The sequence below is a fragment of the Macrotis lagotis genome, chromosome X (genome assembly GCF_037893015.1).
Source record: "Macrotis lagotis isolate mMagLag1 chromosome X, bilby.v1.9.chrom.fasta, whole genome shotgun sequence".
NCBI lineage: Eukaryota > Metazoa > Chordata > Mammalia > Peramelemorphia > Peramelidae > Macrotis > Macrotis lagotis.
Window position 1 is genome coordinate 239,756,350 of NC_133666.1, and position 221,647 is coordinate 239,977,996.

The 221,647-nt window shown below is 36.9% G+C and overlaps 3 protein-coding genes, 1 long non-coding RNA gene, 1 other non-coding gene and 1 pseudogene across 10 annotated transcripts; 3 read left to right on the top strand and 3 right to left on the bottom strand.

The window, feature by feature from the left end:
• Positions 1-48,896: 48,896 nt before the first annotated feature.
• Positions 48,897-121,069, top strand: OCLN (occludin). 4 transcript variants are annotated; one of them, XM_074207348.1, is made up of 9 exons: positions 48,897-48,990; positions 61,087-61,206; positions 63,349-64,036; positions 65,875-66,036; positions 94,086-94,231; positions 104,547-104,756; positions 110,445-110,616; positions 111,300-111,341; positions 113,792-121,069. In XM_074207348.1, exons 2-9 carry the CDS (start codon positions 61,157-61,159, stop codon positions 113,891-113,893), a joined length of 1,572 nt encoding a protein of 523 aa, XP_074063449.1. In that variant the 5' UTR covers positions 48,897-48,990; positions 61,087-61,156; the 3' UTR covers positions 113,894-121,069. The 4 variants fall into 4 exon arrangements, with proteins under 4 accessions (XP_074063449.1, XP_074063451.1, XP_074063450.1 ...); XM_074207350.1 differs by lacking the exon at positions 48,897-48,990 and adding an exon at positions 49,124-49,178; XM_074207349.1 differs by lacking the exon at positions 48,897-48,990 and adding an exon at positions 49,161-49,241.
• LOC141502561 (heat shock factor-binding protein 1 pseudogene) lies at positions 104,766-109,915 on the top strand (annotated as a pseudogene).
• Positions 121,070-125,773: 4,704 nt separating the features above from the next.
• GTF2H2 (general transcription factor IIH subunit 2) lies at positions 125,774-155,443 on the top strand. The gene is made up of 15 exons (XM_074205459.1): positions 125,774-125,857; positions 133,369-133,464; positions 133,541-133,618; positions 135,047-135,083; positions 135,278-135,364; positions 136,781-136,831; positions 137,251-137,305; positions 139,347-139,452; positions 144,056-144,146; positions 144,287-144,374; positions 144,846-144,953; positions 150,721-150,784; positions 151,586-151,689; positions 152,665-152,767; positions 155,402-155,443. The coding sequence occupies exons 2-14, from the start codon at positions 133,409-133,411 to the stop codon at positions 152,697-152,699; spliced, it is 960 nt and encodes a 319-aa protein (XP_074061560.1). The 5' UTR covers positions 125,774-125,857; positions 133,369-133,408; the 3' UTR covers positions 152,700-152,767; positions 155,402-155,443.
• Positions 151,702-193,743, bottom strand: LOC141501489 (survival motor neuron protein-like). 3 transcript variants are annotated; one of them, XM_074205460.1, is made up of 9 exons: positions 193,562-193,743; positions 179,790-179,861; positions 177,850-177,969; positions 177,334-177,531; positions 176,241-176,402; positions 173,729-173,800; positions 172,107-172,217; positions 169,747-169,797; positions 151,702-152,743 (listed from the first exon to the last, which is right to left on the bottom strand). In XM_074205460.1, the coding sequence occupies exons 1-8, from the start codon at positions 193,628-193,630 to the stop codon at positions 169,750-169,752; spliced, it is 852 nt and encodes a 283-aa protein (XP_074061561.1). In that variant the 5' UTR covers positions 193,631-193,743; the 3' UTR covers positions 151,702-152,743; positions 169,747-169,749. The 3 variants fall into 3 exon arrangements, with proteins under 3 accessions (XP_074061561.1, XP_074061563.1, XP_074061562.1); XM_074205462.1 differs by lacking the exon at positions 151,702-152,743 and adding an exon at positions 167,893-168,059; XM_074205461.1 differs by lacking the exon at positions 151,702-152,743 and having other exon boundaries at positions 168,858-169,797.
• LOC141503618 (U6 spliceosomal RNA) lies at positions 174,698-174,804 on the bottom strand. The gene has a single exon (XR_012472963.1). It is a non-coding gene; the product is annotated as a U6 spliceosomal RNA (small nuclear RNA).
• An 8,893-nt stretch (positions 193,744-202,636) lies between the features above and the next one.
• Positions 202,637-208,681, bottom strand: LOC141498087 (uncharacterized). The gene is made up of 3 exons (XR_012471551.1): positions 208,546-208,681; positions 206,625-206,733; positions 202,637-202,802 (listed from the first exon to the last, which is right to left on the bottom strand). It is a non-coding gene; the product is annotated as an uncharacterized LOC141498087 (long non-coding RNA).
• Positions 208,682-221,647: the final 12,966 nt, after the last annotated feature.

Here is a 221,647-nt window from a genome sequence, read left to right on the forward strand (position 1 = left end):
AACTCAGATCCTCCTGACTCCAGGACCTGTGCTCTATCCACTGCACCATCTAACTACCCCTCAATGTGTATCTTTTAAAAATTTAGAAAAATAAACAAACTTAAAATAAATCCAAAAGAGAAAATATTAAAAAATTGGAGGAGAAAAAGACACAACCCCGCCCCCCCCCAAAAAAACCCAGAGAAATGCTAAATAAACTAAAAACTGGTTCTTGGTAAAAATACCAGAGTGGTTTGCTATTTCCTTCTCCAGTTCATTTTACACATGAAGAAACTGAGACAACTAGGTGTAAGTGATTTGCCCAGGGTCACACAGCATGTAACTATTTGAAGTTTCATTTGAACTTGGGTCTTTGTAACTCTAAGTCTGGCACACTATCCTCCACACCCAACTGGTTGTTCCACATGCAACATATTATATATCTATATATGTATGTTTGTATATACACACAAACACATAAAACTAAAGACTATTCCCTAACAGATAAATGGTCAAAGGATCTGAACTAACAGTTTTCTTTTTTTGTTTGTTTTTGCAAGTCAATGGGGTTAAGTGACTTGCCCAAGGTCACACAGCTAGGTAATTATTACTGCCCCTGAACCAACAGTTCTCAAAAGAGTAGCTGCAAAGCATTCACAGCCACATAAAAAAAAAATGCTCCATGGGGAACTAGCTGGCACAGTGGATAGAGCACAAACCCTGAAGTCAGGAGTACCTGAGTTCAAATGTGGCCTCAGACACTTAATAATTACCTAGCTGTGTGGCCTTGGGCAAGTCACTTAGCCCCACCGACTTGCAAAAAAAATACTCCAAATCACTAATAATAAGAGAAATACAAGTCAAAACATCCCTACGGTTTCACTTTACACCCTGTAAGTTGGCAAAAATGATAAAAAAAAAAATGGCAACAATGTGTGGAAATAGAGGTATACTACTACATTGTTGGAGGTGTAAAATGGTATTACCATTTTAGAAAATAATTTGGAATTTTACAAACTGAGCATAACCATGCCTTTTATTTATTTGTTTGTTTGTTTATTCACAATTATATGTAGAGATAATTTTCAACATTCAACCACATCAACAAAGATAAAGGAACCTCAGGTGTCTCTAAGGTCTAGAACATCCAGAATTTAAAAAAAAAGATTCCTCCTTTTCACCATCCCTTCCCCCCCACCTTAGGATAGCAAATAATTCAAATATCCATGCCTTTTGAACTAGGACTCCATTGCTGGACTTATTCTTTAAAGAAATAATCATGAAAAGAGTTGCCATGTACTCCAAAATATTTATACTAGAACTTTTTTCAGAAAGTTAAGAATTGTAAACAAAATAGATTCATTGGGAAATGGTTAAACAAGTTATGGTACATGAATGTATTGGAATATTACTATGGTGTAAAAACTGATGCAGGTGATGAATACAGTGAAGCATGGAAGCAGAACCAAGAACATAATATACAAAATATCTAAAATACAAATGGAAAGGGCAATAATACCAGAAAATTAAAAGTAACAAAATTTTAAAACTTAAACAGAATGAGGAACTTCATTGGCAGATTCACAGATATTATATAGTGTATATGCTTTTGGACTTTTTCAATGTATAAGTCAATATTATTGATGCTTCACCTCTCCAAAAACTACTTTTGATTGTAAGGTATAATCTCTGGGAAAAGGAGGGTGAAGGATACATTGCATAATATGGTAATATAAGAAACAGAAAATAACATTAACAACTCATTTTTAAAAATATATACATTGAGTGTAGGAACATGAAATTTAAACAAATATCCAAAAGAGTTATAAAAAATCATATTTGCTACCTTGTTCAGTCAGAAAAAACCCCAAATGCCTGGCAGGGTGGCATTCAAATTCATGGCCATAATCAATTTAGCAACATTCCTTGAAAACCATATTATAGTCTAGAAGATTATTAGAAGAGATTATGTTTGACTGAGTTTACACTCCTAAAGTAACCTGTGCCTTGTTGGGATTCAGGTTTACCCCAGTTCTAGAATTAAATGATAAAAACTGAGCTGATAAGCATGAGATAATACAAGATAGTACTTAAGAAACATGATAGGCAGACAACAAAAAGATAAATGAATTTTCATTCATTTCATGGTAACAAAAATTAATACTTTTTAAAAATAAAAACATACACAGTAACATATTAACATATTACATGATAATCAACAGTGAATGACAGCTATTTTCAGCAATATAATTTTGCAAGACAATTCTATTTGTTCTTTAATTTTTTTAGTTTCATGTTTCATTAATTGATTTCCTCTTTCTCTAATTAATTCATGTAAGCATTTAAAGATATAATATATCCCCTAATAACTGCCTTGGCTGTATCCCATAAGTTTTGTATGTTGTCTCATTATATTCATTATCTAGGATGAAATTTAATTCTATCTAACATTTGGTGTTTGATCCACTCATTCTTTAAAATGAGATTATTTAGTTTCCTATTAGTTTTAAGTCTGTCTCTCCATGACCCATTATTGCATGTGATTTTTATTGCATGACGATCTGAGAAAGAAGTATTCATTATTTCTGCCTTTCTAAATTTATTATAAGATTTTTATACCCTAGTACATGGTCAATTTTTGTGAAAGTGCCTTGTACTGCAGAAAAAAAAAAATAAATATATATATATATATATATATATATGTATGTATATATATTCCTTTCTATTCCCATTCAATTTTCTCCAAAGGTCTATTATGTCTAGGTTTTCTTGTTAGGGACTGTTGTGTGTGGGAATACTATGACCCTTCATCACCTGGTGTTCTTGAGCACAAGAGCCTAATTTTACTACTTGCCATGGGAGTGAGAGTGGACCAGGGACTGGGAAGGATATTTAAGCACTTGTATTTTGGTAAATAATCAGAGAACTTTGTGTATAAAAGGAGAATTTGACTTGCTTGTCTCCTGCCACCTGGGGAAGGTTAAGGGAGTCCACAAAGGTACTCAACATTTTCTAACATTTTATTTAATTTTAACTTTAATTTAACTTTAATTAATTTCCTTCTTGTTTATTTTATGGTTAGTTTTATCTAAATCTGAGAGAGGGAGGTTGAGATCTCCCACCAGTAGAGTTTTTGCTGTCTATATCTTTCTGTAACTCATTCAGCTTCTTCTCTAAGAATGTGGATGCTATACCACTTGGTGCACACATAATTAGTATTGAAATTGCTTCATTGTCTATGGTACCTCTTCCTTATCTCTTTTAATGAGATCTATTTTAGCAGTTGCTTTGTCTGAGATAAGAATTTGCAAGACATTGGGCTGCTAATGTTTTTAGAATTTAATTAATTGGGGGTGGCTAGGTGGCTCAGTGGATAAAACACTGGCCCTGGTGACAGGAGTACCTGGGTTCAAATCTGGTCTCAGACACTTAATAATTATCTAGCTGTGTGGCCTTGGGCAAGCCACTTAACCCCATGTGCCTTGCCAAAAAAACCTAAAAAAAAAAAGAATTTTTGCAAGACAATTCTAAAGGACTCATTATGAAAAATGTTATACATATTTAGAGGAAGAAATGATGGAGTCTGAATGCAATCAAAACATACTATTTTTCATTTTCTGTGTTTTAATATTTTATTTATTTATTTATTTTAATTTATGAAATAAAAATAAAACTTTATAAAATTATTTTAAAATTATGAAAAATTAATCCTTAACAGAATAAAACAATAATAAAAAAATTACACATGAAACTGAAAATCTATAATATACAACTTGCTTTCCCTTTTAAATATATAATAAATTTATCACGTAAATTTCTATATTTTCCTTTTTTCCATCCCTCCCCACTTCCCTCTCCCAGAAATGGCTATAGAGATTACAAAAATATGTATGTGTGTGCATATATATATATATATATATATGCACACACACACATACACACACACACACACACACACACACACACACACACACACACACATATATATATATATATATATATATATATATATATATATATATATATACCATTCAAAACATACTTCATACTTCTATTTATCATTTCTTTCCCTGGGTGCATATAGAGTCCTTTTTCATATGTCTGTACTTAATTTAGGCATTTGTTATAGTCAAAATGACTTAATTGATCAAAGTTATTCTTCAAAAAATATTACTGTTGTATTCAGTTTTCTTGACTCTGCTCACTTCGTTATTCATTATTTCATGCAAATCTATCCGCATTTTTCTAAAATGGCCAAGCCCAGCATTTCTTCTAGCACAGGAGTATCCTATCATAATCATATACTTGTTCAACCACTGCTCAATTGATGAGCATCCTGTAATTTCTAATTCCTTGCCACCACAAAGAGAGACGCTACAAACATTTTAGAGCATATGGGTTTGTTTCCTTTGTTCCCTAATCATCTTTGGAAATAGATTAAGTCATGGTATTGGGTCAAAGGGTATAGGCAATTTGATAATTCCTTGGGCATAATTCCAGATTATTCTCCAAAATGGTTAGCTCAGTTCACAATTCCATGAACAGTGAATTAATTAACATCCCAGTTTTTCCACATCCCCTCCAATATTTGTCTATTTCCCCTTCAAACAATTTAGCCAAATTGATAGGTGCAAAATGGTATCTCAATATTACTTTTTTTTTTAGTTTTTTTTTGCAAGGCAATACTGTTAAGTGGCTTGCCCAAGGCCACACGGCTAGGTAATTATTAAGTGTCTGAGGCCAGATTTTAACTCAGGTACTCCTGACTCCAAGGCCAGTGCTCTATCCACTGCACCACCTAGTCACCCCTGATATTACATTTTTGTAATCAATACTGATTTAGAGCATTTTTATATGACTATAATTGTTGGGAGTTTTTTATCTGTTTTTTTTAACACACAATTAATGTGGAAATATGTTTTGCATGATTGCAAACCTATATCAAATTGCTTAGTGTTTCATGGAGTAGGGAGAGGAAGTAGGGAAGAAGAGAATTTGGAACTGAAAAATAAATTTAAAATTTAAAATAAATTTAAATTTTTTTCTTTGCATACAATTAGAGAAAAATATTATTTTAAAATTTTTAATGTTTTCATTATTTTAACAATATGGGTTGAGTTTTTCTTTTTGTATCCTTGCCACCTCTAAGTTCCATAGAAAATCTGGAAGGGACCTTCAACATAAAAGTAATGGCTTAATTGTTGGTCATGCTCTTCTAGTTGGATTTTCTTTTTTTTAGGGTTTTTTTTTTTGCAAGGCAAATGGGGTTAAGTGGCTTGCCCAAGACCACACAGCTAGGTAATTATTAAGTGTCTGAGACCGGATTTGAACCCAGGTATTCCTGACTCCAGGGCTGGTGCTTTATCCACTATGCCACCCAGCTATCTTTCTGACCAGTTCTTGATCTCAGCAAGTAGCAATCACAGTATAAGAAATAAGTATAGGGTCTGGCCTGAGGAAATCCAAGATCAAATCCTCCTTCTCATGCTTGTTTTAACCACTTCTGTGTATTTGGGCAAGTCACTTCTTCATAGGGGCTCAAGTTCCTTACTTGTAAAATGGATTGAACTCAACAATTCATTCTCTATATCTATCCTTATATGTCTATGTCTCTGAGATCCTTTGCAGTATTATAATTCAATTTTGGCTTGCTAACTGTGGGTTTGCCAAAGCTCTCTCATTGACCTTCTTCTCTTTCTGTGCCCTCTCCCAGGGCTCTTATCAGGTACCATGGGTTCAATGGTCAACCTTCTTTGGACAGTTGCCAGACCTATGTACCCAGCCTGTCCTCCTGAACTTCAATCCCACATAGCCAACTGCTTATTCAGTATCTCCCATTGATAGGCATCTCAAACTCCAAGTGTGCAAAACAAAACAGATTATCTTCTCTCAGAGAATCACATCTTTTTTCCTAACTTCCTTAGTTTTGTTAAAGGCACTATCACCATCTTTTCAGTGTCACAAGTTTACAATTTCAGAGTCATAATCTATTCTCTCTCCCTTATCCCCTATATACTTTTATGTAAATGAATCCTTTTCCTCTTTCTTTGATATATTTACAGTACAGTAGAAGCAACATCAAAGGTCAAAGAGTGTGAATAACTTAATGACTTTTTCAAAATATATATATATTTATTTAAGGCAATGGAGTTAAGTGACTTGCCCAAAACAGCTAGGCAATTATTAAGTGTCTGAGCCAGTGCCCTATCCACTGTGCCACCTAGCTTCCCCCCAGTTTAATGACTTTTTAAACATATTTCTTTTGGATACTTTTTTTATAAGCATCCATTTGAGAAAAGATTAGAATGTTGTTGTTCAGTTGTATCCGAACAACTTCATGATGAAATTTGGGGTTCTCTTAGCAAAGGTACTTGGTTTGCCATTTCCTTCTCCAAAGTGTGCCAATTTTACAGATAAGGAAATTGAGACAAATAGGATTGGGTGATTTGCCCAAGTCACAAAATTAAGATCTGCAGCCATATTTGAACTCAGGGAGAGTATTCCTGACTTTAGACCTAAAACTCTATCTAGTAGTTGAATCAGAATCTCAATGAATTGGTTACAAACATAAGACTGGACTGAATTCTGATCAGAATCACTGAGACCCACAGGACTCAAGTAAATCCCAACTATACATTTTCTGTGTGACCTGGGACAAGTCACTTAATTTCTGTTTGTCTTAATCCTCTAGAGAAGATGACCAACCATTCCAATATCTTTTCCAAGAAAATTCCATGCACAATATTGACATGGTATAGTTGATGGGGTCACAAAAGAAACAGAAACAACTAAATAAACTAGAGAACCTTAAGCTTGTAGGGTCTTTAAATCAAGATCACATGACTATTGCACACTGAAATAAATAAGAAGAATGTGTGTATGTTTGTGTGTGTGTTTGTGTGTGTGTGTGTGTTCATGAGATGGCTGGGGGGCTAAGTTCTAAATGAATACGTCCACACTTTCACATATCCTTTAACAATGAGTTGGCACGACTGGTACAAAAATCCAAACTGACAGTGAGGGATGCTTGAAAGTCTGCTATCTCAGAATCATAGAAAGCACTCAACATTTCAACTTAGTGGGACATTTACAAACCTTCCAGGACTCAGGACAAACCTAGGTCCTGAGGCTAATACCAGCACTCTAGTTGACTGATAGTCAAACCTACACCTTTATAAAGGGCTCCTCTGTGACATTCAAGCCTATATAAGAGATTAGCCTAACAATAAAGGAAAGAAAATTGCCTTTCTTTTTGTCTTGGAGATTCCCTAGGAAAGTCATTGAATTAGCACATCAATACAAATCTCCTCCTAGGAAGAACTTTCTAAGCTAGAGAAATAACTCAATAACTATCTCAAAAGCCAGAGAAGGAATGACTTGCCTGGAGACCAAAATCACTAATGGAACATTAAGATGTAAGAAGTCTAGGAAGGTTTCTGGGAATGAGGAATGGGTCTGGTGGTTATGTTATGTAAGACTTTGAAAGTTAAGCAAAGGATTTTGTATTTGATCCTGAAGGCCATGGAGAGCCACTGGAGTTTACTGAGTAGGGAGGAGAGACATAATCAGATCTGTGCTTTAGGAAAATCACACTGAATGAGAGACACATTTGTGTGTGTGTGAGGGACTTGAAACAGGCAAACCCATCTCACAGTTATTGAAATAGTGAGGTAATGAGGATCCACAATAGAATGGTGACAGCAAAGAAAGGGGAAAGATGTCTTCTATAGTAATATTTTCTCCCTCACTCTTAAATTTATACAAAAACAATCAAACCCTAATCTGTTTTTCTTATTGTTTAGTGGTGTCCTTTTCCTGACCTCATTTTGAGTTTTCTTGGCAAAGATACTGGTGTAGTTTGCCATTTCCCTCTCCAGCTCATATAACAGGAGGAATCTGAAGTAAGCAGGGTTAAATGACTTGCCCAGAGTCACATAGCAAGTTAAGTGTCTGAGGCAGGGTTTAAATGCAGGAAGATGAGTCTTCCTAATTTCAAGCCCAATTCCCAATTTAAATGTTCATATTGCATATTTAGCAATCACCTCTTATAAACTTCCAAAAGCTGGCCCTAGAACACCCTGCAAGTCCTATTCTCAGGGTAAATTAGCTGTTTTACAGGAAATTTTTTCAAGATACAATAGAATTTTTCCCAGTACTGGAGACCATGATAATACTTTTAATCTTCATTCCCTAAACTCAAAAGGCATGCTTTTATTTGTGGTGGGGGAAAAAACCCTGATCAATTATTAAACAGTTTGCTGGAAACTTCCCGATTATTCTTTAGATCCAGCTAAATTAAATGTCCATTGACTAGTCCCTTTCCACTTTTATACAGTACAGGTAAACATTTCTTCCCCCCTCTAATTTTTTTAAAATTTTCAATTTCAAATTCTCTCATCTCCTTTCTTACCCATGAAGAAAACAAGAAACACAAATATCCATTATACATATACTATCATGCCAAATACATTTCCACATTAGCCATAATGCAAAAAAATAAAAATAATGTGAAAAAAATGGTCTAATCTACACCCGGTTCTAGAATGAATAGAAGACTATCAGTTTTTTCAACTGATAAGAGGAATTGCTCACAGCACTTCAGACTGCCTAATCATGCTGAGAGGAATAAATATTTTTTTTCCAATTACATGTTATGAAAGTTTTTCAATATTCATCCACTAGCATATTTATAAGTTACATGTTTTTCTACTACTGTTCCCTCCCCTCAGCTGTGAACAGTCTGGTAAAAGTTGTACATATACATTTGCTTAACATGTTTACATATTAGTCATTTTGTGTATGAGGAATTAAGACTAAGGGGAAAAAAAGAAAACCTTGAGACAGGAAGGAAAAATATAAGAGAAAATTTTTTAAAATGAACATAATATCCATTCATATTGTGGGATTTTTCGTTTGCTTTTTGTTTTCCTCTGGTTGAAGATGGGGTTGTCCATAAAAGGTCTCTCAGGGTTGACCCAGATCTCTGAACTGCCAAAAGAATAAATATTTACAATATTCCTCCTTATTGTGTTTGGTGAAATGGTTTCCTGTTATTTTTCCTCCATTTTTGCAGAGAGGGAAGTTCTAAACCCATTTATTATCAAAAGCAACATGTTTAGAGATTGACCACAGAGTAATAGAGAAGAGGTTGTGTTGCAGAGGAATGTTCCTGGAGCAATTTAGAATAATTATTCTACTCTGAATGCTGAGGTAGCCTTCAGGAGTATGTAGAGGCTCAATATTAATGCCATGAGTAAATTTATATTGCTCTGCCTTTCTTGTTATGCTAACCAAGGATAAAAGTAAGGGATTATCTCAGGATAAAATCTATATCATGTACATTTGGAGCTCAGAAAGTAAATACTTCTCCTTACCATGTATGAAATTTCTGGAATGTAAATTTCTTTCCTTGGCACAGAATGTACCACTCTTAGAGTGGTTCCCATGGAGATTTGATGACTCAAAAGTGTTGGACAATGGGTGATCAAGCATCATTCACAGTTCAAGTTGTCATACCTTTGGACCTTAAAGAAACTTCTTTGGTGAAGTAATTTTCTGCATTCCAAATATGTTTTATATGGATTTCATCCTGAGATAGCCCCTAACTCATATCCTTAATCATTACAAAAACGGATGGAGCAATTTAATTAATCAAATTAAATTAAACCAAATTAATTGCTGTACAATTACAAATTCCTAAAGGTTAGCTTGACATTCAAAACAAATATTCCAAATCCCACCAGAAGCTGAGGTGGCAGCAAGTTGAAGTAGGAAAAGGAGGGCTTCTTGGAAAGTCCACATAGGTTGATGTCCATGAAGAAATGGACCTTCCCTGCTTTCCTATATATGCAATGGCAGAAGAATGGGAGAAAGGGAAGAGGTCAAGACTAGGTGAGAGGGGTGGCTAGGTGGTGCAGTGGATAGAGCACCAGCCCTGGAGTCAGGAGTACCTGAGTTCAAATCTGACCTCAGACACTTAATAATTACCTAGCTGTGTGGCCTTGGGCAAGCCACTTAACCCCATTTGCCTTGCAAAAACCTTAAAAAAAAAAGACTAGGTGAGAGCAAGACTAGATCAGTGCCAAGGCAATGGTCTGATGTGGGAGTGGATAAAAATAAATAGAACCAGCCAATCATGGAGTCAGTGAGGTGTCCAAATTGAGTCCATAGTACCTTTCTTCACTCTATCCTCAGAGAGGAATTTGCTTTGCATTTATGTGTTCATCATTTACCTGCTTTTTCCTTGCCAACTAATATGAAGTGGAAGAAGGGTTTGTGCTGGGTGAGAAAAGTCATACAGGATTGCTCCTAGTCCCTCTCCCCACTCAGCTTATAGTCAAAGTAGCACAGGGCAAGACAATTTATTTATCAACTATTTACTGAGTTTCAGGTACGAGCTAAGTATTAGCATAAAAAAACAGAAAGTTCCTTCATGGAAATTATATTCTGATATTAATTAGAATTAGTATATTAAAGGGAGCATGAGATATGGATGGAAAGAAAGAAGGCTCCCACTGGGAATATGAGGGTATAGTCGGGAGAGTTAAAAATATACTTGAGGACAGTGAAGTATGGCCAATGTGGTCTGTCCCCAAAATGGAAGCCCCGTGAAAAGAACTCACCAAGAGGAGAAGAAGGCTATTTTGTTGGAGTAATAATCTGGGTGGACAAGACCCAAGTGTTGAAGGAGTTCTAGCTAATATTTGGAAGTTTTGTTCATTTAATTTCTCATTCTTATCTCTCTGTGATTGAAGCTGTTATTTTTTTAAAGGTCCAGATGACTATCTAGCATAAATAAGAAAGTATGACTGTGAACATGAAGTGGGAGAGAGAGAGAGAGAGAGAGAGAGATGGAAACAAAACCCAATGAGGAGAGATTTTTCCCAGAGTGGGCTGCTGGGAGTGGAGGTGGTGGGAGGGGAAGGAAACAGGAAAGAGGAAAGGGTAGAAAAAATTTGTCATTTTTTCCCTTTTTTTAAAATTACCAAACAAATATGCATAATGACAAGCTAAAACAAATTTCCATATTAGCCATGTCTAAAAATCTATGTCCTGGGCAACTAGGTGGCACAGTGGATAAAGCACCAACCCTGGAGTCCAGGACTTGAGTTCAAATCCAGTCTCAGACACTTACTAACACTTACTAACTGTTCTAGCCTCAGACACTTAATAGCTATGTGATTCTGCAGGTCACTTAACCCCAACTGTCTCAACAATAACAAAAATTTGTGTCCCATTCTGTATCTTGAGTTTATCATCTCTCTGGCAAGAAGTAAAAGGGATGCTTCATCATGGTTGTCTAGAATTGTCGTTGGGGATTGTATTGATCAAAGTTCTTATTTGGGATTCTTAATTATATAAATCAGATCACACCACTGTTGTCATTATTTTTTTTTTCTTTTTGAACTTGGAGAGATAGAGAGACATAAAAAAAGTACTTTGTGGTGAGAAGGGTTGATGTGTTTTTTGATAGTATCTTAGCAATAAAGCATCTGAGGCTGCTACTAACCATGTTTAGTACTCAACATCACTGGCACAAAACCCCAAAGGATACTCCTGTTTCATGGGCTCCATCCCACTTGGGACATTTCCCATCACCATCACTTCTCAAGCACCAAGGAATGGTACTTTGATTTGTAGCTAGGGATATTTTCTACTAGAGTCTGAGACATAAACTTGGTTTCAATTAGAAGGTTGCAAGCTGAGACATTTGGTAAGAAAGACAGCCTGGATTTGTCTTTGAGAATTTAGCCACAGTCACCAGACTTAAGGAAAGGACACCCCCTGAGTTGACTTATTTCCTGCCTCCCAAAAGAGTTCTGATCCTACTTTTCTTCTTTAGAGTAAGGGGGTCACATTCCCTTTAGTTCTTGAGTTGGAGTATGAGGAGGGTATCTGTCCTGACTAATGACAGATCATCACCAAGATCTACTCCAACTCCTAAACAAAAAGGTGCTACACATTGTTACTCTCTGTTCTCTAAACTCACTATATGAGGTTCAGACCTGTTGTTTCTGCTCCTTTCCTTGAATTCCTGTACCCATCAAATTTGTTTCTATCCCATATTGCTCCCTTCCCCCCAAATTCCTTATTCCTACCTTCTACTATATCCCACTGAACCCATGTTTTGTATAAGTTCCCTTTTATTTTTTCTCTAAATCTCATCCCTGACAAAGGAGAAGAATAACACATTTACTGCCTCCCTTGTTTATCTTTTCTCCCTTTCCTTGAATTAGCAGACAAATTTCTTGTTTCCAGTGCAATTAAAGACCACTAACCTACTTATTCCAATAAAAGGATATAATATCCATTTCTACCCCAAAATCATATGTTTCCTATTGTAAACTACCACTCCCATAGTCTTCCATCTTCCTTAATGACTTCAGCAGTATGACCCACTTTTCTTTTCCTACCCATCTATCTCTACTTGGAGAATTCACTTACCTTGCAGACATGACCTTTGCCTTAGTAACACTATTAACATGGTTCTTATGCAGACCATGTATAGTATGGAAAAAAAGACTGGATTTGAAGTCAAGTGAACCCTAGGTCTGAATCCTGACTTTTCTTGTAACCTTGGAAAAGCAATTTCCCATCTTTGGGCTGTGATCTCACAGGGTTGTTGGAAGTATCAAATGAGATGACATGAAAAGAGCTTTGTAACCTTTGTTATGTCTGACAGTTGTTAAATTCCATGTGCCTGAATCCATATTGGATCCAATCCAAAAGACTGAACTGAAATATCAGGCTAAAGATAAAGGTTTGTGATGAACAGGCATAGAAATTTTCATTGAAGAAATGGGAAGAGAGGAGGATTAAAAATTTGGAAATAGGGGAAATTAAGAGGAAATAATTATGAATTTGCCTAGGAATTCATAGGTTTCATTCAGAGAATGAAGAGAAAGAAGAAAAATGAGCTGCAATGTCTTTGGAAATATGTTTGGGAGGGGGGAAAAAGGAGCAACTAAAGGTGACTGAGAAATAATAGTTAAATAGAAGTGAACATGAAAAACACAATGTCTATCTATGAAAGGTGACAGATAAATAACAAAATCAAATGCTATAGAGAAATGGAGAAAAGGCCAATAGGTTGGGTAAGTAGGTGAGCTGCTAATTAATTTATGGAATTAGGCTATAAATATTTTTGTACATATTGGTCCTTTTCATTTTTTTATGACCTCTTTGTGATACAGACCTAGCAGTAGTATTGCTAGAACAAAGGGTATGCATAGTTTTATAGACCTTTGGGCATAGTTCCAAATTGCTCTCCAGATCAGTTTACAGCTCCAAAGTTAATTTGTGGAATTATGAAATAAGGGCAAGCATAACTGGTTCTTTAGGTACATCCTGAAAGGGACAAGGATAGGAGCAGAAAGAGAGAGAGGCTACAATCACCATTAATTAAGACACAGAATACAGAGGCAAACAGCAAAGAAACTTGAGAAACAAGTGGCAAAAAAGTGTAAGGTACACTGACAGAAAACTTGGGGACATGGGAGGGCATGATGGAGGAAAGAAGGTAGTATGGGGGAAAGGATGGGAAAGGGAAAAAAATCACAAAAAAATCACTTATAAATCCATGGATTAGAGTTGGGAACACTCAGCAGCATGGACCTAATGAAAATGAAAGAGAGCTGGGGGCGGGGCAAGAGTTTGAGGTCTCATTTATAGGGTTTTGGTTGGGGTCAGACCAACTCTTATCTGTACCATTTTGGGATTAGTTAATTAACTTATTCAATTAATTTCAAAGTTGTCAGTAAGACTTTAAAGTTAATATATCTACATCATATTAAAATCATCAGAAACATTTGGTATTCTGCTGGTCTTATTATATGCAGTCTACAGAGCATACAACCAAAAGTTCAGACAGCATGACCTAGAGAGCTTCCCCAGATATAGCATATATTCTCAGGATGTGAATTTTGGTGAAAATATGATATAATTTGGGTCAATCTGTCTGTGAGTTCTAGTTTTCTTTTACTATTTTAATTCCTTCTATTGTTACTTTTTTTAAAAGATTTTTATTTATTTTGAGTTTTACAATTCTTCCCTTAATCTTATTTCCCTCCCCATCCCCCACAGAAGGCAATTTGCCAGTCTTTACATTGTTTCCATGATATATATTGAACCAAATTTAATGTGATGAGAGAGAAATCATATCCTTAAGGAAGAAACATAAAGTATAAGAGATAGCAAGATCAGACAATAAGATATCAGTTTTTTTTCTAAATTAAAGTTAATAGTCCTTGGTCTTTGTTCAAACTCCACGGTTCTTTCTCTGAATACAGATGAAATTCTTCATCACAGACAGCCCCAAATTGTCCCTGATTGTTTCACTGATGGAATGAGTAAGTCCATCAATGTTGATCATCACCCCCATGTTGCTGTTAGGGTGTACAGTGTTTTTCTGGCCATATTTGAATTCAGGTACTCCTGACTCCAGGGCCGATGCTCTATCCACTGAGCCACCTAGCCGTCCCTCTCCCCCAGTTTCTAAGAAGTTAAAAGTACTGTGACTTTTCATAGCTCTTGCTAAGACTACAAATTAACTATTATATTGGTGTGCTGTATTTTTTTTGTTATGGATGCAGCCCTCAAATACTTATTTTATTTTAATGTGGCCCTAAGATAAAGTTGAACAGCCTTGTTTTAAGGTATTGTTTTCATCAGTGTATGCGTGTGTGTGTGTGTGTGTGTGTCCTTTACCAAGCTGTTGACTTGTTTTTCATGTTTTCTTGCATCACTCTCATTTCTCTTTCCAATGTTTCCTCTACTTCTCTTTTCAGTTTTTATTATTCCTTTTTGAGCTCTTCCTTGGCCTGAGAACAAATCATATTTTTCTTAGAGCTTTTAGATGCAGGAGCTTTGACTCTGTTGCTTCCTCTGAATGTGCATTTTGATGTTCCTTATCATCATAGTAACTTCCTGTTGGCAGAATTTTTTCCTATTGTTCACTTATTTTCCCAGCCTATATTTTGACCTTAAACTCTTTGTTATAGTATGACTCTACTCCTAGGGTGGAGGGTGAGCTTTCTTTAAGTTTCAGGGGTTTTGTGTAGCTATTTTCAGAGCTAGTTTTTTTTGGGGGGGGGCCAAGGAGAGGTCCATAAGTTTTCAGTTCTTCCAAGGTGGTATAATCTAAAAAGAGGCATGTATACTATGCTTCTGGCCTTTTCTCTGGTCTGTGAGTGACCATAAGCACTCTTTTCTGCTGTGGAATCATGAAAAGCATCCCCACTCCACTGAGGATACAAGCTCTGATGTGCCAGTGTTCCAACTCATCCTGGGACTGTGACCCAGATCTGAATAAGGGCAAAGCACTGCTTCAACGCTAACTAACAAAGATATTCCTGTAACTTCCTTTCCACCAGTAGTTTGATCCCCTCTTACTGTCCTGGCACTGAAAACTCTTGAAGTAGCTTCTGCTACTGCTTCAGTGGCTCCTAAGGGTTGCTTCTGGTTTGCTGAGGCCCAGGCTATGCTAACATGGCCTGCACTGGACTGTGCTCCATTCTCTTTTATTCTCATTTGAACATACCTTTCCTGCTAATCTTCTAAGGTTTTGGCTAGAAAATTATTTCAATCCATCTTTTGTGGGTTCTGCTGCTCCAGACATTTTTTATGGCATTATTTAAAGGTGCTCACAGGAGCTTTGAGGAAAGGTTAGGCAAGTCCCTCCCTTTCCTCAATCATCTTGGCTCTACCCTAAGTTACTAATCAATAAACTCTTATAAATTAGTCAATTCTATTTTTTTTTTGGTTTTTCCAAAGCAATGGAGTTAAGTGACTTGCCCAAGGTCACACAATTAGGCAATCAATAAAAATCTGAGCTCAAATTTGAACTCAGGTCCTCCTGACTCCAGGGCTAGTACTCTATCCACTGCCCTGTCATCTAGCTGCCCCAATTAATTAAATTCTAAAAACACTTATTAATGATCTACTATTTGGCAAGCACTGTGCTAGGTACTAAGAATAAAAGGACAAAAACATAGTCTTTTCCCTTAAAGAGCTTTTAGACTACTGGAAAGATAAAACATTCCAACATTCAAGTAAATGCAGGATAATGTAAGTGTGAGAGAGTAATAATCAAAAGAGATTAGGGAAGGCTTGCCACAGGAGTCCAGTTTTGAAGAAAACTAAAGGATTTAAAGAGGTGTAGTAGCAAGTATCTCAGATGTATATCACAGTCTGTGCAAATTAAGAAGGAAATAAAATGCTGGGAGACAAAAGTCATCAGTATTCTATGGAGTTTAAAAAATATGACTATTTTTACATGTAGGGGAAGACTGGCCAAGAAAGATCCTTCAATTTAAATCCTTAAATGATTTGCTCTTCTTTTGTGCATAGAGTATGCACAACATTTCCTGTTTCTGTCCAACAGGAAGGCTTGGTGTGCCTTTTTCCAATCAAAAGTGATTTAAGGGGCAGCTAGGTGGTGTAGTGAATAAAGCACTGGCCTTGGAGTCAGGAGTACCTGGATTCAAATCCGACCTCAGACATTTAATAATTACCTAGCTGTGTGGCCTTGGGCAAGCCACTTAACCCCATTTGCCTTGCAAAATCCTAAAAAAAAAAATAAAAAGTGATTTAAGGGGCTAGTACTGTGGAGTGACATAAAATTTTCTCATTGGCTAAAGAGCCTGAAGAACTGACAAGGGATATCCACTTCTCCCACCCAGCCACAATATATCTTAGAAATTATGTTACCTATTTCTTTTGTACTTATTTTTTACTAATTAGCAATGAATGAGTATGGAGAATGGGGATTGGCTAGGTTATGAACTAATGAACTTGATAACGAACAAATGAAAGAGAAGTCAATATCAGGGATAGAGCCAAGATGGCAGCATGAGGTTAACATGCTCCAGGAGCTTTTCCCTACCAATGATAAATGAAGCCTCTATTCTGACATTCAAGCTACACATGCCACCAAGAAAAAGAGAAGATTCAAAACAGTTTTCAATGGTAGACATCATGGAAGATCTTCAGTGAAGGTCTGTCTCTTTGGAGGAAAAGGGGAGTAAAATTCAGGAGGCAGAAAGCAGGGAAAGCCAGCTGTAGGCTTTTACCATAGTGCAAACTAGGTCCCAACAGCATGACAACAGCAGAGGTCCTGGCAGCTAGATAGCAAGTCAGCAGGGAGAATCCCAACCCCAAACAAAGTCTGAACCCTGGGAACACTGGGACAAAAGACAGGACTGGGTTGGGAACAAACTACTGCTAAGTCAGAACCTAGACACAAAAGGAGGAAACAAACCTCTGCAAACGCAAAGCCTAGACTGCATAAAACTACATCTTAGCCAACAGCAAGCCAGGGATCAGAACCCCCAGTCCCAGAAAAAAAAAAAAAAGCTTGGGAGTGGAATTAAAACAATAAAGTGAGCAAAAAAGTTAAAACAGTGCTCACTATAGAAAACTATAGTCAAAGATAACAATTCCATGTCTGAAGAAGGAATCGGTGAAAAATTACTCACAGGGGAAGTCTCAAAACAGTCAACAAATTGGACTCAAATCCAAAAGCTCATCAAAGAGCTTAAAAAAGAATTTAAAAACCAAAGAAGAGAGGAAGAAGAAAAATGGAAAAAAGAAATGAGAGGCACATTCAACTTCAATCAATGTATACCATGAAAACAATGTAAAGACTAACAGACTGCCTTCTGTGGGTGGTGGTGGGAGGGAATCAAGATTAGGGAGGAAATTGTAAAATTCAAAATAAATAAATGAAAAAAAAAAGAAATGAGAGTCATGCAGGAAAATTATAAAAAGTTGACCAGATATTTCAATACTTTTTTTGATATTTTATATTTTATTTTATTTTTTATTCTCATTTTGTACAAATTTTTTTTATATTAATAAAATATTCTTGTTTAAGAGTAAACAAAATACCCCTCCCCCTCATAAATATAGACTTGCTTGAGCAATAAAGTAAAGGGGAGAGAAAAAAATTAAAATTAAAAAAAAAATAGTAATAATTGTAGGTATGGCCAGGTGGCACAATGGACGAAGCACCAGCCCTGGAACCACAAGCACCTGAGCTCACATCCAGCCCTGTAGACACAACAATCACCCAGCCGTGTGATATGCAAGCCACCCGCTCCCCACTGCCCTGCAAAAACCTAAAAGAATAAAAAAAAAAGACCCAAAATAAAATAAAATAATAATAATAGTAGGGGTGGCTGGAGTAAGAAGGAGAGAGGGGGACAGGGGGAAGAGGTGAGGATGTGAGTGATGGAGGAGAGGATGGACCATAGCGGGAGAGTGGTCAGATAGAATGCATCTTCTTTTTTACTTCTTGCAAGGGGCTGGGATTGGATGGCCTGTCCAGGAACATAGGGCCAGGTGGATTCTGGGCCTAAGGGGTGGTATGTGGGTTCGGGGCCTCTTGGCCCCAGGACCAGGGATCTGTCTTCTGTGCCACTCAGCTACCCTACAGCAGAGTCGGAGTGAAAGGAGAGAGAAAACATAGTACATGGTAGTGGAGAAATACGAAAGGAGGGACTTGCGATCAGCAATGGAAAGGTTGGAAAAATATGGAAGTAACTTTTGCGATGAACTTATCATAAATAATGTGATCCACCCATGACAAAGTTGTTGGTGTTGGAACAAAGACTGAAGCACATTTTTATTATTATTATTATTATTATTATTATTATTATTAGGGGGGGTGCAGGGCAAATGGGGCTGGGTGGCTTGCCTGGGGCCACATAGCAGGGTGATCTTTGGCTGTCTAAGGCTGGATTTGGACCCGGGTGCTCCTGGCTCAAGGGCCAATACTCTGTCTGCCACCCAGCCACCCCTACTATTATTACTATTTTATTTTATTTTGGGTCTTTTTTTTTCTTTATTTGGTTTTTTTGCAGGGCAGTGGGGTTGGGGTGGCTTGCATATCACATGGCTGGGTGATTGTTGGGTGTATGGGGCTGGATATAGGCTCGGGTACTCCTGGCTCCAGGGCTGGTGCTTCGTCCATTGCGCCACCTGGCCATACCTACAATTATTACTATTATTTTTTAATTTTAATTTTTTTCTCTCCCCTTTACTTTATCACTCAAGCAAGTTTATATTTTTTTGGGGGGAGGGGTATCTTGTTACTCTTAAACAAGAATATTTTATTAATGTATAAAAAAACCATTATTTGTACAAAATGCAAATAAATAAATATTAAATATAAAAAAAATTCTGCTGAAAAAGCTTAGCACTTTCTCTGATGAAGACCTCATAAACTAGGCACTTCTGCATCAGTGTCTCTGTAACTTGTAATGATTTCTAAAGTTCTCAAGTGAGACCTCCAGAGCCTCCCAGGACTTGGAGCCCTTTAAGGTTTATGTAGTTAATTACATCAGGGTTTGAGTTCATTCTTGTTTCACTTAACAAGGGGTTAAGTACCCTGGGTGGGGAGGGGGGGTAGGAGTAAATTATGAGAGAATGGGTCTGGGGGAAGAGCACAAAGAGTTCAAGAAATGATTTGACATTGGATGATACTTTGGCTCATGAGGAGGTCTGTGTTACCCAGGAGGGTTCTTGAACTGAGCATAAGGTAAAAAAATTATTATAATTTTAATTTGATATAATTTGAAACAATGCTGCTTATCAAGCAATCAAATAATCAAACTGTGATTGAGGATAACTGATTAATAGCAGACATAAATAACCCCAAGTGAAGAAGCACAAAGATTCATAATTTTAGAGACAAAGAAGGGAGAGCGTAAACACTGAGTAAATACTATTCAATAGATTTGGCCCAGAGAGGGAATAAGACATATTCCCACTTGGATTTAAAAATCTATCCTAATCTACAGGGAAGGGCATGGGGATGAGGAAAGGGAAAGGGAAGAGAAGAAGGGACTGATAAAAGGGAAGGTAAAGGTATAAGTGAAAATAAACTAAAAGTTAAATTTTAAAAGAAAAGTTAAAGGGAGGGGTGGCTAGGTAGTGCAATGTATAAGAGCACTGGCCCTGGAGTCAGGAGTACCTGAGTTCAAATCCAGACTCAGATACTTAATAATTACCTAGCTGTGTGGCCTTAGGCAAGCCACTTAACCCCCATTTCCTTGCAAAAACCTAAAAAAAAAGTTAAAGGGAAAAGGGAATAGAAATTTGGTGAGGAGGAATAAGAAGAAAAGAACAAGAAAAATATAAATGGAGAAAGATAGCATGGAGGGAAATACAGAATTAATAATCTTAACTGTAAATGGGAATGGGATAAACTTTCCCATAAAAAAGAAGTAGGTAGCAGAATGGATTAAAAACTAGAATCCTACAATATGTTGTTTACAAGAAATACATTTGAAGCAGAGAGATACAAACAGATAAAGGTAAAAGGATGGAGTAAAATATATTGTGCCACAGCTGAAGTAAAAAATGAGAGATACAGGTCCTGATCTCAGATAAATTAAAAGCAAAAACTAATTTCATTAAAAGGGATAAGGAAGAAAAATGCATCTTCTTAAAAGGCCCCATTGGTAAATTAAGCTATATAGTTACTAAACATGTATGCACCTAGAGGTATAGCATTCAAATTCCAAATACAAAGAGATATAGACAACAAAACTGTAATAATGGAGGACCTCAACCTCCCTCTCTCAGAACTAGATATATCTAACCAGGAAGTTAAGGAAGTTAAGAAGGTGAATGAAATCTTAGAAAACTTAGATATGATAAACCTCTGGAGAAAACTTAATGGGGATAGAAAAGAATATACTTTTTCTTCAGCAATACATAGCACCTAAACCAAAACTGACTATGTACTAGGGCACAAAAACCTTATAATCATATACAGAAAGGCAGAAATAGTAAATACACACTTCTCAGACCATGATGCAATAAAAATCACATGTAATAAAGGGTCAGGGAAACATAAAGCAAAAACTAACTGGAAACTAAGTAATCTTTTTTTTTTGGTCTTTTTTTTTAGGTTTTTGCAAGGCAAACAGGGTTAAGTGGCTTGCCCAAGGCCACACAGCTAGGTAATTATTAAGTGTCTGAGACCAGATTTGAACCCAGATACTCCTGACTCCAGAGCCGGTGCTTTATCCACTATGCCACCTAGCCACCCCAGTAATTTAATCTTAATTTAATCTTTAATCTTGAGTGAATCAAACAACAAATACTAGAAATAATAACTCTATCCAAGAAAATGATACTAATGAGACATCATAATAAAATTTATGGGAGGTTGCCAAGGCAGTTTTGAGGGGAAACTTTTATCTCTAAATGAGATATGAATTAAATCCAGAAAGAGGAAATCAATGAATTGGACATGCAACTAAAAAAAGTTAGAAAAAGAACAAAATTAAAGATTCCCCAATTAAATACCAAATTAGAAATTCTGAAAATTAAGGGAGTGATTACTAAAATTTAAAGCAAGAAAACCATTGATCTCATAAATAAAACTAAGAGTTGGTTTTATGAAAAGTTCAATAAAATAGATAAACCTTTGGTTAATCTGATTCTAAAAAAGAAAGAATATAACCAAATTACCAGTATCAAAAACAAAAAAAAGGTGAATTAACCCCCAATGAGGAGGAAAGAGATAATTCAGAGCTACTTTGCTGAACTGTATGCCAATAAATTTGATTACCTGAGTGAAACAGATGAATATTTACAAAAATGCAAACTGCCCAGATTAACAGAAGAGGAAATAAAATATTAAATGACCCCATTTCAGAAAAAAGAAATTGAAGAAACCATCAATAAATTCCCTAAGAAAAAGTCTCCATGTCCAGATAGATTTCCAAGTGAATTCTACCAAACATTTAAGGAACAATTAATTCCTATTCTACATAAAACTATTTTAAAAAGTAGGAGAACCAGAAAGAACAATGACCAATGCAGGAAAGGATGGGGGAAATTTGGGGCCCTAATGCTTTGTTGGTGGTTCTGTGAACTAATCCAACGTTTCTGGAGAGCAATTTGGAATTGTGCTCAGAGGGCATACCCTTTTATCCAGCAATACCACTACTGGGCCTATACCCTGAAGAGATCATGATAAAGGGTAAAAACATCACTTGTACAAAAATATTCATAGCCACTCTGTCTATGGTGGCAAAGAATTAGAAACTGAGGAAGATGTCCATCAATTGGGGAATGGATGGCTAAATTGTGGTATATGTATGTATGTGATAGAACACTATTGTTCTATTAGAAATCAGGAGGGATGGGATTTCAGAGAAGCCTGCAAAGACTTGCATGAACTACTATTGAGTGAGATGAGCAGAACCAGAACATTGTACAAACTAACAACATGAGGGTAATGATCAACCTTAATGGACTTGCTCATTCCATCAGTGGAATAATCAGGGACAGTTTTAGGATATCTGTGAAGGAGGATACCATCTGTATCCAGAAAAAGAACTGTGGAGTTTAAACAAAAACCAAAGATTATTACCTTCAATTAAAAAAAAGTTTTCTTTTGTACTACATAATTTTGCTATCTCTAATATTTTATTCTTCCCCAAGAATATTTTTTTTCTCTCAACACATTCAATATTGATCAATGCATAGCATGGAAATATTGTAAAGATTATCAGACTGCCTTCTGTGGGGGGAGGGGGGAGGGAAAAGAAGGTGGAGCAGTTAACTGTAAAATTCAAAACCTTATAAAATGATAGGTAGAAACTACTATTGTATATAATTGCAAAATAAATAAAACATTTATATATTCAAAAAAAGAAAAAACAGGAGTAGTTCTGCTAAATTCCTTTGATGACATCAACATTGTACTGATACCTAAACCAGGAAGGACCAAAACAAAGAAAATTGTAGACCAATCTCCTAAGTGCATATTGATGCAAAAAATCTTAAATAAAATTTTTTGCAATGAAACTACAGCAAGTTATTACTAGGAAAATACATAATCAGGTAGGATTTATACAAGATAGGCAAGGCTGGTTCAACATTAGGAAAACACTCAACATAATTAAACATATCAATAGCAAAACCCACAGAAATCATAGAATTATTTCAATAGATGCTGAAAAAGCCTTTGGTAAAATACAACATCCATTCCTGTTAAAAACCACCAGAAAGTTTAGGCACAAATGGAGTTTTCCTTAAAATAATAAATAGCATCTATCTAAAACCATCAACAAAAAAGTGATGGGGATAAACTTGGAGCATTTCCAATAAAATTATGGGTGAACAAGGATGCCCATTATCACCATTACTCTTTAACAGTAATAGAAATGCTAGTTGTAGCAATTAGAGAAAAAAAAGAAATCAAAGAAATCAGAATTGGCAATGAGGAAGCAAAGTTTTCACATTTTGCAGATGATATGATCATATACTTAGTGAACTGGAGACAATCATGTTAAAAAATTCCTTGAAACATGGGGCGGCTACGTGGCGCAGTGGATAAAGCACCAGCCCTAGAGTCAGGAGTACCTGGGTTCAAATCCGGTCTCAGACACTCAATAATTGCCTAGCTGTGTGGCCTTGGGCAAGCCACTTAACCTCATTGCCTTGCCAAAAATAAAAACAAACAAATCCTAAAACTCCTTGAAACAATCAACCAATCCGGCAATGTAACAGGATATAAAATAAACTCACATAAATCATTGACATTTCTATATATAAACAACAAAGCCCAAGAACATGAGAAAGAGAAATTCCATTTAAAGTAACTAAAAGGGCAGCTAGGTGGCTCAGTGGATAGAGCACCAGCCCTGGAGTCAGGAGTACCTGAGTTCAAATCCGACCTCAGACAGTTAATAGTTGCCTAGCTATGTGGCCTTGAGCTAGCCATTTAACCCCATTTGCCTTGCAAAATCCTAAAAAATAAAATAAAATAAAATAAAAGTAACTATAAACAACATGAGATTTATGGGAATCTACCTCCCAAGACAAACTGAGAAACTGTATGAACACAATTATAAAGCACTTCTCACTGAAATAAAGTCACATCTAAATAATTGGGAAAATGTCAATTGCTCAATGTTAGGTCACGCTAATACAATAAAAATGACAATTTTGCCCAAATTAAATTACATATTCAAATGCCATACCAATCATACTATCAAATAACTATTTTATTGAGCTACAAAAAAATTACAAAATTCATCTGGAGCAATAAAAGGTCAAGAATAGCAAAGGAACTAATGGGAAAAAAATGTAAAGGAAGGTGGTCTTGCTCTAACAGTTCTAAAACTATACTATAAAGCAGTAGTCATCAAAACTTCCTGGTACTGGTTAAGAAATAGAGTAATGGATCAGTGGATCAGGATAGGTTCAAAAGAAACTGCAATAAATGACTATAGCAATATACTGCTTGACAAATCCAAAGACAACAGCTTCTGTGCTAAGAACTCAGTATTTGACAAAAATTGTTGGGAAAACTGGAAAATGGTATGGCAAAAACTAGGCATAGACCCATATCTCATACCCTATACCAAAATAAGGTCAAAATGAGTACAGGATTTAGACATAAAGGGCAATACAACAGATAAATTAATAGACCAAGAAATACTCTATCAGAGCTATGGAAAGGGGAAAAATTTATTACCAAACAAGAATTAGATTATATTATAAACTGCAAAATGAATGATTTTGACTATATTAAATTAAAAAGGGTTTGCACTAATAAAATCAATGCTGCCAAAATTAGAAGGAAAGCAGAAAGCTGGGAAACAATCTTTACAACCAGGAGTTATGATAAAGGTCTCATTTCAAAAATATATAGAGAATTGCATCAAATTTATAAGGTTATAAGTCAATCGCAATTGATAAATGGTCAAAGGATGTGAACAGACAGTTTTCAAATGAAGAAATTAAAGCTGTATATAATCATATAAAAAATGCTCCCATTCATTACTGATTAGAGAATGCAAGTTAAAATAACCATGAGGCATCCCCTCACACCTATCATATTGGTCAAGATGAGAAAAAAAGGAAAATGATCAATGTTGGAGAGGTTGTGGGAGGATTAGGATTATGCAATATGGAACTATGCCCAATAGCAATAAAACTGTTCATATCCCTTAACCTAGCAATTCCAATTCTAGGCCTATATCCAGAAGAAGTCATAAAAAAATGGGAAAAGTCCCACATATTCCAAAATATTCACAGCAGTTTTTTGTAGTGGCAAAGAATTGGAAATTGAGGGAATGCCCATCAATTGGGGAATGATTAAACAAATTATGGTATATGGATACTATGGAATATTATTGTTCTATAAGAAATCATAAATGGCCAGACTCTAGAGAAGCATGGAATGTAACCGGAACCAAGAGAACAATGTACACATTAACAACACCATTGTGAGAGGATCAACCTTGATGGAAGCAGCTCCTCTCAGCAGTTCAGAGAAATAGGACAACTGTATTAGACTGGCTATGGGTAATGTTATCTCCATCCAGAGGAAGAAAGACAAAACAAAACAAAAAAACAAAAAGCTCTTCAGAATCTGATGACTATTTTATTAAAATTCTAATTCCTCATACTGAAAATGACTAATCTGTAAACATGTTTATCAAAAATATATATATGTACAATGATAACCTGATTGTTCATTGCTGAGGGGAGGGGGGGTGGGAAGGGTGGGTGGAAGGAAGTTTTGTAACTTAAAAATATGCATATGGATGAATATAAAAAAATAATAAAATAGATGAACTTTTGGGAAAAAAAAACAAAAGAAAAGTCAATAGCAGAGATCACCAAAGCTCACATAGCAGTGGAGGGGCCTGCCTGTTCACAGCCATCATAGCATTGAAGGGACCTACTTGATCATAGCACATCCTGGAAACAAAGGAGTCATTTATCTAATATACTGTCATTCCCCAAATTGAACTTGGTAGGGACCCTGTAGAACCCAGGACCAAGAGTTTTGGGGATTTTCGGTTTATTTGTTTTTTGAGGCAGTCAGTGTTAAATGATTTATGCTCAGAGTCATACAATGCATAAGTGTCTGAGGAGGGATTTAAACTCAGGTCTTTCTGACTCTGGGGTAGGTGTTTTATCCATTGAGCCAACTATCAGCTCCTTAGAGCCAAGAGTTTTAAACTACACTGGATTCCACTATTTTCTCTACATATGTACCTCTCCACGTGATTACCTATTTTAAGTTTGTACCCACTGTCCCCAAAGATTGTGTGTACACGGGGGAGAAGATGCCCTCAGGAAAACTTTTTGTAAGATCTGTCCTTGCCATCCCCCTCTCAGTAAATGTCCTTTGGTAAAAATTAATGTCAATTGTTGAATGATATTGGTGGAAATATACCAGAGAGGAAGCATGTGTGATAGTATTAGAAGACAACCCCCTCAGGTTTAGCCCTAGAATCCTGAGGAAATAGTGACCCTCTGGGGACGTAACTTGCCAATGTTAGTGGGGCTTAAGAAAGTGAGTTTAGGGAGACAGGGTACTACTTCTGGAACTTCTAATAGCAAAGCAGGAATTGGAATACCACCTTGCCTTTTTTTTCCCCCTATAACTCCCTCTCTCCCTCCCAGCAAATGGCTGTTTATAGTAAGGTAACTCTTTCTAATTAATATCCTATGTGGATAATGGGGGTAATTTACATTTCTCAGGCTCTTATCTGTCTGGTTTCAGGTGATTCCTGTTCTAGTTCTTTAGGTTATTTTTTTTTAACCTGAATCTTTTAAGACAAATGCTAGTTGTTGCAAAATACTCCAAAGGAGCAGAGAGGACCTTCACATGTAACAAAACCATAGAAATCTATAATCTTCAAAGACAAGATGCAGTATAAAATTATATAGAGGTTACTACTCTTTTTCATTACAAACCTTCTTCAGGTAGTTAGTCACAGTTTAATAACCCTGAACAAAACCTAAGACTTTCCAAATAGGTCACTTACTGAGTACATATATTAATAAATAAAACAACTAAGGAGATATATTTACCACATATATGGTAAATTCAAACAATCTGCAAATAATATATTTACAAGTTCAGTTTGTGTTTTGTAATATGAAGGAAATGTACCTCCTAAAAAACTGAAAATAGAGATACTTTTACAATATGTTTAAAGTGGATCAGTTTCAGCCAACCCAGCTCAAATGCAATGATGAGACAGGATTCTCAGTGATAAGGAATAAGAGACTTTAGTCCTTTTTCAGTGTGGGACTATGGGGTAAAGGACCATCAGAGTTAAAATTAGATCATACAATAAATGATGTTGAGATTTTGGTCAGCTTTACCTTTTCCATTGTCATCAAAATAATAGCTACCATTCATATATTACTTTAATGTTAGAAAAGCACTTTATCCAAGTTATCTCTCAATCAATCAATAAATATTTCCATGCTAAGCATATGGAGGAGAAAGAGGTCTGAAAAAAGATTCCTGGAGAAAGCATTACTTGAGCAATTCCTAAAAGAATCTATGGATTCTAAGAAGCAGAAATTAGGAGGAGAATTCCAAGCATGAGGGACAACCAGTGAAAAAGCACAGATGAGAGATGAAGCATCATGGGTAAAGAACAGCATACAGGTTAGAATGGCTGGATTGAAGAGTGTGTAGAACAAAATAATATGTCAAGAGATGAAAAATAAGAATGGGGGGGGCGGCTAGGTGGCGCAGTAGATAGAACACTGGACTTGGAGTCAGGAGTACTTGAGTTCAAATCCAGCCTCAGACACTTAATAATTACCTAACCATGTGGCCTTGGGCAAGCCACTTAACCCCATTGCCTTGCAAAAATACCCAAAAAACCTAAAAAAATAAGAAGAAGAATGGGTCAGGTTATGAAGAATTTTAAATGAAAGAGCTGTATTTACATTTGATCTTTGATTCTGCTTCTGATCTTTGAGTCTGCTCACTGGAGTTTGAGTGGCGGCAGAGTCAGGGGTGACACAGTTGTGTCTACATTTTTGCAAAATCATTTCAGTTAGCATGATGAGAAAGTCTTACCTTTCTCCATCTGAGGAGAATTCTAGAAGTTCCAGAGTTGTAGCTAGGAATTTTTACATGCAGGGAAAATACCATATGCTTTGTATGGGGCAAGTAACAGAAAATGTGACCTCAGTTGACATGTTATATCGAGAACCATCCCATTTGAACAGGCATACTGGTGCAAGGATGTTGCTGAGGAGGCTGTTGTATGTGGGCAGGGTCAGATGATTGTTCCCTATTAATTATTCTTGCTATTTAGATACTGTGTTTACATTTTCCTAAAGGTCTGCAAGTGCTTTCAACACATTTTAAATTCTAGCCCTCTAAATCACAGTTCTAGATGTCTTACACTAATTACTCTTCCTAGGTCATTTATTAAAGTAAAATGGATAATTGAGGCAACTAGTTGGATAATTTAAGTAGAAATTCTTTTAATGTAGCTTAACCAACTAAGTGAGAAAAATGTGGAGGTTTTCCTATTATAGATTTCCTATATTTCCTATATTTCCAAATAACTGCTTCTAATTCTTTTGTTTTGTTTTTTTTTGCTTTGTAAATGTGGATGTAGGGCATATAGGTAACTCAGTGGATAGAGCGCTGGGTCAGGAGTCAGGAAGACCTGAGTTCAAATTTGGCCTCAGACACTTAATAGCAATCTAATCCTGGGCAAGTCACTTATACCTGTTTGACTCAGTTTCATCTAGAAAATGAGCTGGAGAAGGAAATGGCAAAGCACTCCAGTATCATTGCCAAGAAAGCACCAACTGAAGTCATGAAGGGTCAGACACATTGAAATGAATTGCACATTAGTCATGTTGTGAAAGAAGTAGAAGAAAAGGGAATCACAAAAATAAGAATAAGAAAAAACAAACAAAATTTAAAAAGTGAAAATAGTATGCTTCAATATGTATTAGCCTCTGGAGTTCTTTCTCTGAATATGAATGACATTTTCCATCACAAGTCTTTTGGAATTGTCTTAGATCACTGTATTGCTGAGAAGAGCCAAGTCTATCATAGTTGATCATCACACAATGTTGTTATTACTGTGTACAATGTCCTCCTGGTGTATAAGTCTTTCCAGTTTTTTCTGAAATTTGTCTGCTCATTATTATTTAAAGAACAATAGTATTCCATTATATTTACATAAACAATTTGTTCGGTTATTCCCTAATTGATGGGCATCCATTCAATTTCCAATTCTTTGCCATCACAAATCTGCTATAAATACTTTTGCATGTGTAGGGTCCTTTTCCCTTTATGAATTTTTTCCTTTAAATTGTTTTTTTTGTTGTTATAAGGGAAGGCTCTTTCCCTCTCTATGGGAATCTACATATATATGTATATATAATATATATGAAAAAATCTGGGTAACCTAAAAGGAAAAGATAAAATTAAAGACCTAGTTTTAAAAATTTTTAAATCCCAAAGATTCCATTTCGTATTAAAATGTGTATCTGAAGCACTGAGTTATTGCATAGGATGACAGAGTGAAGGACTCAAAAAAGGAGGAAAAACTATGCATAGGATCTATATGAGGTTTCTTAACCTATGATGCCAAAATCCTGCCAAAATTCAAGAGTCTTGAGCATGTTCCTGAGAAAATAGGGATGAAGGAGAGTCAGCTATTGAGAGTAGAGTACTATGCAAAAGAAATATGATTCTGGCATGCTTCTATGCACTGTTCAGTTGTATGTCAAAGATTCTTGTACTGAAGATTTGTTCCCTCCCCCAACTCCCATTCTAAACCATTCCAAGAAGCATTTCATTTATGAAGCGCAGTTTATTTCATTACATATGTCTTCTTGGGCTGCACTACTTGTTTACTTTTCTTGTGTTTCTCTTGTCTGAAGTGTTTGCAAAGCAAATAATTTTTTGAGGTCTGATTTTTTGGGTAGCACGTCTTCAAATGCCTCTTTTTTTAATTGGTCATTAGTTTTTTTTATTGGGACTCAAGTTCACAAGATTATGTCTCTTAAGGTCCTTTGTAATACACTATTCCATTCTGTCTTTAGGCTTCTAGTGAGTACAGCACAGTCTTGTGCTATTTAAATGTCCTTTCCTTTATATTTCAATGTCTTTCTTCTAGTCACTTGAAGAATTTGTGAACAGAATTGTTAAATTTAACTATTATGTTTCTTTTTTTTTAAAGTTTTTGCAAGGCAAATGGAGTAAAGTGGCTTGCCCAAGGCCACACAGCTAGTTAATTATTAAATGTGTCTGAGACTGGATTTAAACCAAGGTCTTCCAGGGCCTTTATCCATTGCACCACCTAGCCGCCCCCAACTATTATGTTTCTTAAAGTTACTTTTCTCCTTTCATTTTTGTCCTTTAATTTCATTATTTTTCTTTTGTTTCTTTGATGAGGTTTGCTAATATGGATTCAATTTTTTTGTAATCTGCTGATTATTTCTCCTTGTGTAGTCATTAAATTCTGCTTTCACTATTCTTTTTTTTTCACAGATATCTGAATTCATTTAGATGGTCTGGAGGTCATATTCCCTTCTGTTACTAAAATCTTCTCTGTTTATCTTTTTGTGCTATAAATTTGTTGTTGTTGTTTTTAAGTATGTTTCAAGCTATTGTCAGATTCCATTAATTTTTTCTCCTGGGATAGATAGTATTTTTCAACATAAATACCTCAGAGTTGTCTTGGATCACTGAGAATATATGTTATTCCCAGTTGATCATCATGGAATATTGATATTATTGTGTACAATGTTCTCTTGGTTCTGCTCATTTAATTTTGCATTAGTTCATATAAGTCTTACCAGGTTTTTCTGAAAGCATCCTGCTCATCATTTTTAATAGGAAAATATTATTCCATAACTATCATATACCATACCATGTTCAGTCATTCCCCAATTAACAGGCATGCTCTCAATTTTCAATTCTTCGTCATAAGCAAAGAGCTACTATAATCATGTATAATTCTTTTGGTAGTATTGCTGAGTGAAAGGGTTTGTATATTTTATAAGTCTTTGGGCATAGTTCCAGAATGGTTGAGTGCATTAGTGTCTAATTTTCCCACATCCTCTGCACCAGTTGTCATTATCCTTTTTCAGAACTATTTGTGCTGTCTTTTTTGTTTGTTTGTTTTTTGCAAGGCAATGGGATTAAGTGACTTACCCAAGGTCACACAGCTAAATATTAAGTGTTTGAGGCCAAATTTGAACTCAGGTCCTCCTGACTTCTGGACCTGTACTATATCCACTTTGCCACCTAGCTGCCCTGTGATATGTCTTAAACTAAGCTTGCTTTCTTCTTAGATTTTTGATAACCTTGTCTTTCCCATTTATATACCCTTATAACTCAATTTCTGACTCTTTCTCCTTTGATGGTGGACCTTCAGAGACAAGACTTCAAAGTGGTCACAGTCTCTTTGTACAGTGGGTAATTCACTTTCCATTAGCCTCAGCTTCTTCACAAGTGATCTCTGGGAGAATAGAACCAGTCTCAACTGGATGCCAATCCCCTTTGGTTAGGTTGAAGGAGCCCCCATACATGCTAGTGCCCTTACACAATTTTCTGTTTCTCATTTCTTTGCCTCAGCCCTCTTGCAGCAAGTGTGTTGCTCTGTTGACATGGAAGGGAGATAAAGCATCTGACCTTTGACTTTCCATATTACAGGGAAGGATAGCAGAGTTGAGTTTTGTTGTTGGATGGTGATTTGGCTATAGCTCTGTGATCTGGTACCTGTTTCTGCTATAGTTCCTGCCTCCTCAGCAGTCACAGCTCCTAAAAACCTGGAAAAGATTATTTTCAAAACAAACGTCTTTCCACAGCCAAGGCTCATCATCAGAAATAGATGCAGCTTATCACTGAAAATAAAATTAAAGAAGATGCAGGACCATTTGTTTTGCTGCTTCCTATTAACATTTTATTTGTTTTCCAATTATATAGTAGTTTCTACCTATCATTTTTTTTGTAAGGTTTTGAATTTTACAATTTTTCCCCATCCTCCCTTCCCCCCCATAGAAGGCAGTCTGATAGTCTTTACATCATTTTCATGCTATACATTGATCAAAATTGAATGTGTTATAAGAGTAAACATGAACCCCCTCCCCCCACCCAAGAAGATGAGAAACTTCAAGAATAGTGAGAGGAAGAAAAAAATGTACTTCAGTCTGTGTTCAGATTCCAATGGCTCTGTCTCTGGGCTGAGTTGCCTTCTTTATCATAAGTCCACCAGAGAAGTTGCTTCAATATTTTTCTCACAGTTGCAATTACTAGCTGTACCTCCACTCTATTCCTCCCCACTCTCATTTATTCTATTCTCCTTTCAACCTGGCCCTATCCAAAAGTGTGTTGTATCTGAGTACCCTCTCCCTCAATCTTCCCTCTCTTCTATCACCTATTCTCCCCTTTCTCCCCCCATCCCCCTTTATCCCATCCCTTTCTTCTTATTTTTCTTTAGGGTAAGATAGATTTTCTCCCCTATTAAGTGTGTATGTTATTTAGTCTTTGAGCCATTTATGATGAGAATGAAGGCTCATTCATTCCCCCTTGCCTTCCCCCTTTCCTCTCCATTGAAAAAGCTTTTTCTTGACTCTTGTGTGAAACTTATTAGCTTCTTCATCTCCTTTCCCTAACTTTATCACCCATTGACTCCATCTTTTTACTATATTATATCATTATATTCTACTCCTTCCTATATCCTGTCTATATATATGCTCCTTCTAACAGCTCTTATAAATGAGATAGTTCATATGAGTTATCAATATCTTCTTCCCATGCAGGAGTACAAACAGTTCAATATCATTAAGTTCCTCATAGCCCTTCTCTTCCACCCTCTCTGTGGTTCAACAGAATCCTATACTTGAAGATCAAACTTTCTGTTCAGCTCTGGTGGTTTCAATAGGAAAGTCTGAAAGTGCCCTGTTTCACTGAAAGTTCATCTTTTCCCCTGAAAAAGGATGTTCAGTTTTGTTGGGTAGTTGATTCTCAGTTGTAAACCAAGATCTTTTCCCTTCTGGAATATCATATTCCATTCCCTACAAGCCCTTAATGTAAATGCTGCCAGATCCTGTGTGATCCTGACTATGGAGCCTCAGGAGTTGAACTGTTTGTTTCTGGCAACTTTTAGAATTTTCTCTTTGATTTGGGAGTTTTGGAATTTGGCTATAATATTCCTGGAAGTTTTTCTTTTGGAATCTCTTTCAGGAGGTAACTGGAGAATTCCCCCAAATTCTATTTTGCCCTCTGTTTCTAGGATCTCAGGATAATTTTGCTGTATTATTTCTTGAAAAATGAAGTTTATACAGATGAGGAGATCAAAGCAATCCATAGCCATATTAAAAATTGCTCTAAATCATTAATTATTAGAGAAATACAAATTAAAGCTTCTCTGAGGTACCACCTCACACTTCTGAGACTGGCCAATATGACCAGAAAGAATAATGATCATTGTTGGAAGGGTTGTGGGAAATCTGGGACACTATTACACTGTTGGTGGAGCTGTGAATCCATCCAAACTTTTTGGAGAGAAATTGGAACTATGCCCAAAGGGCAACAAAAATGAGCATAACCTTTGATCCAGCAATACCACTACTGGGTATATAACCTGAAGAGATGATGAAAAAGGGTAATAACATCACTTATACAAAAATATTCATAGCAGCCCTGTTTGTGGTGACAAAGAACTGGAAATCCAGTAAATGTCCTTCATTTAGGGAATGGCTTAGCAAATTGTGGTATATGTATGTCATGGAACACTATTTTTCTATTAGAAACCAGGAGGGATGGGAATTCAGAGAAGCCTGGAGGGATTTGCATGAACTGATGCTGAGTGAGATGAGTAGAACCAGAAAAACACTGTACACCCTAACAGTAACATGGGGGTGATATTCAGCCTTGATGGACTTGCTCGTTCCATCGGTGCAATGATCAGGGACAATTTTGGGCTGTCTGCAATGGAGAATACCATCTGTATCCAGATAAAGAACCATGGAGTTTGAACAAAGTTCAATGACTATTCCTTTTAATTTACAATAAAAAAACATATCTTATTGTCTGATCTTGTTATCTCGTATACTATTTGTTTCTTCCTTAAAGATATGATTTCTCTCTCATCACACTCATTTGGATCAATGTACAACATGGAAACAAAGTAAAGACTGATAGATTGTTTTCCATGGGGGAGTGGGGTGAGGAAAGCAAGTTTGGGGGAAAATTGTAAAACTCATAAAATCTTTAATAAAAAAATACAAAAAAGGAAAAAAGAAAAATGAAGTCTAGGCTCTTTTACTGATCATGGCTTTCAGATAGCACAATAATTTTTAAATTATTTCTTCTGGATCTGTTTTCAAAGTCAGTTGTTTTTCCATGAAATTATTCACATTTCCTTCTAATTTTGGGCTTTTTTGAAAGACTTTTATTTCTTACTGATTTCTTGCAAAGTCATCAGCTTCCTTTAGTTCCATTTTGCATTTAAAGGAGTTATTTTCTTCAGAGAGCTTTTTTATCTCCTTTTCTAGGTGGCCAGTTCTGCTTTTTAAGGGTTTCTTCTCCTCATTTGCCTTTTGTTTTGCTTTTTCCATTAGGCTTAAACTGGTTTTTAACATATTATTTTCTTCAGTATTTTTTTGTATTTCTTTCACCAAGCTGTTGATTTGGTTTGCATGATTTTTCTGCATCACTCTAATTTCTCCTCCCAAGTTTTCCTCCACCTCCCTTAATTGCTTTTCAAAGTCTTTTTTGAGCTCATCCATAGTCTGAGCTCATCTATTTCTCTTGGAGGTTTTGGATCCTGAAGCCTCAATTTTGTTATCATCTGAATATGTGTTTAGATCTTCCATGGGACTAAAGTAATTTTCTATGATCAGATTCTTCTTTTTCTGTTGTTTACTCATTTCCTCAGCCCCAGATTAATTTATAGTACTTCTGAGGCTTTGGGGGGTTTTTTGGAGGACACCCCACTGGGACCTTTATTTCTCCAAGATCTTATGCTCTCTTGCCTGTGCCCTGGAGCTGTAAGGAGGAGTCCTGCTTGGCTTTCTTTGTATGAAGTCCAAACTGAAACCTGAATTTGAGTGTAGGCAAACAGCGGAGTCCTACCCTAAGGGAGAGCAGAGAAATTTCTGCTGTCTTCCCTGGGCCCCTTACCCTCTGTGGGTTTGCTCTGGGGGTGCAGGCTGATTTCTCCAGATTTTCACTGCACCTGTGGCTGGTACTACCTCACTCCACACTCATTCTGGTGTAGTAGAATTCTCTCCCCACCCCTTCAAGCTGTTCCAAGGCTGTACTGTGACTTGGGCTTTTTTCAACTCCCATTCCTGGTGAAACACATCCTTTCCGTGGAACTTCTAAGTTATCTTGGACTGGGAAAATATATCACTCAGTCTTTCTATGGGTTCTGTCCCTCTAAATTTTGCCTAGAGTCATAATTTGTTGGCTTTTGTAGTTCTCTGGGGAAGGTGTTCCCAGGAAATGCTGCCATCTTGGTTCTGGCCCCCCTGCTGCTTCCTATTATAGACTTTGTTTCTTCTTTTTTTTAGGAACTATTATAGACTTTGAAACCCTTGGACTTGAACCTGAAAATCTATTTTGTGTGTTGCATCCTCCATTAGAATGTGAACTGCTTGAGAGTATTTTCTATTTGTATTGTCTCATTTTCTATTTGTATTCCTAGCACTTAGCATAGTGTTTTCCCCTAATAAATGCTTTTATCATTCAATCACTCACTCATGCATGATTTTGATTTGTTTAGTTTCATTTTCTTTTTATGATCTCTTTACATTATATTGTTGTAGTCACTGCATAATTTTCTTTTGATTCTGCTTATTTTAGTTTGCATCAGTTTAGATTCATTTTACTGTGTTTATGTAAATTCTTCATGTGGGTCATTTCTCATTATAATATTTTTCTGGATGATCTCATCTTCTCTGAAAAAATGTAAGAATATGAAAGGCTAGGAGACACTGGCCTTAGGTTGCCAATTGAAAGTACCAATTCTATAGCAACTTAGTAAAACCTTTGGGTAAGAATGTACCAAGAACAGGCAGGATCATTCACTCTCTGATCATAATTACTGAGATTTGGAGGTATGTCTAGGGCACATTAGTACTCCTGGAAATTTATGTAGAATTGTGAAACCATTGAAAATACTACTTGTGGGTATGTGGTTGAGAACCGAAAGCAGACAGGGGTAATCAGAACCGAATTCTTTAGTGCTGTTTTGGGATTGCTTGGCGCAAGAAATGAGAATAGACCTTCAAGGACTCCTACTAATGGATATTATGTGATAATTACTTTGTATAAATTGGAAAATTAGATGTTATATACATGTAATCTTTAGCTGATTTATCATAATTTGATTTGTGATACTATGTATAAAATATTTACACAACACTATATGCACATTAATAGGTGTTTTAAGATGTGGGCCTCAAGTTGTATAAGTATATCCTGTGTGATTTGCAGGGTCAGCAAATTTTCCTTTTATTTTTGGGGGGTTTTGTTCCTGTTTTTTTTTCAAAATTTTCTTTTAGAGGATGATATATACTAAGTTTGTCCAAGATGATAAATAGATTGAATTCTCAAGCTACTACATTTAATAGAGCTATTTGAGAAAAGTCCTAGGGCTTTGTTTTACATGAGTTGTATCTATGATGCCAGGTAACTGTGCCATGGGAAGAAATTGGAAGGCTTTGAGAAAAAGAAAAATCAGTGCTCAGGATCTGAAATGAGAGTTTCTAAGACTGAAATGGCAATGTCCAAGAACCTAGGAATCAGAACATATTCCCAGGGCCCTCATGACAGGAGATATGAGCCAGAAAAATATAATACTGGCAAATGCAGTTTTCAAACAGTAATATCAGACACCTATATTCAAGAGTACAACTTCCCTCATTCTAGTTCCAAAGAAGATAGTTGAGAGAAGAAATGGAAAAAGATATGGAAAGGGAGCAAGAGAAAGAGAAAAAACAGGATCAGAAGGATGAGAGGGAGAAAGGAAGAAGGAAAAAGAGGAGAAGAAATGAGGAGAAGCGAAGAAAGAAAGAGACAGAGGTACTTTTCCCTATTTCATTTTAGAGTTGTAAGAAAAATCCTTTTTGATATGAACAGTTTTCAAATAAAGAAATTAAAGCAATACATAATTATATAAAAAATGCTCCTAATTATTACTGTTTAGAGAAATGTAAATTTAAAGAACTATGAGGTTTTACCTCACAGTTGGCTAAGATGGGAAAAAAAGGAAAATGATCAATAATGGATAGGTTCTGGTAGGATTGGGACATTAATGTATCATAGGTGAATCCATCCAATCATCCTGGAGAGCAATATGGAGCTATGGAACAATAGAACAATAACTCTGATTATACCGTTTGACTCAGCAATACCAATTCTAGGACTATATCCAGAAAAAATCATAAAAAATGGGAAAAGTTCCACATGTTCCAAAATATTCATAGCAGCTCTTTTTGTAGTGTTGAAGAATTAAAAATTGAGGAGATGCCTATAAATTGGGGAATGGCTGAACAAGTTATGGTAAATAAATGTTATTAAATACTATTGTTCTATAAGAAACCATAAATGTTTGGACTCTAGAGAAGCATGGAATGAATTACGGGAACTGATGCTGAGCAAAGGGAGAGAAACAAGAGGATATTGTACACATTAACAACAACATTGTGAGTTAATCAAACTGATTGATACAGCTCTTCTCAGCAGTTCAGAGAACTAGGACAACCCCATTAGACTGGCTGTGGACAATGCTCTCCCCATCCAAAGGAAAAAAAACAAAACAAAACAAAGTAAAACACAAACCTACAAAATCTGAATGAACACTAGATTCACTTCTTAAAAAGTTTGTCTTATTATTTCTTTCCTATATCATGGTTTTGTTTTACCTTAATCCTAATTGCTCATACCAAAAATGACTAATCTGTAAACATGTTAAACACAAATGTCTAAGTACTATATTCATCAAACTGCCACTGAGGGGAGGTGGGATGGGAAGGGAAGGGAGGAAGGGAGGATGGAAGGAAATTTTTTAATTTAAAAATATACATACTCATGTGGATGAATGTTGAAAAACTTTTATAACATTTAATTGGAAACATAAAATAAACTATCAGTTGAAAAAAAAACCTAGGGGCGGCTAGGTGGCTCAGTGGATAAAGCACCAGCCCTGGAGTCAGGAGTACCTGGGTTCAAATCCGGTCTCAGACACTTAATAATTACCTAGCCCTGTGGCCTTGGGCATGTCACTTAATTCCATTGCTTTGCAAAAACAAATAATAATAATAAAAAAATAAAAAACCTTTTCCCAAGCTACTCTACCCAGATGAGAACTGGTGAAGAAATTACTCTCACAAGAAATGTGATTTTTTAAAATTGCTTTTATAAGTTGGTTCTAATAAAATTCTTTAAAAATTGCAATGTATACTTCCTTATTTTTTAATAAAAGGTAACCTGATTGTAAATGACCTCTAAAAGTTTTCAGGCAAAAATTTATAATTATCTAAAACCAAATGGTATAATTATCCAAAATACTGCCTTGAATTGAATCCTAATCTATGTGAATCCAGAGATGAAGGGAAAACAGGCTCCACCTGCATCCTAATCCTAATACTGCATGTCATGAAATTCTGGGATCTTATCTCCTAGGGATAAGAGTAACTCAGTTTACTCATCACATTTCATCACCTTTTCTTCAGAATTAATTCCTCCTGACTTCCCCATATATAGGTACACAAAAGTGACAGTTTCAGGAAAACTCCCTACTAATTATCATATGGGGGAAGAAATGAAAATTACATCAAGAGTGTTCTATAACTTCCCAAGTTATACATGAATTGAGATGCAATTACCAGTTACTGTATTCCCAAAAGGAACTGGATAGTGGGGAACTTGTTCTCCTCATTTTCCTAACTTTACACTATAACAATATGGAAGAACATACTACATATTAACACATTGCTATTTTTCCCTGAGACCCTTCTGCTTTCCACAAACCTTAAAATTTTTGAATTTATTTTTACTTATGTCTTTTGGTTTTTCTATTACTTACACATCCCTTGATCTTCTCTTGAAAGTCATTACATGAGATGGGGGGTGGGGGTGGAGCCAAGATGGCGACAAGAAGGGATCAAGTCTTAGGTGCTCTCTGATAAAACTTGAAACTACGGACTCTAACTAAACTTTCAAGAGACAGAACCCACAAAGGGACCCAGTGAGGCAGTTCTCCTACTCAAGGTAACCTGGAAAAGTGCAGAAAGGCTCTGCTTCTCAGAGTCAGAGGGGCAGCCCACCAGAGGGGCGGCCCACCAGAGCGAAAGAACTTCAGCCTCTTAGAGGCAGTGCCAGGGCTCTGGGAGCCACAGCTCACAGCAGCGGGGGAGTCTCCTGAGCTGCACCCTGGGGAGCACTGGGTACAAAGTGGGTGAACAGCAGGGGGACCTCTGCCAGAGAGAGCACATGGAGCCCAGCGCTCAGGGCACACAGCCAGCAGCTTGGTCTTTTAGCAGCCCAGTTCTGGAAACAGAAGCAAGCAGAGCCTGTAAGCAGGAGCCTCCAGGGCATGAGCCCATTGAGCTGAGGGAGGGGAGTGAAGAGAGACTGCAGAGTTCTGTCCTCTGCCCCTGGAACAGGACTCTGGGGTTCTGACCACATTCAGATCCTGATAGCAGTCTAGGCCCCCACATAGAAGAGCAGGGCCCCCCCCCACCTCAGCCCCGTGGCAGAGTGGGGCGCTTATGGTCATTCACAGACCAGGAGGAAGGACACAGCCTCACACACTGAGACCCTTGTGGGAGTGTCCCAAAAGCTCAGGAAGCACCCCATAACCAGCCCCAGGCTGGGAAAATGAGCAAGCAGAGAAAAAAGAGCAACACCATTGAGAAATATTTTGCATATGAGCCCAAGAAGAATCAAAATACTCAATCTGAAGATGAGGAAGCACAAGCTCCTGCATCTAAAGACTCCAAGAAAAAACAGAAATTGGGCTCAGGCTATGACAGAGCTCAAAAAAGACTTTGAAAATCAAATGAAGGAGTTGGAAGAAAAACCGGGAAAAGAAAGGAGAGAGATGCAGGAAAAAACATGAAAATGAAATCAGCAGCTTAGTCAAGGAAATCCAAAAAAATGCTGAAGAAAATAGCATGGTAAAAACCAGCTTAGGTTAAATGGATAAAACAGTTCAAAAAAGTTATTGAGGAGAAGAATGCCTTAAAAAGCAAAATTGGCCAGATGGAAAAAGAGAAAAGAAAACTCTCTGAGGAGAACAAATCCTTCAGACAAAGAATAGAATTCAGGGAGATTGATAAATTTGCCAGAAATCAGGAATCAATACTTCAAAACCAAAAAAATGAAAAATTAGAAGAAAATGTAAAATATCTTATTGAAAAAACAACTGATATGGAAAACAGACTTAGGAAAGATAATTTAAAAATGATTGGAATACCTGAAAGTCATAATCAGGAAAAGAGCCTTGACATCATTTTCAAAGAATTACTACAGGAAAATTGCCCTGATATTCTAGAAGCAGAGGGCTTCTTGGGAAAGAGATCCCAAATAACCAACCCCTAGGCATATTACAGCCAAGTTCCAGAACTCCCAAGTCAAAGAGAAAATATTACAAGCAGCCAGAAGGACACAGTTCAAATATCATGGAGCTGCAGTCAGGATCACACAGGACTTAGCAGCAGCTACATTGGAAGCTCACAGGGCTTGGAATATAATATACTGGAAGGCAAAAGAGCTTAGAATGCAGCCAAGAATGAACTACCTGGCAAGGCTGAATGTCCTCTTCCAGGGAAAAAGATGGACTTTCAATGAACCAGGGGAATTTCAGATGTTCCTTTTGGAATGGCCAGAGCTGAATAGAAGGTTTGATCTTCAGATACAGGACTCAGGTGAAGCATGGAGATTGGAGGAGAGGGGGGAAATATGAGGGACTTAATGAGGATGAACTGCATGTATTCCTGCATAGAAAAATGACACTGATAATACTCATATGAACCTCCTCAGTTAATAGAGCAGGTAGAGGGAGCTTTTATAGTTGAAGCACAGGAGAAAGCTGAAGTCGAAGATAAAATATGGTGTAAAAATGGAGTCAATAGAAAAAAAGGGAAATGTAATGGGAGAAAGAAAAAGGAGAGGGGGAATAGGACAAGATATTTCATATAATAAGATTTTTTTTTTATTACAATGAGCTATTGCAATGATATGGAAGGGGGGAGGCAAGGGGGAATGAGGGAACCTTTGCTCTCATCAGAGGTAGCTAGGAGAGGAAACAGCAAATATAATAAATGGGGTATAGACATCTGGAGTAAGAAGGAGGGGGGGAGCAGGGGGAAGGGGTGGGGATGTGAATAAAGGAGAGGATGAACCATGGGGGGAGAGTGGTCAGATATAACACATTTTTTTTTTTACTTCTTGCAAGGGGCTGGGATTGGAAGGCCTGTCCAGGACCAAAAGGCCAGGTGGATTCTGGGCCTAAGGGGTGTTATGGGGGCTCAGGGCTTCTTGGCCCCAGGACCAGGGATCTGTCTTCTGTGCCACTCAGCTACCCTACAGCAGAGTCGGAGTGAAAGGAGAGAGAAAACATAGTACATGGTAGTGGAGAAATACGAAAGGAGGGAGTTGTGATCAGCAATGGAAACGTTGGAAAAATATGGAAGTAACTTTTGCTATGGACTTAACATAAAGAATGCGATCCACCCATGACAGAGTTGTTGGTGTTGGAACAAAGACTGAAACACATTTATTATTATTATTATTATTATTATTATTATTATTATTATTATTATTATTATTATTAGGGAGAGGGTGCAGGGCAAATGGGGCTGGGTGGCCTGCCTGGGGCCACATAGCAGGATGATCTTTGGGTGTCTGAGGCCAGATTTGGACCCAGGTGCTCCTGGCTCAAGGGCCAATGCTCTGTCTGCTACCCAGCCACCCCTACTATTATTACTATTTTATTTTATTTTGGGTCTTTTTTTTTCTTCTTTTAGGTTTTTGCAGGGCAGTGGGGAGCGGGTGGCTTGCATGTCACAAGGCTGGCTGATTGTTGGGTCTATGGGGCTCGATGTGGGCTCAGTTGCTTGTGGCTCCAGGGCTGGTGCTTTGTCCATTGCGCCACCTGGCAATACCTACAATTATTATTATTATTTTTGTTTTGAATTTTAATTTTTTCTCTCCCCTTTAGTTTATAGCCCAAGCAAGTCTATATTCATGGGAGGAGGGGTATTTTGTTTACTCTTAAACAAGAATATTTTTATTAATGTAAAAAAAATTTGTACAAAATGAGAATTAAAAAATTAAATTAAATTAAAAAAGAAAAAAAAGAAAGTCATTACATGCATCAAAGAATTTTTAAAAAAAGAATAATTCAGCAAAACCAAAAAAATCAAACATCTAGCTGTATATACACATGAAGTGTCTCTTACCTATACAAAGAAGGGAAGAAAATATATTTTTTCAACTCTTCTCCAGGGCCAAACTTGATCATTATAGACAGTATTTAGTTAATATTTTCACTCTTTTAATTCACATTATTTTAGTAATTGTGTATAAGGCTTTCCTAGTTCTTCTAATTTTATTCAGATCATAAGGAACAGCCTGTACAATGTAAAGAAAGTTGGATTTGAAATCCAAGAACTTGGAGGTCAAAGCCTGGCTTGCTACACTGGAAAATTTCTTCATATCTCTGACTCAGTTTCCTTAACTGTAAAATGAGGTGACCAGAAACTTTGAAAGTCCCAGCTCTAAATCTATAATACTATATAAGTAATCATTAAATTTATCTTTGTTTTTCTAACAGTCCATGATAAATATTTCATCACATTATTGTAACAACTTTAGCCATTTCCAACTGATGAGTAGTTTCTTTTTTTTTTAGGCTTTATTTTATTTTTTTTTTGCAAGGCATTGGGTATAAGTGGCTTGCCCAAGACCACACAGCTAGGTAATTATTAAGTATCTGAGGCCAGATTTGAACTCTGGTACTCCTGACTCCACCTAGGAACACCTCAGATAACTGTGTTTTAATGTGGCCTAAATCTGATTAGTGTTTTTGTCTGCCTATCACAGAACTAATTCCTTTTAAGTTTCCAATCTGCCAATTTCCCCCACTCCTATTGTTTGTTGTTGTTGTTGTTGTTTTTGTTGTTTTTTGCAAGGCAATGGGGTTAAATGGCTTGCCCAAGGCCACACAGCTAGGTAATTATTAAGTGTCTGAGGTCGTATTTGAACTCAGGTCCTCCTGACTCCAGGGCCAATCTAGCCATCTCCTGGAACTGATCTTTCATAGATGGTCAACTCACAATGCTTTTGTTATTTGTGTACAATGTTCTCTCTCTTTTTTTAATTTAATATTTATTCTCATTTTGTACAATCAATATTTTTTTATACATTAATAAATTATTCTTGGTTAAGTGTAAACAATACCCCCTCCCCCCAAAAATAAACTCACTTGAGTGGTAAAGGGGAGAGAAAAAAATTAAAATTAAAATTAATATCAGGACAATTTTCCTGTAGCAATTCTATGAAAATGATGTCAAGGCTCTTTTCCTGATCATGACTTTCAGGTATTCCAATCATTTTTAAATTATCTTTCCTAAATCTGTTTTCCATATCAGTTGTTTTTTCAATGAGATGTTTCACATTTTCTTCTAATTTTTAATTTTTTTGGTTTTGAAGTATTGAGTCCTGATTTCTGATAAATTCATCAATCTTCCTGAGTTCTATTCTTTGTTTGAAGGATTTATTTTCCTCAGTTTTCTTATCTCTTTTCCCATCTGGCCAATTTTGCTTTTTAAAGCATTCTTCTCCTCAATAACTTTTTTAACTGTTTTATCCACTTGACCCAAGCTGGTTTTTTTCATGCTATTTTCTTCAGCATTTTTTTGGATTTCCTTGACTAAGCTTCTGACTTCATTTTCATGTTTTTCCTGCATCTCTCTCATTTCTTTTTGCAGTTTTTCTTCTAACTCCCTCATCTGATTTTCAAAGTCTTTTTTGAGCTCTGTCATAGCCTGAGCCCAATTTCTGTTTTTCTTTGTGCTTCCTTATCTTCAGACTGAGTGTTTTGATCCTTCTTGGGCTCACAGGCAAAATATTTCTCAATGGTGTTCCTCTTTTTTTCTCTGCTTGCTCATTTTCCCAGCCTAAGCCTGTTTTGGGGGGTACTTCCTGAGCTTTTGGGACACTCCCACAAGGGTCTCAGTGTGTGAGGCTCTGTCCTCCCTCCTGGTCTGTGAATGATCATATGCGCCCCCCACTGCCACAGGGCTGATGTGAGGGGGGGTCTGCTGTTCTATGGGGCAGCCTAGACTGCAATCAGGATCTGAATGTTGGCAGAACCCCAGAGTCCTGTTCCAGGGGCAGGGCTCTGCAGTCTCTCTTTACTCCCCTCTCTAGGTTCAATGGGCTCATGCCCTGGGGGCTCCTGCTTACCAGCTCTACCTGCTTCTGTTTCCTAGATCTGGACTTCCTTGGCCATGCTGTTTGCTGTGTGCCCTGAGGGCTGGGCTTCACCTGCTAGCTCTGGTAGAGGTTCCCCCCCCCCCCCCGCTGTTCCCCCAATTTTTGCTTGGTGCTCCCCAAGGCATAGGTCAAGAAACTCCCCCACTGCTGTGAGCCATGGCTCCCAGCGCCCTGCGACTGCCTCCAGGAGGCTGAAGTTCTTTCGCTCTGGTGGGCCACCCCTCCATCGGGCTACCCCTCTGACTCCGGGGAGCAGAGCCTTTCTGCTTTTTTCCAGGTTACCTTGAGTAGGAGAACTGCCTCCCTGGGTCTCTCTGTCGGTTCTGTCTCTCAAAAATTTAGTTAGAGTCCTTAGTTTAGAAGTTTTATGAGAGAGCACCGAAGACAAGATCCGCTCTTATCATCATCTTGGCTCAGCCCCTAGAGATTCTCTTCACAATATTCTCTTAATTCTGCTCCATTCTCTCAGCTTCAAGCCTAATATATTTTAGTATCCTAATCCTGTTTTCCAACATACTTGCCTAATTTGATAAGGACGACATCTAATTCCTTTACTTCAGAGTCACTTATTAAAAATTTTAAAACTGGAACAATAAGGGGGGGGCACCACTCCCCAGGGTGTTTCCTCAGATTCCTCCTCAAGTTGACATAATCGTATTCAGTCTTGGTGATTTAATAACTAGATTAATAGAACATCTTAGGGGAACAACTAAGTTAATTAACAAATTATTTTTTTCCCATTTCCTTTTTTCCTAAAAGGATACAAACAAATGCTGGTTTCTCTAGTTATTCTCTATGCAGCATGTGTATTTACAGCTTTAAAGTTTAAGATTTTAATGACAGGTGATAAATTTGGGACAATCACTTAATTATACAAACTGAGCCGAATGTTGAGAGATGATTAAAGTAATAGTAAGGCTAACATTTAAAGGATTAATTTGATAGTTCACAGCTTTAAAATAGCAATTAAACCTACATTATCCAGAAAAATACACACCTACATTAAAAAATATAATTGTAGTAATGACTTTAATGCCAAAGATTTCCAATGAGATTAATTACCCAGTAACTGTCATCATTTAAAGTACCTCACATAAATTTTATATAATGGGGTACTTCCTGAAAGATCTCTGAAATGTGGATACTCTTGGGTGTTATTACTTCATTATTAGCAATACAAACCTTATAGTTTGAAGCAGGAAGTCAAGCCCAATTTACGAAATTTAAGTTACACATTCAATGTAAGCAGGCAAAATGCCAAGAATTGTAATAAACCAAGTTGGTTGTCTTTTGGGGTTTGTTTTTTTCACAGAAAGGGCCACTGAACATGTAAGATCATATAGGATAAGAAATAGAACCTTGGACCTCTCAATTACATCAGTGAATAGTGGTAATGCAAACAAGAGGTATCAAATCTTTTTTGATGGGAAGTGGACTAGGAGTAATTCCTTTGCCTTTATTAAATTTAACAAGCATTTAATATGTGCCATTTTTCTTACATCTTTTCAGATCTATGAACTGGTGAGCCATGCATTATAAGAGGTCTGATACAAAGATTCAAAAAATAACCTAGGGGGCAGCTAGGTGGCACAGTGGATGGAGCACCGGCCTTGGAGTCAGGAGTACCTGAGTTCAAATCTGACCTCAGATACTTAATAATTACCTAGCTGTGTGGCCTTGGGCAAGCCACTTAACCCCATTGCCTTGCAAAAAAAATTAAATAAATAACCTTGTTCCTGTCATCTAGAGGTGTACAGCCTACTAGGGCTTATACAATATGTACAGGGAGAAGAATCAGGAGCAGATAGAGACAGAGATAAATCACTTTCATCTGGGGAGAGAATTCATCAAAGAAGATGGTACCTAAACTGAATCTAGAACAAAGTATGTAGTTCAACACCCTTATTTTTTATTATATAAATATTTTATTTGAGTTTCTAATTACAAACAATGGTATTTCCTATCAATTTTTTTTTGGCAAGGTTTTGAGTTTTGCAATTTTTCTCCCTCTCTCTCCTCCTTCAACAGAAGCCAATCTGATGTAGGTTTTTGCAACCATGATAATGTTTTGTCCTTCTTTCCCTAAAATCACTGACAGCAGGAAAGTGATGCCATGACAAGCACATGAATTAGATTTTAGTGAAGGGGTCTTGTGCTAAGTCACCAGTCTCACTTTCCCCTCTAGAGCCATCTGGATCCTGTGAGTAGATATGAATCAGGAGGACTGGAGATGGCCCAGGATGTGAGGCAATCAAGTGACTTGCCCAAGGTCTCACAGCTGTGAGGTTGGATTCGAACTCCCATCCTCCTGACTCCAAAGTCAAATCTCTATCTACTGTGCCATCTAAATTGAATGTGTTATGAGAGAAGAATCAGATCCAAAAGGAAGAAAGAAAACATTAGATAACAAAATTACATAATACATAGGACAATTTTAAAAATTGAAGATAAACTTTGGTCATTTAAACTACACAGTTCCTTCTCTGGAAATGGCATTCTCTATCACAAATCCCCTAAAATTGTACCTGTTATTTTACAGATGAGGACCCTGAGCTCCAGAAAAATTAAATGACTTCCAAGGTCCCATAGATAGTAAGTTGCAGAGGGAAGTTCTGTTACTTCAAGTTTCTCCACTCCATATTTTAACAAGCACAAGGCAGGACAGAGTTAATTGGGTTCAGGGTAGGGTAAGGAAAGGTTGAAAAAAAACATTTGAAAGACTGCAGGAAGGAATCATTAGACTGCAGAGTGTATGAATGGTGAATAAGTGAAATATTGTTGGAAGAGTAGGTTGGAGTCAGATTGTAAAGGGACTTCCAAGCCAGAATAAGGGATGAGTAATGGGAAGCCTTTGAAGAATTTTGAGCCAAGAAAATATCAAAAACAGACCTCCAATTATGAATATAAATTTGACCGGAGAGTGAAGGATTGAGTAGAAAGTTGAGGAACGAAATCAGTATCCTAAACTGGAAAGAAAACTATAGTGAAAAGATCTCCGGATTTAGGATCTAAAAGACCTGGTTATTAATTCTTGCTCCCTTTTTTTTAATTATAAAGTTTTTATTTATTTTGAATTTTACAATTTTTCCCCTAATCTTACTTCCCTCCCCCACCCCCCCCACAGAAGGCTGCCAGTCTTTATATTGTTTCCATGGTACACATTGATCCAAATTGAATGTGATGAGAGAGAAATTATATCCTTAAGGAAGAAACAAAGTGTAAGGGATAACAAGATCAGACAATAAGATATCAGGTTTTTTTTTTTTCTAAATTAAAGGTGATAGTTTGGTCTCTGTTGAAACTCCACAGTTCTTTCTCTGGATACAGATGGCATTCTCCATTGCAGACAGCCCCAAATTGTCCCTGATTGTTGCACTGATGGAATGAGCCAGTCCATCAAGGTTGATCATCACCCCCATGTTGCTGTTAGGGTGTACAGTGTTTTTCTGGTTCTGCTCATCTCACTCCGGGCTCCCTTTTTTAATACCTGTGTGGTACAGGACAAGTCACTCTAGGACTGTTTTTTTCACCTATAAAATGAGTTGATTGGTCACTAGATTGTTTTCAAGGTCCCTTCCGTTTCTAAATCCTATACTTTATTAGATCAGAAGGCTATCAGAATAATTTAGAAAAAAGCTATATAAAGAGAGCCCTGAACCGGAGTGCAAGTAAAGAGGGGACAGATGGAAAGGAGACTGTTGAAGTAGAAATCTACAATTCCTGGGCAAGTCATTGATGGGGAAGAAAATCAACCTAGGAAGAGATGTGGTGCCATCAACAAAAACTGAGGAGATGGAAGGAGGTCCTCCTGTAGTTCTTAGTTCCCGCTTGTATTAGCTATAGTCAACTACCGTACCTTTTATTTTCTGGATCCTATCATCTGAAGACAAATTTAACCGTTTTTATTTCCTAGTTTCCGAGTATTCATCACTCTTCACCTCCAACTCCATAGAAAGTAATATCAAACACTACAGAATTGCAGGCTTAGAAAAGAGAGCTTGAGAAACATGAGTTCAATGCCCTCGGTTTACAGATTATTAAATTGAGTCACAAATCAATGAAGTGACTTTCCTCAAACCGTACAGTAAGTGGAAGAAAAGCGGAACCTCACACCACGGCGTTCAAGTCCCTCTTTATGAAACTAATCATTTCCCTTCAAGGTTCTTCTACCGTAGGTGCGTCACCTTCACACAGTTAGTTGGCCCCAGGTTCAGCGGTTCTCTCTTGGCCAGTTCTTTGTCCACCTTTGGGGGGAAGCTCTGGGAGAGCAGCCCCATGGCTACCGAGGCGCACACCAAACATGACTGGGTGGAGTCGGGAGGCTCATTCTCTTCTAGGAAAACTAGCGCCCACACAGCCCCAGCCCCGAACCAGACCCCTACAAGATTTCGCCTAAGGTGCAGAGCTTGCAGTGCAGACCCAACCTCTTCAAAGCTCGCAAAACCTGGGGGTATTCGTTCCGGCCCGGGAACCCGAACTCTGTCTCTTTAAGCTCCGCACCGCTGATGTGCAGAGAGAGCTACCTGTTTGTCTCCGCCCGTCTCCGCCCGCCGCCTCCTCCTTCTCCTCCTGCCCCCCTCCCTCGAGTTTCAGGTGAATGGGTCACTGGAGGCGGCGGTGCCACACCTGCTCCTTCCCGCCCCCTCCCCTTCCCTTTTCCTTCCCTTCCTTCTTCCCCTTGCCATTAGCCGCGGAGGTCCCCGGGGCTTCGCGCGCGATTGGAGAAGATTGGGGCACAGGTGGGAATTGCGCCGTGGAGGGAAGGGGCTGGCTGGGTGACAGCCCAGGGGAACCCCAGTTTAGCCTCGGTGCTGCGCATGCCCGGGGGCTGGGTGTTGAGGAGGGGGGAGAAGGAGGTGGTGGCTGTTGCCTAGCCCATTCTCTTGCCGCCTGCTCGGAACCAAGATTTAAGGAGAGCCCGAGTCAGGTGCGCGGAGGGCCGGGGAGCTCGCTCTCCTGCTGCGCCCCTAGTGCGCCAGGCGCGGGGAGGGTGAGTAAGGGGTGAGGAGGGGTCTTCCGCGCGCCTCTCACTCTCGGAGGCTTGGGCGGCGGAAAGAAGGAGGGGGGTCTCGGTCCTGGACTAAGGACTCGGCGGAGGAGCCGGTCTTAAGTCGGTGCCTGGGGTGGGGGGGAATTGGAAAGGAGAGAGGCGGGGATGGCTGGAGAGTTGGGGGGCCTCCCCCTTGGAAGGTAGTTGTGTGTGTGTGTGTGTGTGTGTGTGTGTGTGTGTGTGTGTGTGTGTGTTCGTGTAGTGCTGTGTGTTTGTGTGTGTGTGTGTGCGTGCGTTCGTGTTCCCTCTCTTTAGCTGAAATATTTAAAGCCACTCCCAGTTTTTCAGCGAAAACTTCGCTTTTCTTGGGTTATTGTTGTGGTTTTCTTGCTACAAATAAGTCTTGTTTGGGAGACTTCCCAGGAAGAGGAAACCCGAGCTGTGCTCGCTCGGGGCCGCCGTGCCAAGGCTCTATATATGCTCCACGGGGAGCGGTGTAGAACTTAGGGGGACCAGGGCTGAGTTGGGGCGCGTCCCGATCGCTCTGTCCAGACTTATTGTTAGCACCAAACCTGTGGCTTTCCAGAAGCAGAAATGAGGTCCCGGACCGGTTTGGTGTGGTTTTTGTTTGGAGGGAGTGCAATGCCGGGGTTCTCAGCCGGAGTAGTGGAGGTGGTGGCGCGCCCGATATAGCTAGACCTGGAGAAGCTCGGCTCCCCAGGTCAGTCCCGCAGAAGCTTTGAATCAGAATATTGACTAGGAGGTCACGTTTGGGATCCTTGCAGTTCCTTGCTCTGAAGCCCATCGTGCTTACAGTTTAGTTTTAATTTGTGTGAAAGATTTAATTTGTGTTTATTTACAGTTATATAGTTAATTGATCACTTGCGTATAGATACAATGTCTTCCACGCCTGACTCGTAGTAAAAACCTAATAAATACCGGATTGCTTGGGGAGAGTAGAGGGAACATATGTGGTTGTGATCTGGGTATCTTTCCTCTGCCATTTTTTTACCAAGATGATTTTTAGATTAGACGCTCACGCTTTCTTTTATCTTATTTGTACAATTTCTCATTACCGAGATAGAACTTTTAAAAGAAATGGAAGAATTGTATTGGAAACGTCCATATTTTGATCATTAATCAGCTTTCACAGGGAGATTGGTTAAATTTACTGAGAAGAGCTTTTTATGTCATTCTAGGTCTGGGCCCTGAACCAACCATCAGACATATTGTCTGTTTCCGAGGAGGTTTAGAGAAATGGGTTGAGGGGTTACTCACTACTCAAAATGGCCTCTTCATTCATGTAGTAATCCTTCTATTCTCAACTAAATGGTCTAATTTATGTCCATACATAACTGATCCTTGAAGGCAGAAAAGAAATTTTCTTGTCTAATGTAGATTCACCCATTAAAGCATGATGATTGAAATTATGGGAAACATCAAGTACTTTTGATTTAAGGTGATGGGGGACCTCCAGTCTTCTAACATTGTGTTAACTGTGTTAGGCACTGTGCAAAATTCTAGGGAATCAAAGAAAAGCACTGAAAGAAATAAATGGGTATTATTATTATTATTATTATCTTAGGTAAGGCACTAGCTGTGGTAGAATCAGGAACTGTTGCCAAACAGTTTAGGGCTTCTAAATTTCTTAAGATTGGATAATAGTTTATCTCCACCAGAAATCTGTACCTCTGAGATACTCAAGTGTGATGCAGAGACGATTTTTCTAAACCAAAATCAAACTGACATAGAAATTCCAGTGTTGGTAGAAAGTTGGACCCCCTAATGTAGCTGTTTAAAGCTTGAATGTTAATAACGAGTTATAATCTGTGTTAATTTTTTCAGCAAATTCACATGTATTTTTCTTTTCTTTTTTTTTTTAATTTAGAGGCTAGGCCAATATTCAGTATTGGTATATATATATATATATATATATGAATACATAAGCCATAATGGTATATGGTGTTTTCACTATAATTTTCCACAGAAGATTTGAATCACCATGACTTTAGATCAACCAGAGCCCCATGCAAATGACCCTAATGGAGAAATTAAGGCTGATGACTTTTGCACAGTCCCTCCTCCCCCACTTAAATTTAATTCATTTGCATGTCATGGCTTCATCTCCCTGGTGTTTGGGGTCTCCAGAACAAAGGAAAAACAACAGTAAAAAGCACTAGACACAAAACCCCCCAAAACGTAAGTATTTAAAAGACTGTGGCCGTAGTTTGAGACAGAAGCAAGCAACCATTCACTGATCACTCTACAAGGGAGTTTAGGGATAGAAAGAAAGCCAAAAAGTCTTTGCTCTCTAGGAGCTCACTGTCCTTACTGGGAAGACAAATGCAAATGACTTTACTTAGAAGAGATAGCTCAATCAGTCCATAGGATATAAAAGATTACCTCTGTGGGTAAGGTTGCTTGAGGGCAACAGAAAAACCCTTCCACAAAAGAGGACAATTTTATTAAGAGGTGGATAACCTAGAGATCGAGGTGAATAGGGAGAGCATTCCAGGCGTGGAATGTATTGTGTGCAAAGGTAGAAATGGGAGCTAGGTGTGTCCTGCTCCAGGACTGCTAGGCAGCCATTGTGACTGAGATTGTAGAAAGTTAGAGAAGAGGCCAAGTATGAAGAGCTTTAAATGCCTGAGGACTTTGTGTTTGATTCTAGAAATAATGGGGAGCTACTGGAGTTTACTGGGTGTCAGAGACCTACACTTTAGGAAAGTCATTTTGGCAACTAAAAAAATGAATTGGATTGAGGAGAGAAGGAAATCAGGGATATAGCAATGGCAAGGCAATTACTCTAGTCTAGATAGGTGATGAGGGCCTGAAGTAGGAGGGTGGAAACTAAGGGTATGAAGACTGAAACAAAATTGGTCAGTCAATTGGATATGTGTGTGAGAAGCTGAGAATCATAAGGTTTTGAACTTAGAGGGCTAAAGGAAGGCCGAAGATCTGAAGTGATCCATAGGTTAAAGCAGTTGGAAAAAATACTCATTTCAGACAGGAATTATTTTCCTTAAGTGAACAAACAAACCAGATTAAATGAATGCTTATGTCAGCTTTTTGAATCTATATTAAATATATTAAATTCAGACAGTAAAGAAACAGTGTTAAGTGACTTGCTCAGGATCACACAGCTAGTAAGTGTCTGAACTTGGATTCTCCTGATTCCAGGCCAGTGTTCTACATCCCTTGAGTCACTTAGCTGCCTCAGGGCAGAGAATAGAGCATTAGCCCTGGAGTAAGGAGGATCTGAGTTCAAATTCAGCCCCAGATACTTGATACTTTCTGGCTGTGTGACTATGGGCAAGTCTCTTAACCCTGATTGCCTCAAAACCAAGGTCATCTCAGTTCTGATTCATATCTGGCTACTGGACCCAGATGACTTCGGAGGATAAGAGTAAAGCTGGTGACTTAGCACAGTATCCAGTCACTCAAATCCAATTCACTTGCTTGTCATGGCATCCCCTCCCTGATGTCATAGTCTCCTTGGAGAATAAAGGACAAACAATAACAAAATTCATCTCACTCTTTTACTCTGACTATTTAAAAATAATTTTTCCCAATTATCTGAAAAGATAGTTTTCTACATTCATCCTTTTGCAAACTTTTGAGTACCACATTTTTCTATCACCATCCCTTATCTCCCTCCTCACCATGATAGCTAACCAACTTATTTAGATTTTATATATACTATTGTGTTTAATATATCATTTTAGTCATGTAAAAGAGGAAATAGAACTAAGGGGAAAAAAATCATGAGAAAGAAAGAAAAAACAAAAATTAAAAGTGAACATGGTATACTTTGCTCTACATTCAGACTTTGGATATGGACAGTATTTTTCATAACAGCTCTCTCAGGATTGTCCCTATTCACTGATGAGAGGAGCTTCATCCATCATAGTTGATCATCTCACAGTGTTGTTCTTTTTTATTTTTTTATTTTTTAGGTTTTTGCAAGGCAATGGGGTTAAGTAGCTTGCCCAAGGCTATACAGGTAATTATTAAGTGTCTGAGATTGGATTTGAACCTAGGTACTCCTGACTCCAGGGCAGGTGCTTTATCCACTGTGCCACCTAGCTGCCCCCATCATAGTGTTGTTCTTAATGTATTTAATGTTATATGTTTTTCCAGGTTCTGCTTACTTCACTCAGCATCAGTTCTTGCAAATCTTTTCCAGGTTTTTCTAAAGTTGATTTTTCCAGGCTTTTTTCTAAAACTGTTCATAATTTCTTACAGAACATCTTTATCACATTATTTTTCATAACTTACTCAGCTATTCCCCAACTAATGTGCATCCCCTTAATTTCCAATTCTTTGCCACTATTAAAAGAACTATAAACATTTTTGTACACGTGGATCTTTCTCCCTTTTTTTTTTATTTTGTTTATCTCTTTGGGATATAGACCTTGTAGTGGTGTTGCTAGGTCAAAGGGTATGCACAGTTTTATTGCCCTTTGGGCATAGTTCCAAATTGCTCTTCAAGTTGAATCAGTTCACAACTCCAAGAATGCATTAGTCCTGACTTCTTTTTGAATCTTGACTCCATCATCTAAGGTTTTCCCTATCTCTTTTAACTTTTGTATCATCTATAAACTTGGTGTGTTTATTTATCAAATTGTATTCAAGTCTTTGATAAAAATATTAATATCACAGAGCCAAGTACTATTACTTGATAGTCCACTGAAGATGTAACATCAAATTCAATTACTACTCCTTGAATCTAGCTCTTCAGTCAGTTTCATCTAATTGTACTCCTGTTTAGTCTGTATCTCTTCATTTTCCCACAAGAATAGTGTGATGTAGTTTATCAAACACTTTGGTGAATTCTAGGTAAATTCTATCAGAAGTATTCCCAGATCTACCAGTTTAGCAACTGTCCAAAAATGTTGGTCTAGCATGACCCATTCTGAACAGAACAGCAAAGGCCATTAATGATCACTACTTTTTCTAGATGGTTTCTAGCCAATTTTTTAGTAATATGGTTCTACAGTTTTTCTAGGAATTAAAATCAAATTCATTAGGCTTGAGTTTTAAGATTCCATTCTGATTTTTTTTGTTAAACTAGGATAACATTTGTACCTCTCTGTAATGCTTCTTCTTTTCTCTCTCTCTCTCTTCTTTTTTTTTTTTTTTTTTTTTGGTTTTTGCAAGGCAAATGGAGTTAAGTGGCTTTCCCAAGGCCTCACAGCTAGGTAATTATTGTGTCTGAGTTCGGATTTGAACTCAGGTACTCCTGACTCCAGACCAGTGCTCTATCCACTGCTTCACCTAGCTGCCCCTCTTCTTTTCTCTTGAGTTTTCAAATATCACTGGTATGATTCAGCCATGACATAGACCAGTTGTTTCAGAACCAAGTTCATCTGGACCAGGTGACTTGAAATCATAAAGAGCAGTCAGATACTTTTTTCTACTCTTTTTCATCAGCTATCAAAGAGATCTTTCTAAAGTTCAGGTTTGACCAAATCAGTCCCCTTCCCAATTCAATAAACTCCTTTTACTCACTTTATTTCCAGGATCAACTCCCATCTTCCCCCTGTTCCCTCCCCCCCCCAAAAAAACTTTTAACACTCTTTTATCATCTAGACCCTTTTTACCTTTCCAGGCTTCTTCCTCCTTGTACTGTTTGATCACAGTAACACTAATCTCCTTTGCTATTCCTCAATTAAGACATAACAACTTTCAATTGATTCAGTTTTCTTTATTTTTTAAAAAAATTTTTACTGGGGGTGGGGGGAATTAAATAGAATAAAATACCCAAGAAAGATGACCATTTTAAATAGATTTTTTTTTTAATCCTTCAGGACAAAAATTGCATTTCCACCTATCATACTAATAAAGTGTAATATTGTTGACTTCTCTCCATCTGTACCCATTCAAGTATTTAGAATGCCCATGTTTACACAGTAGCTCAAATGTTAAACTGCCAGTGTACTAAGTCTTGTGTAAAGATTTGAGTTTTTTGGGGTTTTTTTTTAAAAGTGCTCTAGGGGCAGCTATAAAAAAAGTGCTCTAGGGGCGGCTAGGTGGTGCAGTGGATAGAGCACCGGCCCTGGAGTCAGTCAGGAGTACCTGGGTTCAAATCCAGTCTCAGACACTTAATAATTACCTAGCTGTGTGGCCTTGGTCAAGCCACTTAACCCCATTGCCTTGCAAAAAAACTAAAAAAAAAAACAAAAAAAAGTTCTCTCTCTTTTGGTGCATTTGGTCAACCTCGTTGTTGATCCAGGAGGTGGAGTAGCTCTCTGTACCCTGTTTCTCTACCTGACAGGCAACGAGGTGGTGCCATAATGTATAGAATGCCAGGCCTGGAGTCAGGAAGACCTGAGTTCAAATTTTGTCTTAGATACTAACTATATGATCCTGGGTAACTTGTGTAACCTTGTTTGCCTCAGTCTGGAGAATGAGACGTACAACAAAATGGCAAACCACTCCAGAATCTTTGCTAAGACCCAAATGGAATCACAGAGTCGGAGACAACTGAACAGCAACAATAGAACCACCTGAGTATTCACCATGCTTGCCTCTTCCTCCTGGCATGTTCTCTGAAGTCTGGTGCAACTTAGTTATGATAGGATCGCAGATGTTTTCTAATTCTATCTTTTTTTTTCCTTTTATAAACTTTTGTTTTCCAATTAGATGTAAGGATAATTTTCAACATATATCTTTTGATAAGAACTTTGAGTTCTGCATTTTTCTACCTCCTTTACACCCCTCCCCTTGACAGAGAGCAGTCTGATAGAGGTTATATATGTACAACTATGTTAAACATATTTCCATATTAGTCATGTTGTGAAAAAAAAGAAAAAAGAGGAAAAACTTTAAAACTAATTTTTTAAACTAATTTTTAAAAGTGAAAATAGTATGCTTTTGTCTTTATTCCAACACCATATTCTTTCTCCAAATGTGGTTTGTATTTTCCATTACAAGTCTTTTAGAATTGTCTTTGATCATTGTATTGTTGCGAAGACTAAGTCTATCACAGTTGATCATCACACAATATTGATATTCATATGTACAATGTTTTCTTGGTTCTGTTCACTTCACTCATCATCAGTTCAGGTAAATCTTTCCAGGTTTTTCTGAAATCCACCTGCTCATGATTTGGCAAGTTTCAAATTCTTCTCAGCAGTCAGATTCTTATTGAACCAGTTGATTATTTCATTACATTTGTCACTATTCTTCTGTTTATCTTCTTGATATCTTAGAATTTCTCATCTTCCACCGTATATTTTTAAATTAAAATTTTTATCTTTTCCAATTATATGCAAAAATAGTTTTCAGCATTCATCTTTTTGTAAACTTTGGAGTTCCATATTTTTCTACCATCCTTCCTTCCCTCACCCCCTCCTCATAACAGCAGGCAATCTAGTCTTCATATTGAAAGCATAAGCTTACCACCTTACTATTTAGAAAACTTGGTTGGCTTTCTATTATTTCCCAGATCAAAGAAAACAAAAATCCCTTATTTTCATTTTTTAAACCTCTTTCCCTTGTTTCTCTACTTCTCATCTTTACCTTTATATTGCTCAATTTTCTTGACCATATATGTTCAGTCTTATTTGCTCAGGTGACAATCTTTGTCACTGATGATAAATGCTTTCATCAATAACTGATGCATGGAGACTAACATTTGCATCACTGTCAAAGATTATTTAAATCTGATAAACACCCTTGGGGGCAGGGAAATTCCTATGATCTCAGACTCACCTAGTAGGTTGTATCCTTTGCCATTGTTCTTTCTGAGTAAGCACACAGGCTGGTGTAAAAGTCTGTTTAGGATTGGTGACAGGGATATACTGTAATTAGATTAAACTAGCTCTCATGCCAATTATTAAAGCAACAAGTGCTACAAATTAACTCATTGTTTTATTAATTGCTTGGACTTAAGAAAGTCATCAAGGAAATGTTACTATGCAGATCAAACTTAAAAAATATGTTGTGAGTATGTTCTTTTTCCCTCCTCCCCACAATGAGTTAGTTATTAATCATTTACCAGTATATCCCTGGGTGGTGGGATTCAGTTTCTGCCAGCAGTTTCAAAACCAAGAAGAGTGACATCCAACTACAAGCAGTCTTGGACTGCTGTCCTGTAAACAATAGTCTTATCAGAATGGACATTTGAGTTTAGCTCTTTGCCATTGAAAATGTTAAGTAGAAATTTCTGAATCCTGGGTATGTGAGAGGAACCACCCACTAAGGTGAAATCATGGCTCTATAACTTAATTTACCTTGGCATCCCCAGATCATTTTCCAGCCTACCAAGGAAAGTTTCAACTCCTGGAAATGGGTATAAGCAAAGAAGTTGATACCTTCATAGAGGGAGTCAGTTTCAATATTAGTCTTGTTAAGGGAAGAAAGGGTACATATAATTTTCAAGTTTTCATTATCCTCTTGCTCTCATTAATTTCCCTCTTAATACTGACTGGCATTTGAACTTATAAATAAAATGGTTGACCCTTTGGTCATCAAAAGTCTCAGTACCCAAATGGGTGTTCTCAACTGTGAACTTAACCTCAAAGATTTTATCTTCATTTGTAGTTACAGAGGCATTGAAAGTGTCATCTCACAAGTCAAAGATCATAATGTTCCTCTCAGTTCTAACCTTTTCGGTCATGACATTGCTTTAGCAGCACCAGTTAGCTCCTTGAAGAGTGATGTAGAAAACCTGAAGACTAGTAATTCAACCATCTTTGGTGTACAGACATTGGAATAAATGAAGAAGGTTGATATTGTGACCAATTTATTTATATTCATTCCCCATTCTCATAATTAAGTTTAAAAAATTTTTCTCTTTCAAGTTCTTCCTCCTAATACTGGCTCTTCTTTCCCCAGTTCCCCACCTTTGTTCTTTTTACACCTTTTCCATTAGAAGAGCTTCTTTATTTTCATGTCAAACTCTCTTCTCTTTTTTTTTTTTTGGCAAGGCAATGGGGTTAAGTGGCTTGCCCAAGGCCACACAGCTAGGTAATTATTAAGTGTCTGAGGCCAGATTTGAACTCAGGTACTCCTGACTCCAGGGCTGGTGCTCTATTCACTGTGCCACCTAGCCACCCCACTCTCTTCTCTTTTGCTACTCAAATCTTCCTACCTTAAGTCCATATATTTTCCTATCTTTTGAACATTTCCACTTACTGTCACTTAAACTGAATATCCAAAATTAAAATTCATTCCCTCCAACAAACTAATTTTTTTTTCTATTTACTTGGATTCTGTCATTGATACTACCGTTCTCCCAGTCACTTGTACTGAAAACCTCATTGTCATTTTTAATTTAAACTTTTAATTCTATGTACCTAGGTAGCTAGGTACCAAATCCTAGCAATTTTAGTTTGTTTTTTCCCAAAAAAGTTTTTGCAGCCACCCCTTTCCATTGCTAGTACTTTGTTCTCCGAACCTTGGACCTTGAGGCACTTCAGTTTGATTAATGCAAAAACCTCTTGACCTTGAATCTAGGCTCTTTTGATCCTCTTTTTTTAATCTTTTTTTTTCCAATTACATGTAAAGACAGTTTTCAACATTGATCCATTTCCATGTTTATTTGTTCCACATTTTTCTACCACCCTCCCTTCCCTTCTCCCTCTCCATGGAGGCAAACAATCTGGTAAAGGTTGTACATGTACAGTTGTGTTTAATGTATTTCCATATTGGTTCTGTTTTGAAAAGGAATTAGAACTAAAGGGAAATAAAACCATGAGTAAGAAAGAAAAAAACATAAAAGAAGTTTTGAAAAGTGAACATAAAATGCTACGTTCTATATTCAGATGCGGTAGTTTTTTCTCTTTTTAAAACAATGGGGTTAAGTGCCTTGCCCCAGGTCACACAGCTAGGAGTATCTGAGGTTGAATTTGAACTCAGGTCCTCCTGATTCCAGGGCCAGTGTTCTATCCACTGTGCCACTTAGCTGCCCCCCGCTGCCCCCCCCCCCCGTGACATTTTCTATAGCAGGTTCCTCTGGCTTAACCTTAAATCACTGAACTACTGAGAGAAAGCTTCATCCATCATGACTGATCATCTCCCAATGTTATTGTTAATGTGTACATGGTTCTTCTGATTTTGCTCCCTTCACTCAGCCTCAGTTCATGCAAGTCTTTCCAGGCTTTCCCTAAAGTCTGGCTGCTCATTATTTCTTTCAGGACAATAGTTCTCCATAACATTCATAAACTATAACTTGTTCAGATATTCCTCAGTTCATGAATATCTCCTCAACTTTCAATTTTTGCCTCTTCAAAAATAGCTCTTATGAATATTTTTGAACTTATGTTGATCCTCATTTCAATGCTTTTATCATACATGTGACACTAATCTTCCTTAATCACTACTTATGTTCTTTCCTTGCTCAAAAACCTTTCATGTTCTTTATTTCCTATTGCATCATATTTGATTTCCTTTAGATCTCTCCTCTCTGTCCAACCTTACTTCCTGTTATTCCCAATATGTACCCTTGCAATTATGCTTCTTGCTCCTGTTGCCTGAATGTTTTCTCTCTCTCTGTGGTTTCACTAAATCTTCTCCAAATTTTTAGATTGAGCCACTGTTCTATTTCCTTTATGAAGCCTTCCCTGTTGACCTTAAACTTCATTTACCTGGACTTGTGATCTCCCATAACCCTTAGAATCTTTATCACATCTTTTAAATTCTTAATTATTTACTGCTTTCTGGTTTTCCTAACAGTTCTTATTGAGTACTGAGTCATCCTCTGAGTGGTTTGGGTTAATTGACTGGACTGCAATTGTTTCTGGTTCTAGCTTACCCAGACTTAAAATTCTTCAAGAAGAGACCATTTTTTCTGGGATGTTGTAGAAAGGATTCACAAACTATATGTTCTTCGTGCCCCTTTTCCACTCTGACATTCTATACTCCTTGTATTACTTGATCCTCTTTCACATATGAGTTAGTTTTGTCTTTATAACTGGAAGTGCCTTGAGGGCTAGGACCCCAACAGACCCTATCACGTTGCTAAGGGCATAATCAGGTCATTCAATACATTAATGAAAATTTAAAATTCATTTTATTATGTTTGTGTGTGCTCCTCTACGTGTGTACTCTCTTCTCACATGTTCTCTCTTCACCTACTTCCCCATAAATGTTCCTTATGTATCTTTGTGGTATAAATCTGAGATTTATGGGGAAATATTGCATTGCTCTCTTTTTTTTAAGCAAACCCTTTCATTTTCTCAGAATAGCAATTTCTTTTATTGTGGATTATGTTATATAGAGCTTTAGGATTAAATTAAGCAACCATTAAAAGAGTATGAATTTTTGAAAACAGGATTTTGTAAAAAATACATCATAAAATTGTGTATTTCATCTATTGGGAAGTTTTAAAAGTTTTATTGAACTTTTTTTGCTTGTTTTTCTTCCATTTTCTTTCTTTAATAACAGAATACAAATAATAGATTTTCTGATACAAAATTAGGTTATTTGAGGGTGAGGAACATCTTTGTCTTCACAGTGCCTAACCTATAAGCACTTAGGCTTATTGATGAATTTAATGTCCCAACCTATGGCAAAATGAAGAATTATGATACTTTATTTATCCCTCCCTCCTGGGGTTGTTGTGGAAAAAGTTATTTAAAAATATGGTATAAATATATGCAGTTTTTATTATCATTATTAATGTGAAATTATGGTCAAGTAAAGAAGTAAACAGTTCACTTAGAATTTGCCATTTGAATCTTTAATAATAGTTGAGGAAAGGAAGTGATTAATTGCACAATTTCAAGATGGACATGTAGCTAAGCTTCCAGTATTACAATCAGGTAAGCCAGTGATATTAATCTAGTTTCTTAAAAATTGTTTATTACTTAATCACTTATTTGTTTCTTTTTCTTCTCAGGTTGTCTTATCTTGGAAGAAGTTAAGAGGAATTCTTCATCTTGAAATTCCCTATACCATTGATATCAACAATGTCATCCAGACCATTTGAAAGTCCTCCTCCATACAGACCAGATGAATTGTAAATATCCTTCTGATGTTTTTCCTTAATAACTTAGTTCTCCACAGGTAGTGAGGATATGTAGTTGTTTGTCAATGAAGTATGGTTCTTGCACTTAGAGTTTTGACTATTGTCACAATATAACACCTTTAATAAATTTTCTATTTAAAGATTAATATGAATTTCCTTAATTACATTATTTGTGAGTGTTTGTATCATTATACATAGAGTGGGATTGGATTACTATACAATTTTCTTAGTGAAAATTGGAACAGAACTGATGATGCCCTCATTTTTTTAGAGAGTATGTAGTAGATTTGTGGTGACCATTTAATATATATGGAATTTTAAAATATTTTCTTGTTTCTGAATGTTATGGAGAACTATTGTCCTGAAAGAAATCATGGGCAGCCAGACTTTAGGGAAGCCTGGAAAGACTAGCATCTTCTGCTAGTTTTCGTTTTTCCTTTGGGTTGCTGCATGAAAAGATCATAGCATCAGGGTGGCTAGGTAGATAGAGTACCAGCCCTGGAGTCAGGAGTACCTGAGTTCAAATCTGACCTCAGACACTTAATAATTACCTAGCTGTGTGGCCTTGGGCAAGTCACTTAACCCCATTTGCCTTGCAAAAACTAAAAACAATAAATAAATAAAAATAAAAGATCATAGCATCACAGATTTAGAATTGGAAAAACATCTCAGGTCATCTAGACTAACTCCCTCATTTTATAGAGGAAGAAATTGAGACCCAGGGATGTTAGATGATTTTTCCTATATTTTTCTTCAAATTCTTTTTATTTATTTATTTAACATAGGCACTCATTTGTGATAGGAATTGCTGTGGTATTAGAAGTTCAGACTTTGGCCAGGCTACTTAAACTCACTGATTTGAGCAAAAATTAAACTAGAGAGATGGTGGTATTGGATATTGGACTTATCTTAAAAGAAGTTCTAATCCTAGCTTTGCTACTTAATAGCTCTATAACTTTAGTAAATAAGCCTGTTTCCTCATTTTTTAAATGGGAATTTGTTTTGTTTTGTTTTTTTGGCAAGGCAATAGGGTTAAGTGACTTGCCCATAGTCACACAGCTAAGTAAGTATTAAGCGTCTGAGGCCATATTTGAATTCAGCCCTTCCTGACTTGAGGGCCAGTGCTCTATCCATTGTATCACCTAGCTGCCCCTAAAATGTAAATTTGAAAAAAAAATGTTAATTAATGAAAATTCATTTCCTCTCCACTTACCCTGTCATTGGAAAAGGGAAAGCAAGACCCTTGTAACAAATATGCACAGTCAAGCAAATCAGATCTCCTCATTAGCCATATCCAAAAATTTATTTGTATGTGCATATCTATCCATCTATACCCCAAATCTGTCACCTCTTTTTCAGGAGATTCATTGTATGTTTCCCTCATAGATCCTCTGAAATCATGGTTGATAATTACATTTATCAGTTCTTTCAAGGTTATTTGGCTTTACAATGGTTGTTGTTGTATAAATTGTTTTACTGGTTCTGTTCATCTCCTTCTGAATCACTTCCCAGGTTTCTCTTGAACCGTCCCTTAATCATTTCTACAGCACAGTAGTATTCCATTGCATTCATATACTATAATTTGTTTAGACATTCCTCAGTTGATTAAAACCTCTTTAGTTTTCAAAAGTTCTTTGCTATCACAGAAAGTGGCCAAAAAATATTTTTATTCATGTGAGTTTTTTTCTTCTTTCTTTAGAATAATCTTTTTTGGGGCAATATGGAACTTCTAATGCATGACCTACTTCACAAACAGGGTTTTTGGAAGGATCAGATAACATAATTAACTATACAGAATGATTTATAAAGACAAAATGCTATAAAAATTTGAGTTATCATAATAAATGCCCTCTATAGGACTGTGAGCTAATCAACTAGGATATTAGGTTTAAAGATCCTCATTTTTTTTTCTGAACATAAGACATTTTTTTTTTTGACATTTGCATACTGCAAGCTCTTTCTGGGCAGGTTTTATGTTCTTGAAGAACACAGTAAAAATCTACCTTTTATAGCTTTGGATCTGGGTTTTAGTGGGTATTCCTTCCATTCCCCTTTCATCCAATGTGATTCAACTGGGATCTTACCATAAATTTTCTTACTGAAAAAAAATATATATTTTTAAATTTATTGCAGCAAGCCATCTCATTATGCACCAAGCAATGACTTATACAATGGAGAGATGCATGTTCGACCAATGCTTTCTCAGCCAGCCTACTCTTACTATCCAGAAGATGAAATACTTCATTTCTACAAATGGACTTCCCCTCCAGGAGTGATTAGAATTTTGTCAGTGATTATTATTGTGATGTGCATTGCCATCTTTGCATGTGTGGCTTCCACACTTGCCTGGGACAATGGCTATGGAAACCCCTTTCTGGGAGGTGGTCTAGGTGGCTACCCTTATGGAGGAAGTAGTGGCTTTGGAAGCTTCGGTAGCAGCTATGGCTATGGTTATGGTTACAGTTATGGCTATGGAGGAACTTATACTGACCCAAGGGCTGCCAAAGGCTTCTTACTGGCCATGACAGCATTTTGTTTCATTGCTTCATTGGTGATATTTGTGACCAGTGTTATCAAATCAGGAATATCCAGATCAAGAATGTACTACTTAGTAGTAATCATTGTAAGTGCTATCCTAGGCATTATGGTCTTCATTGCTACCATTGTCTACATAATGGGAGTCAATCCTACAGCACAAGCTTCTGGATCAATGTACTCAGTTCAGATACATGCTCTCTGCAACCAGTTTTATGCACCTACAGCAACTGGACTTTATGTGGATCAATATCTTTATCACTTCTGTGTGGTGGATCCCCAAGAGGTAGGAGTATATGAATTTTTTTTCCTATATGAGTCATTAACTATTAGTTAACATAGTTAACTTGCATGTTTTGGGGTGATGTGTAGTGTTTCTTTTTAAATTAGAAATTTCCCACTTTTACTTTTACTCAATAATTTACTCTTATTTTGGGGGGCTTTGAGGAAGGCGAAAAGTGCAGGCGGGGAATATGGATTTGTAAAACTTTGTACAGCATCAACCTATTCTCAAAAAATAGAATGTCTGTTTAAATATGAGTTTTATTTCTGCTGCTCATAAGTCTGCTACAGCAAAGCAGATTTGGCTGATTGAATGTCTTTGAAGCATTTCCATTGCCCTTTCTTCTGCCTAGGGACTCTCATACCTGAGCCTCCCTACTTATGGTGACTGTAGCTTTTCTTTTTGACACATAGGTGGTAAAATGGAAAAGGTTAGGGTTTGGATTTTTGATTTCACTGATAAAGTGATTCTCAGGGAAGGAAAACCACCAATGCACATCGTCTTTGTAACTGGAGGTCTTAGAGAATAGTCTAGAGTGCTGACAGCATCATAGATGGGACTTGAACCTAAGTTTTCATGGCTTGGAGACCAGTTCTTTTTCCCCTAGGCAGTTAACTCTCTTTGAATCCTGGCTCTAATGCTTAATAATCTCTAATCTTGGGCAAATTATTCAGCTTCTCTAATCTTCAGTTTTCATAAAAAGAGGTGATTGAATTAGTCAGCCTCTGAGTTCCCTTCTAGCTCTAAATTTTTTACCTTATTACAAATCAGTTATCTATAGCTCATGACTATAGCCAACCATTTTTCAGTTGTGTCTGACTCATATCTTCCATGTCAGTCAAAAAATGAGAAGATTACAGTAGTAGGAATGTTCGTACAGGAAGATTATTCCACTTGGACATCCTCTTGTCATTAGTGGAAAACTGAAAAGTCCTACCATTAAGAAATGAGACAGATTTGTTCTTTTCACTTTGTAAATTTGAAACTTCATCTGCTTAATAAGACCAAAGGAGATTATTCTGTTGAATTTTTGTTCATTCTTGGATTGTCTGGTCTTTAAACAAAGGGGCAACCAGGTGATGCAGTGGAAAGAGCATCAGCCCTGCAGTCTGGAGGAACAGAGTTCAAAACTGGCCTCAGACACTTGGCATTTACTAGCAATATGACCTTGAGCAAGTCACAATCCTGATTGCCTCACATCCAGTCATCCTGATCCTTATCTGACCACTGTTTGCAGAGGAGAAGTTGAGGATGATTAATTATTTTTTTTTGTATTATCTGGTGGGGGGGTTTTTGAGATTTTTTTTATTAAAGATTTTATTTGAGTTTTACAATTTTTCCCCCAATCTTACTTACCTCCCCCCCACCCCCCCACAGAAAGCAATCTCAGTCTTTACTTTGTTTCCATGTTGTACATTGATCCAAACTGAGTGTGATGAGAGAGAAATCATGAGGATGGTTGATTTAGCACAGGACCCAGTCATTCAAACTCAATTTGTTTTCTTGTCATGGCATCATCACCCTCATATCATGGTCTTTTTCAAGAATGAAGGACAAACATTATCATCATCATAACAGGAAAATAAACTTTAGAAGTATATATACTATTAATAATTTACAAATGACTAAAGGACTACTTACATACAAAGTCTTATGTGTTTATTAAGGCAGGTCCTGTGAATTATAGGATATAGGTGAAATAAATAAAAAGCACTTACTAAGTATGAATTAGAGACTTTTATCATTGTTCTTATTAGCATATCAATAAAAATGGGAAAATAAATAACTTAATTTAAGTCTCCCAAACAGTTAATGTTTTACTTTGTTTTATCCCTTTTTAGGCCATTGCTATTGTGCTGGGGTTTCTGGTTATTGTAGCTTTTGCTTTAATGCTCTTCTTTGCTGTGAAAACCCGAAGTAAGATGAACAGATATGATAAATCAAACATTCTATGGGACAAAGAAAATGTCTATGAAGAGCAGCCTCCTAATGTAGAGGAATGGGTAAGTGTAAAAGAAAATTATCTTTTTTTTTACTCTTGTGTTGACACTGTTGACTTCAGTGTTTTATTTGACTTTTAGTTTGACTTGATTTTCCTTTTTTCTCAAAATTGAGAAGATTTTTAATCTTATAAACATATCATTTGAAAAGGAATTGATTCTGTGTGGCCTTGGGCAAGTCACTTAACCCCATTTGCCTTGCAAAAACCTAAAAAAAAAGGAATTGATTGATATTAGTGGCAATTGCCTCATTATGATATAAAATTCCAGGTTCTCATTTTCCTTTTATAAAGAAAGAGATGTACAAAGTGATTAGAAAAATGCTTCCAATTGAAATAGAAATACTTTAAATTTATTTGGACATTACAGAAAACTTCATTTTTCTTTCCCTTTTATTTGCAAAAATGTTTGCCAGTTTATAAAACAATTAATTTTGCATACTTAATTTCATTCAGAATCACAGCAGTGTAAAAAGTAGTGCTACTTATTTGGGAATTTTGGAGAGGTGCAGTTAGGGAGGATAAGTTTTGAGGGTAGAGCTTTTGTTATTTTTCTCTAGGTGCATGGAAGGATAGCAATGTTAGTCTTACCAATGGTATGTGTTTTGATAGTTGACAGTTCCTTTCCCTCCAACTCCTATCCTCTTTGAAGTTGAAATTTCACCATTAGACAATATTTCTTGGGACTTCAGCTTAGGTGAAATCAGCAAGGTAAAAATAGTTTTCATGGAATTACTGCATGGAAGTATTTTTCTCATAACTGGTTAAGAAACTAAGATCTTTAGACATTAAAACAAGTCCCTTTTGGTAGGGGTATGAAGAGAGAAGGAAAATTTGAAGTCCCAAGGTGAAACCTTATTAGAATGAGAAAACTGGGCATCTTGGGAAAGTGCTGATGAAAGGGAGAATAGTAGAGAACTATCAGAAACACAACGCAGAGGAATGTGGCAAGATGCATTAGAAAAAAACTGAAGTATGAAACTTAAGAGATTCAAGGTCTGCTACTCTTTCTGTGACCTTGAAGAAGTTACTTTACTACTCTGTGACTCCTTTCCTCCTTTATTTAATGAGAGAGTTGGACTTAATTAAACTTCTAGCTACAAAAAGTTTTAAATCTGTAGATTTTTTGTTTCCCTAAAGAGAGACTGAAACCTAAGTGCCAGTTAGTGATACAGCCTTTCCTCTATTCTCTCCCCAACTCTTTTCCCTTTTAGAAAAAAATTCTATATTAAATTTTAAAAAACAAAAGGAAGTTTTACACTAGAGAATAAATCAATTAGAAAGCAAAAAAATTCTGTATATTTTATATTACAGTTCAGTTTTTAAAGTACTCTAATTTCATTTCTCCCTTCAGCATTTGAAAATCTTGTTATTTTTTCTTCCTTTTAATTTCCATATCTGCTATAAAAAGTCATCATGTTTTATAGAGAAACTAATATAAAGCAACCAGGCAGAGTTTTCTTTTGACCTTTAACTCTAGGCAAGGCCACCTGGTAGAATAGGACCAGCTATTGTGAACTGCAGCTAATAAGTATGAAGTCAATGTTTCGGTGAGAGTTTCTGGGTGTGTCTTGCATTTGTTTACTGGTGGTTGGTTTCCTGAGGTGTGGGAGACCAGTGCCAATTGAGCAGCACAGAAGTCCCAGTGAACTTTGTACTGTCATCTGCTTTTGCTGTCATGAGGGGTAATCAATTTAAGTGCTTAAGATAATGTAATGAAAGGTGGTAGTTAGTTATAAAGTTATGTGTGATGATAGATTACTTTGAACAAATTTCTAGGCTACCTTATTTCCAGTGATGGTACAAAGAATGTCTTAAGGTCTGCTGCAGAGTTCCTAGCTACTAGAAAATAAATCGTTAAAACTTGTTTTTTTTAATTTTTTAAATTAATTTTTATTAAAAATATTATTTGAGTTTTACAGTTTTCACCCCCTATCTTGCTTCCCTACCCCTACTCCCCACCACAGAAAGTACTCTGTCAGTCTTTACTTTGTTTCCATGTTGTACCTTGATCCAAATTGGGTGTGATGAGAGAGAAATCATATCCTTAAAGAAGAGAAGTCTAAGAGGTGACAAGATCAGACAATAAGACATCTGTTTTTTTCTAAATTAAAGGGAATAGTCCTTGAATTTTGTTCAAACTCCACAGCTCCTTATCTGGATACAGCTGGCACTCTCCTTTACAGACAGCCCAAAATTGTTCCTGATTGTTGCACTGATGGAATGAGTGAGTCCTTCAAGGTTGAACATCACCCCCATGTTGCTGTTAGGGTGTACAGTGTTTTTCTGGTCCTGTTCATCTCACTCAGCATCAGTTCATGCAAATCCCTCCAGGCTTCCCTGAAATCCCATCCCTCCTGGTTTCTAATAGAACAATAATGTTCCATGACATACATATACCACAGTAAAACTTAGTTTTTGCAAAGCAGTGTCTTCACAATGACTTTGTGGCAAAGACACTGATGATTCCCAGTTTTAATACAAGAATTGAAGGTCAAGGACACTCATTTTAATCAGACTTACACACAAGAAGAGTCATTTCTATTCTATTTTCTCCAGTGGGATGTGACCATTAGACTCACTTTTTTGAAATAAACATTTTACTTTCTTTGCAACTTTTGTGTCAAGTATCTTGACTTGCTGGAGATACATTTACATTTTTAGAAGTTATTTTCCTCAAACTTAAAACTTTTCTTTTGTTGTATTATTTTGTCAATTTCAGACAAGTCACTGCTTTTCTTCCTTGGTTTTTGTTTATTTATTTTTCTTCTTCCTTGTTTATGTGGCCCAGTCTTTATTTGGGCAGCTAGGTGGATGAGGCCTGAGACTGAAGTTAGGAAGACCTGTTCAAATTCTACCTTAGAAGCTGACTGACTATATGACTGATTTTTGAGCAAGTTACTTAACCATGGTTGCCTCAGTTTTCTCATCTGTAAAATAAGCCAGAGAAGGAAATGGCAAACTACTCCAGTATTTTTGTCAAGGAAACCCCAAATGAGATTACAAAAGGTCAGACAAAACTGAAATAACTGAAGAGTGTTCATTTAGTCCCAGTACTGCAATTGATAAAGAGAAATTGTTAGTTTCTTAAGTGAAAATAATAATTCGTTCAACAAATATTTGCTCAGGGTATACTAAGCACTGGGAATATAAAAAATGAATGAGACAGCAAGATCTTGATAATTTCATTATTGGGAATATACTCTGAGAATATTGAAAAATTAGCTATTCAAAAATTTTTGTTGCAGCATTATTTGTAATAACAAGGCAACTGGAAGGATGGTTTAATTGTGATGTTTTGATGTAATAAAATACTAAAATGCAGTTTAGATTAACAAGTATAGGACCATTTAAAAAAGGAGGAAAGATTTATGGAAAGACATTCCTCACATAAGAGGAAAAAGTGAATGATAATGAAAGGACAAATCACATTGTTGGAAATTTAGAAAATTATTGAAAAGTTAGGAAAGTTTACATGTTTAAATATATTTATTTAAATGAAATCATTATAAAACTAGTTTAATTGGATGTATTGGTATGGAAAACAATTTGTAAGGGCAGCTAGGTGGTGCAGCGGATAGAGCACCAGCCCTGGAGTCAGAAGGACCTGAGTTTAAATCCAAGCTCAGACACTTAATATTGCCTTGCCATAAAAAAAGAAAAAAATGATTTGTAGTTACAAAAAAAAAGATAGGAATCCCCATATTCCCAACAGGACAGTGTACTGTTTAATGGATAATGTATTGTATTTGAAGTCTGGATAGCTTTGTTTTCATACCCATCTTGGATATTTACTGGCTATGGAATCCTGAGGAAGTCATTTAATCCTCTGAATCTGTTTTCTTGTCTGTAAAATGGGGATGATAATTGTACTTAGAAGGGCTGTTTGTGACTATTAAAGAATTTAAGTAAGGACTAGTAGAAGAGAGGAAAAATATGTATTGCATGTATATATAAACATATGTGCATATATACATATATGTAAAGAATTTTAATACCAGAGAATGATTTTGCAATTAAAAGTTTTAAAATATTTTGAGAGTCAAGGGGAATAGTAGTTAAGGAAAGCCTGAAAGAGAAGATATCATATGAAGTAGACATTGGTTTCAATACTCTGATTAGTAGTCAAGGAGGGGGAAATATTCTAGACAGAAGGAACACAATCAGCAAAAATATGGAAATGGAAAATTATAGTTAAGGGACATAGGGTAGTATGTTTTGTTTGGTCATATGTCATATGAAGGAGAGGTAAAGGTGAACAGGTAAATTAGAGTAAATCATAAAGGATTTTGAATTTAAATATCATAGTTTGGGCATGGGGAATCGACTTAAAATGGGTGCTTTTTTGGTGGGTGTGGTATGTCAGAGTGACCAATATGACTCAAGACTTATGCTTTAGTAAGTAATCTGTCAGTAGCATACTAATATTTTTCCTTCATTTTTGAGAAAGACCATGATATCAAGGAGGTGATGGACATGAATTGGATTTGGGGGGGGGGGGTTCTGGGCTAAGCCACCAGCCTCACTTTCTCTTCCAGAGCCCTCTGGGTCCAATGGCCAGATATGAATCAGGATGACTGGAGATGACTCTAGATGAGAGACAGTTAGTGCTAAGTGACTTGCCTAAGGTCACACTGCTAGTTAGAATCAAGAGTCTGAGGTCAGATCTTGTCCTTCTGATTCCAAGGCTGGTATTCTATCCATTGCACTACCTAGTATAGGTATATAGTATATAAAGTATATAGGTTATATTAAAAGGAAAAAAAAGTCTGGTGAAACCTATTGAAACAATAACTGATCTTTGAAGTGTTTTCAGATTTGTAAGATATTTTACATTGGATTCTCACAATTCTGAGGCTTAATTAATAATGATTTACCTATTTTGCATGTGAGGGTTCTGAGCCTCCAGAGAGGTGTGAGTTATTTAAGGTGACTATCAAGTGAGATGTGACCTTGGATTTTCCCCCCTGCTTCAAGTTTAGCACTCTCTTAAATAGTTCCTACAGGTAGCAATGATTGCCTTAGGGGAAGATCCGGAAGCCGAGAACTAACAACAGGTGGGAAGGATATTGCAGAGGCTGAGCTAATCCAAATTATGACTAATTGACTATGGAAATCAGGGTAAGAAGAGTCAAAGGTGACTCCAGGGTTCTGAGCATGGTTGATTAGATTGCATCAACATTAATAAAAATGCATTAAACTGAAGGAAGAATTGGATTTGAATAGAACCACTCAATCAGCAAATATTTATTAAGCACTTTTTGTATGCCAAGCTACTGTACTAAGTACTGGGGATACAAAGTTAAAACAGAAATAGCCCCTGCCCTCAAGGAGCTTACATTCTATCCTGAAAGATAACATGGGCATATATTGTATAATTCTAGGAATTATTATGAGGGGGAGCTGACTTGGTGCCCAGTGGATAGAGTACCAGCCCTGTAGTCAGTAGGACCTGAGTTATATTTCAGACTCAAACACTTGATACTTACTAGCAGTGTGACTGTGGGTAAGTCACTTAACTCAATTGCCTCTCCAGAAAAGAAAAGAAAAGTAATTGCTAAGATAAATATAAAGGAAATACAAAGTAACCTTAGAGGGAAGGGCATTAGGGCTAGGAGCACTCCTTGCAGAAAGTTGTGCTTTTGCTGAGTCTTGGATGCCAGGAATTCTCAGAAGGAGAGATAAAGGAGAAAGAACACTCTGACAATTAGGCCAGTAGGTATGAGAAAACTATAAAGACTGGAAAGGTTCAGATTGAGAATTGATTTAAATTTAGAAGTGATCCTAGAAGTAATAGGGAGTTACTGGAGTTTTTTGAAAGGAAGGATAACACATTAGAACCATTTGCCATCTATTTGGAGAATGGATTAGACTATAGAAATATAGAAAGATGATTAGGAAGTTATTGGGGTGTAGCTAAGTGAAACAGTCCTGGAGTTTAGGAGGATCTGAGTTCAAATTCAGCCTCAGGCATTTAATAGATGTATGACTCTGGACAAATCACTGAACCTGAATTACCTCCAAAAAAAAAGGCTATTGGCTCAGACAAGAACCACTTGTTGAGGATGTGATCCAGGATGATGGCTACATTAACAAAGAAATGAGAATGTACATAAGGGCTGTTGTGGAGAAAGGACAATATTGTATCCAAATGGATAGGTATAGTAAGTAAAAGTAAGGGTTTTTAAAAATTGTCTTTTATATTATGCTTTATTTTCTCTCTAATTTTTTCCCATTTTGATTTGATTCTTTTTACTACAATATGATTAATATGGATTTATGTTTAGTGTGATTATACATGTGAATCCTATATTAGATTGCTTTCTGTCAGGGGGAGGGAAGGGAAGGAGGGAGAAAAATATGAAATTCAAAACTTTGCCAAGTAAATGATTGTTGAAAACTACCATTGGATGTAGTTGGAAAAATGGATAAAGATATTTAAAAAAACTGAGAGGTTGAAAATGATATAGACTTTGGAAGGCTGGTTGTACCCTATTGCTTTTGTTTTATGCTGAGTTTCAGGTAATAGATATCCTGAGTTGTCAATCAAGTAGTAGAAATCAAATTGGAGTCAGAGAGAGATATGGAGAGTGGAAAAAGGGTAAGAGTGAAAAGGGAGTTGAAGGGGCTGAGCACTGAATATAATATAAATAGTCCCATACTCTTAAAAGAGGTTGGGGGAAAACTCATATATACAAAAATGATTATTGAAGTCATGGGAGAGCATCAATTTCAAAGGTGATAAGAGAGAAATTTTATGTGAAAAAAATATGAGAGAAGCTTAGTATTTTTACTAAAGGAGAAGCAAAATTATCTCTTAAAAATGAGCAGTGTTGGTAGTGAGGAGGTGGACTTGGGGCCTTGAGGAAATCTGGAGTTTTGAAACAAAGCATTGTGGAGAATACGGAGAATGCATTCATTAACTAGAGATGAGTGAAATGGTGCAAAGTGTCTAAATGTAAAGGAAAAAGGAGTATTAGTCATCTACATCTATATCTTCTAATCTAAGAGATTTATGGCTTGTATTATCTAAAACTGGAAGGGGCCTTGGTCGTCATCTTGGACTAGTTTCCTATTTTACCAAGGAGGAACCTAAGACCTAAAGACAATGACTCCCAACCTATGACTCCCTTGTATCTGTGACTTCCAAGTTGACATCTGCCTGGTGGATGGATCAAAGAAATTGGAGGCACCAAAGATAGGGAAATAATTATCTCTTTTCCTTATGAGGTTAACACAGAGTCACTGTATAGTAAAAATGGAAATCAGTAGAATACTTCAGAACAATCATCACCTTACCCCAAACATATCAGTTTGAAGATTTATTCTGAACCTTATTTTTAGGATCAGAAAACCACAAGAGCATCAGATGAGCTGACCTTCCCCAGCTCTGAGGGCTTCAAACATTTTTTGTATGATTTCTTTTATCAGAGAAATAATTTCCCTCACTTTGCTAATACTGGTTTACCTAGCCAGGAACCTATCTAGCACATCAAATTAACTGCTCAGTCTGGGGATTTCTGCCCTGGAGTGGTAGTGGGGGCTGGGGAGTGAGGGGGGGAGAGGTGCCAAGAAAGTGTTCTCTTTTTTTGACAGGGAAAACCTCTTAGAGATCCTGACTTTGAAGGAATCAACTGAGGGAGTTCTCCCAAATCCAGGATCTTTATAGGTGGTTAAAAATAACAGACTATCATTTATTTTGCCTAAAATATTTAATTTACATATCCCAGCTGGTTTCTGACTCAAATCTCCTATTAAATCCACTGTACTTCCTCTTCCAAGAAAAAAAAACCCTTCTTTTGAGCAACTGCATTTTTTTTGACTCTGAAACAAACCTCCCAGTAAATGCCAGATAAAACTCCTAACAAAATTATTGATTTATCAATGTTATTATTATGATTCATAGTGGGGGGGGGGGGCAGTAGGTTGTGTTCTTTAACTTTGACAATATGATGATACCATATTACCATTGTTTTTGGCCAGTTTTGTTGTTCTTCATTGTTGAATGTTTACGTTGTTGTTGTCATTGTCTGTATTGTATGACACACAATTTTTGTTATATTTTGCAGTAGTTTATTTAAAATTACCAAACCTAGTTTCTTTTTTCTACCACATATCTCACTTTCTTAACCACCACCTATTTCAGGTTTCTGGCCTTTATGATTTCAGAAAGCTCCTTATTGATTTCCCTGTCTCAAATGTCCATTCATATATTTATACTCCACAGTCAGTTAATAAGCAAGCATTTGTTAAGTGTATACTGTGCTAAAAAACCTGTAGATATAAAGAAGAAAAAATTAAAAACATAGTCCCTGTCCCCAAGGAATTTACAGTCTAATGGGAAAGACAACATACAGAAAATTATATACAAAGGAGATTATATAAACTGAAAATTAGAATTGATCTTAGTAGGAAAACAGGCTCTTGGCAGAAGGTGAGTTGGATCTGAAGTTTGAAAGAAACCAGGAGATAAAAGTGGGAAAGAACGTCCTCGGAACAGATGCCAGCCATTGAAAATGCATGAAGTTGGTTGATGAGTGGCCTTTGCAAGTAAAGCAAATAAAGCGTGTTGCTAGATTGTAGAGTGTAAGAGGTGTAATGTGATGTAAGAAGAGTAAGAAGACTGGGAAAGCAAGAAGGAACTCTCTTATAAGGAGCTTTAAAAGCCAAAGAGCTTTGTATATCTGATGGTGGAGTTAATAAAGAAATATTGAAATTTAATGAGTAGCTGATGACATGATCACATGATCACATTGTAAATGTTTTTCTATAGATGACTCCTTTTCCTTTTTTGTTAGATCACTGTAGGGTATAAGTCTACCAACAGTATTCCTGGATCAAATGAATATGCAATACTGGGGGTGTAGTTTAAATTACTTTCTAGAGTGACTGGACAAATTCAAAGTTCTATCAGCAGTGCTTCAAAGTGCCTATTTTTCTATGCATACTCTTTTAGCTAGCAATATCACTATTAGATCTGTATTCCAAAAGAGGTGGTAAACAAATAGGAAAAGACCTGTATATATAAAAAATATTTATAGTAGCTTTTTTCTGATGGTAGAAATTGAGGGGACACACATCAGTTGGGGAATGAGTAAACAAATTCTGGTTTGTTATTATGTTGGAACACTATTCTACTATAAGAAATAACAGCAGGAGACTCAGAAAAACCTGGAAAGCCTTGCATGAGATGATGAAAAAGAAAATGCACTGTGTATAAAGTGGCAGCAATATTGTAAGATGATTAGCTCTGAATGACTTAGATTTTCTTAGTAATTCAGTGATCCAAGACAACTCTGCAGGACTTCTGATGAAAAAATGCTATCCATCCCTTGAGAAAGAATAGATGGTATCTAAATGTAGATTAAAGCATTTTTTAAAAAAAATAGTGCCCTATTTTTTACAGCCTGTCCAACATTTGCCATTTTCCTTTCTTGTCATCTTTTACTATATAGAGTGAGATAGTCTGGCTTGTACTTTGCATTTCTCTTATTTGTGACTTGCAATTCATTAAATAACTTTTAAAAATTTACTTGTTGATAGCTTGGGCTTTTTTTCCTCTAAGAACTCCCTTTTTATTTTCTTTGACCACTTAACTATTGGGGGATGGCTTTCTGAATAGAGCTCCAGCCCTGAAGTCAGGACCTGAGTTCAAACATGACCTCAGATATTTGACACTTACTAACTGTGTGACCTTGGGTAAGTCACTTACCCCTGATTGTCTCACATCCAGGATTCATCCTGATTTATACCTGGTCACTGGTCCCAGCTGACTCTGGAGGAGAAAGTGAGGCTGGTGACTTAGCACAGTACTCTCCTCACTCAAATCCAATCACCTCCCTACTGTCAAGTCTTATTTGAGAAGGAACAACATATATCACTTATTTCTGTACATTCCCTGTATAGCTTGGATATCAGACTTTTATCAGAAGAATTTGTTGCTAAGATTTTTCTTCCTAGTTAACTGTTTTATCTTCTAACTTTTAAATGACTCTTGGTGGTTACAGTATCGTTATACTTTTCAAAGCACATTTCACTGACTTTTCCAAGTGGTGGCAGAGTCAAACTGATAATTAATATCCTGTTTTCTTTCAGAAACTGCTTGTCTATTATTTCTTCCTTAGAAGAGAAAGGGACAAGTAGCCAAAGCATTATATAAAATAGTTTTCTTCTGATGTTTAGTGACACTTGTGAAAGATTTGCTGACTTAATGAAAATTGAAATGAAATGAGTCATAGGCAATATGATAGATATGCACCAATTTGTGTGATATAGAAAATGCTTCTATCACAGAAGTTTGATTGGACATTCACTTTGGTACTTACAAGCTAACATCCATCAGAATAGAACTGATTTTTTTTCTTATTTTGTAGTTTCTAATTTCACACCTGAGAAACAAAAGTGAAAAGCTTAGAAAATACAAATTAAAACAGTTTTATGAAGAAAATTATGAAAGAATAGGTGTGAACAGCTAGATGGTGCAGTGGATAGAGCACTGGCCTTGGATTCAGGAGGACAGGAGTTCGAATCCAACCTCAGACACTTGCCACTTGCTAGGGCAAGTCACTTCCTTGGGCAAGTCACTTAACCTAATTGCCCCATATCCAGGGCCATCTCCAGTTGTCCTGATTCATATCTGGACACTGAACCCAGATGGCTCAGAAGGAGAAAGTAAGGCTAGTGACTTAGCCCAGCACCTCCCTCACTCAAATCCAATTCATGTGCTTGTCATGGCATCACCTCCCTGTTTTCATGGCCTTCAAAAATGAAGGACAAACATTATTATTAAGAAAGAATAAATTTTAAAATGATGAAATTGAAAACAAATTGAAATTACTTTGAGGAACTGGAAGATATCTGTTGAAGAAATGAAATTACCTAGCTAACACACTGCTGTTTTACCCAGTTTAGAAAATATTGGGATGCATAAAAATCAACTGAAGTATGATATCATGGAACTGGCTTCAGAATCAGAGGAGCTGAATTTGAATCTCACTCAACATCATCTTTTTTTTAGTCATATAACCTTGACCAAGTAACTTAAATTCACTTTTCTTTTTTGGTAAAGTGAAAGAATTGGATTAGATCTAAATCTGTGATCCTGTGATTGTCCTTGTCCAATTTAAAAAATAATTTTCAAAGGCTTGTGGAAATGCAAACTTTTCTCCATATGCAAACCCAACTGTGATAGAACCTTCTTGAAATTGTGTCAGATACACAAGAAGAAAAGGAGAGTTTCAGTTTAGATAATTCTTCTATTATAAAACCTTTGGGTTGTAGACTTTTTTAAGAAAGGCCATATGAGTAATGTCATGTTGGAATTGTGAACTGATCCAACCATTCTGGAAGACAATTTGGAACTCTGCCCAAAGGTCTATAAAACTGGATTTGACCCAGCAATACCACTACTAGGTCTGATTCTCAAAGAGATCAAAGAAAGGCAAAAAACTATTTACAGCAGCTCTTTTTATGGTGGAATAGAATCAGAAATGGAGGGGTTGCTTCTCAATTAGGGAATGACTGAACAAGTTGTGGTAAGTAATTGTTTTGCTTTAAGAAATGACATTCAGGAGGGTTTCAGAAAAAAATCTGAAAAGACTTAGATGAATTCATATAATGTGAAGTGAGCAGAACCATTTTCTCTCTAGTTAACTATTTACTTTCTTTTTTTTTATTGTTTTTTGAATTTTACAATTTCCCCCCAATCTCACTTCCCTCCCTCCACAGAAGGCAGTCTGATAGCCTTTACATTGTTTGCATGCTATATACACTGATCAAAAATGAATTTGTTGAGAAAGAAATCATATCCTTAAGGAAAAAATAAAATATAAGAAATAGCAAAACTACATAAGATATCTTTTATTTTTAAAAAATTAAAGGTAATAGTCTTTGGTCTTTATTTAAACTCCATGATTCTTTCTTTGGATACAAATTGTATTCTCCATTGCAGATGCCCTAAAATTGTCCCTGATCATTGCACTGATGGAATGAGCAAGTCCATTAAGGTTGATCATCACCCCCATGTTGCTGTTAGGGTGTACAATGTTCTTCTAGTTCTGCTCATCTCACTCAGCATCAGTTCATGCAAATCCTTCCAGGCTTCCCTGAATTCTCATCCCTCCTGGTTTCTAATAGAACAATAGTATTCCATGACATACATATACCACAATTTGTTCAGCCATTCCCCAATTGATGGACATTCACTCAATTTCCAATTCTTTACCACCACAAATAGGGCTGCTATGAATATTTTTGTATATGTGATATTCTTACCCTTTTTCATGATTTCTTCAGAGTATAGACTCAGTAGTAGTATTGCTGGATCAAAGGGTATGCGCGTTTTTATTGCCCTTTGGGCATCTAACTATTTATTTTCTAACTTTTAAATGGCTCTTAGTGGTATAGTATCTTTATACTTTTCAAAACACATTTCAGTGACTTTTCCAAGTGGTAGCAGAGTCAGGACTTTACCTTTAGATCTTTTAATTGATAATTAATATCTTATTTTCTTTCAGAAACTGCTAGTCTATTATTTCTTCCTTAGAAGAGAAAGGGATATGTAGCCAAAACTGTATACAAAACAGTTTTCTTCTGATTTTTAGTGTCTCTTATGAAAGATTTGCTGGGTAATAAAAATTGAAATGAATGAGTCATAGACAGTATGGTAGTATTTGCACTATTTTGTGTGATATAGAAAATGCTTCTATCACAGAATTGTACATAATATTATACACAATAACAGCAATATTGTGCAATGATCAGAAGTGAAAGACATAGATTTGCTAATCAGCATAATAATCCAAGACAATTCAAAATGACTCCTAGTAAAAATGTTATTCACCTCCAGAGAGAGCCCAAATAGAAAAGTACTCTTTTTTCATTTATTTCCTTTTTTCTAGTTTTTTTTCCAACATGGCTAATATGGAAATAGTTAATGCATAACTTCACATATATAATTGCTATCATATTGTCTGTCTTCTCAATAGGTAGGGGAGAGGCAGGAGGGAAAGAATTTGGAATTTAAAATTTTAGAAATGTGCACATATAATTTTTTTCTTTTTTCTTTCTTTTTTTTTAAAAGAAAGACAATATGGTGTTATAATGGAAAGAGCACTGGATTTTGGTGTTAGAAGACATAGATTCTAGTTCCCAATACATGCTAGCCACATAGCTAGCCATATGACTATCCATGACTAAGGCTTCCTTCAGCCTCAGTTTCTTGTTCTATAAAATGGGAATAATTAACTGTTTCTGCTCCACCTACTTCCTGGCTATGGTTGTAGAATTGACCAAATGAGATAATGAAATGCATGGAAAGTCTCCATTAAATTTTAATACACTAGGGGCAGCTAGGTGGTATACCTGAGTTCAAATTTGATCTCAGATACTTAATAATTGCCTTTGCTGTGTGACCTTGGGCAAGTCACTTAACCCCATTGCCTTGTAAAAAGTAACAAAAATAAAATTTAATACACTTTACATATCTTAGATATGCTCAACAATTCTATATACATCCTGTGTAAGTCTAAAAAATATATAAACTCCAATTGCAACAACTTTTGGGGTTTGTTAAGTCTCATGTTTTCCCTTTCTTCTCCCCTCTTTCTTGTTACTCTTCATAGTTTATTTTAAAAAAATAGCTAGAGAAATGAAATAAAGAATAACATTAGGAGAAAAGAGCAGTGGCCTGACATGGACATCCTTGGCCCAAGGATTGAAATCCACATGAACAAAAGTAGTGAAACGTGCCCCTCGGTTTTTTTGTGTGTGTTTAAGTAAATGGCCTGTGACCAACCTAATTGCTTCTCCAACCAAGTAAATTCACTCTAGAATGTTTAAAATCTTTTATTTTTGTTATGAAAAAAACAATTAGTTGCTGCCCCTGGGGCTTAAAGGCACAGGCCATGAAACTACCAGAACTTTGACCTTTCTCTACCAAACTTTGTAGATTCGTGGAAAGCAAAGCTATGTGCAGAGCCCTGGCTATGCTTGATGATATGAACACTAAATTCTTTAAGTTCTGATATTTCTGCAAGTAGTCATGCTCTGTTTTGCAACCATTTATATAATATTTTACATATATTAACTCATTGGAGATGTTTTATACCTTTGAAACCAGATGTTATTTCTATATTAGGGGGAAGAAAAAAATAAAGGCATTTTTAACAAGCTCTGTTCATCTTCCCCTCCCCAACTTTGTTAGATTAGTAGAAAGAATAGCAAAAATTGATGTCTGAGATTTCTCACCCCCCATATAATATCTTATCTTGAAATGTAACCAGGAACTTAGGTACAGAGGAATTCTTGTCTAAACTCCAAAGTGGGGGTGGGGTGGGTGGGCAGCCTCCCGGGGAGGGGTGGAGTAGGGTGTTGGGAGGAGTGGGGAATGAAAACTATCTGCAGGAGACATCAGCTGGAAATGGGACTGGCTTTTTGTTTTGTAACCAGCACAACCACTCCCCAGTGAGTGTTCTTCTTAAAAAGTCTCCTGAGGCTTGGGCTGCTGGGGATATTAGCATATCACTTCTTTTAAAGGAGAAAAAAAAGATAGCTGGCTTCTGAGTTTAGGTCACCCTTGGAAGAGAAACGAATTTGTTTATTTTATTCTGTTTGTTTTGTCAGATAGCCACAAGTATACAAGACCTTGTCAGTTCAAACAATTTGAGAAAAGAGAGAGAACATGCTGGAAGGAGTCATTGTGAAGCTTAAGAATTTTACATGAAAACAATCATATTTTGGGTGTCCACCACTCAAAATAGGAATCACCAAGTTTTTTAGAGAAGCAGCATGAAGAGTTGTTGTTTAGTCATTTCAGTTATTTCCTATTCTATGTGACCCCATTTAGAGTTTTCTTGGCAGATACCTGAGTGGTTTGCTATTTCCTTCTTCAGTTCATTTTACAAATGAGGAAAGTGAGGGAAGTAAGGTTACATGAGTGACTCAATGTCTTACAGCTAGTAAGGGTCTGAGGCCAGAATTGTAGTCTTCCTGACAAGGCCAGGTATGGTATCCCTCTGAACCACTTAGTTGCTAAGCATTAAGAGCCCTGGGTTCAAATCCTATCTTAGACTTTGCCAAGTAACTGAGTAAGTGGATTGATTTTCATGTTTACCTAGTTACTTAATCTCAGTTTACTTAGCTGTAAAATGATGATGATGGTACTTGCACAAAGTTGTTGAGGAAAGTGTGTCTACCAAACTGTTTTATTTTGTTTTCACTTAGTCATATAGCATATAAAACTGATATGAAGGATCTAATAGCATTACAATGATTGGCATTTTTTGCCTGGTACTATTTTTTTTCCAAGGCAATGGGTTAAGTGACTTGCCCAAGGTCACACAGCAAGGGAGTTATTAAGTGTCCGAGTGCAGATTTGAATTCAGGTCTTCCTGACTGTAGGGCAGGTGCTCTATCCATTGCATCACCTAGCTGCCCCATTGCCTGGTATTCTTGATAATTATCTCCTACTATACAATTATCTAGAATGATGATGAATCTCGAAGAGAAAGGTAATACATAAGGACCAAAATGACATCAACTGTGTTAAGAGTCTTGCAGTATGTTTTCACCTGTGACTGATCAAAGCAATACCAGCTGGACCAAAGGAATATCAGCTCTATCACAGGTTAGGCACAAATAAATCCATGAGAACACCTGGAGTGGGTTCTCTAAACTCACACATCTCATGTTTCTTATGAACTACTTCAATTCTGCCTTGCTCATGAAGCAAGCACCCTCTCTGATGAGTCCATGCCATGCTGGGCAGTCTTGTGCCAGTGTCTCCCATATCAGATAGTCACTTCCACAGTTCTAGAGAGAGACCATCAGCATCTGTGCATCACTTTTTCTGACCATTGGAGTACTTGTCCTGTGTGAGTTCTTCCATAAAATATATAAATAAATGGTTGTTGAATAAATGGACAGAATTCCATAATTTCTTATATTAAATCTGTGGTATCACTAAAACAGATCATACCTCTATACCTTCCCATACTATATGATTCTTGCTTCTGTCTGTCTGTCATTCCCCAAATATACATCTTTGTATTCATTCTGATCTACTTAATCAAATGCATGCCAGACTCCCTGTTTATTACAATCTGGACAATGTATGTTTTTACCTTGACTGAATATAAGTTTCTTTGAGAAAGCCTTTGAAGAGCATTCAGACACTTTGTCACAGGAAAGCCTTGGAAAGCTAGATTTTGTTCTATTGAGCCAAATGCTTTTTAAAAAATTGATGAAATTCACAAATTCTTATATTCATCACCCTTCTCAGTCAGTTATGTGTCAGTAGTGATGTGGTCTCCAATTTAAAGTAACTTCTTCAGTTTTGAACATTGTTCCCTGAGATTTTTAATGAACTTCTGTTAGAAAATGCAGTGGTCACAAAACCTAATTAAAAACAGGTCATATAAGACTATCTCATTTCATTGTTGACAGATTTACTAGTCTAACAAACTAGGGGAGTACTCTAGATGGTGGTTCCTTGTCTAAAATTCGGTCTCCACATTTGGGAATCATCATCATTATTATTTGCTGTGTATCCATGGACAATTCACTTAACCTTTTTAAAGTTCAGCTTTCTAATCTCCCATATTGGAATAATGATACCCAAAAAGTTGTATAAGGATCAAATAAACTAATAGTATGTGAATAATATATGAAAGAAAAAAAAAGATCAAAATACAGAAAAAAAATTGATCCCTAATGCCCTTAAAATTGTTCTAGGGTGGATTTCTTCTGTATATATATTTAGTCAGATTCAGTCACTTTTCCCAAATTCATATTTTTAGGCATTATTACTAATTTTTCTTACTTTTTACATTTGTATACATAACTAATAGAGGTCAAATATGGTGGCTTCACTATTATCGATGAAGAAACTAGATCACTATAAAAGCATCAGTAGATAGTTTCTTTTTGTCTATTATTTGCCTTCTTTATTTATCTATAAATTCATTTGATTGATCTATCTTATTGGATCTCAAAGAGAATTGATTCATTTTTCTCTCCAATTTATTCTTCATTATTTCATAAAGTATCTTGGTGCCACAGAACAAGATTGTGGGAAGATCTTGCTCATGTATCTTTATCTGTTCTCATAACATCAGCAGGGGTGCTGCTAATTAAAGGAGTTATAGTTTCTGAAAAAAAAAGTAATATTGTGTATCTGTTATTCTCCTAAATGTTCTGCAAATTAGCTTATACTCTAAACTGTCATTGTCCTTGGCTGCCATGTGCATATTCATGTGGCTTCTATTTTGCAGTGTTAAATTTCTCTAAGAGATTCATAACCAAGACTCATCTTTTGCTTTTTGCTAGTTTGCTATTTTTTTCAGAGTAAGCTGTTAAAACATTTTGGAGGTTGTTGTGGTAGTTCAGTCTTATTTTTTTTTCTTTCAGTGCTTTCCAACTCCATATGACCCCATTTGGGATTTTCATGATCACGAAATTAGAGTGGTTTGCCATTTCTTTCTCCAACTCATTTTACAGATTAGGAAACTGAAGAAAATAGAATTAAGGTTCTTGCCCAGGGTCATATAGCTAGTAAATATATGGGGCCAGATTGGAATTCATGAAGATGAGTCTTCTCATTTTTATCCAAATTTGGCATTGATTTTAACTGTAACCAGAAAATCTGCCTGCAGTTCTCCCCATGGTTAATTAATTCAAGGATTTTTTTTCCTAATTCCAACATTGATTAAATAGCAGTAACTTTGAGACATAGTAGATAGAGGCCCAGTCTTAAGATCCAGAACAACACAAGTCAGGTTCTCACAACTTCCTGTTTGTGACTCTGGATAAAATCAGTTAACGCACCAATACCCTCTAACCATTTATTTCAAGAGAAATAATATTTCAGATCATCATTGATTGTGGAGTTTCTTATACCAATGAAATTTCATGAACACTCAAAAAATGAACTGTTCTCTGTGGGACAACATGCAGTTAATTCTTTTACTCATCACACCTGTTCAGAAAGCTGGTAGCTGAACAGGTATTATGTCCAACCCTAGAAGATAGATCTACCTTTTCTAAGTAATATTAGTAATAGCCAGCATTTGCATTTTTCTTCCTTAAGGTTTGAAAACCACTTTGTTATTTGACTGAAGGTTGGTGCTCTGAAGAGAAAAATCTGAAGAAAATATTGCATGAATTTGGATTCTAGGCCTTTACTGGTTGAGCATCTGTAGGTGTAAAGTGACAGAAAAACTGGAAATACTAGCTAAACGGCTTGCTGGTTGGAGAACTTGTGCTACAAGGACATAGAAGGCAGTTGGAGCATTCAGGTTATAAAATTAGAGATGATACTTTGAGATTAAAGTGCTCCGCCCTCTGGCATCCCATAAACTCAGCTATTTTAATTGCCAAGCTGAGAAGCTCATCCTAGTTTACTTTTGGCTTGAGAAAACTAAACAAAGACACAGAAAATTTGAGGCAATTATAAGTAGTAATTTTGAATAGAAAAAAACCTTTCCATTCAAAAGGGTAGACATCTAGACAATAATACTTAGCTAGGTGTCTCCACTTCAGCAGAGTTTCATAGCTTGGGTGTAGTATAGCTTCAAACTGCACACATTGGGGGAGTGGAAAAGGTGTTTGTTGAGCTTGAAAGACAAAGAAACTGCATTCAGATACTAACTTTTCCACTTAACACTTTTGGGACTTTGGACAAGTAATCCACTCTCTCTCTGGGCCTCAGTTTCTCATCTATAAACTAAGAAGCTTTGAACTAGATGAAGTCTAAGGTACTTTCCTGCTCCACTTTTAGGAATCAGTGATCCTCTGACCCAAAGCTAAGTAGTTGAGAAATTACTTTTGAAACAGGGCTACATAGTACATCCAACACCCAAAAAGGGTATACCTGGTGTGTGATTGTTGTTTGCTCTTCACTCGTTTCAGTGTGCCAGACTCCTGGAGTAGTTTGCCATTTTCTGCTCTTCTTCAGCTCATTTGATAGATGAGGAAACTGAAACTAACAGGGTTGATGATTTTTCTGGCATCAAACAGTAGCTGTCCCAGAGACTAGATTTGGATTCTAGTATTCCTGACTCCAGAGCTGGTGCTTATCCAAAGTAACCACCTAGCTGTCTCTAGGAGATTATTGCAGCAGTTCAGAGGTGATGGTGTTGAGAAGCTCTATTGGATTGGTAAAAATCAGAATCAAAAGGAGTGAATCAGGAACAGGTAACCCTAGTGGATATGAGAAGTAAAAAAAAAGTCAAACCTCAGCTTCTGAGGGAAAGAAACTGAAAAATAGTATTATCATAACTCGAAAAAATGAAGTTAAACTGGGGAGCAGCATGTTTAGGGGAGAATTGTAATTTGCTCTGCTGTAGGCATCTGCAAGTTATGCAGAAGGAGGAAGATGAGTTAGTTTGAGGAGGTATCTTCATAGAGTTGATGACGGAACTGTGGTAGGGGAGGACAGAACTTGAACCAAGAGAAAGGCTCAAGAAGAAACCTGGAATAATAGCTACCTCTAAGGTGTCAGAAGAATATTAGAAGACAAAGAAGGAGCATGTTTAGGAAAAGCAGGTTAAATCCCTGGAAAGACTTTAACACTGAAAGGGAGGAAGTAATATTCAGAATGAGGCTTCAGCCTCAGGCTTTAAAAGCTGAAGTGTGAAAGCATGGCCACAAAGACCTTATTGTTGGAACTTTAATAATTAATTCAGGATAATACCTAGGAATGTCTTTGTTGTTCTGTCCTTTCAGTGGTGTCTGGACTCTTTATGACCCTATTTGGTGTTTTCTCAGCACCATAGACTGGAATAGTTTGTCATTTCCATCTCCAGCTTATTTTGCAGATGAGGAAACCGAGTCATACAGAATTAAGTGATTTGCCCAGGGTCACAAAGCTAATAAGTGTCTGACCAGATTTGAACTCAAATCTTCCTGACTCAAGACTTATTACTCTAACCACTGCACCATGTAACTCCTCAGGAATATTTTTGCTGAGACTCAAATCAAAGATGTGAAGAAACTAAATGTTTCTAAAACTTGCTGATATCAAAAAAGCCCCAGAAAACCAACTAGTTGAAAACTGATCCAGCTTGATACCAAGGGCATATAAAATGGATCCTTGTTCTTAAAAATTCTTTATTTTCATTAAATTTTCATTTCTAAAGTATTCAATAGAAATATTGCGGTAAGAAAGACACCTGAAGATTTAGGTGAACTTTTGCAACCTCTGGAATCCTATAATAAAAATATGACATGAATATGACTTGAAACCAATATATTAAAGAATTATTCATGATAAAATGCTCATCTAAAGTAAAATAAATGTAGAAGTCCTAGCAATACTAGCAAAGACATCAACTCTTTTCCTCCTTGGTCTGGAAACAGTCCAGATTTTATAATTATTATGGTTCTCTCTGTTCTCTTATTAAGAGATCAAGATCAAGAGATGTGTGACTCCTCAGATCTACACTCACATTCCTGAACTAATCCAAAAAGTTTCTTAGAAGTATACTAAAAAATGTGACTTTGTCTTCTTTGTGGTTCCATTTCCTCCTTGGTAAAAATGAAGGGTTTGAAGAAAACAATATAGATAATGACTACAACATAAATGAAATGAGCAACTTCAATAAAAAACAACCCAAAGCTGAATGCTTAGTAATTATAATGACCAAGAACCTTAGCCCTGGAGAAGAGATGAGAAAAGATTTCTCCTTTTGGAGGTTTGCTGGCAGACTGAGGTGTGGATTATTAATTGGAATAACATATTTTTTTCAGCTTATTAGTCCCTAGACTTTATGGTCCCTAGACTTTTCTTTTTTTTATGAGAAATGACTCTCCGGGAAGGTTATATTGAAAAATAAAGTTGATTTTAAAAAAGAAAATTTACATTTTTAAAAAAGTGAAGGGGGCGGCTAGGTGGTGCAGTGGATAAAGCACCAGCCCTGGAGTCAGGGGTACCTGGGTTCAAATCCGGTCTCAGACACTTAATAATTACCTAGCTGTGTGGCCTTGGGCAAGGCACTTAACCCCATTGCCTTGAAAAAAAAAATACCTAAAAAAAAAGTGAAGGGATTAAAGAAAATAGTATAATGACCACAATATGTATGGTTAAAAAAAAAAATCAAACCACATTACAAAAAAATGATTGGTGAAAACTACTGCTGCATGTAGTTGGAAAAGCAAAAATATTTAAATTGAAAAAAATATACTTGCATGTTGTATAAGTAGGATGACCACATGGTCCAGAAGAAAAATTAAGAAAATGAGGAACTTTGTTGTAGAATGTATCATATTTGCTTGCTATATTGTTTGGTTTCAATAAGTAGAACAGCCATAACTCCTTGGTATTTTGGTTTTTATTTTATTTTCTTAGATTCTTTGTCACAAGGGATGGCTTCCTGGATAGGGATATATTCAGAAATGAATATGATAGAAAAATGAAATAGATTAATTTTTTTCATTAAAGAGGAAAGACAAGAATGTTTAAGGTTTCTTTGAGCATGTTTTAAAAAACAAGCAAAACAAGATGGAGCCAAGATAGTGACAGGAGAAGAACCTCTCCTGGGTGTTCTCTCCATAATATTTCAAAAATCTTAAAATTATGACTCTAACTAAAATTTCGAGAGACAGAACCCACAGAAAGATAAAGTGAGGCAATTCTGAAGACCAAGGTAACCTGGAAAATAGTAGAAAGGATCCACCCCATGGTCTTAGAGTGGATGCCCACCCACCAGAGTGAAGAAACTTCAATTCCTGGGGCAGTTTCCTGACCTACACCCCTGGAATCACCGGGCACAACTTGGAGAATCAACAAGGGGGCCTCTGCCAGAGTGAGCACGCGATGTTCAGGTTCTCAGGGCAATTATGGCAGTCAGTGCAGCAATGGTGGTCTTGGCAGCCCAGATCCAGGAAACGGAAGCAGGCTTAAAGCCTGCAATCAGGAGCCACCAGGTAACTGAGCCCTGAGTGCTCAGCCCACAGAAGGTAGGGGAGACTTCCAAGGTTTGTCCTCTATACCTAGGACAGGACTCTGGGGCTCTGATTACATTTAGATCCTGATCACAGTCTAGGCCCTCCATAGAACAGCACCCCCCCCTCAACCTCAGCCTCATGGGAGAGGGGTGTGCTTGTGGTCATTCATAGACCAAGAGGGCAGTCAGAGCTTCACACACTGAGATCCTTGTTGGGGGGGGGGGGTCCCAATAATACTCAAAAGCTCAGGAAGCACCCTAAAACCAGGCACAGGCTGGAGAAATGAGTAAACAGAAAAAAGAGGGTTGTCATCGAGAAATACATTGTCTATGATTCCAAGAAGGATCAAAATACTCAATCTGAAGATGAGGAAGTACAAACTCCTGCATCTAAAGACTCCAAGAAAAACGGAAGTTGGGCTCAGGCTATGACAGAGCTCAAAAAAGATTTTGAGGGGTGGCTAGGTGGTATAGTGGATAGAGCACCAGCCCTGGAGTCAGGAGTACCTGGGTTCAAATCCAGCCTCAGACACTTAATAATTACCTAGCTATGTGATCTTGTGCCTTAACCCCACTGCCTGGCAAAAAAAAAAAAAAAACCTAAAAAAAAAGATTTTGAAAATCAAGTAAGAGAGAGAGAAGAAAAATTGGGAAAAAGAAATGAGAGAGATACAGGAAAAACATGAAAAAGAAGTCAGCAGCTTAGTGAAGGAGATCCAAAAAATGCTGAAGAAAATACCATATTAAAAACCAGTATAGGTCAAATGGATGAAAGAGTTCAAAAAGTTATTGAGGAGAAGAATGCTTTAAAAAGCAGAATTGGCCAGATGGAAAAAGAGATAAGAAAGCTCTCTGAGGAAAACAAATCCCCTCAGATGTAGAATGGAGCTAAAGGAAGCTGATAACTTTATGAGAAATCAAGACACAATACTTAAACACCAAAAGAATGAAAAATTAGAAGAAACTGTGAAACATCTCATTGAAAAAACAACTGATTGGGGATGATGTTCAACCTTGAAGGACTCGCTCATTCCATCAGCGCAACAATCAGGAACAATTTTGGGCTGTCTGCAAAGGAGAATGCCATCTATATCCAGATAAAGAGCCGTGGAGTTTGAACAAAGTTCAAGGACTATTCCCTTTAATTTAGGAAAAAAAACATATCTATTATTATCTGATCTTGTTACCTCTTAGACTTCTTGTCTCTTAGTTGAGGATATGATTTCTCTCTCATCACATTCAGTTTGGATCAATGTACAACATGGAAATGAAATAAAGACTGATTACTTTCTGTGGTGGTGGTGGGGGAATGGTAAAACTCAAATAATATTTTTAATAAAAAAAGGAAGAAAAAACAACTGATCTGGAAAACAAATTCAGGAAAGATAATTTAAAAATTATTGGGATAGGGACAGTTAGGCAGTGCAGTGAATAGAGAACCAACCCTGGAATCAGGAGTACCTGAGTTCAAATCTGGCCTCAGACACTTAATAATTACCTAACTGTGTGGCCTTGGGGAAAAAAAATTATTGGGCTACCTGAAAGTCATGATGAGGAATAGATCCTTGACCTCATTTTTAAAGAATTCCTACAGGAAAGTTGCCCTGATATGCTAGAAGCAGAGGGCAAAATAGAAATTGAGGGAATCCACTGATCTACCCCAGAAAGAGATCCAAAATAAACAACCCCCAGGAATATTATAGCCAAGTTCCAGAACGCCCATATCAAAGAGAAAAATATTACAAGCAGCCAGAAGGACACAATTCAAATATCTTGGAGTTGCAGTCAGGATCACACAGGAATTAACAGCAACTACATTAAGGGTTTGTAGGCCTTGGAATATAATATCCTGGAAGGCAAAAGAGTTTGGTATTTACCCAAGAATCAACTACCCAGCAAAACTGAACATCTCTTTCAGGGGAAAAGATGGACTTTCAGTGAACCAGGGGAATTTCAAATGTTCCTGTTGAAATGACCAGAACTGAACACAAAGTATGATCTTTGAATATAGGGGAAGCATAGAAAGTGGAGGAGAAGGGTAAAATATGAGGGACTTATTGTGATGAACTACATGTATTCCTGCATAGAAAAATGATACTGATAATACTCATATGAAACCTCTCATTTAATAGAGCAGGTAGAAGGAGCTTTTATAGATGAAGCACAGGAGAAAGCTGACTTTGAAGATATCATAAAATTATAAAAATGGAATCAGTGGCTAAAAGGGAAATGTATAAGGAGTAAGAAAGGAGAGGTGGAATAGGCTAAGATATTTTGTATAAATTTTTTTTTATTGATGATATGGAAGGGGAAAAGATGAAGGGGAATGAGGGAACCTTCACTCTTATCAAAGGTGGCTGGGAGAGGAAATAGCATATACACTCAATGGGTATAGACATTTAGAATAAAAAGGAGAGAAGGTGGGGGGTGTGGGTGATGGAGGAGAGGGTGAATTGGGGAGAGTAGTCAGATATAACACATTTTCTTTTTTTTACTTCTTACAAGGACTGGGATTGGATGGCCTGCCCGGGACCATGGGGCTGGGTGGTTGCTGGGTCTCTGGGGGTTGGTATGTGGGCTTGGGGCCTTTTGGCCCCAGGGCCAGTGATCAGTCCACTGTGCCACTCAGCTACCCTACAGCACATTTTAGAAGAGGGACAGAGTGAAAGGAGAGAGAAAATACAGTATATGGTAGTGGGGAGGTATGGATGGAGGGAGTTGAGATCAGCAGTGGCAAAGGTGAAAAAATGTTGAAGTAGCTTTTGTGATGGACTTATGATAAAGAATGTGATCTACCCAAGATAGAGCTGGTGGTGTTGGAACACAGACTGAAGCACATTTTTTTTCTTTCTTTTGCTTTATTTCTCATGAGGATCTATATTTTTGGGGGGGGAAGGGATATTGTGTTTGCTCTTAAACAAGAATATTTTAGTAATGTATAAAAAAATCATTTGTAGAAAAATTTTAAAAAATTTAAAAAATGAGCAAAACAATCTTTCCCTGAAACTATGCTGAGGACTGCAAGGGAACAAATTACCTTTCTTAAAAAAACATACCTGTCTTGTGTGAATTTCCATTCCTTTCCTTCTAAGCTTTGCATGTGATTTCCTTAGAAAGGGGAACTCTCAGTGTGGAAACTGCCTAAAGAAATAGATTATCCATAATTTTGATCCAGACAATTGCTTGGACCCCGAGGGTTGGATGGACTTTTCCAAGATCCACAGTTAGTGTTTTCCTATCTATCCACTACAGTAGCCACCTAGTTCTCCTGCTAATAAAAGTGGAAAATTTTACAGTGACAGTCCAATCTCATTTCTCTTTGTTTTCCCTTTCCATCTTATGCCCCTACCTCTTCTTCCCAAAATGACCTGAAAATGCTTGGGCTGCTACTTGTTGTAGCTGATAGAGCATAGGATTTGAAGTAGTACAACTCATCTTCCTGAACTGAAATCTGGCCTGAAACACTTCTAGCTGTGTGACCCTGAACAGGTCACTAAACCTTGTTGGCCTCAGTTTTCTAATCTGTAAAATGACCTGGAAAAGGAAATGGCAAATCAATTCAGTATCTGCCAAGAAAACTCCATGAAGAATCAGAAAAATACTGAACGACTGTATGCTTAGAGCTGAGGATAAAGACAAAAAAGACCATTCCTGCTCTCTAGGAGCTCCCTTCATTCAAGATAAGTTAAGACCAGAGTAGAACATGAGGGTGAATTCTAGGTTGAAGGATTTGAATAAGATACAATTATGGAGTGATCTAATCTCCAATTTATCTGGAGAGTTGAAATTAGAACTCAATTGTTTTCCTGTTTCCCATGAATTCTTCTCCATTTTCCCAATTCTTAGAGTTCTCTCTACCATCCAAATTGCTTTGTATTGAATATATTCTGTATTTATTTAATCCCTGTATACTTTTAGCCAGATTTAAGCTCTTTGAGGGTAGCACAAGTCTATGTCCTATAGATTATAGATCTGCAGATCTGTGTTCTATAATTAGAAGGTAATGCCTGATGGATTGAATAATATTTCTTTTTCCTTTTGGGAAGAATGAATGAAAGAGGCTTGTGCTGGAGAAGAGCTATAATGGTCAGGAAAGCGTTTAATTGTTCAGACTGAACTCCCAGGGATAAAATTCTGATTGGCAAAGAATCATGGTATTCTGAGAAGCATCAAGAATATTTTGCATTCTGCCTGTAAGCTCAGACATTTAAACAATTGATTTCTAAAATTATAGACCTACCAAAACTTCATCTGTGATAAAGTTGTAAAGAAGCAGCTTTGAGTAATGCCTTATGTTTTTGAGCAAGTGGGAGACCTTCCTGACCCCTAATTAGGCCTTCAGAAAAAGAGCAAGTTTCTGACCTTGATCATTATTATCCCAGAGGAAGGAACATGTGATATCCAGGGTATACTGAGAAATTCCCTAGGAGCCAAGTATGGTCACCATTCCTCCTCCCTTGTGTCAGGGTATAAGAACACTCCCTGGCAACCCCCACCCACTGATTTCCCAAATACTGCCAAAAATGCACCTTCACAGGAGAAAAATTTCATTCCTTTCTGACTCAGAGGAAGAGTAAACAATAAAGGATTTCCCCCATCACTCCACTTCAGCACTGATGCTACAACATATGCTACAGCATATCTGTACATTATCATATAGCATATTATGAGAAGGTTGCTTTTTCATGTTGTGGAATGGAAAATTTAGCACTCAGACATAAATTTGTATCCCTAGGTTTCAAGGACTAATAGACTAAATAAATGCTGAACCCAGTAGATTAAACTTGAAATAAAGGGAATCCTGATCTTCAAAAACTCATGAAAATTCCTTTGTCCTCTATGCTAGCTCTTATCAATGAGGATCCAACTCTTCTTCCTTTTGACATGTAAACATTCTTTTCCCTATTTCCTGTGGTCTAAACCTATTTCCATAATAATGAAGCTCAGGATTTTTCTATAGGAGGAATTTACTTTCAGCTTATGGAGCTGGAAGAGAGAAAATGAAACAAATTGACCATCTTTACTTTTCCAATAGTTTTACTTTTCCAATACTTATTCAATATACATAGAAACAAAGTCATTTAGAATCTATGATAAAGGAGAAGTTGAACTTTTTATACCTCCCCCCTCCAATTCTCATTTTGTTAAATCATTGTTAAAAATATTCTTGGATTTAATTTCATGAGTACCTTAAGTGAATAATAAGGTGAATGATCTAGTGCTTTAAGTCTTTCAAAAGCAAAGTAGCTGGATAGAACATTGGAGCTGTTGAACTGGAATTAGGAAGACCTGAGCAAGTAACTTAACCTCCATTTTCCTCAGTTTCCTTATGTATAAAATGGGGATCATAATAGGTCCTAATTCTCTTAAGGATTTTATTTATTTTGAGTTTTATAATTTTTCCCCTAATCTTACTTCCCTCCCTCCACCCCCCACAGAAGGCAGTTTGACAGTCTTTACATTGTTTCCATGGTATACATTGATCCAAATTGAATTTGATGAGAGAGAAATCATATCCTTAAGGAAGAAACATAAAGTATAAGGGATAGCAAGATCAGACAATAAGTTATTAGTTTTTTTTCTAAATTAAAGGTAATTAGTCCTTGGTCTTTGTTCAAACTCCACAGTTCTTTCTCTGGATACAGAGGGTATTCTCCATTGCAGACAGTCCCAAATGTGTTGTACTGATGGAATGAGCAAGTAATAGGTCCTAATTCTCAAGATTGTTGTGAAGATTGTGAGATTGTAAAAGCAATGCCTGTTACATGGGAAGTGGTGATATTATTATTGTTGTTGTTATTTTCCTGCAGCTGTCTAGGGGTCATCAGTCATCAGTTATCACCATGTTACAGCTCAAGAAACCTTAAAGACTTAAGAGATGAGTGATTTATCCAAGGTGGAAATAGCTAGTGTGGAGCCAAAGGAGGGTCTCTTATTACACTGATGTGTATCAGAACAATTATTGTTAGATATGATGGGCTTACTTTCATTTTTCTTGAGTGTCCAAGGGGATCTTGTTAGGGAGAAAAAAAATTACATTTTTGAATTTTCACCTCTAGGATCTCAGATGATTTGTTAAAATTCTTGTTTCTTGATGGGGCTCTCCCCTTAGGTGAAGAACGTGTCTATAGATGCACAAGAGGTACCTTCAGCTGCATCTGACTACGCAGACAGAGTTGACAGTTCCATGGTTTATTCCTCTTATGGCAAAATGAATGAGAAACGACCATATCCAGACTCTTCATACAAATCAACCCCGTAAGTAACCCTCATCCCCCCCCACTCAGCTTTGGTTCCATGACTATTGTTTTATGACTCTGGCTACAAAAACTTAGTTCTACCCCATGGCATCCATGTTGACTTTAATGAATGTCAGTGTGTTTTTCTATTGCACAGTATAATGGAACAGAGAAAAGAGCACTTGGAGAGAGAAGGCTTAGCCTCTAGTCCACACTTGCTAGTCACATGCCCTCAGAAGAAATCATAAGATCCTATAATGTAAGAACTAGAAGGGAGGGGCTACTAGGTGGACCAGTGGATAGAGCACTGGCCCTGGAGTCAGGAGGACCTGAGTTCAAATGCAGCCTCAGACAATAATTACCTAGTTGTATAACATTAGGCATGTCACTTAACACCATTGCCTTGTAAAAGAAAACCAAACCAAAAAAAAAAAAAGAACCAGAAAGGTCTTTTGAGATTATCTTATTGTCTGAGACTGGATTTGAACCCACATACTCCTGACAACAGGGCTGGTGTTTTATCCACTATGCCACCTACTAGCCGCCCTGGTCCCATTTAGTCTTAACAGTTTTTTGTAAAATGAGCATGATAGTGCTTATGTGGTTACCCACCTCAATAAAAGCTTTATAACCAAAAAACACTAGATAGCATCCTGCTGAGTTATAGTTAATCCTGTTGGTAGCATTTCTCACTGTTGTTAGGTTATTTGTAATTGAAAAACTTGTTGATTTATACCTTTTAGAAGATTTTTGAGAAGGAAAGGAACTTAATGATCACTTAAGGTTAACATCTTCATTTTATAGATGAAGGAAATGAGACTCAGAAATTTGTATATTCACTACCCTGCAAAAGTTATTTTCTTTTTTGTTTTGTTTTTTTGCAAGGCAATGGGGTTAAGTGGCTTGCCCAAGGCCACAAATCCAGGTAATTATTAAGTGTCTGAGACCTGATTTGAACTCAGGTACTCCTGACTTCAGGACCAGTGTTCTATTCACTGTGCAACCTAGCCTCCCCCAAAAGTATTTTTAAACATAAAATTGACTTAGGAATTAGTATTTCTAATAATGTTCCAGGTCACCCATATAGAAATAGGTTCCTTTCCATTCTTCCATTCCTTTGGGATTTCACAGGATTCATCAGATTTAGAGAGGGAGAGACCTTAATTTTGTGGATAAAGAAGCTGAAAATAATGAGTTCTGTTTTAGCTCTATTAAATGTGAATGATGCTGAATTTTGTGGAGTTAGGACCACTGACTGCTCTGGCAGTCAGGAAAACTGTTTCTGGTTCTTTTTTTTGTCTGAACTATTTGTGAGAACCTTGAGCAAGTCACTTGATTTCTTGGGACTCAGCTGTGAAAATAGAGATTTAGATTAGACCATCTTTCAACTCTATTCCAGATCTAAATCTGATTCTATGGTATTCCTACCCTTCTGATCTAAAAACTGAATTCTACCTCAGCCTTTGTTACCTGTTTCTCATGTAGCACCATAATAAATGATGCAAAAACATACTTGGAGAACTTGTCCATAGGGTTAGCATAAGACTGCCCTTACCTAGTAACCAACATTCCCTCTTTTCATTTTGGAAAAATCATATTTGATGACTCAGTTTGAATTTTTCAGTTGAATTATTGAATGACTAGATTTAGAACTAGATAGAACCTTTGAGTTAGCTTAGTTTAGTACTATCATTTTATAAATGAAATAACTGAAGTTTGAAAAAAGTAAAATTGACTTTTCTAGTGTTGCAAGTAGGGAGAATTTGGATCTGGGTCCTCTGGCTCTAGACTTGGAGTTCTTTCACTGACCCAGTGCTGCCTACCTCACATTCATTCAGCGCAGAGAGTGGTAATATAAAGGGCCTTTTTCAGAGCACAGTAGGTGCTGAAACCTTTAATCCTACACTGGCAAGCTGATTTTAATTATGGGATCCAATTGGAAACAATGAACTTTATTATAATGAATGGAATGGTATTTGGAAACCAAATAGACCTGCAATAGACTTTACTTCATATTTTTTTTATTTGGATTGTCTGTAGCTACCTCTATATTGATTAAAACTAGGTGTATTTTGAGAAAAGATTTTCCTAACAAACCTCTTTTTGACCTCACTTTCTAATACCAGGGCACTGGGGTAATTGAGATAAAACAGTTCCAAGGGTGCTAGAAATATATGGCCCTGTTTTAAAAGTGACAAGCTGCCGTTTACATGTCTTTCAAGCTTGCAAACTTATTTTGCATCATATGACCATTGTTGCCTCTCAACTCTTCAGCTTCATGGGGCTTCATGATACCATTATTTTTCTAGAATTTTGAGGGGAAATAAGCATTTAACAAGTGCCTGTTTTGTAATAAATACTGTGTTAAGTATTGGAAATTCAAAGATTAAAAAAAAAGTTTGTGCCCCTAATGAAATTCTACCAAGCAAGGCAATATGAAGCTAAAGAATTATGTTCAGCACATGCATACATACATGTTAGCGTGATATTAACAAATGCTGTTAAATATATATTATGTATTTAATGTGTAAATATGCGTGCACATGTGTATATTATCTGTTATATATGTATACAAATATAGCATTTATTAAATGCCAGGAATTCAAAAAGAGACAAAAGAAAGTCCTTTCCTGGGGTGGCTAGGTGGCGTAGTGGATAAAGCACCAGCCCTGGAGTCAGGAGTACCTGGGTTCAAATCCAGTCTTAGACACTTAATAATTACCTAGCTGTGTGGCCTTGGGCAAGCCACTTAACCTTATTTGCCTTGCAAAAACCTAAAAAAAAAGTCCTTGCCCTTAAGGAGCTTGTATTTTATGTAACATCTACTGTCTGCTATGCTCTGTGCTAATTGATTTTCAGATATTATCTCTGGATCCTCAAAACAATCCTATGATGCCGGTATTGCTAATTCCATTTTATTAAGGAAACTGAGGTTAAGTGATTTGGTTCTGGTCACATAGCTTGTGGCTGTCTGAGCTTGATTTGAACTCAGGTCTTCCTGATTCCAGGTCCAGTGCTCAGTCCATTGTGCCATATAGTTGCCTCTTGGGAGGTTACCAAGTAAGGTTTTGTGTAGGAGGTTGATACCTAGTATATGTAATTGTGCTCATGTTTGAAAGGGGTGGAAAGGTGAAGAGCACCTTGCCTCTTCCCTCCAGAATCTAATAGTCTGGAGGCAGAGCTAAGATGTTTACAAATGCCTAATAAGAAGTAATGTGTGATAAGGGCCCAACAGTGGGGGGCTTCAGGGAAGGAAATGATATAAGATTAGGAAAATTCTGAATCTATAGAAAAATCCATAGGATCCAAGATTTAGAGTAAGAAAGAACCTCAAAATGCTCCATAATCCATCATGCTCATTTTACAGATGAGGAAACTTGGGCCTAGGCAGGTTAAATGACTTGCCCAAGGTCCCACAAGGAGCCAGAATTAGGGGCAGGATTTGTCCCCAGTCCCCTGACTACAGAACCAGTGCCCTCTTCACTGTACAATGTTACCACCTCTTTCATTTCTACTGGTATAAGGTAACAACAACACTTCTAGCCCTTGATATCCAGGCACATAGAGAAATTTAGAACTGGAAGGGAATGTGGGGTTCATCTGGGCTAGTTTTCCCATTTTACAAATGGGGAAACTGAGTTCCCCAGGAAGACACGTGACCAGTCCATAGTTATTTGTTATGGTTTAGTCCTTTCAATTGTGTCTGACTCTTCATGATCCCTTTTGGTGTTTACTTAGTAAGGATACTGGAGTGGTTTGCCAATTCCTTCTCCAGTTCATTTTAGAGATGGAAGAAACCAAGGCAAACAGTGATTTGCCCAGTGCACCATTATACCTCTTTTTAATGTCAGAAGCAAGTCAGGACTCAGGTACACAAAGACTTGAATAAGGTCTATTCTTCTTTTGAGGGAGGGGAAGTATGCTTTATTGCACTTAAGAGTCCATTAGTTTTCTCTCTGAAGGTTGATAGTGTTTTTTTTCAATCACAAGTCTTTTGGAATTATGATGGATTATTTTCCTGATCAGAGTAGTTAAGTTTTCTACAATTGATGATTGTTACAATATTGATGTTACTGTGTATATTGTTCTGGTTATGCTCATTTTTCTTTGCATCTGTTCATCTGAGTCTTCCTAGGCTTTTAAAAAACCATTCCCCTCTTCATTTCTTTTTTTTTTAAGAGGTAACAAGATCAGACAATAAGATATCTATTTTTTTTTCTAAATTAAAGGGAATAGTCCTTGAACTTTGTTCAAACTCCACAGCTCTTTATCTGGATACAGATGGTATTCTCCATTGCAGACAGCCCCAAATTGTTCCTGATTGTTGCACTGATGGAATGAGCGAGTCCTTCAAGGTTGATCATCACTCCCATGTTGCTGTTAGGGTGTACAGTGTTTTTCTGGTTCTGCTCCTCTAACTCATCATCAGTTCATGCAAATCCCTCCAGGCTTCCCTGAAATCCCGTCCCTCCTGGTTTCTAATAGAACAATAGTGTTCCATGATATACATATACCACAGTTTGCCAAGCCATTCCCTAATTGAAGGACATTTACTTGATTTCCAATTCTTTGCCACCACAAACAGGGCTGCTATGAATATTTTTGTACAAGTAATGTTTTTACCCTTTTTCATCATCTCTTCAGAGTATAGACCCAGTAGTGGTATTGCTGGGTCAAAGGGTATGCACATTTTTGTTACCCTTTGGGCGTAGTTCCAAATAGCTCTCCAGAAGGGTTGGATGAGTTCATAGCTCCACCAACAGTGTAATAGTGTCCCAGATTTCCCTTCCAACAGTGATCATTAACCTTTCTGGTCATATTGGCCAGTCTGAGAGGTGTGAGGTGGTACCTCAGAGAAGCTTTAATTTGCATTTCTCTAACAATTAATGATTTAGAGCACTTTTTCATATGGCTATGGATTGCTTTGATCTCCTCATCTGTAAATTGCCTTTGCATATCCTTTGACCATTTGTCAATTGGGGAATGGCTTTTTGTTTTAAAAATATGACTCAGTTCTCTGTATATTTTTGAAATGAGTCCTTTGTCAGAATCATTAGTTGTAAAGATTGTTTCCCAATTTACTACATTTCTTTTGAATTTGGTTACAGTGGTTTTATCTGTGCAAAAGCTTTTTAATTTGATGTGATCGAAATCATCTAATTGGTTTTTGGTGATGTTCTCCAACTCTTCCTTAGTCATAAACTGCTCCCCTTTCCATAGATCTGGCTTTCTCTACAATTGTCATGTCTCTCAAAATCTTTCATTGAATTTCCCTCATTTACCAAATAAAATCACATTTTCTGATCCTGGTATTGCAGACTCTGTAGATTGGTTTCAACCTACCATTTCAGCCTTCTATATTTCCCATCATTATGGAATCTTCTACCAATCTAGATCTATAAAATGGGGATAATATTATTCATAGGATCTACTTCACAAGTCTCCTGTCATAATTAACGTAATGGTGGACAGCTTTGAATACCAAAAATAAAATGGTTCTGTGTTTACAGTTATTAATCAGCACCTATCCTTTCGTATCTGTCTTTAAAGGGGAGTGGGGGAGGGTGTGAGACATTTTATGTAAGATTTAGAAAAACAGGGAAAATGGGGAGAGGCTAGAGGCATTCCCAATGAGATCAGGGGTGAAACAAGGGTGCCCATTATCACCACTACTATTCAATATTGTATTAAAAATGTTAGCTTCAGCAATTAGAGAAGAAAAAGAAATCGAAGGAATTGGAATTGAGGAGGAAGAGACAAAACTCTCACTTGTTGCAGATGACATGATGGTCTACCTAGAGAATCCCAAGAAATCATCCAAAAAGCTACTGGAAACAATGAGCAATTTTAGCAAAGTTGCAGGTTATAAAATAAACCCTCATAAATCCTCAACTTTTCTATATATGTCTAGCAAGATACAGCAGGAAGAGTTAGAAAGAGAAATCCCATTCAAAGTAACCTCAGACAATATAAAGTACTTGGGAGTCTATTTGCCAAGACAGACTCAGAATCTTTTTGAAAACAATTATAAAACACTTCTCACACAAATTAAATCAGATTTAAATAACTGGGCAAATATCAACTGCTCATGGAAAGGTAGAGCTAATATAATAAAAATGACAATTCTACCAAAATTAAACTATCTGTTTAGTGCCCTACCAATCAAAATTCCAAAAAATTACTTTAATGAGTTAGAAAAAATTGTAAGTAAATTCATATGGAGAAATAAAAAGTCAAGAATTGCCAGGAGCTTAATGAAAAAAAGTGCAAAAGAAGGTGGCTTATATTATATTATATTATAAAGCATCAGTCATCAAAACTGTTTGGTATTGGCTAAGAAATAGCTTGGTGGACCAGTGGAATAGACTAGGTGTAAAAGCAGGAGATGATTATAGTAATCTGCTGTTTGATAAACCCAAAGAGTCCAGCTATTGGGATAAAAATTCTCTCTTTGATAAAAAAACTGCTGGGATAATTGGAAGTTAGTGTGGAAGAAACTTAGATTAGACCAACACCTAACACCCTTTACCAAGATAAGATCCAAATGGTTACAGGACACAAAAAAAAAATACTATTAGCAAATTAGAAGATCAAGGACTAGTTAGCTGTCAGATCTATGGAAAGGGGAACAGTTTATGACTAAGGAAGAGTTGGAACAATTTTGGGCTGTCTGCAAAGGAGAGTGCTATCTGTATCCAGATAAGGAGATGTAGAGTTTGAACAAAGTTCAAGCACTGTTCCCTTTAATTTAGAAAAAAACAAATATCTTATTGTCTTATCTTGTTACTTCTTAGACTTCTTTAAGGATATGATTTCTCCCTCATCACACTCAATTTGGATGGTACAACATGGAAACAAAGTAAAGACTGACAGATTGCTTTCCGTGGGGGGGGCGGCGGGAGGGAAGTAAGATTGGGGGGGGAAATTGTAAAATTCAAATAATATCTTTAATAAAAAAAAAGAAAAAGAAAAACAGGGAAAGATTTGGATCAATGGAGGAAGATGCAAAGCACCTCCTGATAAAGAACTGGCAGTTAGAAATATGTATGGTGCAGTCTTAAATGTGTGTTTTTAAAGAAATATACATTTATGTACATGTGTATTCATGTTTAATTATAGCCTTCTATAGGGTAAGGGGGGAAACATAAAATAAAAAGTACATAGCAGGGAACAAAAGACCTATCTTGAAGGAAACACAGAAAAACTGCATAGTTTTTAAAGCATTGCATGATATTTGTTACATAGGTTTTCTTGAAATGGAACTTTATTGTTTTATATTGAATTCTCTCATGTTGTGTATTTGGAAATATTCTTTTTTCATGTTTTATATTTAAATTTAAAATGAATAAAAAAATTTTTAAATAAAAAAGGGGGTGATAAATTTTCTTGATTAAACTCCTTCTGGAAAATGGGAATGTATCTGACAGAATATCTACTAAAATATGCCAAGAAAATGAAATAAAGAAGATAGTTTATAAGATTAGGGTCATTGAAAAAGAATTAGCTTCAATTCATTTTTTTATTAAATTGATATGGTGGTGATATCTAACTAATTAGGAAAGTTTCCCTTTTATCAGTCAGTTAAACATTTGAGTAGCATGGCATTGATGATCTTCAAGTCAGGAACACCTGGGTTTTAAAGTCCTACTCACATTCTTCCTAGCTGTGTGATGCTGGACAAATCAATTAACCTCTCTGAGCCTTAGTTTCATCATCTGTAAAATGGTCATAATTCCTCCCAAGGTTGTAAGGATCAAGTAGATAATACAAATAAACTGCTGTAAGTCCTGTCTATTGCTTTTTACTATGAACCTCAACTATTAAATGAAATAGCTTTAACTCAGATATGTTGATGAACCCAACAATCATTTTTGGAATAAGTGTCCTGGAGGGACAAAAAAATGTGTTGATATTTAAAAGATGTCAGAAAGAATCCAGATAGAAAAAGTCTAAGCTAAAGCTGAATATTAAATAGCTTAAGCTATAATACCCAAGATTTCTGATATCATTCATTAAGTTTTCATAAAACTTGTAAGTGGAATTGCAGCAAAATTGAGTGATTAATTCTGTTCCTTTTCTGTTACCTTTCTCCTGAAAACTATACTCTCTTTGGAAGGTTTTATGTTTGGAAAAGTACAATCTGTTTGGAAGGTTTCATTCTTCCCACCCAAACCTGTATCCAAAGCAAGAACCTGGTCATGTCTTATGCTACTTTAACAAAGTTTTGTACAGAATATCTGGGAAGTTTGTTTTCTCATGATTCTTGGGACAAAACCTGGCCAGTAATTAAAATGTGCATCAATTCAGTTGTGGCACAAGCTTAAGAGGTTTTCAAGCTTGGTGACAAACTAGAAAGAGAGGAACTACTAAATCATGTTAATTCCCCACCCCAACACACTCATAAACTCATTCTTTTTTAAATCTTCCTTAAAAACTTCCTTTGACTATTAAAAGGAAAATCTTGAATAGGTGGGGGCAGAGGGAAAGATAAGGTTTTCTATTGATAATCACTGTAGGGACAATTCTTTCTATGCATCTTAAGTGGACCATGTGAGGAACTCTGAAGAGAGATGAAACAGGCTATGCTTAAAGATCATTTGCTTCAATTCCTTATTTTGTTTAATTTTTTAAAAGTTTAATTGTAATCTTTTGAGTTTTTTAATGTCACCTTTCCTGAATGGCATTTCTGATATACCCAATATAAATCATCTTACTAAGCAAATTTGATCATCCAAGCAGTAAATTTAGATAGATGACCTCAGGCAATTAACAGCCCTGAGACCCTTGACCAGTTACTTAATTGTTTCCTCAATTTCCTCTAGGGTAAAATGAGCCGGAGGAGGAAATGGCAAATCACTCCAATATCTTTGCTAAGAAAACCTCAAAAGAATTCACAGAGTCTGACACAACTGAAAAATAATTAACTGTATTACCTCAACAAACTTTTTTTTAAAAAGCACAATAAAAAATATGAAATGTTTATTCTCTTAGACTTTTTTATGGAAATACCATTCATAATTAATATGTGACTTCATAGATGCGGATAGCTCTCCACTGAGGCTGGTCATAACTACTGGAAGATCTCCAGTAGTTGCTTTGGTTGAAGGAAAAGAAAAATTTGATATCCTGGTGGCCTATCTCCTGGGGGATTAAGCCTTTCTGAATTTCCTTGGGCTGGTCCTCCTTCCTCCTTTCCCCCAACTACACACACACACCCACAAAAAAAAAAACCCCTCTAAAAATAGAACTTTTCTGGCTTTGGAGAGTACTTTAGAAGTACTTGTTAAGATAATTAGCTTTAATGAAGCTTTGATTAAAATGTAAATTTACCCCCTGAGTCTGTAACTGAATGTTTTATTTCCTTCTGCCTCTTCCTGAGCTTTCTCTGAATTGAAAGTCAATAGGTGAAAAGTTAACTTGCCCCCGTTGACCCTTTTAAAATTTCCCTTTTCATTCTTGTACATGCTTTAAATTTACCCCCTCCCATAGGCCTGTGTTACCTTTTCCCATATCAACTCTAGAGGATTTAATATTAAAGAGCCTTGTTTTTACTATTTTCTCTTAATAAGTTTGCATTTTTTCTAATATGTGTAGTTGTTCGTTCTCCGGAATGTGATGCCATGACATGGAAGTTAATTGAAGTTAAGTGAAAGGGAGCTTTACCAAGTCACCAGCCTCACTTTCTCCTCAGAAGACATTTAGGTCTGAAATTATGAAAGAATCTTTAATAATTATCTTTAGTTATTTTGTAAAGCTTAATCACCTCCAAATTTAAAAAAATATTTTATCTTGAGTTAATTGCATTTTCACAGTAAATTTAAAGAAATTTTACGTGAATTTTTAAACATTCAGTGGGAGACTTGTATATATTCCCTTTCCCTACTTTAATTTTTTTAAATCATTTTTTAAATAATTCCACTGAACTTAAAAATCTGTATAGCAAAGTCTGCTTAGAATTAACTGATACACCCTTTCAAATGAAACTTAGTTTACCTAATATTAAATGCCCTTATTTTATTTAGAAGGATTGGAAAAGACTTTTAAATTAGGACCTAAAAACTGTTACATGCTTCAAAAAATTCTAAGGGTTGCACAGTTGGGCATACCAAATTCCAAGGATTTGCTCAGTGGACTGTGCAAAAATTCCTTGACTAGTGAGCACATAAGCTTTTGGAAGTCTCTTGGTATTTATTCTTGCTGCAGTTTGGATGGGGGTGGGGGTTGATTGTATTTTTCTATTGCATTTATTGAAAAGATCATTCATTCTGTCTAGTGTTTCTGGTGTTGGCTTATAAATTTACTATTTGAGGTATGATGATGCTGTTTTCTTCTAGGATACCAGAAGTAGTTAACGTGGTTCCAGTGACTTCACCTGTGGATGATTTCAGGCAACCTCGGTACAGTAGCAATGGCAACTTACCAGTTTCTACAAAGAAATCTCATGGGAAAGGAAGGATGTCCAAAAGAGCTGACCAGGACCACTATGAAACAGACTATACCACTGGAGGAGAATCATGTGAAGAACTAGAGGAAGACTGGGAGAGGTACAGAAATAACTTTTGTAGAACACTGAAGGTTATAGATGATCAACACAATGCTGCAGTCTTTTACTATTAGCTAAGTGGTGCCCTGGCTTCTTTTATATTTAGATGCCATAGATGTGTTGGGAGAAACAATAATTATCAGGACAATAATTTTCCTAGTTGATTAAGGCAGGACTTAAATGATTTCTGAAAATCTTCCTACATGCAAATGGAAGTGCCACTAAGCTGAGATCACTGTTGTTTTCATATGAATTTAGAAACTGGGAGAAGCTTCTGGAGAACCTGCTGATACAGTTCAGACCCTGTATAAATCACTTAACCTTATAGTGCCACAAAACTCTAACACTTGTGTTGCAAAATAGACAATAATGTTTGTTGGTATAAGGAGTTTTATCACCAAGAAGTTCTCTAGAGCAAGGAAATCATAGGTCTGGGTCTCACCCCTCAAAAAACAACATTTATTAAATATAGACAGAGGGGGAAAATTACAAATGTAAGAAGAGCTCTTGTGTGATTTGAAAAGATCCCTGGATGTGATTCTTTTTTTTTTTAGGTTGTTGCAAGGCAAATGGGATTAAGTGGCTTGCCCAAGGCCACACAGCTAGGTAATTATTAAGTGTTTGAGACCGGATTTGAACCCAGGTACTCCTGACTCCAGGGCTGGTGCTTTATCTACTGTGCCACCTAGCCACCCCTTGGGATTGTGTGAGGATATGGAGATAAGTGACTTGCCTAAGGTCACACAACTAGTCTGACACTAGATTTGAACTTAGGTTCTCCTGACTCCAAGGCGAGTGTGTATTCACTATACCACCTAGCTGCCCCATAATAGATTCTTAGTGTCTAGATTAAGTACCTTATCATGTATTTATGTGCTTTTTGTTTGATTGTTTAAATATTCTACAATAGTCATAGGATGTGATGCTTTTTCCTTAACTTTTTAAAGTCTTTTTTATTGTTTTTTGAATGTTACAATTTCCCCCATCTTGCTTCCCTCCCCCCACCCCCCCCCATAGTCTTCCTATCTATGAGCAGTTGATATTTGCCCAGTCTTTTCAATCTGATTTTGTGAGAGAAATGTTTTGTAGTTGTTTTTCTTAGCGTTTCTGAGTCTGCCTTGGCAGGTAGACTCCCACGCATTTTATATTGTCTGAAATTACTTTGAATGGGATTTCTCTTTCTAGCTCTTGCTGCTGTATCTTGCTAGTAATACATAGAAATGACAAGGATTTATGAGGGTTTATTTTATATCCTGCAACTTTGCTAAAGTTACTAGTTGTTTCTAGTAGTTTTTTAGATGATTTTTTAGGATTCTCTTGGTATACCATCATGTCATCTTCAAAGAGTGAGAGTTTTGTTTCTTCTTTCCAGTTCTAATTCCTTTGATTTCTTTTTCTTCTCTTATTGTTGAAGCTAACATTTCTAACACAGTATTGAATATTAGTGGTGATAATGGGCATCCTTGTCTCACCCCTGATCTTGTTGGGAATACCTTTAGCTTATCCCCATTGAATATAATGCTTTTGATGGTTTCAGATAAATATTGCTTTTCATTTATTCCTATGCTCTCTAGTGTTTTTAGTAGGAATGGGTACTGTATTTTGTCAAAGACTTTTTCAGCATCTATTGATATACTCATATGATGTCTGATTTGTTTGTTATTGATATAGTCAATTATACTAACAGTTTTCCTAATATTGAACCAACCCTGCATTTCTGGGATAAATACTGCTTGGTCATAGTGTATTATCCTGATGATAATCACCTTGCTAAGATTTTATTTAAGATTTTTGCAACTATGTTCATTAGGGAGATAGGTCTACAATTTTCTTTCTCTGTTCTGACTCTTCTTGGTTTTAGGTATCAGAACCATATTGGTGTCATAGAAAGACTTAGGCAGAATTCTGTCCTCACCTATAGATTTGATGACAGCCTCTGTGTTTGTCATCCTAGACATAAGAGCTTCCAAGCAGAATCTGATGACCCTGAATTTGGAGAAGCTCATAACCAGTCTGGCTATGGAGGGATGAATTTTAAGGTCAAAAATATCATTTGGAAACAACTCTCAGACACTTAATAATTACCTAGCTGTGTTGCCTTGGGCAAGTCACTTAACCCCATCTGCCTTCCAAAAACCTAAAAAAAAAAAAAAAATGAAGGACAAATATCATCTATTGTCCAAAAAGTATATTGGATTTGAAATCTGAAGACCAGTATTCAACTGTGGTCTCACCATGCCCATTCTGTGTGACATTAGGCAATTCATCTCATCTCCCGGGGTCTAAGTTTCCTTTTCTATAAAATGCAGGAGTCAGGGGCAGCTAGGTGGCACAGTGGATAAAGCACCAGCCCTGGAGTCAGGAGTACCTGGGTTCAAATCTGGTCTCAGACACTTAATAATTATCTATCTGTGTTGCCTTGGGCAAGTCACTTAACCCCATCTGCCTTGCAAAAACCTAAAAAAAAAAAAGAAATGCAAATTAAAGCATCTCTGAGGTACCACTTCACACCTTTCAGACTAGCTAATATGACCAGAAAGGACAATGATCAATGTTGGAAGGGATATGGGAAATCTGGGACACTTATACATTGCTGGTGAGCTGTGAACTCATCCAGTCTTCCTGGAGAGCAATTTGGAATTACACCCAAAGGGCATGGGTCTATACCCTAAAGAGATCATAAAAAAGGGTAAAAAACATAACTTGTACACAAATATTCATAGCAGCTCTGTTTGTGGAGGCAAAGAATTGGAAATTGAATGTCCATCAATTGGGGAATGGCTAAACAAATTGTGGTATATTATGGAACACTATTGTTCTATTAGAAACCAGGAGGGGAGTGCGCAGGCGCACCTCGGCCTTAGAGATAAATTGGGAAGCTGAGTGCAGTCTGGAGCTGGTGCAATGGTGGAGATAGACCCCAAAACTGTACAGGACCTGACCGCTGCGGTTCAGACCCTGCTCCAGCAGATGCAGGACATGTTTCAGACCATGTCAGATCAGATTATTGGCCGAATTGATATGAGCAGTCACATTGATGATCTGGAGAAAAACATTGCTGACCTTACGACCCATGCAGGGGTGGAAGAAATAGAAGGGGAAAACAGAGTACCTGTTACACACAATAGTTAAAGGTTTTGTTAATCATTTGGAGTGGATTCTGGAAAATATTTTTTACAAGACAAGAGGTGAATGAACAGCTTTTCTCAACTAACCACTGTGCGCAAACATTTTTTATTATAAAGCTGGTATTCCTTGAATATGCAGTTTAGGTTTCAAAGTGATTTATTTTTTGATTTCTTGTGCATGGTAGCTTCATAATATAATACATAAAATGTGTAAACATTAGTTAGTAAGCTAAAATTCTGACTACTCTTGGCTAAAATTTTAAAAAATTTTTAGTGCATTTTTTTGTCAGGTCATTGGTTGTTCCTTTTGTAGTAGTTTCAGTTTAATAACAAATTGCCATGAGTTTTTTTTAAGAAATATATTGATTTTTTTCAATTGTTATCAGACTCTCTTTGTGAAGTAAAACACCCAGAGTCTATGGTTTGTAATTCTCAGCACAAAATTACTGTTGTACTAATATTGAATAAATGATATGCTGACCATATTTTTAAAGCAGACAAAATAATTCAAGCATTTTGTATTTAGATGTCTGTCATTACTGTTTCCATGATTGAGAACTGTACCTAAAAATCTATGTAAAAAGAACTAAAAAGGAGTGAAATTGATTGACAGTATCTACTACCACTTTTTAATACACTAGAAGATTTGGATAGTGACAGTATCTCAATTCCTCACAAATCTAGGGACAGAAAATAACCTTCTCTGAATTGCATTCCCTGGTTAGAATTTTTGCGTGTCATAACACTTCAGTAATTCAGTTATAGCATCAAAAGTGCTCACTGTAAGAACTTGAGGGGATTTTAAAACCCATTTAAAATCCATACTTACCTGTGCTACTGATTTTAAAAGCATTTATCGATTAGAAGAGAAAACAAGTGGCTATTGTAGATCCTTGTTCACTTATTACTTACCAACTGATAAATGCCCTTATTATAAGCTTGGATTTTTTAAAGAAAAATTGTAGGTTTTGTTGTTTACCTTTTTCCTTACCTAATTCCTTGCACAATAACATTTTTGTAATGGGTTATAAGTGAAATGGAAAATACCAAACATTTTCATCATAACATTTTCTCTATGTTTTAATAAAGAGGTGAGGGACAAAGATTGGATATCCAGATGACTTATTTCATCAAATTGCTCCTGTGTTAAAAAAAAAATTAAAGTCAAGATAAAGTTGAAGAATGATATAGAGGTAGAGGGTCATTTTTCCTGAAGAGGAACTTTTAAGTGAATATTTTGTGATTGTAGGAGTAATTTTCTGTACCACCAGATAGTTTATTGTATTGTTATAAATATGAAATAAAGTTATAAAATGACAAAAAAAAAGAAACCAGGAGGGTTGGGAATTCAGAGAAGCCTGGAAGGATTTACATGTAATGATGCTGAGCAAGATGAGCAGAACCAGGAGAACACTGTATACCATAACAACAACTTGAGGTTGATGATCAATCTTATTATTTTTTGGGGGGAGGCAATGGGGTTAAGTGACTTTCCCAAGGTCACACAGTTAGGTGATTATTGTCTGTGGCTGAATTTGAACTCAGGTCCTGCTGACTCCAGGACTGGTACTCTATCTACTATGCCACCTAGCTGCCCAATGATCAATCTTAATGAACTTGCTCATTTCATCAGTGCAACAATCAGGGACAATTTTGGAGAATCTGCAATAGAGAATTCCATCTGCCGGGTGGCTAGGTGGTACAGTGGATAAAGCACCGGCCCTGGAGTCAGGAGTACCTGGGTTCAAATCCAGTCTCAGACACTTAATAATTACCTAGCTGTGTGGCCTTGGGCAAGCCACTTAACCCCATTTGCCTTGCAAAAAAAAACTTAAAAAAAAAAGAATGCCATCTATATCCAGAGAAAGAATTATGGAGTTTAAAGACTATTACCTTTAATTTTTTTTAAAAATGTTATCTTATTATGTAATTTTGCTATCTCTTATAGTTTGTTTTTTTCCCAAAGAAAATGATTTTTCTCATCACATTCAATTTTGATCAGTGTATAGCATGGAAACAATATAAGGGCTATCAGGCTGCCTTTTGTGGGGGGGGGGGGAGTGGGGTTGCAAGATTAGGGGAAAAATCGTAAAATTCAACAAAAAATTATTTTAAAATTGTTGGACTGTGAAGACTATGTTACATTTCTTCAACCTAAGAAGGAGTAGTTTAAGTTTCTTCTACCTCTAGCTACTGCAACCTGTCTATAACTTGTCTAGATGCAATTGTTAGAGCAAAGAATAGAGCACTGAAATTGGAGATGGAAAGACTTGGGTTTAAATCTGGCCTTAAATATTTATCAGCTTTGTGACCTTGGGTAAGTCCCAGAACCAGAAGATTAAACAGTCATTGAAGATGGCATAGTCTTTAGTGTCCAGCGAATTCTTAATTATTTTTAACTTAGTTACCTCATCTGCAAATCAAACTGGGTAAGGAAATGACAAAACCAGTCCTGTATCTTTGCCAAGAAAAAACTCAAATGGGGTCATATAAAGTTGGACATGACTAAAAAATAACTGAACAAGAATAAATATAGATAATTTTCTCCCCTTAATATTTAGGGAGTACCCGCCAATAACGTCAGACCAGCAGAGACAGCTTTATAAGAAAAACTTTGACACTGGTCTACAGGAATACAAGAGCTTACAAGAAGAAATTGATGATATCAACAAAGAGCTTTCCCGCCTGGATAAAGAGCTAGATGACTATCAAGAAGAAAGTGAGGAATACATGGTGAGTTTCCAGAGGAGAAAAACCCCTTCACACAAATAACAGGTTGCATAAATTCTGTATCATTTTATATTTAGGTCCCAGCAAAACCACTATTAATCTTAAATTCATCCAATTCAAAACTTTGGGAACTCTTATTTTACCTTCTCAAGTAGTCTGAGGCTTGGATTTGGAAAATATCTGAAAATATTGTCTGAAGATTCATGGTGACATAAAGTTTTCAGGATAGACACCACTCTTGCCATTCCCTTGCCTCATAGGAAGGTTTTCTGAATTGTAAACGGTGCTGTTAGAATTAATAAAGAGAGGGGTGGCTAGGTGGCAAAGTGGATAGAGCACCAGCCCTGGAGTCAGGTGTACCTGAGTTCAAATCCAGCCTCAGACACTTAATAATTACCTAGCTATGTGGCCTTTGGGCAAGCCACCTTAGCCCCATTTGCCTTGCAAAAAAAAAAAACCTAAAAAAAAAAGAATTAATAAAGAGAGCAGAGATTTGACTCTTTATAATTTTAGATTCTCTTTGCCAGAGTGGATGGAATTTTTGAAATGGCACTTACCTTTTTTTCTTTTAAACATAATTCTAGATTTTTAAGTCTTAGTAAATCCTAAAGCTTGAACCTAATTATAATTATGCTTAAAATAAATGTCATAACAAGTAAGCATTTGACTGTGTTTCTCCTTAATAGGCTGCTGCTGATGAATATAATCGACTAAAGGAAGTGAAAGCAGTAAGTATTATCAATTTTAAAATTCTATAATTTCTCTTAAGATCTCCTCTTTTAAAAAAGTCAATGAAATGACCATTTATAAAGTATCTATTTTACACAAAACACTGTCAGCCTTTGGGAGTGATACACAAGATACATCCTCAGGTACCTTGGAATTTAGTAAGGATTTGCCCCTTTTCATTCTTAATATTAATATTTTAAAATCCTTTAGTTGAGAAACAGCAAGTAATAGTAGGTAGATCTCTTGACTTAGAGTTAAGAACTCTTGGAATTGAATCTTTTATCAGATATTTACCAGTTGCATACTTCTTGAGAAATCATTACCTTTTCTGAGACTAAGTGATAATATCTATAACATTTTCATCATAGAATGGATGTAAAGTCCAATGAGTTTTTGTCATATAAGTCTTGATGGCACTCTTTGAGCATCCCCCCCCCTTTATCTCTTTTGATTCCATTTGCAGGATTCTAGGCAAATATGGTTTGTTGGTTTCTGTTAAATAATCCACTTCCTAGACTGTGGTGCAGAAATCCAAATCCTATGCCTCCAAATCTCAGACATTGTCTTTTTAGTCAAAATTTACTTCCAAAGTCTGATCATCTTTTTTGAATTCCTTACCTTCAATTTGCAATAGTAATGAAAATTTTCCTACCTTCTCCCCTTTATTTTTCTTTCCCATGACTTCCAAATCTTTCAAGACATCTTTTGGATAATTTCATTTGCTTTCTTTTGAGTCATTGGAGGTGGTTGTCAACATTAACAATTGTTGACAATATATGATCAAGAAAGATAAAAGACATTAGATATCTTCTGCCTGCTTGTCAATATAATAAATCTTTCCTTTGGTTCCATTTGTAAATGAATAGTTACAACTTTCACTAAATATTGTTCTTTTCCTATGAGAATTTTTGGAAGACCTCTCACCCAATGACATCTGTACATTCATGTTGTCATCCTTCCCTAAAGCACAAGAAGCTGATTTTTTCTTAGTCCATTTTCTTCATTCCTATTGTACTTCCAAATATTGTTCCTTCTTTATCTGTCCACCCTTCAAAGAATGATGAGACTTCCCCTCTTTATGTATATATTCTTTTTTTCTTTTGTTTTCTCCCTAGAACACTTTCCTTTTTTTTCCCTCAAGAGATACTTCATTGTCTCTGATAACCTGGAGAGTAGAACTGTCTTCCAGTCCTTTTTTCTTTGTCCTTTTGGGCAGAGACCAACTTGAACTTTGTTCATATGAAAATGTTATGTAACTGCTGGCAAGATCATATAGGACACAATTTGCAGGCCATGGTAAAATTGCCCTTGAAATTTGCTGGATGAAAGTTTCGTGGTCCTTTGTGACTTTCTGCAGTTCTGGATTAACGTCTGTGATTGGCTGCTGAGACCAGATTTATTATCTGTGAAACGTGAAACTCAAGATGAACATATGTATCAATCTCATTTCGCTTTGCCTACTTATCCTCAGAAGCTACCTTCACTTCCCTAATTGTTAGGCTCTCTGCTCCCACTTAGAGAATGAAGCTTATTATATTTAGGAGAGTAAACAAGACAGAAGGACATAAATTAAAATTCAGTTATCTAATGAAATCTACCCAGTCACTTCACCTTGTTGGTGCTCTCCTGAACCTTTCCTTTACTTGATTAGACATTAGACTCACCTAGTGAAAAAGCACTTTTTATAGCTTTGGGCGTTTTGTCTTTTCCCTGTTCCTTCCCCCCATCCCCCACTGTACATGATGTTCTTGATTGTCACAACTTGCTTCTTTACTGGTTGTCATGATTTGGCTGGTGAATGTGGCTGAAGGGAGGGACAGAGACAGACACACAGGTTCTATCTAAATTCCATAAAGTTTTTATTGCAAATTTTCCCATAGCTGTCCTAAACATACTTAGTTACTGATTTGGCTGCTTCACTTTAGTTCCTGAGAAGTTGGTCTCAGTTGAGGGGGGGGGGGGGGTGAGGTAAGAGAGGAAATAGACAAACTCTATTAAATTATTAAAGTTTGGTTTCCTTTTGTTTTTCTACTAGAATAATTTTCCCTAACTCCTGTCCTATGTAACTCTCCATTGTAATAAAGAAAAAACTTGGAACAAAGCCATTTGACAGACTTAAGTGGCCCTACCCTGTCTGACAATAATTTCTATAGTCCCTATCTTTAGAATTGATAGATAAAGGGAGAGTTCCTTATTTCTCTAGAATGAAGATAATAAACATTTGTCTATATCTAAAATGATCATGTCACTATTTTTAGAACACTTAAGGTGTTTTTAACTACCTTTTAAAAAGTTTTTCAGTGTATAAAAGAGAAAAATATAGATTCTTATTTGCTTATTTGTCCATTAGAGCTATTCTTCTTATAATGTTGTGAATCTCTAAAACAGAATTCAGAGAAAGCATTGGAATAATTTTTCTCTAATTCTTTCTTTCCCATTTTTCTTTTAGTCTGCAGATTATAAGAATAAGAAGAAATACAGCAAGCAGCTGAAAAGCAAATTGTCTCATATCAAAAAGATGGTTGCAAATTACGATAGACAAAAAACATAGTCAGTGACCAGATTGTGAAGTATATATCCTTGCCTTCTCTGCAAACGACTTAACCAATGTTATCTAAAGACAAAATATCTTTGTAATTAATGAGAAGATATCTCTTTGTGACCTTTATAAAGTTTTGGTAGCTTAAGCTAATTTAATTCAATGGCATCAGTGTTGATACCTTTTATAATATTTTTTGGTAACTCATCTTTACATTCTGACATTAAACTAGTATTACGGATCAAATATGTTTTGAAGATTTAAACCTTAATGAATGCTTCAGATGTCACCAGTGCTATGACTTACACTCCAATCTCTTGTCTTCTCAACTGAACCTGTAACCTCATTAAAAAGCACTCTCTGCAATAGAGACACTACTGTTCTAGCTCACAATTCAGGTGAACTCCATATAGAGACTCTGAATATATTTAAAATGAAGTTCTTTGCCTTAAATATGTTCCCCTCAACTATGTATGCTGCATTCTAAACCACAGCCTCATTGATTTCTTCTGAATGGCTTGAAAATTTTTTATAAGAGTGGACTATTTTCCTGAGCTGATGCTACTAACCAAAATTATGCAAAAATACCAAGTGTATGAAAATTTTTAAAGTGTATATATTTTCCTTTTTTAATCAGGGCATTTAGTCTCATGAGGATGTAGGTTAGAATTTTTGCCGTGTATTTTTGAATGACTCATTCACTTGTTATGGTTTACATGTTTTTTAACCAATTAGATGGTCTGTATAATAAAACAAATTACTTTTGTAATACAGCGATTATTTGAATTATATCTTCCTAGAACTTTTAAGCCCTTCACAAAGTTTTATTGTTGAACCAACCTGGTGAATTAACTACAAGCTGTTTTTTGATATTAAATGAGCGCTGACCATATTAGTGGAAAAAAACCTTACATATGAAGTAATTCTAGTGGTAGTAGTGTGAAACATTCTATTGCCACTCTGCTGGTTGTCAATTATGTTAATTGTTAGGTTGCTCAGTTTTTGAATATGGACGGCAGATTTATGTAAAAACTGAAGGTAACAAAGCAGTTCATAAAATAGAGATTTCCAGTGTTTTCAGATTATGTTCCATGTGTTCTTAAGCTACGAGTAGTCAAATTTAGCTCAAGTGGTGCTGATTGCTGTTCATCTTACCATTGTTTAGAAATGCTTTTATAATAAGCCTATGTTGTGCTTTATAAAACTATCCTAAGACTGTTAAATATCCAGGTTTAATCTTGTAATACAATCTGCATTTAAGATACTTTCCAAGTATGACTTACTAATGATAATTTTGAAGTATCCTTTCCAAAGATATGTGTCATTGGTAAAAGGAGGAATGTATGCTGTTATATTGGTCATTGTATTAATTTCTTCAAATTGAAGAAATTTATATTTTTCTCTGTGCTATATATATATATGAAATAGCATAGTCCATTAACCTCAAAGACCAGTATATTCATACCTTAAACCTTCACTAATTAAAAGGTATTACTATATTAGATATTGGATTGAGTTTTACTTTTCTTGAATTCATTTTTACTTTTTTTTTTTTAGGGTTTTTACAAGGCAAACGGGGTTAAGTGGCTTGCCCAAGGCCACACAGCTTGGTAATTATTAAGTATCTGAGACTGGATTTGAACCTAGGCATGCCTGACTTCAGGGCCGGTACTTTATCCATTACGCCACCTAGCCGCCCCCATTTTTACTTTTTCTTAATGTGTTTTTAAATTTTATTACACTTGTTTGACATGTGGTAAAAGGCATATTGAGTTTGGAAGTATATTTTTCCTATTTCTTCAATTAGTTTTATTTTTTTTTGAGGGAGATGGTTCTTGGCAATAATATTGAAATGGTTTGTCCATTTCCTTCTCCAGCTCATTCATTTACAGATGAAGAAACGTAGGTAAAATAGGTTAAGTAGCTTTCTTAGAGTCACATAATGTCTGACGACAGATTTAAATTTGGGGAATGAGTCTTCCGCTCTATCTACCATGCCACCAAACTGGCCCTACATTAGTAATAATGATAAAACAGGACTCATATGAAGGGGGGGGGGGACAGTTCACAATTCTTAATTTTGCAGATATTTTCAGACTTTTCAATATATTGATCACTTGTACTGATTTTTCCCGCCCTCTAAGAAAATACAATTTTTCTTATGGGATGACTCTTGGGGAGGAAAACCTAGGATAACTATGGTGATGTAAAAAAACCAGAAAATAACAATAAAACATTTTTGTTTTATTAAGAGGAGTTCCTAGACTGCATATAAGAATCCTTGCACCCCATATATTGACATAAACAAACCATTCATTAGCATATTTTATTGTAATTTTATCTTAAATATTTTCCACATAGTTTTAAATCTAATTCAGGATCACTCTAGTGTGTTGTAGCCCTACATTTGCAATTTTGCACTATAATAGTCATTGTGTATATATATAGAGTTTTCCTGCTTCTGCCTAATTCATAGAAGTTTTCCCATGAGTCTGAATTCTTTATATTTGTCATTTTGGACAGTACATCCATGTGTCATTACAGTTAGTTAAGTGATTTGCTAGTTGACAAACATTTACTTTGTTTCTAGTTTTTTGTTACTGTAAAAAGTCTGTTAAGAGTATTTTTCTTATTAGTTGAGACTTTTTCTGTTTTTTACCTTACTGTGATATGCATGCAAAAGAATTGATGAGTCTGAATGGTTTAATTTTGCTGTCATTTCTGCAAAATTTCAAATCTTTCAAGAACCACAAAAACTAATTATATTTCCACATGTGTATGTGGAGTCTGCCTGTAGTCTGCCTTTCCTGTCCCTAGCTTTTCTAACATTGACTGTCTGCCATTTTGAAGATTGTGAAGAGTGCAACCTCAGTATGGTTTTAATTTTCATTTCCTGTAGTGATTTGGAATAGTTTGTCATATGGTTGATGATAGTTTGCAATTCCTTTGAATACTGTTTGTAATCTTTTAATATATATTCAAACCATTCACATGTTAACTAAGTTGAGGTTGCAGTTAAGTGGTACTGTGGATAGAGCACTAGACCTAGAGTCAGTAAGACTCATTTTCCTGAGTTCAAATCCAGGTGTCTACAAGTGCTAGCTGTGTGGCCCCTGGGTAAGTCATTTAACCCTGTTTACCTCTTTATCTGTAAAATGAGTTGGAGAAGGAAATGACAAACCACTCCATTATGTTTGCCAATAAAGCTCCAAATGGGATCACAAAAAGTGTGTAGGAAAAAAAAAAGGTTTACCGAGCTGCCTTTTTTCTGTTTGTTGTAGATGGCTTGTTTAGGGGGGGAGAGCAGTTTTGGAAATGTAAAATCCAAAGATAATCAAGAAAGTATTTTTAAAAGAACTATTCTTGACCTTTGATTATTCAGCAGAATATTATCCATTGAAAATAGTTCTTTATAGTTTGTCATTTCCCTAAATATCTTAGATATTATATTCATTAAAAAATTTTTACATGAGGACTTTATCCCGAGTTATTCAATTTCTTTTCTTGTTGCATTGATTTTATTTGTGTAAAAACTTAGTTTTATGCAAAATTACATTTTTTTTCTTTTATACTCCCAATCCCTTGTATGGATAACAGTTTTACTCCTTAGCCATAGTTATAAGGGATACTTCCTTTCCACCTCAAGTTAAAATTACTTCTGCAATGACTGAAGCATCAGTGCTAAACCTTTATTTCAAACTAGACTTTCCTTTAGGATATAAATTCATTGCACAAGATATTTTTTAATATTACTTGGATGTTTTAGTTTTATACTAAGCTAGCCCTTCTTTACATGAAAAGAGCCAACATAAACAAATACATTATGTGAACTAAGAGAATAATGATCTGACTAATTCAGAATAATGAATAATGATCCTTTCACTTGGGAATGAATTTTTTTGTTTCTATTTAAATAACTTCAACTTAAGAGAAAACACACTCTACTACAGCCACTTTTGAGTTCCTTTTAAACGGAAGATTTCCTGCTGAATTCTTTTGAGAAGGCTTCTCAATGGTTAGGGAGAGGTTGTATCATCCTAGATCCATGAAAAGCATTTACTGAAGCTGAACTGACATCTTAAATGGTTTCTGTCAGTAAAGTTATAGCATCTTCATACTGGATAGAATACCCTGATAAACTAGTCTGCTAGTTCTGCCTGGTACTGCTACTAAAAGTGGTACATTTTAATCTCATTTGAGCCTTCATTCCCTTGCTGGCCTTGTTCCGGACTTTCTGGACTTCAAAAATCATGCCTCTACTGTTATCTCCTCTTGGAAATTCATTCCATTAATATCTGGGGCCTCCTTATCCTGAAACACTCTATTTGTCCCCTGAGTATGCTAATACTGGAAGGTCCATCTACAAAACTTCTACCTCCTCCCAGTGTTGAGTTTCTCCTAGAGCTCCATTTTGTGAAGAGGCACAAACTAGACTATATATTCCCTCCCTGAACCTGGCTGTAACTTGATCTTCTTCAGAACCAAATCTATTCTGTGTTGCCTTATTTTTAACTTCACTTAGCACCTAGGGCCTTTTGGTCCAGGGACATCCAATCTTTTGCTGTATGTTTATCCCAGAATACCCCTCTGCAAAGCCCACCCCCTCTATAACTTGTGTTAGGGACTCAGGCCAGCTGGCCTCCTTTTACCTCCCAGTTCTGTTCCTCATTTCATACTGTTCCCTTTTGCATGTTGTCTTTTTCCATTAAAATGTGAGCTCCTTGAGGGCAAGGACTATCTTTTTTGCTTGTATTTGTATTTTCATCATTGTGCTTAACACATAGTAAGCATGTGATATTTCTTTTCTTCCTCACATTGACCCTGTACAATTGCCTCAATTTTACAGATGAGTAAACCAGCACAGAGCATCTTTGTCTATTTTGAGAAAATCAGGGACCACAAGAAGAAATAAGAATTCTATGGCACTTTTCCATATAAGTGGGAGAAACATTGAAATGAGCTTTTAGTTCCAACAGAACAACTCTAATGAGGATACCAGACAAGTCTAATGGGAACTTTGTGAGAAATAAATATTGCTTATATTTAATATCCAATTATTTTATTTGCACCAAGGTTTTCCCCTTTTAGAGATTTACCTAGGTCCATATCTAATAAAATAGTAAAAGAAATCTAGGTTTGGGCTAATGGTTGTAATTCCCATTCTTTGTGTTGTTCAGGCTGGTCCTGGGAAAATGTTGATTCTTCCTATTATCAAAAAAAATTGTTATGGAAATTAATATCTCTTTAACCAATATTTGAGTGACATACTCCAAGTTAGCCTATCTTCCATTTGTTTAATCACTCAGATTTGAGTAGACATGGCTCAGGAACCCATACTCTTCAAAAGGCATTTAAACTGTGACCCCCACCCCCATTAGAGGTCTTTGGTCTGAGAGATGGCCAAGTGGCCATTTAATAATCTGTTGACCTTATTAATAAAATTATTAAAATTACCTAGAAACTATGTTTCTCAAACCTTTTAAAATATCTCAAATAGATGAAGCAGTAAGGATGAAGAAAATACAGTGAGGATCTAATGACTGTCATCACACTTGAAAGGTTGACACATAGAATGATGGATCTTTCTTTTAAGGTGTTTGCAAGGCAAATGGGGTTAAGTGGCTTGCCCAAGGCCACACAGCTAGGTAATTATTAAGTGTCTGAGGCCAGATTTGAACTCAGGTACTCCTGACTCCAGGGTGGGTGTTCTATCCACTGTACCACCTAGCTACCCCAGAATGATAGATCTTACTTGTCCTTTTTGGTCTTAAAAGGAAGAACAAAAATAGTGACTGATTTATGTTTAATGAAAACATTTCAGAATTGTGAGGAAGGGAACTTCCATTGAAGCATGGCACAGGATATGACCATGTTGAACAAAGGTCATGCTCTCTGGGACAGGAATGGCTCTTTGGGCATGGAACGCCACCCATGTATAATGAGTACTGTCTTAGCCACTCCTTAGGAGTGGGGGGGGTGCCCCTGTGGCATATGTATTGGTGAATACCTGGATCCAGGTACTAAACCACTCCCCAAGCACCACCTGTGGAAATTCATTTATGGAAGGTTTTCCCAAATGGTATTTCCTCTTTGAAGGATAGCCATTTTCTCTGTGTTAGAAGCACATGCTCCCAAGCACTGGAGAAGGCCTTACCTCCTTGTGGCCTGACTTACATGTCTAAACCTTTGTTATTCAGTTTGTCCTCAAGCAGCTTATTGTCCAGGAAAGAGTTTTAATCTGTGAATTTTGCAAACTAGTAAAATAAAAAATCCTGAGCTTTCCCAGTTTTTCACTTTCAAAAGAACTCTTATCTTTATGATGACACCACCAGTTTCTCCCACATCACCATTAGTGATCATCTAGCAAACTCTTTGCATTTTACTAATGTAAGGAAATCCCAAAGGTTAAATTTCTTGCCAAAGGTCATACAAGTACTAAGTGTACAAGAAGATTCTAACCAAGATCTTTTTACTTAAAATCCAGTAATTATTTTACTATTGCTTCTCCCTTACTTAGTAATATGAAATGCACAAAGGTGATTCCCTTTCATTGATAGTCTTCATTCAGAGCCTTGATGATAGTAACTTGCTGACCATATTGTAAAAGGTTTTTTTTTTGTCAGGTACTGGTTGGATATATGGTTTTTGAAGTGGCTTCTTTGAAATCCTCTAACTTTAGGCTATCTTGTTCAACTGATCTCTAAGAAGAAATCCTCACAAAATACCATCATGAATATTGTTTTCCAACTAAATTCTCACAGTCCTATCAATGTAGAATGACTTCTTAACTCATTTTTGTTAATTTGGTTGTATAAAAGATATTTTGCATTTGATAATTTTTCAACATGTTTTTATTAAACACTGCTTATGTGCAAAGTTCTGGAGAAAAGTACTTCCTTACTTAACTTCAAGAAACAATGTAATAGAGAGGATATGAGATATGCACAAATGAAATATGGCACAGGTATTTTATTGAAGGCAAAGGCTAGAGATAGGGACATTTCACCAGATGCCAAAATGGTCCATGACACTGAAAAGTTCTGAAGGTGAATGTCAGTCCTAGCAAAATAAATGTATAAAACACATAAGATTACAGAAGAAACTATTCAGATGCCATTATCAAATTATTAAAATACCAAGTTTGTACACCCCAGGTTCTGAATCTCTAGTCTAGATAGTCTTATTAAGAAATAGAGGTAGGGGGCAGCTAGGTGGTACAGTGGATAGAGCACCGGCCCTGGAGTCAGGAGTACCTGAGTTCAAATCCGGTCTCAGACACTTCATAATGACCTGGCTGTGTGGCCTTGGGCAAGCCACTTAACCCCACTGCCTTGCAAAAAAAAAAGTAGAGGTAGTAAAGACTAATTTCAGTTGGTGCCATCTTGGAAGGTTTCATAGAGGAATCTTTGCTATTTTAGGAAAGAAGAGAGATTTCAACTGATTGAATCTATACCTTGCTTCCAGTCTGACCTATCAATATCATCACAGATTGGACCATGTCATTCCCATGTTATAGGAAGGTTTCCTTTTGTGTATGGTCTAAATTAGAAGGCCAGCCAGGTCCTTTCTAACTCATAAAGACTATGGTTCTGTGATGATATTGTTTTTTGTCTTTGTACCCCCAGCCCATGGCAAGATACCTTACACATAATGAGGGCTTAATAAATATGTATTGAATTAATTAAATTGCTGTGTAGGCAGAGATGAAGGTATTCAGTACCCAATTCTGGGTATTGAAGACTGTGAGCAAATAAACATACCTATGCAGAGAACTGGTGGATAGGAATGATTTGGTTGGGGTTTGATTGTAAAGAGCCTTAAAATGATAAATGACAGAATTCCTGCTTCATTTTAAAGGTGATGGAGCACTCTCCAGAGGTTTTAGACATAGATAGACCTGTGCATTAGAAAAGTTATTTTGAGAATGCCTGGATATTGGGAATGAGGAAGAAGGAAACGAAAGATGACTGAGTATTCAAATAAGTTCATTGACAAGATAGTTGATCCATCAATTAACAAGCATTTATTAAGCATTATGAACCAATAGTATCAAGCATTGATCCTACAAAGAAAACAATCTTTACCCTCAAGAAGATTGCCTTCAAAAAGAGACAAGTCTAGGGATGCAACATGTATACAAAAAGGACATCCTAATGTTTGTCCTTCATTTTTGAAGAAGACCACAACATCAGGGAGGTGATGCCATGAAAAGCATATGAATTAGATTTTAATTGGGGGGGGGGGGTGTTGCTGTGCTAAGTTACCAGTCTCACTTTCTCCTCTAGAGCCACCTGGATTCAGTGGCCAGATATGAATCAGGATGACTGGACTTGGATTTGGATGTGAGGCAATCAGGTTTAAGTGACTTGCACAAGATCACACAGCTAATAAGTGGCAAGTGTCTGGGGACAGATTTGAGCTCCCATCCTCCTGACTCCAAGGTCAGTGCTCTGTGAACCAGAAAGAAACCAGGCATTCCAGAGGTAGTGCTGGGAAGCTGGGGATATCCAGTGCAAAGCTTTCATGGAGGGAAGAGATAATGTCATTTGGGAGAACAATGAATAGCTCAATATGCCAGGAAGATAAAGCAGAGGGCAGGTTCAAATATGATCTTGAGATACTTCATAGATGTATGACCCTGGGCAAGTCATTCATTCCCGTTTGCTTCAGGTACCCTATCTGTAAAATGAGTTGGAGTCACAAAGAATTGAATACAACTGAAATGACTGAGCAACAAAAAGGAGCAAGGTCATGAATGTCTTTAAAAGTCAAAACAGGGGCAGCTAGGTGGCACAGTGGAGAGAGCACCAGCCCTGGAGTCAGGAGTACCTGGGTTCAAATCCAGCCTCAGACACTTAAGAATTCCCTAGCTGTGTGGCCTTTGGCAGGCCACTTAACCCTATTTGCCTTGCAAAAAAAAAAAAAAAAGTCAAAACAGATGGCTTTATATTTGTTCCTAAAGAAAACTGGATATCACTGGAATTTCCTGAATAGGGGAATGATATGATCAGATCTGTATTTTAGTAGATACTTTAGTGACTGTATGATAGATTGGAATGGGAGAGACCTGAGGCAAGGCAACCATATAGCAGGCTATTGCAAATAGTCCAGTGTCATAAAGGACTGAACCTGGGTGGTGGTTGTGTGACATAGGTACCTGAAGTTTCTCACCTTCATGGGCTGGTCTCTTAGACAAAGTGCTGATATATTTGTTCCCCAAACTGAATCATTTCACAAGGTGACAGTCCTTTTGACTGAATCATTTTATTCATTTTAATGCCCATCAATTTAATGCCCATTTTAATTACATTACTTAGCAGTGACAGGTATGAAACAGTGTTAGTAAGGAAACATTTCCTCCTGCATAAGTTTTGCATTGGATCTGGTGGTGATGATCAATAGGGAAAAGGTAGGGAGAAGCACCTGTATACCCAGGGAGGTAAACTTTCATTTATAAATTGGTTTGTTCACATAGTCAGTCATCAAGCATTTATTAAGGGCCTTTGATATTCCAAGCCAAGGAAACTCCAAATGGCATCACAGAGTGGGACACAGCTAAAATGGCAACATGTACTCCGCACCGTGGCAAGCATTGGCAATATAAAGGCAAAAAAACAACCAAATGAGGGAGACAACATGTAAACAACTATATACTAACAGGATATATTGGAGATAATTTCAAAGGGAAGGCACTAAGATCAGGGAGGACTGGACAGAGCATTGTTGAACTTTGAAAACTATCCTTCCCCTTGAAAGAATGTTCTCCAAAGCAATGAGCTCCCATGTGGGCTCACAAAAATCTATCAGAACCTCAACAAACGTGGGGCAGCTAAGTGGCATGGGGCAGCTAAGTGGCGCAGTTGGATAGAGCACCAGTCCTGGAGTCAGGAGGACCTGAGTTCAAATCCAGTCTCAGACACTTAATTGCCTAGCTGTATGACCTTGGGCAAGTCAGCCTTAACCCCATTGCCTTAAATAAATAAAAATTTAAAAGAAGAGAGCTTATTATCTCAATTTTATATTTGAATCCCCATCATGAAGTCTACTTGACTACATTGTAAACATGTAATAAATGTTCCATGATTCACTAGCATGCAGTGTGCTGTGCTAGATAGTGTTACTTATCATACTGCTTTTGTGGGAAAAGATTTTGGAAATACATTTATCCTAATCCTAGCAGCAGGAGTCAAGGTCTCTGGGGGAGAACATTCCTTCAATAGCTTATCCTCCCTAAAAAAAAAAAAAACAGAAAAAAAGGGGCGGCTAGGTGGTGCAGTGGATAAAGCACCATCCCTGGAGTCGGGAGTACCTGGGCTCAAATCCGGTCTCAGACACTAATTACCTAGCTGTGTGGCCTTCGGCAAGCCACGTAACCCCATTTGCTTTGCAAAATCCTAAACACACACACACACACACACACAAACACACACACAGACAAATAGCTATCCTTTATGTAAAGGTTTCATGTAAAAGGTTTCAACTGAAACAGGTTAGGGTGCTGTGAGAGTCCATAAGTGAGGGAACCATAAATAAACAAGGAATATTATATAAAAATTGTGACTTATATGAGAAGGAATTGACACACTTAAGGCTATATCCATGGAAGTGAGCCATACCTCTGAAGGAAGATATGAAAAAGTAAAAAAAGTTAAAAGCAAGAAGAGAGGCTTAATAGAGAGTCTAGAGCAAAAGGAATGAGATGGAAAGGGCAATGCCCCTGCAAAGATCCCCCGGATGCTCAAGCCCCAGTGCCTTCGGGGATCTATCTCCTTTTTGATCTATCTCCCCTCTCCTCCCTAGTCCTATTCTCCCCAGACCTACCCCAAATCTGAACATGCCTTAGGCTGTTCTCTTTATCTCCTGCTGCATCCAGGAAAGTCCCCACTCTCCTCTTGAGGGGTGAATGGGACGGGAAGGAGGAGATCAGGAAAAAGTGACACTGTCTTAAGCACTGTATTTTTAGTATTATCTCATTCGAGCCTCACAACAACCCTGGAAGGGAGGTGTTATAATGGTTCCCATTTTTACAGGCGAGGACCTAAGACAAAGTCAAGCGACTTGTCCGGGGACACTACTACTAAGCATCAGAGAGGTTTTGAGCTTAGGTACTGAGTCACCTGGTGTTTCATTATCCCCTTTTTGAATATAAGCCTGCATGAGAATGTCGCAGTGACTTGCTTAAGGCTTTTAGGAACCGGGTCTCCGGTATTTCAGGTATCCAGCCTCCCTCCCACAGTCTTTTCTCGGTCAGGTTCAAATCTACATTGCCGCAATTATGTCAGCAGTTCAGTTGTCCGGTGCCCTCCTGGGCGACTCGCCCCCCAGCTGCCGAGGCGCCGGTGTGAGCACAAAGTCGCTGGCAGCGTGCCCACGCTGCGCCACTTCTGGGGCCTTTTGGGGTGGGGGGGGGGTGGGGCGTCCTCTGCTCCTGGAGCCCCTCCTGCAACAATAAGCAATTCAAAAGGAAATCAGGCCAGTTCGCGAGGCTGGGGGGCTGAGGCGCACAGAAAACGCCAGGGGTTCCTGGTCTTGGCGGAGACCCCGGGGCTTCCATCCCGCCTTCGGGCGCACCAGCCTCGGGGTCCTCCTCTGCCCGGGCGGGTTTCGGGGAGGCGGCGCGGGGCCGCGCGCGGGGGCCGGCCCTGAGCGCGGGGCGGGCGGGCCGGGGGCGCCCTCCGACGCCAAGGGCGGGAGCGGCCCACCGCGCCCACGTCACGGCCAAGGGCGGCCGGCCAGCCGCCGGACGGAATCGCCCCGCCCATCGCGGCGGCTCTGCCCCTCCTGCCCGCCCCGGCCTCTCGCGCCCCCTGCCGGGGAGCCGCCGCTTCTCCTTCCGGAGTCTCCGGCGCCCCCGGAACGTTTCTCCGCCGGCCCTCGGGCCGCGGAGGGGGCGGTTTTGGAGGAGCGCCCGCATGCGCAGTCGGGGCTCCGGGGGGTGGAGCCGGTGGCGGTGGTTGTCCCGGGCCGCGCCGCGCGGTGAGTGTTCTGCTGGAGCTGGCGGGGCTCGGCCAGGCGGGAGGGGCAGGGTCACACTTCGTCATGCCCGAGCCGGGTGGCCTCATTGCCTCGCCAGAAGCTAAAGAGCTAGAAAGCGGGCCTGACGCGAGTGGGGGCGGGGAGAGCCGCGGGCGCCCTCGGGTAGGGCGAGGGACCTGGAGGGCAGGGGTCTGTCTGCTCGGGGCAGAACCCGCAGGTCGGCTCAGGGCACTGCAGCCGAGAACGTGGACGTGGCACGCCGCCCGCGTGGCCCGGCAGCCACGGCGCCCTTCGGCTCCCGCCACCCCGTGCCAGCGCGCCGGTGTTTCGTGTTCCCGGCCCGGGGCGGGCCCAGGAGGCGCAACCTCTGAGAAGAATGCCCCTAGTGCGCTGCATCGCGTAGTAGAACTCGGGGGCTTGGGCCCCTGGGCCCCAGCTCGCTCCCCTGCCAAGATGGGGGGGGCCGCTCTTTGATTCCTCTCATCTCTCTCAATTTGGATCCACGTCTGCCGTGGAAACCATGTAAGGACTGGGAAATTGCGTTCTGCGGGGGCTGGGGGGCAGGGGGGTGAGATTAGGGGGAAAATTGTAAAACTCAAAACAAATAAAAAAAAAACAATTTGATGCCTATTATCCACTTGAGGTATAGAACGTGAGGGAGTTGGAAAGATTTGAGTCAGATTGTACCATCACTGTGCGACTGTGAGCGAGTCGCCTAACCTTTTTCAGCTATAGTTTCCTAATCTGTAAAATCACATTGAGTTCATTTCAACCAAGCTTAAAAACTATAACTTTTGGTCCCAAACTTTCTGATTCTTGGAAAAGCCAAAATAGTTTTCTATTCATTAAAGGAAAACTAGTCTAAATATTGACTTAATATTAGTTTCCTGGAATATGTAAAATTATGGATATTGCTAAGAATATGTCAAGTATTACTTTATTTTTTTAATTAAACTTTATTTCGAGTTTTACAATTTTCCCCATCTTACTTCCCTCCCCATCCCCCCACAGAAAGCAAGTTTTTCCATTGTTTCCATGTTGTACATTGCTCTAAATTGAGTGTGATGAGAGAAAAAACATATCTCAAGTATTACTTTCATAAGAACTTATTGACATATTTAGGAGAATCAAATTCTCTTTGTTATTATTCAGTCTTTTCTGACTCTTTGGTCATTTCCTTCCCTAGCTCATTTCACAGATGACAAAACTAAGACAAACAGAGCTAAGTAACTTGCCCAGGATCACACAGCTAGCAACTTTCTGAGACCAGGTTTGAACTCAAGAAAGATGAATCTGACTTCAGATATGGGCACTCTATCCAACAAATCACCTTACTGCTTCCATCCTCAATACAAAGCTTCCCCATTCTGGGCAGTTCTTATTCATGTCCAAATAAAAATTCCACACTAAAGAACTTCATTTCAACTAAGGTCTCATTTGGTGAACCAAAAACTTTCAATTCTCATAACCTTTCAAAGATACCAGTAGAGCACTCCTGCTTCCATTTGTCATCCTTCACCCTCACTACAAGACCTGCTATCTTCTATTGCTGTCTTATATTTTCCTGATATCTATTAGACCTGCTTTATGAAATTAATCACTGAATCTAGGCCCAACCTACTGGCATTCATCATCCTATTCACATTGCTCTCTATATTATATTCATTTTAAAATTTTATTTGAATTGCATTGATACTGACTTTTTAAATTTAAACTTTATTTTTTTTCCAGTTACATGCAAAGGTAGTTTTTAGTACTCATCCATTTGCAAGTTTATGAGTTCCACATTTTTCTACCATCTTCCTTTCCCAACCCCCCACAACAGTGAACCCAATCTTATCATAGGTTGTACATGTTTAACATATTACCATATTAGTCAGGTTGTGAAAGAGGAATTAGAGCTAAAGGGGAAAAACATGAGAAAGAAAAAAAAAACAAGAAATTTTAAGAAGTGAACATAGTCTGCTTTTCTCTACATTCAGATTCCATAGTTTTTTTTTTCTTGGATGTGGATATCATTTTTCATAACAGGTCTCTCAGCATTGTCTTTGAGCACTGACTATTGAGAGGAGCTGCATCAAAATTGATTCTTCTCAAAATGTTGCTGTTAATGTGTATACAATATTCTCCCAATTCTACTCACTTTACTCAGCATGATTTCTTACAGAACAGTAGTACTCCATAACATTCTTATACCATAACTTGTTCAGCTGTTCTCCAGTTGATGGGCTTCCCTTCAATTTCCAATTCTTTGCCACTACAAAAAAGAGCTGTTATAAGTATTTTTGTATTTGTGAGTCTTTTTGCATTTTTGGCATATAGACCTAGTAGTGATATTGCTGGATCAAAAATTATGCAGTGTTATTGTACTTTGAGCATATTCCAAATTATTCTCCAGAAAGGTTGGAATAATTCACAACTCCACCAACAGGAGGACCTGAGTCCAAATTTGGACTCACACACTCAATAATTGCCTAGCTGCATGACCTTGGGGCAAATCACTTAACCCCACTGCCTTAAATAAATAAATAAAATACAAGCCATTGATAAATGGTCAAAGGATATGAACAGACAATTCTTAGACAAAGAAATTAAAAATATCTATAGTCACATTAAAAAATACTCCCAAAGCGAAATGCAAATTAAAGCAACTCTGAGGTACCACCTCACATCTATCAGATTAGCTAAGATGACAAAAAAAGGAAAATGATCAATATTGGAGAGGATATGGGAAAACTGGTACATGAATGCACTGTTGGTGGAGTTGTGAACTATCCACCACCCAGCTGCTCCAATGACTTGTATTTTTATTAATTTGACTCACTTCTCTATATATTCTAGAAATGGAGTCCTTTATCAGAATTACTAGTTGTGAAATGTTTCCCAGCTTTCTGCTTTCCTTCTAATCTTGACTGCATTGGTTTTGTTTGTGCAAAAACTTTGTAAAATAGTTTTTGGTAGTTTCAATGGGACTTGAATGAGTAATTCAACTTAGATGGAATTGTCATTTTTACTATACTAGCACTACCCAGTCATGAACAACTGACATTTTTCCAGTTGTTTAGATCAGACTTTATTTGTGTGAAAGGTGTTTTGTAATTGTGGTTATATAGTTTCTAGTTTGTCTTGGGAAGTAGATTTCCAAGTATTTTATGTTGTCTACAGTTATCTCTATCTCTTGTTTCTGGGCTTTGTCATATAAATAGATAGATAAATAGATAGATAGATATGAATGCTGATGATTTTTGTGGGTTTATTTCATATCCTGCTACTTTGCTTAAAGTTGTTAATGGTTTAAAGTAGTTTTTAGTTGATTTTCTAAGGTTCTCTAAGTATCCCATCATGTCATCTGCAAGGAGTGAAAGTTTTGTCTCCTCAATGCCTATTCTAATTCCTTCAATTTCCTTTTCTTTTCTTATTGCTAAAGCCAACATTTATTTTTTAAAAAAGAAAATTAAATTTTCCAACTACAAGCAAAGATAGTTTTTTCAAGTCATTTTTATAAGGTTTTCAGTTTCACATTTTTCTCCCTTCCCTTCCCCGACATAGAGCAATCTAATAATTTTGTTAAACATGTTTCCATATTCATCATGTTGTGAAAGAAGAATCAGAACAAAATGGAGGGGAAAAAACCAATAAAATAAATTTTAAAAATTGAAAATAGTAAACTTTGGTCTGCATTCAGACTCCATAGTGTTCCGTCTCTGGATATGGATGGTATTTTCCATCATAGCTCCTTCAGGCTTTGATTATTGTACTGCTGAGATGAGCAAGTCCATGATTAGCTGCTCATCACACAATATTGCTCTTAAGTCAAACATGTTCTCCTGTTGCTGCTAAGGTGTACTCAGGTTCATGCAACTCTTTCCAGAAAGCTACCATTTCTTATAAAATAATGAATAATAATGTTGATAATGGGCATCCTTGTTTCACCCCGATCCTATTGGAAATGCTGCTAGTTTATCCCCATATATAATTCTTACTGAAGGTTTTAGATAGATATTGCTCATCATTTTAAGGATAATTCCATTTATTCCTTTGTTTTCTAGGTTTTGTCAGTCTTTTTCAGCATCTATTTCGATAATCATATTAATTTTGTTATTGATGTGGTCAATTATGCCAGTTGTTTGACTAATATTGAACCTTCCCTGAATACCTGATCATGTTGTGTTACCTAGCAATAACTTGTTGTAATCTCCTTGCTAAAATTTTATATAATATTTGTGCATCAATATTCATTAGGGAGATTGGTTTATAATTTTCTTTGTTTTGACTCTTCCTGGTTTAAGCATTAGCAGCATGTTGGTGTCATACAAGAAATTTGGTAAATTTGTATGCTTATAAATTTAACTCATTTCTCTATAAATTTTAGAAATGAGTCCTTTGTCAGAAGCACTAATTGTAAAAATTGTTTCCCAACTTACTGCTCTTTTTTTAATCTTGGTTTCATTTGTGCAAAAACTTTTCAGTTTACTATAATATTTTGTCTTTTATAGTGTTCTCCTTGGTCATAAACTGTTCCCCTTTCCATAATTCTTACAGGTAAACTATTCCTTGTCCTCATAATTGGTTCATGATAACACCTTTTAGGTCTGAATTCTGCACCCATTTTGACCTTATCTTGGTACAAGTTGTGAGATGTTGGTCTGTGCCTAGTTTCTGCCATACCATCTTACATACTATCCCAGCAGTTTTTATCAAAGAAGCTTATCAAAGAAGCTGGGAAATCTTTGGGATTATCAAAAACAGTCATTTACTATAAGTATGCTTATTTTAACTATTCTAAGAGAAATACAACTCTCCAGTTACAAATATTGTCTTCCCCTATAGGGATGTACACAGTTTAATATTATTAACTAATACTTTTCCCCCTTTCCAATTACCTTTTTACATATCTCTTGAGTCTTATATAATATAAATATATTTATATTATAGAACTCTTCAGTTCTAGTCATTTTATTAGGTAAAATTGAAAGTCCTCCATTTCATCAAAAATTCATCTTTTCCCTTTGAAAAATTATGCTGAATTTTGCAGGGTAGTTGGTTCTTGGTTTAATCCAAACTCCTTTGCCCTCTGGAATATCATATTCCAGGCTCTCCAATCTTTTAATGTTGAAACTGATAAATCCTGTGTGATCCTGACTTTGTTTCCCTAATATTTAAATTGCTTCTTTTTCTGCTGCTTACAGTATTTTCTTCTTTAACTGAGAATTCTGAAATTTAGCTGCAATATTCTTTGGCATTTTTATTGTGGGATCTCTTTCTTGAGGTGATTGATGGATTCTTTCAAGGACTATTTTGTCTTCTTATTCTAGGATATTAGGGAAGTTTTCCATTACAATTTTGTGGAATATTGAGCAAGCTCTTTTTTCTTGCAGGTAGACCAATAAATCTGTAAATTATCTCTCTTGGATCTTTTCCCCAAGTTAGTCATTTTTCCTAAGAGGTAGTTTATATTTTCTTCTATTTTTTCAGCCTTTCGGTTTTGTTTGATGGAATGTTGGTGTCTCATAGAGTCATTAATTTCCATTTGTTTCAATTCTGATTTTTAGGTTTTATTTTCTTCAAGTTAGCTTTTGTGTTTCCTTGCCATGTGATTAATTTTACTTTTAGATGAATTTTTTTCCTTTTTTCAGTTAATTAATTTTCCTTTTTGATGAGTGACATTCATGTTTTTCATTTGGTCACTTTATTATTATTTTTTTTGACATTTTTACTTTTAAAGGAATAGTTTTCCTTTTCCAGTTGGTCAATTTTACTGTCAGTTTTTCATAATTCTTCCTACATGACTCTCATTTCTTTTCTCCATTTTTCTTCTTCCTCTCATCTTTGGTTTTTAAAAAATCCTTTTTGAGCTCTTCCCTGAGATCTTTTTGAATTTAAGGCCAATTCATAAACCCATTTGAGGCTTCATAAATAGGAATTTTGTCACTGCTTTCTTCTTCTGACAGAGTAGTAACTATCTGTGAATAGCTCTTTTTTTTGTTTTGTTTTGGGTGTTTTTTGCTCATTTTGATAGTTAAGCTCTCCTCCTGGGGCACAGCTTTTTGTGCTGGGGCTGGGGGACTGGTCCCTGGCTTACTGCTTGCCTATGGTGTGGCCAATGGTATTTTCAGGTGTTCGCAGTTTGGGAGTTGTCTACATAGAAGTGAAAATTGAAACCAATACAGTAGATTTTAATCACTAAAAGAAAAATGATGTGTAAAAAAGATGAAGGACAAAGCTTTAGAGCATGCCTTTGTTTTTCCAGGATAGGGAACTATCAAAGACTTAAGAGGAAGAGATTGAGAAGTAGTTTGTGATTAATGTCAACAATATAAAATAATATGAAGACATCAAAGAAGAAAGCCACCTGAACCTATATTAGATTGCTTTTGGGAGAGGGGAGGGGAGGCTGATGGAAGGGAAGGGAGAGAGGAAGAAAAATGTAAAATTCAAAATTCTTGGGGGGAAAAAATTGAAAATTACCATTGCATGTATTTGAAAAAAGCAAGTAAATAAAAATATCTAAATTGGGGAGGGATAGGGTAAGAAAAGCAACCTGAAAAAAAAAGAGTAGAGAGAAGACAGTTTTCCTGATTAGAATAGAAGCCACTTGTCAAATAAGTGAAAAATAATGAGTAAGCAAAAGCATCCTGTTTTAGTCTCATCATTTGGGAAGAACTTGGAATTTTGGTTCAGAAGGCCTATGACTTTCTAATTTATAATTTGTGTGAACTTTGGCAAGCCTTTAAACTCTTAGGTCCACGTTTTTTCCATCTGTGACAAGAATTTGACCTAGAAAAGGAATTTTATCACTCTTTTCTCTCATGGAGTTACCAAAATAATTATTCTGAATTCCTAAAATAAAATCCATAGGATTACAAGGGAAACCAGTTTTTTAGGTTTTTGCAAAGCATTGGGGTTAAGTGACTTGCCCAAGGTCACACAGCTAAGTAATTATTTAGCATCTGAGGCCAGATTTGAACTAAGGTTTTCCTGACTTCAGGGGTGGTGTTCTATTCACTGAACCAACTAGCTGTCCCAGGGAATCAGTTTTTTAAAATAAAGATGTCATTTTCCCTCATCCACCTTGTTCCTGAATCCATTTCCTTGATGGATTCACTTGAAAGGGAAGAAGAGAGTGGAAGAAGATTGAAGGGCAGGCTTTTATTTTTATTTTTTTTCCAATAGGAGATCTCAGCAGATTTGTAGCAAGAAGGGAAGAAACTCAAAGAGAAAAAGAAAATTAATATACTTGAGAGCAAGTTGATGGTTGATTTGATGGGGTGTCAGTGGAGATAGGATCAAGTACACAAGAGAAAGGTCCCCATAGAAAGGAGAGAAGAAAATGAAAGTAGAAAAGCTTTTGAATTATAAGAAGAAAGTTTACTTTATGTCAGATGGTCTCAATTTTCTCAGTTAAATATGACTTGGTAATATCTTTTTTGTCCATTTGGATATACTTGATGGCAAATACTATTAGGATATCCCAAATCTACTAATAAAAATGGAATGTTTTTGTCTTATAGCATATTTACTTTTTGATCATTGGAACTCAAAAAAAGAAAAATGGATGAAGAACCTGAAAAAACAAAACGCTGGGAAGGGGGCTATGAAAGAACTTGGTAAATATAATATCTGGTTTTGTTCTTTTTAAAAATAACATTATTGCTCTTTTTAACAAATAATCATTGCTTTTAGGGAAATTCTTAAAGAAGATGAATCTGGATCACTTAAAGCTACCATAGAAGACATTCTCTTCAAGGCCAAGAGAAAAAAGTAAGCCAAGAATTCACTTAAAAGTTTTCAACTGGGGTGGGGGGGCGCTAGATGGCACAGTGGATAGGGCACCAGCCCTGGAGTCAGGACTACCTGAGTTCAAATTTGGCCTCAGACACTTAATGATTACCTAGCTGTGTGGCCTTGGGCAAACCACTTAACCCCATTGCCTTGCAAAAAAACCTAAAAAAAAAAGTTTTCAACTAGAATCTACCTTATCCTTTTATTGATAGGGAAAAAAAGAATCTTACTGACCCTTAAAGACTTTGGAATCTGTATTTTTTCCCTTAAATGTGACCATGCATAGAAGAGAATTACTTATATGTAATAAAGTTTGCTTTTGACTTAGATTTATTTTTGGATACTGAGAATGAATTTTGAAAGTTGTGAGGAGATAAAGAGATGTTCAGTATTACAGAGGAAGGCTTTTCTCTGGGCACTAAGATTTTCCACACAAAACCTTTGTTCCTATGTTTGTATTTTCCTTTTTTCTCAGAATACTTTTCCATTATTTTCATCTTTTTGCTATAACTCCTAGAATCTAGAGAAAGTATCCAAAGAGTTCCTTAGGTGATTGTATGCCTTAAGGCTAGTTTGTGTTTTATTGACATTTTATTGAAGTTGCTCTTTCAGTTGTTAAATACAATTTGATGCCAAAATAATTGTAAGGATGTGACAGAACTTATTTTTAGAGAATATTAACAAATTGTTATTTTCTTTTGTATTTATTATTTTAAAGCCATAAACAAATTATTTTGTTTTATTAATGTAAAAGCATAAAAATTAGACTATCTTACTTAAAATTCATTTAACTCAGAATTACTTCCCTTTATTCTTTTGAATTCAAAGTCATGTGTTAATGTAAGTTCCTCTTCTTTAACTTTTTTTTTAAGCCACACTGGGGCCTATTGAATAAGGGGGAGGACCTAGTGAACCTTGAAGACCAGAATGAGAATGTGTTCCTATCATGACAAAGACATAATAGAAATAATAGCCCACCTTGAAATAATACTTTTTAGTCATAAAATAAATTGATGTACATTATTTCTTTTGGTTGTCAAAAGAACTTTAGTTAGTCAGAATGCCTTCTGTGGGGGGAGGGAAGCAAGAATGGGGGGGATTGCAAAACTCAGTATAAATAAAATATTTCTTAAAAAACCCAACTTTAGTTAGTCCATTAGTAGATAGCTAAGAAGGTTGGTTATATAACATTATCCCCATTTCACAGAGAAGTGAACTCAGAGAGTCTGTCCAGTACACCAAACACAGTTATTTCTTCTTGTTCTGATATGTTGAGAAGTCATAAAAGTGTTAAATATACATTATTTCATTTTGAAATGTGGCATATTTCTTATAGTTCCATAGGATTAGAGTATTAATATTCTGGTAATGCATTCTATTCTACTGAAATATTTACATGTTTAACAGAGTCTTTGAGCACCATGGACAAGTTCGACTTGGAATGGTATGTTTATATTTGTTTTTCCCTTTGTTACTGCTATTTTGCCTGAAATATACAGATGGTCCTGTAGAATTAATAACATGGCCACACATTTTTTAAGTTTTTTTAAATAAGTGTTCATATTGTCTTTGTATGAATAAGTGTTTTTTGAAACTTAGAATTTATCCTTAAAAATTGTGTATTATTCATTTTTGCAGATGAGACACCTTTATGTAGTTGTAGATGGATCAAGAACAATGGAAGACCAAGACTTAAAGCCGAATAGATTAACGTGCACTTTAAAGGTAAAACAATTCTAACTTAAATTAATTAAAGGACAGAGTTTTAATTGCTTACTATTTTTAATAAATTAATAAATACTGTATTATATGCTGAGAGAGAAATTAGAGGGTGCTTACCAACTTTTGAATTGACAATTTTGGGGTGAACTCATAGAACTAACTCAAAAGTTGATGTTACTAGCTCTAAAGGGAAAGATTTTATTGAATATTTTTGTGTGGTAACCTGACAATACAGCATTATAAACTGAGTTCATTTGCAGGTTCTAATAGTGATAACATATCCATAGTGATTTATGGAGATTACAAAATGTTTTTCTTCAAGATAATCCAGAAAGTGAAATAATATAAACATCATCACTATCATTTTCGTAGCCAGGGAAACTGAAGCCTGAAGAGGCTAAGTGATTCTCATATAAGTATGTCTGTTGTTCTTTTCATTGCTACACTGCCTCTCAACAAATGCATCATTCTTTGTAAAAGGTTCATGAATAAAATGTAATGCATTTCCACTTTAAATAATCAAACAGAAATAAGTTTTATATCAAACTTTGCCATTACGTATATAATCTAATTTTCTTTGAAATCATTAAGCTCCAAACAATTTAATCTTTAGCAGTTAATCACATAGAATCATAGAATGTTAGTCTTTCATTTTCATGAGGAGAAATCATAAATTACTTTCTCAGAACAAAGACAGATGAGTCAAATAATTCCAATAATTAAGAAATGCTTTCCTTGCATATTTGTTTCAGTTTAGCTAGCTTTTTTTTTTGAGTAGTTGGGTTTTCTTTCTCCCAATAAAATGAATTCCTATCCATACATTAGAAGATGAGTTACTTTGATTTAGATGCTGCTCTAAATTTATTATGCCAACTCCAAAGGTAGGGAAGTATGGATATGGAGCGTAATATATTGTCAGACTCAATTCTGATATGTTGATCAAGTTTCTTTTTTTCTCTCTCTTATTCTTTGTTTCAGAGAGCTCCTTAGAGAGGAATACATTGATAAAATTTTATTGATATCTTTTGTTTATATACCACTACCATTTCCTAATGTGTTGCTCTCCTATATGATAAAACATTTTTTTTGGGGGGGGGGGGGAGTTCTGCAAAACTAATTGAATTTATCAAGTGAGTCTGACATCACATGCATATCCTTAGTCCCCAACCACTGCAGAGAAACTGGAGGAAGTGTTTTTCTCATCTCCTTTAGGGTGGGCTTTCTTATTTTTAATTTTGAATCTTTTAGTTTAGATTTTAAAAAAAACTTAAGGGCCAAAGAAAGATTTTTACAGTACAGCTGGTAGTTATGGGGGGTTTTTTTGCCTTCAATTCTGAATATTTCAGTATAAATGTCAAGTTTTGTATAAAGTCTTTTGATGTGAATTATGTCTTTATTTTAATTTTTTTATTTTTACAGTTATTAGAATACTTTGTAGAGGAATATTTTGATCAGAATCCTATTAGTCAGGTATGTACTTCTGTGACAAAAAAGTATAATTAGATTTCTGCTACTGTAACCAAATGTGATTGACACAATGAATCAATTTCTTATACATCAGGATTTTTTAAATGTCTTTTTTAAAAAAAATAAAGGGTTAAGGGAAAAAATTGTGAATTAGGTTATATCTTCCTAGATTAGTAAATGTCCGAAGTGTTTGCCTAAGCCAAGCACAAATTAAAAATGCACATTAGGAACTAAGTAGTAAATAGAGTGGGATCTTATAACGGATCTGATTTTGACAAAAAAAAAATTTTAAGTATAATAAGCAAATGTCTGCTATGAGTCACAATCTCTTGGTTTATTAATTGCTTGTTTTATTTGAGTTCTTATGAAAATAAAAAATTGTAATGTGTAAGAATAATAGAAGATTTTGATTTATTTTTGAGATTGGAATAATCGTAACTAAGAGTAAGAGAGCTGAAAAGCTGACAGAACTCTCAGGTATGTCCTGCTTATTATACATTTGTGTTAATCACTGCTGTTTAGATTAGGTGGGCTTTGAAACATCAGGAATCATACCCATTAAACATCATTTTCTTGCATGATACTGTAGAAAGACAATTGGTCTAACAGGCAAGAGGTTGTGATTCAAATGATAGCTCTTTTTTGTGCTGATTGTATTACCTGAGACAAGAACAGCATTTCCCTAGGACTTCACAGTTCTCATCTGAAAATGAAGTATTAAGACTATGTGATTCATATTATTTATTCCAGCCTTAAAGTTCTTTAATTCTTTATTTAACTGAAATAGGGTGTTGCTCATTTGCTATATTCATGCCCCAATGCTTCCTCTGAAGCTACTTTGTAACAGAATACTTCAGTTAAGTCTTTTAGACTGAATTCTGCTCATTGGTCACTATGATGGTATGATGATTTTTTTTCTGGTTTTCTAAAACCTTTAATTTATGAAATAACTTTTGTGTTACTACTATTAATGATGTTAACCAGTCAGGGAAACTCCCTACTCTTGAAATTGATTAAAATTTTTTTGTTTCTTTTTATAATTTAGTATGAGCATCTTTTGTTTTTACATTACTTACATTTCCCCTTATATATATTCTCTCCTGTGTAACAAAAATTTTTAAAGTAATTGCAAAGATTCAATAAAACTACCCAAAATTGAACTAAATGTTAAATAAATAAAATATTTATAAAGTACAAAATATTATATATCAAATATATATTATATAAATAAAAGTTTATAAAATAAAATAAAAAATAAAAGTTAGAGCCAAGGAAACATCAGAAGCATTACATATAATTGTTATTTTTAAAAGATTTGTGTTTATATTAAATTACATTTAAATTGACAGATGTTTTTGATTAAAAAATAGTCATTTCTCTTTTCTTGGTAAAAAGGAGAAAAGTAATATCCTCAGAAAATGATCGCTGTATTGGCAATTGAAGTTTTAAATAATGGAGTTGACTCTGAATTGAATATTTATGTAGTACACAGACTATGTAAAATCATGTTGATGGCTGTTAAACCTTGGGTATCTTGAATGTTTGAGTGGATGAAGTTATGCATTATATGCATACTCTTTTTGCTGTAGTTACCTTACCAGAATGCACCTTCCCCTTAAATAGTAATTTCCCCTGTCATAGCTGTCGTGTATTTCCTGACAAAGCTTCTGTAGCAACAATTTGGTATGTAATTTTAATGGCATACACTGCTCTGTGATTGATGAGACCGTTTAGTTCTATACCTGACTCTGGCAACTTCACTTAACTCCTTCAGTTTTCATTTTGTTTTATGCATTTAAAGACATTTTGAGAAGATATTCATAGACTTCAATAGATTGCCAAAAAAAATTAAGAATCCCTATCTAGATGATTTCTAAATTTCTTTTGGTGTGATTCTAGGAAATTGCATTTTTCTGAGTGGTGAAATGTTGCACAATCTAGATATGATAAAGTGAGAGAAATTAATTAATACGAAAGTGGTTTATTAGATGACTTTAACATAAAGCACTCTAGGTACTGTAGGAGATAGACAAATCATAAATTAATAAATGGGCTAAGTTTTTTAATCATACTTGTATACCAATGAACCACCATACCACCCAATGAATTAACCTGACCAAATGAGACTTCTTTCATCTTAAACATCCTTAGTACCTTTTCAAGGAACCTCTGACAATAATAATAATAATAGTAACTCATCAATATCAATTTAGGCATCAACTCACCAGCATCAAAGTGTTAAATATTTGTTAATATATAGCATAGCAAAGCTATTAACATTTCAAAAAGAATCTGTCATCATCTAGTTTCAGAGGAAAAGGAAAATGGGATCTATTGATCATTTCTGAAAAAAGTGTAAATTTGAAAGATTTATTAGCAAACCTATGTACCAATACAGATATTTAGGGTGGAAATCTAAATAGGATTTCATTGTGTAATGAATGAACCTGTGTGTGTGTATGTGTGTGTGTGTATTTACATTTGTATTTACAAATATAAATTGCATTTTACATTTTAGGAAATCCAAGAAAGCATATAGCCTCTCTCAAGAAAGCAGTAGATATGACCTGCCATGGAGAGCCATCTCTCTACAATTCCTTAAGCCTGGCTATGCAGACTCTAAAGTCAGTATTTTACATGGTCTATTATTTAATTTATATTGTTAGGCAGGATATTAAATGGGTTAAAGTGTTAGGCTGCATCTCTAAAATCATAGTTGTAACAATATTGTTAATTATTATGAAATAAGGAAACCATGGGGGTATTTATGTTATGTAGTAATATTTGGAAGTGATATTTGAAAATGTTAATTTCCCTCATGTTAGTTTTAGGAAGCAAATAACCTTGTTCACAAAATTTTAGAGCTATATGGATAATTACTAACTATTTTAACTGTATTTCAAAATAAGTAGTATAATGAATATTTAAAAACAGTTGGTTGACTATGAAAAAATTCAGCCTAAGAATTACTGATGTGATTTCAACTTCATTGATTGTCCTATACAGCACTTTCACATTCCATCCCCATCCCCATCCCCATGTCCTTGCCTAGAACTCATATATATGTATTTGGCATATGATGTATTTGGCAGCCTCCTTGTCCTTAACACTCCAGTCTTCATTGTTCTAGAAGTAAAGATATCCCTGGATGACTAAAATAGGTTTCATCAAGTCCATCTCCTAAAGTTCATCTATTGTATATAGTACCCAACAGAACAGAACCTGGATTCAGGATCTGGCTGTCATCACTAGCTTTGTGACTTTGTCAATTTAAGTTCCCTGGACTGAGTTTCCTCATTCATCAGTTGGGGATGATAATACCTAAAATACGTCACTCTTACAAATCACTTTTTAAATCTTAAAGTACTTTAGAAATATCCATTATCTTCATTGTTTCTCAATTTAATTGAGTTAGATTTACTCATGAGAATCATCTGTCCTTTCTACAGAGGTATCATAGTATATAGCATATAAAACACTGGATTAAGTTTGAAAGACCTGTATTTAATTTTGCTTCAAGCATTTAATTTACAAGCTTTGTGACCACTCAGAGCTTCCTTTATCTCATCTATAAGTTAAGGACAATACTATAGTGCCTCAGTGAGTTGTGAACAAATTGCTTCATAGACAAAATTCTTTTTTTTTTAGTTGACAAAATTCTTTATAAATGATATTTATTGTTTGAAACATTCTTCTCATTCTACAAACACTTCTAATAAATGTGATTATTTAATTTTTTAGTGTACAGCAAAATCAAAATGGCATATTCAAATTATCTAATAGATTTGTAGGCCCATAGACCATATAAAATTACATTCAAAATATTAGAAAAAAAACTTCTTAAAAACAAATATTAATTTGGAATGCTTTGGTGCTGGGGTAAAACAACTGAAATTACCTCAATGTCTTTCTTTTTTTTTCTTTTTTCTCATTTTGTACAAATGTTTTTTTACATTAATAAAATATTCTTGTTTACAAGTAAACAAAATACCCCTCCTCCCCCATGAATATAGATAGACTTGTTTGGACAAAAAAAGTAAAGGGGAGAGGAAAAAAATTAAAATAAAAAAATAATAATAGTAATAATTGTAGGTATGGCCAGGTGGCGCAATGGATGAAGCAACAGCCCTGGAGCCACGAGCACCCAAGTCCACATCCAGCCTCGTAAACCCAACAATCACCCAGCCGTGTGACATGCAAGCCACCTGATCCCCACTGCCCTGCAAAAACCAAAAGAAAAAGAAAGAAAGAAAGAAAGAAAAGACCCAAAATAAAATAAAATAGTAATAATAGTAGGGGTGGCTGGGTGGCAGACAGAGCATTGGCCCTTGAGCCAGGAGCACCTGGGTCCAAATACGGCCCCAGACACCCAAAGATCACCCTGCTATGTGGCCCTAGGCAGGCCATCCAGCCCTACTTGCCCTGCACCCTCCCCCAAATAATCATAACAAAAAATGTGCTTGAGTCTTTGTTCCAACACCAACAACTCTGTCATGGGTGGATCTCATTCTTTATGTTAAGTCCATCACAAAAGTTATTTCCATATTTTTCCACCATTGCCATTGCTGATCGCAACTGCCTCCTTTCTTATTTCTCCACTACCATGTACTCTATTTTCTCTCTACTTTCACTATGACTCTGCTGTAGGGTCGCTGAGTGGTCCTGGGGCCAAGAAGCCCTGAGCCCCCATACCACCCCTTAGGGCCAGAATCCACCTGGCCCTGTGGTCCTGGGCAGGCCTTCCATTCCCAGCCCCTTGCAAGAAGTAAGAACGAAAATGTGTTATATCTGGCCACTCTCCCCCCATGGTCCATCCTCTCCTCCTTTATTCACATCCCCACCCCTTCCCCCTGCTCCCCACTCCTTACTCCAGATGTCTATACCCCATTGAGTATATTTGCTTTTTCCTCTCCTAGCCATCTCTGATGAGAGCAAAGGTTCCCTCATTCCCCCTTGCCTCCCCCCTTCCATATCATTGCAATAGCTCATTGTAATAAAAAAAAATCTTATGTGAACTATCTTGGACTATTCCCCCTCTCCTTTTTCTTTCTCCCCTTCCATTTCCCTTTTTTTCTGTTGACTTCATTTTTACACCATATTTTATCTTCGACTTCAGCTTTCTCCTGTGCTTCAACTATAAAAGCTCTCTCTACCTGCTCTATTAACTGAGAAGGTTCATATGAGTATTATCAGTGTCATTTTTCTATGCAGGAATACATGCAGTTCATCCTCATTATGTCCCTCATATTTCCCCCCTCTCCTCCAATCTCCATGCTTCACCTGAGTCCTGTATCTGAAGATCAAACCTTCTGTTCAGCTCTGGCCATTCCAAAAGGAACCTTTGAAATTCCCCTGGTTCACTGAAAGTCCATCTTTTTCCCTGGAAGAGGACATTCAGCCTTGCTGGGTAGTTCATTCTTGGCTGCATTCTAAGCTCTCTTGCCTCCGGTATATTATATTCCAAGCCCTATGAGCTTCCAGTGTAGTTGCTGCTAAGTCCTATGTGATCCTGACTGCAGCTCCATGATATTTGAACTGTGTCCTTCTGGCTGCTTGTAATATTTTCTCTTTGACTTGGGAGTTCTGGAACTTGGCTATAATATTCCTAGGGGTTGGTTTTTTGGGATCTCTTTCTCTGGGGGATCGGTGGATTCTCTCTATTTCTATTTTGCCCTCTGCTTCTAGAATATCAGGTCAATTTTCCTGTAGTAATTCTTTGAAAATGATGTCAAGGCTCTTTTCCTGATCATGACTTTCAGGTATTCCAATCATTTTTAAATTATCTTTCCTAAGTCTGTTTTCCATATCAGTTGTTTTTTCAATGAGATATTTCACATTTTCTTCTAATTTTTCATTTTTTTGGTTTTGAAGTATTGATTCCTGATTTCTGGTAAATTCATCAATCTCCCTGAATTCTATTCTTTGTTTGAAGGATTTGTTCTCCTCAGAGAGTTTTCTTGTCTCTTTTTCCATCTAGCCAATTTTGCTTTTTAAAGCATTCTTCTCCTCAATAACTTTTTGAACTGTTCTATCCATTTAACCTAAGCTGGTTTTTAGCATGCTATTTTCTTCAGCATTTTTTTGGATTTCCTTGACTAAGCTGCTGACTTCATTTTCATGTTTTTCCTGCATCTCTCTCCTTTCTTTTCCCAGTTTTTCTTCCAACTCCCTCATTTGATTTTCATAATCTTTTTTGAGCTCTATCATAGCCTGAGCCCAATTTCTGTTTTTCTTGGAGTCTTCAGATGCAGGAGCTTGTGCTTCCTCATCTTCAGACAGAGTATTTTGGTCCTTCTTGGGCTCATTTGCAAAATATTTCTCAATAGTCTTCTTTTTGTTTCTCTGCTTGCTCATTTTCCCAGCCTGGGCCTGGTTTGGGGTGTTTCTGTAGCTTTTGGGACACTCCCACAAGGGTCTCAGTGTGTGAGGTTCTGTCCTCCCTCTTGGTCTGTGAATGACTAAGCGCCCCCCTCTGCCACGGGACCGAGGTGGGGGGCCCCTGCTGTTCTATGGGGGGGCCTAGACGTGGTCAGGATCTGAATGTGGTCAGAGCTCCAGAGTCCTGTTCCAGGGGCAGAGGACAGAGCTCTGCAGTCTCTCTTCACTCCCCTCCCTCAGCTCAATGGGCTCATGCCCTGGGGGCTCCTGCTTCTGTTTCCTAGCTCTGGGCTGGGGAAAGAAGATGCTGCTTGCTGTGTGCCCTGAGGGCTGGGCTCCACGTGCTCACTCTGGCAGAGGTCCCCTGCTGTTCCCCCACCTTGTGCCCGGTGCTCCTCGGAGTGCAGCTCAGGAGACTCCCCCGCTGCTGTGAGCTAAGACCCCCAGCGCCCTGGGGCTGCCTCCGGGAGGCTGAGGTTCTTTGGCTCTGGTGGGCCACCCCTCTGGCGGGTGCCCCTCCGACCCCAGGGAGCAGAGCCTTTCTGCTCTTTTCCAGGTTACCTTGAGTAGGAGAACTGCCTCACTGAGTCCCTTTGTGGATTCTGTCTCTGGAAAGTTTAGTTAGAGTCCTTAGCTGATGAATTTTATCAGAGAGCTCCTAAGACTTGATCCCTTCTTGTCGCCATCTTGGCTCCGCCCCAATGTCTTTCTAAGATATTACCATATAACGAATATTTCATTTCTTAATGTTCCTGGAATTTTAAACTGTCTTTACTCATTTATCTCCTTATAGATTATATAAATGTAATTTGCTATCACTGATTATAGTGTATTTTATCTTGTCTTTAGACATATGCCAGGGCACACAAGTAGAGAAGTCCTGATCATCTTTAGCAGTCTTACCACCTGTGATCCATCTAACATCTATGATCTAATCAAGGTGACAATCACTTACTTTAAAAGTAGAATAAAATTACAGCTTTAAAGATAACCTTAGTGTCTTTATGTGCTCTGTATATTTAACATACCTGCTAAGAGACCATTAAATGTCTCCACCACTCTCTCTTATTTCTTATGAAGAATTTAAAGGCAGCTAAAATTAGAGTGTCTGTTATCGGCTTGTCTGCAGAAGTTCGAGTTTGTACTGTACTTGCCCGTGAAACTGGTGGTAAGTATATAGAATATTCAATACCTCTTCCCATTTAAAAAGTATTACTTCTTGAATTACATGATTTAAGTCATTCATACTTTTTGACTATTCAACTTAAGATAGCACTATATATCTTATAACCAAAAGTACTGTCAACCTTATTTTTATCATTGCAAAACCATTTGCAATTTACTATTTGCAAAAACCAAGGAACTTTATAATTAGCATTTTTCAGAGACTGAAATATATATGTATTGAGAGAGAATTTTCCATGTTAAGCAGAGATTCTTTAACTTTGATCTTTCTAAATCATAATTATAGCTATATTATAGCTAGCTGATGTTTTTTGGATGATTTATCTTAAAAGCTTTTTTATTTCAAATTTTGCCTTTTATTTTATATAGCTAAAAAGACTAATGAAATTTTATAGAAACTATTTTGATTGTATGGTTAAAAGCTAAATTTTTTATATTTTCTCCAAATTTTTAGGGACATACCATGTTATTTTAGATGAAAGTCATTACAAAGAACTCCTAACACATCATGTTAGTCCTCCACCTGCCAGTTCAAGTTCTGAATGCTCTCTTATTCGTATGGGTAAGTTTTATTCTCATTTTATTCTTTTTTTTTTTTTAATTTATTTAAGACAGTGGGGTTAAGTGCTTTGTCCAAGGTCACACAGCTAGGCAATTTAAGTGACTGAGGATGGGCTGGTGCTTTATCCAATGCACTACATAGCTGCCCCCCCTCATTTTTTTTTCTTTTTGCAAGGCATTGGGGTTAAGTGGCTTGCCCGAGGCCATGCACAACTAGGTAATTATTAAGTGTCTGAGGCCGGATTTGAACTCGGGTACTCCTGACTCCAAGGCCAGTGCTCTATCCACTGTGCCACCTAGCTGCCCCGTGCCCTCCTCATTGTATTCTTAAAAATAAATTTCAGGGGGGCAGCAGGATGGCACAGTGGATAGAGCACCAGAGTCAGGAGGACCTGAGTTCAAATGTACCCTCAGACACTTAATTGCCTAGCTGTGGGACCTTGGACAAGCCACTTAACCTTATTGGCGTAGATAAATAAAAAAATTGTTTAAGAATAAATAGATTTTTATTGCTGTATTTTGTTTTTACATTGCCGGAATTTCTCAGTATCCTTACCATTTCTTGCAGGGAGATACATCGTGTGTGTGTGTGTGTGTGTGTGTGTGTGTGTGTGTGTGTGTGTATGTGTATTTATAAAATAAATGTTTTTTTAAAGAAAAAGAAAAATAGGGAAAAAAATCAAAACTAATAAATACATGAGAAAATTCTGAATCTCCCACTTCTGTAAAGGAGTGAAGATGTCTCCTCATTGCTTCCTTGAGTTTTTGCTGCTTCTTTGTCGTTTTGTAACATTTGTCTTATGGTGGTTGCTCTTTTCAGTTGCGTTATTATAATAATTGTGCATATCGTTTTCTTGAGTATGCTTATTTAGCTCTGTTAGTTCACTCTATAAGTCTCTCTATGATTCTGTATTATCACATTTTTCATCTTTACCATTACAATTAATTTACCAATTTATTTTGCCAGTCCCCAGTCACTGGATATCTTCTTTGTTTCCAGTTCTTTGCTACTATACAAAGTGCTGCTGTAAATATTTTGATGTATATGAGAGCTTTGTGTTTCCTTGGGATGTAGCTCTATTAGTAGAATTTCTAGATCAAAGAGTATAGATATTTTATTCACGCTATTTGCGTAATTTCCAATTGTTTTCCAAAATGGTAATACTGGGGGCAGCTAGGTGGTGTAGTGAATAGAGCACTGGCCCTGGAGTCAGGAGGACCTGAGTTCAAATGTGACCTCAAACACTTAAAAACTGCCTAGCTGTGTGACCTTGGGCAAGCCACTTAACTCCCATTGCCTTGGAAAAAACCTTAAAAAACAAAAAAGATTCCCAGCTCCACCAACAGTATATTAGTGTGCTTACCTTCCCATAATCCATCTAATACTTACTATTAAAAATGAATAATTTTTAAAATATCAGTTTTTCTTTTAATAAAATAATTTTAACTTTATTTTTAAGAAAGATTTTATTTATTGAGATTTACAATTTTCCCCCTAATCTTGCTTCCCTCCCCCACCCCAATTTTGACTTTAAAGAAATTTTCTTCCATTTATTGTTCTATTTTGTTATTATATTACCTTCATTTTCAAATTTGTATCTCTATCCTCCCCTACCCAGCAAGCCATTCCTGTAACAAATTAAAAAAGAATTTTTTAACAGTAGTTCAGCAAGGGGCAGCTAGGTGGCACAGTGGATAGAGCACCAGCCCTGTAGTCAGGAGTACCTGAGTTCAAATGTGGCCTCAAACACTTAATAATTACTTAGCTGTGTGGCCTTGGGCAAGTCACTTAACCCCATTGCCTTTCAAAAAAAACACCTAAAAAAAGTAGTTCATCAAAAGGAAAATATCAGCTAAGTCTTTCAACAGCATTTACAGTATGCCAGAAGCCAGAATCATTGAAATTTGAATCATTTCATTGAAAGTAAAATTCAATTTATAACTAGCCCAAAGGACCATAAAACTGTGCATTCTAGCACATACCACTACTAGGTCTGAATCCCAAAGAAATCATTAAAAAGGGGGAAAGACCCACATGTAAAAAATATTTATAGCAAAACTCTTTTTTGCGATGACAAAGAATTGTAAATTGAAGAGATACCCATCATTTGGGTAATGGCTGAACAACTTGTGGTATATGAATGTGGTGTAATACTATTGTTTTGTAAGAAATGAGTAAGTGGATTTCAGAAAAACCTGGAAGATGAATTGATGCTGAGTGAAGGGAGCAGAGCCAGGAGAACATTACATACATTAATAGCAACATTATATGATGATCTACTATAATAGACTTAGTTCTGCTGAGCAGCACAATGATCAAAGGCAATTTAAAAGATCTGTGATCTGTTTACATCCAGCAAAGGAACCGTAGAAGTTGAATGCAGGCTAAAGCATACTATTTTTATTCTGTTGTTGTTTGTATTTTTTCATTTTTTATAAATTGTTTTTTGGAGTTTTTTCTTTTTGATGTTTTTTCTCCTATTTCTTTTCACATTATGACTACCATGGAAATATGTTCAACATGATCGTAAATGTATATATCAGTTTACTCACTGTTGTAGGGTTGGGGGAAGGAAGGGAGACAGATTAAAAAATGGAGAACTAAAAATCTCAAAATCAGTGCTGAAAACTATCTTTTAATGTATTTGGAAAAAATATAATTAAAAAAGTAAGCGTGTTCATATTCTTAACTTCTAGGGTCAAGTTTGATTTGTATAATTTTCAGTTTCAAGTATTTGTTCTTCCATTTACATTGTCGTAGTTGTGTATATTTTTCTAGTTTTGGTCACTTCACTCTGAGTTATGTTTTCTCATTTTTATAAATTCTTCATCTATTATTTCTGACAGCACAGTAATATTCTGTTAAATTGATAAAATAGATTTATAATGAAAGAGAATACATTCATAAGATATTCAATTTTGATGACTTTCCTAATGTATTCCTGACTAATTAGCCATTTAATTCTTCATTTGCAGTGATAAAACTCGAGGAATTAATTCTTAAATTTAAATTTCCTGATTTTCAGTCTTATTAGCTAATTTGTTTCTTTAAAGGCTTTAGTATTTTTGGTTTCCTTTATTTAAAAATATTAAGCATGAAAACAGCATATTGATTTTCAGTAAAAATTACAACAAAAACCTTTTTAAATATTCTCTGAACATTTCAGTGGGTTTTTTTTTTTTGACAATCAGTGGGGTTTAAGTGACTTGCCCAAGTTCACACAGCTAGGATATTATTAAGCATCTGAAACTGGATTTTGAACTTAGGTTCTTCTGACTCCAGGGACCAGTGCTCTATTCCCTGCACCACCTAGGTGCCCCCACAACAAAAATCTTAATTCATTTTCCCCTATAGAAGGTTCAAAGTTTACCTTATAGAAGTGTAACTTCAAATGAAGGTAGAGAAATTTAATTAAGGGGAATTTTGTTAGAATCTTCTAATATCTGGAAATCAAGTAAATGTCCTTCAATTGGGGAATGGCTTAGCAAACTGTGGCATATGTGTGTCATGGAACACTATTGTTCTATTAGAAACCAGGAGGGATGGGAATTCAGGGAAGCCTGGAGGGATTTGCATGAACTGATGCTGAGCGAGATGAGCAGAACCAGAAAAGCACTGTACACCCTAACAGCAACATGGGGGTGATGATCAACCTTGGACTCACTCATTCCATCAGTGCAACAACCAGGGACAATTTTGGGCTGTCTGCAATGGTGAATAACATCTGTATTCAGATAAAGAACTGTGGAGTTTGAACAAAGTTCAAGGACTGTTCCTTTTAATTTAGGAAAAAAACCAGATATCTTATTGTCTGATCTTGTTATCTCTTAGACTTTTTGTTTCTTCCTTAAGGATGTGATTTCTCTCTCATCACACTCAATTTGGATTAATGTACAACATGGAAACAATGTAAAGACGGACAGATTGCTTTCCGTGGGGGGGCGGGGGAAGTAAGATCAGGGGAAAAATTGTAAAACTCAAAATAAAATCTTTAAGACAGAAAAAAAAGAATCTTCTAATTTCTGAGAAAATAACTTGTTATAATCACTTTTGATTCATCCCCTTATTCACTTAGCTAACATGAAGTGAACTTTATGCTGTGAATTTTTGATTGTCTTATTAGACAAACTACTTAAATTTTTTGTATTAACATTTTTAACCAAATTAATCAATATATCAAAAAACTAACTTGATATGTAGTATTACACAACCACAGTTCTCCACTCTGCAACAAAGTGGGAGGAAATTACTTCTCAAAGTTCTTGGGTTTTAAAACTGGCCACTATAATTTCACTGAAATTTGTTTCTCACTATTAATGTTCTTTACAAAAAGTTTTGAGTTCCAAATTCTATCCCTCCCTCCCTCCCCCTTGTCTTCCCTTCTTGAGACAATAAGCAATCAGATATAGGTTATATATTTGCAGTTATGTAAAACATTTCCATATTAGTCATTTTGTACAAGAAGACGAATAAGGGGGGGAGGAAAGAAAATGGCATGCTAAATTCTTTTTTCAAACAATGTCAGTTCTTTCTTTGGAGATGGATTGTATGCTTTATCTTTGGGATTATCTTGGATCATTGTGTTGCTGAGAATAAGTCGAACACAATTCTTCAAAGAATAATGTAATTGTTGCTGTGTAGTGTTCTGGTTCTAGTCTTTCCAGGCTTTTCTGAAATCATCCTGCTCATCATTTCTTATGGCACAGTAATATTCCATCACAATCATATATCGCAGGTTGTTTATTTGATCCCCCCAATTTCCAATTCTTAGCCAGCACAAAAAGAGCTGCTATAAATAGATCATTTTCCTTTTTTTTTTTGGATGTCTTTGGGATATAAATCTAGCAGCTGGATTAGAGGGTATGCAGAGTTTTATAGCTCTTTGGGCATAGTTCCAAATTGATTTCCAGAATGTTTTGGATCATTTCACAGCTTCAACAATTGTGTATTAGTGTTCCACAAACTAGATAATTCAAAGAAAGGCAAACAATTTTTGCTCGATTTATTTCAGTTATCAGTAAAGTCATTTAATAATAGTATGGTTCACTGATTGTCTTTGGACCTTTGAATTAAATCCCCCTTTTCCTTAGAGAATTCATCTTCCAGTTCCTAGGAGGTGCTCATTGTTTGCTCCCTGTCTTGTCTCCCTCATTTAGAATGTAAGCTTCTTGAGAACAGAAACTATCTCTTTGTCATTTTTTTGGTATTCTCAAAATTTAGCATTGTGCTTGACATATAGTAAATACTTAATGAAATACCTTGCCATCCCATTCATTTTCATCATTAGACAACTATTTACCTACTCTACTTCCTTTGTTACCACTTCCCCACCCCTCATGAAGTCCTGGCAATTAGGGAATTGAGTGCAGAATTATATCTATCACCTCCCACCTACTTCTTTTGCCTTAAATTTTTGCAACTTTGTTACAAATTCAAATTGTAGACCCCTTTTTTTGGGGGGGGGTTGTAAGGCAAAAGGAGTAAGTGACTTGCCTAAGGTCATCCAACTAGGTAATCATTAAGTGAGGTCAAATTTGAACCCAGGTCCTCCTGACTCCAGGGCCTGTGCACTATCCACTGCACCACTTCACTGTCCCTGTAGACCTTTCGTCATATTTAGTGGTTACCTAGGAGATGATCTCTTAAGAGTTAGAGAAATGAAATTTGCTAAAAATGTCTTAGCATTATTATATGAAGGAATTTAGGTATTAAATCACAGAATTGCTATGATTTGGAGAATGACATTAATACATTTTCTTCTTTAAAGGTTTTCCACAGCACACCATTGCTTCTTTGTCTGATCAGGATGCTAAACCTTCTTTCAGCATGGCGTAAGTAAAGATTTAAAAATTTGGTCATTGACAGAAATAAACATTTAATCCTTTATAAAGTATTACAAACAAAAGACAATGTTGATTGTTCATTTTGGTACTTAATACTTGTCAGTTATTGATGCAGAATTGATGTGGAATATGTGGATAAATCTCAGAGTGATTGTATATTAAGAATGTCAACATTTTTTAATGTTCTATCAAAATACATGACATCTTCAACTGAGCAATGCCCAAAAAATAATAATTCATCAATGGTAATGGGATATCATAATGCTATAAGTCATGATGAATATGATGATGACAGAGCAGCATGGGAAGACATATGAGCTGATGCTAAATGCAGTAAACAGAGCCAGGAAAAAATATTCACCATGATAAAACAACATGAATGTAAAAAACATTAATAGCAAGAAACAAATGGTCAAAACTTATTTCAGGGAAATTATAGTGGCCAGTTTTAAAACCCAAGAAGAACTTTGAGAACTAATTTCCTCCCACTTTGTTGCAGAGTGGAGTACTGTGGTTATATAATACTACATATCAAGTTAGGTTTTTTTGATATGTTGATTTGTTTGGTTGAACTTTCCCCCCCCCACCCCTTTTTTTGTTCTTTATTATTAAGGATAGTTCTGTAAGAGAGGCAAGGGTAAAGATATATTTGGAAATGAAGGTGATATAAAAAAAGTTATTAAAACAGTATATCATTCAGCTACTTTCACATCCTTTTATTTAATAATGATTATTCAGAAATTTCTTCTTACACTAAAAAAAATGGTCATTCACAATTTTTCCCTAAAGGCATTTGGATAGCAGTCCTGAGCCAGGCCTTACCCTAGGAGGGTACTTCTGTCCACAGTGTCGGGCTAAGTACTCTGAACTTCCAGTTGAATGCAAAATTTGTGGTAAGTCACCATTACTCATAATTTTAATTTATTGCCTTAGATGATCTGATTGATCACCTCTTAATCATAGGTCTGCTACTTACTACTTAGATGACCCTGAATAAGCAAAGTAAGCTTTGTGAGCCTTGGTTCCCTTACATATAAAATGAAGAAAGTGGACTAGATAAACCCTAAGACACCCCCCCCCCTTGTGATTTTGGTTTAAGTAAGTCTAAAAGTTCAATTATTTCTTGTATCTCTTTTACTCTTGCCTAGTAGAAAGGATTCCTCTTTACCTTGCATATATTAGTTCCTGATACCTGCTATTATGTATTTATGGAATCAGGCATTTCCCTTCAGATAATCTCAGGGAAGAACCACTCTGGCCTAGAAATTTGCTCAGTAATGTTTTTGTGTATTAAGTAGGGAGTTATAGAAAAATAAGTTTAAGTAAGGCTACCAACCATAAGAGGGAGCTCTCTTGGAACTCAAGTGTAAATTAGGTTTTGAAACAAGCTTTCCTATACTTCCTTTTTTTTTTTTAATTTTATTTAAGGCAATGGGGTTAAGTGACTTGCCCAAGGTCACACAGTTGGGCATTGTCTAGTATCTGAGGTCAGATTTGAACTCAGGTCCTCCTGACTCTAGGACTGATATTCTAGCTACTGTGCCACCTAAGTGCCCCATATCCTCTCTACAAAGGACCTTACAGTCCAGGAAAAGGTCAAGTAGGATTTTTAATTTTAAAAAATCTTCAATTTTTTCATTCACAAAGGAAAAGTTATAAAAAATGGTGAGTTTTGGGATATTACAGATTTATTTAAAGTGTACAGTTGAATGATTTTGATAAACATTACATGCCTGTAAATTTGAATAACAATACATAAAATTGATATTCCCAGGAACTGATAGGGAGGATGTAAGTTGAAGTTTATCAGTTTGATTTTTGGTTATTGTCCCTTATTTTCAGCAATTAAACTTGTTTTTGTATGTTAGGTTTAACGTTGGTATCTGCTCCTCATCTGGCATGATCATATCATCATCTGTTTCCTTTGGAGGCATTTCAAGAAGTTTCCTTGGAAGAATATAAAGGAGAGAGGTAAGGTTGATGTATAACTATAATGTATTGCAAATAGTAATAATGGAAACATTTAGATAGATTGTTAATTCCTAAATTTAACAAGACTGCAACCTCAGCTTTGGCTTTCTTTCTTGTTTTGGTCTGCTGTGAAGAAGATGAAATTCTTCTGAAAGGAAAATAAGATGCTGCATGAGAAGAGAATGCAGTCTGGTGGAAGGGATGTGAAATCAAGTCTTGGGCATATTATTTAACCTCTTTGGGTTTCATTTTTCTCATCTGTAAAGAGAGGATAGGACCAGATCTTTTTTTTTTTTTTTTTAGATTTTGCAAGGCAATGGGGTTAAGTGGCTTGCCCAAGGCCACACAGCTAGGTAGTTATTAAGTGTCTGAGACCGGATTTGAACCCAGGTACTCCTGACTGCAGGGCCGGTGCTCTATCCACTGCACCACCTAGCCTCCCCGGGACCAGATCTTCTGGTGACCTCCATTGTGTGGTGCAACGAGGACTTATCTTGGAGTCAGGAAACTGTGTGTGTGTGTGTGTGTGTGTGTGTGTGTGTGTGTGTGTGTGTGTGTCTGTGTCTGTGTCTGTGTCTGTGTCTGTGTCTGTGTCTGTGTCTGTGTGTCTGTGTCACAGAGGTGGACTGAGCAAGTCTCCAAGCTTGACCTTCCATTCTTTCCTCTGCACTAAATACCTAATCAGGTTGTGTGGGGTTGGGACTTTGTATACTGTAAATGTATACTTGTTGGAAAAATTTGAATATAAAAATTCTGGTCTTTGGAAACATTAGTCATGATGATGAGCTACTGTGTCTTTCCACCCTATATTTTATGACTGTTGGAATTAAAAACTTAATAATTTTGACCAAATTTGGGCAATGTCCCTTTGAATTTGAGGGGTTTTTGTTTTTGTTTTTGCAAGGCAATGGGATTAAGTGATTTGCCCCAGGTCACACAGCTAGGTAATTATTAAGTGTCTGTGGACAGATCTGAACTCAAGTGTTCTATCCACTGTGCTACCTAGCTGCCCCTTTTTTAAGGTTATTGCAAAAGAAACAGATTTATTATTTTCAGAAATGTTTATAAATGAGCACAAAGTAGCCAAGTCCTCATTATTAGAGGGGTTTTTTTTATTTTTATTTTTTTTTTTTTAGTTTTTGCAAGGCAAATGGGGTTAAGTGGCTTGCCCAAGGCCACACAGCTAGGTAATTATTAAGTGTCTGAGGCCAGATTTGAACTCAGGGACTCCTGACTGCAGAGCCGGTGCTCTATCCACTGTGCCACCTAGCCACCCCTAGAGGTGCTATTTTAAAGAATAGCTAAGATTTTAGTTAAATTATTAAATATTTGTTAAGCACCCACTGTGTACAGAATACTGTGCTAAGTTCTAAGAAAATACCAAGTTTGGAGAAGAATGGTTTTAGCTAGAATCAGAAAGTCTCTGCTTAATAAGAGTCAGGCTGTTCCAATCCTTCCAAATTCAGGCCCAGGCATGAGGGTTCTCTATTTCTGCATCCTGCTTGCAGGGTACACCAGTGGAAAAAGTGCTAGTGTCTTTATGCAGAACCTGCCTGTCTTCTTGCCTCTATGCAGTTACTGAGGGGCATTTCTGTTTATGAAAACACACCTTTGAGCCTTTTTTTTTATTCAATGAATCAATGAATTTCAGTCCTGCCCTTTTATCTCTAGAATCAAAAGCTGCTCTGCTTGGCATTTAAGAGTTTTCCTTTACATCTCAGACCTTTCTAGCTGAGCATCTTATACATCAGTCACACTCTTGTGACCCAGCCAAACTGGCCCTTCTGCTCCATCTCTAGGTTTTGTGTCTCCTAGACCTGAACACACTCCTTCCTCATTCCATACCTTAGAATCTCTGGCCTCCTTCAAGGAAGGCTCCACCTCCTCTAGTATCTACTATATACAAAAAAGATAGAAGAAAGCCTAGGAGGGAAAAGAATGGGGGGAGGGCATGGATTCTTTTCCCTCCAAGGCTTTCTTCTATCTCTTTTGTGTGTCTTTTGTATACACACAAATATACATGCATACACATACACACACAAATAATGATTCCCTTCCTAAGAAGGTGAGCTTCTTAAGGACAGAAACCATTTCTCTTCTGTCTTTGTACTTGTAGATCCTAGCACAGTCCCTGGCATATAGTAGATACTAGGGCTTAATTGACTGGGTGCATTAATTAGTGAACTCTATAAGGTTCAGTGGCTACCTGAAGTCAAGGCCTGGGGTTCAGATCTCACCACAGACATTTCCTAACTGGATGCTTCTGGATGGATCACTTCTATCTGTCTCCTCATCCAGAAGATGGAGATAAGAATAGCACCCAAGTGATGTTGTGAGGGTAAAATGATACAGTTGTGAAGCATTTTGCAAACCCTAAAGACGTATTAAGGCCTTTGTTTTCATTGATTGACTGCCCCTAAGGATGTTATTTGTTTTAGAACAACAAAATCCAGTGTTCTAGAGTAACCAAATCTGTTCATTGAGGATCTTAATTTATTTTATAATATATTGTAATTTTCTGATATTATTTCCAGTGGTTAGAATTTTGCCTTAATAGAACTTGGTGTAAAATGCCATTTTAGAGCTGATTATATTTTTAAAAAGTAATTAAGAATATTTCTTTTTCCCCCCCAGATTTTGTCAGGCATGCCTAGGAGAATTAAAAGATCAACATGTAAGTTAACTTGGTTTCTAATTACCAAGAAGTCTTTAATGCTTCTCTTAGGCAGGGTATTATGGAAATATCTAAAGGACAAATAAATGTGTAAGGGCCAGATTCTAACCAGTTAGATCTCAGAACTATCATTTCATTCCTCAGCAGACCTAATGTCATAAATAGAAGGGAAATTCAGAGATGAAACTCCCAGTGAAGGCTTTAGTTATTTCTCCACATTTCTTCTGAAATGATGCCTAATAATTTTTATGAGAAGGCTCATTTCTGGGATATTTCTGCTTCTTATATTAGTTTGAATTGGCACTGGGAAGAGGATGAAGGGAAAAAAAAGATTGTTATTTTTGTAAGCTAAATGATCTATATTTGCATAGCATTTGACTACTTTATTCTGGTAGATTTCTTTAATAACTTTATAAAGATAGGAGTAAAATTTCACAAGTTGCCTCATAAATGTTTAATTGTTTTGAATTCATACTGCCAATATTTTCTAATTATGCTACTAAATAATTTGTATAAGCTTCCTTTGTACTTAATTTGTGAGAAGTTTCTATTCCTTATTACTCCATTATAAAATTATTTAAATTATAAAGTTTATTTAATAGTATTATTAACCCTGTTGTTTAGATTACGTGCTTTAAAATTTTGAGGTTCTTTTTGTTGTTTTGCTTTTGACTTTTGCAAGGTGATGATAGGGTTAAGTGACTTGTTCAAGGTCACACAGCTATTAAGTGTCTGAGGCTGGATTTGAACTCAGGTCCCCTGACTCCAGTGTAGGTGTTCTACCCACTGTGCCACATAGCTGCCCCCTAAAATTTTGAGGGTTTATAGAGAAAAAAAATTCTAGTAGCATATAAGAATGACAAGCCTAACTTTCCTTTTGCTCTGTTAGCCAAGTACAGTGTATGAGGTTGTCTGAATATGGGCTGCCATCACAGATTGGTAAAAATCACATGACTGTAGTGTTTGTTTTCTTAGCAACATAGATTCATTCATTGAATAAATACACCTTTTAATATAATACAGTTTGTCAGTCTGTCTTGGCAAAGTCCTTATGATATAAGAAGTGTCCTTGTGAAAAAGTGTCTTTGTTTTCTTGGATTTTTTTTTTTTTTTGGCCATAAAATTTTTTGTACAAATTTTAATTTTGAATAATTGGGCAAAGATGGAAAGAAGTGGCTATATATTCACTTTAAAGGGACTAGGAAAAAAGATTTTCACAATTGAAACTTTGGCATTTAAATATAAATTTAGTTTGACTAAGAAACAAACATGATAGCAATGATCATTTATTTCGATTCACTTTCACGTCTTGATTTTTTATTTGTATACTATTATCAAATTTTAAGAAATAGTTTCATGGTTCTGACAATTTCTAATTCAATTTATAAAATAAGCGTAACTAGAAAAATCACTTAATTTGATTTTTTAAGCTTCATAATTTATTATTCTTATTACTCATTTTTGAACATTCTTATCTTTTTTCTCTTGTAATGGAAAAAACATTTAAGCAAAAATAGTCAATACGGTAATTTAGTCTGATAGTATATGTTCTGCCCCCATGGTCCTCTGCCTCTCTGCCAAGGAAGAGGTAGATATAATAAACTTTGTATTTAGTAACAATTGTAAAATTGTTTTTAAAATTATAATTTTAATGGTATATTTTGGTTTTATATCATACCTAAATTCTCACTGTATCCCCCTCCCAGAGAGTGATCCCTTATAAAAGAGAATTAAAAAAAAGATGATGAAAATTTAGCAATATCAACCTATACTGAAGAGATTGACATGCTATCCAGCATTCCAAATCCAATTTCCCCCACCCCTACAAAGAAGCAGAGGAAAGACAGAGATAAGATACTCATTTTAAAAGTAAAAATGTGATTCAACTTAGATCAATGTACACCATGGAAACAATATAAAGACTAACAGACTGCCTTCTGTGGGGGATGGGGGAGGGAAGCAAGATTGGGGAAAATTTGTAAAATTCAAAATAAATATTAAAAAAAAGTTAAATATTAAAAAGTTCCCAAAACTAAAAAAAGTAAAAATGTGAACAACTCTTCTGAAATCTATAGCTAGCACTCAACTTCAAATACTGAATAAAAAGCAAATGAAAATTATGGTGAAACACTTTCTAAATGAGCCATTGTATTCAATATTGGTCCGTTACAAAACACTTATTCCTCTCACAAAGTACATCTTTCTAATGTTAGTTTTGATATAAAAAATTCTATTAATATTTTGTTAAGTTATCAAAACTACAAAAAATTTAACTATTACTGTTATGAAATGAATGAAATAGGGGGGAAATTAATAAACAAAAAAGTGAAATAACTAATGCCCTTCTGTAGAGAGGAATTCTTCGCTAGCACTGCATAGTATATCTCTTAAATTCTTATGTTGGATTAAACATTTGACAATCTTAACTTTTTTTCTTTCTGCCCTTCCTTTCACTCTTTATCACAGGTTTATATTTGCACTGTGTGCCAAAATGTATTCTGTGTGGACTGTGATTTGTTTATTCATGACTCTCTGCATTGCTGCCCTGGTTGTATTCATAAGAATCCAGCTCCTCCTGGTGTGTAACATCATCCTTTACTACATATTCTATTTCTACGTTATAGGGTGACTTGAGAAGTAACTCTTAGATAGATTGTAATAAAACATGAAGATCAATTTGAAAAGTTTTTTTAATGTTTTGTGTCCCGAAATTTTGATATTTTTAATAAATTTTTACTTGCGTTATATAATTTGGATCCATTTAAATTAATTTCATTTGCTTTCTTTTGAAGATCTTGGTCTAAGTGAGGGGAAATATTAGATTTGCCATCAGAATACCTGTGTGCAAATGTTAAAGCGCTTGTGACATTGGACAAGTCACTCTTCATTCTGGACTTCAGTTTACTCATCTGTAAATTTAGGGGAATAGACTAAGTTATCTAATGATGACTCTTATATTTTATGATTCTATATACTCATTAAATTAATAAGTTTATTAAAATATATTCATTTTACCCTGTGTAAGATACAGAGAATGGCTGTGATGTCATTAAAAGATAAGGGTAAATCTTTGGACTCTAAAGACATAATTTTAAAATTAGCAGATAAATCTGCAAAATGTAGTTTAATGTGCTAACTTCTTAAACATGAACCTGTAATTATTGGTATGTTTTTTTCATTTCTTTGTCGTTTTTGTTTTTGCTTTTGCAAGGCAATGGGATTAAATTATTTGCCCAAGGTCAGCTAGCTGGGTAATGTTTTTCATTTTTTAATTCCCTTAAAATGTACTATCTTTTTTGAGACTGATGTGCATCACTTTAAAGATCTAATGTTGGATTTTCTTTCACCTTTTCCTTGCTTTGTGATCACAAGAGGGTTGCAGGGAAGAAAATGGGACAGTTCAATATAGGTGTAACCCTTTCTGGAGTTGACCTTCAAGGTCCTGCTTGACTCCAGCTGATCAAAAAAGAGTAAGATAAAAATATCATCATCATGTGCAATTTGTTATGTTCATTACTTTGTAAAATAATTCAAATCACTTTTCAAAGCTGATTACCATTTATTACTCTAGATTTTGCTTCTCTTTACCATATACTCCACTACAAAATTGTGCAAAACTAGTTTCCTTAGTACAAACTTTTTTTTTTTAGGTTTTTGCAAGGCAAATGGGGTTAAGTGGCTTGCCCAAGGCCACACAGCTAGGTAATTATTAAGTGTCTGAGACTGGATTTGAACCCAGGTATTCCTGACTCCAGGGCTGGTGCTTCATCCACTGTGCCACCTAGCTGCCCCTTCCTTTGTACAAACTTGACCTTCATTAATATGCAAGGACTAAATTTGCCTTCCTGTGGTGATACAGGAATCTACCACTATGTTTCCTTGTCTGCTTAGAAAGATAACTCCATTGGGATGGTGGTCTAGGGATTTGTTGTGGCCTTTAGAATGTTTAATATTTTTATCAAAAACTTAGTTGGGCAGCTAGGTGGGCACAGAGGATAGAACTCAAGGCTTAGAGTCAAGAAGACTTGAGTTCAAATACAGCCTCAGTCATTTTTAGATCCAAGAGCCTGGACAAGTCTCTTAATCTACCTGTTTTCTCATCTGTAAAATGGAATAAGGGCACCTACCTCCCAGGGATGTGAGGATGAAATGAGTTATTTGTGAAGTGCTTATCACAGTTTCTGCCACAATATCCCTTATGTATTTGCAAATCACAGTGTAAGAAGAAATAGCTAATCCACTTGATAAAAGATCCAAAAATTAACACCCAAGTTAGGAAATTGGGTTCTAATAAGCTAGGAAAGTCCTAGTTAGATTCTTTCTTAATGGACTGTAAGCTTAACATGAGTTAGCAGTATGATAGCTAAAAATGCAAAATGTGCAGAAGAGTTAAGTCTTCTAGGAATAAGGAGGTGATAGACTTACCGTCCTCTGCTATACCATAGTGTGATACTTGTAATTCAGTTGCTTGGCTGGTACCCAGAAATGGAACTCAATTCCATATAAAAAAAGGACTGCTTTGGTGTTTGGGTAGCTAACACTAAATAATTCTGAACCTGAGTCAGGAAATCTTGAATTCAAAGCTGGCCTTGAGACACTTCCTAGTTGTGTGACCTTGGACAAATCAGTTAACTCTTCCTATAAAATGAGCTGGAGAACTTAAAAACCCCAAAGAGAAGCATGACTGAAAAATGACTAAACTATTTTGGAAAGCAAATTGGGATTATGCAAATGAGAGAATTAAAATCGTCTAATTTCTCATCTGGAGAATTCATGGTAAGGGATATATACTCCAAGGAAGTTGGGTCGGCTAGGTGGATAATTACCTAGCTGTGTGGCCTTGGGCAAGCCACTTAACCCCATTTACCTTCAAAAACCTAAAAAAAAAAAACCAAGGAAGTAGCTGACAAAAAGATCCCATGTACTCTAAAACAGTAGTCCTTTTTTATAATAACAAAGAACCAAAAACCAAAGTACATGGCCATTGGTTAGGGAATATCTAAACAAATTGTGATAAATAAAAATAATGGACTGTACTGTAAAGAACATCAAATATAATGCACAGAGGAAAATCTGCTGCTAGAGGATCACTAGAGTCCTTTTCAGTTCTTCTCTGCCTATGACCCTCAGACTGTTTTCTATCCTTGATGTGATAACACCATGCTCTCACCATTTATACATTTCAGGGGATCATAATATTTAGAACTAGGAAAGATCTTAGAGATCATTGAATTTAATGTTTTTTTACAGATGAGGAAATTAGCTCAGAGGTGAAATGACTAATGGTGTTCCAATTAATTCTGTATCCTCTTGGCTTCCATTCCTTACCTTGCCAAGTCATGTCATGACCCCAAGTACTATTAAACCTGTTTCACAACATTCTCATGCTTCCAAATCAGAGTATTTTTTTTGTTGGTGGCAGGGATTAGCAGGGGAGGGAGGCTATATATTTATCTATGCAGAGAAGGGCAAAAGTGAGAGGAAGCACATTTAAGAACAGTTGGGGGGTTTTAAAGCACAAACATTAGCTTTTTAAAAGGATCTAGAGAAACTCATTCTGTCTTACAGGGAGGGAAGTATTGCTATGCAGCAAAACAGATTGTTCAGCAGCCTTCAAAGTTTCCTCATGCCAAGTCCTCTCCTTTATGAAGTCTGATTGTTGGAAATCATTAAATTTGCTTTAAGCCTTATTTGTCCAAATGTGAGGTGGAGCTTCCAGTAGACAATGCAGAAATAAAATCCTACAGTTTATAAGGAAACCATCTCCCTCCAAACTTCCAACCTATTTTAATTTTTTTCCAGTTTTGTGCTTTACAATACAAGTTACATGTGTGCAGTGGAAACTGGTGTGATCAATTCTGGAAATGAAGTCTACTATCCCCATTTAAGGGAGATATTCTAGAGGGAGGGAGAAAAATATAAAAGTCAAAATCTTACAAAAAATGATTGCTGAATTACCTAGCTGTGTGTTCTTGGGCAAACCACTTAACCCTGTTTGCCTTGGAAACACCTAAAAAAAAAAAAATGATTGCTGAAAACCAGTGGTGCATGTAGTTGGAAAAATGACTAAACAATATTTTTTAAAAAGAGACATTCTAGAGATGTATAAAAGGAACTTTTGTCTTTATTGTGAAATACTTCTCAGACTAATCTCCTGAAACCTTTCAGATTACATTCAGAGCGAAAGTTACATTAACCAAATACCCTATTAACAAAGGGAGCAGCTAGGTGGTACAATGCAAAGAATATTGACCCTGGAGTCAGGAGGCCCTGAGTTCAAATTTGACTTAGATACATACTAGCTGTGTGACCTTGGGCAAGTCACAACCCCATTGCTTTGCAAAAAACAAAATCATTCCAACCAGTCTTTGGCACACTTCTATGATTACCCCTTAGCAACTAACTCACACAGCATCTATCTTCATTTCCTTTGTATAGACTGCCCATCCACCCTGCATAACATATATTCCCTAATCCTATTTCCCTTCAAACATAATCCCAAGTGTCATGAGGTCTTTGCTGATCCTGCCAGGGTACCAGTGTCCACCATCAAAAAATGTAACTTTACTCATGGTATCACAGAACCTAGAGTGGGAAAGATCCTTTGAGGCCATCTGGTCCAAACTCTTTCATTAGATAAGGAAACTGAAGTACCAAGCAAAGTGAGGTGATTGTGATCACACAGGTAAGAGGCAGTGACATTCTGTGACTCAACATTTTTTTTCTTGCACCACATTTCCTCTTTATTTCCTCCAATAGAATGTCCCTAGTCTTGATTTTTTTTTAATCCAGTGGGAAGTTTCCAAAAGCTTGAAAACTTATTTTTCCCTGCTGAATCACAAAACTAGAGTATGGACAAACACTGGACAATGTGCCGAACTAACTTTGGACATTAATTTTTCACAAATTCTATTAAAGCTTAAGCCACAGCTTTAATGTGTATCAATACCTGCAATTATGGCTCTTATCAAGTATTGATGGCTCACTGATATGGATGTCAAAGTGCAATGCTATGGAAAAAGTTTCAACACTTCATAATTTCCTGGAGATGGACGTTGTCACGTTCTCCAGTCCTAGAGAAATATATGAAATTCACTTTATGTAATTCCAAGGAATTGGTGTTCCCAGCAGGAACAGAGTTCTTGACTTATTACTTAATAACTTTTATTATTGAATCACTGTTTGTCCCATCCTCATCAAAGCCTTACTCTTAAAATGGTCTGGTTTTGTTTTTGCAAGACAGTGGGGTTAAGTGACTTGCCCAGGGTCAAACAGCTAGATAATTAAGTGAGGCTGAATTTGAACTCAGATTCTCCTGACTCCAGGGCTAGTGCTCTATACACTGTGCCACCAAGCTGCCCTGATTTTTCTAAGAAAAACAATATTGCCAGTTAACTAATAAGAATTTTGGATTAGTTTTTCTCTTAGCTACTTATGTTGTTTCAGAGAAATCTTTTTAATATGTTTTGCTGCAGATAACTAGTGGGCTAAGCGCTTTCTTGTACCAGACTTAAAGTGACAGCCTTTAAACTGTTTTTATTAATTTCATTTATATAAAAATAGCTTCTTCCCTTTACCTTGTACATGGGTCAAAGACTACAGTGAAATATGTAGGATATTATTTGATACTTGTTTTCATGCTAAAGAATTTTAGTTTGACATTTAATGGAAAAGCAAGGGTTTATATACAAAGATTTAAGCATTGTTAGCATTTCATTATAATGCCCTTCCAAGGTCTGAGTTATCATAGCTTCAAGATTTAATCTACTTGGGCTTGATTTATGAAATCTTGAAATTTTCTTATCCAATTAAAAAATGAGCAATGTTAAGTTACTCCAGAAGTAATTGACCTGAACTTCCCTCCTGTCCAGATGGTACATCTATTCTACTTGTACATATTATGTGATTGAAATTATTTTTCTCAATTTCTCATTGCCTCAATTAAGATGAATTTAGTTACTTCACTAACTAATAGCATATATTTGCCATACCAACATTAAACACCAGTTTTGTTGACTCCATACCATACAGGTTTAATTAGTATTTCTGACCTTCCCATGTGGAATTTTATTCTCATAAGTGACCTGATTGTAAAATCTTGGATGAGACAGTGATGGAATTAAATTCATGATGTCATATGAGCACAAGTATGAATAATTAAAACCATCAAGGTTTTTTGGGAAAAAAATACTAAAAGTAAATTTACTTTTATTTGGCAGTTTCTTTGAACTTTTTTATTTAGCTTTGTTTTTGCAAGGCAGGGGTTGACTTGCTCAGGTCACACAGCTAGGTAATTATTTTTTGAGCTTAGATTTGAACTCAAGTCCCAGGGCTCTATCCACTGCACCAGCAGCTGCTCCCATGTGCTCTAATATCAACAGACCCTTTTTACTTGGTCTTTTAAAATCCAGCTTAGGTGACAGCCCTTCCTTATAGTCTTCTCTGATTATCCACAAGAAATTTTTGCTGTTCCTGCTTTAATGCTTCAAAGCATTTGCAACCCACCTCTGCTTTTTTTTTTTAAAGGTTTTTGCAAGATAAATGGGGTTAAGTGGCTTGCCCCAGGCCACACAGCTAGGTAATTAAGTGTCCAAGGCCCGATTTGAACTCAGGTACTCCTGACTCCAGGGCTGGTGCTCTATCCAATGCGCCACCTAGGCACCCCTACCTTTGCTTTTAAGGAACAAAATGCTTATTTTAGTATTATTATGATTAGCAGGAGCTAAGAGAAACACAGATTAAAATAAAGGCAGGAAACCACTGCTCCCTGAGCAACCTAAACTGCCATGAGAATGAGCAGTAAAAAGTCTTAAGAGCAAAGGAGGTATTTTTCGGGGCAGCTAGGTGGCGCAGTAGATAAAGTACTGGCCTTGGATTCAGGGGGACTGAGTTCAAATCCAACCTCAGGCAATTAATAATTGCCCAATTGTATAATCTTAAGTGACTATAACCCCATTGCCTTAAATAAATAAAAAAAAATTTTAAAAGAGCAAGAAAGTTTATATAGGGAATTATGCTCCCCAAGAGCTGGGGGGCCTACAAAAGATGAGCAGCTCAAATTGAGGAGTCACCATTTTAAGGAGGATGTAAAGATACCACCACTGACTTCTTATCTCTTTATATTCCTAAGGATCCAAGACAGTTCTTTGCATACAGCAAGTCCTTAATAAATGTTTACAGAATCTTTTTCTCTGAGGCCAACTGAGTTCATTTATACTAAAACAGAGACTGGTTTGGGGATGAATCCTTATGAAGCCAAATAATTATCAAACTGTAAAATAAGCAGAATTTTAAAAATCTAAAAATTTTAGAAGGTATTCAGAAGATTTTAACAAAATGTTGGGAGAGAATACTATATTTAAACTACAATTTCACAAATCTAAATACAAACTTTACTCAAAATATAGTGATATGTTCTGAAAAAATTATGAAATGTAAAATTTTATTGACATCAATAATAAAGTTGACCTAAGTTTTCAACATTTAGGACTTACACATTCTTACTGTTTTATTCAACTATTCAAACATTCTTGTTTTTTAAATATATTTTGCTGAGGGGCTGCTAGGTGGCAGAGTGGATAAAATACCAGCCCTGCAGTCAAGAGTACCTGGGTTCAAATACAGTCTCAGACACTTAATTACCTAGCTGTGTGGCCTGGGGCAAGCCATTTAACCCCATTTGCCTTGCAAAAATCTAAATATATAAACTATATATATATATATATATTTTGCTGAGTAAGAAATCAAAACTGTGTATAGTCAACATTTGTACAATGGATTGCACTTTCCAATCATGTCTTCTAGGTGGGAGGGGAAAACCAGCTTTGTTCATCACAACCAGAACAGCACAAAATACCACTCTCCTTAACAGATTTGTTCCTGAATTTATTAGAAAGAAAGAAAAAATAACATGCAATCAATTATTTTTATTTATAAAAGCTCATTTTCTTAACAAACTTTAGTGTAATAATTAATAGACATGGATAAATGAAGATATACCCTGCAAGCTTCCAAGCTGGTCATTCATAATGCTCTTTATATTAACATGTTCATTTAAATCTCTAAATTTTCTAAAACTTTGTACATGGATAGAGAAAACAAGCAAAAATGTCAACGGATATTTAAAGAAATGGTAGAAGCATCTTACAAGATTACAAACTATTAAAAAGCAACAATCAAAATAGCTACTTAAAAGAAAGACTTCCATAAACTTAAGATTTTAACAAAAAGAAATATCAGCAATTTTCATTTCTGTCATCTTGTTCTTCTTATCTGTCTCAAATGAGATTCGAATGCAAAATGTCCTGGGGGCAAGCTGTTAATTTGCTCTTGTTCTTTTGTATCTAATGTTCCATGAACAATTGTACAGGTAGACAAAATCACTCCTTTATGTAGCTAACTTCTTAAAATTATACTTCATTATTTTTCAATTAATAGATATTTAGTTCTTCTCCTTCCCCCATCTTCCTCTGTTCCTGGAAGGGGGGGATACTTGTTAGAAACATGCCTAGTGAAGCAAAACAAACTCCCATATTGCTATGTCCAAAAATGTGTCTCATTTTGAACCTTGAGTCCACCTCTTCTCATTCAGGAGTTGAGGTTTTTCATTTGTACACTATCTGTCCTCCAGTCATCGTTGCTCATCTTACTGATCACAACTGTTTTTCAGTTATTTTCCTTTACAATTGATAATAGTACAAACTTTTGATTCTGTTCACTTCGGCATCAATTGGTTCAAGTATTGTTTTTTCTGAAATTATCTTTATTTCTTACATAACAATAGGACTCAAATATATTAATATGCCTCAATTTATTAAGCCAGTCCTCAGTTTTATATTTATCAAACCCCTTGGTCTCCAGTTCTTTGCCACTACAAAAAGAACTGCTATAAATATTTTTGAGAATCTTCTTTCTTTAACCATGTTAAGGTACAATTCTAGTAGTAACATTTCTGCCTTAAAAATACCTATAAAATTTAGCACTTTGTGGGTAATAGTAACAAATTGCTTTCTAGCAAGGCTAGAACAATTTACAGGTTCACCAACAGTGCCTCAATGTGTTTGCTTTCCTGAAGCCCTTTTATTTTCCCATTTTTATCAATTTTGATAATCTAATGGAAGATGTAATTTTGGAGTCATTTTCTTCTAATCACTGATGATTCAGAGAATTTCTTCATGTTGTAAATAGCTTGGATTTTTTTCCATTGAAAACTGCCTGTTAATTATTTTTTGCTCATTTATCAGTTGGGAGAATAACTCAACTTTATAAATTTGATCAGTTTTTTGTGTTGGAAATAAAAACCTAACCAGATAAAATAACTGCAAATAGTTTTCTCCCAAGTTAACTGGTTTCCTTTTAAATTTTAGCTATATTGGTTTTGCTTGTGTCAACTTTATAATTTTTATATAATCAAAACTGTCCATTTTATCTTTTCCAATTTTCTCTATACCTTGCTAGGATGTGTGTTTGTGTATGAGAGAGATTATTCATTTGGCTATACTTCTGATAGGATGCTTTCCAATTTTTTCAAGTTTTTTTAATTATATAAATCCTTAGCTCAGTAGCTGAATAAAAGGCATTAGGATGTAAGAAAATCCCCTGCAGGATTACTCAAATATCTGGTCATATCTCTCTACTATAAACGTTTTCTATTTGGAATACAAGTATTTGGATGGTGACATTTATCAAAAACATTGTTCCTAAGTTTTAAAAATCAATGTTTTGTCTGGACAACTGATGATGGTCTTTTTCCAGTATCATTTATTGGTTGAGTTCTCCAGGATAATTTAAGGGCTAGATTTATAAGGAGGAGGTTGTTAATCCCCATGTCTTGGCAGGTTCTTGCAGGTGCTGACTTTTTAGCCTGCAATGATGTGCTGTAGAATCTATTTCTTTGTATAATAGATGTTGTTCATGAAGTTTAGAAGCTTTAAGGAAAACACTGATAGACCGTTTATAGTTTCTGGTGGCCATCATAAATAGATCCACTTGCCAGATGGTTTGAGTTTTCTGCTGACACAGTGTTCCATATGTTCATGGAGAAAGTGGATTTTTTATTCAAAGAATAAATCGGTTCCAGGGTTATGCAGAACTAAGCTGCTCTCAGTTATATATGACAACTCCAAAAGATTATCAGTCTCTTTTACTGCATGGTAAAATAATGCCTGTTTATTCCAGAAGTATTTCTCTAGACTTTTTAAAACCCATTTTTCATTTATTCTGAGAATGTCTATTAATCCTCTTTTTTCCTTTTTGACACTGGATTAATCTTTCCACAATTACTTTATGGTGACAGGTTTTCCTGAGTGGGTTTTTATTAGGCCACTTCACATGAAGACTGGTGTTAGTTTCATCCAGTTCTTCAATTCACTTTTGATTCACACTGGTTCTCTTAACAAGTTCAGCAACAGTCTTTTTGATAGCTTGCATGTCTTGCCTGGAGAAAACCAAGGTAATTGTATCCATGACCTCCAGATCAAGCTAGAGTAGTTTTTCTCTTTCCTTGCCACATGGAAGGATTATTACACTCATCCAGTCTGATGAGATGAAATTTTTTTGGTAGATTCAAATCATTATCATCAACAATCATTTAGCCAATGCCTTCAGTTTGCAGGAGGGCTAGAGAAATGAAGTAACTTGCTTAACATTTTTATTGAATCAACTGGCAGAGCCAGTTCCTGAACCCAAGTCCTTCAATTACCAAGTTATAGCTCTCACATTACATACATTTTCTCTTGTCCTAACAGCTTTAAGCAACTACTCAATGTTAAAAAAACTATTTTAAAGGAAGCCACTAGCTAGTCCATAATAATTAGAGAAGAAACCCCATTAAAAAGAATTTCATGAAACATGTTTTGCGTGAATGGTATATTTTAACGAAAACATCATCAGAAATCTAGTCTTTATGAACTGAAGACCAAACAAAACTGATGTCAAGGTCTTCCTGCAATCAAGTTGGGAATGAAAAAAGTCCAGTAGGGAAGGAAGCAACCTAAGGCACTAATCTTACTGACCTTCAAGTCCATTTATTGGTGGCCACTGCCCAAACTCAGTTTTCTTCTCTCCCACTGCACTACTTTCTCCCCCAATTGTGGCTTTCAATTCTTTTCCTCTAAGCTAGTGCCTAGCTTAGTTTTATTGGTGACACCATGAGCTTCAATCATCCTTAAAGTTCCTGAATTTTTTGTTGTTTGGAAAATGGCTTGGGAGTTATCTGTTGGACCTGCTTATAATGTTTTAAGTGGGGAATTTGATTTCTGTCCATAAAAATCAAAGAAAACAAGAAATTGTGTATTATTTGCCCCACAGGGGGGTGAGAAGTTATAAAGTAGAAAGAACACTGAATCTGGAAATATTTTCTGTTTCAGGGAATTTAAAGTTTGAAATACCAAAGATATCAAACTGAAAAGGATCATCTTAGGTCTTCTAGACAAACCATCACATTTTATAGTTGAGAAAGTAGGGTACAGAGAAGTTTTAAGTCATTTGTCCAAAGTCACAGTATTGCCACAAGCAAAAATTTGAAATCAGTTCTTGATTACATACACAATTCTCTTTCCATCACACTATCCCTCCCTGTACTATAAATACTGCACAATTACATACTTTTTTATAGTGATTCCCCGGATGGAAATTAAAGAAATTATTCATCATATTAACCTCTACTCACTGTAGAGCAATCCTATGTAAATTGAGCAACCTAACACTTATTATATTATTGGCCACCTAAGGAAGTAGCCTCCTTAAATTAAAACCATCTTTTTTAAACAGAAGGATGGGAATTTCTATCTCAGAAATAGAATCTAGAAGAAACATGAACTGATATGCCCACTCTGTACTCTCCTCCTCAGCCTTGATGAGTAAAATTGATCTTTATGCCTCTCCTATGCAAAAAAACCACTAGTATTTAAAGGATCATACAATCTTCAGTATGTGCATCCCCCCCAATATTTATTTTTTATTTGCTTTTACAAGGCAATGAGGTTAAATGACTTGCTCAAAGTCATACAGCTAAGTAACTGTTAAGTTTTTATGGTCGAATTTGAACTCAGATCCTCCTGATTCCAGGGCCAGTGCTCTTATCCACTACGCCACCTAACTGCCCCTACCCAATATAAGGAATGGTTGCAGTTGTTACCTGGTGTTTGCTTTTTTTTTCTTATCTTTTCTTTTAGGATGCAGTTCCCATTTTGAAAAGGCATAGGAAAATATGATTTTTTTCAAACTTTATTTCAGTACAATTTAACAAAAATAGGTATATTTAAGAAAAGTGAGATGATAGCTATTGTAGCAGTGGCAGACTTACTCCTTAACTGAAATGCTGGTGCCTTCCTTCTTTTTGATGCTGTTTTAAGCCCTGTAGAAAGAGAATAGAAATATTAAAAAGGGAACCTACATCTGCTTTATAAAAATGTTAATTTGGTAATTAACTTCAAAATGTCTGACTGTACCTCTCCTATGCATTCAGATATTAATTTGTTTTAGGGCCATTTCCCAACTACATTGTCAGCGGGCCTTACATCTAGATGACTTGGAGACACCTAATAAATGTCAAATGAATTAATTTACCATAGTTTCATGGGGAAGGAAATATGAAGAAAAATTCATTTACTTGGCAATCCAGTAAAAGAAAGTGCTAATACACATCCCAGACCCATCTGCTTTTTGGTTTCTATGGAACAGCAGTCATGGGTTACAAATACATAAAAAGCATGTCCCAGGAAGCAAAACAGAGAGTTGGCTCTATCCTTATTTAAGTGTAGCAACTAAGAATAGAAAGAGAAGCATATAAAAAATTGTTGGGTTTTGACTCTTTAAATATAAAACAAAATCAAGTAAATTCAATGAGTGACTCGATCCAAACCAAATGAACTTACTATATTGACAGTATTTGACCTGACCCCGAATGTAATGAGAAACAATATAGAACAGGTGAGGGAAAGTTGGTCTTAGAACCCAGGAAGATCTGTTGCATCCTAGACAACTACTTTGGTTTGACCTTGAAAAAGTCACTTAACTGCCCCCCCCAACCAGGTAACTCTCTAGACTCTCAAGTTGTAGGACTGTTGCTAATTTGCATTGACAAATCATTGGCCATGCCCCTCCTCAATTTTACTTTTGAAAACCTTGTGAGTCACCTAATAAAATAGCAAAGATGATAAAAGAAATGCTGAAGGTGTTACAGGAGGAAAAGTACACTAATATACTGTCAACAGAGTTGTGATCTGTCTCAACTATTGTGCACATTAATTTGGAATTATCTAAGCAAAAGATTAAAATACCAAAATCTTCTGACCCAATGATCTTATTGCTAGATATAAATCCCAAGGAAGTCAAAGACAGAAAGAAAAAGTACCAAATATATCAAAATATTCATAGGAGGGGCAGCTAGGTGGCATAGTGGATAAAGCACCGGCCTTGGAGTCAGGAGTACCTGGGTTCAAATCCGGTCTCAGACACTTAATAATTACCTAGCTGTGTGGCCTTGGGCAAGCCACTTAACCCCATTTGCCTTGCAAAAACCTAAAAAAATAAAAAAAATTCATAGGAATATCTTTTGTGTTTATAGAGCTGGAATATTGCTATTTTTCAGTTCTTCATAATATATCCATCCTTTGATCCTTGGACAAAAATCAGGTATATAAAGAATAACAAGAGTCAAATCAAAGTCTATATATATAGTCTAAACACTCCATTATCCTTAATGCCCTCTCCCCATTTCCCTGCTGCTGCTCTTCCTCCTCAGCCACTAAAGTAGCTCTAGGAGGTCACAGAAGACTGAGCATCACTGAAAATAACTGTTTCGTGGGTTATCAAGGCTAATACATATATGTACACATGCACACAGATTGTGATATATCAGGGATCGCCAAACTACATCCTGAGGGTCAAATTAGACTGTCCACCTGCTTTTGTACATTTCACATTAAAAATACTTTTTAATTTTTGTATGACCCATTCTTAGTAAGTGGCAGATCAAATTTGGGTCTCAAGTCATACATAGCATGCCAATCCCTGTGCAAAGAATTAAGAGTAGTTCTTTGAAAAAGGGAAGGGAGGTCCTGGCATAGTACATAGTCAACTGATTATAAGTAAGATTTTTTTCCCATCTCAATTATTTCCAGATTATTCCCTTCTCTCCCACCCTACAATAGGTCCTCTCTGGTAAAAAGTAAAACAGTCCTCCCTATCTCCCAGAAAGGAGAGAGGTGCCTTCCTCATTTTTCTATGGAGCACTCAGCAGTCAGCTTTGTTTTAGCATTCTCTTCATTTACATTATCACAGTGTAATCCAGTAGTACTTTTTCCTCTAACATCATTAACATCTGAATGCTCCTTTATTACATCACAAATGCTCCATAGGGGACCATCCCAACTCTTTGAGGAGACTATACTTTTAAGAAAATCAATTCAGCATTTAAAACTTAAAATGAGTTAAAACATATGGTTATCTATAACACAGTTGTAATTTTAATAAATAAAAACATTTCTGAGAGAAAATAACCTGAAAGTACTTAAATTTGAAAATATATAATTAGACTTCCAAAAAAAACCCTCAAAAGGACACCATAACAGGGAATAACTAAAATGTCTTTGCAGCTGAAAAAAGAGAGAAGCCATATGTCTACCAAAGAAGTATTAAGTAAAAGAGAGATTTATCACCTACCAGATAGTAACCAGTATGATAGCCACTCATGTACCAGGCTATTAACATACTTCCCAAAGCATCAGCATCTTCAGGAGAATCGGGAGACATGGGAGGTGGTGGGGGAATCAACTACAAATGATAAAATACTTATTATTAGAGACCATAAACAAAAAAGTGATAGATGACAATCCATTTACCAAATGACATAATGACATTAATAGGATATTCCTTTCCTGCTGTATGTAATTCTTTACACAAAATAATGCTCAAGCTAAAAAGTATTTAGAAAAGGATCCAACTAAAAATAAACCCACAAAATAATTTAAAACAAAATGTTACTTTTGTTAAACTCCACATTATATTGTCATAAAAGATTGTTTTCCTTATATTGTACATGTATACAAGTCAAGCTTAGCAGCTATACTATATACTATAGTATATTTCTAAGAGTATCAGAAAATATGAAAGTCAAGCAATATAGGACATTCTGCAATTCATTTAATCCTTTCAGATAGCTTGCTTACACCTCTTGTCAGTATATTTTGTTTTTCTCAATTATTTTTTTTCCAGCCAGTGATCTGCACAAAGGAATGTGAGAAATGTTACTCCAAGTACAGAAAGAATAAAGGCTAAATAAAATGATTCCTTTAAAAAAAAATAAATGTTTTTCAATTATATACAATAGTAGTTTCTACCTATCTTTTTTTGGTAAGGTTTTGAATTTACAATTTCCCCCACTACCTTTCCCTTCCCCTCCATAGAAGGTAGTTTGATAATCTTTATATTGTTTCCATGCTATACATGGATCAAAACTGAATGTGTTGGGAGACAAAAATATATCCTTGAGGAAAAAATAAAATATTAGAGATAGCAAAACTATACAGTACACAAAACAACTTTTTAAAAAAAATTTAAGGTAATAGACTTAGGCCTTTGTTTAAACTCCACAGTTCTCTCTCTTGATACAGATGGTATTCTCCATCACAGATGCCCTAAAATTATCCCTGATTACTGCAGCAATAGAATGAGCAAGTCCATTAAGGTTGATCATCACCCTCTTGTTGCTGTTAGGATATACCATGTTCTGGTTCTGCTCATCTTGAATAAAATGATTTTTTAAACATTATACTTTTGAAACTACAATTATTTTTCTGTTGAATTAAGAATGCTCTAAGAATGAATAACTATGGATGAATTAATCATCCAAGAAAGAATCATGAGTATTTCTTCCTTATTAAAAGGAAAAATTACCTTATAAACACAGATATATCACAAGACTGAACTTGTGAGAAAAGAATTACACATGTAAAAACATAGAGTATAATACAAGAAATATGTTCTTTCTTGTCCTAAAATATCATTTAAGACCTATCTCTAACATGCCACCATTTAGAAATTTATTCTTTTATTTAGGTTAAAGGATATTAAAAGGCAAAGCTATCTGAGATTACTGAGAAAGCATGAAGGATTTAAGTAGGTGGGAGTGCAGAACAGGAACATGGTTCAAAGGTCAAGCTGGCCCCAGAATAATGCAAACAGCTCTTTTCACTAAACTCACTGAAAAGTATAAACCATGAAACCAGATTTTTGAAGAAAAAACCCCTAAATGGAACTCAAATTAATATAAAATTAGTACTTACTGGTGGTCCTGAAGGAAATGGTGGGGGCCAGCCTCTGAGGAAGGGTGGTGGGCCACTGAACTTCAGTCCAGGCTATAATGCAACATTCAAAAATAGAAGTGATTTAACAAAATACAAAAAATAAAAAAAGATCTACCTGTCCTAAAACAAAAAGGGCTGAAAATAATATCAAACAATACCATCTGAAATGGATACTTACAACAACAAAAACAACAGGCATTTAGCTCTTTAAAGTTTGCAAAGCACTTCACAAATATCATCTCATTTTATCTTCAAAACAACTCTGGAGCCAGCTAGGTGGTAAAGTAGATGGAGCACTGGCCCTGGAGTCAGGAGGACCTGAGTTCAAATCTGGCCGCAGACATTTATTAATTACCTAGCTATGTGACCTTGGGCAAGTCACTTAACCTTGCCTTGTCGCCCCCCCCCCCCCAAAGAAAAACTCTGGAAGGTAGATGCTATTATTCTCCCCATTTTACAGATGAGAAAATCAAAGCAGACAGTGACTTGGGCCAGGTTCACACAACTAGTATATGAGATACAAACACAGGTCTTCTTGAGTCCAGAACTAGCACCACATAGTGACCTAACTCTAAAATGACATTCACTCCTTTCAGTAGGTTTAGGTAGGTATTAGAAACCTGGGCTCAAAACTATTTATCCATGCAGAAGAAGCAGGTAATTTTTTTTTACTGTTTTCATCTTCACTTTTTGAAAGAGTTTCTGTATCCATTCAAAAAAAGACAGTAGTAAATTATTCTGCTTTATACATATCTAAAATATCTAAATATTCTAACCTTTTATTTAACTACTTGATTAAATTTTCATATTATCTCACCACCTCAATAATAAATCAGGTTGATTATTGAATAGATGCAGTCAACTGATCCCATTCATTTATTCTGAGATTACTTTTGAAATTTTTAAATAAAGTAATAATAGACCCAGTATGTGCCTAATACCAACATGTCTCCATTGATAATCTTCACAAATTTGCGTGTCATCCTTGCACAGGGGCCATGCTAATCTTCTCTGTATTGTTCCAATTTTAGTATATGTGCTGCCGAAGCGAGCACCATTGATAATCTTAACTATTATCATTTAGAGCAGGGCTTCCAACCTTGCTTTTAAAAGTCTTTATTGAAACAATAGATAATATATTTTGATTTGCCAATTTACTGAGAGCATGGCTTCATTTAATAAAGCATTTAGTAACCCCATGAGAGGTGGCATTTTGGACAGCCCCAGTTTAGAGGAAATGACTGTGCATGTCCTTAAAATAAAAGATGAATTTCAAATGAATACATAATAAATAATTTTAAGCCCTGATTTGCCTTTTTTTAAAAGTACTTCCAAGTCAAGGAACTTTAACAATGATTAGAATGGTTTTAACAGAAAGGGCTTTTTATTTACAAAGGGTTTGTTTATTTATTTACCATCATCTTATAATTTCACTGAAATAATCCAATAAGGAAATGACTGTCTACCCCCAAACATTTATTAAGCACTTATTAGTTAAAGTCATTCCTAAAGCAAAGCTGATTAGCTCTAGATAAACCAGGTAAAACAAACTTTATAATGATTTAATACCAGATAATTAAGAATAGTTAATTTTCTTTCCTCTAAATTCCTCAGATTGAATGATGGATAAATTGTAAAATTCTCTTTTGTTGTCATAAAAGCCTTCTGCTACCTTTTGAGTTTCGATTCTTTGTAGTCACATGGATCTTACCATCCATGGAATTTCACTGTATACTGGAATAGCTTGTCATTTCCTTCTCCCATGTTTTGAGGCAAGGTGACTTGTCCCAGGTCACACAGCTATTAAGCCTTATGAGGCCAGATTGACCACTGAGTCATTTAATTGCCTCTTTGACTACATAATCTTGACTAAAATGATAAATATTAAGCTTCTTCTCATCTAAAGAACAAAACACTAGATCATGCTGACCTGTGTCAAATGACTGTTTAAGGTAAATTTGTTTAATTATATTGAGAGTCTGCCGCTTTAATAGCAGCTAGCTTTCATATGATACTTTACATATTTGATCTTCTAAGGAGGGGTGTTATTTATTTGTCAATGCATGGTGAAAGGATAAATGAAGTTAAGCTCAATAATTTTTTTTTATTTAGATTTTTACAAGGCAGTGGGGTTAAGTGACTTGCCCAAGGTCACACAGCTAAGATAATTATTATGTGTCTGCTGTCAAATTTGAACTCTGGTCTTCCTGACTCCAGGGCTACTGCGCCACCTAGCTGCCCCAAGCTCAATAATTCTGAAGTGAACACTTCATTAACTCATCTTTCTTCTGGGAAACAACTTGGTTCAATCTTTTTTTTATTTTCTGAACAGGGTGATTTCATAGCAGGTCCTCACAGCATGTTGAAGATGACCAATTCATATTCAAATAGCATACAACTGTATTTCAAAGGAAAATTCTAGAAAAATCTTCGAAATCTAAGACTTGTTTTCTTCACACCCAGCCAAGTAACTCCAGTCAGTAGTGCTTACCTTTCCCAGCCCTGGTACTGGGAGAGGAAGTGGTGGTGGAGGAGGGAAATATGAATTCCAATGAGTAGTTTTGGATTTGATGCGATTCTGTTTGCTTCCAGGTGATCTGGAGGATTTTTCACTTTCATCTGTAGAATACTGACTCTGACTTTCATTTTCATTCTTGGGGGGGAAAAAAAAGGTTAATTTGACCAGGAATGGATAAATTGCTAGTTACATAATAACCCCAAGAATTTAATGCCAATATCTTGTCTCAATCAGCAACTTAATCAATTGTACTGACATGTAAAGCATGTTTTATGTATATAAATATATAATATATAAATACAGCTTTTAAAAATGTGATAAAACTTTTAAAAAGCTTCTCTTATGTTTCTCCTTCCTACTCCACGGTTTCCTTTCTTTTCTCTTATTCCAAATTCCTCATTCACAAATTGAATAATATATAAACATGTTAAACACAAATGTTCATATACAAGGTTTACTAGATTGTTCACCATGACAAGAGAGGAGTGGAAGAAAATTTATAACTTATAAATATTCAAGTGGATGATTATGGAAAAATCTTCATAATATGTATTTAGAAAAATAAAATCATTAAAGAAATATGATAGAGACTCAAAAATCATATTGACCTAAATGCAGAATGGCTTCTAACAAGGTATACAGTTAATAACTGGCTTTACTTTTCAACATATGCTTTTAACTTTTTCTACCCCTTCTAAATATACTTTATTTTAGGAATGCAATCTATATTTAGAACAAAATTCTGTATCTTTGACATTTAAAAATGTTATGTTATATTGCTCTAAGTATTCACAAAATTTTGGTACAACTCAATCAACTGCAAAAGATGATTTCAAAAGACACAGAATCAGGGCAGCAAGGTGGCACAGTGGATAGTGTACCAGCCCTGGAGTCAGGATGGCCTGGGTTCAAATCTGACCTCAGACACTTAATAATTACCTAGCTGTGTGACCTTGGGCAAGTCACTTAACCCCAATGCCTTGCAAAAGACATAGAATCAAGTTTTATTCTTAATTCAATATTCCACCTCTAATGCAATTATGTACAAATACATTCATATTCTTACTTCATGAATAATTTCCTCATCATGAACTCCTTCACTGTTTGGAAGAAGAAGATCTGACAGATTCTGTTCTTCTTTATTTCCATAACCAGTATAAACTACCACACATGTCCCCTTCTTCAGATCAGCTGATGCAATAGTAGCTGGATAGATATTGCCATCTTCAGACCAAACTGCACAACATGCATCACCAACCTTCCACTGGAACAAACCAGCAAATTTTTAAAACTTTCTTGTTTACATTATTATACATTCATATTTAGTCTATATTTGTCTAATATGATTAGAAAATCATTAAAGCAATTAGCTCTCTATAATTTTAATTAGGAGTACTGAGTATTTCCTGAAGGTGAGTTTGAAAATAGAGTTTTATGCACAAAAACTAAAAAAGAAGACAAATTTAAGTATAAGTTTAAGGCATTCTGTGTAGAGTACTACTTTTTCAATTTGACAATTTCATTTTACTTAGCATTGTAATGTTTAAAAAGCAAAGAAGTCAAATTTTATGTATTTAAATACCTGTTTCAATGGGGCTGGGTTAGTTTTTTTCTTGTTCCTGTTCTTAATATTTTTTCTTTTTGGTCCAGCACTTTTTTGTTTGTCAGAAGTTTCAGAAATATCACCATTCTTTAAAGCATTCTAACCAAAAAAAAAAAAATGCAAATTACTTATTTATAAATAAACAGACCAGGGACAGTTCAGTGGCACAGTGGATAGAGAAGCAGCCCTGGAGTCAGGAGTAACTGGGTTCAAATCTGGTCTCAGACACTAAATAATTACCTAACTGTGTAACATTGGGCAAGTCACTTAACCCCACTGCCTTGGAAAAAAACCCAAAAAACCCCCCAAAAGTTAAAAATAAACAGATCAATAGTCATTTAGTTCTTATAAATGTCACTAAGCCATACTCCAAAACAGAAAGCTTCTATTTTATCATTTCATTCACTAATAAATCCATTATAATCAGGCTCTTTATCCTACCACTCTATTGAAACTTTTCTTTCAAACATCCTAACAATTTTTTTTGTGCCACTGAACAAGCTGTGTCACTCTGAACAACTGATTTGCCTTCTCTGAGCTTCAGGGAGTTGAACTAGAGCATCTAGCTCTACTTCTCTAAGAACTTAGGAGGGAGGTGACAAAAACAAGAAATCTTAAAAATAAGTACAAAAAGGAACACTATTAAGTTCAAGGGAAGTCCATAAAGTCATGGCTTCAAGTCCTTTCTGTGAGAGCCATGACTCATTAGTAGAGCCTACTACAGCTTACACTTCATTTTCTTGATCTTTCAAACCACAGTGAGGCATTAGGGTGTCATTTTACTGAAGAATTAGTATGATTACCACAACTGGTACTAATGATATGTGGAAAGTCAGTCCCAGTAGGGAGTTAAAGACAAGGAAATTATAGAGAAGGTAGCCCTAGATGTGAATTCAGAATAACAGGACTTCAGTGGGCAGAGCTGAAGTGAAGAGACAGAATAGACAGAATCACGGCATGAACCAAGCTATGGAGGAAGGGAGTTAATTTGCTTCTCTACTTGTATATGTACACACATATGCATGGTTGGAGTAGTGAGGGTTAAGAGTGGAAAGATAAACTAGATTGTGAAGAATTTGGACTGTTGGACAATGGACAATGGAAAATCTTAGCAAGCTTATAAATAAAGAAATGCTGAAGTCTAGGAAAGGAAAGATCAAAAAATGTCCAGAGAACCAAGATAGACAAAAATGGCATCAGTAGGCCAAGAAAACAGGATGGTAAATAATGTGCTAATAAAAGCAATGAGGTTTCACCTCCCAACCATCAGATTTGCAAAAATGATAAAACAAAGAAATTTTCTCTTAGAGAGGCTAGGGACAGGCATGCTAATATATTGTTGATGGAGTTATAAAATGAACCAACCATTATGGAAAACAATTTGGAATTATTCAAGAAAAGTCATGAAATTATTTATACCTTCTGAACCCGTGGGCATATACTTAAGGAGAACAAAGAGAGTTCCTAATATCCTCAAATATTCCTATATCTGATAGGATAAAAATAGAAATAAACTAATCAACTGAGCAATGGCTAAACTAAGCAGGATTTAAGTTTATAGTGGAATGATAATATAAGAAACAAATGTGAGAAAGACAGAAAAATGGAAAGATAATAGTAATAATAATAATAATAATGAAAAAAGCAGGACTGTTCACTATAATTTATCAAGTAAAATACAAAAAGAAAACTGAATTCAAAGGAACTGTAATGACCAATCTTTGTCTTGGAAGAAGAGATGATGAAACTCACTTCTAAGGTAGAGACTCAATGATGCATATATACTCTTTTACTTTTGTTATAAAGAGTTGGGGGTGAGGGTGGAACATGTACAACAAAATAAAGATTTCCATTTAAATTTACAAATACACATTCTATGGTAAAAGTGAGGAAAAAAAAAAAACCCAAGCATTTTATACCTTAAATGATGCCACAGCTTTGTCATAGGCTTTTATCAATGCTGTATCATCCCATATATCAGAATCATCACTCTGAGGAGAAAAGAGTACACATTACTAAGGCATGTCTGAGGAGAAAAGAATACACATTACTAAGGCACAAATTATATCTTCAAAAGCAGGACCAAAGAAGAAAATAAAAATATCAAAAGTCAGCATAATCTAGAAATTACTCAATGAAATTGAAGTTTGGTTTAAAACTGATTGAATTTCCCAAGGAATAAGCCCATGACAAATATTCTGAGGTCTTTCCCCCACTTTTTTATAGGATGTTACAGCTGTAGGTTCAAAGCCCAGGTTTTCTTCAGTTAATAGGGTGTCTGATAATGAAGGAAATAGTATTTAAGTATTTATTATGTGCCAGTCACCAAGTTAAATTCTGGAGGATATAAATACAAACAATTCATAGTAATAGACAAAGAAACATATAAAAGAGAGTTAAGAGTTGGCCAGGGAATAATTTTGCTATCTCTTATATTTTGTTTTTTTTTTCCCCTTAAGGATATTTCTCTCCCATCACATTCAACTTAGATCAATGCATACCATGGAAACAATGTAAAGACTAACATACTGCCTTCTGTGGGGGGCAGGAGGGAAGTGAGATTAGGGGAAAAATTATAAAATTCAAAATAAATTAAATAAAAAGAGAAAAAAAAAGTTGAAAAGGGAAGAAGAGCATCTGGGAAGGCAAGCTAGTGTATGACTATAACAGCATGGTTTGAGGACATCACAAATTCTTTTCCTTCTACCATTCCTACTTCCCTACTTTGTCTCCACCAAAATATTTCATACTTTTATCCTTCCCTAGTCTCTCAGTCAGTCTTATTCTGACTTCCCTTTTCTTCTTTCAGTTCTAACCCCAGACTTACCAGTTTGATAGGACAGTATTTCCTTATCTTGAATCCATCACCCATTATTTTTTTACCTTTATTTTTTTCCAATACATGTTAATGATTGTTTTCAACATTCATTTTTGTAAGATTTTGGTTTTTCATAATATTGCTCTATAAGAAACCATGAATGGTTGGACTCTAGAGAATCTTGGAATGAATTACAGGAACTGATGCTGAACTAAGGGAGCAGAACTAAGAGAACATTGTACAAGAACAGTATCAGTCAGTTTATCAACCTTGATGGATGCAGCAACTCTCAGCAGTTCAGAGAGCTAGGAAAACCCTAGGAGATCTATATGGATAATGCTCCCCACCCCATCCAGAGGATGAAAAATTAAACAAAACAAAAACCCTACAGTATCTGAATGAATACTACATTCACTTTTTAAAAACATTCTCTTATGTATTTCTTTCCTATCTCCTGGTTTTCTTTCTTTTCTCTTAAATCTAATTCCTCATACCCAAAATGACTAATCTGTAAATATTTAAACACATGTATATGTACAATATTCACCTGACTGTTCACTGTCAAGGGAGGGTGGAAGGAAATTATCTAACTTGAAAATATGAACATGCATGTGGATGAATGCTGAAAAACTTCCATAACATGTAATTGGAAAATTGATTATAAAAATTTTGATTTCCAAATTTTCTCCCTCATCCCATCCAAGACAACAAGTCACCTGACAAAGGTTATAACTGTACAATTATGCTAAACATTTTCATATTAGTCAAGTTATGAAAGAAGAATCAGAAAAAAGGAGGGGAACATAAGATAAATTCTAAAAATTGAAAATAGTATGCTTTGGTCTGTATTCAGACTCCATAGTTCTTTCTTTGCATATGGAATGCACTTTCCATCACAAGTCTTTTAGAATTATCTTTGATCACTGAACTGTTGAGGAAAGATTTAATTAAGTCTATCATAGGTGATTATCACAATGAAATGTTGCTGTTGCTGTTACTGTGTACAATGTTCTCGGTTTGCTCACCCTCACTCATTATTAGTTTATGTAAGTCTTTCCAGGATATCTAAAATTTTCCTGCTTATCACTCCTTGAAGAATAATATTCCTTAGTTTACCTGTCAGATCTATGGAAAGGGAAGTAGTTTTATGACCAAAGAAGAGATAGCAAACATTATAAAAAACAAAATGGATAACTTTGATTAAACTGAAAAAGCTTTGCACAAACAAAACCACTACAATTAAGATTAAAAGGAATGTGATAAATTGGTTAATAATTTTTACAGCTATTGTTTCTGGCAAAGGACTCAAAATATATAGGGAACTGAGTAAAATTTATAAAAAGACAAGTCATTTCCCAATTGATAAAAGGTCAAAAGATTTGGAAAGGCAAAGTAATATCAAAAATTGCTCTAAATCATTATTGATTAGAGAAATGCAAATTAAAGCATCTCCAATGTACCACCTCACATCTCTCAAATAGGCCAACATGACTAGAAAGGATAATGATCAATACTGGTCGGAATGTGGGAAAACTGGGACACTAATGCATTGTTGGTGGAGCTGTGAACTGATCCAATCTTTCTGGAAAGTAATTTGGAATTATGTCCAAAAGGCAATAAAAATAAATACCTTTTAATACAGCAATACCACTACTGAATCCCGAAGAGATCATGAAAAGGGGTTTAAAATCCCACATGTACAAAAACATTCATTAGCAGTTCTTTTTGTAGTGAGAAAGAATTGAAAATTGAGGGAATGATCATCAGTTGGAGAATAGCTGAAAAAACTGGTATTATGTGTGTGAGAGGGAACATTATTGTTCTATAATAAATAACAAGGGATAGGATTTCAGAAGAGCCTGGAAAGACATGCATGAACTGATCCTGAGTGAGATGAGCAGAAACAGAACATTGTACATGCTAACAACATGAGGTGATGATCATCATAGCTGATCAACCATGATGGACTTCATTTCAGCAGTCCAATAATCATAGACAATTTTAAGGGACTTGTGATGGAAAATACCATCCATATCCAGAGAAGGAACTGTGGTTTTTAAATGAAGACCCAAACTCCTATCTTCAATTTTTAAAAGTCATCTTATGTATTATGTAATTTTGTTATCTCTGAAGTTTTCTTAATTCCTTTTGGATCTGATTCTTCTTTCAAAACATGTTCAATTTCAATCCATGTTTAGCATTGTTACAAATGTAGAGCCTATATCAGATTGCCGAGGCAGAGGGGGAGGGAAGGGAGGGAGAAAAATTGTAAAATTCAACTCAAAATCTTGCCCCCCCCCAAAAAAGTGATTTGTAAAAACTACCATTGTATGTAGTTGCAAAAAAATAAAAAAATATTTATTTAAAAAAGAACAATAATATTCCATTACATTCATACACCACAACTTGACCATTCCCCAAATGATCATTCCCTCAATTTCCAATTCCAAAAATGATGCCATAAATACTTTTTTGTACGTGAAAGTCCTTTTCCTTTTAATAATCTCTTTGGGATAAAGAACTAGTACTGGTATTGTAGACATAGTTTTATGGCCCTATGGGCATAATTCCAAATCTTAACCCTGGGCAACCCCTATCATTTGTCTTCTCTAGACCTACTCCTGAGTCGGGGCCAAGATGGCGGAGTTCTAAAGTCTGATCTCTTTCCCATCTATCACATGAAACAAACCTCTTAAAAGAAATCCGAACCAGGAAACCCAGAAAGAAAAGCCTGGAGAGGAAAATCCACCTCAGGATTTGTCTCTCAGCAGCAGCCTTGGCTGAGTACCAGCAGGTGAGTCTGAGCTCCCAGGGAAGATCAGCCAGACCAACAGCTGAATCGGAACCGGGAGTCTGAGGGCCCGAGAGCCGGACCTCCTGGATCAGCGGTGGGGCTGGACAAAGGGGGCTTGGGTCCGTTCCCCTAGAGCTTGGGGAAGGGGCTGCAGGGAGAGGTCTGGGACACCATCCCTGGGCTCCTCAGGTCTGAGAAACTCTGAGCCCACGCCTCCATTGCACTGAGGTCTCCTCCCAAACAAATGCAAATTATGTCTGCCTCAGGCCCAGGTGTGTGAGCAAAAGAACCAGCCCAGCTGAGGAATGACCTCAGGCCAGGGTAAAGCCCACCACTGATTGAAGAAAAGAATTCAATAGCTCCAATTCCCTCCCTCCCTCAAGCAAAGGGAGAAGGCCTCACAACCAAGGTCACAGACACTCCAGAGAGGGCAACCAGCTCCTCCTACTGGCCAGCCAGGGAAACTGCACTCAGTAAAGCCTTTAGAGATCCCAAGCCCAGGTGAACCAGCCCCACCCAACTCAAGGTCTTAGCATAATGAAGAAGGGTCAGCGGAAAGGTGGATCCATAGAAAAATTCCTGGAAGGGAAAGACCCCAACCCAGAGAGACCTGGAACCTCTGAGGAGAATACAATCTGGTCTCCAGCACAGAAAGACTTCCTTGAAGAAATAAGGAAGGAGTTTAAAAATCAACTGGAAAATTTGGGGGAGACAATTAATACCTTGTAAAATGAGAATAATTCTCTCAGATCCTCAAATGAGCAAATGCAAAAAGAAATTAATTCTCTCAAAACCTCAATTGGTCAAATGGAAAGCTCTTTCAAAAGTAGAATCGACTAATTGGAAAAGGTTAATGAAGAAAACTCCTCCCCCCAAAAAAAATAATGGTCTACAGAAACTAATGACTCCATGAGACAGGAAGAGTCAGTTAAACAAAATCAAAAAATAGAAAAAAAATAAACCTACTCCCAAGCTACTAAAGAAAATTAAAGATCCCAAAGAAGAGTTGTGATTAGACCTTACCACTCTCATGTCTTCACAGAAGCAGAGTACTCATGAGTGTGGAATAATACATGTAAAATCAGATTTTTTTCTGATACATTAGTTCTCCTGAACTTTGTTTTTCCTTCTCTTTTCAAATTCTTCACTATAAGGAAATGATTCTTTGGGAGAGGAGGAAATACAGTGGGTAATATCAAAACAAAAAGACCCACCCAGCCCATTAAGTTGAAAAACCTCAGGTACCCATGTAACACAAAAAGTATTACAAAATTGTCATGGGCCTTCATTTCAACAGTGACTAGTTTCAGGGGCGGAGCCAAGATGGCGACATGAAGGGATCGAGTCTTAGGAGCTCTCTGATAAAAACTCATAAACTAAGGACTCTAACTAAACTTTCAAGAGACAGAACCCACAAAGGGACCCAGTGAGGCAGTTCTACTCAAGGTAACCTGGAAAAGAGCAGAAAGGCTCCCCGGAGGGGCGGCCCACCAGAGCCAAAGAACTTCAGCCTCCCGGAGGCAACCCCAGGGCGCTGGGAGCCTCAGCTCACAGCAGCAGGGGAGTCTTCTGAGCTGCACCCCGGGGAGCACCAGCACAAAGTGGGGGAACAGCTGGGGACCTCTGCCAGAGTGAGCACATGGAGCCCAGCCCTCGGGGCACACAGGGAGCAGCTTGGTCTTTGGGCAGCCTAGACCCGAAACAGAAGCAGGTGGAGCCGGTAAGCAGGAGCCCCCAGGGCATGAGCCCATTGAGCTGAGGGAGAGGAGTGAAGAGAGAGAGAGACTGCCGAGCTCTGTCCTCTACCCCTGGAACAGGACTCTGGGGCTCTGACCACATTCAGATCCTGACCACAGTCTAGGCCCCCCCATAGAACAGCAGGGCCCTCCCCACCTCGGCCCCGTGGCAGAGGGAGGTGCTTATGGTCATTCACAGACCAGGAGGGAGGACAGAGCCTCACACACTGAGACCCTTGTGGGAGTTTCCCAAAAGCTCAGGAAGCACCCCCCAAAAAATAGGCTTAGGCTGGGAAAATGAACAAAGAAACAAGAGGAAGACCATTGAGAAATATTTTGCAAATGAGCCCAAGAAGGATCAAAATACTCAGTCTGAAGATGAGGAAGCACAAGCTCCTGCATCTAAAGACTCCAAGAAAAAACAGAAATTGGGCTCAGGCTATGACAGAGCTCAAAAAAGACTTTGAAAATCAAATGAGGGAGTTGGAAGAAAAACTGGGAAAAGAAAGGAGATGCAGGAAAAACATGAAAATGAAGTCAGCAGCCTAGTCAAGGAAATCCAAAAAAATGCTGAAGAAAATAGCCTGCTAAAAAACAGCTTAGGTCAAATGGATAAAACAGTTTAAAAAGTTATTGAGGAGAAGAATGCTTTAAAAAGCAAATTTGGCCAGATGGAAAAAGAGATAAGAAAACTCTCTGAGGAGAACAAATCCTTCAGACAAAGAATAGAATTCAGGGAGCTTGATGAATTTACCAGAAATCAGGAATCAATACTTCAAAACCGAAAAAATGAAAAATTAGAAGAAAATGTGAAATATCTCATTGAAAAAAACAACTGATATGGAAAACAGACTTAGGAAAGATAATTTAAAAATGATTGGAATACCTGAAAGTCATGATCAGGAAAAGAGCCTTGACATCATTTTCAAAGAATTACTACAGGAAAATTGCCCTGATATTCTAGAAGCAGAGGGCAAAATAGAAATGGAGAGAATCCACCTAATCCCCCCGAGAAAGAGATCCCAAAAAACCAACCCCTAGGAATATTATAGCCAAATTCCAGAACTCCCAAGTCAAAGAGAAAATATTACAAGCAGCCAGAAGGACAGTTCAAATATCGTGGTGCTGCAGTCAGGATCACACAGGACTTAGCAGCAACTACAGTGGAAGCTCGTAGGGCTTGGAATACAATATACCAGAAGGCAAAAGAGCTTAGAATGCAGCCAAGAATGAACTACCCAGCAAGGCTGAATGTCCTCTTCCAGGGAAAAAGATGGACTTTCAATGAACCAGGGGAATTTCAAAGGTTCCTTTTGGAATGGCCAGAGCTGAACAGAAGGTTTGATCTTCAGATACAGGACTCAGGTGAAGCATGGAGATTGGAGGAGAGGGGGGAAATATGAGGGACTTAATGAGGATGAACTGCATGTATAGAAAAATGATACTGATAATATTCATATGAACCATCTCAGTTAATAGAGCAGGTAGAGGGAGCTTTTATAGTTGAAGCATAGGAGAAAGCTGAAGTCGAAGATAAAATATGGTGTAAAAATGGAGTCAATAGAAAAAAAGGGAAATGGAATGGGAGAATGAAAAAGGAGAGGGGGAATAGTCCAAGCTATTTCACATAATAAGATTTTTTTTATTACAATGAGCTATTGCAATGATATGGAAGGGGGGAGGCAAGGGGGAATGAGGGAACCTTTGCTCTCATCAGAGATGGCTAGGAGAGGAAACAGCAAATATACTCAATGGGGTATAGACATCTGGAGTAAGGAGTGGGGAGCAGGGGGAAGGGGTGGGGATGTGAATAAAGGAGGAGAGGATGGACCATGGCGGGGAGAGTGGCCAGATATAACACATTTTCTTTCTTACTTCTTGCAAGGGGCTGGGATTGGATGGCCTGCCCAGGACCATAGGGCCAGGTGGATGCTGGGCCTCAGGGGTGGTATGGGGGCTCAGGGCTTCTTGGCCTCAGGACCAGGGATCTGCCTGCTGCGCCACTCAGTGACCCTACAACAGAGTCAGAGTGAAAGGAGAGAGAAAATATAGTACATGGTAGTGGAGAAATAAGAAAGGAGGGAGTTGCGATCAGCAATGGCAATGTTGGAAAAATATGGAAGTAACTTTTGTGATGGACTTATCATAAAGAATGTGATCCACTCACGACAGAGTTGATGGTGTTGGTACAAAGACTGAAACACATATTTTTTGTTATTATTATTTGGGGGAGGGTGCAGGGCAAGTGGGGCTGGGTGGCCTGCCTGGGGCCACATAGCAGGGTGATCATTGGGTGTCCGGGGCTGGATTCGGACCCGGGTGCTCCCAGCTCAAGGGCCAATGCTCTGTCTGCCACCCAGCCACCCCTACTATTATTACTATTTTATTTTATTTTGGGTCTTTTTTTTCTTTTGGTTTTTGCAGGGCAGTGGGGATCGGGTGGCTTGCATGTCACATGGCTGGGTGATTATTGGGTTTACGAGGCTGGATATGGACTCGGGTGTTCGTGGCTCCAGGGCTGGTGCTTTGTCCATTGCACCACCTGCCCATACCTACAATTATTACTATTATTTTTTTTAATTTTAATTTTTTTTCTCCCCCCCTTTACTTTTTTGCCCAAGCAAGTCTATCTATATTCATGGGGGAGGGGTATTTTGTTTACTTGTAAACAAGTATATTTTATTAATGTAAAGAAAAACATTTGTACAAAATGAGAATAAAAAATAAATTTAAAAAAAACCCAGTGACTAGTTTCAAACGTTCTCCTCAAATCTTCACCCTATTTCCCAAGCAAATGAACATGCCTCCTACTAAGACTGAGGTGATCACTTGTGAGCATTCTCAAAAGACATACTAGGAGGGGTGGCTAGGTGGCGCAGTGGATAGGGCACCGGCCCTGGAGTCAGGAGTACCTGAGTTCAAATCTGACCTCAGACACTTAATAATTACCTAGCTTGGTGGCCTTGGGCAAGCCACTTAACCTCATTTGACTTGCAAAAAAAGACATCCTAGGATTAGGGCCCTCAATTTTATTACTACTTATGCAATCTCTACATCTTTTCCTACTCTTTCTATGCTAGCCCTTAAATACTTGCTAAGGTCAATCATGATCCCTTTCCTTCAGAAGCTAGCCCTATCAATTACTTCCCATTTCTCATCTTCTTACTTTTCCCAACCTGATTCCTTCCTTTCTATAAATCTCTTAAAGGTAAGGACTGTTTCTGTTTTTTTGCTTTTTCTTTGTATGCCCTGACACAAAGTAAATTCTTAGATGCTTGCTAACTGATTTTTGCTTGATTGTGTTATTTCATTTTATCTCTGCCATACTTCTAAAATTGTCTATATTTATTGCCAATACAGTAGATGAAAGACCAGCCAAAAGATGAAAACTGAAGAAGGTAGTAGATAGTGTAGAAAGGGGAAGAAAAACCAAAGACAGCTGAATCAGAAGTAATAAATAGGATTTTATGAGAGTGAATGAGAGGAAAGAAAACAAAAGTAGTTTGAGGAAGGCAGAGACCTGAACCTATATTTTTTTATTCCTCCTTTGTTCCCCAGCATCTAATACATTACATTACCCAGGTCTTGCTTTAATAAAAGTTACTTACTGAGTTGAAAAGATCCCAAGAGATGAGCTTGGATAAAATGATATGCTCAATAACAATAACAGCAAAGTGAGATGAGACCCATACCTGGATAATGCTTCTAAATTGTTATATTTTATCAAAGAGAAACAGGTAAGTGAAAAAGTAAAGGAGGAAGTAAACAATGCATATTAATGTAGCAGCTGCAGCTTACAATTATAGCGCTTCAAAGTTTGCTAAACCCTTTACATGTATTTTCTTCTTTGATTCTTAAAGTGTTAAGTGAGTTAAGTGCTATCATTATCAGTTGCATTTTACAGAGGAAAAGATTGACTGTCCAGGGTCCCAGTGCTATTAAGTTTCTGAAGTAGGAAGAATCTGAACTTGGCCTTTCCAATTCCAAGGCCAGTGTTCTAACCAATGAATCACCTAACTTTCCAATACTCATGTGAAGAAATATTGATTTTAGTAGTTAGTCAATAAAGATTCGTCAAAGGAAGCAGCACTGGGCCTGGAGTCAGGACGACCTGAGTTCAAGTCCACCTCAGATACTTAATTACCCAGCTGTGTGACTTTGGCCAAGTCACTTAACTCCATTGCCTTGCAAAAAAAAAATCTAAACCCTCCCCCAAAAAAAGATTGATGAAGCTCTTACTCTGTGCCAGAGACTGTTGGGGGGAGAGGGGGTACAAAAAAAGGGTAAAAGACAGCTCCTGTCCTTAAGGAGTATACAATCTAATAGGGGAAACAACACAAAAATTATCTTTAGGATATATATGGAAAATAATCAAAGAGGGAAAGCACTAGAATTAAAAGAATTTGGGAAGGATTTTGTAGAAGGAAGTTGGTACTTGAAGAAAGCCAGGAAAGTCAGGAGACAGAGCACAGAATTCTCTACTAAGCCTTTTATACTAATTTTGTGGATATTAATACAATTAGATTTAGAACTTGTTGAATATCTTAGTGTAGTTGTTAATGGTTCAATATCAACCTGGGAAGTCTACAGAGGACTGTTGCTCAAATTTGTGATGGGTCTGAAGTAACATTTACAATGATTTAGACAAAATACTAGATGGCACAGGATATTTTTCAAATGTCTCAAATTCAGGAGTAGTGGATAACAGAATCTGGATTCAAAAATAGCCTGGAAGGTCAAATCAAAAGGAAATGTAGCAAGGACAAATTTATAGCCTTATACTTGGGGTTTTATTTATTTATTTGTTTGTTTCTTTGTTTTAGTTTTTGCAAGGCAATGGGGTTAAGTGACTTGCCCAAGGCCACACAGCTAGGTAGTTATTAAGTGTCTGAAGTCAGATTTGAACTCAGGTATTCCTGACTCAAGGCCCAGTGCTCTATCCACCTAACCCCTTTATACTTGGATTTTAAAAACCCCCACCACTTCGCAGATATAAATTAGAGTAGGTATGGCTAGAAAGCAGTAAAAAAGCATGTAAAAAAGATCTGAAAATGTTAGTAGAAAACTTAAAAGTTTAATTTTCTTCAATTGTGTGATCTGACAGCCAAAAAAAAAAAACTAACAGGACCTTAGCAGTATAGCTCCAGGTAAATGGTAGAGCACAGTTGTACTCTGTCCTGACCAGATTACAATATGTATTCAGTTTAGTTCAATGTTGTATTTACTTTTTTCTATGTACAAATTATTTCCTCCCAGGAGAATACAAAATCTCAAGGGCAAAAACTGCTTGGGTTTGCTGCCTCTGTATTCTCAGGGATCAGCATAAAGACCAGGCACATTTCAGATATTTGATAACTGCTTGCTGAATTTAAATGAAAGCCCAGGAAGAAGGTAGAGAAACTGTGAAGGAGATAAGGATGAAAGAAAGCTTTAAAAAGATGGCAGAATCAAGATTTTAAAGCTAACTACTGGATCTATATCCTGACGGGATCATGAAAAAGGGTAAAAACCTCATATGTACAAAAATATTCATAGCAACTGTTTGTAGTGACAAAGAATTAGAAATCGAGGGGTCATGGGGCAGCTAGATGGTGTAGTAGATTGAGCACAGGCCCTGGAGTCAGAAAGACCTGAATTCAAATCCAGCCTCAGACACTTAATAATTGCCTGGCTGTGCGACCTTGGGCAAGTCACATAACCCCATTGCTGAAATTAAAAAAAAATTAATAAGAAAGAAATTGAGGGAACATCCATAAATTGGAGAATGGCTAAACAAATTGTGGCATATGTATGTGATGAACACTTGTTTTATAAGAAACCAGGAGGGATGGAATTTCAGAAAAACTTGGAAAGACTTGCATGAACTGATGTTGAGTGAGATAAGCAGAACCAGAACACTGTACACCCCAACAGCAACATGGGGGTGATGATCAACCTTAATGGACTTGATTATTCCATCAGTGCAATAATCAGGGACAATTCAAGGGTATCTGTGATAGAGAATACCATCTATATCCAGAGAAAGAACCGTGGAGTCTAAACAAAGAGGAAAGACTATTACCTTCAATTTTTTAAGAAAAAGGTTGTCTTATGTACTACATAATTTTGCTTATCTCTAATATTTTATTTTTTTCTGCAAGGATGTTTTTTTTTTCTCATTACATTCAATACTGATCTATGCATATGCAGCTCTGTTTGGCAAAGAACTGGAAATGTCCAACACAATTATTCTATTAGAAATCGGGAGGGATGGGATTTCATGAATTAATACTGAATGAGATGAGTGGAACCATTCATTGTCCACCTTAACAACATGCAATGATGATCATCCATGATGGATTTACTCATTTTAAGAGTACAATTTGGGGAGATCTGTGATAGAGAATACTATTAATATCCAGAGAAAGATCCCTGGAGTTTGAATGAAGACCAAAGATTATCATCTTCAATTTAAAAAAAAAAATAAGTTGTCTTAAGTATTGTAATTTTGCTATCCCTAGTTCTTTCTTCCTTAAGGATTTATTTTTTCTCAACACATTCAATACTGTTCTATGCATATCATGGAAACAATGTAAACACTATCAGATTGCCTTCTTTTGGGGGGATGGGGGAAAATTGAAAAATTCAAAACTTTGCAAAAAAAAAAAAACATTGGTAGAAACCACTATTGGATATAATTGAAAAACAAAATATTTATTAAAAAAAAAAAAGACTGAAGGGCAGCTAGGTGGCACGTGGATAGAGCAACAGCCCTGGAGTCAGGAGGACCTGAGTTCAATTCTGGCCTCAGATATTTAATAATTTCCTAACTGTGATCTTGGACAAATCACTTAACCCCACTGCCTAGCAAAAATTAAAAAAAAAAAAAAAAGGATTGAAAGGTTAACAAGAAAGAAGAAAAAAATCAAGAATAATAAAGTGATGTACAGCATTAGATATTGCAGCTTCGTAAAGAATGCAAAAATTGACCACTGGATTTAGTGATAAGTGATTATAAATCTTGGAGAAGGAAGTTTCCTGAGAGCAGTGGTAGGAGAAACTGAAGTCCAAGGGGTTGAAGAAATGAGTGAAGAGGAAATTTCCATAGTCAGTATCAGAGTATATAATAGGAGAATAGTTTGAAGAAGCAGTAAAGATCAAGGGAAGGTATTTGACTTTCAGAGAAGTGAAACATAATTAATTTTTGTAATTGGAAGGACCTAGGTTCAAAATCTAGCCCTCTTGTACTGGGGACATTGGGGAAGTTAGGTTTCTTTCCTCCCCTGTATTAATAATGAGGGTAAGAAAATAAGTTTCGGTAGGAAGCCAGTAGATGATCCCTAAAGTTCCCTCCAGCTTTAAAGCTATGATGCTATCTCAGAAAATACTTGGAAAATAGTTACTTTTTTTCTGGAACTTGCCTCCAACACAAAACAATCACATATAATAACCAATTTATTATCTGTAAGCGATGGCTAAGCAACAGGTTTCTAGGATCATAAGATTTCCAGCTGGTCAGAATCCTCAAATTTGTCTCTTCCAACCTGAATTCAAATTTGGCCTCTGACACTTAATACTTACTAATTGTGCGACCTTGGACAAATCACTTGACCCTATTGCCTTGCAAAAAAAAAATACAACCCACTAAAAAAGAAACGTCCAAGCAAATATGCCAGACTGAGCAAGAAGGATCTTCTCTAAGAAAGCAGCATTTGCAATCCAAAAGCATTTTTTGAGCTTCAAGGTGTTAGATAAGGAAACACACAGCAGGTAAGGGTTGGGGGTGGGGGGAATTATAACACTGGAGGGCAAAAACGGTTCAGGTCCTCAGGGCTCACTTTCTAAAGGGCAGAAAGAACTAGGCATGAAAGGGGTAAATGGGAGAGGGTCGTACAAAGGAGACTGGGGGGGTGTCTCTTGCAGAAAAGGAATTTCAGCTAAGTCTTGTGAGGAGGGGGCGACTAGGTGGTCCCTGGAGTCAGGAGGACCTGGGTTCAAATCCGACCTCAGACACTTAATAATGCCCTAGCTGCGTGGCCTTGGGCGAGCCCCTTGACCCCACAGTGCTTCGGCCGAGATGAGGCCTGGAGGGCGCCGGCGGGAAGGCCCGGGCCGAGGGGCGGTGGGGCGGTCCCGGGCGCCCCTCGGGCCGGGGGAGTTGAGGGCGCTCCTGGCGCCTGCAGAGGGGTCGCTCCGCCCGCGGGGTCCGGAGGGGCCCCCGGCGCGCAGAGTGCGCTCCCCGGGAGGGGGCCCGAGGGAAGCCCGGCTCCGGCCGCCTCCCCGCACGGCGGCGGCCCCGGGTGGGAAGATGGTGGCGGCGGGCAGCCCGCGGCCTCGGCCTCCGTTTCCCCGGGGCTCCCTTACCTGGCCGGCACCTCTGTGGAACAATACCGGCTCCTCGTGCTCCCGGACGCCGCCGCCTAAGGCAGCCATGGCGAGGGCAGGCAGCCGGGGGCGGCGCAGGCTCCACGGCGGCGCGCGGCCCCGCCTCCGGGCCCCTCGGCCGTGACAGTTTCCTCTCCTCCCGAAGGCTGTCGGGAGAAAAGGGGAGAGGCGGCGCGCCCCCAACACGCCACTTCCGGCCGCCGGAAGCGGAAGTGCTGGCTACCGAGGGCGGCGGCGGGGTGGGAAGGGGAGGGGCCGGGAAGGGACGGGGTTAGGCCGCGGCGAGCTGCCACCCCCGGCCCGGGGCCAGCCGACCTCGCCTCCTTTCTTGTGTTGGAGCCGCCTCGGAGCACCCTCGGCCCGGCCGTGCATCCTCGTGCATGCATCACCTCGCTTCAGCCCCGACAGCCAAAATGCCAGGGGAAACCCCACCTAGCATTGCCTCCACTTGCCGCGTGCAAGCTGGCCTCCAGATCAGAGAAGACTGCTCTCCCGGCATCCCAAAGGCCTCTTAACAGCCACATCCAAAAGCTTTTCCCCGATCTGCATCCGTACAGCGTAGGGCGGTCCGTCTGCTCGTGAATTCTTCCTGGGTTGGGACTGCTCCCTCCTCGCTATTTAACTCTCAGACCTTTGCTTTTTTTCCTCTTGGCCGGATTACTCATCTTTTCTCACACAGTGGGTGTATCTGGGCTCTCTCCCGGGGCCTATTCTCTTCTCCCTCAGATACCATCCTGCTGCTCTCATCCGGTTCCATGCCTAGTTGTCACCTTCATGCATATAATTGCAATTTTTGCTGTAGGATCGACATTCCAGGGCCCTCTTGCTCTGCAAACACAACACAGCCATAGCACTTCGGTAATCTTTTTTGGGAACTCCAGGAGGGCAGCTGGGTGAACCAATGAGTTTAGAATCAGGAACACATCTTGAGTTCAAATCCAGCTTCAGACACTGCAAGTCAACTTTTTTGGCCTCTTTTTTCATCTAGAAGATGAGCTGGATCTGGTCTCAGACACTTAATAACTACCTAGCTGTGTGGCCTTGGGCAAGCCACTTAACCCCGTTTGCCTTGCAAAAACCTTAAAAAAAAAAAAGATGAGCTGGAAAAGGAAATGGCAAACCACTCTACCAAGAAAGCCCCAACTGGGGTCATGAAGAGGAAAGGGACCTGACTCAACACCTTGTCAGTTATTTCAGACTCAGCTTGACCAAAATTCTCTTTCTCAGCTTTCTCAACCTTTAAATTTCACGACATCTAGCTTGGAGTTACATTCTTCTGTTTTCATCTTCTAACTACTCTCTCACCCCTTCCCCAATTTTCAAACAGTTGTTGAATCTTAAAATTATCTATTATCTTCTATTATCCTAAGACCTCTGGCTTTCATCACCCCTTGACAGCAGATTCCATGGTTACTCGCCACCTTGATCTCTCAGTCCTATCCATCCTCCACATAATTGAAAATATGATACTCTTGTGTCTGACCATTTCTAGAAACTCCCATGGTTCCTTGTTATAGAATCTAGAATCAAATTCAAACAACCACATTTAGATCCCTGTAAAATCTGACTCCAGTCAAAATATATTCTTGCCCATCATAAACTCTAGAGTACAAATATGTCAGTTTTTCTTCACACAAAATATATTATCCCTTTCCCAGGCCTGCAAAATATTCCCTTAGTCACATTTCTAAGAATCACAAATACTACTCCTTCCTTTTCTGCCAGTTTGTCAGATGACTTATGTGCCAGACACCATGCTAAGTTCTGGGTATACAAAGAGAGGCTCAAAAAACAGTCTTTGCCCTCCAGAAACTCACAATCCACTGGTGACAATAAGCAAACAAAAATGTATAAGCAAATTATATTCAGAACCTGAAGAATTGGAAATAAAGGCACTAGAATTGAGAAGGATTGGGAAAAGCTTTCTGTAGATGTGATTTTAGCTGAGACTTTCCCCTCTCCTCTCTCTTGAGGAGAGAATTCCAGGCCTGAGACAGCCAGAGAAAAAAATTCCTGGAGTGGAAATATGGAATTTCTTGCTCAAGGAACAGCCAAGAGCGAGTGCCACTGATTCAAAGAGCATGAGTTGAGTAACAGAACAGGGAGTAAAAAGATTGGAAAGGATTTGAGGATGTTGCTTATCAAGGACCAAATAAAGGATTTTAAAGAGCACTGGCTGGCTTCAGAGCTGAAGTTTGTTTCCAATGTATCAGGCTGCCTTTTTGTGTAGATTTGGACTGAATGAAGGAGGAGCTTCTATTTCTACAATTTGTAATTGCTTTAGTTAGGTTCTTTATTAGATATTTAATGGGACATGTGTGGGATTCTCCTGGTTACAACTAATCTTGGGTAGTTATATTTGCTGCTTTTCATACCAACAGAAACAGTTGCTATTAAAATGTTTTAAAAGTTTCAAAGCAGCATATTCCCTTAGGTACAGGAGTCTATCCTCCAAACTGGATCACTCCAAATAAGTTTTTGGGTATCAGAGGAACTTTGAACAAAGACTTACTGGCTCAGCTAACTGGTTTTTCTGTTGGAGCAGACATCACAAAGGAAAGGAATTGTTTAAGCCATGTTTGCTTAGATGAGGAGCTGCTCATAAGATCACAGGTCTAGAACAGCTTTAAGAACTTCAAAGACATTCTAAACCAATCTCATTTGATATATGAAGAAATTTAAGATTTGTTCAAGTTATACAGATTGTGACCTCTGTAATCTGGGGCAAGATCCATCATAAATTGAAGTTCATGTTTCTTAGACATATTTTTTAAAATATTACATCATATCTTTTTATAGGAACTTACATTTTCTAATTTATCCCTCACCCAGTCACTTTCAGAGAGCATCTCTCATAACAAAGAGGAACACACAATTTAGCAAACTTCAACATATCAAAAAAGACATGTTACATACAATATTGCATACCAATAGTCCCCCATTTCTACAAAGATATTGGATGAAATGCCTTGTCATATATATCTTCTTGGAACCAATTTTGGTCATTATAATTGTGTAGCATTCTATCTTGTCTCATTTTTTTCCATTTACATTGTCATGTATATTTTCTTAAATCTACTTAACTTTTCATCAATTCACAAAAGTATCCTTATGCACCTCTGTATTCATCTTGTTCATTTCTCACAGTGCAGTTAATATTCCATTACATTCATGTTCAACAATATGTTTAACCATTCTTCAATTGATGGCATCCATTTTATTTCCACAATTAGGCACCTTTTATGGTGATAATTTAAGTGTTTTGATGTACATTGGGGTATATGTCTAGAATCTCTGGGCCAAAAGGTACAGACATTTTAGTTACTTTCTCTGAAAAATTTCAGATTGCTTTTCCCTGGTGATGCAGGGAATTGTGAATATAGGAAATTTATAATTAGAAACAGCATTAAATTATGCTGTTAAATTTTGTTAACTGTGGAAGGCTGTTTGCTCCTGAGATGTAAACTGACCCCCGTTGTTTATTTCCCGTCTCCCGTCCCCCTTTACTAGTTTCCATTTCCCATTGAAGCTATTGTGACAGGAAATGACATGTTGAACTTAGAGATCACTCACCTTGGGACATGAAGGACCAGTATGTTGACTCCCATTGGAGAATACCTGGTCCAGGAACGAGACCACTCCCCAAGCACCACCCTACTTCAGAAGTGTGTTTAAGAGGAAGCCTTGCTTCTCCTTGACTTTTTTTTTTTTAAGGTCTCCTTGACTCTTGCCTTCTATCCTGCAGGATGGCTTTCTCTTTTTCCTTCCTAGGCCATGTGCTCTCACCAAGGGCCCCTATGCCACATTTCCAGGCTGTGCTCACACACTCTGTCTCTCTCTCACTCAAGTCAAATTTCACCCTGTCCTAAAGTGCCTGTTGCTTCTCTGGAAGGAGAAAAGTTTCAACCTGTATACTTTATAATAATTTGTAATGAATCCTGAGTAGTTTTAAAATCACAGGGGGCATGTGAATTCTTTCATTTTTCAGTAACCTTCAAAGATTTCTATCTTTAATTGACAATCCCAAATCCCATTGGCAACACTAGTCAAATGTTTTCCTTCTTATCCTATTAACCACATATTTTAAGGAAAAAAATATAATTTATTGACTGCTTCATCTTTCCATTAGTCCTTTCTAGAAAAAGGCTGTTCTTTTTCCAACTTTTAACCTCCCCAGACCAAACCTTTCATTTTAACAAAACCAGTTAAGCAAAAACACCCAATACAATGAGTGCATATAGTTACACATTCAGGATCCTGACCAGGAATTTGTCACTTATCATGGGGAAGGAGGAATGCCCAAGGTTACAAAGGTAGCTTTAGAAGTGGGAGTTAAACCTAGACAATGACTCCAGGCAGGGTTCTATCCCAGGGATGTCTCCTGTTTTGTCTAATTCTATGAAGAACCCCACCTCCCTTGGTTATATCATTGAGACTAAATTTAAGTGTAATTTTTTTTATTGGCAGATCCCTCCAGTTATTTGCCTTCATTTACTTCACTGAACAGCATTTCTGGACTATCTTGAAAGATTAACTTCCGGATGCTTTTTGCACTTTGTATTCATTTGAAGACAATTTGTTATTTTCTGTGTTGTTAGTACAATTTCTGTCAATTTACTTGGCATTTTTTACCTTAGTGAATTTAATGTCTCAATTATTTTCTCCCTTGATTTTTTCAGCTACTTATCTTTTTAGGTCTTCTATAGAGATTCTCCCAGATTTGTATATTCTTCAAATGTTTAATATCTCAGCCATACCATGTATTTCTGTTGTTTCCCATTCATGGTATTGTTCCAATCTACCCATTCCAATTATATGTTAGCACTGGGAATAAAATGTTCAACCTTTTTAGGTTGAAATGTAACTATTTGCTTTTTGGTTATTTGTAATTTTTTTGGAGGGGGAGCAATGTGGTATAACAGATGATTGAACTTGAGGAAACCTGGATGTGAATGCTATGCCCAACATTTCATCTGTGTACCTCATAGGCAAGTGACTTACTCTGTTTTCACAATTCTAAAAAAAGTCTAATATTTACCTAATAAGGGTTGTGAGAATCAAAGAGGATAATATTTATAAATCATATAGTGATAGTTCTCTTTCTATTAATTCAGTCACATATAGCAGTAGAGGAACATAGTTTTAAAGAAATAGGTTTGCTTTTTTTTGATAAACCTAGAGAGTCTAGCTTCTGGGTTAAGAACTTTCACTTCAATAAAAACTATTGGGAAAATAGTTAGTATGGCAGAAACTTGGATTAGCCCCACATCTCACAACCCTTACCAAGCCAAGATCAAAATGAGTATAAGGATTTAGACATAAAAGACAACTTGATAAGCAAACTAGATCAAGGAATAGTTTAACCTGTCAGATCTATGGAAAGGGAAGCAGTTTTAATGATAGAGATCATTAAAAAAACTAGATAATTTGATTAAATTAAAAAGCTTTTCTACAAATAAAACCACTGTAAACAAGATCAAAAGAAATGTAAATTGGTAAACACTTTTTCACAAATAATGTTTCTGACAAAGGACTCATTTCTAAAATATATAGAGAACTGAGTCAGATTTATAAAAAAAAACAACCATTCCTCAATTAACAAATGGCCAAAAGATATAAAAAAAGGCAATTTACAGATGAGGAAATCAAAGCTATCCAATATCATGAAAAATTGCTCTTAATCATTACTGATGCAAATGCAAATTAAAACATCTCTGAGGTACCAACTCACACTTCTCAGATTGGCCAATATGACCAGAAAGGAAAATGATCAATGTTGGAAGGATGTGTGAAATCTGGGACACTAGCACATTGTTGGTGAAGCTGTGAACTGATCCAACCTTTTTTTTATTTTTTATTTATTTTGAATTTTACAATTTTTCCTCAAATCTCGCTTCCATCCCCTCACCCCCTCCCCCATGAAAAGCAGTCTGTTAGTTTTTACATTGTTTCCATGGTATACATTGATTTAAGTTGAATGTGATGAGAAATCATATCCTTAATGAAAAAATAAAATAAAATTTAAGAGAATAACAGGGGTTTTTAAAATTTAAGGTAATACTCTTTGGTGTTTGTTCAAACTTCACAATTCTTTCTCTGGATACAGATGGTATTCTCCTTCGCAGATATCCCAAAAATTGTGTCTGATTGTTTCACTGATGGAATGAGCAAGTCCACTAAGGTTGTTGATTCAGAGTGGTTAGAGCACTGGCCCTGGAGTCAGGAGTTCAAATCCAGCCTCAGACATGTAATAATTACCTAGCTGTGTGGCCTTAGGCAAGCCGCTTAACCCCATTGCCTTGCCAACCTTTCTGAAGAGCAATTTGGAATTATGCCCAAATGGCAATAAAAATGTGTATACACGGGGGCAGCTAGGTGGCAGTGGATAAAGCACAGGTCCTGGAGTCAGGAGTACCTGGGTTCATATCTGCTCTCAGACACTTAATAATTACCTAGCTTTGTGGCCTTGGGCAAGCCGCTTAACTCCATTTGCAAGTAAAAAAAAAAAGTGCCTACTCTTTGATCAAGCAAAAAAAGGACAAAATATTCCCTAAATCTTGTCACTAGGAGGAAGTTTGAGGATCAAATAATAAGTATTTGTTTATTTTTTTTTTTAGGTTTTTGCAAGGCAAATGGGGTTAAGCGGCTTGCCCAAGGCCACATAGCTAGGTATTAAGTGTCTTGAGACCAGATTTGAACCCAGGTACACCTGACTCCAGGGCAGGTGCTCTAACCACTGCACCACCTAGCCTCCCCAGTATTTGTTTTATTGCAAAAACCAGGACATTGGAAAAAAACAATATGCCTTCTCAAAAATCCTGAAAGCAATAACCAGAAATTAAAAAGTCCTTCCCCACAGCCTTTCTGGGCATCTAAAACTTTTGCTCCTCTTGGACAGGACTATTTTTAGCTAATATCCTTCCTGGTTCTTCTATAGTTCCCAACCACCATCCCCCCACCACCACCACCACTTTGTGCAACAAATTGAGTGGTGACGTCCTTTTGTAATATTGTTGCCACTGAAAGATCATGGTCACCATATTCTGATCCTTTAGATTATAAAGTTTTAAGTTAAATCTTTTGATTGTAGGAAATTGCTATTAAGGAATCATGAGACTGAAAATTTGGCCTTCTGAGTTTGAAAGAAAATTTAGGTTATGAGACCCATCAGCCCAATGGGGATTCATGGATATTTGTGAGTGGCAGGCTTATTTGGAAATGTCTCACCTGGAAGACTTAAAAATCTGACTGAAGGCATTTAGTCATCCACTTTACCTTACTTTGAAACTAATATCTAAACGAAAAAGATAGTTGTCTTCTGTCTTTGGTCCTTGTGGTAAATTCCTATAATCAAGTTGGGTAATCAATATAAAGGAAAAATATATATATGTACTTAACACAATCTTAATTCTAATAGCTGGATAGACTAACATTGGCAGCTGTTGCTAGCTTCAGGCTCCCAGGACTCTTAAAACTGGATTATATAAAATTTGTTTAAATTTTCTATTTGTAAACCAAGATCTTTGTATGACAATTGGTTATGTTTTGACCTGAAATTTGTGTTGAGAAAAATTTTTATTGGAAAATAAGCTACATACCAGTTTCCTGAAAACCTTGGTTATTGAGATACCAAGACATCAGATGCACCCAGATGTTTATGGTTTATATTTGTTATTTTACTTTCTCTCTTGATTGTATGGGACTGCCCCTTTTGATCTTTGCAATTTGCCCTTGACTCTATAATTCAATCACCCTGTACCTCCACTCCCCTCATATACTGACATGTTTATTGCCTGACCATTCTTCTAGCAACTCTAGCTATCTTAAGACATGCCAATTTCCTTCCCTTTATGAGTGAGGGGGGGTGCTATACTAAGTTACCAGCCTCATTTTCCCCTCCAGAGCCATTTGGGTCCAGTAGCCAGATATCAGGATGACTGGAGTTAGCCCTGGATGTGATCAGGGTTAAGTGACTTGCCCAAGGTCATGCGGCTAGTGTCAGGTATCTGAGGCTGGACTCAAACTCCCATCCTTCAGACTCCAAGGCTCTATCCACTGCCTCACCTAGCTGCCCTTGAAATAAGATAACCTGGGTTCAAGATCCTCCTCCTCCTCCACTAAGATTTTGTGACTCTGGACATACACTTCTAAGTTCTTAGTGCTTCAAGCAAATCAAATTATAAATTGCAGTACAGGTGTTGATTGCATCAGTAGAGTTCCCTACCCCTACATAGGTGAAATCAAAAATAGTTAAAAAAAAAAATACAGAAGAGGGGCAATTAGGTGCACAGTGGATAGAGCACCAGCCCTGGAGTCAGGAGTACCTGAGTTCAAATCCGGCCTCAGACACCTTAATAATTACCCAGCTGTGTGGCCTTGGGCAAGTCACTTAACCCCATTGCCTTGGCAAAAAAAAACTCTTAAAAAAATCCCAAAAGATTCAATTTTGTGTCTTGGGCCTCAGTTTCTTCATTTGTAAAATGAAGGGCATGTCTAGCATTTTTCCTTTTTTCTCCCTCTAGAATTATATTTATATTGTATAAATGCTGAAATCTTTCAAGTATCTGCTTCCGCTCTCTCCTGTAATATTTTTATAGACAAGGTCAATGCTGGATTGAAAGATGGTAGTCAGTATACCATCACGATTTTTAAGTTAAATGGAAATATAAAAATGCCAATTTAGATTGCTGTTAAAACATGTTTGTTTACTAATCAGATAGGTATAATATCTAAATATTTCATGCAAAACATGCTCTAAAAAGTTACATGAAAACTTTATAAATCCAATAGTAAAGAGTTTAAATGATTTACTTTAAACAAAAGCTAATATAACATGAATAACTACAGAAAGGATGAATTAACTTCTGGTATCAAACTACTTATCTATATAATTCTAGATAATAAACTACAGGGAGATTCATTAATTTCTAGCACTTTTATAATATGCATGAATCACGAATAATGGTTCAGATTTCTTAAAACCTATTCTATACCATGCAGCTTAAGTTATCACGAACTAAAAAGAAATAAGTAGCAAGTAAACAAGTCTAAAGATATGATAAATTGTTAGATATTTAATGGCTGGTCATTCTACAAACTCTTGATTTCAGATCCTTTAATCCACCTGGTTCTTCGAATTACTGTGGATCATTTTTCACCTGTCTGCAGAGATTTCTTCTCATTAGCAGCCTTCTGCTTTTGTTGCATTATTTCAGAATCCCTATAAAAACAAAAACATTAACTGCTTTAAAATGTTTTGAGGTATCTGAACAAGTACTAACAACCAATTACATTTCCCATTTTCCCCCTTTGTTTGTAAGGAGTTACAGATGGGAACTGGAAATATACTGCTTTGTTAATGCAACCATAATTTTTATTGGATTTTGCTATGCTGAAATGTCCTTAGAAAATTATCTCCTTTTTTAATTTCACTTTTAGAAGCTTAATCTCATCATTCATGAACAACTCATATTTTTTAAGAACCTAAGCCCAAGCTAAATTTGTTAATTCAAAATATTTTGTAACATATCCTTTATTTTTTCAGGGGTTTTTTTTTTTTAGGTTTTTTGCAAGGCAAATGGGGTTAAGTGGCTTGCCAAGGCCACACAGCTGGGTAATTATTAAGTGTCTGAGACCGGATTTGAACCCAGGTCCTCCTGACTCCAGGACTGGTGCTCTATCCACTGCGCCACCTAGCCACCCCTCAGGTTGATTTCAGGAACATTCTTATGTTCATAAAAGAATCTAGTAAGATAGGTGAACTCTCCCAAATGCAAAAAGAACCCAAAAGTATGATGACAAAAGGGGGTAACTGAGCAAGTGGTGACATAAGACAAGAAGGTGAAGCTGAAGGGCAGCTAGGTGGCACAGTAGATAGAGCACCAGTCCTGGAGTCAGGAGGACCTGAGTTCAAATCCAGCCTCAAACACAAATACCTAGCTGTGTGACCTTGGGCAAGTCACTCTTAACCCCATTGCCTTAAATAAAAAAAAAAATTTAAAAAGAATGTTAGCCAGAATATAATTGACAGCCTCTATAAACATCAAATAGCAGCCATGAGATCCAGATATAGAGAGTTCTGAAGAGGACAATGAATCCAACAAGTCAACATTGTAATCTTTACTAAAGTTAATGCATTTTCCAATCAGCTTTAAATGAAAATTTAGTTTTCATATAAGCTCTTCATTGTTTTATTTATTAATCTTTTAGTTGACTTTAAGCTTTCTATGGGCAGGGATGTATTATATTCTCAATATACCTAGCTTATTAACTTGTTTTGCTTAAGTCCTTAAACTTCCATCTATCTTCATATAGCCTGCACTAATGAGAAACTCAGTGTCAGTTTCTTAAAATACAAATGAAATATCACATGATTAAAAGGTTTTATTGGCTAAACCAATGGCTCCATGCTACATACAACACAAGTTGTTGCCAACATTACACAATCATAGAATTTTTGAATGAGAAGGGACCCTCCCCCAAAAAAAGAACCGGGCTTAACTGACAAAGTGCTCCAATTCAGCTTTTGCCTAAAAATTCTCCAACTTCACCTTCTAATTGTTAGTAAATCTTTCCCAACCATCTTAATCCTAATTCTGATCACTCCTTTTTCTATCCATTACTTAGACACAGATAATTTAAAACAAATTTTTAAGTCATTGGAGAGATACCCTAACATTCATCAACTCTCATGGGCACTTAACTGTTGATGTTTGAAGTTCAGACAACTGCCTGCAGAATAGTTTGTTACCTTTAACATAAAAAAGGATTGAGCTACTTAGGTTAAAATATCCAATCAGTGCAGTCATTTTTGCTAATTTTATTAGAAGAGTCCTTATGGTAGCAAAGAACTGAAATTATATGTCTATTAACTGGAAAATGCTTAAACAAACTGTGATGCACAAACCTAATGGAATAATTACTATGTTATAAGAAAAATACATAGAGAGAACATAGACTTACTAGAATTGTAATGCAAAATAGAGCTAGAAACCAATATGCACAATAACTAAAAACAACAAATGAACCACCATCAAAAATATGAAAAATAGTAAAATTATAAAGAGGAAGCTTGGTTCTAAAGAGAAGATACCTCCCTTACTCCTTTGCAGTTATTTTAATGTGGAACAATGCCTATATTATCATTTTTTAAAATTTCTATTTAATTTTTTTTCCAATTCCATGTAAAGGATTTTTCAACATTTTTTTCTAAGGTTTTTAGTTTCACATTTTTCTATTTCTTTTCCCTCCCTTCTCCTGTATCAATTGTTTTGATAAGTTTTGCTGATTTTTTTTCTTACTCCTCTCTTTAAAAATTATTTCCAGGGGCGCCAGGTGGCACAGTGGATAAAGCACCGGCCCTGGAGTCAGGAGTACCTGGGTTCAAATCTGGTCTCAGACACTTAATAATTACCTAGCTGTGTGGCCTTGCAAAAAAAAAAAAAAACCTAAAAAAAATTATTTCCAGGAGGCTAGGTGGCAATGCATAGAGTGCCTGCCCTGGAGTCAGGAGTACCTGAGTTCAAGTCCAGCCTCAGACACTTAATAATTACCTAGGTGTGTGGTCTTGGGCAAGCCACTTAACCTCATTTGCCTTGCAAAAATCTAAAAAAAAAAAATTATTTCAAGGGAAGACTGCTGAGATGGGAAAGAGGGAAGGAAATGCAAAAGGAAATTTAAGTGTTAGAAAATAGGTATTAACAAAATTTCATTGAGATAGCTGGATTGGTTGCAGTGACTACAGCACTGACTCTGGAGTCAGGGATCCAAGGACCCAAGTTAAAAAACATGACCTCAGACACACTCAGAGTGTGTAACCATGGACAAAATCAGTCACTCCACTTGTCCCCCTTATCCATAAAACAAAAAAAAATTCTATTTAAAAAAGTACCTCCTGTAGTCTTTCTATATTCCAAATGGATAAGGTAGTCATGAAGGATCTATAATGAAAAAGGACTGGACCTGGGGTTTCCTATATATATTAAGAGTCCATCCATATAGTTCAGATGAAGGGATATGATAAATTCATTTTTCATTTCCTTCTAATCACTTTTTCTTTTTTGGATTTTTGCAAGGCCATGAGTTAGTTAAATGACTTGCCCAATCACACAGCCAACTCCAGGACTGGTGCTCTATTACACTGTGTCACTGAAAGATAATAAACCTCACCATCTGTGTTAGCTCTTGAACTCCAGGAACTAGCCATTCTTGGACCATGTTGGACTCTGAGAACTAGCTATCTGCTCAGAGCCTATTTCAAAACAAGGATGTTTTGCTCCAGATAGTGATGTTCATACCAAATTCCTGAGAACATAGCCTTAATAATTCATGTCAATTAATTGAACTGTATCCTGGTTCCCTGGTGGAATGCCTTCTTTGTCTAAGACCCTACAATAATCCCCAGCTAAGCTTCCCTCTTCAGAATCTCACCCATGGAAAGGATGCTTTGCCTGGGGCTTTCCCAGTCGGGAGTCAATGGCTGACACTTGGGATTTCCCAGCCACTGATTATCGAGTTGGTGCTTCCCCTGAATTGGTGATATTTTCTTTATCTTTTTCTTGTATACTGATAATTACATTAATCATTTTACTTATTATATTAATATTGTTTTTCTGTTTCATTTAAGAAAGTATGTATTCCTTGTTTTTGTATATGACTTTTTGTTATTAAACATCTCTCTAAAAGCAAGAGTTTGGCATTTCATTTTGTGGGTGCAAAATACTGAACTATTCTTAATCCTACAGCCACCTAGCTGCTCCCCTTCTAATAACTTTTTTAAGAAATATATTCTGGGGGCGGCTAGGTGGCGCAGTGGATAAAGCACCGGCCCTGGAGTCAGGAGTACCTGGGTTCAAATCCGGTCTCAGACACTTAATAATTACCTAGCTGTGTGGCCTTGAGCAAGCCACTTAACCCCGTTTGCGTTGCAAAAACCTAAACACACACACACACACACACACACACACACACACATATATATATTCTGCTTCCAGTTAACAGGTTCAAATGAAAAGCCAGTTAATAACCCCCATTAAAAACTTACCTCTGTTTTCTCTGGGAAGCAGACAGACTATCTTCTTTTCTTTTTCCCTTGCTAATCTCCTGTGTTTTCTTCATGTTTTTCTGACGGGCAAGTTCCCGCTGGTTTCCACCTACAAAATAAACAGCACTCATACTTTTAACTTCCTCCATATTCTTAATTAGATTTATTTAAAGGATATATGATTCTTTTCCCCTTCCTCTTTTTTCCCCAATTACATGCAAATACAAGTTTTCAACATTCATCCTTTTTTGCAAATACATTTTTTACCACACTCTTTTCCCTTCCCCCTCCTCAAAGCAGCAAACAATTTGATATAAGGCTGTATGTATATGTCCAACTGTGTTTTTTTTTTTGCAAGGCAAACGGGGTAAAGTGGCTTGCCCAAGGCCACACAGCTAGTTAATTATTAAGTGTCTGAGACCGGATTTGAACCCAGGTACTCCTGACTGTAGGGCCGGTGCTTTATCCACTAAGCCACCTAGCTGCCCCCCCAACTGTGTTTTAACACAATGATTCTTTAGTTTGAACTGGCAACCAAGACTTGTAGATATGACAGGATTAGGAGAGACATGAAAATACATCAGCACATAAAGTATTAAACCAAAAATATTAAAGTTGCCTGCAACCAAATCATTAAAATCATTTCAAGCTCATAGCATCATAGATTTAGGGTTGGAAGAAATCTTAGAAGTCAATGTATCATTTCACTGAAGGCTAAGTGGTTCAGTGGGTGGCTAGATGGCCCAGCGTTTAGAGCACTGGCCTTGGAGTCAGGGGGCCAGGAGTCTGATCTGGCCACAGACACACTTGACACTAACTAGCTGTGTGACTCTGGTCATGCCACTTCACCCTGACTGCCTGGCATCCAGGGCCACCTCCAGTTGTCCGGATTCATAACTGGCTGCTAGATCCGGATGGCTCTGGAGGAGCACAGCATCCCCCTGCTCAAAAACCCAATGAAGCACTGGTCATGACATCACCTCCCTCGTGTCATGGTCTTGGGAGGATGAAGGCCCAACATAGTGGTCTGTGACTGCAGCCTTGTTGGTGAAATCAGGAGGAGTTGGTAAGTCACTTAACTGGCATCTGCCACAGTGTGATCAATCTTAAGGGGGGGGAATAATAGCAATTACCTCTGGGAAAATCAAATGATCTGTATTACTGGTGCACAGCAGGCACTTAATGCTTCTTTCCTTCCTTCCTTGCTAAGGCCCGGGAATTTACCCGACTGGTTCAGCAGTACCCAATAATAAATGGCAGACAAGCCTCACCCCCAGGTATCCGGCCAAACCCCAGCACCCCGAATGCAGCCTGACTGCAGCAGTCAGGGTTAAATACTTTTGTAGACTAAGTAAATGAATTGCAGATTGGCCCAGGAGATCCACGCTGACAGGAAAGGGTGCTCATTTTTAACTTGTACAAAGACTTAACTACGGGTCGCCCCCGGGCTGTGGGCAGCGCCCATCCTCAGCGCACGCCCCTGCCCCTGCCCCTCCGCAGGGGCCGGGGCTCTGACAGGAGGAAGGAGAGCCAGGACGCCGCGCTCGCGCCTCCGCCGGCCGGGAGCGGGGCCGGGGAGCGGGGCCGGGGCCGGGCGCGGGGAGCGGGGCCGGGGAGCGGGGCCGGGGCCGGGGCCGGGCGCGGAGAACCGGGGAGCGGGGCCGGGGCCGGGGTCGGGCGCGGGGAGCGGGGAGCGGGGGCCGGGGCCGGGGCCGGGCGCGGGGAGCGGAGCCGGGGAGCGGGGCCGGGCGCGGGGAGCGGGGCCGGGGCCGGGGCCGGGGTCGGGCGCGGGGAGCGGGGAGCGGGGCCTAGCCGCAGCTGGGCGGAGCCCTCCGGGCCGAGGGCGGGGCGGGGCCCGGGGCGCCGCGGCGGCGGCCCCTGGGGCCCGGGAGGGGGCCGCGGCGCGCGGGTCCTCACTTACGGGCCATCGCGACTGTCCGAGTCTCCGAGGGAGCCGACGCCTCCGACGATCCCCCGCCCAGCACCGCCGCCGCAGGAGCGATCCGGACGCAACCGCCGCGGCGCCGGCCTTAAGTAGGCGCGGGGGCCTGTGTCGTCACGGACTCCGCCCGCAGCGACCGGCCACTCTCCGGGGGCTCCGCCCCACAGCCCTGGCTAAGGCGCATGCGTGCGGGCGAGCCCTCCTGGACTGGGGCAATGAATGGGCTCCTTTTCGGCTTTTGTGGGGCACTGAAAAAAAATTTTAAACTTTAAAAAAATTATTATCATTACCAGTATATATATCATAGACTATGTGAACTTCTGAAGTTGTACTTTTTTTAAAGAATATATTTAACAAGAACACAATTGCCATGTTTGTGGTCCCTTTAGTTTATGTAGTTTTTCATTAAATGTTTTTTTAATAGCGAATATTAACCATTTAACACAATGTTAATGTTTTTTAAAAACTCAGTTCCATCACCTTCCAACTCCTCTGACAAACAAATCAGTGATGTAGCCGGATCATTTTTTCATTTGCAATGGGTCAGGGTTTGGTTCTGGTGCCTTGATCAGGTGACACTTTTTGCCTGAACCGAACCACCAGAACTAAGCATGACCGGGACCTGTATAACCCGTTTGACTCAATGAACGACAGAGTGTGTTTGTGAGAGAACAAGTCATTAAATAATTTAAACAAAAAGAAATTAGCTGTAAGAATTTCTCAGCTTCTGGACTAGAGAGATTGCAAGAAATGGAGAGCTGAGTGGTGGCCTAGGAGTCATTGTCTCTGCAGTCCCCGGTCAGCTCTTTTCCGAGCTTCTCCCCTCTTGATGCTTGTCTACCCACAGACATTAAATATTTACTGCACTTTATTTTTATTTTACTGCAGTTTTAATTACCAAAATGTTTCCAGTAAAATGAATTTTGGTCTCAACCACAAAGATCCAGGGATTAACTAGAGACAGATGCAGATTAAGACTGAGAGTCCCAATCTCTGCTAGGTGATCTTTGTGGGAATAGCTTCAATTTAGCAATTTTCCTTTGTTGACATTTCATGAATTTAATCAAAATACTAGTGAACTGCAATAACACTATAGAGGCTGGATTTTTTAAATGAACCAAGGAGATCAAATTTAATTATTGTTTATGGTAACAATATTGCCTATATTCTAAACAATTTCTTTTCCTGTTGAGGATTGAAAGTCATTGAATACATTTTACACACCTGGCAACAGAAACATTATTCATCCTCTGGGGACAATAAAGGATGATCTTAAAGTCAAAGTGCTGACAAATCCAGCACCTCTGAATATTATTTTTAACCTCAGCATGCATGGCCTTTGGATCAAGAATAGCTTCTAATGAAGACAGATTTCTAATGAACCTAGTTGTTTGAAACTAATGCCATAATTTTAAGCAATGGAATTTGAATCAGTATTTTGGAATTTTAAAAAAGTTGGAGACATTTGATTTAGGGTTCCTGCTTATCCTTTACAAGGAAGTGAACATAGATTAGAAGAATTTCCTTGTAAAGAAATATTCCTTGGGAATTTTCCCACATCTGTTCCATTCTCTGCCAAATGGAGGAGTACAAAACTTTAGGGTCCCCAAATACCAAGGGACCAGCACTAACAACCCATCCTCCAGATACAGAGAGCTCTTTTAAGCAACATATCTCTGTAGCAATTTAACCTCCCAATCCAACAAAATTTACAGCCAAGCTCAGTGATACCACCATATTACCCAGAAAAAAAATAACTGAACTTTTCCTGAAAATATTCACCAGTTCTGAGTAAAGACTGACAACTAGCCAGATACTGGTAGCATATCCATATTGAGACCTATTAATACTTATACTCTTGTACAGAGTACATACAATATAGATATGGCAAAATTCATCTCTCTATTGTGTACCCAGGGCATCTTCTTATCCTTCAATTTGTCATAGTGCACCTATTCTATAAAAACTTTCCCCACACCTTTTATTATGGAAACTGAATTCAAATCAATACTACCATTGATTGTGGAAAAGGGGTTTTATTTAGAAACCATACCAGTGACTTCCCAAAGAAATGCATCCTTCCCTGGCCATCACTTCCCTATCCATGTGTTATCTCTTCTCATTAGAAGACAATCTCTTTAAGGGCTGCTGGCTCTCATGTTTGTATTTGCAGTCACAGCATTTAACCTGGCTCTTGGCACTTGATAAGTGTTTAATAAATACTATTCATTCATTCATTCATTTCATGCTCTCAAAAAGCTTTCTAATTGGGGAGAGGGGAAATATTGCATATAACATAAGCCAGAACTATTTCTTGGGCAATTCAACATTTAACTTTTAAAATTATTTTATCTTTTTTTTGTCTTTTACATCACTAAAATTTCTCAAAGTATCATTTTCCTTACCCCTTCCAAGAGAGCCATTCCATATAACATTTTATTAAGAAAAAAAATCAGTAAAAACCATTCAGTACATTGAAAAAGTCTGAAAATGTAAGTACTGTTTCATATCCATGAAGAATCCACTTTAGCAAAAGAATAGAACAGGGATGTCTTTTCTTCTTTCACTATGGGGTTACTTTGTCCCCCCCACCCCCACCCCCGCCCCATGGTTATTTAAGTTTTAATTATCCCCAGTTGCAAGCAAAAACCATTTCAACATCCACTTTTAAAACCTTGAGTTCTGACTTCCTCTCCTTTCCTCCCACCTCACTCTCCCTAATTGAGAAAGCAAGTTATTTGATATAAAAATGTGTAGTCATGAAAAATATTACTACAATAGGCATGTGGTAAACCTCCCTCTGGAGTTATGTTTTCAACAACTTTCTCTAGGATAGTCCTATAGATGATAATAGTGTGCCTTTACACAAAAAAGTCATGAATTACTTCAACTAACCAATCCACAAACATCTACTATGTATCTGGCACTAGCTACATGCAGGGAAATAGAGACAAAAATGAACTTCCCCTGCCCTAGAGTTCCTTACATTCTAAAAGGAAAGGGCCTAGTACATACATACATATCACTTGTTGTTGAGTTGGTTCAGACATGTCCTGACTCTCCATGACCCTTGGGTTTTTCTTGTCAAAAACAATAGAGTGGTTTGTGAATTCCTTCTCCAGCTCATTTTACAAATGCTCTATCCACTTGCCCCATCTAGCTGCCCTATGGATCAGGGAGAGGGCAATGAAATAAGGCCTTCTCTACTGGGGGGGGGGCACTTGGACTGAATTGTGAAGGAGACTAAGGATGCTAAGAACTGAGTCTGAGGAGGAAGTCTACTGTAGGTTTGGGGAGGTGGTGGTGGTGGGGAAGACATCTAATACAAAAAACAAATAGATGGGAAATGGAGAGTTGTGTATGAGGAAAAGTAAGTTAATTCTATTAGCTTGTTCACAACAATTTGGTGAAATAGATTTTAAAAGTGAGGAAACCAGAGTTCAGAGAGCCCCAGAAAAGACTTGTTCAAGGTCACAAGGCTAGTAGAATGGTAGAGCTGGGGCAAAAAGGTGAAGTAAATTTCTAGTCTCAAAGAATTTACAATATATATTACTGAAAGATATACAATTTCTTTTGTTGATGTTATATAGATATGGATAATCTGTGCAGATAAAACATTTGGTATCCATTAGGTTGTACAAGATAGGAATGAGGACAAATGAGTCTTCTATCTGCAATGGATCATGGGAAGCTCTTGGTTTATAGTATCTATTTTATATAGATATAAGATATAATAAACAGTACAGTTTTTTAACTTTAAAGTCAGAAACTTTGAAGTTCATTCATAGACCATAACTTGATCAAGATTAAACATATGTTGGGGCTGGAAAATGGAGAAAAGAAGAGAAGATTCCAACTTATATTAGACCAGAAGAACCTAGGTAGAGTTTTGCTTAGAACGTTTCCCTGACCATGAAAATCCAGAGGGGGGATAAAAAGCATCCAGGAGGAACAATTGTAAAACTGTCAAAAGTAGGAAATAAGTTGAAAAGACTATCAAATTTGGCAATTAACAAAAAATCAAGCGGAGGACTTTATAATTATAACCCTATTAAATCTCATTATCCCAGGCTGGTGGAATTTTATCAATTTATTTATATAAGCATTTCCATCTAAGACTTCTTCAAGTCATTGATAAAAATGGTGAACAGAACAGAGTCAAGGACAGGGTCCCACAGTATTCTATCCTCCTTTAGGTCAATGGTATCAAGCTCAAATAGAAACTGATTCATTCAGAAGGCACTCTTAGAAAACCACAATTATACATAGTCTATGACCTGTTGTATTTTTTTTTATTCTGTCAGATATCCACCAGTTGCATTTTAATGGGCAGCATCTATTAATTTTTCTAGTGACTTCTGGCCTCCTTCCCTGACAGAGCTTGACACTTAGGACAACATTGATTATATTAAACAGAACTTTTAAAATTCATTTGATCAACAAGTTCCAGATAGGTGCCAGATTGTAAAAGACCTATAAAAATCAGAAAAAGGAATTTTGCTTTTATACTGCAAATCCAAATATTTTAAAATGCTTTGTAAACAATCTATTATATAAATTATAATTACCTTTTTTTTAAAGTTTTTGCAAGGCAGTGGGGTTAAGTGGCTTGCCCGAGGCCACACAGCTAGGTAATTATTAAGTGTCTGAGGCCAGATTTGAACTCCAAGGCTGGTGCCCTATCCACTGCACCACATAGCCGCCCCCCCCCATTACTTTCAATAATATTTTGGACAGTAAAGAGTTCTATCACAATTTTTAAGATTAATTTGATAGTTCATAGATTATACAAATGCTTCATTCTCTATATCATCAGTACTGTGCCATTTACTGTCTTTAATAAAGTTTTTTTTCGGTGGCTAGGTGGCGTAATGGATAAAGCACCATCACTGGAGTCAGGAATAACTGGGTTCAAATCCGGCCTCAGACACTTAATAATTACCTAGCTGTGTGGCCTCGGGCAAGCCACTTAACCCCGTTTGTTTTATAAAAACCTAAAAAAAAAGTTTTTTTCATTATTTTTTTTAATTTAAGGCAATGAGGTTAAGTGACTTGACTAATGTCACACAGCTAGGCAATTTATGTAATTTATGTATTCCAAACAAGTGACATGTCAGACCTGGAATAAACAGAAGAGTAGACTGCATTATTTTAGGGAAATTGCAAATTTCATTTCTTGATCAAAACCTTGTAGAAACAAAATCTCATCTTCACATCAATATTGCATGGCCACACAACTTGTCATAATATATATCCAAAAAGTTGATAATGATTATTATCCAGAAGGCACTGGAAAGATTTCTGGTATGAGTGAAAAAGATACGTAGGTCCCATGGCAAAATAAAGAAATATCCGATGAATAGCCTATGTACTCCAATTGTATCCTCATAATATTACGAGAAAGCAAGGAGTTCTCTAGCATGTTGTGTAGATCCCCTAAAGTAAACTTATAGGAGGGCATGTATAAGACTGACTCAGAATGGACAGCATTTTTGGAAAAAATACCCTGTGATGAGATCACAGGCCTATTTGAGTGATCTGATACAATTTCAATTTAATTCAAAAATTTTTATTAAGAGAGTACTATGGAAAAAGCACTGTGACTTAAATGGTCCATGTGTGAGGTGACAGAGATCTTAATAAGAATGAAAAAGTTGTAAATAGAGCAAGATGAAATGAATATGGAAATGAATTTGAAGGGAATACGAAGAGTACAAGATAACCCCAGGATCATTTGTAATCATATCTCATGCTTTATCAAGAATTCTCCATAGTGGTCCAATATAAAAGAGATTTCATATTTCAGTTTTTCATCTATTGTCTCTCATTCTTGATAAGTGACCACCCCCTCTTTCTGTTCATTCATATTCTTGATATTATCCTTTAGACATTTTCTTTTAAGGTTTTTTTTTTTTTGCAAGGCAAATGGGGTTAAGTGGCTTGCCCGAGGCCACACAGTTTAGGTAATTATTAAGTGTCTGAGACCGGATTTGAACCCAGGTACTCCTGACTCCAGGGCCAGTGCTTTATCCACTACGCCACCTAGCTGCCCCTAGACATTTTTTGCAATACAATAATTAATGACATTGTGTAGTCATATCTGTTATATATCTTTCCAATGTCCTATGGATTTAGTTACAATTTCAGTTATTTCAAGAATGATATTCTAGGGGTCAGCTAGGTGGTGCAGTGGATAGAGCACTGTATGGTTAATAAATAGGATATAAGATTTTCCATGGTAAAGCCTTATAGTTTAGCTACAGAGAATCACTGATCCCCAATTCATCTCCGAGGTATTAAGAGAAAACAGGCTCCTTCCCGATCAGGACTGAAGGCCATAACCCTGGGACTCCCCAGCCTCTGTTGATTCAGATGTGGAAGCTCCCCTGATTGGTGATGTTTTCTCTCAATATCTATATTTATGTAGACTTTGCTCTTCTTTTTATTATATTGGGACTTATTGGTTACTTTTGCTGTAAAACTGATTTATTTCTACCTGTTTTATAATCATTTTATTAAATATACTTTTTAGTTTTGTTGGTGTGAACATGTCATTTTATAGGAGCAAATCGAAACCAAAACTCCTTAATCAAACAAGCACTGGTCCTGAAGTCAGGAGGACCTGACTTCAAATTTGAGGTCTCACTTAATAATTACCTAGCTGAGTGACCTCAGGCAAGTCACTTAACCCCATTGCCTAGCAAAAACAAACAAACAAAAAAGCATAATATACTCTTAGTAAGATATATAGCAAGGGAAACAGAGGTGTTAAAGAGATGGACTTTTACAAACATTAGCACTGAATGATTTCCCAAACAAAAGCACTTTCTATCTCACCCTTCAACTCAAGTCCATTCTCAACTGATTCTTCATCTGCAAAAAAGCAAGCAACCAACACTTGTTAAAGATACCTGTTGCTTGATTGTATTTGGTAAATTTGCTATTCTTTCCTTTTTATTATATGAACAATGAGTTTTTTGTCCATTAATGTTTTTTTAGTGTGAATGGCTGGATCATTCTCCATTGCATTTCCATGGGTTTACTATAAAGATTCTTTTGTGTGTTCTGGGGGCTTGATTTAATGAATACAATTTCATTGCAAATAGTAACATTTTGAAAACAATAGTCAACAAATTTTGCATGAGGCTGAGAAATAACTTTAGTGAAGATAATATTGATCTTCTTTAGCACCTTATTTGATGCCAATGCTCAGATTATATAAATTCATCTCTTTTGTCATGTCCACCGTGGATATATTTTCTATAATTCTAAGTCACCTGACACACCTTGAGAATAGTTTTCAAGGCTGCATTTCAATCTCCTAAATTAAATGCTTTTTTTTAGGTGTTTTTTTTTTTTTTTGCAAGGCAGATGGAAGTTAAGTGGCTTGCCCAACGCCACACAGCTAGGCAATTATTAAGTGTCTGAGACCGGATTGAACCCAGGTGCTCCTGACTCCAGGGCTGGTGCTTTATCTACTGCGCCACCTAGCCACCCCTAAATGCATCTTTAAAATTAACTAGAAGTTTATACTTCCCAGTCAGTCATGTGTCCCTAACGATGTGTTCTAAGAATGTGACCTAACAATGTTTTCTCTTATGCTTCTGTTGAAAATACCCATAAAATTTTTATTGATTTAATGTAGTCTGGTAGTTGCCAGTATTTCCAATTTTTTTGTTGTTGATGACAGGACATTTGTGACAGTTTCCATTAAAAAAAATAATCTCCTTAAGATGAAGATTGAAAATTAATACTTGGTTCTTTTAAATGTAAATTTAAAATCTGCCATAGAATTTTCTCATGTGTACTTTTTGCTTTGAGGAAATAGAAATAAATTATTATTATTTTTATTTTTTAAAGATTTTATTTATTTTGAGTTTTACAATTTTCCCCCTAATTTTACTTCCCTCCCCCACCCCCCACAGAAGACAATTTGCCAGTCTTTACATTGTTTCCATGGTATTCATTGATCCAAATTGAATGTGATGAGAGAGAAATCATATCCTTAAGGAAGAAACATAAAGTATAAGAGATAGCAAGATCAGACAATAAGATGTTTTTTTTCTAAATTAAAAGTAATAGTTCTTGGTCTTTGATCAAAATAATTATTTCTAAATACTGTTTTGATGTTCTGTAGATTTCCCTAACCTCTTGGATCATTTAAATACCAAGAACTGAGACAATTCTCTCTTCTATTTTCTGGCTTGAAAGGAACTGTTGGGAAGAGGGAGTCCTTGTTCCCATGGTCAGGGTTGTTGAGATGGGAGAAGAGAGGGAAAGATGCTTTTTTATCATCCTTAATTGATACTCTGAATGAATTTTCAAAATGTAGAAATATTCATGGCTGTTAATAATCAGCAATCATTTATTAAGTAACTACTATGTTGCTAAGCACTGTGTTAGGTGCTGGGAATAAAAATACAAAGCCATCTCTAGGGGTATGCAAGACAATTTAAATTTTATATGGGGATATAATATGCATATATAAACAATATACAAATTATATAAAATATCTACTAGGAACTTTTTTGGGGGGGGCGGATGTTCTGTTGGTCGATTGTTATTCAGTTGTATCCGACTCTCTGTGATCCCATTTGGGGTTTTCTTGGCAGAGTTACTGGTGTGGTTTGCCATTTCCTTCTCTGGCTCATTTTATAGATGGAGAACTGAAGCAAATGGAGTGAAGTGACTTCCTTTGGGTCACAGAGCTAGTAAATCTGTGGGGGTCAAGTTTGATCTCAGGAAGGAGTCATCTTCCTGACTCCAGGCACAGCACTCAATCCACTTCACCACTTAGCTGCTCACCAATCCTTCCATTAGTATAGTACTCTTGAGCTAAAGGCTGACCAGGAAACATGACTGACTACTGGATTGTTTTATGGGAAAATTAAATCGGGCATCTAAACAGTCAATTTAGAGATGAACATTTAGAACACAATCTAATTTTAAGTTATGTCTTTTGTGAATATAAATCTTGACTTCACAATTAAATACCAAGCTTTAGAGGCAGTAGGAAGCACAGTGGAGAGAATGCTGGGCCTAGAGGCAAGAAGACCTGAGCTCAAGGTTCAATTTTAGAAATTTATGAGCTGAATGATCCCAGGCAAGACATTTAACCTCAGTTTGCCTTAATGGTAAGATGGGGCTAATAATAGTACTTATACTATAGGGTGTGAAGCTCAAATGTGATTAATATTTATAAAAAACATTTAATGTAGCACCTGGCACTGCATAAATATTTATTACCTTCCTAAAGTGCAATGATAATACAATGTATTTTTTAAAACACCGTTTAAATTTTATTGATGTATTTTGTTTTTTCATCATCAAAATTTCTTTTATCCCTCTCCCTTCTCTTTTCAGGGAATCACCAAACATAATGATATTTTTCTTTCCTTCTCGAAGAAGACCATGACATCAGGGAGGTGGTGTCATGATAAGCACTTGAATTGGATTTGAGTGAGGGGAGTTATGCTAAGTCACCAGCCTCACTTTCTCCTCCAGAGTCATCTTGGGGAAAATGGTCAGCTATAAATCTGGACAACTGGAGAAGGCACTGGATGTGAGGCAATCAGGGTTAAGTGACTTGCTTAGGGTCACAGTTAGTTAGCTTCAAGCATCTGAGGCCAAATTTGAAATCTTGTCCTTCTGGACATAATATTTTTTAAAAATTAAAAAGAGGGGCGGCTAGGTGGCACAATGGATAGAGCACTGGCCCTGGAGTCAGGAGGACCTGAGTTCAAATCTGACCTCAGACACTTAATAATTATATAGCTGTGTGGCCTTGGGCAAGCCACTTAACCCTGTTTGCCTTGCAAAAACGTTAAAAAAAATTAAAAAGAGAAAAAAATCAGCAAAATCAATCAATAACGAGAAAAAGTCTGAAAATATACAATGTAACCCCCCCAAGGACCTCCCATTTTTGCAAAGTGGTGGTGTAGGGGAATGTCTTCTCATATCTCTTTGTATTTAGCAACATTCATTTTGTTGTTCTTTTCATTTATACTGTTATAGTCGCAGTGTATTTTTCTTCCTCTGCATCAGAGGAAGAAAGTTTCTCTGTATCATTGTATTAATACTTTATTACATTCCATAACCCTATTATATTCTATAACATTTATGTACCACAATTTGTGTAACTCTTTCCCAATTGATGGGCATGTACTTTGTCACATATTTCTTTTGTGTCTCTTAGAATACCCACCCACAGTGTTTTTAGATTAACAGAATGTCAGGGCTACAGAGGATTCTTGGGGATGCTGTACTCCACAACCCTTATTTTTTAGAAGAGGAAAAATGAAGCTTAGAGTAATAGTGATATGCTAAATCTGGGCTTATATATATTTTACAGAAGCATAGTAAAAATGTATTAACTTGAGAATATTCTCTCATTATTATTTGATGATTTGTAAGATCTAAATTTATGAATCTTTATAGTTCTAAAAAGTCTATGACTTTAGTTGCTAGGCTTCAGTGAATGCTGCACTACCTCCAAACCTCAGCTCACATTTATTCACTTGCATACCTGGAGTTACCTACATGTATTAATTCAGTTACATAAATAAAAATTTTCAGATTTAGAATGGACCAAAAAGGTTAAACGAAATGCCAAGGTTCATCGAGCAAATTATTATTAGAAGTAGTTTTCCCCAAATACTAGGTGAGTGCCATTTTGTCTGCATCCCTGATCATTACTATAAATCAAAGGCAGGAGAAGGTAAAGCAAAAAGGTATGGATGGATGAAGTAGAGTTGATATAATAATAGCTCATCTATATATATATATATATATATATATATATATATATATATAGAGAGAGAGAGAGAGAGAGAGAGAGAGAGAGAGAGAGAGTGCTTTCTGGTTCACAAAGGTATTTTTATATGAACTCTGTGAAATAGATAATGCTACTTCTAGAGAAAGAACTTAAAACATTCATTTAACTATTGATGATTAGTCATGAGTCTTTTCCTTCACTACCAAATTTACCTCGTCCTTAATTATGTCACCTTATTTTCTAAGTCCAAATTCCAATCTACCATGCCCTTTGAACTGTCCATTCTGTTATTTTGCCCTTCAAATTAAACTAATGCTATTCTCCTAGAAATTACTTTGCATATTTTTTTTGCATTTAAATTTTCATTTACATGTTATATTTACTTCCAATGGAATATAAGTTCCTGGAGCAGTTTCATTTTTGTCTTTGTATTCCCAGTGCATACACTGTACTAGTTTACTTGTTTGGTTGTTTTTCAGTCATATCTGACTCTTCATGACCCCCATTTGGGTTTTTCTTATCAGGAAATCATTGATCCCTAAGCCATTTCCACTTCTAGCTCATTTTACAGATGAGGAAACTGAGGCAAAAAAGGTGAAGTGACCTGCCCAGGGTAACATAGCTAGGAAGCATGGATTTGAACTCAGCAAGATGGGTGCTCTTGACTCCAAGCCTGGTACTTAACCACAGCCACCTGGCATTATAGTAGGCACTTAATACCTATTGAGTTGAAATGTTGATATTATCTTGTATGCTCTGTGGAATTCTTCAAATAAAAAAAATTAACCATCAAGATTTGAATAGTTGCTTTAAAAAATTTCATTTTTTGAAATTCTAAATTTACCAAATAATGAACATTTTTATGGGGAACACTGAACAGTTATTCTCCAACAGATAAAAACTCGAAGTATTTGGAAAGTTGTCAAAAACCCTACAAAAGAAATGTATCAGTAAATTCTTTCTACAGTAGTGAAAGTGGAGAATGGGCTTTGGGGTGGGGTTTAAGGGGATTCATATGAGTTTGTTTTGGGTGAGGAAATCACCAGATTCTCTGACTCAGGAGGATAAGAAAAGGATTAAATTTTAATTCATAGGTTGTTGTAAAACTTCCTAGGTTACTTCTTTTTATTCTTTTAGGTTTTTGCAAGGCAGATGGGGTTAAGTGGCTTGCCCAAGGCCACATGGCTAAGTAATTATTAAGTGTCTAAGATTGGATTTGAACCCAGGTACTCCTGACTCCAGGGCTGTTGCTTTATCCACTGTGCCACCTACTTTTTTAACAAAACAAACTGAATTTTTAAGAAGACAGTAAATTTTTTTTTAGATTTTTTTCAAGGCAATGGGGTGAAGTGGCTTGCCCAAGGCCACACGGCTAGATATTCATTAAGTGTCTGAAGTCGGATTTGAACCCAGGTTCTCCTGACTCCAAGGCCGGGTGCTGTACTCACTGTGCCACCTAGTTGCTCCCAAGATAGTAACTTTAAGTAAAGAACAGACAATACAAGAGGGGCTGGAGAGAACAGCAAATACAATCAAGTAAGGGAAAAAAAAGGGGAAAAGGGAACACCCGTGAAACAGTGATTGGGCTTAGATTAACAGGGACCCAGCTGCATGGAACTGGGTTCAATGGATCCAGCACGAAGAAGAGGGTGGGAGAGTTTGAGGGATCAAGTTCCCTCAAGGGGAGCCACCAGGGTATTTAGCAGCAAGGAAGGCTAATGGGGGCAGGAGAGTTTGCTGTGTGAGCAGAAGCAAAGGGGAAAAAAAAAGACTAAAGTGAAGGCAGGAAATGTCTGCTCCCGGAGCAAAGGAGAACAACCTAAACAGCCGTGAGGGGCAGAGCAGTGAGCAGAGGTCCAGGACGGAGAGGAGAGGAGCCAGGCGGGGAATGTTGCTCCAAAGCGGGACAAGCCATCAGGGTAGCAACAGCAAGGGAATGTCCTAGGAGTCGGGAATCTGGGCTCAGGCCCCGGGGAGTGAGCTTCAGGCGAGACAAGTACCTGAGGAGTGAGCGGAGCTTTTGGAGGGCTACAAGGATGAAGTGATTTTGGGGTCTAGGTTGATGCGGCAGTAAGTCAGGACGCGGGATAAGTGATAGCAGATGTTAGGTCTAAGTCTCCGGCCCTTCAGGCTAGGACAGGGATCCTTTTTTTTTTTTTAATTGATTGGGGGGGGCAGGGATTTATTATGGTGTTTTGGCCAGGAAGGGGCAAGGCATTTTACTAAAATTTCACTCAACTCAACGTATAGTTTGGACAACGGGAGGGAGGGTCAGGTTTGTTTTTGGTTTTAGTTGCTAGGCAGTGG

Coding starts and splice junctions, on each gene's coding strand:
- OCLN (XM_074207348.1), top strand. CDS start 61,157: ATGTCATCCAGACCATTTGAAAGTCCTCCTCCATACAGACCAGATGAA. Junction 66,037..94,085: donor CTCCTAATGTAGAGGAATGG/GTAAGTGTAAAA, acceptor CTCTCCCCTTAG/GTGAAGAACGTGTCTATAGA. Junction 104,757..110,444: donor CTAGAGGAAGACTGGGAGAG/GTACAGAAATAA, acceptor CTTAATATTTAG/GGAGTACCCGCCAATAACGT.
- GTF2H2 (XM_074205459.1), top strand. CDS start 133,409: ATGGATGAAGAACCTGAAAAAACAAAACGCTGGGAAGGGGGCTATGAA. Junction 136,832..137,250: donor ATCAGAATCCTATTAGTCAG/GTATGTACTTCT, acceptor TTTATTTTTGAG/ATTGGAATAATCGTAACTAA. Junction 144,954..150,720: donor ATGCTCTCTTATTCGTATGG/GTAAGTTTTATT, acceptor TCTTCTTTAAAG/GTTTTCCACAGCACACCATT.
- LOC141501489 (XM_074205460.1), bottom strand. CDS start 193,630: ATGGCTGCCTTAGGCGGCGGCGTCCGGGAGCACGAGGAGCCGGTATTG. Junction 179,862..193,561: donor TCCACAGAGGTGCCGGCCAG/GTAAGGGAGCCC, acceptor TTTTCTCCTCAG/AGTGATGATTCTGATATATG. Junction 172,218..173,728: donor CATTTCCTTCAGGACCACCA/GTAAGTACTAAT, acceptor TATCATTTGTAG/TTGATTCCCCCACCACCTCC.